At 36.9% G+C, this 288,358-nt stretch overlaps 9 protein-coding genes across 29 annotated transcripts; 3 read left to right on the forward strand and 6 right to left on the reverse strand.

Annotated features, from left to right (window-relative positions):
• Positions 1-809: 809 nt before the first annotated feature.
• Positions 810-10,016, reverse strand: LOC106067715 (tRNA-splicing endonuclease subunit Sen15-like). 3 transcript variants are annotated; one of them, XM_013226947.2, is made up of 5 exons: positions 9,552-10,016; positions 6,719-6,813; positions 6,492-6,576; positions 5,306-5,492; positions 810-1,010 (listed from the first exon to the last, which is right to left on the reverse strand). In XM_013226947.2, exons 2-5 carry the CDS (start codon positions 6,758-6,760, stop codon positions 815-817), a joined length of 510 nt encoding a protein of 169 aa, XP_013082401.2. In that variant the 5' UTR covers positions 6,761-6,813; positions 9,552-10,016; the 3' UTR covers positions 810-814. The 3 variants fall into 3 exon arrangements, with proteins under 3 accessions (XP_013082401.2, XP_013082403.2, XP_013082400.2); XM_013226949.2 differs by having other exon boundaries at positions 9,479-10,016; XM_013226946.2 differs by lacking the exon at positions 9,552-10,016 and adding an exon at positions 7,504-7,649.
• Positions 10,017-10,105: 89 nt separating this feature from the next.
• LOC129928276 (uncharacterized) lies at positions 10,106-13,277 on the forward strand. The gene is made up of 2 exons (XM_056041950.1): positions 10,106-10,295; positions 10,531-13,277. The coding sequence occupies exon 2, from the start codon at positions 10,648-10,650 to the stop codon at positions 12,295-12,297; it is 1,650 nt and encodes a 549-aa protein (XP_055897925.1). The 5' UTR covers positions 10,106-10,295; positions 10,531-10,647; the 3' UTR covers positions 12,298-13,277.
• Positions 13,278-13,501: 224 nt separating this feature from the next.
• LOC106067714 (influenza virus NS1A-binding protein homolog A-like) lies at positions 13,502-139,398 on the reverse strand. 7 transcript variants are annotated; one of them, XM_056041937.1, is made up of 12 exons: positions 139,252-139,398; positions 24,420-24,914; positions 23,073-23,197; positions 21,685-21,813; positions 21,172-21,290; positions 20,229-20,345; positions 17,847-17,985; positions 17,451-17,708; positions 17,075-17,320; positions 16,584-16,709; positions 16,182-16,355; positions 13,502-15,904 (listed from the first exon to the last, which is right to left on the reverse strand). In XM_056041937.1, the coding sequence occupies exons 2-12, from the start codon at positions 24,893-24,895 to the stop codon at positions 15,477-15,479; spliced, it is 2,337 nt and encodes a 778-aa protein (XP_055897912.1). In that variant the 5' UTR covers positions 24,896-24,914; positions 139,252-139,398; the 3' UTR covers positions 13,502-15,476. The 7 variants fall into 7 exon arrangements, with proteins under 7 accessions (XP_055897912.1, XP_055897915.1, XP_013082397.2 ...); XM_056041940.1 differs by having other exon boundaries at positions 24,420-24,911; positions 139,252-139,375; XM_013226943.2 differs by lacking the exon at positions 139,252-139,398 and adding an exon at positions 26,885-27,045.
• Positions 139,399-140,788: 1,390 nt separating this feature from the next.
• LOC106060496 (putative protein-lysine deacylase ABHD14B) lies at positions 140,789-154,039 on the reverse strand. 4 transcript variants are annotated; one of them, XM_013218400.2, is made up of 6 exons: positions 153,991-154,039; positions 148,027-148,232; positions 147,660-147,792; positions 146,820-146,985; positions 145,525-145,754; positions 140,789-144,710 (listed from the first exon to the last, which is right to left on the reverse strand). In XM_013218400.2, exons 2-6 carry the CDS (start codon positions 148,116-148,118, stop codon positions 144,528-144,530), a joined length of 804 nt encoding a protein of 267 aa, XP_013073854.1. In that variant the 5' UTR covers positions 148,119-148,232; positions 153,991-154,039; the 3' UTR covers positions 140,789-144,527. The 4 variants fall into 4 exon arrangements, with proteins under 4 accessions (XP_013073854.1, XP_013073852.1, XP_055897096.1 ...); XM_013218398.2 differs by having other exon boundaries at positions 153,936-154,039; XM_056041121.1 differs by lacking the exons at positions 148,027-148,232; positions 153,991-154,039 and adding an exon at positions 153,936-153,990.
• A 2,047-nt stretch (positions 154,040-156,086) lies between these two features.
• On the reverse strand, positions 156,087-165,054 carry LOC106060497 (surfeit locus protein 4-like). Its single transcript, XM_013218403.2, has 5 exons — positions 164,930-165,054; positions 162,671-162,934; positions 162,231-162,274; positions 161,924-162,110; positions 156,087-160,076 (listed from the first exon to the last, which is right to left on the reverse strand). Exons 1-5 carry the CDS (start codon positions 164,978-164,980, stop codon positions 159,810-159,812), a joined length of 813 nt encoding a protein of 270 aa, XP_013073857.1. The 5' UTR covers positions 164,981-165,054; the 3' UTR covers positions 156,087-159,809.
• Positions 165,055-169,088: 4,034 nt separating this feature from the next.
• Positions 169,089-172,698, forward strand: LOC106060498 (40S ribosomal protein S21). 2 transcript variants are annotated; one of them, XM_013218404.2, is made up of 6 exons: positions 169,089-169,146; positions 169,246-169,316; positions 170,057-170,120; positions 170,726-170,797; positions 172,227-172,282; positions 172,649-172,698. In XM_013218404.2, exons 2-6 carry the CDS (start codon positions 169,267-169,269, stop codon positions 172,656-172,658), a joined length of 252 nt encoding a protein of 83 aa, XP_013073858.1. In that variant the 5' UTR covers positions 169,089-169,146; positions 169,246-169,266; the 3' UTR covers positions 172,659-172,698. The 2 variants fall into 2 exon arrangements, with proteins under 2 accessions (XP_013073858.1, XP_013073859.1); XM_013218405.2 differs by having other exon boundaries at positions 169,110-169,150.
• A 2,730-nt stretch (positions 172,699-175,428) lies between these two features.
• Positions 175,429-199,525, reverse strand: LOC106060499 (large proline-rich protein BAG6-like). Of its 6 annotated transcripts, XM_056040260.1 has the most exons (26): positions 199,507-199,525; positions 196,187-196,319; positions 195,921-195,962; positions 195,693-195,768; positions 195,334-195,455; positions 193,616-193,753; positions 192,145-192,311; positions 191,591-191,747; positions 190,897-191,082; positions 190,363-190,548; positions 188,621-188,756; positions 187,773-188,111; positions 187,234-187,380; positions 186,631-186,841; positions 185,940-186,222; positions 185,285-185,348; positions 183,787-184,031; positions 183,294-183,375; positions 182,299-182,522; positions 181,181-181,280; positions 180,461-180,594; positions 180,219-180,358; positions 179,133-179,280; positions 178,190-178,390; positions 177,981-178,088; positions 175,429-176,539 (listed from the first exon to the last, which is right to left on the reverse strand). In XM_056040260.1, exons 2-26 carry the CDS (start codon positions 196,274-196,276, stop codon positions 176,270-176,272), a joined length of 3,996 nt encoding a protein of 1,331 aa, XP_055896235.1. In that variant the 5' UTR covers positions 196,277-196,319; positions 199,507-199,525; the 3' UTR covers positions 175,429-176,269. The 6 variants fall into 6 exon arrangements, with proteins under 6 accessions (XP_055896235.1, XP_013073860.2, XP_055896238.1 ...); XM_013218406.2 differs by lacking the exon at positions 199,507-199,525 and having other exon boundaries at positions 192,145-192,308; XM_056040263.1 differs by lacking the exon at positions 199,507-199,525 and having other exon boundaries at positions 191,591-191,720.
• LOC106060501 (putative methyltransferase C9orf114) lies at positions 199,402-217,786 on the forward strand. Its single transcript, XM_013218409.2, has 11 exons — positions 199,402-199,556; positions 200,338-200,446; positions 208,083-208,110; positions 208,256-208,476; positions 208,959-209,026; positions 209,332-209,477; positions 211,238-211,374; positions 212,860-212,929; positions 215,659-215,860; positions 216,401-216,548; positions 217,708-217,786. Exons 2-11 carry the CDS (start codon positions 200,345-200,347, stop codon positions 217,780-217,782), a joined length of 1,197 nt encoding a protein of 398 aa, XP_013073863.2. The 5' UTR covers positions 199,402-199,556; positions 200,338-200,344; the 3' UTR covers positions 217,783-217,786.
• A 391-nt stretch (positions 217,787-218,177) lies between these two features.
• LOC106060500 (retrograde protein of 51 kDa) lies at positions 218,178-244,403 on the reverse strand. 4 transcript variants are annotated; one of them, XM_013218407.2, is made up of 13 exons: positions 244,245-244,403; positions 243,466-244,025; positions 230,842-231,028; positions 229,921-230,016; positions 229,616-229,774; positions 229,068-229,193; positions 228,499-228,719; positions 227,738-227,823; positions 225,310-225,339; positions 220,930-221,057; positions 220,611-220,715; positions 220,180-220,293; positions 218,178-219,895 (listed from the first exon to the last, which is right to left on the reverse strand). In XM_013218407.2, the coding sequence occupies exons 2-13, from the start codon at positions 243,954-243,956 to the stop codon at positions 219,860-219,862; spliced, it is 1,779 nt and encodes a 592-aa protein (XP_013073861.1). In that variant the 5' UTR covers positions 243,957-244,025; positions 244,245-244,403; the 3' UTR covers positions 218,178-219,859.
• Positions 244,404-288,358: the final 43,955 nt, after the last annotated feature.

The following is a 288,358-nucleotide window of genomic DNA, read 5'->3' on the forward strand; positions in this document are numbered from 1 at the left end:
AAAAATCTAATATAAATAGTACATGTTCACAAATTCATAAATCAGATCTTCGTAGACAACACCACTTCCCGGATAAACCCCAGTACCTTCCAGGGTCGACATTGTCGAATAGTGTTTTCAAGTTAGTGGCTCTAAAATATTTCTCCCTGACATCCTGGTATCTGGGGCAATCAATGAGAATATGTTCCACGGTGAGGCGAGAGTCACAGTACTCACAAAGTGGGGGCTCCTCTCTCTTCAGCACAAAAGAGTGCGTAATGTAGGTGTGGCCAATCCCAAGTCTGGACATGGTCGTGCTACCACACCTTGTCAGACCCTTAGATGTGGGCCGCCACTTGACATCCGCCACAACACAATCTGCCTGAGTTTATTGTGAGTCTCAGCCTCCCATCGGTTCTGCCACTCTTGATAGGTGGCAGAGGCAATACTTTGTCTCAGGTCCGAGCAGGGAATTTGGGTTCCTGACACCGCATGATTTAGGGCTCTCTTTGCTTCTCTGTCTGTGGCTTTGTTTCCCTCAATGCCCACATGGGAGGGGACCCAGATGAAGGTGACATCCCTATGGTCGGCTGTTATTTGATCCAACAGCTTCAGGCTCTTATGTGTTTTTATTTTTAAAAAAGTAATCTTTTTTCTATTGTTTTAATGTTCTATACATGAACATATTTTAAAGGAAATGAAACATTTCCTTCCAAACATATTTTAAAGGAAATGAAACATTTCCTTCCAAATTCAGAATACAAACAAAAACAAATTCCTCTTTCTCTTTTTAATATTCATTTTACTTATTTACAAAAAAAAAAAAAAAAAAAAATCATGTTGATTGCTTTGAGAGCCTTTCCTCTGCATGTCGAACACAATCTGCAATAAATTGTCTTTTTCTACTTAGTTTTTGGCTCTTTAAAGTTTTCAGTTTGTTTGCTGTTTCTGGTGAGTCTGGGGGAGACAGACCTTTGGTTATTTTATAGTAGACGGTAGTCGTGTCAAAGTCATTCACTGCCAGAATCAAACTGAGAAGGGAAATTCAAAAAGAGATAGTTATTGGTCTAATGTAGTTATCTTATTCATGAGTAAAGGTATCAAATAAAATTTGTGAAGATATATGTTACAATAATTTAGATTGCTTTTGTTTAACAGTGACAGGTTGATATCTACAAGCCTATTTTGCATTTTGTTTCTTTATGTAACAGTGACAGGTTTATATCTGCAAGCCTACTTTACATTTTGTTTCATTATGTAACAGTGACAGGTTGATATCTATAAGCCTATTTTGGATTTTGTTTCTTTATGTAACAGTGACAGGTTGATATCTATAAGCCTACTTTACATTTTGTTTCTTTATGTAACAGTGACAAGTTGATATCTATAAGCCTATTTTACATTTTGTTTCATTATGTAACAGTGACAGGTTGATATCTACAAGCCTATTTACATTTTGTTTCATTATGTAACAGTGACAAGTTGATATCTATATACCTACTTGACATTTTGTTTCATTATGTAACAGTGACAGGTTGATATCTATACACCTACTTGACATTTTGTTTCATTATGTAACAGTGACAAGTTGATATCTATACACCTACTTGACATTTTGTTTCATTATGTAACAGTGACAGGTTGATATCTATACACCTACTTGACATTTTGTTTCATTATGTAACAGTGACAGGTTGATATCTATACACCTACTTGACATTTTGTTTCATTATGTAACAGTGACAAGTTGATATCTATATGCCTACTTGACATTTTGTTTCAATATGTAACAGTGACAAGTTGATATCTATACACCTTCTTTACATTTTGTTTCATTATGTAACAGTGACAGGTTGATATCTATAAGCTACTTTACATTTTGTTTCATTATGTAACAGTGACAGGTTGATATCTATAAGCCTATTTTACATTTTGTTTCATTATGTAACAGTGACAGGTTGATATCTATACACCTACTTGACATTTTGTTTCATTATGTAACAGTGACAGGTTGATATCTATACACCTACTTGACATTTTGTTTCATTATGTAACAGTGACAAGTTGATATCTATATGCCTACTTGACATTTTGTTTCAATATGTAACAGTGACAAGTTGATATCTATACACCTTCTTTACATTTTGTTTCATTATGTAACAGTGACAGGTTGATATCTATAAGCTACTTTACATTTTGTTTCATTATGTAACAGTGACAGGTTGATATCTATAAGCCTATTTTACATTTTGTTTCATTATGTAACAGTGACAGGTTGATATCTATAAGCCTATTTTACATTTTGTTTCATTATGTAACAGTGACATTTCAATTGATAAGCATTTATTGGGTAATGAGTAAAGGTATCAAATAAAATTTGTGAAGATATATGTTACAATAATTTAGATTGCTTTTGTTTAACAGTGACAGGTTGATATCTACAAGCCTATTTTGCATTTTGTTTCTTTATGTAACAGTGACAGGTTTATATCTGCAAGCCTACTTTACATTTTGTTTCATTATGTAACAGTGACAGGTTGATATCTATAAGCCTATTTTGCATTTTGTTTCTTTATGTAACAGTGACAGGTTGATATCTATAAGCCTACTTTACATTTTGTTTCTTTATGTAACAGTGACAAGTTGATATCTATAAGCCTATTTTGCAATTTGTTTCATTGTGTAACAGTGACAGGTTGATATCTACAAGCCTATTTACATTTTGTTTCATTATGTAACAGTGACAGGTTGATATCTATAAGCCTATTTTACATTTTGTTTCATTATGTAACAGTGACAGGTTGATATCTACAAGCCTATTTACATTTTGTTTCATTATGTAACAGTGACAAGTTGATATCTATATGCCTACTTGACATTTTGTTTCATTATGTAACAGTGACAGGTTGATATCTATACACCTACTTGACATTTTGTTTCATTATGTAACAGTGACAAGTTGATATCTATACACCTACTTGACATTTTGTTTCATTATGTAACAGTGACAGGTTGATATCTATACACCTACTTGACATTTTGTTTCATTATGTAACAGTGACAGGTTGATATCTATACACCTACTTGACATTTTGTTTCATTATGTAACAGTGACAGGTTGATATCTATAAGCCTATTTTACATTTTGTTTCATTATGTAACAGTGACAGGTTGATATCTATAAGCCTATTTTACATTTTGTTTCATTATGTAACAGTGACATTTCAATTGATAAGCATTTATTGGGTAATGAGTAAAGGTATCAAATAAAATTTGTGAAGATATATGTTACAATAATTTAGATTGCTTTTGTTTAACAGTGACAGGTTGATATCTACAAGCCTATTTTGCATTTTGTTTCTTTATGTAACAGTGACAGGTTTATATCTGCAAGCCTACTTTACATTTTGTTTCATTATGTAACAGTGACAGGTTGATATCTATAAGCCTATTTTGCATTTTGTTTCTTTATGTAACAGTGACAGGTTGATATCTATAAGCCTACTTTACATTTTGTTTCTTTATGTAACAGTGACAAGTTGATATCTATAAGCCTATTTTGCAATTTGTTTCATTGTGTAACAGTGACAGGTTGATATCTACAAGCCTATTTACATTTTGTTTCATTATGTAACAGTGACAGGTTGATATCTATAAGCCTATTTTACATTTTGTTTCATTATGTAACAGTGACAGGTTGATATCTACAAGCCTATTTACATTTTGTTTCATTATGTAACAGTGACAAGTTGATATCTATATGCCTACTTGACATTTTGTTTCATTATGTAACAGTGACAGGTTGATATCTATACACCTACTTGACATTTTGTTTCATTATGTAACAGTGACAAGTTGATATCTATACACCTACTTGACATTTTGTTTCATTATGTAACAGTGACAGGTTGATATCTATACACCTACTTGACATTTTGTTTCATTATGTAACAGTGACAGGTTGATATCTATACACCTACTTGACATTTTGTTTCATTATGTAACAGTGACAAGTTGATATCTATATGCCTACTTGACATTTTGTTTCAATATGTAACAGTGACAAGTTGATATCTATACACCTTCTTTACATTTTGTTTCATTATGTAACAGTGACAGGTTGATATCTATAAGCTACTTTACATTTTGTTTCATTATGTAACAGTGACAGGTTGATATCTATACACCTACTTGACATTTTGTTTCATTATGTAACAGTGACAGGTTGATATCTATACACCTACTTGACATTTTGTTTCATTATGTAACAGTGACAAGTTGATATCTATATGCCTACTTGACATTTTGTTTCAATATGTAACAGTGACAAGTTGATATCTATACACCTTCTTTACATTTTGTTTCATTATGTAACAGTGACAGGTTGATATCTATAAGCTACTTTACATTTTGTTTCATTATGTAACAGTGACAGGTTGATATCTATAAGCCTATTTTACATTTTGTTTCATTATGTAACAGTGACAGGTTGATATCTATAAGCCTATTTTACATTTTGTTTCATTATGTAACAGTGACATTTCAATTGATAAGCATTTATCTGAAAGTGTGTAAGTTTCATTACTGGAGTGTAGATTCAAATCAGACATCTACATTTCTCTGTTTACAAGTACATGCAAAGTATTGACTTTGTTGACAAATGAAACAAACAAAATGTTGTACTTCAATGTACATTTTTTTTAGTCTAAAACAAACTATGAAACTTTTTGTTTTTAAATAGCCATTAACCATTAATGGTTTTTGTAGGTCAGTGTAAAACCACTCTTCCATAGTTTTCAGATGCCAGGACAATGACTTGTATGTATACAGAGAGAGTTGATTGCATTAATGTTCTTAAAATACATTTACTAGTGCTACTTATTAAAAAGTAAGTAAGTATGCCATCAAGACCTTGCAATCTATATGACAGATGATGTAAACCGATGAAACATGGTTACTATTATTGTTAATATTTACAGAATCAAAGACAGGTTCCTTTATTTTTCTGGATTGAAAAGGAGGGTGGGGAGTAGAGTGGAAAAACAAAAGTGCTGCCCTAATGACCCTCTTTTTTAACTCTGCTATGGTTTAAGATTGACAACAGTGGTGTCAACTACAAGAATATGTTAAAAAATACCAATAAGTAAATAATTTAATATAACAAATTTCTTGCATTAATTGTGAAATTCATCAAGAAAAAAAGAAAAATTGCTAAACAGCCGAACTATGGTTAGAACTGTATAAACAAATTTATTTCAAATATCTTTCTTAAAGTGTCTCTAAAGTGTTGCATTTGCACAAGTGAAAAAAATTGTTTATTATTTACCTTCCTACAGGCTCATCATCAATAAGTATATTTGAAAAATACTGGTGCATTTCATTGATTGAAATTTGTTCCTCTACCCCTATAGGCACTATAGCTTGTTTAGGTTCTGACTTACTGGGCTGACCAACTATATAAGATTTCTCAAAGAGTTCACTGAAGGCCAGTTCTGTGTACCACCAGGCTTTCACTGAAACAGAAAGAACTAAACTATAAAGAACATATACTAACTGATGATGTGTCAGGCTTATACATTGGATTGACAAGGTCTTACTTTACTGAATGATAAAACTATACAAAGTCTATAAGCCTTAATTTGATATGTGAAAACATGCTGACATCTGCACTTAGATTTAGTGATTGTTTCAAAGTTTTCTAGATGGTGTAGTGATTCAATAGGCTGGCGCATAGCTTAATCGGGAATTACTGTAGTGACACTATGACAACTGTTATTAGCTAGAAGATCAAATCAACAGAGAAGAGAGAGATGCTTATTATTTGATAGAGTAAGGAGATGCTCTTGCGACAAAGTACTTAGATGACTGGATTGGACTGGTTCCCTTCAATGAAATGTTCTGTTGTCCATAATTATACCAAGGTAAATTTATAGTAATATCAATCTAGATCAAGATACAATGACGCTTCAAAACCAGATCGACACATTACAATAGAATGCAGCTTTTCAAAAAGTAGGAAATTTAAGTGAAATGTTTGAGTCCCTACCAAAGTATATTTTAAAAAATTGATGAAGTTGAATGATAGAATTAAAAAATTGAACCAATAGAATAGGATTTGAAGGTAGATGACATTTTGAAGCCCCACGGTAGGTACATTTAATCTTAACTCAGGTTATAAGAATCAATATTTTAGACCAGTCTAATCATGCCTGTAGCTTAAAATGGTTAAGCCTGGTGTAAATTTGAAAGTCATTGATCCAAACTAAATTATATAAAAGCATACACACATACAAAGCTTATATTTTAGACTATCATGTTCCATAGCAAGCTTTTTGTAAAACATTTCTCAGCCTGTATTTAATATTAAATTATAGAAAAACTTATAAAAGCTCTGAGTTTGAGTTTTTTGGCACATCTGCACAATTTAGGCCATGTCGTGCCCGTAATCCTTCAAGGATTACTCTCCTTTACAAGAGTCACATAATTATGCATATTAATAATGCCAGATTAACCTTCTGTAAGGTCTTGATAAATAGAAAAAGTTCTTTGCCCTTCATCCTCATCACATCCAGGGTTGCGCAGTAAAAAGTCTTCAAGCTGAGGACAAAAAAATATTTAAGCAAGAAATTTATAACTAACAAAATATACACTTCATAGAACAAGTATTTTAAAGATAATTAGCATTGTTAAATGATATGAAAAATTATAATTATTTAATTTCAGTAAAATAAAACCTTACAATTGGATGACGAGGTTTTTTAAAAAGCAAAGATTTGTCCATTGTGGGAAGAAATACTAATCCTCTCGGTGAATGATCAAAATGATGATGTGTGCCTGAAATTGAGAAATGTAGCTAATGATTAATCTGTATCATGTTTGCTATCTTAAGAAAGAGAAAGATATATGCAGATCTGTTTATGGTGTAATGCATAAGAGCACAAAGAAAGGGTCATTTAAAGAAAAACTGGAGAACATAAAAGAATATCCTAACATCCTGCTGATCAAGAAAAGATGACAGCTTTGGGTACGTGAACTGTCTGTGCACCCTACAACGAAAGTCAAGGAAGAAATGAGATGATAGAAAAAGAATACATTTACACTTTTTACAAATGTATGTATTGAGGAAAACTTTTAGTGTATTTTTCATTTAATTTTTATTTCATTGACTAAAAAAAATGTTTAAATCTAGTGCTTTGAATTAGTCTTATCTGTTACATCTTATAAGCATATTAGTTGTTAAATATTAATTGTTTTATCAAATTCATTTGTAAGTGGTTTTTGGCCATGCCCCTATTTGACATTTGGCCTTAGCTTGTTGGCAAATTCTAAAAACAATAGAATCTCTGTTGTTTTTAAGGAAATATGTTCTCAGTTAAAGGGAGATAACAGGAAATCATAAATCAGAAAAATTGAAAACAGACAATCACTTTAGCATTATATTTGCAGCATTATATTTGCATAAGTTTATTTAACTATATGCTTCTATTTTTTAATTAAAAATAAAATTAAGAACCCCTTTTAAACCTTGCCATCTACAGGGCATATGATGTAAAGGTAATTTGCTTCTATGGCAAATCTTGATCTAGAAAGATTATTTAGTCTAGAGCAGTGTTTCCCAAACTGTGTTCTGCATAACCCTAGTGTTCCACCAGCTCTGATTAAGTGTTCCATGAACTGTTGGAGTTATTAATGAGCAGGTCTACACGTCAATTAATGATAAAGTAAATGCAGAAAATAAAATATTTTATTATATTAAAGTTCTTCTCGGTAAGGGAATTTTTTTTTCTAACAATTTCACTTTGAACTTTGAGCTGATCTAGATTGTGACTCTAATTTGAAACAAAGATCAAGCATTAAATGATTTCTGGTTGATTTTGTTTGAAGAGTACCATAATATTTCAAAACAAATACAGAATAAAACTAATGTAAAAAAACTACAAAAAAAAATATTAATGAAATCACATAACTCCAAAATTTGACAGTATACAATCAAACTTTACTCCCATGAAACAACTATGTTCACTGCCCTTGTAATATCTCGGTAGGGTTCTAGGGAAAACACACTGGTCTTTTAAAAAAACTATAACCCTGTTCACGAGCCCCCATGTGACCTTGTATTATGGTTAGGTCATAAGACCAGTGACTTGTGCTCTACTGGCAAGTTACTCCAGTGGTATTTTGTGGTCCCAAATTATATTACATTACCTAGGCTATTAATTATAAGTTATAACCTCTAGATATATAACTTACTGAGACGTACAAGTAAGAACAATGAGATTTCAGTTACAACTAATAAAGAGTTTATTTAGGAACAAAAGAAAATACTTAACAAACATTTTTTAACTGCATAAAAATCATCTTCTTTTAAAATAATATATAGAACTAGATTTAACTAGATCTAGCTACATTTGTAAAAAAAAATGGTATTAGTTTACGAGACTAGAAACGCTAAATCAGGTTTCTCTTATATTTTAAGAATATGCAGAAAAAAATGCAGATTACAAATATTATATGTAATTTGATTTCCTTGGAGATAAATAGAATTTAAAATATAAATTTTTAAGTTTTATTTCTTATTACCATATATTGTTTATGGAAATACGCCATTTTGGTTTTAAGGCTTAATACTAGACTATCTCCCTTGAATTACTTGCCAACATTTTTCTGTTCCTGTTTTGTCTTTCTTTCATGAACTATTAGATCTAATATTAAAATTCATTTAAAATGATAGCATAAGAACAAAAACTCTCTTTAAAAAGTTATTGAAAAAATGAAGAAACAACTTCATCAATTTATTATTAACATTTTTTTTAGACCTTCATTTCAGTAAATACACTTAAAAATGCATAAGTTGACAGCATAAGAACAGAAATCTCTTTTAAAAAAGTTATTGAAAAAAGAAGAAACATTAAAAACAACATGGTGGTCAGTAAAGGTATCTCTATCTGGGCATCTAAACTATTACCAAAAAAATTTATTTGTAGTTGGCAGTTTTTGAAATGATCACACCTCCACCCCCCCCCCCCCCCCCCCACCTTCCGGGCCAAAAATCTAGCTAAGTTGTTGATCAACAAAAGAATGTCGTGAGACCAGCCCGGAACCCTAATTCTAATCTACACTGTAGTCTACAGGATTACCTAACCTAAATTTAAAATTCTATAAATTATTATTATTATTCATATTAAATATTTTAAATTTAAATAGATCTATATTTTATATTATTTTATTATTTATATATGATATAAATATATTTCATATGAATATTGATATCTAAAAAAATCTAGAACTACATAAAAATATTGATAATATTGTTTTAGTAATTTAGTTTTAATAATTAATTAATTTTCTTATTTTAATAAAAACAAATAACTTGAAAGTTTTGAAAATTGATTATCTGAACTTGTCTGAAGTTGAACTTTAGATTGTTCTTGGGTATAGATCTAAATTCTATATTTAATCACTAATCTAGATCTAGCTACATAAACTGATAAAGTATTACTTAGTTTACTGTCTTTAGTAGTCTTTACATAGGTCTACTTAAATACTAAGATTAGATCTAGTAAATCCGTCACCTGCAAATCTGTTGTTGACAAAGTTACAAATAAATCAGATTGATCTCCCTTGCCTATAATGCAAACGATTTTTTTTTGTCTATTCATATAAAGACTGTAAACACTGTAGTATAGTCAGTCTACTCTAACCCTAACCCTGCTCTGTGGCTGTCCTAGAGATCTCCTGCAATGGCTGCCAATGGTAATCGACTTTTCTAGTCTTTAGCCATTTGCCCAATTAATGAGTATGCCAGCTCATTTGCTAATGTTGCATTCTTGAGATGTTCCGTCATACTTCACTCCTAATCATTGCATTTGGTTTTGGGGATATTGTTCAACTGTTAACACAATGCCTGTTTACAAACTTCATCTAGGCTACATACAAATAATAAGAAACTACAAATCATAAGTTAATAACTTATTTTTGTACAAAAAAAAATAAGAGAGGCGTTATTTTTTATTTCACACGCAGGCGATTGTAACTATCGAGGCGGCCTTTTCCCAAATATAGATCTATTTATATATTTTAATCTTAGATATTGAAATTCCCATTCTGACAATGTTTTCTATTTATAGATACACTATGTAAGTGGATATTTATAGAATACGACATAATACATTATTATGATAGATCTCGATATGAAAAACTAAAATTACAAGTTTGTGGTGCAAGACTTAATATTTAACCAGAAAGTGTTCAGCACTGCGGTAGGCCTGCTGAAGTGAAGTTTTTTTTAGCAGGCATTTAATTTTTAAGCCTAAGTGGTTCGTAATTTTATAGCCTTGATCTCGTCATCTAGATCTAGTAGCTACTGTCTCTAAACTCTAAGGACACACTCTTTAAAGTCTCTAGGTTCTATAGACAGTCTTATCTAGATATCTAGACCCATTCTGATTCTGTATTCGTGACTGGATCAGTGCTTGATACAGAAACATTAGACTTTGCATATTAGCTGGATATTTATTTCTTATAATATCTAATTAGACAACATATCCACAGATCTGCAATTGTCGGATTGATTAGTCAGCACTATCTATATTATATAGACCTAGTGTTACACCGAGTATTGATCTACGAAGAAGTCTGGACACATCCCGAACACAGTCTGAATGTGTTATGGCTGTAGCTCTAGCCACAACTTGTTCGAGTTTTAACTTTGTCGAAAATCTTCAAGACTGGCCCGATTTAAGACAAGCTTGTTCTCAGCACGGAAATAAATCTAAATCTAACGCTCTGTCAGTAGACAATACATTGTCATCGTCCATTCACCGTCACAAACTCTCCAAAGTATTGCATGAATTTGAGTATTTGAGTTCCAAAATCTCTATTCCAGAGTCAGGTAATAAAGTAGAAATAATACAACAATATGTCGTTGCTGCTGCAGAAGAAACACTGCTGTCTTCAACTTCGTCTGGTGTAGAGATTAACAACAATAGCCAAAGCAAAGACTCTCACACAAAGCTCAATGATTTAGATCTAAATCAAACCTGCTTAGATAGCCACGGAGATGATTCTCCTAATGAGTTACAAACTGCAACAGAGCTTTCCTCAGAGAGATGCAAAACTAATAAATCAAAGTTGAAATCTAGAAAGAGAATCACCAAGATTCGAGTTAAGTCAACGAAACGCTGGAGAAGTTTGGACCTCAATGAATTTGGATTTCACATTTCTCGGATACCTAAGGTCTTTAGTTCTAATGAGAAGATGGACAACACGCTGGGTGGCGTAACGGGACTGTCCACTTGTTGTTTGGATAATTCTGAAAGTATTGAGAATTCTCAAAACAGTAACGATATGGAGAATTCCCCACCTAGTTTTCAACAGGACAATGTAACCAAAGAAAATATGGACGATGTTTTCTTTTTCAGGTGTCTAGGAGTTGACGTCATGACTGAACCAGACGACATCGACTCCTCCAAAACCTCAAACCAAAGTCCCAACATGCTGCATCATTCCAGAACAAAGGCCCAAACTATGTGCAATAGTGAAGGCAATCAACAGCTGGAAGACTCGTACTACCCGCCGGTTAACTTTACGTCATACAAGGGAAAGTGTAACAAATTCAGGCTGTATGATCTAGAATGTTCTTCATCTTCCAAAGTTTATATTAGGCCTGATAAACATCGTCGCATTGAAAAAGCCCACAAAGCGGTGAAATCAAAGAACAGTAAGTCGTTATTCAACAACCAAGGTCGTAAAACTTTGTACATGCATCACCGCCTGGTCAAATTGTACAATCTGGATCTAGACTTTCGACATGCGGCCAAGTCTCAACGTGTGCCAGCCATGCCGAAACGGGTCATCGATGTCCGCGTGGCTTCTCAGGTCAACAGAGCTCTGGCCAGCGGAATCATATCCCACACTGACCATGCAGCACCTGTCCAGAACTTAAAGCACGCTTTGCACGAGACCAACGCGCCCAATCACATGGACATGGACCTAGCAACCTTCTTGATTACACTGCAGCACCGTGACCTGACCCCAGAGGACTACGACATGTTGTTACGTCTAGATGACTCGGTCAAGCCAAAGACAATCCCTAAAACCATATTGAGTCAACTCAGGACGGAGATGATAGGGCCCAGTGGTCTGGAGCCTGACGATGAGACACTTGTCTTGTGTTCTGTTTGCATGGAACCATACATTGCGGGCCAAGAAAGGAAATTTCTACCGTGTTCACATTACTTTCATTCAGTTTGTATTGATGCCTGGCTGAACAATTCCAGTATGAACTGTCCTTTAGATGGATTACCAGTTGAATCGTGATGATATATTTATTTATGTTTGTTAGTTATATATCCCTCTTTTTTTTTTGTAACTTATTGTAATCAAGTTTCTACATTCAAAGTCCACGAACTTTTCATTTTTCTTTCATAATTATTCTAAACATTTTGTTACTGTAGAGATATTTTAATTGATAAATCTTTTCTCGTGTCCTGGCTGTAATTACATGCTTTGGCACACCAACACCACAAGTTAAGCTACTAGCTAACACCATGAACAGTTCTTATAATCGAGTTGTTCACATTTGTGCTCAACCAGGAAACAACATGTCTTATTCAGATATAACCCTTCATCTTTTCCATGTGTGTAGATATTGTACAACTTATCGTTGACCATTGGTAGATGTACTGGTACTCAAGCATTTTGAACAAAAATCTCCACACCCCAAATAAAGAAATGTTTGCTATCAGTTTTGCTTTATTAATACTAGGAATATTAATTACATACAAATAATATCACAAGCTCCCTTTCAGACCTTATGAGACTGACGAGCTCATGTTTCTGTATGGGGCAGATGATGTTGAGCTCATGTTTCTGTATGGGGCAGATGATGTTAAGCTCATGTTTCTATGTGTTATACGATACTAAACGTTTCAGTATGGTAAGGCAAATGATATTAAGCTCATTCTGTTTCTATAGCTGATGGTTAGTGAGAATGTAGCCTGCACAACTAGCTTTATTTTCCCCACCTAATGAAAGATAGCCATTAATGTGGTGGACAAAAATCCAAACATTTGGAATTAGAAATCATGACTCAGTCTATGGAACAGTAGCTATTGCGTCAGAACATACTCGCGCAATGAAGCAATAGTGAATGTGCCTTAAAATAAATGGGCCATTGTGTTCTCAAGTGGAATTTTTTTATTTTTCTCAGTTGAATTTTTTAATCTAAATATGCTGCTTAATTTTTGTTGATCATTTGTCAATGACCAGTTGTTAATAAAATGTTTTATTTTAAATCATGGTCATCTTACCGAATTGATTTTGTTCTGATTTAAGATTTCCTATTGACAGAAAAACAAAAACTCAACAGTTCAAAATAGTGACTTTTTTTTGTGTATGAATCAGGTCATAGCAAACAAAGACAAATGTTAAATGTTGAAAACAAACACTCCTGGTAGTGCTATGGAAAATACTCAACTAACTACATCAACAGGTGCTTTGAAGAACAAATAAAACAAAGTGAGAAAAAAAATCAAACAAAATTATTATTTTTTTTTAAAGTTAAAGAAATATGTTCTATGACAGTATTAAAAAGTAAACAACTGATCAATGAGTTCCAGATGATGACACAAACACTGGACAATCTTTTAATTCTTACTACCATTTTATTCCCATTGCAGGATGGGATATCAAATATGAAGACAAAAGTTGTACAAGTCTAATATTTAGAACATTGGTCAATACATGTATATAGAGTTACTTAATATATACTAAGTAACCACAAGAATAATGCAATCTTAATTGGACAACTGAAAATGAAACTTGAACACAAAATATAAGCACTCATGTAAAGAAAACAAAAGTATAAAAGCAAAATGTAATATGATTGATTTCTGAACACAAACAGAGCAATACTTTCAAGTCTGAACAAAACATTGACACTTTTCACTTAGTGTTCAAAGATTGGAACAAAATGTCATCAAATATCAAAAAGCTTAACATTTTATTACAATTAAAGATAGTTTTATGTATTTTTTAAAAATCTATCTTTATTCTTAACTAGTTATGGTGAAATAATCTGAATACCAGTACTATAAATAACTTTATTTTTCCATTTAAATTTAAACTATTTTAATTTCAGAATATTATTCCATATCGAAACAACTTTTAATGTTTCAATTTGAGAGTTTAAAATTCTTAATCCTTTTCATTACATATGGTTGAAAACATACATTACATTTTCTTCATTTAAACAAAACTATTAAAAGTTTGCCTATGCAGTGCTACAAAATAGTCCTTTTTGAAGGAGTCACTAGTCATTGTACAGTTATATTGTTTAGCCACTCGTCTATCCTGCGGTCTGCTAGAACTTCACAGCTTCTGTTTGACCATCAGAAATAGTCTCGAGAGATAGACATGGGTCAAATACACTTTGGTTCAAACTGCACAAATCTTGAGCATTAGATCAAAAGTGTTTCAATTAACAGTCATTGTGTTGAGCCCAACAAGCAATGAATGCAGTGACTGGTCATAAGTAAACACATAGCAATAGAGAATGAAGATTAAGGGTGAATATTATAAGTAATGAATTGTCCAGATGTTTCATGCCAAATTGTAATGAGTTTACGATAGAACAAATACAAATGTTTATTAACTTTTGTAGTACCAATAGCTTAAACTACAAAGACAGCATAAACAAATTGACTAAAAAAAAATATGGAAGGATACTATTTTAATGAACAGAAATCTATGAAAAAAAAATGTAAAGTAATTTTAGAAAGACTTGTCCAAATTAAACTTGAATGTGTGCATTTTAACTCAAAGCACAAACAGATGGTTCTTTTGTACCAGATGCTATAGCAAATAGCATGTAGATTGTATTCAGTAGTGCCATGCAAAATTAAATGAATACATTCAATACAGAATGCCTTTTTAAATTTCAATGCCCAAACAAAAAATGTCTATTCTCAAGTGAGAAAAGGAGATTCATAAATCTGAAAAGACCAAAAGAAAATACACATTGCTGTAAGTAGATTGAATTGTCCTCATTTGTGCTTGATCTCACTCAACATGTTATTTGAATCGACAACTTTTGATTTGTTTATGCCACTCTAAAATAGGAGACATACAAATATGTTGGTCATTTGAAGCTAAAAAAAAAAATCCTACTTTGTTGACTTTACACCCCTAAAATAATGCCAAACTTGTACCAAAAAATTAGTAAGATTAACTAATTGCCCGAAAAAATGTCACCTAGAAGACTGTCTTAATTGTACTAATTGCCCAGTAAAATTTCACCTTAAAGACTGTCTTATATGTACAAGAGACAGGTCATGTTAATACAAGTCATTAAAACAAACAAGATTAAAAAAGGGTTTAAAATCATCAGAAGAACATGGTCATGACTTGAGCTGAAATGTTTTTTTTGTATGAAATTCATCCTCAAGAACATCAAATAAACACATTGTAAACAAAACAAAACAAAAAAAATGCAAACGTTATGACGATCCTAGCTGCTCATTCACTGGAACTGTTTCACTGCTGCCATTGATGTGATACACTTGCTGCTTTTCCTCCACAGGGAGAACATCTGAAGTCTCCCTCTTTTCTTTTTGTGCATCTACCACTGCCCCCCCATTCATTATTGTCTCTTGAGTTTTGCTCTGTGTTGGAGCGTCAAACAGCTTAGGAACATGTCCAAACCACTCCAGATCATCCTGGTCCAGCCATTCTAGGCTGCTCAAAAACTTTTTGCCACTGAAGCCTCCCACTGCAAACAGCCTGCTGTCCACAGAAACTACGCTCAAGTTGGCCCTGGGAGAGATCAAGGATGGGCCCACACTCCAAGTGTTTGTGATGAAGTCGTAGAACTCTGAGGACACTAAAGATTGTGTTCCATCACTGCCACCAACTACAATCATCATGCCTGGGGATTTAGGACAATATTGTATAATTTCGTCAGAAAAAAAGTAGATTGTTAAATAACAATGGATTAACTTAAATACAGATAAAAGTGGATCTCATATAAGGAAACAAAGCCAACAGTAATGTCGAGCTGACAATGTCACCAATTAACAAAGAACACATTAAAATGAACAAAAAACATCAATCAACAAAGTACATTCACCAATCCCAAATGTTTACTACAAGTTCTACTGACTTGCATTTATCAGAACCTTAGATTGTTAAAAAAAATAACTCACCATTCACTAAGCCTGCACCAGCTCCTCTGCGAGCAGAGTTTAGACTTGCCCGAGGTGTCCAAGTGTTAGTTTGAGGGTCATAACATTCCACTGAGCTCAAGGTGTTCCACAGGTCTGTGCCTCCAATGACATACAGCAAGCCTTCAGCTGCACACACACAAGCTTGGGATCTGGCTGGAAGACAAAAAGTTTCATTTTCAATCCCAAAGTTCATCATTTAAACTTAACTATGACTTCCAAACCTAAATATCGGCATCTTGAATTGAACAAAATGAAAATTTGTTAACTTAAGATTAGATTGTGCCATAGAAAAAAAAAAACAACTGGGGGGCAGGAGGTGGGAAGCATCAGTACATAGCAGCTCCTGATTTATTAATTCTTTACATTAAACATAAAACTCACCAGTCTTAAGAGAAGCAATACGAAACCAAGTATTTGTGACTGGGTCGTAGCACTCGCAAGTTGTAATACTTCTTTGCCCCTCACAGCCACCAATGCAGTACAGTTTGTCATTAAGAGTAACAACACCTAAAAAACAAAAAGTAACTTTTATTACAGGGAAATTTTAAATACCGGGTAGTGATTTTAATTAAGAATTTGTATAACTCAAAAAATATGTTTCATAATTAAAGCTGTCTATGGGAAAGATGTTTTTAAGATCTGGGCTAAGAAAGATATTAAGTAATTACAATATATTAAGTTAAAGTTGCTTTCTATCTAATCTTAAGCCTACAATAAGCTACAACTTCGGATTCAAAAGTCGTTTTATAAAAATGAAAAAAATAAAAAAAAAAAAAAAAAGTAAATGAAAACTAGAATTTATATCTTGAAACTCTTGTATAGAAGAAGTTTCCGCCTGTTCCTGACCATTAGAAATTATTGGGAGAACTCACTGTGATTGGATCTCTCTTTCAGCATGCTACAAACTGGTTTCCACTTCTGTGTCGCTGGGTCATACTTTTCTACACAAGAGAGTTCCTTCCAGCCATCAGATCCTCCACACACATAGATAACACCATTTAAAACTGCAGCTCCAAATCTACCCCTTGCTCTATTCATGTCTGCCATCTTGGTCCACTGGTTATCTCTGATTGTAAATGTCTCAGCACTGCGAAGACACTCTCCCCTATCATAGCCACCTAAAATATTGACATCAAATTGTGAGTAATGTAAAAGTAGGAATCTGAATCATAGTGAAATCAAAATCAATAAATTTTGTTTTTTTTTCATCAAAAAATAATTTTTCTTTGAATGTATAAAATCACTTACCACACACAACTAGCTTCCCATCTAACTCCACAGCACCAAGAGCACATCTTGCAGAAGACATTGGTTGAAGGGGCGTGATTGATGTTTTCTTCAAGACTGGACTTAAACGATGTCTGTTGCTAGACTGAGCTGGGGGTGAGTCTGGAACTATGCTACCTTCTTTAGACTGATCACCATTGGTAGGTGGTACAGGCCGAACATGGGCAGTGATAGCCATTAAGCGACCGTCCAAAACAGCAATAGCCAGATAAGCATTTTCTGCAATACAAACAGAAAACTTGTAACATTTCAAAGTGATTAAATTTATTTGTTGATATTGTGGTTTTCTTAATGTTGTTACTAATACTAATATCTAACAATCATACTCTCTATGACCAATTAAAAAAAAATATATACCACTAGTTTTGCAGATGGCCACAATAGACCACTCCCTTTCAGCTACTGAAACTGCTTCTTCAGGATTTATATTGAACTTGTGAAAAAGTTGTCCATTACCATTGGTTGAAGGACTAGTTGCTTTGATTTTAAATTTGTCCTGTTATGAAATAGAGGCATGTGTTTGAGCATCCAGTGAACATTTTTTTGTATCGCAACTTAATTAAAAATGTGCATGTAGAACAAGTAATTAGCCTATCTTTTCACAAATGAATATTTTATTTACTCTTAATATATTATATACTAGCTGGATATGACCCGCAGCCCTTAGTTTGTGTATCACTGATCCAAGGCCTTGTTCCCTTTCATATATAAAATGCTGTGAAAATGGGTTTACCTGAGTTGTAAAAAAAAGTTTTGTTTTTCAATAGAGATAAATTTAGGCACTTTTTTTTTATTTTAAAGGCCTTGTTTTGGGAGAGACATTTAACATACACTACGGTCTTGATCTTAGGAACATTTATGCCAAATTTTATCAAAATTGGTCAAACGGTTTTGATTTCTATTCATACATTCTATACATACTCCTTACATTGTGCTTTATATATTAGATATAAATTTGTTAATGCCTAATAAAAAATATTTTTAAAATGTGCTTTATGAATGTTTAGATATAAATATATATGAACATCATATACAGTTTAATCTGGTAAACTGAGTTACTAGTTCATTGAACTAGCCACTTATTCATACAGAATCCATTAATACAAAATTGATTTCTCTTATATAAGCTTAATCTTATTCTGTTTACTGACTGTCAATCATGATTGAAGTGAGCACAATATAGCTATCATTCCACTTCCCCTTTGCTTCAAGAATCTAATCTTTAGCGTTATCTTATAGAGCCAAAGCTTTAAATGGAAAATAATTGTATCCTGACGCCATAACCAACAAGGATCCAGACATTGACTCTAATGAATGGTTCATCATCATTATCAAATGAGATGTGTGAATAAGCAACCCAATTAGTATGATAGCTAGAGCATGTCTTGTAATGCTGGACAATGTGTAATAGATAAGGCAGCTAGTAAGGCCTTAACTCATTAGCTACTAAGCCCATACCTAAGCAGCATCTCTCTAAATACTAAGCAAAGGGAGGTAACTCCAAAACATCAATAGACTGACTTTACAAAATATATTTTAAATAACATAAAACAACATCTATCAATAACAAAAAATACTTCTAAAAAAAAGAGAAATGGATGACCTTTAAAATGATGTATAACTTGAATAGGTTTTACAAGATTAAAACAATAAAAACAACAGGCAAAGACGAAAATTTGTTTGAGTGCCTGATTTTTTGAAGACTGGTGGACCCCCCCCCCCCATCAGATCTGTAATTTTTTGTAATATTTAAATTTTACCTAAAGACCAGTAATGTTTTTAAGTAGGAATTTAGTAGGCCTATACAATAAACATTATGCTTATATATAAAATCTGTATATGTCTTGAGTATTTACTGACTTTCACTGGGTGCGCGTGAGGCCCTTAGTTGCCTGAGCATGGCATCATGCTGATGTGGTTTTGCATGTGTCTCAGATTTCATGACTTCTAGCATAACAAAGTAAAAGTAATCAAACCATTGTCCAAACCAACGTTGTGAACACCCCCAACTAGATGTATTTCATCTAAAGTTTTCATGTGGTAAATAAAAACTGTTCAAAATATCAGTCAAAGATGTTGAAGATTCATTGACGCAAGATCCAGAATAGTCTAGATCTAGGCTAGATGATCGATCTAATGTTTCCTTCACTCTCTTTCTGAATCGGACTAGATCTAAGTCTAAATGTAGCGCTAAATTCTAATGATCAATGTGTTGATCAATATCAAGTTCATTATTAGCTGTATTTAGTGTATTATTTGCGATAACGAGTCTAAAAATTGAAAGGTCATTGAGAAAATGGCATGTGCAGCTAAGAAAAATCGAAAAAAAAAAATCAACAAACTTCGAAGGCCCATAGAAACTGAAGCGAAAGACGTAAAAACATCCGTTTTTTTTTTAACGAAACGATCTATATTTCTACTTTTTAAAAAACCCAGCCAGCTCAAAATAACACCACGCGTCGCGCAGGAAAACGAGAGCTACGCAAGTCACGCTGTATGTGTGCTGTGGCGGGCGCATTAGTACTGAGGGGGGAAGGGCGCATTTGGGCGCATTAGTAGCTAATGAGTTAATTATCATGTCCTGATGTGGTAAGGTTTAACTGGAATTGAATGAAAAATATTTTTTCTGTTTCTGCTAAATTTATTAAATGTACATGCTTTTATGTAGTCACATTCACATTACTGTAATTGAATTAAACTATTTATTGTTCGACTGCATTCATTGTCTTTAAGACCTACCCTCCTTCTAGCTTTCTTGTAGTCTTGAACCAAATCATCTTCACTACTTAGAACCGTATCCTCTACTTCTGCACAATCCTTCAGGGTATTATCAGACTGCAGGTACAGCACATTTACCTGGGAAAGAAGTCAGATCTAACGTGAGTTGACATACAAGAAAAACAAAAAAAAATACTTTTGTTAAAATAATATAAAAAGCTTGTACAAAGTATAACTGTATCAGTCATGTAATTAAATTTGTAATAGATCTCGATCAACAACAAAATAAATCTGTGCGATTAATAATATTTTTACCAATTGTTTTTTGTTTAGCGCTATTTCATGCTTTTAACTTTCTCACTACGCTATGATCCTATCACTTATCTGGACCAGTTGGGACTATTGGGTGGGGGTGGGGTGGGAGAGAGAGAGAGAGAAAGGAGATGAACTCATTGCTCACACCTCCTCAGCTAGTGAGGTACTAGTGACTAAAGAAGATTGTATAGTTATATAGTGTTTGTTTCAATTTAGAGCGACAACCTACACAGGGGACTAATTCAGCTTATACACCACTCCAGTCAAGTACAATTTCTTTCGTTTGAGATACCAAACAAAACAAAACAATTAATTAGCAATAGTTAATTAACTTATAATTAATTTTGTTAAAAATTGATTCTTGTGTTGTCAGGTAAAAGAAATAATTGAGCTAAATTTCAGTTTGATCCAAGATTGGGTGTTGGAGAAATAAGATGTACAAACTTTTTACATACAGAGTGAGTTGATATTTATAAGCTTTGTAAAAATGAGAAAATAATAGTTGTGTTAAAATTTGGTTGATGTGTTGGTATGCCAGTGAAAAGCCTATTGATGTGAGATAGAGGTTCTGTTATTTTTAGTCCAGTTTTTGTTCTATAGAAGGTAGTTAATACAACATATAAATCAAGAGCCTAAGTTAATTAGTCACCTTTTCAACCAAGCGATCCAACTTGGGCTTGAGATCATTCAAATTTTCTTTAGCCCAGTCCAGAACCAAAGAAAAAAATCTTTGCTCCATTACCTCATTGGTGATACTTTCATCCAGACCTGAAAGCATGTCAAAATCTTTATCATTACAATAGAATGAATGGAAACATTTTTAAACAAGTCACATTTTTTGGTAATCAAGATACAAGTGATACAAATCAGCATGAAAAAAATGTCTGCTTATTAGAGGGGATTGTAAAAAGACAGCCATTTTTTAATTCACATCACGATTTTATCAGAATGTGGGGCAGAGGATTTTCTCTAAATAAGATGTTTGCTAGTATGAGGTTACAGTGACCAATTTTCTCTCCCCCCCCCCCCCCCTTTTCCCAAATATCTTAAATTTTTTTATTTTTTTTTAAATCCTAATTATGAAAACAGTTGCATTACAAACTATTTGTTTTCCAAATAAATCTGAACATGTATATAAAAAGAAAAATGGAAATCTACTGACCAACTACTTCCACCTGAAGGTCTGTGAGTCCAAAGAATGATTTACTCAACATGATGTCTTTTAGATTGGACCTAATGTATTCATCCACAGCCTGTTTAAAGGCCACATCCTTGGTGAAGCGGCGGATACCTTTCAAAGTACAAACAAGTTAAAATCAGAATGACAGGCACATAAGGTGGAATTCTAGAACAATTCTAAATCAAGCTGCTGGAGCTGAAAGATAGGAGGCTTGTGGGCTATCTGATGAGAAAAAGCATCTCTATATTGCTCTCTAGTCAATATTTATAGGTAATCAGGCTAATAGGAAACCTAAGAGCTGAAAAGAAAATAGAATTATTTCTCTCTGAAGTCACTCCAGTACTGAGCCTACAATTGCCTAAGAATACAAAAAGTTTAACCACTGAGAATTCCTGAAAATTTATTAGAAAACAAAAACGTTTCTTTAGCCTTTATTTAAAAAAAAAAAAAAAAAGATTAAGCACAGAAACCCTAAAAATAGTTTTTTTTTAAATAGGTCAATTACCAGACTGCTAGCTAGTTGCAAGTCGGGATTCTGCCAGGCAGGGTGGGTGGGAAGTGTGCAGAAAAGGTTTGTTTGTTTAAGCGTATAATGTTTGACCTCACCTTAGGGAATCTAGTAGACCCTGTACATCACCATAGCGTAATTCTGGGCTCGCTTCATTTCTGTTACATTCTTTCCCATCGTTTCCTTTACTCTCCATTGATTGCACTTACGCTCATCTGCGTTTTGAGGAGGATATTCAGAGGGTGGGGATGATTAGTTGTTCACTTGGCTGATCAGCAAGTTCTTAATTATTGACAAGGGACACAATTTCTTTGCTTTTCATTGCCACCCTAAGTGACTTTTTTTTTTTACATTTATAGAACTCAAAATGATGAGTACTCTCAAATTATTTACTTTGAAATCAACAAATAAGCAGAAATAGTACTTGATTGAAAAGTCTACTAGACTCATAAGTTGATGACAAAGCTGCAAAGATTCCATTGTCTCTTGGCCTTCTGATCTTCCTATCTTATCTGACATTTAATAAAAAGATTAAATTGTTAAAATACTATTTCTGATTATTTGTTTTTCTTGTAAATATGGTTTTTAGAAAATATATACAATATTTCTTTCTATAATTTAAACAAAATTTTGTATTATTGTTTGGCAAAAGTCTATAAAATAGATCTAATGGGCAGTGTAGTAGGGTGGCAAAAAGAAAAGGTGTCATAATACATAATGACATTTAATGAATGGACAGAACATGTACAGACAAAAGACAACCAGAGAGAATTCTCCAGTACACAAACAGCTATGGTGATGTGCATCTCTAAGCCCCAGATGATAATTCTTAGGAGTGTAAAAAATAAGTAGGCCCTGATACCTAAACAGTTGGCGGTGGTCAGATGGTTGGCCAGGAAACCAGCGCAGATTTTGGTGGCAGTCTCCATTTTAAGATTCAATGAGGTGGCATAGACGGCAGGTACATTTTCTAGCGGAACATGAAGCCTGGGGAAAAAAGGAGATATCACATAGAGAATACTTTGTTGTCATCAGAGTTGTCTGAACTTATAGTAACATTTCAAGCTAACTAATTCATTGAATTTATGAAAGCTATTTGTTTAATTACATAACCAAGTGTCAACTAAACCTTATTCAGGTTATTGTACTAATGAATAAAAAGTCTTCAAATTGTATTTTAAAATTATATATAATATAATAATATTTATTTTAAAAAAAAAATTTAAATCAAGATATATTAATATTTAGTTGTTATTCATAATTTAAAGAAACAAAATTAAGTAGATTAAAGAGAGACTATAAAAAGGAAAATCACAATCATGTTATAAAAAATCTATGTTTTCAGAATAAACACAAGCTTTAAAAAATCAATCAATCAAACTATAGCAAAGAGTTTACTAATAGGTGGACACTTATTTTTCAAATGAAAAATATATCTTTCAGGTTTCCACCATCTTGTTGAAAATGTGACATTTATAATATAATTTATACTCTGATATAGTTATCTCATTATGATTAACTTCTCTTCACCTTTACATCTCATGCAGGGAAACTAAATGAAAATAGGAGATTCAAGTTGTTTTCACAGATTTTCAAAGGTTGAAATTAATTGCATTTTTCCCCAGAAGTGAACTTTTACATAGAATAAATATAAATTTAATTGTAAATTTAGAGAACTAAATTTTGCCAACTATAAAAAATATTTTTCCGGTTGTTGATTATCCATTTGTTGATTTTCATCTCAACATATAAAAATCTGTCATCAATAACAAAATAACCACAAAATATTTTTACAATTAAATAAGTACATCTATTAGGTAAATAGAAAAACAAATCTAAATCGACCACCTGCGGACAATGGTTATGCTTGCCCTGGATGTGGCAAAATATGCAGCTGGGGCTGCGCAGCCAGGGAAACAACCTTCACTCCTCACTAATCTTCAGACTCGAAGACAAGCCTTATTATTATTATTAGGTAAATGTGGTCAACATTGATAATTAAGTTAAATTATATGTGCAGTCTATAATATACATCTCCCAAGCCCAGGATCGAGACCACCAAATGACAATGCAGAGTGCATATATTAAACTACAAGACAGCTATCCAAATAAATAATTTGTTATCATCCTCCCACTACCTGATTACTCAAATCAGACTGACCAACTTTATCTAGTAACCAGATCTACCATGATTGAACATTCTCCTTACCTGCCAGTATACATATAATCCAGCAAGTATTGGAATCCATTATAGTGAACATGCTTTAGTTTATATGTTGGCAATGGCTCTGTGGTCTCCTCCAGGCCAGAGAAAAAGTCAAACAGAAATGGGCTGCAAGCTGCTAATACTGCACGATGGGCCTGAATCTCATGGTCTTCCACAACAAGAATAATATCACAGAATTGACCCTGCTTGCGTAGCTTGTTTATGCCTTCCAGGACGAATGAAGAGTGACCCTCTTCCAGGAAGTCCAGATAAATAATGTCACCATTGTTCAGCTCTAAAGTCTCTGACGTTTCATTCTGGTAAGATTTACTCCTGGGAAAAGACTTGCCAGCTGCACCGTTGGACTCATCACCGTTTCCAGCTTTAGTCAGGCTGGGTGTGGGCAAAGTGGGATTGTACATTTTGTCAGACTCTGGTGGGGGAGTCAATAGCCCTTTGTTATCTTCCAAAAGTTTCATATATTACAGTAAATACCTGCTGAGAACAACAAAAAAAAAAACACTCTCATCCAAACTAATAATGTTATAGCTGTTCAAAAATATAACTAAGTGAGAAGCTAGTTTGTTTATTTACAATCTAATGTCAGTAATGTGAAGATAATACAATGAAGTCTGAAGTGAATAAAGCAGCAACATAACAATTTGGAGAACATTTTCTTTTTTTTTTTTTCAGAACAAGTCATTTAATAAGATTTACTTTCATTGAGTAATTATGAAAGAGGTCTATAGCTCTAGAATCTAGAATGAAAATAGATCTAGTTTATAATTTAATCATAAATATTATGTAGGCCTCTAAGTCTTGATAAATAACATATTAAAGGCCCTAGAAACAACATTGGATAGTGACATGTGACTTGTCAAAGATTAGGCCTCATTAAAGATCTAGACTAGTAAAATAATTTTTGAAACATTTTAATAAACTAATTTTAAATGTAATTATTTAATTTAGATTAAGTTCTAATAATGGATGTAGATTAAATTGTGGGACTTTGTAAGCCAGCTTTTTATCTTCTTAATCTAGTTGTATATACTATATAGATGAAAATTTAAAAAAATAGTCTTAACTCACACAGTAGACCTCTGCTAAACTCTGCTTTGTGCAAGCAAGAAATGGTAGAACTGAATTACTGAACAAATATCCTAAAATGCTGTCCAAATTGGTACAAAACAATATTCCAATCTCCAAGTAGTCAGTCAGTAGTAAAGTCAAATACACAGAGAGAACTACACTGAATGTAGATCTAGGCTTTATAGTCCCTGCCCCTATTGTTACACAAGTGTTCAAGGCCAAGACACAGGCACAAGTCTGTCACCCAATACTGTCTGATACATTTTGTGCTGGGTGGGGTGGGGGTGGGGGTGAAAGGGAGATTATTAGGTCTTGACCACAATGTTCCAGGTCACTGATTTTTACCTTAATCTCCCCTTCCTGTAAGCACATTTTCCATTCATCCGATGAACAATACAGTGAATAGTGCTACTTGGATAAGGCACACTAGCGTTGGCTTCCATAATGCACTACTTTCTTTTAGTTAGGCACACAGCAAACTAGTAGTAGCCCTTTAGTAGCCTACTTCAGGTCTAGAGCCTCAGTATAGACAGTAAAAAAAAAACACCAAAAAAAAAACAAACAAATAGATCTATATAGATCTAGAAATCTAGATTTATATCTGTATCCAAATAAATAAAAAAAGTGTGTTTTTCTTTGACTAAGTGGCTCTAGATAGATCTAATCAGAATCCAGAAATCTATGTAACTATGTAGAGTATTTAAATAGTTTTTTTTTTTTCAAGACCATGTGTGTGACTGGTAGATTCTATATTCTAGATACTCTACAATCTAGATTCTACTTGACAGTTACATAGGTAATGAACAGGAAGGAAATAAAAATTAAAAAAAAAAAAACCTGCTTGTTTCGATTGTTCTGTCAGTACAATTATCCAGGACGTAGATTTAGATAGGCTTATACATACACTTCTGACAGTTAGTTACTTAAAAAGTCTTTAGGCCTACCATCTCGCTGAGAACAGCCTTCGCTTGTTGAACTTTGGTGACCTCAAAAAACCAGATCTAGATCTATAACTAACCTAAATTATTTAGACTAACTCTAGACGGCGCATATCAGCATATGTGTTTATCTAGACATTCTAGCTCTAATCTAGACTTCTATATTCTAGATTTTGAGTCTAAAATACAAGATTAGACAGGTTATTGTCAAGCTCAACTAAATCTAGATCTAACTATTAGTCTGACACCAATCATGATCGATGTCATCAAGACATCAACTGAATCCCCCCCCTTTTTTTTTTTCCCTTCTTCTTGGCGGGAAAGTGCTCACGTCGTTCCCCGGGGAAAAAATGACACCGTCTAGCGCCGTGAGTCACAATGTGAACAAAGAACGAGCAAGTAGATTCTAGAATCTAATTCAACAGACACACTACTACTTACTAGATAGCATAGCATGTTTCTATCACGTCACAATGTCATCAACACTGCTGCTATATGTGCTACTAGCACTAGGAATATATAATCAGCGCTAGGCCCACGTGTAGTCAACACACAGGACGGCTTGGCACAAACTTGGCCACACTGAAACACACGATAACGGGATTCGCGCGCGCAACCAGCGCAGTTTGAGCTGGCGAGAAATTTTGCACCAACACAGTAGCGGTCTCCAGATTGTAATTTATGGATACCAGGGAGAACTTGGCTAAATACCTTATCTAAATCTAATAAACAGATTTGGGAAATGGTGTTGGGGGTACATATGGTAAATAAATATCAGCAGGTTAAACCATTTCCTTTTTTATATCTAAAATGTAATCTTATTAATATATAGAAATAGCACAAGACGTTCGGTAGAAGTGAAACTGGGCCTAGGAGGGAAATGTTTGGGAACAACTCATTTCTAGCGAACAGTACCGATTACCGTCCTTGGCAATGAAAGAAAAAAAAAAAACAACAAAACATTGGTCCACTTCTGTGTTTCGGTTGATAGTAGTGTTGATGGATGTAGGTCCGGCCCATAATTAGCACAATGTCGCCTGATCAACAGCAGGCGTGAAAGATGAACTAAAGAAAACAACGGCTTTCAAGTTCATAGAGCGATAACCCGAACACGTAGCGTTATATACACCTAGATCCCTGTCTCGCTAGGATGAGGCAATAGCTTGAATAGTCCCACGGTAGATAGGAGCACCCAAGACGAGGATCATTTGTTTCAATTGAGTGCAATCACGCTTGATAGTTGGACAAATAAAACGTGGGTGTGTGTGTGTTGATGGAGCTAAATGTGGTTAAAAAAATGTATCCTACTAAAAGCTCTTTTAAAAAGTTGGATGTTATAGTTATGGTGTGTGTATGCTTTACTGGTTTAAAAGTGAATGTATTCTGGTGTCATTTTAAGGATTGACAGCACGTGTGTATAATTTAAAAAAAAAAAAGGGTGGGGGCTGATAATAGGGAGAGGAAACCACATGCAAATATTGAAAGACGAGAACAGTAGATCTAATGTGAGTTGAGAGATTTTTTAAATCCTTTAATATCTTGTGATTTTAATGTACATTAAGTGTATTTCTACACTGAGGTTGAAATTCTGTAAATATTTGATAATACAAAGGTGTTTTTTTAAAGAAGATTTCTAGCACTACTTTAGTTGGTGTGAAAAATTAAATACATACGCTAACAAGGTTTGCTTGGATTAGCTCTCCTTAGCAACGTATCTCTTAACACGGCGTCCGGATGACGGAGATGGAAGAGAGCCCCAACAACCCTGTCACAATCCACACACCGTTTTACGGGAGTCTGTTTTATGGCGGACACCCACACGGCTGACGTGATAAACAAAAATTAGAGGTTTCCCTGGTGTATTCGGCTTTCGGCCTCGCCTTTAGCCCAAGTGGCTTGGGATACACAAAATTTCGGAAACAGGGCGGATCCCTCACATACTGAACATTGTTCAAACAAGCTGGTGAAAGGGAGATCCCATGGGCATAGAGTTACAAGTTAGACTCAATTGTTATGACTATTACAAATTTGGTTGGATTAGCTCTCAGGAGCTACACCACTCAAAATCGTGGAATAGAAGGCGTCTGTACAGCGTTCAACGTTTCTTTCAACATTCATGTGACGTCATGTTATTGGCAGCACACACAATCAAGGCCTCATGTTATCTATATCCCAGTGTTTACAGGACTTTCAGCTGATATATCTCTAACTCGATGTAAACAAAAGATTTATCTAATGAGACTTAATCAGTTCAAATGGAGTACACACCACGGGCGGAATGTGTGGCCGTGTATATCAATGCAATGGAACATTCTGGTAAAGCACAGAAGGAGAGTTACGAAAAACTGCAAGATAACTCTATTCAAGAAGTACTGATAGATCTATACATGTCGCAGATTGTCAATAGCTTAGAGTTTCATCTCGCTGTCCACTCGTACAAGGGCCGTTACTGATATAAAGCCTAATCGTTTAAAAACATACTGCCCACCACATCTATTGATCTGAAGCTAGCAGTAGTCAATTCCCTCTTTTGGTCAGTGTGTGATAGATCAGACATTTACAAAGTGTCGATCTGGATGTTTAATAATCGATAAAAAGCATTGATTTCTCATTCGATGAAGAATAGTTTGTACGGTTCCTCTGTACATGATGTGTGTGTGTGTACATTTCGTATTGATCTGTACAGAAGTGATCTGGTGAGTAACGAGAAGGAGAACAAGCACAAAATATGGTTTAAAAAATCAAAGCTTATGTAAGTGAAAAAACAGCACATTTACACATCTCTCTCAATATTTTAATATATTAATCAAACAAAGCATTAGGGTTTATTAAAAGAAATTTCTATAAATCAAATAAGAACATAAAACTAAAATGTTATTTAACCTTGGTTAGGCCAATAATAGAATATGCATCCTCTGTTTGGGACCCCTCAACTCAAGATAACATTAAGAAACTGGAACAGACACAAAATAGAGCAGTGAGATTCATAACAAACGAATATTCACATTTGACTCGAGTAACACCTTTCTAAAATCACTAAATTTAGAAAGCCTTCAGGATAGAAGACTCAAAAGTAAAGTAGCAATCATACATAAAACACTGAACCATAATCTTCAAATACAATAAAAAAAATTAATAAAATACTCTGAAAGACACAAAGATAAAGGTACATTCTTCGTCCCATATGCTAGGACAAATTTGTACAAATACTCCTTCTTCCCTAGTGCTATTAGAGCATGGAATGAGTTGCCTGAGCTAGCCAGGAAAACCAGTGACTTGGCAGAATTTAAGTCATTGGTTAATATGCATGACTAGATGCATGACGCGTAGGACGTAATCATCTCCTTTTTTGAAGTAACGTCTGTATTATATAAGATAAGATATTTTAAGATTAAGATGTATCTCCCTTTTTCTATACCAAACAAAATTAATTAATAACCACTAATTGTAACTTTTTTAAAAAAAATTGATTCATGCTTTGTTAAGGACAACAAATAATTGTGCAAAGTTTCAACTTGATCCGAGACTGGGGAGAACTAACGTGTACCAAATGTGTACAAGACAGACAGATGGAGTCAGTTGATAGAAATACAAACACTACGAGGATGAATCAAGGCTCATTTCGTTTCTGAAACTGAAGTAGTTCTTTGGAATAATACAAACGCCGGCATCACCCAATTGTTTTAGAACCAAAACCTTGAGATGGCAATGCAATGAGAAGGGACTACGATGAATTTTGTTTCTCTTTAACGAAACTCCACCCTGGCAGGACAAATAATAGTAAAATAATAATCAAGTTGCAAAGTTACTACACCAACACTTGGCTGTGACACATAATTTGATGGTAAGGATGCTCCCCCTTATCACAAATACTTGCCACAAGTTCCATGGAGAAAAAAATATCTCGAGACTTTTATTTTGCATTAAGTTAATTTTTTTTAAAATTTATTTTTGATAGTAAATTATCATTAGCATTCTTTCGTTGAAAGTATACTATAGAAAGTCAATAAATACAACTAGGTAATTTGTTATGTCTCCAAAAGACAACAGTTTGAGACTCACTGCTGAAAGACGTTTACCGAACATAAACAAAAAAACTCTTCTGTCGTAACTGCTTATAAACAAAATGACAATCGAGTGACATTTACGGACAGAATGTCACAAAGAAATGGCAAGTTCTTCTTATGTAGGTAATCATTATCAGGGATTTAGGCCCCGCCTGGAGGGCTATGTGTGCGAGGTCATGTCAAAGTCATCTGAAGGAGACCACCAGAAAACAGAAGTAAACCAATATTGACGTGTAACCTAAGGTCACGGCACATTATCTACCGCATGCTTTGTACACCTTAAGTTGGACTGTCTACACACCACACAGCCATGACATAGAAAGCTGTACATTGATATATAAACTCTTCTGAAGACGTCATCACTTTATGCCCCGCAGGAGGTTTGGGTTAGAGAGTAATCATTATTTCATTTCATTGAGTTGGAACTTTCTAGAACATACTGTAATTGAATCATTAGGAAAAAGTATTCATAAACGTAAGACTTCTGTAGGTCTTCGTAGCAGTTGTTTCAAATTTAAATTGAATTTACCTGATCCTGAATTCAAAAGGTGACACTAGGGAATGAAAAGCATACGAAGACTTGATTCAGTTTTCATGAAATAATAAATTAGTAAATTATTACATCATTTTCATAAAATAAAAAATTAGTAAATATCTACAGTATTATTTTTCTTTAAACAGCCACTGCTGATTCAACATTTGTATTAAACAAATTGTGTACTCCAGAGCTCTTGTCAAATAAACTGCTAACTAAAGAGTTTTCTAAAGGGAGAATATCACACTGAGTCTTTTCACTTGAAACTATGGACCTTGTGTAGGTCAGATTTACTGTCCAGGGCAGTAAGACGAGAGGTTGTACAGCCTCTAAACCTAATCTGCGTGGATAGGCTACGTCAGAGATCAGGCTCAGGTAAAAGTGTGTTCAAGTGAAATCTTGTTTTGGATTGACAGCTAAATGGTCTTGCCTCAAGCACTGCCAATGTGGTGTGTGTGTTTGACCTTGACTTCTGTGACGACAGAGTTGACAAATTTTAAATTGCTTTGACCTTCCCACCCCCCCCCCCGGCAAATTGTAGCTATAGACAGACACACACACTAAGTTGTAAACCAAAAGTGTGCATTAAATCTATAGCCCATATATCGAAATGTGATATATATTTATTAGTATTGATTTCAGCCCTTTGAGAGGTCCCCCCCCCTAAAACGTATTATCTCTGTCTAGGCACCTGCCTGAAGATAGTGTTACAAATGACCAGTGACAGGAAGAGGTTAACGTGTGACCCCGACGAGATAACACAGCAGCTGGTGTTCCCTGGAATGTACATGTATAAACAGAGACAGGATGTGACGTGTCCTTACATGTTATTCCAAAAGGTACTAGCAATGTCCTGTGACAGATAGAGGTCACAACTTGTGACCCCGGCAAGATGACACTGCAGCCAATGTTTTCTGGAATCTACATGTATAAACAAAGACAGGATGTGACGTTTCCTCACGTGTTATTCCAGAGGATACTAGCCGTGTTTGTGCAACTTTGGACAAGCGATTAGGGACTCTATATAAGCCAGAGAGTTAATGTGAAAGTCAGTCGTATGGAGTCGTGAGTGAGCCGTTACAGTCGATACAGACTATGTAAGACGTGTGCGGCTCTGTGGAAGAGAAATGTGTACGACTCGATGCAAGTTAACTAGGGTAGAGTTAACTGGAGTGGACTACTGTCGTTAAAGTCTATACAGCGAACTATAGTGGACTTGAGCCGTTACAGTCGATACAGTCGATGTAAGACGTGTGCGGCTCTGATTCGGTAGACTTGAGTACGACTTGGTTCAGTTTTGGAGACCTGGAGCGACACTGGGAAGTGTGTCGTTGGTCTGTTCTGTGGAATACGGCTCGATGCAAGTTGAGAAGAGAGGAATTGCAACGAAGTGAAGAGATGCAGTGCAACGAAGTATAGCTAACTGTAAACTGACAGATATTGTACAGTCTTCTACGCTACATGTTACAGTAATGTTAGAGTTAATAGTCATTAAAGTTATATGAAGCTGAAAGTTGAGTCGTCAAGTTCTTTGCAGTGTTTTTATTTGTGTGTCTACTTGTACATTTAGCCAGAAGATTCAGAAATACGTAACAATTGGTGTCAGAAGTGGGATCTTTCTGGCTAGAATGTATTCCACCAAACTTCTTAATGAACTTGACATGAAAGAACTTAGACAAGAGCTTCGAGAAAGAGGTCTACAGCTTAACGGAAATAAGGAAACGCTAACAGCACGTCTCAGACAAGCCCTGTTGGAGGAAGATGAGAATCCAGACACTTGCCAATTTGAAATCAAACCTAATACGATGGAGCTCCTGAGAACTTTGCAATACAAAATGAACTCGGTGAAAGAGAGCATTAAGAAGATTGAACCAGAAATCAACACCAGATTTTCTTCATTTAACCAGTTGATCATAGCCATGAATGAGAATGAACAAATAGCTACCACGACCAACAAGACAGAAGAACAAATAAAAGATCAAACGAGAATCATGATTAATGAGCTGCTGAACACCCAACAGTATCAGATTGAGTCGACCGATGAAAGAGCTACACCATTGATGAACAGTGAACAATTGTCCAACCAAGAATGTGGCGATACAGACAATTACGATAGGGATGCTGGTGATGGTTGTGCTGTCTTTGACTGTGATAGCAAACCAAATGAATGTGGCCCACAAGAAATGAAAAGAGACTATAGCTGTTATTGTTTCAACGAGAAGCTGAATGAGACAGTTGAAGAAACAAGAGAAGAGACCTATAGTTCGACCGAAGATTTTGCTAGAGATATACCCGATATGAGTACCTCAACCAGCCAGACAGAACAAGACAACGTTGGGTCTGCGTCCAAGCCTGTTGCTGTGGGCCTTAAAGACTTCTGTCTTCTATCTGCCATTGTCTACGAGAGGAACTCGAAGCTGGATTATTGCACCCATGCGTTTGACAAGAACTGTACGTACGTAGCTATGCAAGAAGACTGTGAATGCCAAGAAATACACCAGCAAGGTCTGGACTTAACAGAAGATTGTCCAGCTGTCAAGATCAGCGCGAGAAGCCCTGGTAAAAGTCAAGGAAACACAATAGAATCAGATGCTGAAGTTGATGGACCTTTGCACGTTGAATGTTATCAACCTGCCCCACAGTCGAGTCCTCCAGACTCGGATGAAGGTGATGACGTGTTTGACAACTTGCCTTCAAGTGGACTTGCAGCTCATTCGCAAAGCACTCATCGAAGAATAATGCTGAAGCAACTTGTTAGATCAACAGTCTTGATGACTACAGCTATGAAATACAATGCCTTCTTATGTGCTAAGTCGCTGCCATCAGCATTGATCGACAGGAAAGCAAGACAACGACAACGACATCAACGCAACCAAAGAAATATCAAATATAGGAGGCGGAGAAAGCGACATATGCAGAGTGCAACGTGGATGGCTCCAACAAGATCAAGATACAAGCCCACCACTTCTCCCACTGATAGACCCCCACCTTTCACTAACGAAACTCCATAGCCCATGTTGTTAGAAAGATTCTGTCCGGAACCATCAGACCAAAGAAGAAAGCCTTACGAATCAGTTGAAAGTGTGAAGCCACTAAAGAATAATCTAAGAACATTCCTCATTAGAATAGGTTTGATGAAGTATAACAGAGGTTTTAGAAGAACGCTAATTAAGTCAGAAGCAAGAAGGACAGAAAAGAAGTAGTTTAAGATGCCAGAACTGTATTGAGTAACCATCTGTGACAGAACTGTACAAGAAGATCAACCCAACATCGTACAAACCCAAGTCAGTTGCTGTTGTTTAAAAGAAGAGCATGTGAATATTGCTGTACTGTGATGAACCTAGTTATCTCTGAAGAAGCTCTGTAAAAAGATGCTTGAAAATGTAAAACTCAGCCAGTGAAGCACGAACTCGTTAGAATGCTGATGAATTTTCTTGACAAGAGTGCCCAATGTCGTCATCTGAAGGTCGATGTTTCCATACCAAGATTGATGAAAACATTTGTGAGGAGCTGCTGAAAAATGAGGATTTGGCTCCCATTCTTCTATGGAAAGAAGATGGACAACGGCCAGATTGAAAGAACATCTCTGAGAAGGGGGCAACCACCAAAGCTTCCTACTTGATCGTCGATCGATTTCTTCAGTATCGTGGTGAAATGGAAACTGTTCGGGACGAACAGATCTAAGAAGGGGGCAGTGTTACAAATGACCAGTGACAGGAAGAGGTTAACGTGTGACCCCGACGAGATAACACAGCAGCTGGTGTTCCCTGGAATGTACATGTATAAACAGAGACAGGATGTGACGTGTCCTTACATGTTATTCCAAAAGGTACTAGCAATGTCCTGTGACAGATAGAGGTCACAACTTGTGACCCCGGCAAGATGACACTGCAGCCAATGTTTTCTGGAATCTACATGTATAAACAAAGACAGGATGTGACGTTTCCTCACGTGTTATTCCAGAGGATACTAGCCGTGTTTGTGCAACTTTGGACAAGCGATTAGGGACTCTATATAAGCCAGAGAGTTAATGTGAAAGTCAGTCGTATGGAGTCGTGAGTGAGCCGTTACAGTCGATACAGACTATGTAAGACGTGTGCGGCTCTGTGGAAGAGAAATGTGTACGACTCGATGCAAGTTAACTAGGGTAGAGTTAACTGGAGTGGACTACTGTCGTTAAAGTCTATACAGCGAACTATAGTGGACTTGAGCCGTTACAGTCGATACAGTCGATGTAAGACGTGTGCGGCTCTGATTCGGTAGACTTGAGTACGACTTGGTTCAGTTTTGGAGACCTGGAGCGACACTGGGAAGTGTGTCGTTGGTCTGTTCTGTGGAATACGGCTCGATGCAAGTTGAGAAGAGAGGAATTGCAACGAAGTGAAGAGATGCAGTGCAACGAAGTATAGCTAACTGTAAACTGACAGATATTGTACAGTCTTCTACGCTACATGTTACAGTAATGTTAGAGTTAATAGTCATTAAAGTTATATGAAGCTGAAAGTTGAGTCGTCAAGTTCTTTGCAGTGTTTTTATTTGTGTGTCTACTAGTACATTTAGCCAGAAGATTCAGAAATACGTAACAATATGTTGGACAGAAGTCGACACTATGTCATTGTCCCTCAACAAAGAACAACAACAAATCCTTGAAAGACTTAAAGCAAGAGAACCATCTGAGCCAAAGAATTAATATTTAAAAAAATAATAATAACAAGGTTACAAAGACAGTTTGTGTGTAAACAAAAACTCAAAATCGGCACCCGAAGTGGTCCACCCAGGCAGGTAAAAAGGAAGGTTTCAATATTTTCAGAAAGAACATCAGAATGAAATTCTATCACATATAAATCACATAGAAGAATGGAGAAAGAAGGTTGACAGATCTTGTGTGGTACCCAGCAGACCAAAGGATAGGTGAAAGTGAATGTGAAGTTAGATGTAAACCAGGCCTAACTGATAACTTATAATGAATATCTAATTGATCTAATTGTTTCGTATAGGGTCAATCTCTTATTCAAAGCCTCAAGGAAAAAACATTTCCGTAAAAAAAATGTCCTCTAGTTATGTGTACTATTGCAGTATTGGCCCACTACAGTTCACGCGATAATATGAAAAACTACTTATTAATTGTTGTTTTAAATGATGTCCAACTTATATGCATGCTAAATAGATTTTTTCTCTTCAAAAACAAAGAAACCTTTTTTTGGTGTGTAAATGTAGTAATTAGGCAATACAAATGTAATAAAAAATATTTTTTGACAAAAAATCTATAACCATTTGCAAAAATATGCTAAAAATATGGTAAATGCAGGTCTCCCCTTCTAAAGAGCCTCCCGTGTTTGTTACTATTCATAGTGAATAGTAGTAAAAGTGGTGTATTTTTATGAAAAAACTGCTTGCATAAGTGATTTAAAAAATTAGATTTTTCGCTTTCAGAAAAGAAAAAAGTAGCCGTTGCACCAGAACTTTGAATGGACTAAAATATTATGGTGTCGGATTTTCACTATCTTTTCTAGTTTACGAGATCTAAACAGGACGGACAGACATTTCACACAAAACTAATAGCGTCTTTTTCCCTTTCGGGGGCCGCTAATAATAAAACATCTAGAAACAAATTTATATGATATATGATACAGACGTTACTTCAAAAGAGAAGATGATTACGTCAAACGCGTCATTCATATTAACCATTGACCTAAATTCTGCCAAGTCACTGGTTTTCCTGGCTAGCTCAGGCAACCCATTCCATGCTCTGATAGCGCTAGGGAAGAATTTGTACACATTTGTCCTAGCATATGGAACGAGGAGTGTGCCTTTATCTTTGTGTCTTTCTGAGTATTTTATTAAATTTTGTTTTTGTATTTGAAGATTATGGTTCAGTGTTTTATATATAATTGCTACTTTACTTTTAAGTCTTCTAACCTGTAGGCTTTCTAAATTTAGTGATTTTACTAAAGGTGTTACTCTAGTCAAATGTGAATATTCGTTTGTTATGAATCTCGCTGCTCTATTTTGTGTCTGTTCCAGTTTCTTCAGGTTTTCTTGAGTTGAGGGGTCACAAACAGAGGATACATATTCTATTATTGGCCTAACCAAGGTTAAACAACATTTTAGTTTTATGATTTGATTTATAGAAATTTCTTTTAATAAACCCGAATGCTTTGTTTGATTTTTTGATAGTTTCATCCATACGGGGATTCCATGACAGTTTTTCATTTATTATAAAATCTAAAACTAAAAAATAAAAATCATAACTTTAACGTATACACGCAATTGCTATTCAAAACGGTCAATTTTGAACACAGTGCTCCACACTTTGACTTTATACTATTTATACGTAACAATTGATTTTTCATTTTTGTTCTAATCCACTTCTATATGTGTAGCTTTTTTCAAATGTATTATTTCATATTTAGTTTAGTCTTAGCAGAATTAAGAAATTCCGAAGTCTGAAAGCAAAACATTTTAAATTTGATTTGAAATGTGAAAACTAATTTGACTTTTTTTTTTTTTGCAATTAAAAATACCAGAAACCGCAATCAAATGGGTACATGCATTTAGAAAAAAAAATGCGGCTGAGGCATATGAAATGGGGACATATGACGTACGTATATGAAATGGGGACATATGACGTACGTATATGAAATGGGGACATATGACGTACGTATATGAAATGGGGGAAATATGACGTACGTATATGAAATGGGGACATATGACGTACGTATATGAAATGGGGACATATGACGTACGTATATGAAATGGGGACATATGACGTACGTATATGAAATGGGGGAAATATGACGTACGTATATGAAATGGGGACATATGACGTACGTATATGAAATGGAAACATGACGATGATCAAAGTGTCTCTATAAGAGCTTGAAAAATAAAAACAGTTTCAAGATTTAATGATAATACTGAAGTGCAACCGTGACAGATTGATTTCTTTCTAGGTGTGGGTTCGAATCCTAATGATAAAAAAATTACACACTATTTTCGAAACCAACTGAGAGCAAATTTAAATAAAAAAGTGTACAAAAAAAAAAAGGGGGGGGGGACACTTAAAAAATACAAATAGTTATTTGTCTGGAAGAGAAACATATCACGAGGGCACTGATCTCTGAAGTGTGCCAAGGACAAGGAATCCAAGTTCCTCAATAGAGTGTTTTCAATGCTAAGACTAAATCATAAATGTCACTGGTGCCATTCGACAAGTGGGATGATTCTATTTTAGTACTGTAGTCTGTACTAAGTCTGTACACTCTAGGTGGGAGTGGGGGGTTCGCCTGATGTTAGATTTTTCAAACGTGCATCAAACAACTTGATTGGGATTGAGCTTTTTTTGTTCTCATTAGGGGGAACTATTCTTGAGATCTGAACTTATTCAGAACCTGCCATCCTCATTGCGAAAATGAGCCCTGCAAAGTCCGACCCTTTCTAAAGTATGATGTGATGACAAAAGTGGTCACCATCGAACACAGGCAGACGAACTATATAACGTGTGATTCAATCTACACTTTATTTACTTTGGTTCAATCTTCTGTGTGTAAACTTAGGTCATATTTCTTAAGAGATCATTGACCTAACACACCAGGTAGTGATGGAACACATATAATAAGGTCACAGTGAACTTTGCTTTTTTTTAATACGATAAATCCAGATATCTTATACAATTTTCCTGTCCACCTAGCAATGTTAAGAAATTTACCTTTTTTTAAAACATCATTATTATTATTATTTTGGTTATAATATTGATACTATTTTTTTAATTACCATCATTACTGTTCACTTAGCATGCTCCGTCAAAATTCAAATACATTTTCGCAGATTTGTATATAGAAAGGGGTGAGCGGCTGAGGAAGGAGGAGACTAGACGGAGCCCCGTGTGATGCATGGTGAGAGCAGTGAGTCAGTTTTGAGATATTTTCTAAATCATTCGACATCTTAAACTTGTGTTTTCATATACTTTTACATACACCTGAGATAAAAAGCTGTAAATATTACTAAAACAAAAGTCATTATTTGGTTGTTTTTCTGCTTGATTGAAGTTTCTGTGTCAATTGAAGTAATACGCATACAGTTAGACTAGATGTCTGGAGCTATAACCCAACACTTACAAGGGTAAGTTAGACTAGATGTCTGGAGCTATAACCCAACACTTACAAGGGTAATTTAGACTAGATGTCTGGAGCTATAACCCAACACTTACAAGGGTAATTTAGACTAGATGTCTGGAGCTATAGCCCAACACTTACAAGGGTAATTTAGACTAGATGTCTGGAGCTATAGCCCAACACTTGCAAGGGTAATTTAGACTAGATGCCTGGAGCTATAACCCAACACTTACAAGGGTAATTTAGACTAGATGTCTGGAGCTATAGCCCAACACTTACAAGGGTAAGTTAGACTATATGCCTGGAGCTATAACCCAACACTTACAAGGGTAAGTTAGACTATATGCCTGGAGCTATAACCCAACACTTACAAGGGTAAGTTAGACTATATGCCTGGAGCTATAACCCAACACTTACAAGGGTAAGTTAGACTAGATGTCTGGAGCTATAGCCCAACACTTACAAGGGTAAGTTAGACTATATGCCTGGAGCTATAACCCAACACTTACAAGGGTAAGTTAGACTAGATGTCTGGAGCTATTACACTCTATTATCAAGATTTTTATAATTTTTTTTTCAGTAAAGATTTATGCTGTATGCAGAATATTATTAGTTTGTTTTTTTTTAATTATGAAAATTATCTTGTAGTGATTCGAAATCAAGACATTTTTAACTCCAGTATAATGTACATATTCACTCATGATACACCTTACAGTTCGTATTGGAGTCTTTGATATAGCATCTATAATACGTACGGTATATAATCATATCTACATATGCATAGACTCTGATCCTTTTTCACTAACTTGAAATATGTTATTAAGCGTGTCAACTGTTCTTTGCATTCACCCCACTGTCTCTGCTCCTCATTGGACTACGAGTCGATACCCAGCCACGTTATTCCTTAGCGAAGTCCCTGCTTCAACTATGAGCATATGTGAATCGGGACTTGTCTCTTAGAAATGCAGACTTGTCCCGACTGCAGGTGACGTCAACCAGACGTGATACGGTGCACTGGTTATCAATAGTGAAGTAAAGTGGAGGCATGACGTGGATGGGTGGGGCAGAACTCAAAGCGCGGCAAACAACAACAGTTTTCCAGTCGACTTTGTTTCTGTCTGTGTGACGGAAGCATGGATTCACAACTATACTCAGTCGAAAAAATCAATAAACAAGCACCTTTTATATACAAATATTTTACAATGACCTGTACATGTCCGTATTTCTGATAGTCGACTTACCATTATTAGGTCTATTTTATGTGGGACTGTGGAATGGAAACATTCTCCATACACTGAAGGTATTAAAACCAAATGCGTGAACAACACTAGCCCAGGATTGTTTCTGAAGGCGCGGAGCGTAAATACACGCCAATTAAAATCTACCACATCTAGTGCAAATGTAGACACAGCGATAGGCTCGTGCCTTGAGTGCAATCTTTTTTTTTTTGTTTTGGTTAAAGCTCGGATCAGACTCCAGATGACCACACAACATGACATTGTTGTCCTCGTCGACCACATTGGTTTACGCGTGGGTGTGTGTGTGTGTAGGGGTATTTTCCCCTCAAATAAGGGTACAAAGTTGGGTATAACTACTTGCTTGTATACAAACCTATTGATGGCCTTAGATAATTGGAGGCCCTAGACGAAGAGAATTTGGTGGCCCCAAATGAAGTAGAAAAATTAAGGATAAATAGCGAGAAAATAAAAGTAGGCAATTTATTTGAAACCTTGTGTACTCCAGCCATAACACTGGCCACAAGTTTCGATATTTCTTCTCTCTGTGTCAGGTGCCTATCAATCGAAGCTGCCCAGTTTGCCTATGCCTAAAGCCGGCCCTGACCGCATATAGTCATCTTAAGTTAGCTATACTATGTCCCCCCCCCCCCTTTTTTTTTTTGTTTTGTTTTCCGGTCATATAAATAGAATGTAGAGCTCTACGCTGACCCATATGTTTCATAATCGATAAGATTTTTTCATTCGATAACGAATAGATTCTTGTGTCTGAATACTGTACATGATGTTTATATGTCTGTGTGTATGTACATTTCATAATGATCTGTACACAGATCTACGGGGATAAAGTTCTGGAGTAACAAGTGTGAAGCACATATTAGAAATTTACAACACTCTAAAGTTGAGTCAATGTTGATTTCTTAAAGCGTGCGGACTGTAGTTCCGTTCTAAAAAGTCAACCGAAGAACGGAACGAGACAATTATTACCCAGATTTTTTTTTTTAATTCACTGTTGGCTGCAACGCAATTCTAGCATCTCTATCACTTTTGAACATACTTTGTGACCCAACCATTATTCTGGCAATGAAAATATCTTTGTCTAAATTGCATTGTGTGTGTGTGTGTGTGTTTGCCAATCTGATAAAACTAAAAATCCAATCACAATTCTTTCAAGGTGTGACAACTTACAACCTTGGTCAATTGAATTTAGAGCGCTGCCGGAGAGATCAAACCTGCGCTTCACCTTGACACGTCTGCTCGACATCTCTAGCCAGAAAGTTATCCCCAACTCGGTGAAGTGATGTCAACATAGAGGCACTGCAAAGAAGGTCAAGCCATAAGGAGGATGAAACCCAAAGCACGATCTTCTCTGTCATCACGTGAGAACGTCAAGCAAAACTAAGAACTGGTTCCTTTCACGTGAAGTTGAATCTTCTTCACTTGCATGAGTGAACACAGAACGTTCTGACATGTACAGTGTGCAGTCAATCGAGCAAGTCACATTACATGCTCAGCGAAAGGTGCAATAATGACACGGCTGTTAGGCAAGTAGACAGAGATAGCTCTAGAGAACGACTGTTAGACAAAAAGACAGAGATAGCTCTAGAGAACTGCTGTTAGACAAAAAGACAAAGATAGCTCTAGAGAACTGCTGTTAGACAAAAAGACAGAGATAGCTCTAGAGAACGGCTGTTAGACAAAAAGACAGAGATAGCTCTAGAGAACGGCTGTTAGACAAAAAGACAGAGATAGCTCTAGAGAACGGCTGTTAGACAAGTAGACAAAGATAGCTCTAGAGAACGGCTGTTAGACAAGTAGACAAAGATAGCTCTAGAGAACGGCTGTTAGACAAGTAGACAGAGATAGCTCTAGAGAACGGCTGTTAGACAAGGTAGAGAAAGATCTAGAGAACGACTGTTAGACAAAAAGACAGAGATAGCTCTAGAGAACGGCTGTTAGACAAAAAGACAGAGATAGCTCTAGAGAACGGCTGTTAGACAAGTAGACAAAGATAGCTCTAGAGAACGGCTGTTAGACAAGTAGACAAAGATAGCTCTAGAGAACGGCTGTTAGACAAGTAGACAGAGATAGCTCTAGAGAACGGCTGTTAGACAAGTAGACAGAGATAGCTCTAGAGAACGGCTGTTAGACAAGTAGACAGAGATAGCTCTAGAGAACGGCTGTTAGACAAGTAGACAGAGATAGCTCTAGAGAACGGCTGTTAGACAAGTAGACAGAGATAGCTCTAGAGAACGGCTGTTAGACAAGTAGACAGAGATAGCTCTAGAGAACGGCTGTTAGGCAAGTAGACAGAGATAGCTCTAGAGAACGGCTGTTAGACAAGTAGACAGAGATAGCTCTAGAGAACGGCTGTTAGACAAGTAGACAGAGATAGCTCTAGAGAACGGCTGTTAGGCAAGTAGACAGAGATAGCTCTAGAGAACGGCTGTTAGGCAAGTAGACAGAGATAGCTCTAGAGAACGGCTGTTAGACAAGGTAGAGAAAGATCTAGAGAACGGCTGTTAGACAAGTAGACAAAGATAGCTCTAGAGAACGGCTGTTAGACAAGTAGACAGAGATAGCTCTAGAGAACGGCTGTTAGGCAAGTAGACAGAGATAGCTCTAGAGAACGGCTGTTAGACAAGTAGACAGAGATAGCTCTAGAGAACGGCTGTTAGACAAGTAGACAGAGATAGCTCTAGAGAACGGCTGTTAGGCAAGTAGACAGAGATAGCTCTAGAGAACGGCTGTTAGACAAGTAGACAGAGATAGCTCTAGAGAACGGCTGTTAGACAAGTAGACAGAGATAGCTCTAGAGAACAGCTGTTAGGCAAGTAGACAGAGATAGCTCTAGAGAACGGCTGTTAGACAAGTAGACAGAGATAGTTCTAGAGAACGGCTGTTAGACAAGTAGACAAAGATAGCTCTAGAGAACAGCTGTTAGGCAAGTAGACAGAGATAGCTCTAGAGAACGGCTGTTAGACAAGTAGACAGAGAGAGCTCTAGAGAACAGCTGTTAGACAAGTAGACAGAGATAGCTATAGAGAACGGCTGTTAGACAAGTAGACAGAGATAGCTCTAGAGAACGGCTGTTAGACAAGTAGACAGAGATAGCTCTAGAGAACGGCTGTTAGACAAGAAGACAGAGATAGCTCTAGAGAACGGCTGTTAGGCAAGTTGACAGAGATAGCTCTAGAGAACGGCTGTTAGACAAGTAGACAGAGATAGCTCTAGAGAACGGCTGTTAGACAAGTAGACAGAGATAGCTCTAGAGAACGTCTGTTAGACAAGTAGACAAAGATAGCTCTAGAGAACGGCTGTTAGACAAGTAGACAGAGATAGCTCTAGAGAACGGCTGTTAGACAAGTAGACAGAGATAGCTCTAGAGAACGGCTGTTAGACAAGAAGACAGAGATAGCTCTAGAGAACGGCTGTTAGGCAAGTTGACAGAGATAGCTCTAGAGAACGGCTGTTAGACAAGTAGACAGAGATAGCTCTAGAGAACGGCTGTTAGACAAGTAGACAGAGATAGCTCTAGAGAACGGCTGTTAGACAAGTAGACAAAGATAGCTCTAGAGAACGGCTGTTAGACAAGTTGACAGAGATAGCTCTAGAGAACGGCTGTTAGACAAGTAGACAGAGATAGCTCTAGAGAACAGCTGTTAGGCAAGTAGACAGAGATAGCTCTAGAGAACGGCTGTTAGGCAAGTAGACAGAGATAGCTCTAGAGAACGGCTGTTAGACAAGTAGACAGAGATAGCTCTAGAGAACGGCTGTTAGACAAGGTAGAGAAAGATCTAGAGAACGGCTGTTAGACAAGTAGACAGAGATAGCTCTAGAGAACGGCTGTTAGGCAAGTAGACAGAGATAGCTCTAGAGAACGGCTGTTAGGCAAGTAGACAGAGATAGCTCTAGAGAACGGCTGTTAGGCAAGTAGACAGAGATAGCTCTAGAGAACGGCTGTTAGACAAGTAGACAGAGATAGCTCTAGAGAACGGCTGTTAGGCAAGTAGACAGAGATAGCTCTAGAGAACGGCTGTTAGGCAAGTAGACAGAGATAGCTCTAGAGAACGGCTGTTAGACAAGGTAGAGAAAGATCTAGAGAACGGCTGTTAGACAAGGTAGAGAAAGATCTAGAGAACGGCTGTTAGGCAAGGTAGAGAAAGATCTAGAGAACGGCTGTTAGACAAGGTAGAGAAAGATCTAGAGAACGGCTGTTAGACAAGGTAGAGAAAGATCTAGAGAACGGCTGTTAGACAAGGTAGAGAAAGATCTAGAGAACGGCTGTTAGGCAAGGTAGAGAAAGATCTAGAGAACGGCTGTTAGGCAAGTAGACAAAGATATCTCTAGAGAACGGCTGTTAGACAAGGTAGAGAAAGATCTAGAGAACGGCTGTTAGGCAAGTAGACAGAGATAGCTCTAGAAAACGGCTGTTAGGCAAGTAGACAGAGATAGCTCTAGAGAACGGCTGTTAGACAAGTAGACAAAGATAGCTCTAGAGAACGGCTGTTAGGCAAGTAGACAGAGATAGCTCTAGAGAACGGCTGTTAGGCAAGTAGACAGAGATAGCTCTAGAGAACGGCTGTTAGACAAGTAGACAGAGATAGCTCTAGAGAACGGCTGTTAGGCAAGTAGACAGAGATAGCTCTAGAGAACGGCTGTTAGACAAGTAGACAGAGATAGCTCTAGAGAACGGCTGTTAGGCAAGTAGACAGAGATAGCTCTAGAGAACGGCTGTTAGACAAGTAGACAGAGATAGCTCTAGAGAACGGCTGTTAGGCAAGTAGACAGAGATAGCTCTAGAGAACGGCTGTTAGGCAAGTAGACAGAGATAGCTCTAGAGAACATCTGTTAGACAAGTAGACAGAGATAGCTCTAGAGAACGGCTGTTAGACAAGTAGACAGAGATAGCTCTAGAGAACGGCTGTTAGGCAAGTAGACAGAGATAGCTCTAGAGAACGGCTGTTAGACAAGGTAGAGAAAGATCTAGAGAACGGCTGTTAGGCAAGTAGACAGAGATAGCTCTAGAGAACGGCTGTTAGACAAGGTAGAGAAAGATCTAGAGAACGGCTGTTAGACAAGGTAGAGAAAGATCTAGAGAACGGCTGTTAGGCAAGTAGACAGAGATAGCTCTAGAGAACGGCTGTTAGACAAGGTAGAGAAAGATCTAGAGAACGGCTGTTAGACAAGGTAGAGAAAGATCTAGAGAACGGCTGTTAGACAAGTAGACAAAGATAGCTCTAGAGAACGGCTGTTAGACAAGTAGACAGAGATAGCTCTAGAGAACGGCTGTTAGACAAGTAGACAGAGATAGCTCTAGAGAACGGCTGTTAGACAAGAAGACAGAGATAGCTCTAGAGAACGGCTGTTAGGCAAGTTGACAGAGATAGCTCTAGAGAACGGCTGTTAGACAAGTAGACAGAGATAGCTCTAGAGAACGGCTGTTAGACAAGTAGACAGAGATAGCTCTAGAGAACGGCTGTTAGACAAGTAGACAAAGATAGCTCTAGAGAACGGCTGTTAGACAAGTTGACAGAGATAGCTCTAGAGAACGGCTGTTAGACAAGTAGACAGAGATAGCTCTAGAGAACGGCTGTTAGGCAAGTAGACAGAGATAGCTCTAGAGAACGGCTGTTAGGCAAGTAGACAGAGATAGCTCTAGAGAACGGCTGTTAGACAAGTAGACAGAGATAGCTCTAGAGAACGGCTGTTAGACAAGGTAGAGAAAGATCTAGAGAACGGCTGTTAGACAAGTAGACAGAGATAGCTCTAGAGAACGGCTGTTAGGCAAGTAGACAGAGATAGCTCTAGAGAACGGCTGTTAGGCAAGTAGACAGAGATAGCTCTAGAGAACGGCTGTTAGGCAAGTAGACAGAGATAGCTCTAGAGAACGGCTGTTAAACAAGTAGACAGAGATAGCTCTAGAGAACGGCTGTTAGGCAAGTAGACAGAGATAGCTCTAGAGAACGGCTGTTAGGCAAGTAGACAGAGATAGCTCTAGAGAACGGCTGTTAGACAAGGTAGAGAAAGATCTAGAGAACGGCTGTTAGACAAGGTAGAGAAAGATCTAGAGAACGGCTGTTAGGCAAGGTAGAGAAAGATCTAGAGAACGGCTGTTAGATAAGGTAGAGAAAGATCTAGAGAACGGCTGTTAGACAAGGTAGAGAAAGATCTAGAGAACGGCTGTTAGACAAGGTAGAGAAAGATCTAGAGAACGGCTGTTAGGCAAGGTAGAGAAAGATCTAGAGAACGGCTGTTAGGCAAGTAGACAAAGATATCTCTAGAGAACGGCTGTTAGGCAAGGTAGAGAAAGATCTAGAGAACGGCTGTTAGGCAAGGTAGAGAAAGATCTAGAGAACGGCTGTTAGGCAAGGTAGAGAAAGATCTAGAGAACGGCTGTTAGACAAGGTAGAGAAAGATCTAGAGAACGGCTGTTAGACAAGGTAGAGAAAGATCTAGAGAACGGCTGTTAGGCAAGGTAGAGAAAGATCTAGAGAACGGCTGTTAGGCAAGTAGACAGAGATAGCTCTAGAGAACGGCTGTTAGGCAAGTAGACAGAGATAGCTCTAGAGAACGGCTGTTAGACAAGTAGACAAAGATAGCTCTAGAGAACGGCTGTTAGGCAAGTAGACAGAGATAGCTCTAGAGAACGGCTGTTAGGCAAGTAGACAGAGATAGCTCTAGAGAACGGCTGTTAGACAAGTAGACAGAGATAGCTCTAGAGAACGGCTGTTAGGTAAGTAGACAGAGATAGCTCTAGAGAACGGCTGTTAGACAAGTAGACAGAGATAGCTCTAGAGAACGGCTGTTAGGCAAGTAGACAGAGATAGCTCTAGAGAACGGCTGTTAGGCAAGTAGACAGAGATAGCTCTAGAGAACGGCTGTTAGGCAAGTAGACAGAGATAGCTCTAGAGAACGGCTGTTAGGCAAGTAGACAGAGATAGCTCTAGAGAACGGCTGTTAGACAAGTAGACAGAGATAGCTCTAGAGAACGGCTGTTAGGCAAGTAGACAGAGATACCTCTAGAGAACGGCTGTTAGACAAGGTAGAGAAAGATCTAGAGAACGGCTGTTAGACAAGGTAGAGAAAGATCTAGAGAACGGCTGTTAGACAAGTAGACAGAGATAGCTCTAGAGAACGGCTGTTAGACAAGGTAGAGAAAGATCTAGAGAACGGCTGTTAGACAAGTAGACAGAGATAGCTCTAGAGAACGGCTGTTAGGCAAGTAGACAGAGATAGCTCTAGAGAACGGCTGTTAGACAAGGTAGAGAAAGATCTAGAGAACGGCTGTTAGACAAGGTAGAGAAAGATCTAGAGAACGGCTGTTAGACAAGGTAGAGAAAGATCTAGAGAACGGCTGTTAGACAAGGTAGAGAAAGATCTAGAGAACGGCTGTTAGACAAGGTAGAGAAAGATCTAGAGAACGGCTGTTAGGCAAGTAGACAGAGATAGCTCTAGAGAACGGCTGTTAAGCAAGTAGACAGAGATAGCTCTAGAGAACGGCTGTTAGACAAGTAGACAGAGATAGCTCTAGAGAACGGCTGTTAGGCAAGTAGACAGAGATAGCTCTAGAGAACGGCTGTTAGACAAGGTAGAGAAAGATCTAGAGAACGGCTGTTAGACAAGGTAGAGAAAGATCTAGAGAACGGCTGTTAGGCAAGTAGACAGAGATAGCTCTAGAGAACGGCTGTTAGGCAAGTAGACAGAGATAGCTCTAGAGAACGGCTGTTAGACAAGGTAGAGAAAGATCTAGAGAACGGCTGTTAGGCAAGTAGACAGAGATAGCTCTAGAGAACGGCTGTTAGACAAGTAGACAGAGATAGCTCTAGAGAACGGCTGTTAGACAAGTAGACAGAGATAGCTCTAGAGAACGGCTGTTAGACAAGTAGACAGAGATAGCTCTAGAGAACGGCTGTTAGGCAAGTAGACAGAGATAGCTCTAGAGAACGGCTGTTAGACAAGTAGACAGAGATAGCTCTAGAGAACGGCTGTTAGACAAGTAGACAGAGATAGCTCTAGAGAACGGCTGTTAGGCAAGTAGACAGAGATAGCTCTAGAGAACGGCTGTTAGGCAAGTAGACAGAGATAGCTCTAGAGAACGGCTGTTAGACAAGGTAGAGAAAGATCTAGAGAACGGCTGTTAGACAAGTAGACAAAGATAGCTCTAGAGAACGGCTGTTAGACAAGTAGACAGAGATAGCTCTAGAGAACGGCTGTTAGGCAAGTAGACAGAGATAGCTCTAGAGAACGGCTGTTAGACAAGTAGACAGAGATAGCTCTAGAGAACGGCTGTTAGACAAGTAGACAGAGATAGCTCTAGAGAACGGCTGTTAAACAAGTAGACAGAGATAGCTCTAGAGAACGGCTGTTAGGCAAGTAGACAGAGATAGCTCTAGAGAACGGCTGTTAGGCAAGTAGACAGAGATAGCTCTAGAGAACGGCTGTTAGACAAGGTAGAGAAAGATCTAGAGAACGGCTGTTAGACAAGGTAGAGAAAGATCTAGAGAACGGCTGTTAGGCAAGGTAGAGAAAGATCTAGAGAACGGCTGTTAGATAAGGTAGAGAAAGATCTAGAGAACGGCTGTTAGACAAGGTAGAGAAAGATCTAGAGAACGGCTGTTAGACAAGGTAGAGAAAGATCTAGAGAACGGCTGTTAGGCAAGGTAGAGAAAGATCTAGAGAACGGCTGTTAGGCAAGTAGACAAAGATATCTCTAGAGAACGGCTGTTAGGCAAGGTAGAGAAAGATCTAGAGAACGGCTGTTAGGCAAGGTAGAGAAAGATCTAGAGAACGGCTGTTAGGCAAGGTAGAGAAAGATCTAGAGAACGGCTGTTAGACAAGGTAGAGAAAGATCTAGAGAACGGCTGTTAGACAAGGTAGAGAAAGATCTAGAGAACGGCTGTTAGGCAAGGTAGAGAAAGATCTAGAGAACGGCTGTTAGGCAAGTAGACAGAGATAGCTCTAGAGAACGGCTGTTAGGCAAGTAGACAGAGATAGCTCTAGAGAACGGCTGTTAGACAAGTAGACAAAGATAGCTCTAGAGAACGGCTGTTAGGCAAGTAGACAGAGATAGCTCTAGAGAACGGCTGTTAGGCAAGTAGACAGAGATAGCTCTAGAGAACGGCTGTTAGACAAGTAGACAGAGATAGCTCTAGAGAACGGCTGTTAGGTAAGTAGACAGAGATAGCTCTAGAGAACGGCTGTTAGACAAGTAGACAGAGATAGCTCTAGAGAACGGCTGTTAGGCAAGTAGACAGAGATAGCTCTAGAGAACGGCTGTTAGGCAAGTAGACAGAGATAGCTCTAGAGAACGGCTGTTAGGCAAGTAGACAGAGATAGCTCTAGAGAACGGCTGTTAGGCAAGTAGACAGAGATAGCTCTAGAGAACGGCTGTTAGGCAAGTAGACAAAGATCTAGAGAACGGCTGTTAGACAAGGTAGAGAAAGATCTAGAGAACGGCAGTTAGACAAGTAGACAAAGATCTAGAGAACGGCTGTTAGACAAGGTAGAGAAAGATCTAGAGAACGGCTGTTAGGCAAGTAGACAGAGATAGCTCTAGAGAACGGCTGTTAGGCAAGTAGACAGAGATAGCTCTAGAGAACGGCTGTTAGACAAGTAGACAGAGATAGCTCTAGAGAACGGCTGTTAGGCAAGTAGACAGAGATACCTCTAGAGAACGGCTGTTAGACAAGGTAGAGAAAGATCTAGAGAACGGCTGTTAGACAAGGTAGAGAAAGATCTAGAGAACGGCTGTTAGACAAGTAGACAGAGATAGCTCTAGAGAACGACTGTTAGACAAGGTAGAGAAAGATCTAGAGAACGGCTGTTAGACAAGTAGACAGAGATAGCTCTAGAGAACGGCTGTTAGGCAAGTAGACAGAGATAGCTCTAGAGAACGGCTGTTAGGCAAGTAGACAGAGATAGCTCTAGAGAACGGCTGTTAGACAAGGTAGAGAAAGATCTAGAGAACGGCTGTTAGACAAGGTAGAGAAAGATCTAGAGAACGGCTGTTAGACAAGGTAGAGAAAGATCTAGAGAACGGCTGTTAGACAAGGTAGAGAAAGCTCTAGAGAACGGCTGTTAGACAAGGTAGAGAAAGATCTAGAGAACGGCTGTTAGGCAAGTAGACAGAGATAGCTCTAGAGAACGGCTGTTAGGCAAGTAGACAGAGATAGCTCTAGAGAACGGCTGTTAGACAAGTAGACAGAGATAGCTCTAGAGAACGGCTGTTAGGCAAGTAGACAGAGATAGCTCTAGAGAACGGCTGTTAGACAAGGTAGAGAAAGATCTAGAGAACGGCTGTTAGACAAGGTAGAGAAAGATCTAGAGAACGGCTGTTAGGCAAGTAGACAGAGATAGCTCTAGAGAACGGCTGTTAGGCAAGTAGACAGAGATAGTTCTAGAGAACGGCTGTTAGACAAGGTAGAGAAAGATCTAGAGAACGGCTGTTAGGCAAGTAGACAGAGATAGCTCTAGAGAACGGCTGTTAGACAAGTAGACAGAGATAGCTCTAGAGAACGGCTGTTAGACAAGTAGACAGAGATAGCTCTAGAGAACGGCTGTTAGACAAGTAGACAGAGATAGCTCTAGAGAACGGCTGTTAGGCAAGTAGACAGAGATAGCTCTAGAGAACGGCTGTTAGACAAGTAGACAGAGATAGCTCTAGAGAACGGCTGTTAGACAAGTAGACAGAGATAGCTCTAGAGAACGGCTGTTAGGCAAGTAGACAGAGATAGCTCTAGAGAACGGCTGTTAGGCAAGTAGACAGAGATAGCTCTAGAGAACGGCTGTTAGACAAGGTAGAGAAAGATCTAGAGAACGGCTGTTAGACAAGTAGACAAAGATAGCTCTAGAGAACGGCTGTTAGACAAGTAGACAGAGATAGCTCTAGAGAACGGCTGTTAGGCAAGTAGACAGAGATAGCTCTAGAGAACGGCTGTTAGACAAGTAGACAGAGATAGCTCTAGAGAACGGCTGTTAGACAAGTAGACAGAGATAGCTCTAGAGAACGGCTGTTAGGCAAGTAGACAGAGATAGCTCTAGAGAACGGCTGTTAGACAAGTAGACAGAGATAGCTCTAGAGAACGGCTGTTAGACAAGTAGACAGAGATAGCTCTAGAGAACAGCTGTTAGGCAAGTAGACAGAGATAGCTCTAGAGAACGGCTGTTAGACAAGTAGACAGAGATAGTTCTAGAGAACGGCTGTTAGACAAGTAGACAAAGATAGCTCTAGAGAACAGCTGTTAGGCAAGTAGACAGAGATAGCTCTAGAGAACGGCTGTTAGACAAGTAGACAGAGAGAGCTCTAGAGAACAGCTGTTAGACAAGTAGACAGAGATAGCTCTAGAGAACGGCTGTTAGACAAGTAGACAGAGATAGCTCTAGAGAACGGCTGTTAGACAAGAAGACAGAGATAGCTCTAGAGAACGGCTGTTAGGCAAGTTGACAGAGATAGCTCTAGAGAACGGCTGTTAGACAAGTAGACAGAGATAGCTCTAGAGAACGGCTGTTAGACAAGTAGACAGAGATAGCTCTAGAGAACGTCTGTTAGACAAGTAGACAAAGATAGCTCTAGAGAACGGCTGTTAGACAAGTAGACAGAGATAGCTCTAGAGAACGGCTGTTAGACAAGGTAGAGAAAGATCTAGAGAACGGCTGTTAGGCAAGTAGACAGAGATAGCTCTAGAGAACGGCTGTTAGGCAAGTAGACAGAGATAGTTCTAGAGAACGGCTGTTAGACAAGGTAGAGAAAGATCTAGAGAACGGCTGTTAGGCAAGTAGACAGAGATAGCTCTAGAGAACGGCTGTTAGACAAGTAGACAGAGATAGCTCTAGAGAACGGCTGTTAGACAAGTAGACAGAGATAGCTCTAGAGAACGGCTGTTAGACAAGTAGACAGAGATAGCTCTAGAGAACGGCTGTTAGGCAAGTAGACAGAGATAGCTCTAGAGAACGGCTGTTAGACAAGTAGACAGAGATAGCTCTAGAGAACGGCTGTTAGACAAGTAGACAGAGATAGCTCTAGAGAACGGCTGTTAGGCAAGTAGACAGAGATAGCTCTAGAGAACGGCTGTTAGGCAAGTAGACAGAGATAGCTCTAGAGAACGGCTGTTAGACAAGGTAGAGAAAGATCTAGAGAACGGCTGTTAGACAAGTAGACAAAGATAGCTCTAGAGAACGGCTGTTAGACAAGTAGACAGAGATAGCTCTAGAGAACGGCTGTTAGGCAAGTAGACAGAGATAGCTCTAGAGAACGGCTGTTAGACAAGTAGACAGAGATAGCTCTAGAGAACGGCTGTTAGACAAGTAGACAGAGATAGCTCTAGAGAACGGCTGTTAGGCAAGTAGACAGAGATAGCTCTAGAGAACGGCTGTTAGACAAGTAGACAGAGATAGCTCTAGAGAACGGCTGTTAGACAAGTAGACAGAGATAGCTCTAGAGAACAGCTGTTAGGCAAGTAGACAGAGATAGCTCTAGAGAACGGCTGTTAGACAAGTAGACAGAGATAGTTCTAGAGAACGGCTGTTAGACAAGTAGACAAAGATAGCTCTAGAGAACAGCTGTTAGGCAAGTAGACAGAGATAGCTCTAGAGAACGGCTGTTAGACAAGTAGACAGAGAGAGCTCTAGAGAACAGCTGTTAGACAAGTAGACAGAGATAGCTCTAGAGAACGGCTGTTAGACAAGTAGACAGAGATAGCTCTAGAGAACGGCTGTTAGACAAGAAGACAGAGATAGCTCTAGAGAACGGCTGTTAGGCAAGTTGACAGAGATAGCTCTAGAGAACGGCTGTTAGACAAGTAGACAGAGATAGCTCTAGAGAACGGCTGTTAGACAAGTAGACAGAGATAGCTCTAGAGAACGTCTGTTAGACAAGTAGACAAAGATAGCTCTAGAGAACGGCTGTTAGACAAGTAGACAGAGATAGCTCTAGAGAACGGCTGTTAGACAAGTAGACAGAGATAGCTCTAGAGAACGGCTGTTAGACAAGAAGACAGAGATAGCTCTAGAGAACGGCTGTTAGGCAAGTTGACAGAGATAGCTCTAGAGAACGGCTGTTAGACAAGTAGACAGAGATAGCTCTAGAGAACGGCTGTTAGACAAGTAGACAGAGATAGCTCTAGAGAACGGCTGTTAGACAAGTAGACAAAGATAGCTCTAGAGAACGGCTGTTAGACAAGTTGACAGAGATAGCTCTAGAGAACGGCTGTTAGACAAGTAGACAGAGATAGCTCTAGAGAACAGCTGTTAGGCAAGTAGACAGAGATAGCTCTAGAGAACGGCTGTTAGGCAAGTAGACAGAGATAGCTCTAGAGAACGGCTGTTAGACAAGTAGACAGAGATAGCTCTAGAGAACGGCTGTTAGACAAGGTAGAGAAAGATCTAGAGAACGGCTGTTAGACAAGTAGACAGAGATAGCTCTAGAGAACGGCTGTTAGGCAAGTAGACAGAGATAGCTCTAGAGAACGGCTGTTAGGCAAGTAGACAGAGATAGCTCTAGAGAACGGCTGTTAGGCAAGTAGACAGAGATAGCTCTAGAGAACGGCTGTTAGACAAGTAGACAGAGATAGCTCTAGAGAACGGCTGTTAGGCAAGTAGACAGAGATAGCTCTAGAGAACGGCTGTTAGACAAGGTAGAGAAAGATCTAGAGAACGGCTGTTAGACAAGGTAGAGAAAGATCTAGAGAACGGCTGTTAGGCAAGGTAGAGAAAGATCTAGAGAACGGCTGTTAGACAAGGTAGAGAAAGATCTAGAGAACGGCTGTTAGACAAGGTAGAGAAAGATCTAGAGAACGGCTGTTAGACAAGGTAGAGAAAGATCTAGAGAACGGCTGTTAGGCAAGGTAGAGAAAGATCTAGAGAACGGCTGTTAGGCAAGTAGACAAAGATATCTCTAGAGAACGGCTGTTAGACAAGGTAGAGAAAGATCTAGAGAACGGCTGTTAGGCAAGTAGACAGAGATAGCTCTAGAAAACGGCTGTTAGACAAGTAGACACAGATAGCTCTAGAGAACGGCTGTTAGACAAGTAGACAGAGATAGCTCTAGAGAACGGCTGTTAGGCAAGTAGACAGAGATAGCTCTAGAGAACGGCTGTTAGACAAGTAGACAGAGATAGCTCTAGAGAACGGCTGTTAGGCAAGTAGACAGAGATAGCTCTAGAGAACGGCTGTTAGACAAGTAGACAGAGATAGCTCTAGAGAACGGCTGTTAGACAAGGTAGAGAAAGATCTAGAGAACGGCTGTTAGACAAGGTAGAGAAAGATCTAGAGAACGGCTGTTAGACAAGTAGACAGAGATAGCTCTAGAGAACGGCTGTTAGGCAAGTAGACAGAGATAGCTCTAGAGAACGGCTGTTAGACAAGTAGACAGAGATAGCTCTAGAGAACGGCTGTTAGACAAGTAGACAGAGATAGCTCTAGAGAACGGCTGTTAGGCAAGTAGACAGAGATAGCTCTAGAGAACGGCTGTTAGACAAGTAGACAGAGATAGCTCTAGAGAACGGCTGTTAGGCAAGTAGACAGAGATAGCTCTAGAGAACGGCTGTTAGGCAAGTAGACAGAGATAGCTCTAGAGAACGGCTGTTAGACAAGTAGACAGAGATAGCTCTAGAGAACGGCTGTTAGACAAGTAGACAGAGATAGCTCTAGAGAACGGCTGTTAGGCAAGTAGACAGAGATAGCTCTAGAGAACGGCTGTTAGACAAGGTAGAGAAAGATCTAGAGAACGGCTGTTAGGCAAGTAGACAGAGATAGCTCTAGAGAACGGCTGTTAGACAAGGTAGAGAAAGATCTAGAGAACGGCTGTTAGACAAGGTAGAGAAAGATCTAGAGAACGGCTGTTAGGCAAGTAGACAGAGATAGCTCTAGAGAACGGCTGTTAGACAAGGTAGAGAAAGATCTAGAGAACGGCTGTTAGACAAGGTAGAGAAAGATCTAGAGAACGGCTGTTAGACAAGTAGACAAAGATAGCTCTAGAGAACGGCTGTTAGACAAGTAGACAGAGATAGCTCTAGAGAACGGCTGTTAGACAAGTAGACAGAGATAGCTCTAGAGAACGGCTGTTAGACAAGAAGACAGAGATAGCTCTAGAGAACGGCTGTTAGGCAAGTTGACAGAGATAGCTCTAGAGAACGGCTGTTAGACAAGTAGACAGAGATAGCTCTAGAGAACGGCTGTTAGACAAGTAGACAGAGATAGCTCTAGAGAACGGCTGTTAGACAAGTAGACAAAGATAGCTCTAGAGAACGGCTGTTAGACAAGTTGACAGAGATAGCTCTAGAGAACGGCTGTTAGACAAGTAGACAGAGATAGCTCTAGAGAACGGCTGTTAGGCAAGTAGACAGAGATAGCTCTAGAGAACGGCTGTTAGGCAAGTAGACAGAGATAGCTCTAGAGAACGGCTGTTAGACAAGTAGACAGAGATAGCTCTAGAGAACGGCTGTTAGACAAGGTAGAGAAAGATCTAGAGAACGGCTGTTAGACAAGTAGACAGAGATAGCTCTAGAGAACGGCTGTTAGGCAAGTAGACAGAGATAGCTCTAGAGAACGGCTGTTAGGCAAGTAGACAGAGATAGCTCTAGAGAACGGCTGTTAGGCAAGTAGACAGAGATAGCTCTAGAGAACGGCTGTTAAACAAGTAGACAGAGATAGCTCTAGAGAACGGCTGTTAGGCAAGTAGACAGAGATAGCTCTAGAGAACGGCTGTTAGGCAAGTAGACAGAGATAGCTCTAGAGAACGGCTGTTAGACAAGGTAGAGAAAGATCTAGAGAACGGCTGTTAGACAAGGTAGAGAAAGATCTAGAGAACGGCTGTTAGGCAAGGTAGAGAAAGATCTAGAGAACGGCTGTTAGATAAGGTAGAGAAAGATCTAGAGAACGGCTGTTAGACAAGGTAGAGAAAGATCTAGAGAACGGCTGTTAGACAAGGTAGAGAAAGATCTAGAGAACGGCTGTTAGGCAAGGTAGAGAAAGATCTAGAGAACGGCTGTTAGGCAAGTAGACAAAGATATCTCTAGAGAACGGCTGTTAGGCAAGGTAGAGAAAGATCTAGAGAACGGCTGTTAGGCAAGGTAGAGAAAGATCTAGAGAACGGCTGTTAGGCAAGGTAGAGAAAGATCTAGAGAACGGCTGTTAGACAAGGTAGAGAAAGATCTAGAGAACGGCTGTTAGACAAGGTAGAGAAAGATCTAGAGAACGGCTGTTAGGCAAGGTAGAGAAAGATCTAGAGAACGGCTGTTAGGCAAGTAGACAGAGATAGCTCTAGAGAACGGCTGTTAGGCAAGTAGACAGAGATAGCTCTAGAGAACGGCTGTTAGACAAGTAGACAAAGATAGCTCTAGAGAACGGCTGTTAGGCAAGTAGACAGAGATAGCTCTAGAGAACGGCTGTTAGGCAAGTAGACAGAGATAGCTCTAGAGAACGGCTGTTAGACAAGTAGACAGAGATAGCTCTAGAGAACGGCTGTTAGGTAAGTAGACAGAGATAGCTCTAGAGAACGGCTGTTAGACAAGTAGACAGAGATAGCTCTAGAGAACGGCTGTTAGGCAAGTAGACAGAGATAGCTCTAGAGAACGGCTGTTAGGCAAGTAGACAGAGATAGCTCTAGAGAACGGCTGTTAGGCAAGTAGACAGAGATAGCTCTAGAGAACGGCTGTTAGGCAAGTAGACAGAGATAGCTCTAGAGAACGGCTGTTAGGCAAGTAGACAAAGATCTAGAGAACGGCTGTTAGACAAGGTAGAGAAAGATCTAGAGAACGGCAGTTAGACAAGTAGACAAAGATCTAGAGAACGGCTGTTAGACAAGGTAGAGAAAGATCTAGAGAACGGCTGTTAGGCAAGTAGACAGAGATAGCTCTAGAGAACGGCTGTTAGGCAAGTAGACAGAGATAGCTCTAGAGAACGGCTGTTAGGCAAGTAGACAAAGATCTAGAGAACGGCTGTTAGACAAGGTAGAGAAAGATCTAGAGAACGGCAGTTAGACAAGTAGACAAAGATCTAGAGAACGGCTGTTAGACAAGGTAGAGAAAGATCTAGAGAACGGCTGTTAGGCAAGTAGACAGAGAAAGCTCTAGAGAACGGCTGTTAGGCAAGTAGACAGAGATAGCTCTAGAGAACGGCTGTTAGACAAGTAGACAGAGATAGCTCTAGAGAACGGCTGTTAGGCAAGTAGACAGAGATACCTCTAGAGAACGGCTGTTAGACAAGGTAGAGAAAGATCTAGAGAACGGCTGTTAGACAAGGTAGAGAAAGATCTAGAGAACGGCTGTTAGACAAGTAGACAGAGATAGCTCTAGAGAACGGCTGTTAGACAAGGTAGAGAAAGATCTAGAGAACGGCTGTTAGACAAGTAGACAGAGATAGCTCTAGAGAACGGCTGTTAGGCAAGTAGACAGAGATAGCTCTAGAGAACGGCTGTTAGGCAAGTAGACAGAGATAGCTCTAGAGAACGGCTGTTAGACAAGTAGACAGAGATAGCTCTAGAGAACGGCTGTTAGGCAAGTAGACAGAGATACCTCTAGAGAACGGCTGTTAGACAAGGTAGAGAAAGATCTAGAGAACGGCTGTTAGACAAGGTAGAGAAAGATCTAGAGAACGGCTGTTAGACAAGTAGACAGAGATAGCTCTAGAGAACGGCTGTTAGACAAGGTAGAGAAAGATCTAGAGAACGGCTGTTAGACAAGTAGACAGAGATAGCTCTAGAGAACGGCTGTTAGGCAAGTAGACAGAGATAGCTCTAGAGAACGGCTGTTAGGCAAGTAGACAGAGATAGCTCTAGAGAACGGCTGTTAGACAAGTAGACAGAGATAGCTCTAGAGAACGGCTGTTAGACAAGTAGACAAAGATAGCTCTAGAGAACGGCTGTTAGACAAGTTGACAGAGATAGCTCTAGAGAACGGCTGTTAGACAAGGTAGAGAAAGCTCTAGAGAACGGCTGTTAGACAAGGTAGAGAAAGATCTAGAGAACGGCTGTTAGGCAAGTAGACAGAGATAGCTCTAGAGAACGGCTGTTAGGCAAGTAGACAGAGATAGCTCTAGAGAACGGCTGTTAGACAAGTAGACAGAGATAGCTCTAGAGAACGGCTGTTAGGCAAGTAGACAGAGATAGCTCTAGAGAACGGCTGTTAGACAAGGTAGAGAAAGATCTAGAGAACGGCTGTTAGACAAGGTAGAGAAAGATCTAGAGAACGGCTGTTAGGCAAGTAGACAGAGATAGCTCTAGAGAACGGCTGTTAGGCAAGTAGACAGAGATAGCTCTAGAGAACGGCTGTTAGACAAGGTAGAGAAAGATCTAGAGAACGGCTGTTAGGCAAGTAGACAGAGATAGCTCTAGAGAACGGCTGTTAGACAAGTAGACAGAGATAGCTCTAGAGAACGGCTGTTAGACAAGTAGACAGAGATAGCTCTAGAGAACGGCTGTTAGACAAGTAGACAGAGATAGCTCTAGAGAACGGCTGTTAGGCAAGTAGACAGAGATAGCTCTAGAGAACGGCTGTTAGACAAGTAGACAGAGATAGCTCTAGAGAACGGCTGTTAGACAAGTAGACAGAGATAGCTCTAGAGAACGGCTGTTAGGCAAGTAGACAGAGATAGCTCTAGAGAACGGCTGTTAGGCAAGTAGACAGAGATAGCTCTAGAGAACGGCTGTTAGACAAGGTAGAGAAAGATCTAGAGAACGGCTGTTAGACAAGTAGACAAAGATAGCTCTAGAGAACGGCTGTTAGACAAGTAGACAGAGATAGCTCTAGAGAACGGCTGTTAGGCAAGTAGACAGAGATAGCTCTAGAGAACGGCTGTTAGACAAGTAGACAGAGATAGCTCTAGAGAACGGCTGTTAGACAAGTAGACAGAGATAGCTCTAGAGAACGGCTGTTAGGCAAGTAGACAGAGATAGCTCTAGAGAACGGCTGTTAGACAAGTAGACAGAGATAGCTCTAGAGAACGGCTGTTAGACAAGTAGACAGAGATAGCTCTAGAGAACAGCTGTTAGGCAAGTAGACAGAGATAGCTCTAGAGAACGGCTGTTAGACAAGTAGACAGAGATAGTTCTAGAGAACGGCTGTTAGACAAGTAGACAAAGATAGCTCTAGAGAACAGCTGTTAGGCAAGTAGACAGAGATAGCTCTAGAGAACGGCTGTTAGACAAGTAGACAGAGAGAGCTCTAGAGAACAGCTGTTAGACAAGTAGACAGAGATAGCTCTAGAGAACGGCTGTTAGACAAGTAGACAGAGATAGCTCTAGAGAACGGCTGTTAGACAAGTAGACAGAGATAGCTCTAGAGAACGGCTGTTAGACAAGAAGACAGAGATAGCTCTAGAGAACGGCTGTTAGACAAGTTGACAGAGATAGCTCTAGAGAACGGCTGTTAGACAAGTAGACAGAGATAGCTCTAGAGAACGGCTGTTAGACAAGTAGACAGAGATAGCTCTAGAGAACGTCTGTTAGACAAGTAGACAAAGATAGCTCTAGAGAACGGCTGTTAGACAAGTAGACAGAGATAGCTCTAGAGAACGGCTGTTAGACAAGTAGACAGAGATAGCTCTAGAGAACGGCTGTTAGACAAGAAGACAGAGATAGCTCTAGAGAACGGCTGTTAGGCAAGTTGACAGAGATAGCTCTAGAGAACGGCTGTTAGACAAGTAGACAGAGATAGCTCTAGAGAACGGCTGTTAGACAAGTAGACAGAGATAGCTCTAGAGAACGGCTGTTAGACAAGTAGACAAAGATAGCTCTAGAGAACGGCTGTTAGACAAGTTGACAGAGATAGCTCTAGAGAACGGCTGTTAGACAAGTAGACAGAGATAGCTCTAGAGAACAGCTGTTAGGCAAGTAGACAGAGATAGCTCTAGAGAACGGCTGTTAGGCAAGTAGACAGAGATAGCTCTAGAGAACGGCTGTTAGACAAGTAGACAGAGATAGCTCTAGAGAACGGCTGTTAGACAAGGTAGAGAAAGATCTAGAGAACGGCTGTTAGACAAGTAGACAGAGATAGCTCTAGAGAACGGCTGTTAGGCAAGTAGACAGAGATAGCTCTAGAGAACGGCTGTTAGGCAAGTAGACAGAGATAGCTCTAGAGAACGGCTGTTAGACAAGTAGACAGAGATAGCTCTAGAGAACGGCTGTTAGGCAAGTAGACAGAGATAGCTCTAGAGAACGGCTGTTAGACAAGGTAGAGAAAGATCTAGAGAACGGCTGTTAGACAAGGTAGAGAAAGATCTAGAGAACGGCTGTTAGGCAAGTAGACAGAGATAGCTCTAGAGAACGGTTGTTAGGCAAGTAGACAGAGATAGCTCTAGAGAACGGCTGTTAGACAAGGTAGAGAAAGATCTAGAGAACGGCTGTTAGACAAGGTAGAGAAAGATCTAGAGAACGGCTGTTAGGCAAGTAGACAGAGATAGCTCTAGAGAACGGCTGTTAGGTAAGTAGACAGAGATAGCTCTAGAGAACGGCTGTTAGACAAGGTAGAGAAAGATCTAGAGAACGGCTGTTAGACAAGGTAGAGAAAGATCTAGAGAACGGCTGTTAGACAAGGTAGAGAAAGATCTAGAGAACGGCTGTTAGACAAGGTAGAGAAAGATCTAGAGAACGGCTGTTAGACAAGGTAGAGAAAGATCTAGAGAACGGCTGTTAGGCAAGTAGACAGAGATAGCTCTAGAGAACGGCTGTTAGGCAAGTAGACAGAGATAGCTCTAGAGAACGGCTGTTAGGCAAGTAGACAGAGATAGCTCTAGAGAACGGCTGTTAGACAAGTAGACAGAGATAGCTCTAGAGAACGGCTGTTAGACAAGTAGACAGAGATAGCTCTAGAGAACGTCTGTTAGACAAGTAGACAAAGATAGCTCTAGAGAACGGCTGTTAGACAAGTAGACAGAGATAGCTCTAGAGAACGGCTGTTAGACAAGAAGACAGAGATAGCTCTAGAGAACGGCTGTTAGGCAAGTTGACAGAGATAGCTCTAGAGAACGGCTGTTAGACAAGTAGACAGAGATAGCTCTAGAGAACGGCTGTTAGACAAGTAGACAGAGATAGCTCTAGAGAACGGCTGTTAGACAAGTAGACAAAGATAGCTCTAGAGAACGGCTGTTAGACAAGTTGACAGAGATAGCTCTAGAAAACGGCTGTTAGACAAGTAGACAGAGATAGCTCTAGAGAACAGCTGTTAGGCAAGTAGACAGAGATAGCTCTAGAGAACGGCTGTTAGGCAAGTAGACAGAGATAGCTCTAGAGAACGGCTGTTAGACAAGTAGACAAAGATCTAGAGAACGGCTGTTAGACAAGTAGACAGAGATAGCTCTAGAGAACGGCTGTTAGGCAAGTAGACAGAGATAGCTCTAGAGAACGGCTGTTAGACAAGGTAGAGAAAGATCTAGAGAACGGCTGTTATACAAGTAGACAAAGATAGCTCTAGAGAACGGCTGTTAGACAAGTAGACAGAGATAGCTCTAGAGAACGGCTGTTAGGCAAGTAGACAGAGATAGCTCTAGAGAACGGCTGTTAGACAAGTAGACAGAGATAGCTCTAGAGAACGGCTGTTAGACAAGTAGACAGAGATAGCTCTAGAGAACGGCTGTTAGGCAAGTAGACAGAGATAGCTCTAGAGAACGGCTGTTAGACAAGTAGACAGAGATAGCTCTAGAGAACGGCTGTTAGACAAGTAGACAGAGATAGCTCTAGAGAACAGCTGTTAGGCAAGTAGACAGAGATAGCTCTAGAGAACGGCTGTTAGACAAGTAGACAGAGATAGTTCTAGAGAACGGCTGTTAGACAAGTAGACAAAGATAGCTCTAGAGAACAGCTGTTAGGCAAGTAGACAGAGATAGCTCTAGAGAACGGCTGTTAGACAAGTAGACAGAGAGAGCTCTAGAGAACAGCTGTTAGACAAGTAGACAGAGATAGCTCTAGAGAACGGCTGTTAGACAAGTAGACAGAGATAGCTCTAGAGAACGGCTGTTAGACAAGTAGACAGAGATAGCTCTAGAGAACGGCTGTTAGACAAGAAGACAGAGATAGCTCTAGAGAACGGCTGTTAGGCAAGTTGACAGAGATAGCTCTAGAGAACGGCTGTTAGACAAGTAGACAGAGATAGCTCTAGAGAACGGCTGTTAGACAAGTAGACAGAGATAGCTCTAGAGAACGTCTGTTAGACAAGTAGACAAAGATAGCTCTAGAGAACGGCTGTTAGACAAGTAGACAGAGATAGCTCTAGAGAACGGCTGTTAGACAAGTAGACAGAGATAGCTCTAGAGAACGGCTGTTAGACAAGAAGACAGAGATAGCTCTAGAGAACGGCTGTTAGACAAGTAGACAGAGATAGCTCTAGAGAACGGCTGTTAGACAAGTAGACAGAGATAGCTCTAGAGAACGGCTGTTAGACAAGTAGACAAAGATAGCTCTAGAGAACGGCTGTTAGACAAGTTGACAGAGATAGCTCTAGAGAACGGCTGTTAGACAAGTAGACAGAGATAGCTCTAGAGAACAGCTGTTAGGCAAGTAGACAGAGATAGCTCTAGAGAACGGCTGTTAGGCAAGTAGACAGAGATAGCTCTAGAGAACGGCTGTTAGACAAGTAGACAGAGATAGCTCTAGAGAACGGCTGTTAGACAAGGTAGAGAAAGATCTAGAGAACGGCTGTTAGACAAGTAGACAGAGATAGCTCTAGAGAACGGCTGTTAGGCAAGTAGACAGAGATAGCTCTAGAGAACGGCTGTTAGGCAAGTAGACAGAGATAGCTCTAGAGAACGGCTGTTAGACAAGTAGACAGAGATAGCTCTAGAGAACGGCTGTTAGGCAAGTAGACAGAGATAGCTCTAGAGAACGGCTGTTAGACAAGGTAGAGAAAGATCTAGAGAACGGCTGTTAGACAAGGTAGAGAAAGATCTAGAGAACGGCTGTTAGGCAAGTAGACAGAGATAGCTCTAGAGAACGGTTGTTAGGCAAGTAGACAGAGATAGCTCTAGAGAACGGCTGTTAGACAAGGTAGAGAAAGATCTAGAGAACGGCTGTTAGACAAGGTAGAGAAAGATCTAGAGAACGGCTGTTAGGCAAGTAGACAGAGATAGCTCTAGAGAACGGCTGTTAGGTAAGTAGACAGAGATAGCTCTAGAGAACGGCTGTTAGACAAGGTAGAGAAAGATCTAGAGAACGGCTGTTAGACAAGGTAGAGAAAGATCTAGAGAACGGCTGTTAGACAAGGTAGAGAAAGATCTAGAGAACGGCTGTTAGACAAGGTAGAGAAAGATCTAGAGAACGGCTGTTAGACAAGGTAGAGAAAGATCTAGAGAACGGCTGTTAGGCAAGTAGACAGAGATAGCTCTAGAGAACGGCTGTTAGGCAAGTAGACAGAGATAGCTCTAGAGAACGGCTGTTAGGCAAGTAGACAGAGATAGCTCTAGAGAACGGCTGTTAGACAAGTAGACAGAGATAGCTCTAGAGAACGGCTGTTAGACAAGTAGACAGAGATAGCTCTAGAGAACGTCTGTTAGACAAGTAGACAAAGATAGCTCTAGAGAACGGCTGTTAGACAAGTAGACAGAGATAGCTCTAGAGAACGGCTGTTAGACAAGTAGACAGAGATAGCTCTAGAGAACGGCTGTTAGACAAGAAGACAGAGATAGCTCTAGAGAACGGCTGTTAGGCAAGTTGACAGAGATAGCTCTAGAGAACGGCTGTTAGACAAGTAGACAGAGATAGCTCTAGAGAACGGCTGTTAGACAAGTAGACAGAGATAGCTCTAGAGAACGGCTGTTAGACAAGTAGACAAAGATAGCTCTAGAGAACGGCTGTTAGACAAGTTGACAGAGATAGCTCTAGAAAACGGCTGTTAGACAAGTAGACAGAGATAGCTCTAGAGAACAGCTGTTAGGCAAGTAGACAGAGATAGCTCTAGAGAACGGCTGTTAGGCAAGTAGACAGAGATAGCTCTAGAGAACGGCTGTTAGACAAGTAGACAAAGATCTAGAGAACGGCTGTTAGACAAGTAGACAGAGATAGCTCTAGAGAACGGCTGTTAGGCAAGTAGACAGAGATAGCTCTAGAGAACGGCTGTTAGACAAGTAGACAGAGATAGCTCTAGAGAACGGCTGTTAGGCAAGTAGACAGAGATACCTCTAGAGAACGGCTGTTAGACAAGGTAGAGAAAGATCTAGAGAACGGCTGTTAGACAAGGTAGAGAAAGATCTAGAGAACGGCTGTTAGGCAAGTAGACAGAGATAGCTCTAGAGAACGGCTGTTAGGTAAGTAGACAGAGATAGCTCTAGAGAACGGCTGTTAGACAAGGTAGAGAAAGATCTAGAGAACGGCTGTTAGACAAGGTAGAGAAAGATCTAGAGAACGGCTGTTAGACAAGGTAGAGAAAGATCTAGAGAACGGCTGTTAGACAAGGTAGAGAAAGATCTAGAGAACGGCTGTTAGACAAGGTAGAGAAAGATCTAGAGAACGGCTGTTAGGCAAGTAGACAGAGATAGCTCTAGAGAACGGCTGTTAGGCAAGTAGACAGAGATAGCTCTAGAGAACGGCTGTTAGGCAAGTAGACAGAGATAGCTCTAGAGAACGGCTGTTAGACAAGTAGACAGAGATAGCTCTAGAGAACGGCTGTTAGACAAGTAGACAGAGATAGCTCTAGAGAACGTCTGTTAGACAAGTAGACAAAGATAGCTCTAGAGAACGGCTGTTAGACAAGTAGACAGAGATAGCTCTAGAGAACGGCTGTTAGACAAGTAGACAGAGATAGCTCTAGAGAACGGCTGTTAGACAAGAAGACAGAGATAGCTCTAGAGAACGGCTGTTAGGCAAGTTGACAGAGATAGCTCTAGAGAACGGCTGTTAGACAAGTAGACAGAGATAGCTCTAGAGAACGGCTGTTAGACAAGTAGACAGAGATAGCTCTAGAGAACGGCTGTTAGACAAGTAGACAAAGATAGCTCTAGAGAACGGCTGTTAGACAAGTTGACAGAGATAGCTCTAGAAAACGGCTGTTAGACAAGTAGACAGAGATAGCTCTAGAGAACAGCTGTTAGGCAAGTAGACAGAGATAGCTCTAGAGAACGGCTGTTAGGCAAGTAGACAGAGATAGCTCTAGAGAACGGCTGTTAGACAAGTAGACAAAGATCTAGAGAACGGCTGTTAGACAAGTAGACAGAGATAGCTCTAGAGAACGGCTGTTAGGCAAGTAGACAGAGATAGCTCTAGAGAACGGCTGTTAGACAAGTAGACAGAGATAGCTCTAGAGAACGGCTGTTAGGCAAGTAGACAGAGATACCTCTAGAGAACGGCTGTTAGACAAGGTAGAGAAAGATCTAGAGAACGGCTGTTAGACAAGGTAGAGAAAGATCTAGAGAACGGCTGTTAGACAAGTAGACAGAGATAGCTCTAGAGAACGGCTGTTAGACAAGGTAGAGAAAGATCTAGAGAACGGCTGTTAGACAAGTAGACAGAGATAGCTCTAGAGAACGGCTGTTAGGCAAGTAGACAGAGATAGCTCTAGAGAACGGCTGTTAGGCAAGTAGACAGAGATAGCTCTAGAGAACGGCTGTTAGACAAGGTAGAGAAAGATCTAGAGAACGGCTGTTAGACAAGGTAGAGAAAGATCTAGAGAACGGCTGTTAGACAAGGTAGAGAAAGATCTAGAGAACGGCTGTTAGACAAGGTAGAGAAAGCTCTAGAGAACGGCTGTTAGACAAGGTAGAGAAAGATCTAGAGAACGGCTGTTAGGCAAGTAGACAGAGATAGCTCTAGAGAACGGCTGTTAGGCAAGTAGACAGAGATAGCTCTAGAGAACGGCTGTTAGACAAGTAGACAGAGATAGCTCTAGAGAACGGCTGTTAGGCAAGTAGACAGAGATAGCTCTAGAGAACGGCTGTTAGACAAGGTAGAGAAAGATCTAGAGAACGGCTGTTAGACAAGGTAGAGAAAGATCTAGAGAACGGCTGTTAGGCAAGTAGACAGAGATAGCTCTAGAGAACGGCTGTTAGGCAAGTAGACAGAGATAGCTCTAGAGAACGGCTGTTAGACAAGGTAGAGAAAGATCTAGAGAACGGCTGTTAGACAAGTAGACAAAGATAGCTCTAGAGAACGGCTGTTAGACAAGTAGACAGAGATAGCTCTAGAGAACGGCTGTTAGGCAAGTAGACAGAGATAGCTCTAGAGAACGGCTGTTAAACAAGTAGACAGAGATAGCTCTAGAGAACGGCTGTTAGACAAGTAGACAGAGATAGCTCTAGAGAACGGCTGTTAGGCAAGTAGACAGAGATAGCTCTAGAGAACGGCTGTTAGACAAGTAGACAGAGATAGCTCTAGAGAACGGCTGTTAGACAAGTAGACAGAGATAGCTCTAGAGAACAGCTGTTAGGCAAGTAGACAGAGATAGCTCTAGAGAACGGCTGTTAGACAAGTAGACAGAGATAGTTCTAGAGAACGGCTGTTAGACAAGTAGACAAAGATAGCTCTAGAGAACAGCTGTTAGGCAAGTAGACAGAGATAGCTCTAGAGAACGGCTGTTAGACAAGTAGACAGAGAGAGCTCTAGAGAACAGCTGTTAGACAAGTAGACAGAGATAGCTCTAGAGAACGGCTGTTAGACAAGTAGACAGAGATAGCTCTAGAGAACGGCTGTTAGACAAGTAGACAGAGATAGCTCTAGAGAACGGCTGTTAGACAAGAAGACAGAGATAGCTCTAGAGAACGGCTGTTAGGCAAGTTGACAGAGATAGCTCTAGAGAACGGCTGTTAGACAAGTAGACAGAGATAGCTCTAGAGAACGGCTGTTAGACAAGTAGACAGAGATAGCTCTAGAGAACGTCTGTTAGACAAGTAGACAAAGATAGCTCTAGAGAACGGCTGTTAGACAAGTAGACAGAGATAGCTCTAGAGAACGGCTGTTAGACAAGTAGACAGAGATAGCTCTAGAGAACGGCTGTTAGACAAGAAGACAGAGATAGCTCTAGAGAACGGCTGTTAGGCAAGTTGACAGAGATAGCTCTAGAGAACGGCTGTTAGACAAGTAGACAGAGATAGCTCTAGAGAACGGCTGTTAGACAAGTAGACAGAGATAGCTCTAGAGAACGGCTGTTAGACAAGTAGACAAAGATAGCTCTAGAGAACGGCTGTTAGACAAGTTGACAGAGATAGCTCTAGAGAACGGCTGTTAGACAAGTAGACAGAGATAGCTCTAGAGAACAGCTGTTAGGCAAGTAGACAGAGATAGCTCTAGAGAACGGCTGTTAGGCAAGTAGACAGAGATAGCTCTAGAGAACGGCTGTTAGGCAAGTAGACAGAGATAGCTCTAGAGAACGGCTGTTAGACAAGTAGACAGAGATAGCTCTAGAGAACGGCTGTTAGACAAGGTAGAGAAAGATCTAGAGAACGGCTGTTAGACAAGTAGACAGAGATAGCTCTAGAGAACGGCTGTTAGACAAGGTAGAGAAAGATCTAGAGAACGGCTGTTAGACAAGTAGACAGAGATAGCTCTAGAGAACGGCTGTTAGGCAAGTAGACAGAGATAGCTCTAGAGAACGGCTGTTAGGCAAGTAGACAGAGATAGCTCTAGAGAACGGCTGTTAGACAAGTAGACAGAGATAGCTCTAGAGAACGGCTGTTAGGCAAGTAGACAGAGATAGCTCTAGAGAACGGCTGTTAGACAAGGTAGAGAAAGATCTAGAGAACGGCTGTTAGACAAGGTAGAGAAAGATCTAGAGAACGGCTGTTAGGCAAGTAGACAGAGATAGCTCTAGAGAACGGTTGTTAGGCAAGTAGACAGAGATAGCTCTAGAGAACGGCTGTTAGACAAGGTAGAGAAAGATCTAGAGAACGGCTGTTAGACAAGGTAGAGAAAGATCTAGAGAACGGCTGTTAGGCAAGTAGACAGAGATAGCTCTAGAGAACGGCTGTTAGGTAAGTAGACAGAGATAGCTCTAGAGAACGGCTGTTAGACAAGGTAGAGAAAGATCTAGAGAACGGCTGTTAGACAAGGTAGAGAAAGATCTAGAGAACGGCTGTTAGACAAGGTAGAGAAAGATCTAGAGAACGGCTGTTAGACAAGGTAGAGAAAGATCTAGAGAACGGCTGTTAGACAAGGTAGAGAAAGATCTAGAGAACGGCTGTTAGGCAAATAGACAGAGATAGCTCTAGAGAACAGCTGTTAGGCAAGTAGACAGAGATAGCTCTAGAGAACGGCTGTTAGGCAAGTAGACAGAGATAGCTCTAGAGAACGGCTGTTAGACAAGTAGACAAAGATCTAGAGAACGGCTGTTAGACAAGTAGACAGAGATAGCTCTAGAGAACGGCTGTTAGGCAAGTAGACAGAGATAGCTCTAGAGAACGGCTGTTAGACAAGGTAGAGAAAGATCTAGAGAACGGCTGTTATACAAGTAGACAAAGATAGCTCTAGAGAACGGCTGTTAGACAAGTAGACAGAGATAGCTCTAGAGAACGGCTGTTAGGCAAGTAGACAGAGATAGCTCTAGAGAACGGCTGTTAGACAAGTAGACAGAGATAGCTCTAGAGAACGGCTGTTAGACAAGTAGACAGAGATAGCTCTAGAGAACGGCTGTTAGGCAAGTAGACAGAGATAGCTCTAGAGAACGGCTGTTAGACAAGTAGACAGAGATAGCTCTAGAGAACGGCTGTTAGACAAGTAGACAGAGATAGCTCTAGAGAACAGCTGTTAGGCAAGTAGACAGAGATAGCTCTAGAGAACGGCTGTTAGACAAGTAGACAGAGATAGTTCTAGAGAACGGCTGTTAGACAAGTAGACAAAGATAGCTCTAGAGAACAGCTGTTAGGCAAGTAGACAGAGATAGCTCTAGAGAACGGCTGTTAGACAAGTAGACAGAGAGAGCTCTAGAGAACAGCTGTTAGACAAGTAGACAGAGATAGCTCTAGAGAACGGCTGTTAGACAAGTAGACAGAGATAGCTCTAGAGAACGGCTGTTAGACAAGTAGACAGAGATAGCTCTAGAGAACGGCTGTTAGACAAGAAGACAGAGATAGCTCTAGAGAACGGCTGTTAGGCAAGTTGACAGAGATAGCTCTAGAGAACGGCTGTTAGACAAGTAGACAGAGATAGCTCTAGAGAACGGCTGTTAGACAAGTAGACAGAGATAGCTCTAGAGAACGTCTGTTAGACAAGTAGACAAAGATAGCTCTAGAGAACGGCTGTTAGACAAGTAGACAGAGATAGCTCTAGAGAACGGCTGTTAGACAAGTAGACAGAGATAGCTCTAGAGAACGGCTGTTAGACAAGAAGACAGAGATAGCTCTAGAGAACGGCTGTTAGACAAGTAGACAGAGATAGCTCTAGAGAACGGCTGTTAGACAAGTAGACAGAGATAGCTCTAGAGAACGGCTGTTAGACAAGTAGACAGAGATAGCTCTAGAGAACGGCTGTTAGACAAGTAGACAAAGATAGCTCTAGAGAACGGCTGTTAGACAAGTTGACAGAGATAGCTCTAGAGAACGGCTGTTAGACAAGTAGACAGAGATAGCTCTAGAGAACAGCTGTTAGGCAAGTAGACAGAGATAGCTCTAGAGAACGGCTGTTAGGCAAGTAGACAGAGATAGCTCTAGAGAACGGCTGTTAGACAAGTAGACAGAGATAGCTCTAGAGAACGGCTGTTAGACAAGGTAGAGAAAGATCTAGAGAACGGCTGTTAGACAAGTAGACAGAGATAGCTCTAGAGAACGGCTGTTAGGCAAGTAGACAGAGATAGCTCTAGAGAACGGCTGTTAGGCAAGTAGACAGAGATAGCTCTAGAGAACGGCTGTTAGACAAGTAGACAGAGATAGCTCTAGAGAACGGCTGTTAGGCAAGTAGACAGAGATAGCTCTAGAGAACGGCTGTTAGACAAGGTAGAGAAAGATCTAGAGAACGGCTGTTAGACAAGGTAGAGAAAGATCTAGAGAACGGCTGTTAGGCAAGTAGACAGAGATAGCTCTAGAGAACGGTTGTTAGGCAAGTAGACAGAGATAGCTCTAGAGAACGGCTGTTAGACAAGGTAGAGAAAGATCTAGAGAACGGCTGTTAGACAAGGTAGAGAAAGATCTAGAGAACGGCTGTTAGGCAAGTAGACAGAGATAGCTCTAGAGAACGGCTGTTAGGTAAGTAGACAGAGATAGCTCTAGAGAACGGCTGTTAGACAAGGTAGAGAAAGATCTAGAGAACGGCTGTTAGACAAGGTAGAGAAAGATCTAGAGAACGGCTGTTAGACAAGGTAGAGAAAGATCTAGAGAACGGCTGTTAGACAAGGTAGAGAAAGATCTAGAGAACGGCTGTTAGACAAGGTAGAGAAAGATCTAGAGAACGGCTGTTAGGCAAGTAGACAGAGATAGCTCTAGAGAACGGCTGTTAGGCAAGTAGACAGAGATAGCTCTAGAGAACGGCTGTTAGGCAAGTAGACAGAGATAGCTCTAGAGAACGGCTGTTAGACAAGTAGACAGAGATAGCTCTAGAGAACGGCTGTTAGACAAGTAGACAGAGATAGCTCTAGAGAACGTCTGTTAGACAAGTAGACAAAGATAGCTCTAGAGAACGGCTGTTAGACAAGTAGACAGAGATAGCTCTAGAGAACGGCTGTTAGACAAGTAGACAGAGATAGCTCTAGAGAACGGCTGTTAGACAAGAAGACAGAGATAGCTCTAGAGAACGGCTGTTAGGCAAGTTGACAGAGATAGCTCTAGAGAACGGCTGTTAGACAAGTAGACAGAGATAGCTCTAGAGAACGGCTGTTAGACAAGTAGACAGAGATAGCTCTAGAGAACGGCTGTTAGACAAGTAGACAAAGATAGCTCTAGAGAACGGCTGTTAGACAAGTTGACAGAGATAGCTCTAGAAAACGGCTGTTAGACAAGTAGACAGAGATAGCTCTAGAGAACAGCTGTTAGGCAAGTAGACAGAGATAGCTCTAGAGAACGGCTGTTAGGCAAGTAGACAGAGATAGCTCTAGAGAACGGCTGTTAGACAAGTAGACAAAGATCTAGAGAACGGCTGTTAGACAAGTAGACAGAGATAGCTCTAGAGAACGGCTGTTAGGCAAGTAGACAGAGATAGCTCTAGAGAACGGCTGTTAGACAAGTAGACAGAGATAGCTCTAGAGAACGGCTGTTAGGCAAGTAGACAGAGATACCTCTAGAGAACGGCTGTTAGACAAGGTAGAGAAAGATCTAGAGAACGGCTGTTAGACAAGGTAGAGAAAGATCTAGAGAACGGCTGTTAGACAAGTAGACAGAGATAGCTCTAGAGAACGGCTGTTAGACAAGGTAGAGAAAGATCTAGAGAACGGCTGTTAGACAAGTAGACAGAGATAGCTCTAGAGAACGGCTGTTAGGCAAGTAGACAGAGATAGCTCTAGAGAACGGCTGTTAGGCAAGTAGACAGAGATAGCTCTAGAGAACGGCTGTTAGACAAGGTAGAGAAAGATCTAGAGAACGGCTGTTAGACAAGGTAGAGAAAGATCTAGAGAACGGCTGTTAGACAAGGTAGAGAAAGATCTAGAGAACGGCTGTTAGACAAGGTAGAGAAAGCTCTAGAGAACGGCTGTTAGACAAGGTAGAGAAAGATCTAGAGAACGGCTGTTAGGCAAGTAGACAGAGATAGCTCTAGAGAACGGCTGTTAGGCAAGTAGACAGAGATAGCTCTAGAGAACGGCTGTTAGACAAGTAGACAGAGATAGCTCTAGAGAACGGCTGTTAGGCAAGTAGACAGAGATAGCTCTAGAGAACGGCTGTTAGACAAGGTAGAGAAAGATCTAGAGAACGGCTGTTAGACAAGGTAGAGAAAGATCTAGAGAACGGCTGTTAGGCAAGTAGACAGAGATAGCTCTAGAGAACGGCTGTTAGGCAAGTAGACAGAGATAGCTCTAGAGAACGGCTGTTAGACAAGGTAGAGAAAGATCTAGAGAACGGCTGTTAGGCAAGTAGACAGAGATAGCTCTAGAGAACGGCTGTTAGACAAGTAGACAGAGATAGCTCTAGAGAACGGCTGTTAGACAAGTAGACAGAGATAGCTCTAGAGAACGGCTGTTAGACAAGTAGACAGAGATAGCTCTAGAGAACGGCTGTTAGACAAGTAGACAGAGATAGCTCTAGAGAACGGCTGTTAGGCAAGTAGACAGAGATAGCTCTAGAGAACGGCTGTTAGGCAAGTAGACAGAGATAGCTCTAGAGAACGGCTGTTAGACAAGGTAGAGAAAGATCTAGAGAACGGCTGTTAGACAAGTAGACAAAGATAGCTCTAGAGAACGGCTGTTAGACAAGTAGACAGAGATAGCTCTAGAGAACGGCTGTTAGGCAAGTAGACAGAGATAGCTCTAGAGAACGGCTGTTAGACAAGTAGACAGAGATAGCTCTAGAGAACGGCTGTTAGACAAGTAGACAGAGATAGCTCTAGAGAACGGCTGTTAGGCAAGTAGACAGAGATAGCTCTAGAGAACGGCTGTTAGACAAGTAGACAGAGATAGCTCTAGAGAACGGCTGTTAGACAAGTAGACAGAGATAGCTCTAGAGAACAGCTGTTAGGCAAGTAGACAGAGATAGCTCTAGAGAACGGCTGTTAGACAAGTAGACAGAGATAGTTCTAGAGAACGGCTGTTAGACAAGTAGACAAAGATAGCTCTAGAGAACAGCTGTTAGGCAAGTAGACAGAGATAGCTCTAGAGAACGGCTGTTAGACAAGTAGACAGAGAGAGCTCTAGAGAACAGCTGTTAGACAAGTAGACAGAGATAGCTCTAGAGAACGGCTGTTAGACAAGTAGACAGAGATAGCTCTAGAGAACGGCTGTTAGACAAGTAGACAGAGATAGCTCTAGAGAACGGCTGTTAGACAAGAAGACAGAGATAGCTCTAGAGAACGGCTGTTAGGCAAGTTGACAGAGATAGCTCTAGAGAACGGCTGTTAGACAAGTAGACAGAGATAGCTCTAGAGAACGGCTGTTAGACAAGTAGACAGAGATAGCTCTAGAGAACGTCTGTTAGACAAGTAGACAAAGATAGCTCTAGAGAACGGCTGTTAGACAAGTAGACAGAGATAGCTCTAGAGAACGGCTGTTAGACAAGTAGACAGAGATAGCTCTAGAGAACGGCTGTTAGACAAGAAGACAGAGATAGCTCTAGAGAACGGCTGTTAGGCAAGTTGACAGAGATAGCTCTAGAGAACGGCTGTTAGACAAGTAGACAGAGATAGCTCTAGAGAACGGCTGTTAGACAAGTAGACAGAGATAGCTCTAGAGAACGGCTGTTAGACAAGTAGACAAAGATAGCTCTAGAGAACGGCTGTTAGACAAGTTGACAGAGATAGCTCTAGAGAACGGCTGTTAGACAAGTAGACAGAGATAGCTCTAGAGAACAGCTGTTAGGCAAGTAGACAGAGATAGCTCTAGAGAACGGCTGTTAGGCAAGTAGACAGAGATAGCTCTAGAGAACGGCTGTTAGGCAAGTAGACAGAGATAGCTCTAGAGAACGGCTGTTAGACAAGTAGACAGAGATAGCTCTAGAGAACGGCTGTTAGACAAGGTAGAGAAAGATCTAGAGAACGGCTGTTAGACAAGTAGACAGAGATAGCTCTAGAGAACGGCTGTTAGACAAGGTAGAGAAAGATCTAGAGAACGGCTGTTAGACAAGTAGACAGAGATAGCTCTAGAGAACGGCTGTTAGGCAAGTAGACAGAGATAGCTCTAGAGAACGGCTGTTAGGCAAGTAGACAGAGATAGCTCTAGAGAACGGCTGTTAGACAAGTAGACAGAGATAGCTCTAGAGAACGGCTGTTAGGCAAGTAGACAGAGATAGCTCTAGAGAACGGCTGTTAGACAAGGTAGAGAAAGATCTAGAGAACGGCTGTTAGACAAGGTAGAGAAAGATCTAGAGAACGGCTGTTAGGCAAGTAGACAGAGATAGCTCTAGAGAACGGTTGTTAGGCAAGTAGACAGAGATAGCTCTAGAGAACGGCTGTTAGACAAGGTAGAGAAAGATCTAGAGAACGGCTGTTAGACAAGGTAGAGAAAGATCTAGAGAACGGCTGTTAGGCAAGTAGACAGAGATAGCTCTAGAGAACGGCTGTTAGGTAAGTAGACAGAGATAGCTCTAGAGAACGGCTGTTAGACAAGGTAGAGAAAGATCTAGAGAACGGCTGTTAGACAAGGTAGAGAAAGATCTAGAGAACGGCTGTTAGACAAGGTAGAGAAAGATCTAGAGAACGGCTGTTAGACAAGGTAGAGAAAGATCTAGAGAACGGCTGTTAGACAAGGTAGAGAAAGATCTAGAGAACGGCTGTTAGGCAAGTAGACAGAGATAGCTCTAGAGAACGGCTGTTAGGCAAGTAGACAGAGATAGCTCTAGAGAACGGCTGTTAGGTAAGTAGACAGAGATAGCTCTAGAGAACGGCTGTTAGACAAGGTAGAGAAAGATCTAGAGAACGGCTGTTAGACAAGGTAGAGAAAGATCTAGAGAACGGCTGTTAGACAAGGTAGAGAAAGATCTAGAGAACGGCTGTTAGACAAGGTAGAGAAAGATCTAGAGAACGGCTGTTAGACAAGGTAGAGAAAGATCTAGAGAACGGCTGTTAGGCAAGTAGACAGAGATAGCTCTAGAGAACGGCTGTTAGGCAAGTAGACAGAGATAGCTCTAGAGAACGGCTGTTAGGCAAGTAGACAGAGATAGCTCTAGAGAACGGCTGTTAGACAAGTAGACAGAGATAGCTCTAGAGAACGGCTGTTAGACAAGTAGACAGAGATAGCTCTAGAGAACGTCTGTTAGACAAGTAGACAAAGATAGCTCTAGAGAACGGCTGTTAGACAAGTAGACAGAGATAGCTCTAGAGAACGGCTGTTAGACAAGTAGACAGAGATAGCTCTAGAGAACGGCTGTTAGACAAGAAGACAGAGATAGCTCTAGAGAACGGCTGTTAGGCAAGTTGACAGAGATAGCTCTAGAGAACGGCTGTTAGACAAGTAGACAGAGATAGCTCTAGAGAACGGCTGTTAGACAAGTAGACAGAGATAGCTCTAGAGAACGGCTGTTAGACAAGTAGACAAAGATAGCTCTAGAGAACGGCTGTTAGACAAGTTGACAGAGATAGCTCTAGAAAACGGCTGTTAGACAAGTAGACAGAGATAGCTCTAGAGAACAGCTGTTAGGCAAGTAGACAGAGATAGCTCTAGAGAACGGCTGTTAGGCAAGTAGACAGAGATAGCTCTAGAGAACGGCTGTTAGACAAGTAGACAAAGATCTAGAGAACGGCTGTTAGACAAGTAGACAGAGATAGCTCTAGAGAACGGCTGTTAGGCAAGTAGACAGAGATAGCTCTAGAGAACGGCTGTTAGACAAGTAGACAGAGATAGCTCTAGAGAACGGCTGTTAGGCAAGTAGACAGAGATACCTCTAGAGAACGGCTGTTAGACAAGGTAGAGAAAGATCTAGAGAACGGCTGTTAGACAAGGTAGAGAAAGATCTAGAGAACGGCTGTTAGACAAGTAGACAGAGATAGCTCTAGAGAACGGCTGTTAGACAAGGTAGAGAAAGATCTAGAGAACGGCTGTTAGACAAGTAGACAGAGATAGCTCTAGAGAACGGCTGTTAGGCAAGTAGACAGAGATAGCTCTAGAGAACGGCTGTTAGGCAAGTAGACAGAGATAGCTCTAGAGAACGGCTGTTAGACAAGGTAGAGAAAGATCTAGAGAACGGCTGTTAGACAAGGTAGAGAAAGATCTAGAGAACGGCTGTTAGACAAGGTAGAGAAAGATCTAGAGAACGGCTGTTAGGCAAGTAGACAGAGATAGCTCTAGAGAACGGCTGTTAGGCAAGTAGACAGAGATAGCTCTAGAGAACGGCTGTTAGACAAGTAGACAGAGATAGCTCTAGAGAACGGCTGTTAGGCAAGTAGACAGAGATAGCTCTAGAGAACGGCTGTTAGACAAGGTAGAGAAAGATCTAGAGAACGGCTGTTAGACAAGGTAGAGAAAGATCTAGAGAACGGCTGTTAGACAAGGTAGAGAAAGATCTAGAGAACGGCTGTTAGGCAAGTAGACAGAGATAGCTCTAGAGAACGGCTGTTAGGCAAGTAGACAGAGATAGCTCTAGAGAACGGCTGTTAGACAAGTAGACAGAGATAGCTCTAGAGAACGGCTGTTAGGCAAGTAGACAGAGATAGCTCTAGAGAACGGCTGTTAGACAAGGTAGAGAAAGATCTAGAGAACGGCTGTTAGACAAGGTAGAGAAAGATCTAGAGAACGGCTGTTAGGCAAGTAGACAGAGATAGCTCTAGAGAACGGCTGTTAGGCAAGTAGACAGAGATAGCTCTAGAGAACGGCTGTTAGACAAGGTAGAGAAAGATCTAGAGAACGGCTGTTAGGCAAGTAGACAGAGATAGCTCTAGAGAACGGCTGTTAGACAAGTAGACAGAGATAGCTCTAGAGAACGGCTGTTAGACAAGTAGACAGAGATAGCTCTAGAGAACGGCTGTTAGACAAGTAGACAGAGATAGCTCTAGAGAACGGCTGTTAGACAAGTAGACAGAGATAGCTCTAGAGAACGGCTGTTAGGCAAGTAGACAGAGATAGCTCTAGAGAACGGCTGTTAGGCAAGTAGACAGAGATAGCTCTAGAGAACGGCTGTTAGACAAGGTAGAGAAAGATCTAGAGAACGGCTGTTAGACAAGTAGACAAAGATAGCTCTAGAGAACGGCTGTTAGACAAGTAGACAGAGATAGCTCTAGAGAACGGCTGTTAGGCAAGTAGACAGAGATAGCTCTAGAGAACGGCTGTTAGACAAGTAGACAGAGATAGCTCTAGAGAACGGCTGTTAGACAAGTAGACAGAGATAGCTCTAGAGAACGGCTGTTAGGCAAGTAGACAGAGATAGCTCTAGAGAACGGCTGTTAGACAAGTAGACAGAGATAGCTCTAGAGAACGGCTGTTAGACAAGTAGACAGAGATAGCTCTAGAGAACAGCTGTTAGGCAAGTAGACAGAGATAGCTCTAGAGAACGGCTGTTAGACAAGTAGACAGAGATAGTTCTAGAGAACGGCTGTTAGACAAGTAGACAAAGATAGCTCTAGAGAACAGCTGTTAGGCAAGTAGACAGAGATAGCTCTAGAGAACGGCTGTTAGACAAGTAGACAGAGAGAGCTCTAGAGAACAGCTGTTAGACAAGTAGACAGAGATAGCTCTAGAGAACGGCTGTTAGACAAGTAGACAGAGATAGCTCTAGAGAACGGCTGTTAGACAAGTAGACAGAGATAGCTCTAGAGAACGGCTGTTAGACAAGAAGACAGAGATAGCTCTAGAGAACGGCTGTTAGGCAAGTTGACAGAGATAGCTCTAGAGAACGGCTGTTAGACAAGTAGACAGAGATAGCTCTAGAGAACGGCTGTTAGACAAGTAGACAGAGATAGCTCTAGAGAACGTCTGTTAGACAAGTAGACAAAGATAGCTCTAGAGAACGGCTGTTAGACAAGTAGACAGAGATAGCTCTAGAGAACGGCTGTTAGACAAGTAGACAGAGATAGCTCTAGAGAACGGCTGTTAGACAAGAAGACAGAGATAGCTCTAGAGAACGGCTGTTAGGCAAGTTGACAGAGATAGCTCTAGAGAACGGCTGTTAGACAAGTAGACAGAGATAGCTCTAGAGAACGGCTGTTAGACAAGTAGACAGAGATAGCTCTAGAGAACGGCTGTTAGACAAGTAGACAAAGATAGCTCTAGAGAACGGCTGTTAGACAAGTTGACAGAGATAGCTCTAGAGAACGGCTGTTAGACAAGTAGACAGAGATAGCTCTAGAGAACAGCTGTTAGGCAAGTAGACAGAGATAGCTCTAGAGAACGGCTGTTAGGCAAGTAGACAGAGATAGCTCTAGAGAACGGCTGTTAGGCAAGTAGACAGAGATAGCTCTAGAGAACGGCTGTTAGACAAGTAGACAGAGATAGCTCTAGAGAACGGCTGTTAGACAAGGTAGAGAAAGATCTAGAGAACGGCTGTTAGACAAGTAGACAGAGATAGCTCTAGAGAACGGCTGTTAGACAAGGTAGAGAAAGATCTAGAGAACGGCTGTTAGACAAGTAGACAGAGATAGCTCTAGAGAACGGCTGTTAGGCAAGTAGACAGAGATAGCTCTAGAGAACGGCTGTTAGGCAAGTAGACAGAGATAGCTCTAGAGAACGGCTGTTAGACAAGTAGACAGAGATAGCTCTAGAGAACGGCTGTTAGGCAAGTAGACAGAGATAGCTCTAGAGAACGGCTGTTAGACAAGGTAGAGAAAGATCTAGAGAACGGCTGTTAGACAAGGTAGAGAAAGATCTAGAGAACGGCTGTTAGGCAAGTAGACAGAGATAGCTCTAGAGAACGGTTGTTAGGCAAGTAGACAGAGATAGCTCTAGAGAACGGCTGTTAGACAAGGTAGAGAAAGATCTAGAGAACGGCTGTTAGACAAGGTAGAGAAAGATCTAGAGAACGGCTGTTAGGCAAGTAGACAGAGATAGCTCTAGAGAACGGCTGTTAGGTAAGTAGACAGAGATAGCTCTAGAGAACGGCTGTTAGACAAGGTAGAGAAAGATCTAGAGAACGGCTGTTAGACAAGGTAGAGAAAGATCTAGAGAACGGCTGTTAGACAAGGTAGAGAAAGATCTAGAGAACGGCTGTTAGACAAGGTAGAGAAAGATCTAGAGAACGGCTGTTAGACAAGGTAGAGAAAGATCTAGAGAACGGCTGTTAGGCAAGTAGACAGAGATAGCTCTAGAGAACGGCTGTTAGGCAAGTAGACAGAGATAGCTCTAGAGAACGGCTGTTAGGCAAGTAGACAGAGATAGCTCTAGAGAACGGCTGTTAGACAAGTAGACAGAGATAGCTCTAGAGAACGGCTGTTAGACAAGTAGACAGAGATAGCTCTAGAGAACGTCTGTTAGACAAGTAGACAAAGATAGCTCTAGAGAACGGCTGTTAGACAAGTAGACAGAGATAGCTCTAGAGAACGGCTGTTAGACAAGTAGACAGAGATAGCTCTAGAGAACGGCTGTTAGACAAGAAGACAGAGATAGCTCTAGAGAACGGCTGTTAGGCAAGTTGACAGAGATAGCTCTAGAGAACGGCTGTTAGACAAGTAGACAGAGATAGCTCTAGAGAACGGCTGTTAGACAAGTAGACAGAGATAGCTCTAGAGAACGGCTGTTAGACAAGTAGACAAAGATAGCTCTAGAGAACGGCTGTTAGACAAGTTGACAGAGATAGCTCTAGAAAACGGCTGTTAGACAAGTAGACAGAGATAGCTCTAGAGAACGGCTGTTAGACAAGTAGACAGAGATAGCTCTAGAGAACGGCTGTTAGGCAAGTAGACAGAGATACCTCTAGAGAACGGCTGTTAGACAAGGTAGAGAAAGATCTAGAGAACGGCTGTTAGACAAGGTAGAGAAAGATCTAGAGAACGGCTGTTAGACAAGTAGACAGAGATAGCTCTAGAGAACGGCTGTTAGACAAGGTAGAGAAAGATCTAGAGAACGGCTGTTAGACAAGTAGACAGAGATAGCTCTAGAGAACGGCTGTTAGGCAAGTAGACAGAGATAGCTCTAGAGAACGGCTGTTAGGCAAGTAGACAGAGATAGCTCTAGAGAACGGCTGTTAGACAAGGTAGAGAAAGATCTAGAGAACGGCTGTTAGACAAGGTAGAGAAAGATCTAGAGAACGGCTGTTAGACAAGGTAGAGAAAGATCTAGAGAACGGCTGTTAGACAAGGTAGAGAAAGCTCTAGAGAACGGCTGTTAGACAAGGTAGAGAAAGATCTAGAGAACGGCTGTTAGGCAAGTAGACAGAGATAGCTCTAGAGAACGGCTGTTAGGCAAGTAGACAGAGATAGCTCTAGAGAACGGCTGTTAGACAAGTAGACAGAGATAGCTCTAGAGAACGGCTGTTAGGCAAGTAGACAGAGATAGCTCTAGAGAACGGCTGTTAGACAAGGTAGAGAAAGATCTAGAGAACGGCTGTTAGACAAGGTAGAGAAAGATCTAGAGAACGGCTGTTAGGCAAGTAGACAGAGATAGCTCTAGAGAACGGCTGTTAGGCAAGTAGACAGAGATAGCTCTAGAGAACGGCTGTTAGACAAGGTAGAGAAAGATCTAGAGAACGGCTGTTAGGCAAGTAGACAGAGATAGCTCTAGAGAACGGCTGTTAGACAAGTAGACAGAGATAGCTCTAGAGAACGGCTGTTAGACAAGTAGACAGAGATAGCTCTAGAGAACGGCTGTTAGACAAGTAGACAGAGATAGCTCTAGAGAACGGCTGTTAGGCAAGTAGACAGAGATAGCTCTAGAGAACGGCTGTTAGACAAGTAGACAGAGATAGCTCTAGAGAACGGCTGTTAGACAAGTAGACAGAGATAGCTCTAGAGAACGGCTGTTAGGCAAGTAGACAGAGATAGCTCTAGAGAACGGCTGTTAGGCAAGTAGACAGAGATAGCTCTAGAGAACGGCTGTTAGACAAGGTAGAGAAAGATCTAGAGAACGGCTGTTAGACAAGTAGACAAAGATAGCTCTAGAGAACGGCTGTTAGACAAGTAGACAGAGATAGCTCTAGAGAACGGCTGTTAGGCAAGTAGACAGAGATAGCTCTAGAGAACGGCTGTTAGACAAGTAGACAGAGATAGCTCTAGAGAACGGCTGTTAGACAAGTAGACAAAGATAGCTCTAGAGAACGGCTGTTAGGCAAGTAGACAGAGATAGCTCTAGAGAACGGCTGTTAGACAAGTAGACAGAGATAGCTCTAGAGAACGGCTGTTAGACAAGTAGACAGAGATAGCTCTAGAGAACAGCTGTTAGGCAAGTAGACAGAGATAGCTCTAGAGAACGGCTGTTAGACAAGTAGACAGAGATAGTTCTAGAGAACGGCTGTTAGACAAGTAGACAAAGATAGCTCTAGAGAACAGCTGTTAGGCAAGTAGACAGAGATAGCTCTAGAGAACGGCTGTTAGACAAGTAGACAGAGAGAGCTCTAGAGAACAGCTGTTAGACAAGTAGACAGAGATAGCTCTAGAGAACGGCTGTTAGACAAGTAGACAGAGATAGCTCTAGAGAACGGCTGTTAGACAAGTAGACAGAGATAGCTCTAGAGAACGGCTGTTAGACAAGAAGACAGAGATAGCTCTAGAGAACGGCTGTTAGGCAAGTTGACAGAGATAGCTCTAGAGAACGGCTGTTAGACAAGTAGACAGAGATAGCTCTAGAGAACGGCTGTTAGACAAGTAGACAGAGATAGCTCTAGAGAACGTCTGTTAGACAAGTAGACAAAGATAGCTCTAGAGAACGGCTGTTAGACAAGTAGACAGAGATAGCTCTAGAGAACGGCTGTTAGACAAGTAGACAGAGATAGCTCTAGAGAACGGCTGTTAGACAAGAAGACAGAGATAGCTCTAGAGAACGGCTGTTAGGCAAGTTGACAGAGATAGCTCTAGAGAACGGCTGTTAGACAAGTAGACAGAGATAGCTCTAGAGAACGGCTGTTAGACAAGAAGACAGAGATAGCTCTAGAGAACGGCTGTTAGGCAAGTTGACAGAGATAGCTCTAGAGAACGGCTGTTAGACAAGTAGACAGAGATAGCTCTAGAGAACGGCTGTTAGACAAGTAGACAGAGATAGCTCTAGAGAACGGCTGTTAGACAAGTAGACAAAGATAGCTCTAGAGAACGGCTGTTAGACAAGTTGACAGAGATAGCTCTAGAAAACGGCTGTTAGACAAGTAGACAGAGATAGCTCTAGAGAACAGCTGTTAGGCAAGTAGACAGAGATAGCTCTAGAGAACGGCTGTTAGGCAAGTAGACAGAGATAGCTCTAGAGAACGGCTGTTAGACAAGTAGACAAAGATCTAGAGAACGGCTGTTAGACAAGGTAGAGAAAGATCTAGAGAACGGCTGTTAGGCAAGTAGACAGAGATAGCTCTAGAGAACGGCTGTTAGGCAAGTAGACAGAGATAGCTCTAGAGAACGGCTGTTAGACAAGTAGACAGAGATAGCTCTAGAGAACGGCTGTTAGGCAAGTAGACAGAGATACCTCTAGAGAACGGCTGTTAGACAAGGTAGAGAAAGATCTAGAGAACGGCTGTTAGACAAGGTAGAGAAAGATCTAGAGAACGGCTGTTAGACAAGTAGACAGAGATAGCTCTAGAGAACGGCTGTTAGACAAGGTAGAGAAAGATCTAGAGAACGGCTGTTAGACAAGTAGACAGAGATAGCTCTAGAGAACGGCTGTTAGGCAAGTAGACAGAGATAGCTCTAGAGAACGGCTGTTAGGCAAGTAGACAGAGATAGCTCTAGAGAACGGCTGTTAGACAAGGTAGAGAAAGATCTAGAGAACGGCTGTTAGACAAGGTAGAGAAAGATCTAGAGAACGGCTGTTAGACAAGGTAGAGAAAGATCTAGAGAACGGCTGTTAGACAAGGTAGAGAAAGCTCTAGAGAACGGCTGTTAGACAAGGTAGAGAAAGATCTAGAGAACGGCTGTTAGGCAAGTAGACAGAGATATCTCTAGAGAACGGCTGTTAGGCAAGTAGACAGAGATAGCTCTAGAGAACGGCTGTTAGACAAGTAGACAGAGATAGCTCTAGAGAACGGCTGTTAGGCAAGTAGACAGAGATAGCTCTAGAGAACGGCTGTTAGACAAGGTAGAGAAAGATCTAGAGAACGGCTGTTAGACAAGGTAGAGAAAGATCTAGAGAACGGCTGTTAGGCAAGTAGACAGAGATAGCTCTAGAGAACGGCTGTTAGGCAAGTAGACAGAGATAGCTCTAGAGAACGGCTGTTAGACAAGGTAGAGAAAGATCTAGAGAACGGCTGTTAGGCAAGTAGACAGAGATAGCTCTAGAGAACGGCTGTTAGACAAGTAGACAGAGATAGCTCTAGAGAACGGCTGTTAGACAAGTAGACAGAGATAGCTCTAGAGAACGGCTGTTAGACAAGTAGACAGAGATAGCTCTAGAGAACGGCTGTTAGGCAAGTAGACAGAGATAGCTCTAGAGAACGGCTGTTAGACAAGTAGACAGAGATAGCTCTAGAGAACGGCTGTTAGACAAGTAGACAGAGATAGCTCTAGAGAACGGCTGTTAGACAAGTAGACAGAGATAGCTCTAGAGAACGGCTGTTAGGCAAGTAGACAGAGATAGCTCTAGAGAACGGCTGTTAGACAAGGTAGAGAAAGATCTAGAGAACGGCTGTTAGACAAGTAGACAAAGATAGCTCTAGAGAACGGCTGTTAGACAAGTAGACAGAGATAGCTCTAGAGAACGGCTGTTAGGCAAGTAGACAGAGATAGCTCTAGAGAACGGCTGTTAGACAAGTAGACAGAGATAGCTCTAGAGAACGGCTGTTAGACAAGTAGACAGAGATAGCTCTAGAGAACGGCTGTTAGGCAAGTAGACAGAGATAGCTCTAGAGAACGGCTGTTAGACAAGTAGACAGAGATAGCTCTAGAGAACGGCTGTTAGACAAGTAGACAGAGATAGCTCTAGAGAACAGCTGTTAGGCAAGTAGACAGAGATAGCTCTAGAGAACGGCTGTTAGACAAGTAGACAGAGATAGTTCTAGAGAACGGCTGTTAGACAAGTAGACAAAGATAGCTCTAGAGAACAGCTGTTAGGCAAGTAGACAGAGATAGCTCTAGAGAACGGCTGTTAGACAAGTAGACAGAGAGAGCTCTAGAGAACAGCTGTTAGACAAGTAGACAGAGATAGCTCTAGAGAACGGCTGTTAGACAAGTAGACAGAGATAGCTCTAGAGAACGGCTGTTAGACAAGTAGACAGAGATAGCTCTAGAGAACGGCTGTTAGACAAGAAGACAGAGATAGCTCTAGAGAACGGCTGTTAGGCAAGTTGACAGAGATAGCTCTAGAGAACGGCTGTTAGACAAGTAGACAGAGATAGCTCTAGAGAACGGCTGTTAGACAAGTAGACAGAGATAGCTCTAGAGAACGTCTGTTAGACAAGTAGACAAAGATAGCTCTAGAGAACGGCTGTTAGACAAGTAGACAGAGATAGCTCTAGAGAACGGCTGTTAGACAAGTAGACAGAGATAGCTCTAGAGAACGGCTGTTAGACAAGAAGACAGAGATAGCTCTAGAGAACGGCTGTTAGGCAAGTTGACAGAGATAGCTCTAGAGAACGGCTGTTAGACAAGTAGACAGAGATAGCTCTAGAGAACGGCTGTTAGACAAGTAGACAGAGATAGCTCTAGAGAACGGCTGTTAGACAAGTAGACAAAGATAGCTCTAGAGAACGGCTGTTAGACAAGTTGACAGAGATAGCTCTAGAGAACGGCTGTTAGACAAGTAGACAGAGATAGCTCTAGAGAACAGCTGTTAGGCAAGTAGACAGAGATAGCTCTAGAGAACGGCTGTTAGGCAAGTAGACAGAGATAGCTCTAGAGAACGGCTGTTAGACAAGTAGACAGAGATAGCTCTAGAGAACGGCTGTTAGACAAGGTAGAGAAAGATCTAGAGAACGGCTGTTAGACAAGTAGACAGAGATAGCTCTAGAGAACGGCTGTTAGGCAAGTAGACAGAGATAGCTCTAGAGAACGGCTGTTAGGCAAGTAGACAGAGATAGCTCTAGAGAACGGCTGTTAGGCAAGTAGACAGAGATAGCTCTAGAGAACGGCTGTTAGACAAGTAGACAGAGATAGCTCTAGAGAACGGCTGTTAGGCAAGTAGACAGATAGCTCTAGAGAACGGCTGTTAGGCAAGTAGACAGAGATAGCTCTAGAGAACGGCTGTTAGACAAGGTAGAGAAAGATCTAGAGAACGGCTGTTAGACAAGGTAGAGAAAGATCTAGAGAACGGCTGTTAGGCAAGGTAGAGAAAGATCTAGAGAACGGCTGTTAGACAAGGTAGAGAAAGATCTAGAGAACGGCTGTTAGACAAGGTAGAGAAAGATCTAGAGAACGGCTGTTAGACAAGGTAGAGAAAGATCTAGAGAACGGCTGTTAGGCAAGGTAGAGAAAGATCTAGAGAACGGCTGTTAGGCAAGTAGACAAAGATATCTCTAGAGAACGGCTGTTAGACAAGGTAGAGAAAGATCTAGAGAACGGCTGTTAGGCAAGTAGACAGAGATAGCTCTAGAAAACGGCTGTTAGGCAAGTAGACAGAGATAGCTCTAGAGAACGGCTGTTAGACAAGTAGACAAAGATAGCTCTAGAGAACGGCTGTTAGGCAAGTAGACAGAGATAGCTCTAGAGAACGGCTGTTAGGCAAGTAGACAGAGATAGCTCTAGAGAACGGCTGTTAGACAAGTAGACAGAGATAGCTCTAGAGAACGGCTGTTAGGCAAGTAGACAGAGATAGCTCTAGAGAACGGCTGTTAGACAAGTAGACAGAGATAGCTCTAGAGAACGGCTGTTAGGCAAGTAGACAGAGATAGCTCTAGAGAACGGCTGTTAGACAAGTAGACAGAGATAGCTCTAGAGAACGGCTGTTAGGCAAGTAGACAGAGATAGCTCTAGAGAACGGCTGTTAGGCAAGTAGACAGAGATAGCTCTAGAGAACGGCTGTTAGACAAGTAGACAGAGATAGCTCTAGAGAACGGCTGTTAGACAAGTAGACAGAGATAGCTCTAGAGAACGGCTGTTAGGCAAGTAGACAGAGATAGCTCTAGAGAACGGCTGTTAGACAAGGTAGAGAAAGATCTAGAGAACGGCTGTTAGGCAAGTAGACAGAGATAGCTCTAGAGAACGGCTGTTAGACAAGGTAGAGAAAGATCTAGAGAACGGCTGTTAGACAAGGTAGAGAAAGATCTAGAGAACGGCTGTTAGGCAAGTAGACAGAGATAGCTCTAGAGAACGGCTGTTAGACAAGGTAGAGAAAGATCTAGAGAACGGCTGTTAGACAAGGTAGAGAAAGATCTAGAGAACGGCTGTTAGACAAGTAGACAAAGATAGCTCTAGAGAACGGCTGTTAGACAAGTAGACAGAGATAGCTCTAGAGAACGGCTGTTAGACAAGTAGACAGAGATAGCTCTAGAGAACGGCTGTTAGACAAGAAGACAGAGATAGCTCTAGAGAACGGCTGTTAGGCAAGTTGACAGAGATAGCTCTAGAGAACGGCTGTTAGACAAGTAGACAGAGATAGCTCTAGAGAACGGCTGTTAGACAAGTAGACAGAGATAGCTCTAGAGAACGGCTGTTAGGCAAGTAGACAAAGATAGCTCTAGAGAACGGCTGTTAGACAAGTTGACAGAGATAGCTCTAGAGAACGGCTGTTAGATAAGGTAGAGAAAGATCTAGAGAACGGCTGTTAGACAAGGTAGAGAAAGATCTAGAGAACGGCTGTTAGACAAGGTAGAGAAAGATCTAGAGAACGGCTGTTAGGCAAGGTAGAGAAAGATCTAGAGAACGGCTGTTAGGCAAGTAGACAAAGATATCTCTAGAGAACGGCTGTTAGGCAAGGTAGAGAAAGATCTAGAGAACGGCTGTTAGGCAAGGTAGAGAAAGATCTAGAGAACGGCTGTTAGGCAAGGTAGAGAAAGATCTAGAGAACGGCTGTTAGACAAGGTAGAGAAAGATCTAGAGAACGGCTGTTAGACAAGGTAGAGAAAGATCTAGAGAACGGCTGTTAGGCAAGGTAGAGAAAGATCTAGAGAACGGCTGTTAGACAAGGTAGAGAAAGATCTAGAGAACGGCTGTTAGGCAAGGTAGAGAAAGATCTAGAGAACGGCTGTTAGGCAAGTAGACAGAGATAGCTCTAGAGAACGGCTGTTAGGCAAGTAGACAGAGATAGCTCTAGAGAACGGCTGTTAGACAAGTAGACAAAGATAGCTCTAGAGAACGGCTGTTAGGCAAGTAGACAGAGATAGCTCTAGAGAACGGCTGTTAGGCAAGTAGACAGAGATAGCTCTAGAGAACGGCTGTTAGACAAGTAGACAGAGATAGCTCTAGAGAACGGCTGTTAGGTAAGTAGACAGAGATAGCTCTAGAGAACGGCTGTTAGACAAGTAGACAGAGATAGCTCTAGAGAACGGCTGTTAGGCAAGTAGACAGAGATAGCTCTAGAGAACGGCTGTTAGGCAAGTAGACAGAGATAGCTCTAGAGAACGGCTGTTAGGCAAGTAGACAGAGATAGCTCTAGAGAACGGCTGTTAGGCAAGTAGACAGAGATAGCTCTAGAGAACGGCTGTTAGGCAAGTAGACAAAGATCTAGAGAACGGCTGTTAGACAAGGTAGAGAAAGATCTAGAGAACGGCTGTTAGACAAGTAGACAAAGATCTAGAGAACGGCTGTTAGACAAGGTAGAGAAAGATCTAGAGAACGGCTGTTAGGCAAGTAGACAGAGATAGCTCTAGAGAACGGCTGTTAGGCAAGTAGACAGAGATAGCTCTAGAGAACGGCTGTTAGACAAGTAGACAGAGATAGCTCTAGAGAACGGCTGTTAGGCAAGTAGACAGAGATACCTCTAGAGAACGGCTGTTAGACAAGGTAGAGAAAGATCTAGAGAACGGCTGTTAGACAAGGTAGAGAAAGATCTAGAGAACGGCTGTTAGACAAGTAGACAGAGATAGCTCTAGAGAACGGCTGTTAGACAAGGTAGAGAAAGATCTAGAGAACGGCTGTTAGACAAGTAGACAGAGATAGCTCTAGAGAACGGCTGTTAGGCAAGTAGACAGAGATAGCTCTAGAGAACGGCTGTTAGGCAAGTAGACAGAGATAGCTCTAGAGAACGGCTGTTAGACAAGGTAGAGAAAGATCTAGAGAACGGCTGTTAGACAAGGTAGAGAAAGATCTAGAGAACGGCTGTTAGACAAGGTAGAGAAAGATCTAGAGAACGGCTGTTAGACAAGGTAGAGAAAGCTCTAGAGAACGGCTGTTAGACAAGGTAGAGAAAGATCTAGAGAACGGCTGTTAGGCAAGTAGACAGAGATAGCTCTAGAGAACGGCTGTTAGGCAAGTAGACAGAGATAGCTCTAGAGAACGGCTGTTAGACAAGTAGACAGAGATAGCTCTAGAGAACGGCTGTTAGGCAAGTAGACAGAGATAGCTCTAGAGAACGGCTGTTAGACAAGGTAGAGAAAGATCTAGAGAACGGCTGTTAGACAAGGTAGAGAAAGATCTAGAGAACGGCTGTTAGGCAAGTAGACAGAGATAGCTCTAGAGAACGGCTGTTAGGCAAGTAGACAGAGATAGCTCTAGAGAACGGCTGTTAGACAAGGTAGAGAAAGATCTAGAGAACGGCTGTTAGACAAGGTAGAGAAAGATCTAGAGAACGGCTGTTAGGCAAGAAGACAGAGATAGCTCTAGAGAACGGCTGTTAGGTAAGTAGACAGAGATAGCTCTAGAGAACGGCTGTTAGACAAGGTAGAGAAAGATCTAGAGAACGGCTGTTAGACAAGGTAGAGAAAGATCTAGAGAACGGCTGTTAGACAAGGTAGAGAAAGATCTAGAGAACGGCTGTTAGGCAAGTAGACAGAGATAGCTCTAGAGAACGGCTGTTAGGCAAGTAGACAGAGATAGCTCTAGAGAACGGCTGTTAGGCAAGTAGACAGAGATAGCTCTAGAGAACGGCTGTTAGACAAGTAGACAGAGATAGCTCTAGAGAACGGCTGTTAGACAAGTAGACAGAGATAGCTCTAGAGAACGTCTGTTAGACAAGTAGACAAAGATAGCTCTAGAGAACGGCTGTTAGACAAGTAGACAGAGATAGCTCTAGAGAACGGCTGTTAGACAAGTAGACAGAGATAGCTCTAGAGAACGGCTGTTAGACAAGAAGACAGAGATAGCTCTAGAGAACGGCTGTTAGGCAAGTTGACAGAGATAGCTCTAGAGAACGGCTGTTAGACAAGTAGACAGAGATAGCTCTAGAGAACGGCTGTTAGACAAGTAGACAGAGATAGCTCTAGAGAACGGCTGTTAGACAAGTAGACAAAGATAGCTCTAGAGAACGGCTGTTAGACAAGTTGACAGAGATAGCTCTAGAGAACGGCTGTTAGACAAGTAGACAGAGATAGCTCTAGAGAACAGCTGTTAGGCAAGTAGACAGAGATAGCTCTAGAGAACGGCTGTTAGGCAAGTAGACAGAGATAGCTCTAGAGAACGGCTGTTAGACAAGTAGACAGAGATAGCTCTAGAGAACGGCTGTTAGACAAGGTAGAGAAAGATCTAGAGAACGGCTGTTAGACAAGTAGACAGAGATAGCTCTAGAGAACGGCTGTTAGGCAAGTAGACAGAGATAGCTCTAGAGAACGGCTGTTAGGCAAGTAGACAGAGATAGCTCTAGAGAACGGCTGTTAGACAAGTAGACAGAGATAGCTCTAGAGAACGGCTGTTAGACAAGTAGACAGAGATAGCTCTAGAGAACGGCTGTTAGGCAAGTAGACAGAGATAGCTCTAGAGAACGGCTGTTAGGCAAGTAGACAGAGATAGCTTTAGAGAACGGCTGTTAGACAAGGTAGAGAAAGATCTAGAGAACGGCTGTTAGACAAGGTAGAGAAAGATCTAGAGAACGGCTGTTAGGCAAGGTAGAGAAAGATCTAGAGAACGGCTGTTAGACAAGGTAGAGAAAGATCTAGAGAACGGCTGTTAGACAAGGTAGAGAAAGATCTAGAGAACGGCTGTTAGACAAGGTAGAGAAAGATCTAGAGAACGGCTGTTAGGCAAGGTAGAGAAAGATCTAGAGAACGGCTGTTAGGCAAGTAGACAAAGATATCTCTAGAGAACGGCTGTTAGACAAGGTAGAGAAAGATCTAGAGAACGGCTGTTAGGCAAGTAGACAGAGATAGCTCTAGAGATCGGCTGTTAGGCAAGTAGACAGAGATAGCTCTAGAGAACGGCTGTTAGACAAGTAGACAAAGATAGCTCTAGAGAACGGCTGTTAGGCAAGTAGACAGAGATAGCTCTAGAGAACGGCTGTTAGGCAAGTAGACAGAGATAGCTCTAGAGAACGGCTGTTAGACAAGTAGACAGAGATAGCTTTAGAGAACGGCTGTTAGGCAAGTAGACAGAGATAGCTCTAGAGAACGGCTGTTAGACAAGTAGACAGAGATAGCTCTAGAGAACGGCTGTTAGGCAAGTAGACAGAGATAGCTCTAGAGAACGGCTGTTAGACAAGTAGACAGAGATAGCTCTAGAGAACGGCTGTTAGGCAAGTAGACAGAGATAGCTCTAGAGAACGGCTGTTAGGCAAGTAGACAGAGATAGCTCTAGAGAACGGCTGTTAGACAAGTAGACAGAGATAACTCTAGAGAACGGCTGTTAGGCAAGTAGACAGAGATAGCTCTAGAGAACGGCTGTTAGACAAGGTAGAGAAAGATCTAGAGAACGGCTGTTAGGCAAGTAGACAGAGATAGCTCTAGAGAACGGCTGTTAGACAAGGTAGAGAAAGATCTAGAGAACGGCTGTTAGACAAGGTAGAGAAAGATCTAGAGAACGGCTGTTAGGCAAGTAGACAGAGATAGCTCTAGAGAACGGCTGTTAGACAAGGTAGAGAAAGATCTAGAGAACGGCTGTTAGACAAGGTAGAGAAAGATCTAGAGAACGGCTGTTAGACAAGTAGACAAAGATAGCTCTAGAGAACGGCTGTTAGACAAGTAGACAGAGATAGCTCTAGAGAACGGCTGTTAGACAAGAAGACAGAGATAGCTCTAGAGAACGGCTGTTAGGCAAGTTGACAGAGATAGCTCTAGAGAACGGCTGTTAGACAAGTAGACAGAGATAGCTCTAGAGAACGGCTGTTAGACAAGTAGACAGAGATAGCTCTAGAGAACGGCTGTTAGACAAGTAGACAAAGATAGCTCTAGAGAACGGCTGTTAGACAAGTTGACAGAGATAGCTCTAGAGAACGGCTGTTAGACAAGTAGACAGAGATAGCTCTAGAGAACGGCTGTTAGGCAAGTAGACAGAGATAGCTCTAGAGAACGGCTGTTAGGCAAGTAGACAGAGTTAGCTCTAGAGAACGGCTGTTAGGCAAGTAGACAGAGATAGCTCTAGAGAACGGCTGTTAGACAAGTAGACAGAGATAGCTCTAGAGAACGGCTGTTAGACAAGGTAGAGAAAGATCTAGAGAACGGCTGTTAGACAAGTAGACAGAGATAGCTCTAGAGAACGGCTGTTAGGCAAGTAGACAGAGATAGCTCTAGAGAACGGCTGTTAGGCAAGTAGACAGAGATAGCTCTAGAGAACGGCTGTTAGGCAAGTAGACAGAGATAGCTCTAGAGAACGGCTGTTAAACAAGTAGACAGAGATAGCTCTAGAGAACGGCTGTTAGGCAAGTAGACAGAGATAGCTCTAGAGAACGGCTGTTAGACAAGGTAGAGAAAGATCTAGAGAACGGCTGTTAGACAAGGTAGAGAAAGATCTAGAGAACGGCTGTTAGGCAAGGTAGAGAAAGATCTAGAGAACGGCTGTTAGATAAGGTAGAGAAAGATCTAGAGAACGGCTGTTAGACAAGGTAGAGAAAGATCTAGAGAACGGCTGTTAGACAAGGTAGAGAAAGATCTAGAGAACGGCTGTTAGGCAAGGTAGAGAAAGATCTAGAGAACGGCTGTTAGGCAAGTAGACAAAGATATCTCTAGAGAACGGCTGTTAGGCAAGGTAGAGAAAGATCTAGAGAACGGCTGTTAGGCAAGGTAGAGAAAGATCTAGAGAACGGCTGTTAGGCAAGGTAGAGAAAGATCTAGAGAACGGCTGTTAGACAAGGTAGAGAAAGATCTAGAGAACGGCTGTTAGACAAGGTAGAGAAAGATCTAGAGAACGGCTGTTAGGCAAGGTAGAGAAAGATCTAGAGAACGGCTGTTAGGCAAGTAGACAGAGATAGCTCTAGAGAACGGCTGTTAGACAAGGTAGAGAAAGATCTAGAGAACGGCTGTTAGACAAGTAGACAGAGATAGCTCTAGAGAACGGCTGTTAGGCAAGTAGACAGAGATAGCTCTAGAGAACGGCTGTTAGGCAAGTAGACAGAGATAGCTCTAGAGAACGGCTGTTAGACAAGTAGACAGAGATAGCTCTAGAGAACGGCTGTTAGGCAAGTAGACAGAGATAGCTCTAGAGAACGGCTGTTAGACAAGTAGACAGAGATAGCTCTAGAGAACGGCTGTTAGGCAAGTAGACAGAGATAGCTCTAGAGAACGGCTGTTAGGCAAGTAGACAGAGATAGCTCTAGAGAACGGCTGTTAGGCAAGTAGACAGAGATAGCTCTAGAGAACGGCTGTTAGGCAAGTAGACAGAGATAGCTCTAGAGAACGGCTGTTAGGCAAGTAGACAAAGATCTAGAGAACGGCTGTTAGACAAGGTAGAGAAAGATCTAGAGAACGGCAGTTAGACAAGTAGACAAAGATCTAGAGAACGGCTGTTAGACAAGGTAGAGAAAGATCTAGAGAACGGCTGTTAGGCAAGTAGACAGAGATAGCTCTAGAGAACGGCTGTTAGGCAAGTAGACAGAGATAGCTCTAGAGAACGGCTGTTAGACAAGTAGACAGAGATAGCTCTAGAGAACGGCTGTTAGGCAAGTAGACAGAGATAGCTCTAGAGAACGGCTGTTAGACAAGGTAGAGAAAGATCTAGAGAACGGCTGTTAGACAAGTAGACAGAGATAGCTCTAGAGAACGGCTGTTAGACAAGGTAGAGAAAGATCTAGAGAACGGCTGTTAGACAAGGTAGAGAAAGATCTAGAGAACGGCTGTTAGGCAAATAGACAGAGATAGCTCTAGAGAACGGCTGTTAGACAAGGTAGAGAAAGATCTAGAGAACGGCTGTTAGACAAGGTAGAGAAAGATCTAGAGAACGGCTGTTAGACAAGTAGACAGAGATAGCTCTAGAGAACGGCTGTTAGACAAGGTAGAGAAAGATCTAGAGAACGGCTGTTAGACAAGTAGACAGAGATAGCTCTAGAGAACGGCTGTTAGGCAAGTAGACAGAGATAGCTCTAGAGAACGGCTGTTAGGCAAGTAGACAGAGATAGCTCTAGAGAACGGCTGTTAGACAAGGTAGAGAAAGATCTAGAGAACGGCTGTTAGACAAGGTAGAGAAAGATCTAGAGAACGGCTGTTAGACAAGGTAGAGAAAGATCTAGAGAACGGCTGTTAGACAAGGTAGAGAAAGATCTAGAGAACGGCTGTTAGACAAGGTAGAGAAAGATCTAGAGAACGGCTGTTAGGCAAGTAGACAGAGATAGCTCTAGAGAACGGCTGTTAGACAAGGTAGAGAAAGATCTAGAGAACGGCTGTTAGACAAGGTAGAGAAAGATCTAGAGAACGGCTGTTAGGCAAGTAGACAGAGATAGCTCTAGAGAACGGCTGTTAGGCAAGTAGACAGAGATAGCTCTAGAGAACGGCTGTTAGACAAGGTAGAGAAAGATCTAGAGAACGGCTGTTAGACAAGGTAGAGAAAGATCTAGAGAACGGCTGTTAGACAAGGTAGAGAAAGATCTAGAGAACGGCTGTTAGACAAGGTAGAGAAAGATCTAGAGAACGGCTGTTAGACAAGTAGACAGAGATAGCTCTAGAGAACGGCTGTTAGGCAAGTAGACAGAGATAGCTCTAGAGAACGGCTGTTAGGCAAGTAGACAGAGATAGCTCTAGAGAACGGCTGTTAGACAAGTAGACAGAGATAGCTCTAGAGAACGGCTGTTAGGAAAGTAGACAGAGATAGCTCTAGAGATCGGCTGTTAGACAAGGTAGAGAAAGATCTAGAGAACGGCTGTTAGACAAGGTAGAGAAAGATCTAGAGAACGGCTGTTAGGCAAGTAGACAGAGATAGCTCTAGAGAACGGCTGTTAGGCAAGTAGACAGAGATAGCTCTAGAGAACGGCTGTTAGACAAGGTAGAGAAAGATCTAGAGAACGGCTGTTAGACAAGGTAGAGAAAGATCTAGAGAACGGCTGTTAGACAAGGTAGAGAAAGATCTAGAGAACGGCTGTTAGACAAGGTAGAGAAAGATCTAGAGAACGGCTGTTAGGCAAGTAGACAGAGATAGCTCTAGAGAACGGCTGTTAGGCAAGTAGACAGAGATAGCTCTAGAGAACGGCTGTTAGACAAGGTAGAGAAAGATCTAGAGAACGGCTGTTAGACAAGGTAGAGAAAGATCTAGAGAACGGCTGTTAGACAAGGTAGAGAAAGATCTAGAGAACGGCTGTTAGACAAGGTAGAGAAAGATCTAGAGAACGGCTGTTAGACAAGGTAGAAAAAGATCTAGAGAACGGCTGTTAGACAAGGTAGAGAAAGATCTAGAGAACGGCTGTTAGACAAGGTAGAGAAAGATCTAGAGAACGGCTGTTAGACAAGGTAGAGAAAGATCTAGAGAACGGCTGTTAGACAAGGTAGAGAAAGATTCTTATAATTATAAACACTACTACGTCATCAGTCAAACTTCCGGCAGGTGAAGACAGTGGGCAGGGTTCAATCAATATTGATGATATTCTGAAGCGGATACCAGAACGGCATTTCTTCTTGATGACGTTTCCAAACATTGCTTCACTCCATTACAACTCCTGCGCATCTTTATTTAAACAAAAAATATATATTCAACCTTTTCATAAAGTTTTGAACTAACACACATCGGTTCACTTATTCGAAAGTTGTCAGATATTACATTTCTTTCCTAAATGATCCTGACATTTTCAAAGATTTTCACGCACTCAACAGTGACTCAAATGTAGGAAAGTAACTCAATCATGAGCAGACGACATACCGATGCTGCCAACTGTGTACATCTAGAAGAGATATAGGGAAAAAAACTGCAAGATTTTAATACAAAACTGTCAACTGATATCCTTGAAACAACAGACTTTCGACAAGCATTTTTTCAATGGAAATTAAAAAAAAAATTCAATATTGAAAACAATACAGGGTGATGTAGGAATAAAAAAGAGGGGAAAAAGATTTTGCTACATATTTATATTTATTTCCTAACCGTAGTTGTCAAATACAATTTCAAATATGACATTCAACAGTCGCAAGTTTTCTAAGCCAGGTAATTGTTTGGACAAGAAGTACAGTGACTCCAAACAGAAGGTAGACTTACACACTGGAACTACACTACCAAATGTAATGGGGAACAAAATACACGGCGGTTAGTCTAAAGATCAAAACACAAAGATAGGGGCCTATAAACAAATATGGCGATCTTTTGATTGACCAAGTAATATGGTATTTGCCTAAACTGAACGAACCAAATTGTCTATTGAAAAATTCATACAATGCATCTTAGAAGAATCTTTTTACAATTTAATAAGTTTATCACAAAGTAACAAATAATGAAGGCTGTTATTTACTTTCCAAAGCAAACCTTCAATTCTGCTGCATGGAGGATTGATATACCACTTCTGTCTGTTCAACTCGTATTCTATTCAATGCATTGTTTACTAAACTTACTCTGATCAACTCACTCTGTCTGTCTGTCTGGTAAAAGTTTGTACACGTTACTTCTCTCATACCCATTCTCGGATCAAGTTGAAACTTTAAACAATTATTTATTTTACCTAATAAAACAAGAATCAATTAAAATGTAACCAATTAGTCAATTAATTGTTGGTAATTAATTATTATGCTTGATATTGAATAAGAAAAATAACTTCTACATTATTGACAGATATAGTTGTAATTGCGGAGTTCTTTCCCTCAGATAACTTTAAAAAAAAGTATTTAAAAAAATATTTTGCTTGATTTAAAACCCAAACCGATGATACGATGTTGAGAGTCACGTGACTACAGGACAACAGCAGGCAGCACTAGTGAAAACAACAAACACAAACAATCGAAGAAACTCTTCAATTATCTACAAATTAAACTGAGGCTAAAGTCTGACGAAACATTTATCTGTTATTGGCGTACCAAAGAATGCACACAGGAAATCACATGATCTTCTCGTGCGCAGTGTCTGCAGACAAGGTCCAGATACTGGGGAATGATTTTAATGGGACGTAAAAACAAAGATAATAGTTTGTTGTTTTCCTTTTAATCATAGTTCAATAGCCTCAGCAGTGAATGAGAATATTTCACAATACAAACTGATAGTGCAGTAAGGACCAGATAATGAGATTCCCAGTTTCCATGACATTAAGTGTTGGTTATAACTTGAGCTCAACTTTACAGCGAAAATGACAAAAACACTTCTTTAGAAAATAAACAAGTAAAAGATTTTTTAGAAGTGTCAAGTAGAGAAGGTCAATAGAACGACTGTTAGACAAGTAGATAGAGATATCTCTAGAGGACGCCTGTTAATAAAATAGAGATACCTCTAAAGGACGGCTGTTAGACAAGTAGATAGAGATATCTCTAGAGGACGCCTGTTAATAAAATAGAGATACCTCTAAAGGAAGGCTGTTAGACAAGTAGACAGAGATACCTCTAGAGAACGGCTGTTAGACAAGTAGAGATAGGTCAAGAGAACGGCTGTTAGACAAGTAGAGATAGGTCAAGAGAACGGCTGTTAGACAAGTAGAGATAGGTCAAGAGAACGGCTGATAGACAAGTAGAGATAGGTCAAGAGAACGGCTGATAGACAAGTAGAGATAGGTCAAGAGAACGGCTGTTAGACAAGTAGAGATAGGTCAAGAGAACGGCTGTTAGACAAGTAGAGATAGGTAAAGAGAACGGCTGATAGACAAGTAGAGATAGGTCAAGAGAACGGCTGATAGACAAGTAGAGATAGGTCAAGAGAACGGCTATTAGACAAGTAGAGATAGGTCAAGAGAACGGCTATTAGACAAGTAGAGATAGGTCAAGAGAACGGCTGTTAGACAAGAAGAGATAGGTTAAGAGAACGGCTGATAGACAAGTAGAGATAGGTCAAGAGAACGGCTGTTAGACAAGTAGAGATAGGTCAAGAGAACGGCTATTAGACAAGTAGAGATAGGTCAAGAGAACGACTGTTAGACAAGTAGAGATAGGTCAAGAGAACGGCTGTTAGACAAGTAGAGATAGGTCAAGAGAACGGCTGATAGACAAGTAGAGATAGGTCAAGAGAACGGCTGTTAGACAAGTAGAGATAGGTTAAGAGAACGGCTATTAGACAAGTAGAGATAGGTCAAGAGAACGGCTGATAGACAAGTAGAGATAGGTCAAGAGAACGGCTGTTAGACAAGTAGAGATAGGTCAAGAGAACGGCTATTAGACAAGTAGAGATAGGTCAAGAGAACGGCTGTTAGACAAGTAGAGATAGGTCAAGAGAACGGCTATTAGACAAGTAGAGATAGGTCAAGAGAACGGCTGTTAGACAAGTAGAGATAGGTTAAGAGAACGGCTGATAGACAAGTAGAGATAGGTCAAGAGAACGGCTGTTAGACAAGTAGAGATAGGTCAAAAGAACGGCTATTAGACAAGTAGAGATAGGTCAAGAGAACGACTGTTAGACAAGTAGAGATAGGTCAAGAGAACGGCTGTTAGACAAGTAGAGATAGGTCAAGAGAACGGCTGATAGACAAGTAGAGATAGGTCAAGAGAACGGCTGTTAGACAAGTAGAGATAGGTTAAGAGAACGGCTATTAGACAAGTAGAGATAGGTCAAGAGAACGGCTGATAGACAAGTAGAGATAGGTCAAGAGAACGGCTGTTAGACAGTCAATTGATTTAAGTAGATGTTTCAAACGTCAATGAAATATTGATGCAAGTAAATTTTTAACAATTACTACTTTACTACTAGATGCCGGTCAGTAGCTGAATTAAAAATAATATTTGATAATACAATACATTTAACTATTTTGTATTTAAATGTCCAGATATTTTTGTTGCATTAGTATAAAATACAAGGAATTGAAGAAAAGTTAAAAGGTCTAGATTCTAGTAACTGGTTGTAGATTCAGAGCTTATAGAATGCATTAGAAAAAGATTACCATGGGACAGAGTCAAACAGATACGAGAAGGATGTGATAACTTTTGATCTTTGATCTTGTGCATCCAGTCTCTGGACAATATAGATCTACAAGCTTTTGGATTTTAAAAATCTATGGTAGCGTTATGGAGTCACAAACAAGGCGAACAATGTAATGAAGATTTAGTGTTTACAATCATTTGACATACACAAAGTTCACAATTTCGTTGGCTCATGAGCCTTTAAAGGCCGGACAACGACTTGTTTGTTAATACTCAGAGCAGCCGTAGGTCTCTACACAGCGTCTCTCGTTCTTGGTTCATCTAGGTCTAGATTTATCCATTCAAGTCTAGGTCTAGATTTATCATTCAAGTCTAGGTCTAGATTTATCCATTCAAGTCTATGTTTATCAAAACTTAGGTATCTAAACGTCAAGATCTATCAATGTAAACCTGGGTTTGCCATTGCTCGATAGTATACTTTTGGTTTCCTCTAGTGCGTTTCATATTTTCGCATGTCCCGACACCATATGACCAATGTGCCAATATGTATCACATCAAGTAGGTCAAAGTGTGCAGTGGTCTGGATTTAAACATAACAAATCATTTGTTCCCAGATAAACAGAATGCTTCAGAAATCGATATAAAAACGTTAGAATAGTGAGCAATGATAGTTTGCAAAGAAACAACCAAAGCCATAGGATGTTGCTTTAACAAGAAAGATGTTCCCGTGAAACAGACAATCCTATTAGTTCAATGAGTCTGATCATCTAAGTGAAGCAAAATACTTCAATCTGCCTTGCAGTCCATACAACGGCAAAATAAAAAGAGGGTCACAGAGCTAAAACCAAAAAGAGAGGGGGCATAGAGCTAGACTCTTTGATTAGATATCTAGATCTAAATAGCTGCTGTAACTACGCCTGACATAGAGCTAGACTCTTTGATTAGATATCTAGATCTAAATAGCTGCTGTAACTACGCCTGACATAGAGCTAGACTCTTTGATTAGATATCTAGATCTAAATAGCTGCTGTAACTACGCCTGACATAGAGCTAGACTCTTTGATTAGATATCTAGATCTAAATAGCTGCTGTAACTACGCCTGACGTTTTTATTTGCGATGTTTGAGGAAACACACACACACACAGACGCACGGTGCCTATGATGTCATGGGACATTGATCCACAGACTGTAAACACATTGATCTGGTTATTGTTTCCATTGTTTCCTATCTGGGTGAGTTTCATGCACTCTTGTGGTACTACACGACTAGAACTCTCTAGAAGTCTCAGCGTTGATTCTATTTGACTTATACAGTCAGCCAATCCGTTAACCATATCATTAAGTTCTCTATTGTGCAGTTATTGACCAAACGAACAAATGTCTACAGCTCTATATTCCTGAAAGACTATCAACATAAAACTAACTACAGTGGCACATTGATATTGGAACGACTCTGATCTGACACAATTCAGTATTCGACCAAAATATTTTTGAGTCCAAAATATATATGAAGCCTATTACATTTTAGGCACTCAAACATCCGATGTAAGCTGGCCATCAGTGGCCATCACCTACCGAGTGTGTCAGATTGATTCAGCCTACCATCGATGGAAGACTCGAACGTTGTGCATTAAGCCTATCTTTCATTTTTATCACGTTAATATATCAATTTTAATCTTTAATCACGTGTCCAAAACGTCATGGAAAAAAGATATTCATAGTTAGCGAAGCAAATAATCGCAAATTTAGCGAAGCAAATAATCGCAAATTTAGCGAAGCAAATAATCGCAAACTATGAATACGTCGAGCCCAACTCAGCATTTGTAAAGTTTTAGAATATGTGTCTGTACACATCTGGTGCACAAGGAGGACTCACAACCGATATACTAGTTTAACTCTTTAGTGCCCCATAATACCCTCGACCTTCCACGTACCAGTTTAACTCTTTACTGCCCCATAATACCCTCGTCCTTCCATGTACCGGTGTACTAGTAACTGTTTACTGCTCCATAATACCCTCGTCCTTCCATGTACCGATGTACCAGTAACTGTTTACTGCCCCATAATACCCTCGTCCTTCCATGTACCGATGTACCAGTAACTGTTTACTGCTCCATAATACCCTCGTCCTTCCATGTACCGATGTACCAGTAACTGTTTACTGCCCCATAATACCCTCGTCCTTCCATGTACCGATGTACTAGTAACTGTTTACTGCCCCAAAATACCCTCGTCCTTCTTCCATGTCCGCTGAGCTCTACGGATCACATCTCCTAATAGCTCTGTTCACCAACCACTTGTCTGCAATGTGTGGGCTGACGTTCTCTACAGCTCTAACAACGTATCCGATGTTCACAGTAAGAAAATGTCTAGACCAAGCCCACGACGTATTTACCTAGGCCCATGGTGTAACGTTGTTACATAAATACGCTGAGAGGAGGGGGGAATGACCTCCTGAATCAACAAGCAGGTAGAAAGATGTCGAACTAAGACCTCCAAAGGAAGGAGTTTGATACTAGACCAAAGCCACATGGACAAAACGACGTGCACACGTTTACATTTGAGCTTGACAGTGGAGCCAAGGTAGAAGACAAAACATGTGCACACATTCTCAACTACGAACTTTCTCCTTATAAACAAACGGTGCCCTACATTAAGTGTACGTGTGAAGGGCATCATGGGAATGTCTTTCATGGAGCTACTGCAAGGGTGGCTCATTACATGTGACATTAAGGCCAATAGGCCGCAATTTATAAAGCACATTTTAAGTCCTATTCTACCAGGCTAATATATTTATTCAACGTTTCGAAACTCAGACTTTCCGCTTTTTTCCTCCTACCAATCAAATTATGTCATCGGTCCTGTCCTATTCGACTAAGCAAATCTATTGACATCAACTTAGAACAAAAGTTCCTAGTCCCAGATTTGAGAAAGTGGTGCAGGAATTTTTGAGGAGGCAACAACCCTTTTTCAATAACAAAGCACTTAATAATATTACTAAACCTAAACGCAAGTCTTATTGGTTGAGAAAGAAACAGAGTCCAATCATGTATATTTCCCTTGTTTTGTTTCAAATGCTCTGTTAAAAAAAAAATTATCTGCGGTCTTGCACTATGGAAAATCAGGCAAAAATATCCTCACAAAAACAATCATTGTACACCGCCCCATGTCATCATGTGCTTAAAAAGATCAGTGTTAAAGTAACCATCTCGATACCAAGCCACTGGTTGAAGTGACCACACAAAATGGCCGTTACGCTCCTTTCTCAACGTTCTGAGTTGCTTTCAACCAAAACAAAAAAAGTTGCTTCCTCTTCAGTTCTCAGACATGTGTATTACAATCTCTAGGATTTAAACAACAAATGCTAGCTATTCAAGACATTCACAGGATCTAACCAGCCAGAAATGCTGTGCATACAACAAGTTCATTGAAGAAAGTAATGAACTAATCTGAATGTCAGGGACAATGCCACATTCTACTTACGTTACGACCAAAAAGTCTGCACAATAAGCTTGTTAAATCAACCAATGACAGCGCCATCAAAGTCTTCTAAGTGAAAACACTGCAGACGACAGAGATCGATCCTAAGAACAATTCCCTGGCAAATGCCTTAGTTTGGGGAGTGGCTGTGCTGGGTGATAGGCGTTGGTCTGGTGATGAAGTGTGTGTGTGTGTGTTTGTATGTAGGCGGGGCTGGGGGGGGGGGGTGAAGAGAGGCAACTATTTGTCAATATCAGAGCTCCCAAGAACAAACTCAATACATTATACGTTAGTACTCCAGTCATAGCAACGTGCTCATTTGTGTGGGGTAAACGAAAGTCATCATTAGCTTTAACAAGTTTGCAATGAACAGAAAACAAACACATCACTTGAGCTCAATGGTTACCTATAGGAGTTGGAAGATGATACATTTTCAGTTCTGTCTTTTTTTTCTCTCCAAGCCACATGTTCTACATAAACATTTTGTTATCCCGTATGGGAGACGAACGTATGCCAAAAGCAGTCTTTTTTTTTTTTTTTTTTGGTGAGCTAAAAGGTGGTCGACGTAACAGAGGGGCCCCACGAAAACGCTCTAAAGACCCGCTTAGGCGCCAACTTGCCTTAAATGACATAGAAGAGAGCACCTGGTTGCATGCGGCTTCACTAAGAGACAGCTGGAGGTCATTTACAAAGGCCGCGGGATACACATTTCAGACCAAACGCTGCCGAGGATGGCGAAAAGAAAATCTTAATCGACCACCAGTAGACAATGGTTATGCTGGCCCTGTGTGTGGCGAATATGTAGGTCACAACTGGGGCTGCATGGACTCGAAGACATTATTATATTTGATGCGATTGAAGGTCACTTCGAAATAGCGCCACGTTACAATGTTACGACTTGGTCAATACAGCACTGCATTCTTTCGAGTCAGTCTAAATTCTTACCACTAGAGCAAGAGATATTGCGTCACTAAGACATGGTAGCAAAGAAACAGACTCCACACGCTAGCGAGATGTATTCATTCCTGTAAACTATATCACGCTGAAATGTCACGGCTAGAGGTAGAGCTAGAAAAAAACATCTCAATGGAATGCTTTTACTCTAAGGAAGAGGAAGAATACAAAGTCAGTGAGAAGGTTACTGAGATAACTGCAAGCTGTGCGTACAAGATGAAATAAGGTTTTACAGTGTGTCCAAACCTGGGCTGTGCGTACCCTATTCGTTATAACAGTGAAAGAGATTCCAGCTCTCAAGATGGATACCATTAGAGACACGATGAGTGATACGTTCATGACATGATGAAATCTGAACAGTTTGTTTAAAACTAACTGCCTACAGCTGTTTGTCTACCAGCAGTTTGGTGCTACAAGTCAATGACCGTCTACAACAATGCAATATGTATGTATGTATAAGATTGTGTGTTAAAATATACACTGGATGTCTGGATATGTGTTATGAAGTGTGTGTGTGTTTATATGATGATGGTGGGAGGAGATTGTTTGTGCGATTGTTTGTAAATGATGCAACATAGGTGGCAATGTCGTCACTTGGTCTTAGGAGAGACGTATCCAGAACGAGAGACTGAAAGGTTGTGTTATTGTAGTGAGTTAGATTTTGTTTTTCAAAAACATTAATACATTTATTTCATTTATCACAAGTTGATTTTGTCTATATTTATACTCTATTATAAATAAAGTGTTATTGAGTTTCTTCACAAAAGAAAGTTATTCAAGTTATTTGAAGTTTTATTAGTTAAGATATATTACGCCTGCAGCCGTTTAGTTGTCTACCAGAAGTTTGGTGCTACAAGTCAACGACCTGTAGGCCTAACAATACTAGGACAAGTCGTCAAGAGCTCGAGCTAGAACTGCTCAAGAAAGAAGAGAACAAAACTGACAGGACACTCGTCATGAAGTGCTCGATCTGCTCAAGAGAGAGAACAGATTGAGAAAGGTTCAGAGGACTTGAGTGAAGGTCAAAATGATGATGAAACTTCCCACCTACAACATTTCTTTTTTTTTTTGTTACTTCTCCAGGCTGCTTCCATTAACTAGTAGATCTAGACGTTTACCTGAGATTCTTGGCCTACCACAGAAATGTCAGAGCAGGCAGGAGACCTTTGAGATGAATTGTTTCTCAGATACACCACACTGTCTTACACTGACTGTTAGTGTGTGTGTGTGACTGTAAGGCAGTTAGTAGGCCTATATGCGAGTGTAGGACAGTGTGTATATGTGACTGTAAGGCAGTTAGTAGGCCTATCTGCGAGTGTAAGACAGTGTGTATATGTGACTGTAAGGCAGTTAGTAGGCCTATCTGCGAGTGTAAGACAGTGTGTATATGTGACTGTAAGGCAGTTAGTAGGCCTATATGCGAGTGTAAGACAGTGTGTATATGTGACTGTAAGGCAGTTAGTAGGCCTATATGCGAGTGTAAGACAGTGTGTATATGTGACTGTAAGGCAGTTAGTAGGCCTATATGCGAGTGTAAGACAGTGTGTATATGTGACTGTAAGACAGTGTGCATAAGTGACTGTAAGGCAGTGTGTATATGTGACTGTAAGATATTGTGTATATGTGACTGTAAGACAGTGTGCATATGTGAGTGTAAGGCAGTGTGTATATGTGATTGTAAGGCAGTGTGCATATGTGAGTGTAAGGCAGTGTGCATATGTGAGTGTAAGGCAGTGTGTATATGTGATTGTAAGGCAGTGTGTATATTTGATTGTAAGATATTGTATATATGTGATTGTAAGATATTGTGTATATGTGATTGTAAGATATTGTGTATATGTGATTGTAAGATATTGTGTATATGTGACTGTAAGACAGTGTGCATATGTGAGTGTAAGGCAGCGTGTATATGTGATTGTAAGGCAGTGTGTATATGTGACTTTAAGATATTGTGTATATGTGACTGTAAGACAGTGTGCATATGTGATTGTAAGGCAGTGTGCATATGTGAGTGTAAGGCAGTGTGCATATGTGAGTGTAAGGCAGTGTGTATATGTGATTGTAAGGCAGTGTGTATATGTGATTGTAAGACAGTATGTATATGTGATTGTAAGGCAGTGTGTATATGTGACTTTAAGATATTGTGTATATGTGACTGTAAGACAGTGTGCATATGTGATTGTAAGGCAGTGTGCATATGTGAGTGTAAGGCAGTGTGCATATGTGATTGTAAGGCAGTGTGTATATGTGATTGTAAGACAGTATGTATATGTGATTGTAAGGCAGTGTGTATATGTGATTGTAAGACAGTATGTATATGTGATTGTAAGGCAGTGTGTATATGTTATTGTTAAACAGTATGTATATATGATTGTAATGCAGTGTGTACATGTGATTGTTAGACTGTGTATATGTGATTGTAAGACAACACATTTCAGCCACGCTAAAGATAGTTTTAACTGTTTCTAAAAACCGTTGCTCAAAAGGAGGCAAAGCATTTCATCAAGTTGGCAGTTTTGTGATGTGGTGACAGAAAAAAAAAAAGATAGCCAACAGGTTTCAGTGACGCGCGTTGTCAGGTCTGTGTCCTACAAGTCTAGAGGGCGGGTTTCAAAGCCCAAGTCAAACAAAACATTCACGAGACTTGTGAGGGAAATAGACATGCTGGTAAGTTATTGTGTGAGAGCCAGGCTCAATCTACCACAAGTGCTAGGCTCAATCTACCACAAGTGTTAGGTTCAATGTGCCACAAGTGTAAGGCTCAATCTACCACAAGTGCCAGGCCTAATCTACCACAAGTGCTAGGTTCAATCTACCACAAGTGCTAGGCCCAATCTACCACAAGTGCTAGGTTCAATCTACCACAAGTGCTAGGCCCAATCTACCACAAGTGTGCCACAAGTGTTAGGTTCAATGTGCCACAAGTGTTAGGCTCAATCTACCACAAGTGCCAGGCCTAATCTACCACAAGTGCCAGGCCTAATCTGCCACAACTGCTAGGGCGTATCTACCACAAGTGCCAGGCCTAATCTGCCACAACTGCTAGGGCGTATCTACCACAAGTGCCAGGCCTAATCTGCCACAACTGCTAGGGCGTACCTACCACAAGTGCCAGGCCTAATGGACCACATTTGTTAGGCTGAATCTATCACATTTGTTAGGCTGAATCTATCACATTTGTTAGGCTGAATCTATAACATTTGTTAGGCTGAATCTATCACATTTGTTTGGCTGAATATATCACATTTGTTTGACTGAATCTATCCCATTTGTTAGGCTGAATCTATCAGGGTTCGAACCAATGAACATAGAGATGACAGCACACAGTGCATAACACACGACCAGGCCTACATAAATATATGTACATGTGTTTAAGATTTTGTTACAATACACGCTGATATGACAAATCTTAATAAAGTGCTAGAGCTTTAAGTGCTAAAGAAAGAGGAAAACAAAATCTAGCACATCTTCTAGGCTAAATCTGCATCTGCTAGGCTCAGTCTACCAAATCTTCTAGGCTGAATCTGCATCTGCTAGGCTCAGTCTACCACATCTTCTAGGCTGAATCTGCATCTGCTAGGCTCAGTCTACCACATCTTCCTGGCTGAATCTGCATCTGCTAGGCTCAGTCTACCACATCTTCTAGGCTGAATCTGCATCTGCTAGGCTCAGTCTACCACATCTTCAAGGCTGAATCTGCATCTGCTATGCTCAGACTACCACATCTTCAAGACTGAATCTGCATCTGCTAGGCTCAGACTACCACATCTTCAAGACTGAATCTGCATCTGCTAGGCTCAGTCTACCACATCTTCAAGACTGAATCTGCATCTGCTAGGCTCAGACTACCACATCTTCAAGACTGAATCTGCATCTGCTAGGCTCAGGCTACCACATCTTCTAGGCTGAATCTGCATCTGCTAGGCTCAGTCTACCACATCTTCTAGGCTGAATCTGCATCTGCTAGGCTCAGTCTACCACATCTTCAAGACTGAATCTGCATCTGCTAGGCTCAGTCTACCACATCTTCCTGGCTGAATCTGCATCTGCTAGGCTCAGTCTACCACATCTTCAAGACTGAATCTGCATCTGCTAGGCTCAGTCTACCACATCTTCCTGGCTGAATCTGCATCTGCTAGGCTCAGTCTACCACATCTTCTAGGCTGAATCTGCATCTGCTAGGCTCAGTCTACCACATCTTCAAGGCTGAATCTGCATCTGCTATGCTCAGACTACCACATCTTCAAGACTGAATCTGCATCTGCTAGGCTCAGACTACCACATCTTCAAGACTGAATCTGCATCTGCTAGGCTCAGTCTACCACATCTTCAAGACTGAATCTGCATCTGCTAGGCTCAGACTACCACATCTTCAAGACTGAATCTGCATCTGCTAGGCTCAGGCTACCACATCTTCTAGGCTGAATCTGCATCTGCTAGGCTCAGTCTACCACATCTTCTAGGCTGAATCTGCATCTGCTAGGCTCAGTCTACCACATCTTCAAGACTGAATCTGCATCTGCTAGGCTCAGTCTACCACATCTTCTAGGCTGAATCTGCATCTGCTAGGCTCAGACTACCACATCTTCTAGGCTGAATCTGCATCTGCTAGGCTCAGTCTACCACATCTTCTAGGCTGAATCTGCATCTGCTAGGCTCAGTCTACCACATCTTCAAGACTGAATCTGCATCTGCTTGGCTCAAGCAAACACAAATGCTAGGTTCATTCTACCATAAACGCTAAGCTTAATCTACCACAAGTCTTAGGCTTTAATCTACCTCAACTGATCGGCTCAACCTACCAGGATTTCTACAAAATCTATCTCAACTGTTCGACAATTTCTATCACAGCTGCAAGGCTCAATCAATCACAACTGCTGGGCACAATTTAACACAACTAGGCTCAATCTATCACAACTGCAAGACTCTATCACAACTGCTAGGCTCAATCTATCTCATCTAGGCTCAATCTACCACAAGTGCTATGTCTATCGACCAGGACATATCTTTGAGAAAGAACTTTAATGTAGAAATAATGTACTCAATGCTTGTCAATAATGATATTTTGATTTCAGTCTCAAGATTTTAATGTACAATATATCTTCTAAGCTAATGTAAGTTGACCTTATAACAGAAAAGCTTGATAGTATAAAAATCTCGAAAAAAACAACAACTCAAAACAAAACAAAAAAATAGTAAGACTACTTCAATGAATGTAGTTAAAGAAAACTGTTTTGTACATTGTAGATCTACTAAAACAATTACTTGATTCTCCTCTAAGTCCTAGACATAGAATACTTTAATCTTAACGTTACCTCATTTATCGCATTGGTTCTTGCTCTCAAACTTGCGGATATTAGGGAAGGGGAAAGGAAACTTACATATCAAGCTCGATGCTTCTAGAAGATGCCCTTTCCCGCCCCCAAGTTCTGCATGAATGTGTGCATCAGTCGTATGTCATTGGCGGAACCAACAGGCCAGCAGTGGCTCCCTCCTGACGTTACACCACAACGTGTCACTCATAGAGCCTACTGTCAGACAGACGTGGCCATTACGTAAGTAGCCACCTAACAGCCATGATGTGTTAAATGATGATTGTCTCACTATGTCATGTCATTTGGGAACCAGCTGAAACTGAATGCGGTGGCAAGTAGAGCAGATGAATGGTAGAAACACATTCTTTGGGAACAGAACAATAAGAAGGCATTAAATGTTCGCCATCAACACAATCATAATCAGATTCGTTGCGGGGATCTCAATTAACGTACACAGCGGTTCATGTCAAAACTACAGTGGATCTAAATCTTAACGTGTGCGCCCTGATAAAAGATCTTGTGCATTGTAAGTAAATATGTATGGAGCTGTTCTGTGGTAGAAAATATGAGACATTGAAACATCCGTAGTTTTTAGGTTTTAGTGAGACTATGCCAATCTCAACATACTAATAATGTGCAAAGAAATTATTTTGCTTTTAAAAAGTAGTTAACTAAATATAACTTTATTTCATTCTCATTTGTAATTAAAAGTAAAGTTCCCCTTTCAATCTTGTGGGTATAGGGCAGATGATGACACAAGGGTGTCATGTGGCCAGCACAACGACCTAACGCCTTTACATTTCCCCAACTAATGTTAGGTACCCATTAGCGCTGGTTGGACTCAGATCCCGAAATTAAAAATCCCAGTCTTCACCACAATTCGAACCCGGGACCGCCAGTTCGGAAGCCAAGCGCTTTACCACCCAGCCACTGCGCCTCCTCTCTTGTAATTAAGATTAGGCCTAATGACTCCACCCAAATACAGGAGGTTACCTATTCAAGGTAATCAATCTGAGGATTCCCATGCCCCATTCTGCAAAGTTGACCAATGGATGTAATTCTGTTCTATACTGCTGTAGCTGCATCTAATGAACGAGGTGGTCCAACGTCTACTTCAATATACAGCTGATACTTTGAATAGTTCTTTCAGGTTGGCCAGGTGAGTCACGTGACTGCCAATAGTGGTCCAGTTGAAATGTAGAATGCAAGGGTTTTGAACCAGTTGAGCAAATCAGCAAGAAATGTTGTATCTGGATCTAATACGATAGCCCAGTGCTTCCCAAATGTGTTCCTCGGAACCCTAGTGTTTCGCGAGGCCTGAATAGGTGTTCCACGGACTGCTGGAATAATTAACTAGTAGGCCACCACGTGAATTAGTGTCTCTATAAAATAAGCAAAGTGTTCCGCTAAATAGCGAAGTGTTCCGTTAGAGCAACAGTTTGGGAACCACTGCGATAACCCAATCCACGGAACAACCTTACAATGACAAAGTTGTGTGGAAGTAGAGAACAAGAAACCCAATCTGATAAGAGCAACGTTTCAAATCAGAAGGAAGTCGTTAGGCTGTCATCTACCTGTTGCACAATTTGTTCCACACCTGGTGAGGATAATACTAGAGTTTACTTCCAGACTACACCACGTGACAGCATTGTACGTGCGCTGTGTGAGATCTTGCGAGATTTAGATGGCTCACAATCTACTTGCTGGATCTAGATTAGTGGAAACAGAAGAGATTTTGGATGGCTTTTATATTAGAATCATGGGCGTAGCCAGGGGGGGGGTTCTTGGGGTTCAAACCCCCCCCGAAATGAAATCCCCCCCCAAGGGGGGGGGGGAGTCGGAATTTAGTGACTGATATTTTGCTTTGATTTTGTTTATTTTAGGTGAGATTTTAATACTAAACCATCACTTGCCCTAGCACAACCAAAGGGGTTTTGAGTTTAAAACCCCCTACCAGGGGGGTTCGAGTTTAAAAACCCCTACCAGGGGGGTTCGAGTTTAAAAACCCCTACCAGGGGGGTTCGAGTTTAAAACCCCTACCAGAGCGGTTCGAGTTAAAAAAAACCTACTAGGGGTTTTGAGTTTAAAACCCCTTACCAGGGGTTTTGAGTTTTAAACCCCCTACCTGGGGTTTTTGCAGTCAACTCCCCCTCTTCTATAAAACAAAAAAAAAATGCAAACGAAAATCCCCTAATTCCAAGAGGAAGATTTTGATTTTAAAACCCCGTCTAAAATTTACGATAAACCCCCTCTTTAATATAAAAAAAAAGCTAATTACGCACTCAAAATGTTATGAGCGTAGCTAAATGGGTTTTGAGTCAGTTTTGAGTTTAAACCCCACTTCAGTGGGGTTTCAAGGTAAAAAATACCTCTTTAATAATAAAAAAAAAAAGCAAATTATACACTAAAAATGTTATGAGTGTAGTCTATGGGGTTTTGAGTTTAAACTCCCCTCCAGTGGAGTTTGAAGCTAAAAAGTACCTCTTCAATACAAATAAAAGAAAATACTCACTCTAAAATCGAGGAGCGTAGTCAAAGGGGTTTTGAGTTTAAAACCCCGCCATCTTCAGTGTAAGAAAAAAAGCAAATTACGCACTCAAAATGCTATGAGCGTTGTCGAAAGGGGTTTTGAGTTTAAACCCCCATTCAGAGGGTTTTGGTGCTAAAAATACATCTTCAATATAAAAAAAAAAGCAAATTACAAACTAAAATTATTTGAGCGTAGCCAAGCCAATTGGGGGTTTTGAGTTTCTTCTACAGATGGCTTTTTTTTAAAGTTTAAAACCCCTCCAGATGGTTTTGAGTCTAAGATCCCCCTACAGAGCATTTTGAGGTGGAAAATCCCCAACAGAAGATTTTGACGATAAAACTTCTCTTTTCGATATAAAATCTAAAGCAAACTACAGTCACTTAATTCCAAGAGCGTATTCAAGAGAGGTTACACATTTTTACCAGTGGCAGGGCTCCATTAAAAAACTGCAGTGAATAGTCATCTGCCGAAATTGAAAAACACTAAATGTGGCTCAACAAAGATGGCTAAGACAGATTTTAGGAGTCAGTTATAGAGATCGGATCTAAATCAAGGAAATCCTATGCCGAACTAGGAGTCGACCCCTTAGTAAGATTGTGAGAGAACGACGCATGAGGTTTGCGGGACATGTTCTCCGACAAAATGAATTACGCATAAGAAGAGTTGCAATGATATCCTAGTACAACTTTGTGATAGTAAGTGTATGTGTTTTGCGTGGCTGGTAGTGCAGTGTGTGTGCCTGTGTATGAAATGACCAGTGGACCTTGAGTGTACATGCTTGAGTGAACAGCAGTGTGTCAGGGACTGTGTGTAAATATGCATTTTGTTGGCTTTCAATACCAAAAATAGTGCTTGGCGGCGGGGCTTCGCCCCGCGCTGGGGAGCTCCTAGCGCTCCCCCAGACCCCTTTGCTAGTAATGGCGGGGAGTCTACAATTTTATTGGAAACAGCTTGATGGCAAATGCGCCGAACGACGAGGGAGGGTCTAAGTCAGTAAGAATAGCACATTAGGTTTTTGAAATAGAACTTTTTAATAGAAGCAAAATGCACTGTAGATACCTCAGAATATGCATTTTGTTGGTTTTCAATATCAGAAATAGTGCTTGGCGGCGGGGCTTAGCCCCGCGCTGGGGGAGCTCCTAGCGCTCTCCCAGACCCATTTGCTAGTTATGTCGGGGAATCTACAACTTTTTCACTAACTCATGGAAGAACCTATTCTAGGGCACAATAAACGTCTTCCGAAAGAATGAAGGGTCAGAATGTAATAAAGATTATGTACACACACACACACACACATAAATACATAAACATTTTTTTCGCGGGGGGGTCACCCCCCCCCAAACCCCCCCCCGAAAAAAAATCCTGGCTACGCCCATGATTAGAATACTACACTCTCCATACGAAAGATAAAGACGCGCTACTTTTTCTGACCTATATTTCCTACCCGAACACAACGGATAAATATGGCTTTAGTTTATCAGAATTATAAAGTACAACATTAGGCATAGTGTTCAGATTTCAAGAAACCTTTTTAATAAAACTCAAATTTGATTTGTCTGACTATGTTTGTCGATTTTTTTTTTACATCTCTCTCTCTCTAACTTAGTAGAAGTAGAAACATTGTTGCCTTCTTATTTATCGTAGACCTAACTTTATCCAGGATACATTTTCTTCTTCTAACAAGAGTAATCAATAATTATAATTAATGAAGAATAAAATCATATCGTATAAACGTGAACGAATATATTAATAGATTAATTTTATCACAGTAATAATAGGAATATTTATTTTTAAAACAAGCCCTACGGCTAAGACGATCCAGTTAATTATATACACTCTAGCAGAAGTGGGTTGGGGTTGCGGTATTCATTCTTAGCACGTGTACTCACGCACAGTCACGTGTGTGCTCCACACGCGCATAGAATGCTCAAGTCAGCACAATGTAGAACAAAAAGCAATAGACACTGAGCTCACCCAATAGCATCGATTAGTAGCACAGCACACCACTATATCAAACCAACAGATGGCACAGACAGACAGAGATGAACCAAGAGACCTTTGATCCGATTCGAGCTTTTTTTAAAAAAAGATCAATGATCCGTTTTGTTTTCAGCACGACTATAAAATATTGGCATAAATAGGAGTGTTAATCATGGAGGACAAAATGTCGGGGAAAAAATGTTAGTTGACATATCAGTGTGCAGATATATTTAAGATTCAAACGTAATTGTCGTCATTTTTTGTCAACAGTTGTGTATAGTGTATAAGATTACTAAGTCCTACACTTTGATGGCTCCTAGCAAACTTTTATGGACAAGCTACATAAAACTAAGTCCTACACTTTGATGGCTCCTAGCAAACTCTTTTATGGACAAGCTACATAAAACTAAGTCCTAAACTTTGATGGCTCCTAGCAAACTCTTTTATGGACAAGCTACATAAAACTAAGTCCTAAACTTTGATGGCTCCTAGCAAACTTTTATGGACAAGCTACATAAAACTAAGTCCTACACTTTGATGGCTCCTAGCAAACTTTTATGGACAAGCTACATAAAACTAAGTCCTACACTTTGATGGCTCCTAGCAAACTTTTATGGACAAGCTACATAAAACTAAGTCCTACACTTTGATGGCTCCTAGCAAACTTTTATGGACAAGCTACATAAAACTAAGTCCTAAACTTTGATGGCTCCTAGCAAACTTTTATGGACAAGCTACATAAAACTAAGTCCTAAACTTTGATGGCTCCTAGCAAACTCTTTTATGGACAAGCTACATAAAACTAAGTCCTAAACTTTGATGGCTCCTAGCAAACTTTTATGGACAAGCTACATAAAACTAAGTCCTAAACTTTGATGGCTCCTAGCAAACTCTTTTATGGACAAGCTACATAAAACTAAGTCCTACACTTTGATGGCTCCTAGCAAACTCTTTTATGGACAAGCTACACAAAACTAAGTCCTACACTTTGATGGCTCCTAGCAAACTTTTATGGACAAGCTACATAAAACTAAGTCCTACACTTTGATGGCTCCTAGCAAACTCTTTTATGGACAAGCTACATAAAACTAAGTCCTACACTTTGATGGCTCCTAGCAAACTTTTATGTACAAGCTACATAAAACTAAGTCCTACACTTTGATGGCTCCTAGCAAACTTTTAAGTACAAGCTACATAAAACTAAGTCCTACACTTTGATGGCTCCTAGCAAACTTTTATGGACAAGCTACATAAAACTAAGTCCTACACTTTGATGGCTCCTAGCAAACTCTTTTATGGACAAGCTACATAAAACTAAGTCCTACACTTTGATGGCTCCTAGCAAACTTTTATGTACAAGCTACATAAAACTAAGTCCTACACTTTGATGGCTCCTAGCAAACTTTTAAGTACAAGCTACATAAAACTAAGTCCTACACTTTGATGGCTCCTAGCAAACTCTTTTATGGACAAGCTACATAAAACTAAGTCCTACACTTTGATGGCTCCTAGCAAACTTTTATGTACAAGCTACATAAAACTAAGTCCTACACTTTGATGGCTCCTAGCAAACTTTTAAGTACAAGCTACATAAAACTAAGTCCTACACTTTGATGGCTCCTAGCAAACTTTTATGGACAAGCTACATAAAACTAAGTCCTACACTTTGATGGCTCCTAGCAACCTTTTATGGACAAGCTACATAAAACTAAGTCCTACACTTTGATGGCTCCTAGAATCCAGCAACAAGCTACATAAAACTAAGCCCTACACTTTGATGGCTCCTAGAATCCAGCAAGAAGCTACATAAAACTAAGTCCTACACTTTGATGGCTCCTAGAATCCAGCAACAAGCTACATAAAACTAAGTCCTACATTTTGATGGCTCCTAGAATCCCGCAAGAAGCTACATAAAACTAAGTCCTACACTTTGATGGCTCCTAGAATCCCTCAAGAAGCTACATAAAACTAAGTCCTACACTTTGATGGCTCCTAGAATCCAGCAACAAGCTACATAAAACTAAGTCCTACATTTTGATGGCTCCTAGAATCCCGCAAGAAGCTACATAAAACTAAGTCCTACACTTTGATGGCTCCTAGAATCCCTCAAGAAGCTACATAAAACTAAGTCCTACACTTTGATGGCTCCTAGAATCCAGCAACAAGCTACATAAAACTAAGTCCTACATTTTGATGGCTCCTAGAATCCAGCAACAAGCTACATAAAACTAAGTCATACATTTTGATGGCTCCTAGAATCCAACAACAAGCTACATAAAACTAAGTCCTACATTTTGATGGCTCCTAGAATCCAGCAAAACAAGCTACATAAAACTAAGTCCTACACTTTGATGGCTCCTAGAATCCAGCAACAAGCTACATAAAACTAAGTCCTACACTTTGATGGCTCCTAGAATCCAGCAACAAGCTACATAAAACGTCCAGTAGCTGAAGTGACAGAGCTATAGACCTAATCTCTGAAGTGACAGAGCTATAGACCTAATCTCTGAAGTGACAGAGCTATAGACCTAATCTCTGAAGTGACAGAGCTATAGACCTAATTTCTGTTTCTGAATGAAGTGTCTTCGCTTGAAGAACGAGCTAATCTAAACAGTACTGACATCTACGTGAACTTGTGAAGATAGACCTACTAGAACCGGGGTCGCAACCTGCGGATCGCAAGCCACAAGCGGCTCTTAGGGGGTGAAACTGCGGCTCTTTAGTTCTATGCGCAAATATTATTTATTTAATCGAAACATTTTTTAAATAGTTCTGAATCGTTTGACAAGGATTAGGCACCGATTATATCTCTCAGCCACTTGTACTCGCTTTTCCTCACACCTCTTTCCCATTACACGCGTCGTCACTGTTGTCAGTCCTTCGGAAGCTCTCGGCTGTCATCGGATGTTTCTATGTAGGTTTTAATTTGCTTTCCACGCAAGACGAATTGGCATCTTCACCACAGTGTTTTGGCTGTGACGTATAGTTTGTTGTTTCAAGTAAATGAGTTAGAAGCGATTATCTTCTCAAACCTAGAAGCAATCTACAAGTAATGCTAATCCGGCAAGCTTTGTGGTACTACTAGAAATTGTGCAAAAAGGCAAATCATGTACATGTCAAAGACTGCTTCCTACATGCATCTGAGGAACATTTTTCTTCATTTCAAAAACATACAAGAAATCTTGAAAAAAAAAACAACAATTAAAGATTTGCCACTATCCGCTAAAACAGTACACGATAGAATAACTAAAATGTCTTCAAATGTAACATATTTGCAGGAGGAAGATATTAAACGTTCTTCTGTCTTATCACTTGCTATAGATGAGTCTTGTGACATAAAGACACGGCACAGGTTGTTATGTATACGTCTTCCTAAGGTGTAAAAGAAGAACTTCTAGAATTGCTCTCCTGACAAACTAGAGGTGAAGAGAGAGCCACACTCAGTGAAAACAAAAACGCCTTGAGGACAATAAGATCGTTTGGAGCTAGAAATATGCAAAGAAAAATAAGGGAGGCAACTACGATTGTTGGGAACAAACTAAACCACGAAATTCTTACGTTTCGTTGACTAATACTACAAGAAGTGATTTGTGCCCAAAACTTTTGCTCCGAAATAGTTGAGGTCATACATTTGGTAATCAAAATTGTTAACAGCATCTTGTCAAAAGCACTCTGCCATCGTCAGTTTAAATGTTAAACGAAATGGAGACTCAGTATTCCGAGCTCCTTCTTCCTAATAAAGTGAGATAGCTTTCCAAAAGTAAGGTGTTGAGACGTTTTGTTTTGTGCTTGGAATGAAATAAATACATTCCTAAATGAAAAGGGCACTAATCATCATAAATTAGAGAAAGACAAATAGTTGCAAAAATTTTACTCTATGGTTGGTATAACAAAGAAATTAAATGAGCTGAATCTAAAACGCAAGGAAAGGGAAACCCATCCTATGTTTTGGTAGAAGAATTTGTTTGTTTTGAAGAAAAATTATTTCTTTTTTCGCAGAAGATATTCAGAGCGGTAAGTTACTTCATTTTCAATGTTTAAAACAGTATCGCGATAAAATCAGTGGAACTCCAGACACCAATTACTTCAGCACAGTTATACCAAATAATTAAAGATGAATTTCTTGATAGATTTGAGCAATTCAAAACCAACAAAACCTTTCTAGCATTCCTAGTAAATCTTCTGAACACAAATAGTAACGAAATCAACATTGATCTATTTGTAATTGATACTGGATCTATAGAAATACAATTTTGATCGATTTAAAAAAAAAGCTTTGTGGGGTGGAAAATTTTTCAGAGCAAGCTGGAAGAGTTGGAGCTCCAGAAATGTATGTACGTAACGCAACAAAAGTGGACAGCTTTTAAAGAAATGTCTCGAGTTCATTCGGCGCATACACATATAAGATAAAGGATGAGTGCAGTGTTGCAGAAGACTACGCAAACCCAGATGTGACCTACACGTTTTTCCACATCTCCGTTGTCCGCCGAAATTATCATATGTAGCAGTTTAGGGTTAACTAGATATATTAAAGGAAAACTGAACATTATAACAGGAACTAATTAAACACACACACACATACCGTTTAATTAATTAGAAATAGAGGGATTAGGGAAATAAAAAAAAAAAGGGGGAGAGAACTAATGAACTATCCCGCAGGAGTTCGGGGAGGAATTGAATGAAAAGTGACAGGTGGACAAGACAGTGATATGACAAGGAAGCCAGGTCGTTGAAGTTTGTTGGGGATGCTGTCTGCTGTCATGACGAGATCACGCGCTATTTTCCTCAAAAGTATGTGTACCGTAGTTACAATTTGGAAGACTGAAGCCTAACAATGGCGTGTGTGGGGGGGGGGGGGGGGGGGGATGAACGTGTGTTTGTATAGACTTGGTCTTTCAACTCTCAGTTTTTGATTGCTGGTGTTTATAGATGGAGAAAATGTGGATACCTAGCTCTTGGTGTTTGTGTTGTGGTTTAGCATGGAACTAGATTCTATTGTAGCAACTAGCTTTAGAAAAAGACAGCTGGGGGAAACAGCGCCAAGACAGCGGCTGGGGGAAACAGCGCCAAGACAGCGGCACGTAATATTTGAGACCCATTGGTAAGCTACCAATATTTGAGACCCATTGGTAAGCTACCAATATTTGAGACCCATTGGTAAGCTACCTACGAAGACAAGCGCAGACGAAGAACAGAGAATTGAAATCGACCCCCGGAGGAGAAAGGCGCCAGTGTAGGTCACAGCTGGGTCTGAATACACGTACCTCCTGAAATACTGCGCTCTGCTGACAATGCCTTGCCTATATAATATCAAGTGAATCAAACTTGCTTCAATACGGCGATTAAAGTGGATACCGTAATAAGCATTTGTGTAAACACTAAAATAACATTGAGTACATGTTGACATCTTTTGTTTAACTTGGTCTTTCAACGAAACAACTACCCACATACACTAGACACACACACACACACACATTCCATTCAAATCTGTTCACAAAGTCCCGGTAGCTACAGTTTGCTAATGTCGGAGATTTCGAAACATATCAAGTAAGAAATACAAGTAACATTAACTTAAGAGCCAAGACTTTCTCAATGCACTAATACTACTGAAATGTAGATAGTCCTATGAACAAAGTAGACTGTAGGTTCTGTAAGAACTGAGTTATCTCCCATAAATACAAGAAAAGCAAATCAATGCATTCATTTCAATTAGTATCTATAGACTGACAACAGAAACAGGGGGGGGGGGGGGGGAGTTTAAATGTAAATGTAGGAGGGTGGAGGGTTAAAGTGGGAAAATGTACCAAAAAAAAAACTTTCCCAGAACACGAGTGGGGACATCATTTCTATTTTGACCTAAACACACACTTGTTGTTTTGTATAATTTTGTTTTTCGGCAACAATGTTGCCACGTTGACAAACTAGCTTATCTAAACAAAACTCAATCAAAATAGAACATTGTTCAACTTTGTAAGCCGGAATATTGACTAAATAGATCATCTGCATCAAAGTTCTACTGCTGTCAATAGACAAAGTATTGAAATAAGAGAGAAGGTCGAAGTAAAAGTTCTGTAACAGGGTGGAAAGTAAAGAGAATAATGAATAGGAAATAAAAATGAATTCTTCACTAACAGACCAGCAAGTGGTGAAAATAGACTTGGTACCAATAGGCGAACCCTCTAAAGCACTGTTTCCCAAGCTTTTTCTTTAACGGAACAATTAGCTTATTTTTTTTTTAATTTACTGGTGGCCTACTGGTTAATTATTCCAGCAGTTCGTGGAACACCTATTACGGCCTCGCGGATCACTAGGTTCCTGCGGAACACAGTTTGGGAAACACTGCTCTAATAGAATCCTTATGAGAGCAACAAAGAATGACAAAATATAACAGATGTAAAATCATTCATGCATTCTTGCCAATCTTGGATGCTAGCTGCAGAACTAAAGAAGAGGATCCTAGAAATGAAATTGCTATGGGAGGTCTCACCTACAAAGACCGCATCACAAATGAGAAGATTCGGAACAGGATCACAACGGCAACAGGGGCCCACGATGACCTGCTGACCACTATCAAAAAAATGCAAACTAAAACTGTATGGCTATATCACAAAGTTCAGGGCACGCAAAGACCTTTCTTCAGGGAACAGTACCAGGAAAAGGAAGAAGAGACAGAGACAGCGATGGGAAGACAACTTCAAAAGTGGACGGGCCTAAAGCTGAAAGATATAATCAAGGAAAAAGAGAGAGTAAGGGAGAAAGGCGGTCAACAAATCAACTGTGGTGCCCGAACGGTTCTTAAGACCAACGGATCTGCGAAGGTGACAACCATAGTATATGTCTAGGACTATGGTACAAGTGTAGATAAAGAAACAGGAATGTCTTAACGAGGAATAAAGGATAGAAATGTATTCGTTTCCAAACAATTGGCACGATATTCAAACCCTCAAGTCAACTGAGCCAACTCTATTGTAAAACAACTGAGCCTAAGTCAATAGCAAAGGATAAAGTCTATTCTCACCAAGACTCGGATAGGCAATTTTAAAAAAGTACAATGAAAACAAAAGACCTAAAAGCTACTGATATAGACCATTGTAATAATAAAAACTGCATTACTATTGACGTAATGTCAGAGGCGTAGGGGTTCAATGAACCCGGGCCCACGACCATTAAGGGCCCATTGCCGGTGGCGTAGCAACCAAGGCGCAAAGGGCTGATTTAATGTTAGGAACTGCTTTCATCAGGTCTATTGAGACGGTGGCTGGTCCTAATCACACTGTTTGTGGGGACGTTTGTTCCTCATTTGAAACCATCGAAAGGATTTCATATGTCTGAGATCTAGAAGTATGCAGTATTGCTTGAACATTTACCCCAAGTAATATAAAATCAACACTGTCATCAAATACAATGCAAGGCCAATGCTATAATGGTGTGGACAGTGCCATAGCAATCAGACATTGCTTTAACAAAAGCACATACGCAACAGATTCAGACATTTGATGTTCTAAAGATTCTATACTCCCCAAAGGAAAAAGAGCTCCTGGAAGCTGCAGCACTTAGGGGAAACTTAGAAACATTCGATACTCTTGTTCTGCGTACTGTCGAGCACAAAATTGTAAGCGCAACCAACGTTGTGACCAAATGAGGCCACAGAAACAGGTGATCTTTATATTATCTGCTCTATAGATTGCAAGGTCTGAATGCGGTAATTTATTTTACTTTTTATGACACAAAGCAAGTTGTTCTTTTAATTTAGCGAGAGACAGCCAAAAGTTTAAAATAATAAAAATAGATGCACTTATTTTGGACTTTGCAAATCAGAAGTTCAGAAAAAAGAACTTTTTGTAAATGAATGTGTGACCTATTTACTGTTAACTGATTTACATAGAACGAGATAATAATTTTTTTAATCAAATGTTTAATTGTTTGACACATAGAAAGAAATTGTGTATAATGGGGAAACAAGAACTTGCAACAACAAAAAAAAATGTGTGTCTTTGTAGGCGTTTCATCTTGTTAAACGTTGTACACACATTGAGCTAGAAGACACTATTAGTTCAATAGCTAAATCGAAAGTCATAACTTGATTACATAAAAAATACACCGAAACATACAGACTACTCGATATTTTACACTTTAAGTTTGCCTCATCGGAAAGAGGGGGCCCACCAAGATATTCTTGAACCCGGGACCAAGGGTACCTTGCTACGCCACTGAGTAATGTAATACGTAATTAACCCGACTCTGAATAGACAGTATGTCTGTTCACTGTTATGTAACTAATCTAATTAATGGCTTGACGTGATAGGTTTAAACTTGGTCTAAACTAAACATAGACCATTAGCTGAACAAAAAATAGACGCAAAAAAAAAAATAGATTCATATCGAGCAAGGCTGAATGGAACATTGGGCATGGTAAAAGGTATGTGTAAACAGCTTCTGGCTTGATAGAGCTGATGGCGGAAAGTACAAAAATAGATTAGTTTGACAGGGGAGAAAACACAGTGGGAGTAACGTCCCAACTCAATGAAACACGAAACATCTCATTGGAAAGGCTTCAAGCTCACACAAAATATTTGTTGAAGTAAAATTTTGTAAGAAAAGATAGATTGCTTTTTCTTTCTTAACAAAAAAATACAGCTACAACCTATTAACCCCCCCCCCCCCCAACTTATTTAGGTAACCGGACTAACCCGCCAGATGACCTTGATCATAGTATTCATGGATCATTTACAACGGCGAACGTGCAAACTGGCACATCAGCGAGAGTAGGTAATGTGGCCTGGAAAAAAAAAGGAGGGGAAAAATGAATGTTTTGGGTAACAGCTCCCGGCATCCCCGGTCCGCTCTTGTAGATCTTCATAAACAACTTGAAAAATAGCAAATCGCACTAGAGTTCGAATGAATAAGTTGAGCAGCCACCATAGAGACACAATGATTTTCTTTTTTTTTTTAAGAATAATTACAATGTAATGTTAACGAGAACGAGTTACTGTGATGGGGTGTAGGGCGAATGTAGTAAATTTAGGCACTGGATATTATGGTCATGGCCGTAGGGGGGGGGGGGAGAGAATTTGTTCGCCCCCTCCGAATAATATATATATATATATATACGCCGAACGACGCGGGGGGATCAGCACACTAGGTTTTTGAATAAAACTTTTTAATAGTAGGATAATGCACTGTAGATACCTCAGAATATGCATTTTGTTGCCTTTCAATACCGGAAATAGTGCTTGGTGGCGGGGCGGAGCCCAGTGCTTGGTGGCGGGGCGGAGCCCAGCGCTGGGGGACCTCTCAGATCTTCCCAAGACTCCCTTGCTGGCAAAGTCTACATTTTTTTCCACTAATTCCAAGAAGAACCTATTCTAGGGTACAATAAATGTCATCCAATAGAATGAAGGTTCAAAATTTAATAAAGATTAATTATGTACACACACGCACACACACATATTTTCCGCCTTGTCAAAAAGTGCCTAGTTATCCGGTGCCTAAATTTCCGGTGCCTAAATATCCTGTGTCTATTTTTCCAGACACCATGTAGGGTGGATGTTTTGGCTGTACTGGTTTCTCGTGAAATCACGAGGTGGTCTGTCGTAATTCAATTTAATAAATACTGGCGAAAAGTTTAAGAGTGAGACCAGCAAGTGACTTGAGACAGAAAAGATGTGTATTTTTTAAGTGAGTTGTTAAAATTATCCTTTCATTTGTGTCTCTCCATAGTTTCAAGTGGAATCTGTGTACATTTGTAAAGAAACGTTTTATTCTGTTTTGCTTGAAAAGAAGTTTGCTGATGTTTAGTTCAAGTTGTACATTAAGACTTAATACGCCTTACACCTGCTGCAGTACGACGGGGGATGGCAGCGGGAATACCCTGGACCATCGAGACGACCGATCGACCTTCCAACGGACATACTGCACAACCAGGCAGCCATTTCTACATGTCCGGCATCATTAATATTTATGATATGCGCATTATGGTAGTACTTCTGCTAGATAACAAAACAACATTTAAGTTTTGCCTTCTTTGTCAGAAAAAAAACATGCATAATTCATTGCGTCAACGCCAAGCAGAATGTCATTGCGCACTTTATGCTTAAATGTAGCCCCCCCCTGACTGGTGAACCGACCGACCGACCGATTCCGATGACGTCAGCGAATAGTTAAAAAGTTAGGCTAAGCTCTACCTATCAGTAAGTAGTTGTATTAAAGCACGTACGGAGCCAACAAGAGTAGTTTCCCCATGCCAGATGACAAGAAGCCTATCAGCACCGCATCAGAGAGTCACTCGGGAAATCGATAGGAGCAGAAACTGAGTGCCAGGTAATGAGTGGAAACAAATGCTGCCAAATCTGGGCCAAATCTGGCAAGCGTGTGAATGTGCATCTAGGTATTAATGATATCTACGCGTTAATGGGAATGGGCTTAAATACTTTAAACTGGGAAATGGTGGGGATAGTGTATGTAACTTAGTTACACAGTGGTATGAAATCAACTGAAAAAATCTTATACACACAGAGGCGTAGTGAGTGGGCCGAGAAGCCCCGGGCGCACATTTTGCTCACCAGGCCTCTGTATACACATCAATTGTGTGAGCACAAGGAGATTTAGAATCAGAAAGTTGATCTTGAATAGCCTTACACGGTCTAGGAAGTTTACAATCAGAAAGTTGATCTTGAATAGCCTTACACGGTCTAGGAAGTTTACAATCAGAAAGTTGATCTTGAATAGCCTTACACACATTAGGAAGTTTACAATCAGAAAGTTGATCTTGAATAGCCTTACACACACTAGGAAGTTTACAATCAGAAAGTTGATCTTGAATAGCCTTACACACATTAGGAAGTTTACAATCAGAAAGTTGATCTTGAATAGCCTTACATGCTCAAAATGAAGGAGTCTACGAAGACTTCCAAGGGGTCTACGAATGTGAAAAAATAAATTGGAGGTCTATGAGATGTCCACGGGGGTCTACCATAACCACTGGAGGATCATTTGAGACAATGCCACCCTGACAAAATAGAAAACAAAAATTGAAAAACATTCGAACGTTCAAAGATAAAGTTCAAAACAGACCCACAAAATCTCTCTTCGACATAATACAACAGATGATAAACCTACACACAGAAAAAAACAACAAACATACATATTAATTGTTATTTAATTGGTTTAAATTTGAATGTTATCAATGAAAAAGATCTATGCAACTTTATATGTAGCTTTAAATTACTTTTTTCACTCTTCAACTAACTACATTTAGAAATTAGTTTTTAAAAAAAAATGTTGATGAATTTGCAAACATTTGCAAGTTAAGCAGAGAGTCTACCGAAAACCAGAAAACATGGCATAAGGGGTCTACGAGACAAAAATGTTTGGGAACCACTGGTATAAGCTTTAGGTTTTATTTTTAAATATTTTTTTGTTTTGTTTTACATTTGTAACTCATATCCTATGCATTTCTGTAGCTTTTTTCACTTAGAGATCCGAGGGCATATTTTGACTATATAAAGGAATTCCTGGGTCAAAAAAGTTTGAGAACCTCTGTCCTAGAAGACACGTATTGACACACAAATATGTGCCCGACGGTAACAACAACGTCCGAGCTGCTGAGTGCTAGCCTTGACCTATTTACAATCTGACCAGGTCAGCTGGTTTGGGACGACTTGGCTGCTGTTGTTTTTTTTCCCCAGAAAAAATGTGCCCGCTACCAAGGGTCCACATCATGAAGTGAACCTAGACACACACAATGACAGCAGATGTTTACACCAGCATCCTCCCACCCCGTACACAACCTGTTAGTGCTCTCTTCAATATCTTATCACGTTGGAAACATTTGTTAGGTTCACTACGGTACGTACTGAGAAAATGTGCAGCTAACAACTTTGTTATTGGGAAACAAAATTCAAAGCTATATATAGGCCTAGAAACGTTTTTTTTTTTTTAAAGGTGGGCTATTGTGAAGAAAAGTAAGAAAAAGAGTGGTTTTAACTGCAGTGATTAATTTTAGAATACAACTGAAACTGGTTTCTATTCAACTAGCTCCAGCTCTACATACTTCAGTATTATTTTCACCGATGAAAATCTGCCTATTGTCAATGAGTTAAAAAATAAAAATAAAAAAACCCGCCAAATGTAGATAAAAAGTTCCATGTACCAGATGTACACTAAATCAATATATATGTCAGTGTTGCTTATTCCCATTCACTGTATGAGGTCTTCTTAAGTGAGGTCGTGTCTGGGTCGAAGCCAAGAAAAACAATAACAAGAGGGGAGATAACCCTCAGTCTGAGCTACCAGATTATCCATGTTAACCCACAGTCAATGGAATCAAGCCGATGACAGCATGATGGGCAGTACATGTCCTTGGTCTAAACTTGCACTTACACAACATAATGAGACTCGCAACTATGTTGCAAGGAAAGCTATACATCTTGGACATCTATACATCTTGGACTTCTATACATCTTGGACATCTATACATCTTGTATACATCTTGGACATCTATACATCTTGGACATCTATACATCTTGGACTTCTTTACATCTTGGACTTCTTTACATCTTGGACTTCTTTACATCTTGGACTTCTATACATCTTGGACTTCTTTACATCTTGGACTTCTAAACATCTTGGACTTCTAAACATCTTGGACTTCTTTACATCTTGGACTTCTTTACATCTTGGACTTCTATACATCTTGGACTTCTTTAAATCTTGGACATCTATACATCTTGGACATCTTTACATCTTGGACTTCTTTACATCTTGGACTTCTATACATCTTGGACTTCTATACATCTTGGACTTCTTTACATCTTGGACATCTATACATCTTGGACTTCTTTACATCTTGGACTTCTATACATCTTGGACTTCTTTACATCTTGGACATCTATACATCTTGGACTTCTATACATCTTGGACATCTATACATCTTGGACATCTATACATCTTGGACTTCTTTACATCTTGGACTTCTTTACATCTTGGACATCTATACATCTTGGACTTCTTTACATCTTGGACATCTATACATCTTGGACATCTATACATCTTGGACTTCTATACATCTTGGACTTCTTTACATCTTGGACTTCTTTACATCTTGGACTTCTTTACATCTTGGACTTCTTTACATCTTGGACATCTATACATCTTGGACTTCTTTACATCTTGGACTTCTATACATCTTGGACTTCTTTACATCTTGGACTTCTTTACATCTTGGACTTCTTTACATCTTGGACTTCTTTACATCTTGGACATCTATACATCTTGGACTTCTTTACATCTTGGACTTCTATACATCTTGGACTTCTATACATCTTGGACTTCTTTACATCTTGGACTTCTTTACATCTTGGACATCTATACATCTTGGACTTCTTTACATCTTGGACTTCTTTACATCTTGGACATCTATACATCTTGGACTTCTTTACATCTTGGACTTCTATACATCTTGGACTTCTATACATCTTGGACTTCTTTACATCTTGGACATCTATACATCTTGGACTTCTATACATCTTGGACTTCTTTACATCTTGGACTTCTTTACGTGGACTTCTTTACATCTTGGACATCTATACATCTTGGACTTCTATACATCTTGGACTTCTTTACATCTTGGACTTCTTTACATCTTGGACTTCTATACATCTTGGACATCTATACATCTTGGACTTCTTTACATCTTGGACTTCTATACATCTTGGACTTCTTTACATCTTGGACTTCTTTACATCTTGGACATCTATACATCTTGGACTTCTATACATCTTGGACTTCTTTACATCTTGGACTTCTTTACATCTTGGACTTCTTTACATCTTGGACTTCTTTACATCTTGGACATCTATACATCTTGGACTTCTTTACATCTTGGACTTCTTTACATCTTGGACATCTATACATCTTGGACTTCTTTACATCTTGGACTTCTTTACATCTTGGACTTCTTTACATCTTGGACTTCTATACATCTTGGACTTCTTTACATCTTGGACTTCTTTACATCTTGGACTTTATTTTTTAAATCACAGAGTTTAAACTATTACTGTAATATCTCTCGCAAGTGGGGCAATTAATTAAATGAAGACAAAAGTCTAGCAAGGTCCACGAAGTTAACGCAGAGGATTGTGTCTCTATTGAATCCATTCAATTCATATAGATTCCATATACCGGTATATACGTTTGAAATACAAACAAATGAACATGTCAACAAATAGACATACGTGTATCAAATATAAACGAACATTGCTGTTTTAAACAACTCACTCAGTGAAATTATAAAATTAATTAACTGTACGAATACTCCCCCACCCAAGTTACCCTTATCTTATCTTCTTCTTATCTTGTAAAATAAAGACGTTACTTTAAAAAAAAAGGAGACGTCATACGCGTGTTCCCAGGTCAATCAATGCAGGACAATGATTTAAAATCTGCCAAGTCGTTGGATTTCCTGGCTGATTCGGGCAACCCATTCCAAGCTCTCATAGCACTACTGCACTAGGGAAGGAGGAGTACATTCTCTTACATGTGATAGCAGCAATCTAGACAAAGAAATGCCTGGACGTCCTACTTGGTGGATAACTTACACTTTGACATCCTCAGGGGAAAAAAAAATTAAAGAACTAATCACAAGGTATGTTTCATTGCTAATGTAATCATTGCATCACACCTGGGACAACTTGTGTCGATAAGAAACGGACAGAGCTGAGGTGACGCGGTGTACGGTGTGTCTACCTGAGATTATGGTCAATTATCTTACAAGATGGAACATTTATAACATCAAAATATACATTGATAAGACACATATCTAAGCAAATTAAATTAGCTTTCCGTCCTTTGAAAATGTCCTTGACAGCAAAGACAAAGAAACAATCAGATCACAGATGAGACTCTATAATATGGGATTCCAGATCACAGATGAGACTCTATAGTCTATAGTATGGGATTACAGATCACAGATGAGACTCTATAGTATGGGATTCCAACACAAGAGCACACAAAGGACAGGTATTGGTAGTGTTAGTTTTAGTATGCTATTATTTCTGTGTCGATGTTACTAGAAATATTAACATTATCAATTCATTCGGTTCGCTGTGATTACAAGTTTACAAAATGACTGAATAAGCGGAAAACAAAAATGTGAGCTATTAGTTATTCCTTTTGCAGTATTATAAGTATTTTATTTTGACTAATTAGATCAAGACATTTTCCATAAGTAATTTTGAAAAATAAAGTAGATTTAGTGATTGCAACCTTTTCCGTCTTGGTTTGTTTTTCCCAACAGTAAATCTTGAATAAAAATAAATACGTTTTTAAAATCAGTCTACAATGATAATAATAATCGGCAATGTCTTTGATGCCGAAGATTAAGGATGTGTGCAGTGTTTTACATGACTATGCAAAACCCAGTTGTGCCTTATAGATCCATCCAGTGGAAGTCTAAATGGCATCAATCGATCAAAGTGATCAACAGCTTTATCACTAAGCCTACTCCAGATTGTTTTCATCGGGGCCTCTCCCAGACCAGTAGAGAGTGTAACCCCTCTCTGTCTGACACAGAGGTAGCTGCTTTTTTACTCCGGGGTGATTCCACAACACGTAGGATTTGTGATTTACTGTGATTGAGTCCAGACTGCACTAGTAAAAATTATATTTTAATCGGGGTACCGTACGTCACAATTGGTGGGAGTTTGAGTTCAGAAAAATACAAGTAGAAAATAATTCTCAGAAGACTATAGGGCAGGCATGTCAAACACGGCGTTCGGGGGCCGCATGCGGCAATCGACCACTTTGCATGCGGCCCGCTTGGCCACCTCAAAAATTATAAAAATAATGTTAGACTATTACGCTGGAAAATAAGAGAAACAAGCTACTTGAACTGAAACAAGTATTTGTTAAACTGAACAACGAGAATGAGTCTGCAGTGAAAGCAAGCTACATTTTGTCAAACTTAATTGCAAGCCATAGCAAATCATTTAGTGAATGTGATTTTATGAAGGAGTGTGTCGTTAAAGCTGAGATTTTTTGCACTGCGTGAAGAAAATGTATTGTTTCTGAACATGAAAGATGAACCTGTTGAACATTTCCAAACCGAGGAATGGATTCAGGATATTGCATTTACAGTTGATCTCACTGGTCACCTGCAAGACTTGAATTTGAAACTTCAAAGTAAAGACAAAATTGTTACAACTGCGTATGATCATGTCAAGTGCTTTTAAGCAAAATTACGACTGTGGATAAATCAAATATGAATAGAAAATCTTGTTCACTTCTCAACGTGTCAGGAACTAAAAAGATTAAATACGGCTACAACATTTGGTAAATATGTCCTACACCTGGAATCGTTAGTAGATGCTTTTCAATGACCGTTTTCGTGACTTTGTTTCATACCAGCAAGAATTCTCATTGTGTGTGTCTCCATTTTCATTTGCTTCTGAAAATGCTGCCATAATGTGCAACTAGAGCTGAGAGAAAATCTTTGTTGAAAGCGAAGTAGATAGAAGTGGCTGTGCCAAAATTTAGTTATTTACCTGTAAGGAACGTTGAATTGCCGAAATTTGCAGCCAGAATCCTAGCAAGCACTGATCTGTGTGATCTCTGTGAGCAGTTCTTTTCCATAATGAAAGCTACAAAAAACATCTCACTGTTCGAGATTATCTGATCAAAATTTGTCATCAGTGATGAAAGTGCCAGTGGCAAACAAGCTTCAACCTGACGTTAATAAACTTGTATCCGAGAAAGAATGTCTAGCATCATGACAAAGAAAATAATGCGTAATCGTAGTAATTTATAATTACCAAATAGTACTACAAATTTAGCTAAGGAGCAGGTATGCCATTAAATAATATTTTCTATTGTATTGTTTCTAATGTACATAAAACTAGTAGGCTGTTTTGCAACTGATTTTTGGCTGCGGCCCCTCAGGTCATTGTAAGTTTTTTATGTGGCCCATACACCTTAATGAGTTTGACATGCCTGCTATAGGGTCATTATTTAAAACTTTTGATTTCAAATAAAGTAACTAAATGTAATCATTTTTTTTATATTTAGTTAATATTAATGAACTTTTTATACTCATTAACACATCTGTATCATTTATATGTCTATTATTAGCCTATTAGTTTATTCCCATCCTAAAATAATTTGTGTTAGCTCGCCTACCACTAGAAGAGCACGATGTGTTTGTTCTGACATATTAGAACATCTCTAGTATGACCTGTTCCCCAAAATAACACTAGAAAGAACGATGAGGTCAAGATCTGTGGATGCATTTGGAGACTTTCAAAAGTAACTCAACTTTGTACTCGCCAGGTAAATGGTTCAGTTTGTGTATGATGTAATCACGACCTTGAAGAGCCCCCCTCTTCGAAACTCTCACGGCCTCAGAATGTAAACACAGCTGAAATCTAACACAGAGAGAATGTTGCAGGATAAAGTCGTGCATTTATTTGGTCTCAAAGATAACTTGAGAATAGCTTTGCCTTGATCTCATTGGTCTAATTGTGGCACCGAATAATGGGGACTCCCAATCACCTCAAGATAACCTTCAGGTATTTCCATGGCCAGGAGAAACTAGGTTTGGTTTAAATAACTTCATTATCACATTGCTAAGCAATTAGAAGCGGACTTTTTTGGCACTGGTTTCAAGAGAACATTCAAAGTCTTTATACCCACTACCATGTCTTCTGGATAATACATTTATGGCCAGTACTGGTGTGAGATAATACAGTTAATACGTTTGTATAAATAGGAACTAAATGTTGGTGTAAAAAACTGGGGGGGGGGGGGGGAGAGAAGTAGAATGAAGAGGTAAATGTTATTGTAAAGAGGAGACACACAGGCATTAGTGAAAGGGAGACTAACAGGCATTAGTGAAAGGGAGACACACAGGCATTAGTGAAAGGGAGACACACAGGCATTAATGAAAGGGAGACACACAGGCATTAGTGAAAGGGAGACACACAGACATTAGTGAAAGGGAGACACATAGGCATTAGTGAAAGGGAGACACACAGGCATTAGTGAAAGGGAGACATACAGGCATTAGTGAAAGGGAGACATACAGGCATTAGTGAAAGGGAGACATTCAGGCATTAGTGAAAGGGAGACATACAGACATTAGTGAAAGAGAGACATACAGACATTAGTGAAAGGGAGACCTACAGACATTAGTGAAAGGGAGACATACAGACATTAGTGAAAGGGAGACCTACAGACATTAGTGAAAGGGAGACATTCAGACATTAGTGAAAGGGAGACATTCAGACATTAGTGAAAGGGAGACCTACAGACATTAGTGAAAGGGAGACCTACAGACATTAGTGAAAGGGAGACATTCAGACATTAGTGAAAGGGAGACATACAGACATAAGTGAAAGGAGACATTCAGACATTAGTGAAAGGGAGACATACAGACATTAGTGAAAGGGAGACATACAGACATTAGTGAAAGGGAGACATTCAGACATTAGTGAAAGGGAGACATACAGACATAAGTGAAAGGAGACATTCAGATATTAGTGAAAGGGAGACATACAGATTACAATGAAGAGGAGAAATAAATGTTATAATAAAGAGGTCAATTAAAGGTTATAGTAAACAGATCAGAAAAAAACATTTTAATCATATTCTCTTCTCCCAAACACAGACACTCACACAAAAAAAAATATGCGGTTTTAAATTAATATTATTTTTAGATTATTCAATTCTGGTTTATATTTTTAAAAAAATGAAATGAATGCAGTGTTTACTTTGTAACCGTCCCGGTGAACACAGTTGGACGAACGCTAACCGTCAACCTAATTGTTATTCACCTGGCAGCAATAACACTTGAATTCAATCTAAAATTGTTCAACAAAAATCTATACAAGTTATAAAGTAATTTGATTGAAAAAAAAAATCAAACTATATACAAATCTACACAGAAGAAACAATGTCACTGCAGTTGGGCACCGACCATGTTAAATAATGTGCTAAGCAGACTGGAAACGAAATGTATTTAATTCAACAAATTACCGAACAAAGGCCAACAGTTATTGGGTCGCAAAAGTTTGGCCTGCTGACTACGTCATTTTTATAACAGTCATTGGGTCAATCTAGTGGCGCGTGTAGGCTTTCACGAGTAAGAGGTGGAAGGCAATATACATTTACAACTATCCAAACCTAAACACCAGATCTACAAACCAATGACAACACTGAGAATGAGTTCACCAACAACGGATTGACATTATAAATTATGATTATATTTTGTATACTTTTTAATACTAAGAGTTTGTAGAAGACAATGCGGAATGTTCGTTCCACTTTTGTCGATCTACTCTTGCCAACTGATTATGTCCATCAGCTACTGTCATGAGATACATGCACTTCATGAATGGAGCATAAATAATCACACGATTGTGTATGAGTGAAACAGAACTGAATCAACTAAAATAAACTCATTGGGCCAAAATGTTCATGTTTCTGTCAATACAAAAAAAAATAAGTGAAGGGTGCAGCTGCATGTGATAATAGCAATGGTTTTCAAAAAGGGGTCCGTGGCAAGTTTTGACTATATAAGAGGGTCCCCAGGTCAGAAAAGTTTTAGAACCACTGGACTATTGCGCCGTGAAATGATCTTCAGCTACTGAGTAACACAAAAGTTTTGGAGAATGTGGAAGGAGATGTTGAAATGTGACTTTCATTTCTTTAAAATTAATGTGACAGACAGGTTCAGAGACACCTTTCATTTCTTTAAGATCAATGTGACAGACAGGCTCAGAGACACCTTTCATTTCTTTAAGATCAATGTGACAGACATGTTCAGAGACACCTTTCATTTCTTTAAGATCAATGTGACAGACAGGTTCAGAGACACCTTTCATTTCTTTAAGATCAATGTGACAGACAGGCTCAGAGACACCTTTCATTTCTTTAAGATCAGTGTGACAGACAGGTTCAGAGACACCTTTCATTTCTTTAAGATCAGTGTGACAGACAGGTTCAGAGACACCTTTCATTTCTTTAAGATCAGTGTGACAGACAGGTTCAGAGACACCTTTCATTTCTTTAAGATCAATGTGACAGACAGGTTCAGAGACACCTTTCATTTCTTTAAAATTAATGTGACAGACAGGTTCAGAGACACCTTTCATTTCTTTAAAATCAGTGTGACAGACAGGTTCAGAGACACCTTTCATTTCTTTAAGATTAATGTGACAGACAGGTTCAGAGACACCTTTCATTTCTTTAAGATCAATGTGACAGACAGGTTCAGAGACACCTTTCATTTCTTTAAGATCAGTGTGACAGACAGGTTCAGAGACACCTTTCATTTCTTTAAGATTAATGTGACAGACAGGTTCAGAGACACCTTTCATTTCTTTAAGATCAGTGTGACAGACAGGTTCAGAGACACCTTTCATTTCTTTAAGATCAGTGTGACAGACAGGTTCAGAGACACCTTTCATTTCTTTAAGATCAGTGTGACAGACAGGTTCAGAGACACCTTTCATTTCTTTAAGATCAATGTGACAGACAGGTTCAGAGACACCTTTCATTTCTTTAAGATCAATGTGACAGACAGGTTCAGAGACACCTTTCATTTCTTTAAAATCAGTGTGACAGACAGGTTCAGAGACACCTTTCATTTCTTTAAGATTAATGTGACAGACAGGTTCAGAGACACCTTTCATTTCTTTAAAATCAATGTGACAGACAGGCTCAGAGACACCTTTCATTTCTTTAAGATCAATGTGACAGACAGGTTCAGAGACACCTTTCATTTCTTTAAGATCAATGTGACAGACAGGCTCAGAGACACCTTTCATTTCTTTAAGATCAATGTGACAGACAGGCTCAGAGACACCTTTCATTTCTTTAAGATCAGTGTGACAGACAGGTTCAGAGACACCTTTCATTTCTTTAAGAGACAAAGAGCACAATTACAAAAGCAGTTTTTCCCTATGGTGCTTTCAATTTAAAAATACAATAAAGAATAAATCTATATAGATCTACCTAATACATAATTTTAAAACTACTTTCAATTATATCTAAGTTTAGATCAAAGACCGGCTACTTGGCGAAACTAAAGCGAAACTAAAGCTATTCCTTCTAGGGATAGGGAAAAAAGGAGGAGGGGGGGGGGTCTCTTATATGTGAGTTACAGTGTCAATGATTACCGAATCTAGAGAGTGGAAGTATGGGAAGTAGTAAAATAACCGATCTAATGAACGCTTTGGGAGTATAACCGATCTAATGAACGCTTTGGAAGTATAACCGATCTAATGAACGCTTAGGAAGTATAACCGATCTAATGAACGCTTTGGAAGTATAACCGATCTAATGAACGCTTTGGGAGTATAACCGATCTAATGAACGCTTTGGAAGTATAACCGATCTAATGAACGCTTTGAAGTATAACCGATCTAATGAACGCTTTGGGAGTATAACCGATCTAATGAACGCTTTGGAAGTATAACCGATCTAATGAACGCTTTGGGAGTATAACCGATCTAATGAACGCTTTGGAAGTATAACCGATCTAATGAACGCTTTGGAAGTATAACCGATCTAATGAACGCTTTGGGAGTATAACCGATCTAATGAACGCTTTGGAAGTATAACCGATCTAATGAACGCTTTGGAAGTATAACCGATCTAATGAACGCTTTGGGAGTATAACCGATCTAATGAACGCTTTGGAAGTATAACCGATCTAATGAACGCTTTGGAAGTATAACCGATCTAATGAACGCTTTGGAAGTATAACCGATCTAATGAACGCTTTGGGAGTATAACCGATCTAATGAACGCTTTGGAAGTATAACCGGTCTAATGAACGCTTTGGGAGTATAACCGATCTAATGAACGCTTTGGAAGTATAACCGATCTAATGAACGCTTTGGAAGTATAACCGATCTAATGAACGCTTTGGGAGTATAACCGATCTAATGAACGCTTTGGAAGTATAACCGATCTAATGAACGCTTTGGAAGTATAACCGATCTAATGAACGCTTTGGAAGTATAACCGATCTAATGAACGCTTTGGAAGTATAACCGATCTAATGAACGCTTTGGAAGTATAACCGATCTAATGAACGCTTTGGAAATATAACCGATCTAATGAACGCTTCGGAAGTCATGACAAGAACGTATTTAGTTGGCCCACAGCCTGATACTTAGCACATTTCAGATATTGGGAGGTCTTTTAGTTTGTTTTCCCTCAAAGGCTCATCAAAAGGCTATTCCGATACAAGTGATGAGCTCAAGATGTGATCTAGACTTTACAAATAGAACCAGTTTGTACTATGTTAGTTTCATGGAGTAACGATGTATGATCAACTGTAAACAAAACATCGTGCGCACAGGTCAACAAACAAATCTTTCAGTACTAACATATGTGCAACACTCCTGTTTGAACCCACACATACACATTTAAACACACATGAAAGTCAAACTAAAAACATGTGCACTAAGCTCAAGCTGATATTGGCATGCAAGAACATACATATGTCGTAAATCCAATACCTCAAAGACTAAGAATACGGTAACTAACGTTTGGAATTGAAGTGTATGTGCAAGTTAAAATGTAACCATTAAGAAAAGGGGGAGCGGATGATTTTGGTTGTGTAGGCTGAAGAGTTTCTGATGAAACCATGAGGTGGTATGTCGTAATTCAAGAGAATGGGCTGGTGGAAAAGTTGAAGAGAAGATGATCAAGAGATTTGTGAAAGAAACGACATGCATTTGTACTGAGTTTTGATTATCATTTCACTAGTTTCTACATTCATCTACTTTCAAGATCAAGCTGTATATATTGTTATAAAAAGGTACATTAAGTTTTATTTAATCAAGAAGTTTTTTTCAAGTTTATTTGAAGTTCTATATTAAAAATACAATACGCCTACATCAGCTTATACTAACAGTTACAAGCTACAAACCAATGACAGAGTAACAACAAGGAGGTATAGAGTCGAGTTCATTTCTTATAAGTTACATTTCTAAAGTAGCATTTAGCATCACCACACTGACAGTTTGTTTGTAATATATATCTCAGCTCTAGATGTTCTGATGACAGCCCAAAAAGTATGCCACATATTTTAATTGAAACTCAAAAGTAAAAACCTTTCAGGGTTGTTTTTTTAGGAAAACACAAAATAATATTTGATTATTACAGTTATTGGGCATGAAGATAACTAATCAGAACAAAAATAACTTTAAAAAAAAAAAATTATAACTATTATTCTTGGCCTGTTTATTTTCTAAGACCGCCCTTAACTAAAAAAGGGCTAAAATATTGCTCTCAGCTCAATGGCTCCATATCTTTTTTTTTTCACATTCTGCTCCCCCCCCCCCCCCACACACACACTTTTTTTTAAAAGTGGCAATCAATCCAAACTAAAATTAATGCTTCTCAATAGGGGTTACACAAAACCAAAACATAATACAACTGTTGAAAAACAAGAAAAAAATTTGGGGGGGGCTAAAAAATATTCTAATAAAATAAAGCTTCAAATATAATTTGTTAACTATAACATGACTATCATGACAGTTACATAGATCCACTTTAAATTCTGAGAAGATAAGTGAGGTTCTTTTAAAGTCTTAAATTTATTTCTGAATTAACTGAATTTATATTTTTTTAGCATAGCAATGTTTTCCTTGATAAAAAGAGCAGGATAGACTTCAGGGCATCTAGACCTAGGCATGAGAGTAAGTAGACGTGAAGGTACAGGTAGACCTATAGATCAAATCTATGCGATGTGTGCCTCTAATTTCCACAGTTTGAGACTTACTGTAATTCTGAAAGTGAACTACTACTACAGCAGATGTACTTTAATACTTGTACGTTCACAAAGATTTTCAGGGAAAAGAAAACTCAATATTACACTTAGTTTAAGACCTATGTTGTGCAGTATGCGTGCTGGACTGTCGTTTGTTGTTGATGGTCCAGGGTTCATACCCTGCCTGATGCCATCCCCCATCGTCCTGCAGGAAGTTTGGACTAGGAAGTAGATTATCTTTAACTCTGAAGGAACATCCAAAACATGTAAAACATTTTAAAAACATCTAGATGTACCTAGACTCTAGTTAGTCACTCTGAAACTGAAAGTCCTGATAAAGGTGGAATCTAGAATTAAAATCACCAACAGGGAGGGTTGGAATTTTGTGACTGTTTTTTTGCTTTAATTTTGTTTATTGAAGGTAAAATTTTAATGTTAAACCATCACTTGCAAAAGGTTTTGAGTTTAAAATCCCCCTCCAGGGAGTTTTGAGGTTAAAACCCCCTTCTTCTATATAACAAAAAATAAAGCAAATGACAGTCACCAAATTCCATGACCGTAACGAAGGAGGGTTTTGAGTTTACCCCCCCCCCCCCCCCCCCCCCCGGAGTTTTTGGATGTTAGTCTAAAGTCTAAAGCAAATGACAGTTACCAGATTCTATGACCATAGCCAAGAAAGGTTTTGAGTTTACCCCTCCCCTCCCCCCCCCCCCCCCCGAAAGGCTTTAAGTCCCTCTCCAGAGGTTTTTGAGTTTGAAACTTCCCTACATCAGGTTTTGAGGTTAAAAAAAAACTCTCTTCAAAATAAAAATAAAGCAAACTACAGTCATCAAATTCTTTGAGCGTTACCCTCCCCCTCCAATAAAAAAAAACCAAAGCAAAACTATAGTTCCCAATTTCTACCAGTCGCAAAAAGTTTACTGTTACACAGATTTTGGAAGATTCAGTGTTTTTTGCTCTTTGTCTTTTTCAAATATCAATTATTTACATTTTAATATGGATTTAGGTGTCTGAAATGGTGAATGATGAAAAAATAGGAAAAAGACAAAAAGTTTAAAAAAGCTAAATAATTTAAAATAGAGTATTGTATGCGTTTGTAAACGTGCATGGTTTGTAAACATCCATCATATTTTTTAAAATCACAGCGCTTTTATTGTAAAAGGAAATGGAAAACTACTACATTGGTAATTCGCATGCGTCATTTCTGTTTACTTCCTGCATGTCTGCTATTCGTTGATATCCAGATGATCGAGGTTACACAAGGTCAAAGACCACAGGTTTGTGAACTTTTTTTTCTTCTCCTACGTAGAGAAAATGAAACCAGGTCAGGGGTGATTGCTATTTTTTAGCATCCTGACGTATTAGCTATAGCAGACTTATGTTTTAGGGTTTAAAAATGGTTGGAAAACACGCACTAAACAACCCAGATTATTCACTGAACAGAATTAGAAATAAAAGGGGGGTGATTACAATTATTGACAAATGTCATAGAGAAGCAAATGGTAACAGTAGTAAAATATAAGAGTAGAGCTAATTATGACTAAGTTAGATCTAATTGCTTTATTAATTTGATTTGTTTATAATACTTTTTTTTCCCTGTGACAGTCTAGATACCCGTATCCAATACTTGATCATCTATTAATGTCTACATGGCTTCAGAAAAGAAAAGAAAATATATTCACCACAAGCCTGAAATTGTTAAAGCTGCCATAGAGGCAATTGATAAAAATGAAATGTCTCTAAGAAAAGGCAACTAACAAAGTTGTGAAGGACAAGGACAAAGTAGAAAAACAAATGCACAAGCAAGTAATATAAAGGAAGAAACTAGAAGCTAAGAAAATGAACAAACCGAGTACTTCAAAAGACATAGATGAAGACAGTGATGAAAATCCATTATTAAGAAGGGAGAGATGGAAAAAGAGCTGGCTGCTGGTGTGTTGATGGCGCTGACCAAGTAATAAATCAAACCACAAAAGATACTTGCTCAGGTTGTGGCAAAAAAAGGTGGAAATATTTAGATCCTGTGTGAAATATGTGATCGGTGGCTTCATCTGGAATGCACTCACATGCCAAAAAATTTGACAAGTGAAGAACTTGAAGATTTTTCTTTTGTGTGTCAATTATGTTGACCAGATCAATGATCTTGACATTGGGCCTAAGGTTTCCATGCCTTTATGTAAATATGCAAATTTTAGTTGTATAAAATGAGTTAACATCTCTGCTGTATGTCTGTATTAGTGTGTGTAGTATGTGTATAAAAATTTATATATGTAAATATCTAAATGTAAATATGTTTAAAACAAACATTTCCTTTGCAGCTAAATAAATACTGAAAGGCTAAATATGTATATAAATATGTAGACGTTTTTTGTAAAATTGTAAAGTTCAATTGTAAATATTGGCTGTATATTTGTATATATAAATGTAAATATGTTTTTAAAAAAACATTGTGTTGTTATTGTTTTATTTCTTTGAAATCAAATTAATAAAAATACCAAAATATTTAAAACAGAATCTTATTATTAAACATCTCCTGCATCAACCAAAAAAAAAAAAAGAGAAAAAAAAAAGAACATGTATTTTTATAAGGGGGAGGGGGCATTGATATCACCTAAAATACTACAAGTCTAGGCACTCTAGGCCTAGGCAACCATATTTATACTCCAGACTAAATAAAAAGAAAGAATAGATGCTGGAGTAAATGTTAAAAATGACTTTAGATAGGAATCTTAAAATTAATTTTAAAAACATTTTAATTAACGTGTTTACAAATTCTTCTCAGTGTATACATTTGTTGCACCTCGGGAAAAAGGGTTTTCAAATGTTGGCGACCCTACATTTAGTTTAGGCCTACATGAATTTCAATATGAAAAATGCAATGCATAGACTTGCAACAGACTTATTAATATAGATTAAAAGTTGAAGATTTTGTGGGTACTTTCTTTTTTTTTCATTACTGAACTATAAATAAAAAAACAAAAGATCGCGCCAAAGTGTTTACAAACGCATAAATACTCTAAATTTGACTAAAACTGAAACTAAAAGTAAAAGCAAAGAGACTAAAGAATTAAAAGATCTAGATCTACCTTAAGAACGTTGCAATAGCCCTGCATCTTTGTATTTTCTTGAGATGTTGGTAATGTTAAATCTGGAAAGCCATTACACTAAATGATAAATCTAAATATGAAATGTCAATATTTTAGATCTACTCAACTGTAGTCTAGATAATTAAGCAATGTAAATAGCCATAATAAAGGGAACACTATCCATGCAAACTTTACACTATTTCCGCCTCAGAATAATTCCCTCCCCTTTTATTTAAAAAAAATAATTTGGGTCGTATCAACACTAGTTAGATTCTAGGTCTACTAGACTAGATATATATAGATCAATTATATTCTATATCTCATAAACAAATAGATCTAGATTGAGACTTAATTTTTTAGGTTTTCCCAGTTAAATTAATGTTTACTGGTGTATCCATTAGATTTTGGACTTCAGTTTGTTGTGTAATTATTTGTATGCCACGTAACATCATACGAGTGTATGGGTGATAATTGGGTCTTAATATTGTCCATTAAACAATGTGACATTATCTATTAATTAAGTATGTCACACGCCAAAACGTCCTGCTTCGTTGGTCGCTTATCATTGTTCAATGTAAGTTGTTGGTCATGATTCACGGTCGTTAATAATTGTTAGAAGTGGCCATGCATTGTTTTAAATATTCAGCATTGGATTATTATTGCTATGCTTATATCGTAAGGGATTATTGATCACCTGTATATTTACTGTGTAGTATTTCAACTCGTTTAGTTATCTTTGTGATTTATATTTTGAATTACTTGTTTTATGGAACTGAATTTAAAGGCATTAAACTTAACAAATTAAATTCTGTGCTGCTTCAGTGTATCCTAGCAGTGATTTGTTATAGATTTAAAGGCATCTCCGAATTGACATATGTCAAATGATTGTGGAGACAATACAAAGCTCTCTCTCCTAGACGGCGTGACATATACTTTCAGAAATATTCAATTTCCTTCCCTTAATACATGTCTAAGATTAAATATTGCAGTTCTCTTTATTGAGACTGAATAAAAAATTGTATAATTTGTATTCAATATTTTATGTACTTTAAAGCTTTAAATCTTTCACCATCATATCCTATTTGTTTTTAGAAGACTTTACAAATATGATTAGGAAGATGATTGATATGGCTTTCATCTCAACATTTTCATCATAATTTTAGAATGCTCAATACACTCTTCATTTTTTATTCATACATATTCGTATTCTTTCTGTGAGAGCTTTCACTGCTTTGTCTTTAGACATTCGATACAAAAATACTGACTCAGTGAAATCCTGCATGCAGTTATTCTTTAAAAATCATAAGTTTTAAGTTCACAGAAGCTAAACATTTTTTTCCTGCTTTTCTACTATCATATTAGTTTGAGAATAGGCCAAGTCAATTCTTGTGTTCTTCCGGGCTTGATAAAACTTACAAGTGAGTTTTGTATAGAACAAACAAACATTGCTGCAGGTAGATTGAGATGAATAACAAATTATATGCATTATATTTAAATTCAATCAGTAAACATGTACAACAAAATTAAAAATCTAAAATACTTTCAAAACTTTATTTAAAAAAAACAAATGAAATGAAAGCATTGAAAGTAAGAAAAAATTAGCATAATTAATTAAAGTGAATTAAATGCGCACATTTTGTCCCAACATGAGAAACTTTAAGCTACCTCAAAATGTCATGATCATTAAAGCCAATGAAATAATAGGGTATAAATATGAAGTATTTAAACAATGATGACATGGATTCATCTTACAGTGGAGAAAAATGCTAACTACAATGTGTAATGTACTGTAAGACAGTAGCCAAAGTTTACACAAAAGACACAAATTTTTTCCTTGGTAAAGACAAGTAAATTTTTATGCTGAATTGAAAATAAAATGATTGAAAGGACTGGATACTCATAAATAAACCATTTACAAGAACTATTGCAAGTGGTGAAAAGGATTGTTCAATAGCATTGAAAGAAAAATCAATCATATACCTGCCATAATAATCTGAATGCAACTAGTTAAATCATGAATCAGTGACAGGATGAATTTGAACAAATGATTTTGACCAAAAATCAATTTCTATTACTTATAAAATACACTAAACATAATACTATACATGTCAGTCATCAATAAATGGATTGGTGAAAGGATGAATCTTTCTTTTATAAGATCTCTAAAATTAAATGTTTTTAAATGTCTTCTCTTAACTATTTAGACCATATAAACAAGTCTATTCACTAGTGAAACATTGACATGTTTTTGAGTAAGATTTGCTTAAGTGATTATACTGGTTTTACATTTTGGATAAGAAGTCAATGTGACAATAAGAGTTTGCCTTCAAAATGAGAGTCTTTAGTTAAATCTTTGTGCGGTTGGGATTTTTATTCTGGATGTGAATAAAGTCAATCCTGTGCTGACATCTTCTGAGTAGAAGTAAAGTGTGGTGGATCATTAGGATGATTGCTTCATACTCATGTTAATAATTGGCATCAGATCAATCTACCTGTTATAGAACAAACTATATCAGCTGTAGAAATATATTTCATTATTTTAGTAGGTATGTAATACCCAAATTAAGATCAAGAAAATTTGACAATAACAGTGTAAAAGGAGATAGGTCACATAGAAGCAGACATCATTCAGTGGTAAAGTGAAATAGTATAAAGTAAAAAAATTTAGTGAGAAAGTAACAAAAATGAGACTTTAAAAAGAGTGCTCATGTTAGTATTTTTCTGGAAAAATAAAAATTGATCGTCCAGACCAGCATTCCAAATATGGTGTGTGGCAATTTTCAGTTTACATTCAAACCATCTGACTGCTCATTTCAATAAAAGTCATACCATGTGACACACACACACAGACACACTAAAAACACAAGACTGCTTAGACTGTAAAAATGTGTGAAAAAAAACAAACTATCATGATTGGTGACAAGAGAAATCCACAGCAGTATTAATATGTACAAATATCACATTGTCAGGTAACAAGAGAGTAACATGACTGGGAACAAGGACAATGACTGCAAAGAAGTCATCTAAAAGTATACCATAACAAACAAGAGAAACAAGCAAACATGAAAAAATCCTTTAAAAAAAAAAAGCTTATCTAAAGGAGAACTCCACACTTACTATATCTCCTCAATATGTAGAAGTTATTTCCTTAATTAATTTGATATCAAACAAAATAGTTAATACCAATAATTAATTAATAGTTAGATATTTTTTTTTATTAATTCATGTTTTGTTAGGTACAATAAATAATTGTTTACAGTTTCAACTTGATCCAAGAAGGGATGTGGGAGAAATGACATTTACAATTATCTATTATCTAAGAGGACCAAACCCTACATATTTAGTCATATATGTGAATACTAAAGGATTAATTTCCTTTGTTGGTATCAAACAAAATAATTAATTACCAATAATTAATTGACTGACTAACTTTTTTTTATTGATTCATGTCTTGTCTATGCTAATGAATAATTGTGCAGTTTCAACTTATTCCGAAAATGGATGTGGCAGAAAAAATATGTAAAAGCTTTTGACCAGACAGACAGACAGAGTGGGTGGATACAAGCTTTGTAAAAAGTGGACAACCAAGGTGCAGGAAAAAAATGTCTAAACTTGTATTTAGCAAATCTTTCAAGGTATTTTATTTAAAAAGTGTCAACGAAAAGAAATCCAATCATTTTGTGATTTGGTGATCTTTTAACTACATAATAAATTTCATCCTTTAGTGAAACAAAAAAATCATCTCTATCTATCAGCCTTACATATCTTTTTTTTTTATTAAAACCTATCCTATTTATAACTAACAAATGATGAATACTGTAGGGAAAGCATGCTTTCAGGAGAAGATAAAAGAATAACACAGTATAATGGAGAAGAAAACATCCAGGCCGGTTGTCACTGATGCATTTGTTCATGCTATGGACACAATTTTAGTGTTATAGTTAAAATACAAAATCTTGCTTTTGGTAAAACAGATTGAAACAGTTATTATTGTAAACAAAATAATACACTCTGTTCATTTCATTCACTTTTTTTTCCAACAATGTCCTATTATCAATCCAATTAACTAACATGAATAAAGAAATACAAAATGAAACTCAATGTTATCCCATCATTTAGTAGTAAATAAGACGCTCAACAACAAAATACCACAATGTAAAGAGTAAATCTTTTGCTACATGTTAAAGCACAATATAATGTAAGCTTATAAACCACGATCCTTAAGATCCCCTGGCCAGACTAGATCACAAAATGAAAAACTGTGGCACAGAACTAAGCAGCAGCCTATTGAAGAAGATCCTTCAGAGATGCTGGCATCGGAAAAGCCACAGCCTTCACAAAACTTTCCCAGGAACCCCCAAAGAAAGAAGAAGATAAGATGGCCTAGAAAAACATAGCACTGAGATTTGGAAGCAGATGGGAAGACAGTTGTAATGACTTGCCCAGAACCGAGATGCCTAGTTGAAGCTTGTTGATAACCTATGCAGGCAGGATGATTACAATGCATTGATTTTGTCTGGCCTGATAAATAATGAGGAAAAAAAGTAACACAGCAAATGGTTACAAACCCTGTATTTATAACCCAATATTACAGATACATGTATCAGTAGATTTAATCACTAGAAAAATAATTTCTATATGAGAAAACAAATAAATGGCAAGAACAATAACTGATTTTACTATTAAATAAATTCCATTATACAATAATGCCCTCAAACAAGATATAAATCATCTTAATAATCATAGCAAAACAAATTCACTCTAAAACTAGATTTTTCATTGTTCCTTTTTGTTTGCTTAGAAATGTTAAGGTATATAATATTCATAGTTATGATATTTTTTTATTTCTGTAAGTATTAATTGATGTTAACAATTAAGATAAACAAATGAATTTGACTTTTACAAAAATTAAATTATGGCAGAAACAGTGAAAAAACTAAATTATGTAGTATGACATAGTCTATGTTACACTGTTTTACTCAAGATTCTGAAGAGTTTCATGTCGCACTTGCATACATCAGTATACCTTAAAAGTGGATCACCTGTAGCTCTCCTGTCTTCTATTATCAGTTCTGAGTAAATAATATTGTTTACAAAAAGTCAAGATGTTCAACACACAACTCACCACAAAATAGAAATTTGTCTAATCATATTTGTTCAATACATTTGTATATCAGTTTTAAAACACCATCTAACATTAGGGCAAAATATCATACATTTGGAACAGCACATTGTGCATCAAACATCAAGTGATAAAACAAACTTTGCTCTGCCAGTTAAGAAGATACTTCTAATAAAAAGTTGTACAATATTTTATGAAATTCCTCTGGCTTATTCAAGTAGCAGGCATGTCCAGCGTCTTTGATTTCAGCTGTTGTATGCTTGGGAAGTTTCTCCAGATTTGGTAGGAATGTTGAAATTGCTTTATCATTGCTGCCATAAACAATTAAAGTTGGAATCTAAAAAGTGGGGGAAAAAAAAAGAGTTGAAAATTCTGCTTGAATTAGAAAAAGCTGGCATTGAAAAAAAAAAAGTAAACCTGCAGACTTGAAGCTCATGAAAAGTCATCAAAGAAAATGGAAATGAGAATAAGTAAGCATCAATGTCATGGAGATGCAAGATGTTGCTCTCCTAATGATTAAATATGCAGTGGAAAACTATGCTTATATTTTTCAAAAAATAAATAAATATGCATCACTTAACCTAGATTACATTAATTTCAGTTTTACTTTAAGATTATTATAACTGATAAAAATTAAACTTATTTAAACTATTAGACTAGTAAGAAACAAACACAAAAGAACTGTATGTGTTAGCTGTGATGAGGGTCAGTGAAATGATGTAAATGCCAGCAAAGCAATAAAATGTTTTTGTAAAATGTTTTACATGTTTCGGATGTTCCTTCAGAATTGAAGATAGTTTACTTCCTAGTCCAAACCTCCCGCAGGACGACGGGGGATGGGAGCGGGCAGGGTTTGAACCCTCAACCGTCGATAAATCCGAACGACAGTCCAGCGCACAAACCGCAGGACCAGGCAGCCATCCAATAGCTTATCAATATATATATATATATATTATATAGAAATAGTAGGTATATATTCTGCTCCAGCAGAACTACAAAAAATGTTATCTGGTGCACCCCTAATATATATTAGATATATATAATTTAGTGAAAATCACTCACAATATTCCAAAAATATTTATACATTGGTATTTTTAATATCAATCTATCAATAATAGAACAAATTTTAAAATATTTTTTTAAAGACAAACCTGGCTAGCTGAATATTTGCTTTCATAGGTTTCTGTCTCAACAGGTGCCACTGCTACAAACCCCTTGACAGTTTCCGAGACCTTGGTTGGCTCATTAAATAAATATGGCAGTGCATACCTTCCACTCATTGAAGGAGCTATGATTACAATGTTTGTCATTTGAAGTTTGCTAATGAAGGCTTCAAGGAATTTGTCAGGTTCTACCTCAACACTGGAGCTTCTGCCTTTCCCTGCACATCATAATAATACACATAGATGATATAAATACTATGGTAATCATCATATATTTAATTTACATATCTTTTCAAAGAGATAGGCTGACTGCACAGGAATTACTACTAATAGTATTTAGCAGCTAAAGGATCAATTGACATCCATAAATGGTTTTAGAGAATTAGTAAATGGTTGTCTGGTCGAGCGGTTTGCACGCCGGACTGTCATTTAGATTTATCGATGGTCCTGGGTTCAAACCCTGCCCGCTCCCATCCCCCATCGTCCTGCGGGAGGTTTGGACTAGGAAGTAAAGTATCTTCAACTATGAAGGAACATCCGAAACATGTAAAACATTTTAAAACATTAAACAAACAATGTATCCAGCTCACCAATTTCTGTGGCCAATAGTTAACCAGGTCAGAAAAATGGCCTACTGCTATGTCCAATATACAGAGTGGACCGAATGTAGGTTTACTGTTACTACCTTTCATGTGGTTGAAATTAATTGCTTAGAGATTTGAATAATGTTGCATTGTTGAAAGAGGATATTTTGAGCATCTGAGAGATTAAATTGTTTATGTTTATGATTAAGAGGTATAACGAATTTCCAGCTGTTCTTGTGTCAATTTTCAAATAAATTAAAAATAGTCTATGTGTTTACCATAAACCTACTTTTGGGCCACCTTGTATTGTACACAAATATTGATTTTTTTAACAATAGTTTATTCTGACCACTTTGTTCAGTAGCAATATATTTTAAAAATAATAATCTAAGTTGCATAAATAGATACAAAGGAAACAGGAAGTTGATTTTTAGAAGCTTGATTAGGTTTTTGTTATAAAAAAATGAACCCTGCTAAAGATACAGAGAATTTGATTTTAAAAGCTGGATTAGGTTAATGTTATCTTACAAAAGAATGATGCACTTCGCTCAAAAAGAAACATTTAACCAGGAGTATTAAATGGATAGTATGAAGTATTTAACAAAGAAAAGTACTAAGCAATAGTTTTCAAAAAAGGACACCTTAAAACACTTTTGTATAAGTCAAAGATTATAAATACATATAAGATAAACTCAGAACCTGGTAGATCTATGGCTATGGCTCTATATCCCCAATTGGCGACATGATCTGTTGTTTTAAGATCTGTCCAGTTCTTGGAGCTGAATGCATTGCCATGGAGGAAGAGAACATCCAGCTTGAACTGATTTGATTTCTTAATGACTTGTTGAACATACACTTTGACAGTCTATGCATAACAAAAAAAAAAGCATATTGAAACTTATTTACAAATTAAATGTATAATTACATTACAAATTATATTTAAATACAAATATATGATAAAACAATCAAAGATATGTTGATTTTTATTCCTTGTACTTTTTCTCTGAATGTAGATCTAGATGTCATGCATGCTCTTTTAAATGCTATGTATTTTTCCATTTGGTAATTAATAGTTTAGTCATTTCTTTTCTTGCTTTAGGAAGATTACTGCAGTATTGTATAAAGAAGCCTGGATACAGCTTTATGAAATTATCGATAGCTTAATAGTTTTAAACTACCCTTTCTTTTATAGTTACATTCTTATGTTAAAGCAAAATAATCAAATCCAAATTGGTTCTTCTTTCATTTAACAGAATATAAACTATAAATATGATTGTCATTCAGAACTTTTATAATAAATATCACGATTATAGCAAAAAAGGTTTATCGTTTTTATTATTATACTATTTTTCATAAATTACTGCCAGAATCTAGACCAATGTTAAATTGCGTTTATGTTTTAAGTCTATATTTTGAAATAAAAGGCTATCAGTAGATTGTACAAAAATATGAAGAGCATCTCAAAATTGTTGCTATTTAGGTTACTTTTACTTCAAATAAAAAACTGATAACCTTTGTTTCCCCACTCTCTGAACTTACTTTATCTCCAACTGTAACTTCCATATTTTCATCAACTTTTGTTTGTAGTTCAGTTTCATCAAGTGACGGCACAGGCTTCAATACTGTCGCTTCTTTTGTTACTTTATCTCCCATTGGTGATGCCAAAAAATTTCTTTCAGATAAAATCAATAAAGAAAATTATTAAATACATTTGTTATTGTAATGTCTATTTGTATCAATTTACTTATCTATTTACAATCTGTAGAAATCAAGGTTAGGAATTTTAATCCTATGTTTGTATGACCATCCTGATGATCTTCCTGGCAATTCAGAGTTCAAACAAGAAAATAAGGAACAAGGAAATAATAATCTTCATTTCTTAAGGAATGCACAAACTAAGTCTCACCTGTAAACCAAAAATAGTACAAGACCTGCAACCAGGAGTCCAAACACAACTGGCTTGTTAACATTAAGCCCTGAGGGTCGAATCCCACCCATTTAATAGATAACTTATCTTTGAACAAATTTGTTCTTACAGATAGCAAATATGTACTTTGGCCTTAGTTTGTTTTCTTGAAAGTCTTGTTGTAACAGAGAACTTTATTCTGCAACCTATCAAAGTCATACAAAAAAAAACAACATATGATCAAACAGATCAATAATTATGATAGAATAGAACTTCTTTAGTAAAAAAAAAATGACACAGTCAAGATGAATGTTTGGGACCCTTTAACTCAAGAAAACATTAGGAAACTGGAAAAATAGAGCTGTGAGATTTATAACAAATGAATATTTACATTTGATTTATTACACAATTAGTAAAATCACTAAATTTAGAAACACTTCAGGACAGAAGACTAAAAAGTAAAATAGCACTAATACAGAAAACAAATTCAAAAACAAAACCTAATAAAATACTCAGAAAGACACAAAGAAAAAGGCATATTTCCTATTCCTTATTCTAGGACAAACTTCTACAAGTGCTTCTTTTCCCTAGTGCTATTAGAGCATGGAACAAATTGCCTGAATTAGCCTAGGAAAACCAGCGACTTGGCAGATTTTAAGTCACTGGTTAACATGCATGAATAGAATTACATATATGGATACTTGTTTGACATAATTATCTTCTCTTTTGACATAACAGCTGTAATTAGAAGATAAGAGGATAATTTCCATGTCAGCATAAATAAAAATAATGCAAATTAAGCATCACTTAAAAGTTTTAAAAATAATACAAGAATATTACAGAAGCATTAAAATTATTTTATAAATAAGCTGAATTAATTGAACAAATGAAAACATACAATATGCAACTGGTTATACCAGTGGCGTAGCTAGCCATGTGCGGGTGGTGCGGGCCGCATGGGGCATCAAGTGATGAGGGGCATCAAACTGAGCAAAAATTTTGCAGAAAAAACTGCACACATTGTACATACATAAACAAACATTAACTACTGTATTTGATTTTTTAAAAATTATTTATTTTACCACTCTATTAATATTATGGGCGCTGCTCAAGATTGGTGCTTATAGTACTAGCTTAGATGAAGAAATTGTCTTCTCTGGTTAAAATGGTTTACGGCAGTTTTCTTCTTCTTCTTCATTCTCATTGTTATGTTGGAGCGTTCAGATGACTAGACCAATATATGAGATGAACTGTGCAGTGGTTTCCAAATCAGGGAGCTCTCCATATAGTTTTCTTTCTAGTGGGGTGTTTTGGGACCAATGTCTTATACAGGCCTCTTGGTAAAGAGAGCAGTTTTGGAGGACGTGGTCGGCATTCTCTGGTGATACTCCACATGGGCAGATTTCACTGGTTCCAATTTTGAGCTTCCGGTACATGTGATGTCGCATTCTGTTGTGTCCGGTCCTGAGTTGAAAGATAAGACGTTGATCTTGTCTGGATAGCTTATAGTATCTTTCTTGTGATTTGGATGAGAGCTCGTCCATTTCTCATTTATTTTATTTACAATTAATTTCTTCAATTCTTCTGGATAGAGTGCAGAGTTTATTATGAGTTAGTTCTACCACTCTTGGCGAGTGTGTCAGCCTTCTCATTTCCCTCTATTTGTATATGAGCTGGTATCCATTGAATAACATTTTTTTTTGCTGTTATTGTTGAGCTTTGTAAGTGCTGTTCTGAGGTTTTTAATATAAGAGGAATCCAAGTTTTGCAAGATTTGGAGGGTTGTTTTCGCATCGGTTAGAAAGACAATCTGACTGTGTGGGGAACTTGGATGATTTGCTAGCATGGTAGCAGCTAGTGCTAGTGCTTCCCTTTCTGCTCTGTAGCTGTCAGAGAACTCTCCAGTTGCAATGGATTTTTCTAGTTTTCCTCCATCTGGCCATTCAATGAGTATTCCAGCTCCTCCATTTGTGGTGGCTTTATGGGATGAGCCATCCGTGTAAACTCTGATCCACTGACTGCTAGGATAATTGGTTTGTAGAAAACAGTTCACTATTTCCTTGAGCTCTGTTGGTCTGTAGTCAGATTTTCTTTTTATGTTTTCAATATGGTGCCTTATAGTAGGAAAAGGGCTTTCGTCCCAGGGTGGAGATTCATTATAGTTTATCGAGGATTCCAGAGTTATTTTTTCAAGTTGATGTTTCTTTTTTAGGTTTAGAGATTCCTGTATGAAATTGGTCCTTTTGAGACGGTTTTTTGTGCAAGTTTTGTGGATTTTAGTTCTGAGTGGGTGCCTCTCCAAGGTTTCCAATTTAGTGAATTGGGAAAGGATTTTATTTCTCTTCTTTCATCCTGAGAGATCAGGGCAGCGGTTTCCTCCATAGCTCTTAAGGGTGTTGTTTTGATTGCTCCTGTCAGTTTATTGAAGTGGTATATAGGTCTGTGAGCTTTGAGAATAGATGCCAGTTGGCTTTTTTGTAGTTCCATCAGGGGATGGTGGCGTTTTCTGATATTTTGAAGGAGGTATCGATACTGATCAATATGGGTCTGTGGTCACTGGTGGCTAGCTGGTCTGCAACTTCTCTAGTGCACTTTTTGGATATGCTGTCAGTTGCAAAGGCTAGATCTGGAGTGGTTGATGTTAGCCAGGCTCTTGAGAAAAAGGTTGGCTTATCCTCAGGTTTATTAAGCAAGATAAGTCTGTTCTCTGCTTGCCATTCTTCAATTTCTTCTCCCCTGGCATTTAGGTCTGGGTATCCCCAGCTCTGAGAGTGACTATTCATATTTCCTAAGATTAGACATTCTTCTTAGTCAGGTATTTGTATGTGGTTAATCTCTATTTCCTTGTCTGGTGGGAAGTAGAAGTTAAATAGATTAATATTTCCATCTGGGAGAATTAGCTTAGTTCCCATTATTTCTGATTCTGAGGAGTTGGGCAGAGTTATGTCTGTAGTAGGGATGTCATTTTTAATGAGGGTGAGGATTCCTCCTTTGGGTCTGATTTCTCTATCTTGTCTGATACAGGTGTAGCCACTAATGGAGAAACATAGATTACTGTTCAAATGAGTTTCTTGGATGCAAGCTACATCAATTTCTTTCTCATGCAGAAATATTTTTAGAGCTTCTTTTTTCTTTTGGATGCCCTCTGCGTTCCATTGTAAGATTTTTAGACTTTTGGTCTTGGAGTGTTGGCCAGTAGTATACATTTTTTTTTTTTACTTTGTTGTCCCTGCTCCTAGCTCCACAGGCAGAGATAGAAGAACCACCAGCTCGCTTGTGTGGGCTCCTTCGAGGAGGAGAGCCCAGCACCCAACCTGAACGGCGGGATTCCACAGGCAGGACGCCACATCTATTAGAATCGTTACTGAACTCCAACATAGATGAGGTTGCGTGTCAATGTGTTATGCACCAGGAGGCCCATTGACTCCGACTTCAGCCTGCTTTTCTTTCTGGGTGTGCTCCTATAGCCTTTGATAATCCAAGATCATCTGCAAGGCAGCAGGTGTTTATTTTCAGAGTTTTCTCTCCTAGATGAACTGCTATCCCTAGCTTACGAGTTTCATCTACCTGAGTTTAGAGTTAGAGCGCCCTATACTCACTTTTTGCAATCATTTCCATGGATTTCTGAGATTTTTTTAGTAAATATTCTAACCACTGGAATACTTCACCTCATCCTCCATGACTGCAAACTAGTTGGCTGTTTATTTTCTATTCACAGCTAACCCTTATATCTAAGGGTCTTTCCCCTATCCGCCACCTGTGGACGCGTTAGGTAGAAGGTGGTAGCTGCCCCAAAGTTTACGGCAGTGATCAAAGGGTCCTCAAGGTAAAAATCTGATAATGAAAAGAATCTTGGTTATCATTCCTTTCTCTCAAAGCAGAATCTGGCCCTCAATGGGCATCATGAATGAGTTGAAGAAGAATTGTAAAGACAAAATCTCTTAAGTAGGCGGATTGTTAGTTGCCATGCAGTCTTAGTTTTTTTCCCTATTTTGGATTCTTGGCTCCTGTATTTACTGAAATAAACGACGGGTAAGTCTAACTTCAAAAACAATGATCGTCAATTCGAGACTGCACACGTTAATAGAAAACATTAAAAACATTGATAACTACTAGTTGTAAGGGCAACGCTGAAGCCATTATTACCTTCAGCAAAAGTATCTGAGGATTAGTGCAAAATATCAAAGACCTATTAGCCACAATAAAAAGAAGCCAAGCGAAAAAGGTGAAGATTCTGTATAAACACACAAGAAAGAGCTACGGATTGAGATTTATTCTTCCTTGGACATGATAGTTCAAGAAATAATCACCCAATATGATCATGATGTGGTAGATGAATATAAATTTTGTCACTATCCCAACTATTGAATCCTCAGATTGAAATCAATCTCGATGGCGCTCATAGCAACATTGACAAAAATAACAAATTTCGTCTGGAGTGAAAGAGGCGTCAACTGTTTGTCCCAATTTCTTCAGAAGCCTTTGAACTTTTCAAACAAGGACCTGTTTGAAATCTTGAATTCTAAAAAAAAATAAATAAAAAGATATCAGCTAGAATGCCACTAGATGATTCAGTTCACTTTGGAAAAATGTTAGGTATGTGTGAAAACTATTTGTTGAACTTTGGCTTTGTTAAAAAAACAGAAGAACAATATCACTTCTGAGTAGTCAATCTAGTCTAGATTATATCTGCTGGTTACTTTGGTCTGGTGAAAAATAAAGTGAAAGTGTCCAGACATTGACTCAACCCAATGAGTCTTGACCTTTCGTTCACTGCAACTGATTTTAATGTGGTTAGATCTAGCTAGGCTTATCATCTCAGCTAGATCTATGAATAGATTTTCTAGAAATATAAAAATAAAAGTAGATTAGTAGATCTAGATTGTATCTTATCTTAAATATTATACAGACGTTACTTCAAAAAAGATGATTATGTCCTACATGTCATGCATGTTAACCAATGACTTAAATTCTGCCAAGTCACTGGTTTTCCTGGCTGGCTCAGGCAACCAGTTTCATACTCTTATAGCACTAGGGAAGAAGGAGCATTTGTACAAATTTGTCTTAGCATATGGAACAAGGAATGTGCCTTTATCTTTGTGTCTTTCTGAGTATTTTAATAGATTTTGTTTTTGTATTTGAAGATTATGGTTCAGTGTTTTATGTATAATTGCTACTTTACTTTTGAGTCTTGTATCCTGAAGGCTTTCTAAATTTAGTGATTTTACTAAAGGTGTTACTCTAGTCAAATGTGAATATTCATTTGTTAAGAATCTCACTGCTCTATTTTGTGTCTGTTCCAGTTTCTTTGTTTTCTTGAGTTGAGGGGTCCCAAACAGAGGATGCAAATTCTTTATTGGCCTAACCAAGGTTAACCAACATTTTAGTTTTATTTCTTATTTGATTTATAAAAATTTCTTTTCATAAACCCTAACGCTTTGTTTGATTTTTTTTATAGTTTCATCAAAGACAGTTTTTTTTATGTATTATCATATGCCTGACTCTTTATCAGTTTATGTTGAGTCTGTTCTATTTATGTGTATGCATCTCAAGTATCTGTTGTGTTGTCTTTTTTACTTCATATGTCATATGAGAAATGAGTCCTTGTGACTTGTGTTAACTAATAAGTCTAATACGCAAATTTCCATAAACCAGGATCAAACAATAATAAACTAAAGCACTTAGACTAGTAAGTTAGAGTTAGAGTCTTAGAATAGATCTATTCTTAGTTCTAGTTTACTTAAGTTTAGTAGTTAGAATAGAATCTTGAATCTACTAGAGTAGACTAGTAACTAAGTAAGTAAGTAAGATATGTACTAATGTAGAATAGATCTTGAACTACATTATTCTAGATCTAGATAATGTCTAAAGAGTAAAGACTAAAAAGTTAGATTGCTACTGTCTATTACATCTACTAATCATCTAGATCGACAAGGCCACGTCTAAACGTTTTGTAAACATTACTCAAAAAATACATTCCAGAGTTTACTCCCCTTTTGTTTACAAAAAAAAAAATGGCGGAAGTGATGTTGTTCATATTTGTAAATAGATATCTCTTACAGTTAATTCCCTTGTGCCATTGATCTTTTTAGGGCCTGACGGCGTGTTATTAGCGGCCCCCGAAAGGGGAAAAGACACTTAGGTTTTGAGTGGTCTGTCTGTCCGTCCCATTTAGATCTCGCAAAAAAGAAAAGATAGTGAAAATCCGACATCATAATATTTTAGACCATTCAAAGTTCTGATGCAACGCTCCTTTTTCTTTTCTAAACGCGAAAAATCTCATTTTTTAAATCACTGATGCAAGCAGTTTTTTCATAAAAATACAACTTTTATAACTATTCACTATTAATAGTAACAAACACGGGAGGTTATTTAGTAGGGGAAATTACTATTTACCATATTTTTAACACATTTGTGCAAATAGTTTTAGATTTTTGTCATTTTTTTTTTTTTTTTTTACAATTGTATTGGTAATTTAAATAAGTTCTGTCATACCATAGACTATATATAGTCTATGGTCATACTTACTACTACCTTTACATATAAAAAAAAAATGCTTACTTTTTTTTTTAAGAGAAAAAAAATCTATTTAGTAGGTATATAAGTTGGACATAATATGCGGTGCGAAATCGAAAGTAGTTTTCATATCATCTGCAGCTCTGTACAATGATTTAAGGATTTTATATATATTTTTTGTTACGGAAATTTTTTAACTTGAGGATTTGAATAAAAGATTGACCCTTTACAAAACAATTAGATCAATTAGATATTCATTTTAAGACATCAGTTAGGCCAAGCTCACATCTAACTTCACATTCACCTATCCTTTGGTCTGCTGGACCACCACACAAGATCTGTCAACCTTCTTTCTCCAGTCTTCTCTGTCAATTGTCTGTGATAGAATTTCATTTTGAAAATATTGAAACCTGCCTTTTTACCTGCCTGGGTGGACCACTTCGGGGGCCGATTTTGAGTTTGTGTTTCCACACAAACTGTTTTTGTAACCTTGCTTTTTAATAATTTTTTTTAAGACTTAAAAAAAAAATTAAAAATCTAGATGTATTTAGATCTAGATCTCATAGTTTCAGAAATGAAAAAAAAAAAAATTAAAAAATTCGTGGTCATCCTAGAAATGGAAAAAAAAGCTATAAAGAAAATAGGTCTAGTACAGGGGTGGGCAAATTACGACCCACCAAAGTGTTTTATGCTGCCAGCGAACACCTACAGATATCAGGTGTGCCCACAAATTATTCATATAAAATGCAAATATATTAAAATAAATAATTGTAAATATTTATATAAATTATTGATACTTCTGATTCTTATCACTTATGATAAAGAGGTTAAAGAAACAAAAAAAAAATTATCCTTAATTGACAATATTTTGAAACATTCAGTCAAGCCAGTATTTATTGAATGCTAGGTATTTGCCACAGGAAATTCAGAGAAGTACTTGATGATTTGGAAACAAAACATTTTGAAATTCAGTACCACAGTAATATCCGCTGGCCTAGCATGGGCAAGGTATTGAGAAGAATATGGAATCTCAATGAAGAAATTGTTAAGTTCCTTGAAGGACTGTGACTTTGTTACTAATATTTCTAATGCAGAGTGGATGACATACTTCATGTTTTTCATTGGAAAATTAAATGTATGTGCATGTTAAATCTTTTCAAAGTTATCCCATTTCTCCAGGAAAGAAAGTGAAAAAGATTTTGTAATTTTCCTTTGCTGAAAGGTGAAACTATTTCTAGCGAAATAGTTAAAAGTACAAGATTTATTTGGATTCCTTGATTTTTTAAATTTAAAAGTTTTCAATATACAGAGCTCACCATTTAGTGTAGAAGCTGATTCGGCTCCAAAGACATAACTCCAAGCAAATTATGACATGAAAGAGAAGCTCCTGTCAGTCCTTCCGCGGGAGTTTAATTGAAACCAGAAGCTGTATTTCCATACGAAAAAAAACTTTGCTGCTAATTTATTACACTACTTGGGCCCACAAACATCTTTGAACAAGCATTTTTCTTTTGCTTGAAAATAAACAAGTGTAACAAAAGGTCGATGATGCTGACTGACTATAATTGGACAGTAATCACAAAGATAACATCTTCATATGCAGTAAGCTAGTTCCATGGTTCCGAACAATATGCAAAAATGTAAACAGTTTTAAATATTTCACATAAAGTGCAACTGTTCATTAGTGATGAAATGGGACAATAAGGGAATTAAAAGAAATATTCATAAAATTAGATTAAAAAATTGCTAGCTTTTGTTGTAATTCCTTAATTCGGAGTGTAAAAAATGAAAAGTAAATGTATTATTCAATAAAAATGTGAAATAACAGACATTACACACAGTCAGCTAGGTTATTTCTGTAACTTGCAAGTACATATTTTATATGCATACATGCAGCTCCCCATTTTATTACATGCTGCCCTCGATAGAAAAAGGTTGCCCACCCCTGGTCTAGTATTTATACTATTTTATACTGGCTTGAAACTAGAATTATCCTTTTCACCCTGTGAAGTCAAAGAACCGCTATGAAGAACAAAAGCATTCTAGGATTGCGTACTGAAACATTAGTCTACAAAACAATCTTTCATGTCAACCATGTAGATCTTCAAAGACATAATTTATGCCAAAGCCCATTGAATAAAAAAAAAAGACAAAAATAAAGGAAGGAGTTGCACAATTTAAATAACCTTTATTAGCAGCATGTAACCTGCCTATGATACCGATACCATTTCACCAGGACAAAACAGCCATCAATGGAACACTGCAGGCCATACTGCTAACATCACCTCACTGTTAACCCTGGTAAAGATATCATTGAGTGAACAAATAAGATTGCCTAACAGGATAACAAATATAGTTCACTTTTATGGGCTTCTTGGAATCAGCTTGTCTAGCACAATATTTCTTGAATGATTAGTATTGATTAGTAAAAATTACTGTCATCTCCATGCTACCAGTCCAAGGCAATAGAATCCAAGATTGGCCATGCTGGTAAAAATAAATTATATTACTGTATTTAACTTGTTCAAATTATATTCATTTTTTTTAAAATACCGGTACTATAAATCTCATTATCATCTCAGCTGCTAAAAAACAAAATCAGAGTTTCATTTTCTTTCTTTTAATTGTGTGATCATTGTCACAAAGAACAGATCCAACCAATATTTTAACAACATGTAAGATAAAATGAATATCTATTATAAACCTATCTTATGTTATTAAAACATTTGTTTCATTGGTCTGTTCATCTAACCATGCAAATACACACTAGGAGGGAGGGAGACAAAGTAATGACTCATGAGATTTTAATTTTTTTGTGACATACATAATTGATTGGTTACCCATTTAGCGATGTGTACTTATTGACATATGAATGATCAAGTTGAAAGAGATATATTCCATGTGCTAACGCACACAGGAGTCAAATGTCACGTTGTCTTTGACTTGTTACATAAACAAGAAATCTTTTTCCTCTTATAATAACAAACTATAAACTTGACTTTTCAGAAATAATCTATATTTATAATGACAATTCAATAAACATGACATTAATTTAGATAGATGTATATATAATTAAATGTATATATACTCAAAGATGACTTCATTAATTTCACCTGACCTACATATATTAACAAATCACTAGAATGTTTTTAAAAAAACAAACACATTTTAGTGGACACCCATTCTGAATGCAATAATTAAGACCTAGACTCCACATTAAAAATTCAGGCCTATATACATATATCTTCATATATCTTGGTAGACACAGGGATATCTTAATGTTCCTTATTTTTATTTTTTAAAATCCATCAGGATTTTCAAACCTCTTGATTCAGTAGCCAAGCACTATCCATTCATCCAACACATTCCAAATTCAGTGGATGAGAAGAAGAAAAAAAAATTACAAGACAAAGTTAACAGTCAACTAAAAGATTAAAATAGATTTTAAAATGTTGGTACCATCTTTAGTGCAGAGAGAGAAACAAATGTTTGTAGGCATGCAACTTCAATGAACAAAAACAGAAAGGGGAGATAAATATGAAAGAGGAAAACAGAATCTAGTTTGTAACAACAAATTAATATCGGTACCACAAGTTGATAAAAAAAAAAAAAAACAGCAGCTTAAAAACACAGGAAAGCTTCTGTAGCAAACATCTTTCATACATAAAGGAATATATTGCAACAAAAGAAATGATTCATTAATATTAATTCTAACTCTTAACTTAGCAAAGCATTACAATGGCTATTTATGTTGCAAAACAAACAAATTCATTTGTTACAACAAAAAAAAATGTAATCTGAGTGAATCAATGAACTAGACCAATTATCTTGAAACATTTTATCTCTGGACTTTGTTGTAACACTAGTCAAATGCCATCATTTGAAAGAAATATTAAAGCTTAAAAAAAACAAAACACATTAAATTAGCAGCAGATTGTATATGATAAAACTACAATTATTTACATTTGCACTGAGTGTAGAAAACATCAGCAATCGCTAGTAGACTCAACCATAGTCATTAATGTATATTTTATAAATACATGCTTAGTACAATGTCTAATCATCAGGGAGAGAATAGAATATCTAATAGTTTAAGTTCATTTTAACATAAGGTAAACAGTGTCATGGCATGGGCTCATTAAGCAGTTCAGTCTTGACAATTGCATACTTTAAAACTCATTTTTTCATTAGTTTCTTTTTATTGCGTGACCTTAAAACATAATGTCTGAGATTAATGTACAATGAAGTTGACTGCTTAATAAACCTGGATATTCTTTACAACCATATTTCTTTGTAGAATCAAAGTAAATAATGGGACAGCTAATTTATCAAAAGGCAAAATATTTGAAAAGTTTTTTAAAACTATATATGAAAGTTTCAATGACAGAAAAAAAAAAAACCTAATGCTTTCAAGAAAGAAAATCCACTGACACAAAAAAAAAAAAAAAAAAACATGACACATCGAGTAATACCAGATTTTAACTTGACAATATACAGTTTTAAAGAAAAAAATGTATTTATTAAGAAGACTTTAACAGAAATGTATATTGGCAAAAAAAAAAAAGTCCAATATTTGTTGGTTTCTGATAACTGTTCAGACCTCTGAAACTGATTTATGTACAAAGTAAATATAAGCACCAACAATCCCTTCACCATTATATTTAGGAAAGACTAAACTGAAAATATAATTGTATTTTTGTTTTGTACAATGAAACTATTTATTTGAATTTCTATTTAACAAAGTTCCAAAAACAACCATTATTTTATCAACTGGAGAAAAGATGGTGAAAGAATATACTTATAAAAACCTTGATTATAGGTGCTTATTACTAAACCCTGGCATGTAAATTCAAACTTTTTAAAATACTGCTTACAAATTAAAGGAAATATATTTTCACAGTCCAGCATCAATGATGATTGTATGTACTAATGACATTAATCTTTTAAAGCACCAAGAACAAAAATAAATTAAAAACTTGTTAAGATGACTACATCACTCACACAGCTGGTAGTAAAACTTCAACACTCTATCTAGAGTTGAAACATTAAGTCATTTTAGAACCAACCCAATGCAGTTACTGAGCAGATAGACAAATTTAAATGACAAGTACAGAAACACTATTGTACATTTCATGCTTTTTTGTTGTTGATAATAATTTGAACTGGTTTCATTTTGATGTAAGGTCCAGTTATAAATATATATGAATCAATTCCTGTTATGAATGGGTGAATGTATAAAATTAATGATCCTAATATGAATCCTATCCCTACCACTTCTTTTTATGTTCATCCATACTAACGCCCCCTGGGCCAAAAGCTACCACAAGAAGTAGCCCACCAATGACTGACATAGTCTGGAAGAAGTCATACTTTAGGAAGTCCCTCATGGGTCTGTAGTCAGGAATGTTCCACCAGGCATTGAAGTAAAAATTAAGTCCTGTCAACCACAGCACCAAAACCAGTGCAGAGAGTTTTGTCTTGAATCCAATAGCAATACAGATAATGAGGGTTGTACCTATCAAATTTTGGATGATCTGAAAAGCAGGATAATTAAATATTAATTATGTATTTCAGGCAGAAATTAAACCAATTTACATACCATAATTAGAAAGACTAGGTAGACTGAATTAGTTTTAAGTATTTGTTGAGTAATTGTTTATTATAATGTCATTGTAAAAACATATCTTTCCAGGTATGTTGTATGTTGATTACTATTTGCTTTATTATTTTAAAAAATATTGAGGTTTTTTTTTTTACTAGCACAAAACTAGTACTCCTAAGTATCAATTTTTTAGGAAACTAAAAAAAAAAAAGCCAGTCAATGTTTCCTGAGCAAAACTCTCACATCCCCTGCCATGCCACACCAATCAAACACTTCTAAATACTCTGTCAATAGCTTTCCTTGCCTAATCAACACTGAAGAATATGTAGGAACATCATGAAAGAAAAGAAAAAACAAGCTTGTCCCAATTCACCAAAATAGAATCCTTAGACAGGCACCCACTCAAATCCAAAATACATAAGACTGGCACCCAAAAGCAGCTAAAAAGAACTCATTTTATTCAGGAATCAAAGAATCTTTAAAAGAAATACTTATTAGGAAATATAACTATTAAAAATTAAGTCAACTAAGCAGTACAAAGCTTTTCCTTCCTGGGACCAGAGTTTCCTCCCTCCTATACGAGACAGCATCGAAAATGTAACAAAAAAATCTGATCACAACCAAACAGAGCTCAAGGAATTAGTGAACTCTTTCCTAAAAACCCATCACCCCAACAACCAATGGGTCACAGTAAACACAGATGGGTCCTCTCAAAAATCCAACACAAACAGCATACTAATTGAATGGCCCAACGGAGAAAGACTAAAGAAAGACCGGAAGTCTATTGCAACTGCCAATCTCTCAGACAACCATATAGAGCAGAAAAGCAAGCACTTGAACTAACAGCTACCATACTAATAAACTACCCATGTATGCCAAACAGCCAAATTGTCTTACTGACTGACTAACACATGAATTAGGGGCAAAACTGGCCTCACTCTCATGACAGGTGTGCTTCTTCATGAACAATGGTCATGCCCTGAGCTCCACTAACAGCTTTGGACAAACACTTGGATCCTTTAACAAACTCCTCTTCTTCCATAACACCAATGTTATCATTTTGTATTTATGAGAGGACTAACAACAATTCTAAATCACCATCAGGCTAGAGATATATAAACTTTCATAGGAAGACCATCTTGAAACTCTGGCAAAGATAATTGCCCAGCTGCTACTTTGCCTATTGTTGTTTACCAGTTGTTGAATCGTAGCACCAAAGTGCTAGTAAACAACTAAACTGTTGTAGGCGTAATATATCTTAACTAATAAAACTTCAAGTAACTTGAATAACTTCCTTTTGTGAACAAAATTAAATATAACTTTATTTACAATATAGACAAAATCACTTGTGATAAATACACCATGTAGTAGTAATAATATCTTTTTAAAAAATCTAACTCGCTACAGTAACACAACTGTTCAGTCTCATGTTCTGGAGTCTTTCCTAACTAAGACCAAGTGACTACAATGCCACCTATGTTGCATCAATCACTACCAATTGCTCACCTCTTTCCACGTCACCATATAAAAACTGAATGTGGAACAGTGCGAATGCATGTTGAAAGAGGAAGATAGTGAGAAAAGGATCCAAAAATGGAGTAATGTAATTGACATATTATTGTTTCTTGATCAAGATTAAAGTCTTCATAATCTACTATAGATGAGTCTGTTGGTGTATGATTAAGAATCTCATCTGCTCATAACAAACACTCACAAACACTCCATATTAGCCGTACATATTCATTTAAAGAACTAAAGTCACTAATCTAATGTATATACCTGCATCACAGATATCTCAAATCGTAAAAGAGTTAGAAACATGAGCACCAATAAAATTCTCCCACTCAGCTGCATGTACTGCTTGGGATTGTTTTCTCCTAAAGAGGGAAGCCCTGCAAATAAAGATTTTCCTTCTGCTTTGTTCTCAGCTAGCAGCAGCAAGACACCACCAGCCAGAGCCAGATTTCTACACAAATAAAGCCAAATAAAGAACTGAATTAAGATTTTCATATAAATAAATTAACAAGAATTATTATCCAAAATCTTTAATGCACTTTATTATATACATAATTTGAAAATAACATACCTTAATAAAAACTTTAGATCCCAAATTATGCTGTATGCTACAGTCTGAAGAAAATATTAAAACAGGGCATGCAATTTTTCTAAGTAATTTTGTATAATAAAAAATGTTTCCTATTTTCAAGTTAAGTTACGGTATATAAAATGTAAAAGAGTAAAAAGTGTAATGCTAATTCATTGTAAATATTTATTAAATAATAAATATGTTAATTTTATTACTTCTATGTGCATAGAGCATTTGAAATTTATGTCACCCATTTCTGAGATTAATACAAAATATTTGTAATACAGCATGTAAAAGAACCATGGCTGAGGCCAGGTACACATTAAAAGTTAAGTCTGGCACTACAATTCAAAATTTCAACAATGATTGCAACAAATTATAAGTGGAATGATTTTTTAAATAAATTGTTTGTCATAATAATATTAATGTAACATACTAACTTGTAGAGCAATAATTCCAAAAAGAATTCCACAAGCAATGGGCACCTTCTGTCTGCTCAACACCATTACACAGCCAACAATCTGACCCAGCATATTAAATACCACAAACATTGTAGCTAGAAAGGCCCCACAAGACCAAGAGACATTCATATAGTCTCTTTGCTCATTCCACTGGGTCCACATTCTTATACCATCTTCCAGAAAAGTACTGATGAGGCAGAACCTCGCCAAATGAGGAAGGACATGCTTAGAATATCTCAGCACCTGTGTATAAAATATAGGGATTGATGCTAGAATTCACAGGCCAAAAGTATGTGTAAGGGAGAGCTTTATTACACAGGGTGTTCCACTGAAGAATACAAAATTAAAAAGGTTCGCCCCCCCCCCCCCCCCCCCCCAAAAAAAAAAAAAAAAAAAAACAACCATAGCCTATCATCTATTTCAAGAGCAAAGCTTTAGTATTATGGACCAAGTATCATTAAACCAAGATGCTTTAATTTTCTTGCAAAGACAATCCATTCCAATATAGTGTCTTAATGTTCTGTATAATAATTAGTTGAATCAAATGTGGAACTTGAATATATTAATGGGCGAGAAGACTGCTAGACACAGTGACTATGAGATTGCAGATGAAAAGTATAATTGCAATTTTCCCAAATAAAGGACTAGAATAAGACTCATAATGTAAGTTAAAATAGATATATGAAATCTCTATTCCTATGCACTGCACACTATCAAGTCATATAATTTCATACAATTTAAACATTTAAGTCTAAACTAAACAGTTTAATTATGTACTATATGTTGACCTGAGTCTCTGAAATTTTTTCTAAAAAAAAAATAAAATTTAAAAATTATTTTTTTTTTTAAATATAAAAAAAAATATATAAAATTAGATCTGTTGTCAAGTTTCGACATGCCAGGTTAAAATAAATCTCATGTCAAAGAAGGATGGGGTAGGTATGACAAACTGTAAACCTCAACAGACCATTTTTTCCCCGCTGATAATGATATTGAAAGTCTGTAAACAATATGAGACAATATGGATTTAAAAAATGTTTTAATCATCTAATTCTTTCATTTCAGGTATTTTCAGGCCAAGCAAGAAGTTAACTAGCATACATGTATAAAAGAAAAGATCAACTGCCATACACATGTCACAGTGATAGTTCAAAATTTAGGCAAAGTCAATGGGATAAATAGATTGAGCAATAGCAAATAATTTTTGGGAGAAAAGGAAGTTTTATGCAAAAAAAAAACAACAACTTTATAAATTTATAAAAAAAAAAAAATATTTAAAAAAAAAATAATGTTCAACTTTAATAAGCATGTATTTATAAATTACTAGTTTGTGTTGTTGTCTTTTAGATACTGGTACTAAAAATGTACTGATTATGGTGGTTGTTTTTTTTTTTGCCTTGAGCATTCAAGAAAACATTGCATAAAAATACATGAACACTCAAAAAATATTTTTTTTTTCAATATTGTAACATTTTCTAAAAAGGTAAACCTTATCAAAAACCTCTTTAAATCTGAATAGGTTTAATGGAAAGCAAGGGAAATGATACAATTTTAATTTGTATTACTTCTATGTGTATCTAGAGCATTTGAAATTTATGTCACCCATTTCTGAGATTAATACAAAGATATTTTTAATACAGTTTATACAGCATGTAATACAGACTATGTCCTCCTTTCAATCCTAAAGCCAGTAAAGTCAAATATGTAGGTCTTACTTGAGTTGAATAGGAATACAAAACTAAATACTCATCCCATACTACCATAGTATTTATGTAATAAGTAGATCTAGGCTTCTTATTGTTTATTTCTCAAGTAGGCTACTCACAACTCAGTAACTTCATTTATTTATCATTAACTTGGTTGTCTTGGTCTTGGCTTGAGTAACTCACCTAGAGTTAGAGGCTACTGGGGCTACTCACTTACTCAAAAAAATCAAAACTTCTTCTAATACATCTAGATCTAATAGTTCTAAGCCCGGCTAGTCATAGATTACTTAGAGTTTAGACTAGTTTAGAGTAGAGAAGAACTACTGACTCAGTGAATACTCAGACTCAGATACTCATTTTCTCATACTCATACTGCCAGCCTGTCTTGTCTTAACTGTCTATATTACTCTATATCTATAGATCTAGTATAGAATAGAATAGATCTAATTAATTTATAAATATTAAAAGTCAATGCCGAAAGCTACCATACTGCTTATTTTAAAGGTACTCTCACAGATATAACTTGACTTACCTGATCTGCTGCGTCTTCAGCTTTATCTATTAACTCGTTTTGCTTGGGCATCTTGCGGTAAAGCAAGTTACAAGCAACTAGATCAACTAGAAAAACTCAGTCCACGTAGTATCAGAAAGTAGGACAAGGCGACTGCTTCCTTCCGGAAGTTTACAAGAGTTATGCAGCTTACTTCCGAAAAAAAATTTACCATTTTTAGTGGCTTTAGTTCTAATTAAAAAAAGCTGCATTTCTTTTGTGCAGTCAGTCTGTCGTTAGTATTTAAACAACAAAATAGAATATAGAAAATACTTTTTCATCACCGTCTTTTAGTGCTCAATACAGAGATCTAGGTGCAACGGCTAATTTTTGGCTAGAAAGACGTACCATTTTCGTTAACAACCCGAAGCACTTGCAGATGGGGGGGGGGGGGGGGGATTGAGTGTATTTGTGTGGGGCAATTGCACAGTTTGTGTAAATAACTAGTTAGTAATTTAAATTATATATTCTTTTTTTTTATTTATATGATTGTATTCCCCTGCTGAATATATTAAACAAAATGAATGTATCTACGTATGAAAGGGCCAACCCAGCTTTAGGACAGTCTTCTTCTGTTAGTAAAGAATCTTAATGATTGTATAAGCTTTGTCCTCAGACAGCGCAAATTAAAGGTTTCTATTATCTTCTGCCCCGTCTCGACAAGCCTGGGAAACCAAAAATTCTCGACCTGTATGAGTGACATGTATGCACTAAGCAAGACAGCAGGGTTTCTGTACAGGGCTTTTGCAAGAGAGGATTTGAGCCTCTCAAGCCCTCACTCAAATGGAGTTTGATGATGATGATGATAATTATCTTTGTCGTCACTTTTGTCACATAGTAAGTTAATGTACTCGTTACACATGCATTGTATAATATTAGCACATTGACGGACAAAAGTAAACTTTTGTGAATACCGGTATTAGCACATTTGTGGACCAAATCTAAGTCAAATACAAGCACATTGCTGGACTAAAGTCAGTTGTTGTGGAATACTACCACATTGATGGACCAAAGTCAACTGTTGTGGAATATATACTACTGCGTTTGTGAACCAAAATCAACTGATCGTTTTTTGACATGACCTAACTTTTCTCGATTCGTTTGTCACTTTAATTTGCCAGTTCATCTTTTTTTTAAACTCTAAACGATGGCAAGTGTTTAGTCTATATGGCCTATGTATGTAAATTGAAGGACCACTTTATATGCGTGGTCTTGACCTCCAAGTCTTAGCTTGTTAAATAAATTAATTTAATAACATAATAAACAGCACTAATGTGTATGATGATGAAACAATAGGAAAATCGGTTTAAAAAAATAATTAATCCAGTGATACATGTTATTTGTTGATCCATCACTACTACAACTAGCATGTTGCTTATTGGCTCATCACTAAAACAATAGCATGTTAGCCACTTTGTTAACCCCTTTCAACAATAGGCCTATTGCTTATTTTGCTAGCAAACATTGTTCTTTCGGCACGTGTCCAGGTACGCATTTAAATTCCTTATCGTGCCTGCCTAATTTCAAGTCTACAAACAAATTGTTTCATGAGAAACCTTCTATGTTTTGTACGAAACCACGGTTTAGTATAGCTCCATGGTTTAAGCGCTGCACATAGGCCGCGGCGCTACGTGCGTGCATTTCATGCATCTCCAATGTCTCTCATATTTCAGTATTACCCTCTGACTAGATATAATCATCTACATCTTTATGTTGATACACCCTGCCCCATTCTTTTCTTGACATGTTTTCTTTTTACAATATGAAAGTGTGCGCTGTACAGGGCCGCCGCTACCTATTGTGCAATGTGTGCGTTGCACGCCGGCGGCCGAATGTAAGGGGCGGCCAAATCATTGTTCCAAGATTCCTATTTTTTTAATTTTTAGTTTTATAATTTTAAAAAATACTTAAATATTTTGTTTAAATTCTAATGATTCCATTATCCTTTGAAAATTTGAGTGTGGTGGGGTGGGGTGGGGAAGACTACATTCGTACAATAAGAATTTATTTCGGAAACTTTATTTGAAATGACTGTTAATTGAGAGTAGAATATTTTTGGCCGATTATAGAGTAGGCCCCTATAGATGTAGATCTAGATCTACATTAATTTCATCTTATTTTATCTAATACAGACGTTTCTTCAAAAAAGAAGATGGTAATTACGTCCTACGCGTCATGCATTTTGACATGCAAACGGAATCTGTTTTATAAATATTTTATAAATATTTAATATTAGAACTAGGCCCTATTTAATATTTAATTATATATTTATATATAACGGTATTTATATTTCTTTTTTTTTTTTTGTGTGTATTGGATTATTATTACTATTATTCTGTTTTGCATTATTGATCATCAGTATTTTTCATGTAGCATTAAAAAAAGGTGTGTTATAAAGTGTGTTTGTTTCCTAGGTGGTGTCGAGTGGGGCAACCGCCCAGACCCCTGTGATAGAGATAATCTTTTGTCACTGTCAGCCCATCGTATCGCCCAGGGCCCCGCGCACTGCTAGCCTATAGGCCTATTAAAGCTTGAAGAGGATATCTCATTTTTGACATTATTTTTCATAATTTAGTCGATCGATAATTTTAGATGTTAAAACTTGAAAAAGGCCTAGGCTACATTAATTATTTATTTTACAATTATTATGGGGTCCTACTTGCCCAGTATTTCTAAATCTCTTACATATGACACTCCCCATCCAGCTACACTGAATGGGAATAAAATTAGGCCTACTCATATCCCTTTCAGTTAGGAGGCCTGTGGAAGCAAGTAACTAGGCCTAGGCCTAACTCCCACATCGGAATACGGAGCATCAATATATATTTCCTGCATTTTGAACTGCAGAAATGTCTTTTTCTGGCATTTATTGCGGTGCAGTTAAGTTAAGAAAGGGGCTGGAAGGGCCGATACTACTTTAATGGATAGGCCTTGTGTGCGAGTCTACGTTTGTAATGCAACGAATTGAGGAGCCATAAAACCCCAGTGCAAAGCCCTCAGCCCTCTGGATGACAAAGTGGTCATCATCGAACCACGATGGACGAACTATATTAATGCAACGAATTGTAACTGCCCTGTTTTGGTCACACACACAAAATCATCATAAAGATGATACGGCATTTGGGAGAAAAAAAATGAAGTGAAAATGATATAGTCTCATTGGCGTAGACATATTAAAATGTCTTCTGCAAGAAAATATTTGGAGTCCATCTTGTTGTAGACGCCTCACGTTTTTAAAAAGTTTTCTCAATGGAGTGTTTGTATGTGTTTCTATGGTGAGGGTGGGAAGAGGTTAGCAATTGGTTGTGAATGATGCAACATAGGTAACATTGTCGTCATTTGGTCTTGGTTAATAGAGAGACGACTCCAGAACGTGAGACTGGAAGGTTATAATGTTATTAAATTGTAGTGAGTTAGATTTTGTTAAGAAATATTATCAACTTGATTTGTCTGTATTGTAAATAAAATTATATTTAGTATTGTTCACAAGGAAGTTATTCAAGTTATATGAAGTTTTATTAGTTACGATATATTACGCCTACAACGTTTTAGTTGTCTTCCAGCAGTTTGGTGCTACTTGTCAACGACCGGTAATAACATATTGGTGTCAGCAGTGGGATAACGCTCATCCAATCAAATTACTCATGTGACGTAAACAACAGACTGAACAGTGCCATATTCTAGTGGGTACGGCAGGGTTAGGGGTTTTGATTTTTGTGGAAGCCCCTGGGCCGGTCCAGTAGCCTACAACGTAATAGATACAATAATTCGCTGACCAAAGGAATGTTTGGGGGAGCGTTTAGTGATGAACTTTTCTATTATTATTACAAGAAAAAAAAGGTGGGGGTCCATAGCAAAATAAACAATATATACCAGGGAACAAATCAACGGGTGTAGCAGGTTGGAGTGGAGAAAGGCGGTCGGCGAATCTTGCATGGTGCCCCAACGGTCCAACAGACAAGGGATAAGTAAAGGTAAAAAAGCAGGTTGGTAATGCTAGTTGATCTACATGTTGATGTATATTTAAAGTTAATACTAGATCTAAATCTATTTATATTCTAAATAAATATTGATCTAAATTATTTAATAATTTGCGAACTCGTGGTTGGTAGATGTATTTGTTTCGTTTTCGACATGAAATTAAACTTTTACGTTGACATAGATTTAGATATTCTTTCTTTTCGACCTCCTCTTCGTTTGTAGGTAGTCCAAAGCATGTTCTCATCTTGGTATCTTAATACGATTTAAATTCTACATTATTCTAACTTACAAAAATATTTATTTTTGTTTCTTTGTAGGCATTAACAAGAATCGCAATCATGCAAAACGACGCTGGAGAATTCGTTGATCTTCTGATCCCTCGTAAATGGTATGTTACGCTTCCAATAGTGCGGTCACCTGTTTCCGATAATTTGATTCTTCTGAAACTTTATTCCGATACTTCTGATAGAAGATTGATTTTCTTAATTAAATAAATGGAATAGTTAGATTCAATGGAGCTTATTATGGCTTTGTTAAAAGGAAGTTATGTTCTACTTTTGTTATTACTTATTAGATCTAGATCTAATTTAACTTAAACAAGATTTTTAATTTTTTAAAGTTATTTTGAGGGCCTGGCTTGGCACCTTCTCAGCCTTCTGCCTCAGCAGGCCTTAATTACCCTCAATTTTTATAATGCCCTAAACCTTTACTAAGACTAACCTTTCTTACCTAAGCTAAGCCTAAGGCTAGCTTAGGTAAGAAAGGTTAGTCTTAGTAAAGGTTTAGGGCATTATAAAAATTGAGTCCAGGCTTTGACAGTGAGATTTTTAAGCAATGTGATGCATTAACTTTAAAAAAAAATACGTGAGGCATTTCAACAGACTTTAGCCACCAAAACATGTCACTTTTAAAACTGTTTTTACCCTACACATGGTTTTCTAAGTTTCATTTCATGTTGAAAAAGATGCATGCATTTAAGCTATTTCAGATTTTTCTTATTAAAATATTTGTGTCCAACACTTCTCTATTGTAAAATTTAAGCAGTTTATTAAACAATCTACAATTGAAAAATTTCGTAGTGATTTTATTATATCAAATTTTATGCTTTTTAAATTATTTTGTTTTTAGCTCTGCAAGTAATCGTATCATTGGTGCAAAAGATCATGCTTCAATCCAGATTAACATTGCTGAGGTAAAGTGGTATGAATTTAGAAGTTTACCTGTTAATTTACACTCTGAGCATCATCTTGATAGCTTGTTGTAAAATAATACTGAAAAGTACTTAACAATTAAAAGTAAAAAAAAAAAATTTCTAAAGAAAGAAAATGTCTCACTAGCTGGAGGTTAGATTTATTCATTCAGCCCTTTTTTTGCTGCTGAGCTGTATTCTCTTTTTGCATAGAAAGAATAGTATTACATTATTTGTGTAAATATGAGTATGGTAAATTTATGCATAACATTAATAGTTTTTAAAAAAATTTAACATAAGTATCAAAACTTTTTTTTGTCTTGTTTTAAATCAATCTTTGCTTGGATAGGAAATGTAAATATATTACAAATAAATGGTTTAAAACTTTAAATGCTGTCAGTTAATTCCTTGGTAACAAAATGTATCCCCATTTAAAGAAACTTTTAATAAAATCTTTTCTGGAAAAAAGTAAAGCCAAAAAGATTTTTTAAACACATACATTTACAGTGATTTTGAACTATCTTGTCACAAAGATTCATTGGACCTGTCACTTACGTAACCAGTGATCTTGTATCCTATCTTAAAATAATCTTTTTTAAAATTGATAGGTTGATGAAACAACTGGAAGAATGACTGGTGGCTACAAGACATATGCAATCTGTGGTGCCATTAGGCGCATGGTAAGTCTTAGTTAATCTTAATTTTCTTTGCAAGGTGCTGAATCTTTATTATTAACCATTTACTATTTTGACAAGGTTCATACTAACCTTGAATTTTCATACTGAACCTTCCTAAATGTTTGCAAATAACTGCAGGTTTTTGTTTTTTTAAAATAAATTTGTCACTACAGTTATATTGGTTTCTTTTGTCATTGTAAAAAAAAAAGGCTTGCTTAACATATTATGCAAGATTAGCTCCATGTTATTTTCAAGATGAGGATCTTAATTTCCTGAAGTTGTTGAACTCACAAATTGAAGTAGCAAGTAACAGGAATTGACACTTCAAATAGGGCAATGTCTGAATAATATGATATCCTACAAAGTTACCTCCCGTGTTGGTGAAGTTTTCAACATGGACATGAGGCTATTTCGTCATATTTGAAATTTTGTATTTTCTTTTTGAACTAGCAAGTGATAGCCCACTCTGTCATGAAAGCAGAGAAATTGTGGTTAGCTAGCTAATTTAATCCAGTGATTACAGCACAATGCACTAGTTAGGTCACAAAAGAAACAGGGGGTGGGGTAGACCCTAGTTAACATTCAGTGGACACAAAGTGGAAACATTGGGTTATCTTGTCTGATGTGTCTCCATGGCCCTGATAGGGTAAAGGGGGAATCAGTTGACCAGTCTTAGTCCTTCTCTAGGCACACTCTCCAGGTTAAACCACTGGACACCTTTAGATGAGATAAAATACCACATGTGTTATGAGTGAAAAGACATACATTGAACAGAAACTGATTTGATTTGAACTAATAGGAACTGATAATAGATTTAGCACAAGTCTAAAAACATTTTTACCTGGAATGTTCACATCACTTTATTGAATTGTCAGTTGTAATGAAAATTGAAACATATCCTGAAGTGAAAAGTTGGATACAACCAACTAAATCAGAAATTCCTGGGGTAACCAAGTTAGGTCAATATACTTTATTTTGTGTATTTTTGTTTTCCCTTTATTTCTGCTGGTATCTACTGGTAAACGATAAAGCAATGAAAGCACAGAAATTAATCCTACTTTAAACAAAGTAACATATCTCTTTAAAATTGTTACAACTATATTCTGAGGTCTGAAAGAAAGAATGGAAATGAATTTAAATTTAAGCACTCACAAACTAGCAGGTGTATGGTATGTTTGTACAGTGCTTGGCTTCTGGACTGAGGGTCAAACTTTTTAATTTCGAACTAATGCTGAACTTGTGAGCTTCATGATTTATAGGACATCCCTGAGTATATTCAAGTCAGTTATAGTTGTGGGAACATAGCACTCTCTAATCTGTTAAAATAAATCGAGTATGCTGCAATTTAGTCAAAACATTTTGCTTAACAATTTTTAAAAAATATTTTATTCATTAATTTATTTTTTTTCTCTCTTTTTTTTTTTTTTTGTAGGGAGAGTCAGATGATTCATTAATACGCCTTGCCAAACGAGATGGTATAATAACAAAGTAAGTAGAGTTGACTTTTTAAAACTTTTTAACATGCTGCAAAATAAAAACGTACAATGTCTCTAGTGTTCAACAAAGATTGAGTAATATTATTTGTTTGGAGAAAAGTACAAATAGAGCAGGGAGTATTTCAATAGATGACCTAAAGGGTTAGAGTTAGTGAAATAAAGCATTTTCTTAATACCTGACAAGTGAGCTAGCTGGTGAAGCAATAAATTATTTGGTCAAGTATGCCCAACAATAAGAATTGCTTTTTACATTGTGTAGCTCATGTTTGAATTAAAATTATCCTTTTTAGTCAGTGTAAAAGATAGAAGGAACAAAATTACATGTGAAAATTTATTCATGACTTTTTTTCTTCCACAGAAATTTCTAAAGATGAGTGAAAAAGGCTTAATAAAATGTTTTAAAAGTTACTTGTTTTATATTTTTGTTTTGTAGTTCTGTGCATAATGTAAACCTTGAAACCATTAAACAAAATTCAATACATTAATTTCAATATAAAGTAAACATTACTGAAAGATATTTATGTATTTAGATATTAAAATTACAAGCTGGTAATTATTGCAGCTAAAAAAAGTATAGCTGCTTTTTTAGAGTGAAGATTACAACATTAATCCTAGAGCAATAATGGAAAGGGGGGTGAACATTATGCCTTACATAGAAAATAGTATTCTTAGAAAAAAATAGATGCCTTAGTACAACCACATATAAAGTATAAATTTAAATACAGGTATCAATATAAAAAAAGTTTGTTGGTATGGCCACATTTTTAAATGTCTAGCAAATGAATAAAGTCATCTGGTCAATGTATAGAAAAACCTGAAGCTTTAAATTGAAAATATATTCAATGTTCATCATTCATACAATTAAAGAATATTTTTTTCAATGAAATAAAGATAATAAACTATATATCTTCCATTAAAAGTATTTAAATGCTTCTAATTTGAAAAGTATCAACTAGGGCAAATGAATCTATATAGGGTTCGTAGTGCTCCTAAAATTCTACAAATTGCCAGAATTCTAAAATTTTTACCCAATGTTTTTTAAAATATTCTGATTATTTCTTGCTAAAAAATGTGGAAAACAAAAACATTCTGATCGCATGAGGCTGGCTGTGTTAATGAGCTGACCATTGATGCATCTATATTGCCTTTCACCCATTAGTGAAGCGTGACCTCGTGATTGAAGATGGCCTTGGCTCAAGCCATTATTTCACCTGGCATTTCTCTAAAGCCAGAAGTAGAAATGGTTGTTTCTTGTTTATTATTAAAAACACTTAAAAATATTTCATTAACCCAGCTAAGCTATTTTTTAAAGAGCTTTTGTAATTCTTAAGATTAGAAGGCTTCTGTGGAAAGATTTAGTTAAATACTGGTAGCAGAAATATAATTTATAAATCTATTAATGGGCTAATAGCAGAACTGATTGTCCTTAGATATGGATTGAATTGAATCATAAATACCGTAAGAGGTTATTAATTGCTAGTCAATGCACTATTGCTCCCTGAAGCCTTCTTAAAGAGCAGGAATGCATGGCATTTACTGCTTTATTCAAGGTAAATCTATGGCCCCAAGATGCCTCTATGAGCGAACCTAGCAAGTGGAAGTCTATCAAGGCTGGGACTATATGGGGGGTAAGCCAGTATTTTTGTCTTCCCAAAAATTTTGGCCCATGCTATCTGACCTCAAAGAATTATTGAACTTTGCTCTTTGGTGAAAACTGAAGCAGCCATGGTTAACAGTACCACATTGGCAATGGAACTAACCTGTGCAAACAGAACAAGAATTAAAAAGTGTGTATAATATATGCTTCACAACTGTAGTACCAACATAAATAACAGGTGACTTCAATAGTACAAAATGTCTTGATTTTCAATTTGTCTGTAATATCAATGACAATATTATCAATGTTTAAGAATATATTTGAGAAAATATGGAAAATTTAAATTCTAAGACTGCTTTATTGATCCTATGGAAATTTGTTATGATTACAAGGACTCTTTTTCTCATATAAAGATAACACAACATAAAGAGTTCATTCAGTTCTATGGAATTTGATACCACATACCATAATACTTTGAGCTTTAATATTTTTACCTGTACTCAGTAATTTTACAAAGCTTATATCAACTCACTGTGTAGTACATATTTTTTTCAATGGGAGAACCATATCCATTCCCTGATGAAGTTGAAACTTAACACAATTATATATTGTATGGTACCGAAGAAAACGTGAATCAATTAAAAATTAACCAATTAATTATTGGTAACCCAGTACAGGTAATTAGTTTAATTTTGATATTGAAAACGAAATAAATTCTAATTGAGAGATATAGTTGTACTCTCCTGATATTGAAAAAGGCAAATTCTTATTGAGAGATATAATGTTCTTCTTAGATAAGCTTTGTTTTGTTGCTTTTTCCATTTTGCTTGTTTTCATATATATGAAACTGTGAACTTTGAGCTCTACTTTTAAATTAGAAATAAGATTTTTAAATAAAATTGTTTACAAAAGGGTTGCCACAACAATTTCCTATCAATGTGCAAACCAAACATGCCAGCTAAAAAATTTTTTAGAATAAGGTTGCATATAGAAGTATATTCAAACAAAAAAAAATAATTTAACTATGAAAATTAAAATATCCTATGGCTTATCACAAACACTAATTTTTTTCAGCATTCGGGCATTACAAAACCTCTCATTATTTCCACTGCTAATTAAACTACAGAACTCTACAGTTTTAATGTATAGTATATTATAACTGTTAAATTTATAAATGCTTTTCTTTTTTATACAAGTTCAGATGTTCCTTCAGAAATACAGACTATGAGATCCTAGTTGATAACCAGGCAGCCACACTATTGTCCTCAGAACTTAGATTAATCATTCTACATTTTATGCATATATATATACACCGGTATATAATTATATTTTCACACAATTACTAAAAATAACTACATTGTAATTTTAACCCTCATTTCACCTTTATTCATAATAAATATCAGACCATAGAAACTAATAAATCTAATTCTAACAAATATATAACCATTTAGTTTACAAAACATCTAAACATTTCTTAATTACTAGTCATCACAGTGTGATTCAAAGTAATCCACACAAAAATAAAACAGCAAAACAAGTGATAGAATTAAAAATCACTCAATTTATTAGCATACGTAAACACAGAAATGTAACATTGAAACTTCATCAATAGATTTGTAATCTTGTGTTTCTCAAGTCTTCAAATTGTACATAGTGTCCTGTGAGCCTGAATTCTAAAATTGAAGACAAAATACAAAAGAATTCCAGACATTTGTTTATGACAAAGTATCATTGCTAGAAAGTGCATGATAAAAATATTTACAAGCCAAAAAAAAAGTTTCTAGGAGCTGTTCAAATGAATAAAATAAATATAAACCACATATGTTACCCCTCCCCCCAAGTTTTGCAGATGAAAAAGCCAATTATTTTGAATGTTTTATATATACTGGAATTGTGTTTCCCTGAACAACAACAAATAATAAAGTAAACCTAAATGTTTAGTAACTTGTTACAATTGTTTTTTGAATGTCACAAGTAGGAAAACAATGTCAGGAAAACTTTGAAACTTTCATTCCAAGTGGACCTCCTCCCATCTGTGATGGCTAGTGGAAAGATGTTAAAAGAAATTTTAAAAAATCTCTCACCAAAAATGAAAGGAGAAGATTAAAAAGAAGAATGTGTAGCCAACACAACCCGCACATATTTTTCTACAGCTTAAGAAATACAAAATGTCAATTTAGCTCTGGTTGATTCATAAAGCAACAGATGTTTATTAAATGAGTTTCCAACAAACTTGATAGAAGAGCCATAAGAAAGCACAATGAAAATGCCTCATTTCCCCAAACAACTGTTTCCATTGTAGGTATTGAAATGAATGTTAAAATATTGAAAGCATTAGCTAACACATAATCTCAAATATACATATTAATGCCTTCATTCAATTTAATGCCTCTTGGACTTGTGAAAATATTCTTGAGTGTTGGGAAATCTATCACTATTGAAGTCAGTGTCGGATGAAAGACGTCTTTCTAAGACTGAAGCCACTTCTCTTTCAAGGTCAGCCTGCAGTTCATGGTTCACGGTAGCTTCATGAAGAAGATTTTCTTCACTGCTGATTGGTTCCACACCAGCAGCTCTTGCAGCCCGAGCTATGGCAGCAGGAAAATATTGGGGCATGTTTCCCATTTCTCCTGCGTGTTCTAAGGTCATCATCTGGAGTGACAAAAGATTTTTAAAATAAAATCACAGGAAATGTTTGAAAGGATCCAAAAAGTATATTTTTATAACTGAGAAGTTCAGGGTAGGATTATGGTGGCTGAGTGGTAAAGCACTTGGGTTCTGAATTGAAAAGTCCTGGTGAAGACTGACATTTTAAATTTCAGGACCTTTAGAGCTTATGGGCACCTGGCGTTAGTAGGGGAAAATTAAAGGCAGTTGATCCTAGTACTGGCACCATGACACCCTTGTTGACCATGGGTCAAAGAAACATGTCCTTTATATCATAGAGATCGTAAGGTCTGAAAGGGGAACTTAAAGTTGTTGTTTTTTAAAACTTTTAGTACCATAATGAATGATTAGATTTATTGTTAGTTCATAATATTTCTATTTACAACTGGAAGTACATGCGAGTGGTCTATTAACTACCTACATTTGTAAGTTACTGAGAGTTGACATTAACTTCTATAATTGCAGTTGAGAGTTCAATACAATGCTAATAAACTCAACTCCATTTCACAAGGTAAACAAGGCTATCTATAGGCCTAATTTTAGGCAAAAACATTCTGAAGATTTTTCTTGGACTGTTGTAAGAGCCTAGGAGATATATTTCCAATCTAGATTAGTGATTAACTATACAAAGCAAGAACTAGTTCTTTAGTGTCTGTTTCACAGCCATTTTTGTCACATCAACGCTGCCATTATCAATGCTTTAAATCTCATTTATTTCTTTTCTGCCAAAAGGTTTTTTAATTGCTTAAAACATAATCTTGAATAGTTCCACTTTGTTATAAATATGAATGTTATTTCCCTTTCATATTTTGACCAAGTACAATGTGTTTAAACCAGGGTGCTTACATTTTCTCTATTATTTTAGCTTGCTTTTTCTAATGGTATCATCGTTGACATTGAATAATAAACTCATGATTTCTATTTTATGTTTCTAAAGGTGCTATTTATAAAGTTTTGTGCTTATGGATAAAAAAAAATAAAACAATTATTTGGATCATAAAATATTTCCTACATCTAGTCTCTAAATCTAGACTACGTGACTTGTCCAAATTGAGTTTTTATATTTAATTTCATAATCTAAAATTTAAGTTCTATAAAAATGTATTTGTATTTTATAAAAAGGTCATGCATTTCCCTTTAATTTTATACCAAATATAACATTTCCAATGACACACAAATAATGTTACTGAAGTTTAATCATAACAAGGTAGTGCACTAAAAATGGGGCAAGTGAATAATTCCATCATAACATGGACAATAATTTTAGAGAGAAAGTTAAATCTTGGGAGAATGGACCTTATAGAAAGCTCACCTGAATCATGAAAAAAAAACGACAACAAATAATCATTTCTGTATTTCATGGATTTAAAACAATTGTTCAATGAAAATTGGAATGACTAAATATCTGACTGGAAAGACAACTCACACGTCTACGTTTGGCTGGCAGTCCTTGGAGGTATGCATCACTCAATGGTGGCTGTGGTCTCTGCTCCTGTTGCCTGACTATGTCTTGACTAATCACTGGAATCCATTGCTGGTATACAAGAAACAGATGAATACAAACATATTATTTAATGTCTTGCAAATTTTAAAGATCTTCATTTCTAATAGTCTTATCTTTTCTTAGCCACTGACCTGTGGTATTACTGACTGCCAATCATCTGTAGTACCTCTACCATTAACAATCCTGGCACCACCGACAGCTCCTGCTGTACTTTGATTGCTACTTGTAATGGTTGTGGGGCGACTCCTGGGTGTTGCTGGCCCACTAACAGATTCCTGTGCATCTAAAAAGAGTTCATTGGCATCATCATCAGCTGCAGCTGTCCTTGGGATCTGAACACACAAAAAATGAATGAGGAAAAATAAAAATAAATCAAGAAATGGGTCTAAGTGCTAATACTCATGTCCCTTTCAAGATGTGGAAAATTATGTGCTGCTTTTTGAAAAACTCATAGCACTTAATACAAATATCACAAAACAAAAGCTCTAAAAAAAAACTCTAAAGGATTGTGTGATTCAGTGTTATAGAATGACAGGTGTATGGGTGTCGTACTTCAACAATAACAAAACCATGTTACATTCAAAACTTGATTACACTGAATGACAAACAACTACACAAATAGTAGAGATCACAACATGAAATATGGTCAGTACACAGTCTAACAAATGTAAAACACTAGGGACGACAATCAAATAAAATTCAAGAATGAGAGGGATGTTGTGTGAGACAGATTGAAAGATAGGTGTGTCTTAGTGAGATAGAATGATAGGTGAGTGTGTTAGATAGAATGATAGGTGTGTGTGTCAGTCAGATAGAATGAATTCAGGATTAACTGACTCCTATCAGAGCTAAAACTTAACTGACATTATCTTTCAATTCAAACAATATCTTTTTAATCTGCTGGCTACAGTCATAATTCAAAGTTTACCCATTAAAAAAACATTAAAATTGTAGCATTAATATAGCAAAAAACTTTTTGTTAAAAAATAAATAGACATTAATTGACATTTATCAATAGTTTCTTCAGGTCAATAAAATTAAGTTGTATAGAATAGATTTGGTAACTCAACTCACTTTAGCTTTGGGTGGCTGAGGGGATGGAGAGGAGCCTACCTCCATCGAGGTCAGGACAGACTGGGCATCATCCCTGGGAGTGGATGCTGACTTATTACAACTTAATGTTTCTTTGGCTGTTGTTGATGTGCTGGAAGATTCTACACTTCTGAAATAAACATTTTCATGACATCATGATTATTTTACTACACAAAGACTTGCACATCATAATTATACTAAATTGTTGGCCTCCTTCAGTCATAGAACGAATATGGTTCATCTTGCACAATTCCTCATGTGGCTGTGGAGCCCTATTTTGGAGAGACACTCCCGTCCACAAATTATCGTCTATGAGGATGGAGGGTGGTGCTGTAGCAGGTGGTCCCATTACATTTGTTTTCTTCATGCGAATAGTTAAGCCATATTCTTTACAGGCCTGAGAGAAGCGGGACATTAGTGACTGAAGCTCCTCTTGTGTGTGTGCCACTACCGCTATGTCATCCGTGAATAACATATCTCTTACGAGGGTGGTTCTGATTTTAGTTTTGGCCCACAGTCTGCCAATATTTAGGAGTTTGCCATCAAATCTGGAATGGAGATAGATGCCTTCGGTGGATTTGTCAAACGCGTTGTGGATTATACTAAATACTTCCAAGAAAAGAAGTGTCTATTACACTCATTCTATGACCAGTTAGATACTTCACCAAAATCATAAACTAAATCACTATGGTACCATATTTTACTGCAAACTATCCAATTCTATGAGGATTATTTTGTTTCAAGCAGTAAAGCTGCTTATAAAACTATGAGTAATTAAAAAAAAATAATTTAAAAAATATATCAATGGGGAAAAAGGTCAATTGATTTAATATTGGACTTAAGTCCCTGTGCTCTTGTATACATTTTTTTTTAACTGTAATGAGTGTTGATGAAAGAAAGATTGATGCTTAGAGCTTTACAATACAAAACTGTACAGAAAGCACTCATATGCATTGGATACTTTTGATTTGCATTTCTTCCAATTAAGGTATTAGTTTTTCAAATAAACTTTGTGGAAACTGGGTATATTGATGAACAAGACCTTGAGTTGCTTTGTTAATGACCAACCTTGGAGCTAACAGAATGACGTAAGGTAAAATATCACTCTCTGGCACTGGGTGGTTGAGGTAGAAAGCCCCCAGTATATCTCTCAGTGATGTCGTCATCCACCATGTTATCTGTGGGTTCATGTCTTGTGTCATATGAGGCTTGAAAAAAAAAAAAGAGCAAACATTTGGTACATTTCTGGATAGAATTATGTCACAAATTGTTCAACAGATTTACTTTGAGAAACATTGAGCATAACTGACCATATAGCGTTGCACCATGTTGGAAAATCCTACTTGACCATCTTGAATACAGTATACACACAGAGCTATAGTTTCTGCCATCATTTTCATCCAGAGTTCATAAAGACGCTGACCAAATCTGTCATCGGGAATATCTGGTAAATTAGATAGAAATAAATTAATATTAATGTCTAAATATTAGCAAAGAATACTCTTGCAGATTGGTGCTCTTAACACAGAACTTTGGCAACAAATTTTTATATAAACATGAAAACATTTATTCTTTATGAAGATTGACTACAATAACATAGTTATGCAGACTTGATATGTGTTTGATGGCATGACAACTGTAGCTGGCCAAGTGTCTGCCCTCATAAGTTATACTGATATACAGTTATATATATTTTATATAAAGTTATACAGAGACATTAATGTTTGTTCCTTCTGAGAATCAAGTTTCACTAAAACAATTCTTGACCAGGAAACTAGAACAAGACATTTCTGTTGGATACTGCTTAAAGGCAAAAATTTGGACTTGTGTTTAATTGCCTTCTGATAGTATCCAGTTTCATAGACCTATGTTTCAACAAGTAAAATCATTTTTTAATAATGTTTTTAAGTTTCATTTTAAAATGAAATGAACCATTTAAAACTTGTTCAAACAAAGAGGCTCATTTCAACTATTGAAGCAAACCTTTTAAAAACAACTTTAATATGGAGTGGGTGACAGATAAGACCTACCATTAGAATTGACGGCTGAGAACAGGTTGACTAGATGTGACTTAAGACAGTTGCGTATGGATGCTGCCATGTCCACTCCACTTCTTACTTGCACTAAACCCTAGAAAAAAAGATGAGTACTTACAAATGAAATCAGATGTTGGAATGAAATGTTGAACTATAGAGCAAAGAAAATAAACAACGAGGAAAAGGTAAAGAGAGTTGCAGCTTTGAACTTTGCCCCTTCAATGAGCCACACAGCATGAGTAGACCATGACTCTCAAGGACAGACCCACACAACATAACTAGGCTGGAATATTGAACAAACAAATGCATTGTGGCCACAGAGGTAGACTATTTCAAGTACATTTCAGTAGAACACAGATACATTCTTTACAACCTAGCCTTAGAACAAATCTTATAAACATTTTCCTATGTGAACTCTTATGTGATTATGTTAACCCTTATGTGATTATGTTAACCCTTATGTGATTATGTTAACCCTTATGTGATTATGTTAACCCTTATGTGATTATGTTAACCCTTATGTGATTATGTTAACCCTTATGTGATTATGTTAACTCTTATGTGATTATGTTAACTCTTATGTGATTATGTTAACCCTTATGTGATTACAAAACAACATTTTGATCTATTCTAGAACAAATCTGAATTACAGTTATTTCTACTAGTCTCCACACATACAAAATTATCCTATATTTCAAGTCATAGTTTGAGGGGTGTGGCTGAGTGCCATTAATCACTTGGCTGCCTAACAAGGAGCTTGATTTTAAATCTTAATGCAGACCAGGAATTAAAACAACAACAGATTTGATTCTAGCAGAGGAAGGTTTGCTAAGCAACTGAAATAGCACTGAAACCATCTCTCATAACCCCCCCCTTCCCCAAACAAGTCCATAAAAGAGATTGGATCAGCACACACGAAGGATGTTAGAGCACGAGAGACATAGTGTACAAAGCAAGTGAACAACAAAAATATATGAAAACTTTTGTATTGCAAAATTAAAAAAAAAGTTTGAGCAAGATTGCAAATTGAAGTAAAATCAAAGTTTTAAAATGCCTTATGAATCAAAACTTTTAAATGAAATGTATTTCCTACAAAAGATAGTCTTCAATACCTGCATATAACGTATCTCAGTGTTCATGTCATCTAGTGTAATCTCCACAACTCTCTCCACAGAACCATGCTGAGTGATCTTGCTCCTGACAAAATCTCTCAAAGGAACCCGAAGCCTGGCCAACACCTGTGAGTCCCCAGTAACAAGTTGAAAGAGATCAGTAAGTCTCATGTGTGGAGCAATGGCTTCTATTAGGCCCAGGATGACATTGTTTTCATCTGTTGCTAGACATCAACATGAGTCAAATAATCACTTAGTATAGCACTCTTCAAACTTAAATAGATAAGGAACTTCAGCTATCATTGTTACACACACCTCTTGTTTTTAATAATACTTTCTACAATGCCAGATCAATGTTAAATATTCTCTTTGTAAACCCATGCTATTATTCCTGATAATTCTTTTTACAGTGTTCAATGATATATGCAAGTTTACTCTACAATTGGTCTCATTTAGACAGAATGACTTGGCAAGTGAGAATTTCCAGTATAAAAGCATGAACCATAAATGTTTTATAGGCCTATATATATTTATAAAAAGACAATGCTTGTATGTTGAACAAATGTAGAGCACATTTTCTGAATCCTAAATCTAACACTATGAAGTCATGTACAGCCATGAGCCACATTATGCAGAGATTTAATTACTGCTTCTTTTTAAATACAAAAAGGCAAATTTTGGCATATTGGAATAGTGGTGTTCTTAGATTTAAAAAAACTAAAGGTTACAAATTCTATTTTGGATGAATAGTGAATTAACAAAATCCTTAGCAAACATTTCAATTTTTTTTTACAATCAATATAGATAGCTTGCTAAAATGATTTAATAAAAATCATCTCATAGTCCAGTTTATATCTATGTCTAAATAGTCTTGTTGTCCAGTCCATATATCTAAGTCTGTGATTGTGACACTTAAAAAATGAAAACAAATAAAATCATGAACCACTAAAGATTCGATTCCAGCCATATAGCTGTAAAGGAAAAACCCAACTTACCCTGACCATTGGCTTGCCTAAGAGATGTAAAGAGATGAGCCAAAGTCCCTGGAGGAGCTGTAGTGGCAGTATCACTTGTTGCCTAGACACACAGGAAACATTAGACATTAGTCAGTCATTAGGTACTTTGACATGTGACAGGACATTTGTAGATTTCAAACCATTGTAAATAATACTTGCTAGAAATTTAGTAAGTTTTAATTCCTCTATCTTCTTATGGGTGTCAACCCAAGTTAAAAAAAAATTGCTGATTAATGGATGCTTTAAAAGGTTACTTTTAATTTTGATTCTAGAGCTAGCAACATTAAATTCTGTCACCTTGTGGTTATCAACCCATGTCAACAATACCTTCATGTGTGTATCACAAGAATATGTCAAAGAACTCACACTAGATAAAACTAAGTAGGTCACTATTACTGGCAGAAATGTCCTATTATTTTCATTAGATCATAGAACTATCTAGAAGTAACTAACAACAACAACAAAATATTACCCTTGGATTCATAAAATTGCCCAGCATGGCACCAAAATCAAATGGTCCTGCTCCCCTTTGTCCCCCACTCATGTTTGAGCCTATCATACTGGACAGAAGCTCCATTGGATGGAACAAGGGATTAGTGTTGGCTGTACTGCCAGATTGACTTGTGCTTGTTGTTGAACCAGAGCTTGCTGACGTTGGTGTGGACTGGGGTGGTGCAGGGGCTCTATTACTATTGCTGAGAGCTTGTTGAGCTGAGACTATCATCAAAAAAAAAACAAAAAAAAGACATGCTTATTAATCAATCATTGTAGATTAAAAAAAATGTTGATTAAAGGTAAGTGATAAAACAACACTATGAGTTACTTTGTATGTTTATATGTACAACCAGTGGTGTCACTGGTGCGGTCAGCTTATGGTGTCAACCACCTGTCCAAAAATATTTCCTGTTGGTTTGTTCTTTTGTTGAACCAGAATAGCCCACATTGAGCTAATCCCCTACATTTATTGGGGGTTAGACAACTAGAAAATGTTGATCCATTTGATTTTAAAACTTTGTTGACAAGTTATCAATGTTATCAACATGTATTCAAATGTAGCACTAACAAGAGTAAAACATAAAAAAATCCTCTTTAAAAAAAAAAAAAAGCTTATACGAAATGTAGTTATATCTATTAGTTTGGATCAGTCATGTAATTAAATTTGTAATAGATTAGACCAACAGCAATAAATCTGCGAATAATAATATTTTGACCAATTGTTTTGTTTAACTCTATATCTTTTAGTTTTCTGAATACACTATGATCCTATCACTTATCTGGACCAGTTTGGAAATTGGGAAAAAAAAGGAGGGGGGGGGGGAAGAAAGAAAAGGATATCTGGGTGGATTTTACCATAATTGATTTTTAAAAGCATTAAGACACAAAAAAAAGCTGGTGGTGGAACCACCTGAATACAAACTAGTGGCCTCCTTGAACCAATGTGCTAACCACTCTGCTAGTGAGGTACTAGAAAGATTGTAAAGTTACATAATTGCTTGTTTCAATTTAGAGTAGCGACCCATAATGGGGACTAATTCAGCTTATACCACCACTTCAGTTAAGTATGATTTCTTTCCCTTGTTCAAGGTACCAAACAAAATATTAAATTATCAATAGTTAATTAACTAATTGGTTAATTGTTTTTATTGATTCTTGGGTTGTCAGAAAAATTCAGACATCAGCTCAGTGTGTGCTGTGTCAGATGTGCCTTGCTGCCATGATGTCTCTAATAAATATATAGATATGCTGAAGAATTATATTTATAAACTCCTACTGAGTTTTTTCTCCATTGCTGCTATTCAACCTTTTTTTAAAACCTTATTGATGTTTGTTCAACACTGGATCCTATTAGGACAGTGATGCCACAGTGTACAATTCTTGAAAGTTTGTGTGTAGGTACAACACTGAGTTACTTTATATGTAAAATACTTCAACGTTTTTGTTTAGGTACAAGATAGAACACTAAGAGTTACCTTGTTCAACATGTTCTATAATTTCTCCCATCATGCCTGACACCATGGTACTTAAGTTGGGAACCTGTTGGGAAATGAAGGACATATTTAAAAGGCTGAATGAAGATATTCAACTACTTTTTTCTCTAATATTTGCTCAGAAAATACATTAAAATCTATTAACAATAGCAATGATAAAAGTGATTATTAAATGTACAGAACTTCAGCTCTAAAACATTTCGGTTTCTATAGCAATAATATTATAATATTATATTGTCCATTAATTAAAATGACGAGAACTAAAAGGAAATCTAAAATTACAGAAATATTTCCCATCTTGTTGCATGACAAATTAAATTGTATGTAAAAAGTCTAGTATAAAAATAACCATGGCCACAAAAAAAAATATTATGTGCATGTCAGAACACAGTATAACTAAATCTAGCAGCCTTCAAAATTCCTGCAAGTGTATGACAAGAAAGAATGAAAGTTAAAGAGATAGGTGATTCATTATTGGACACAAAAATGGGTCGTCAGAACAGGGTTGGGAAAGAATGATCAGAAATCAGATCCACAAAGTTAAAAGCTTTAAAATAAAAACATACAAAAATACAGTAATGAGCAGCTAAATTGATATATTTTCAAAATAAAAAACAACTTAATAATAATATCCCACCTGTTGAGGTTGTGGCTGTCCTCTAGACTGCATCTGTATTTGTATGTTTCTGAAAGCATTTCTTGCCAGTTCAGAAGTGTAGAAGTTAGAAGCACAGGGAAGATATGGGTCTACATAGCCACGGGCAGAAAATGGGTTTTGTCCTGGGGTTCGCATATGTGAGGCCTGATGTCTAGGTGTTGATGCTTGTGAGCCAGAGTCCCTAGTCCCAGTAGGTCTCTGAAGATTCTGACGTAGACTGGCACTAAGGCGACTGTGAGAGGGGCTGCTTGGGTCTGTTCTGCTATTATCACATAGCACAATAAAAACTAATTAGGATTTTTTTAAAGCCAAAATATTTATTAGTAAAATGTTTCTCATATGCACTCTATATAAATATAATTCTAGCTACAAGACAATTTTAAATTACCATTCACAAAAGTCAGACATCCCAGTTCTAGTACAAATGCAGTTGAAAAGTTTACTCTACTAGACAATGAATTTTACACCTAGCATGTATGAATTAGTTTCTAAAGGAAGGTATATTTTCCTCATTGCTGACTGGTTCTATCTGATCCATATAGCAAACATAACTGTCAGCAACCATCTCTTGTACATTTCTTCAAGACGGCTAATAATCTATTCAATAAATCAAATGAGACAGCTAACTGTAGTCTATTCATATCAATGAAGACATTTTAAAACAGTCTACCGTGAAAAGCTGCCATCCCTGTTAGTGTTGAAAGCAAAGCTAAGGCCAGAGTTGGAGTTGATGCTGGAGTTGGCAGAGTTACCAGTGTTAACATTTTGTTGTGAGGTGTTGGTGGATGCATCAGTGCGGGGGGCTGACTGGGCATCAGTGTAAGTCCCAGAAGTCTGAAGTGATGCATCAGCAGTGGGCTGGTTTCTAGGTAGTGTTAGACCTGTTTACATGCCAGAAAAATGATTTTAAAAAATGCAAAAATTAAAAAACAAATAGATCCACTCACTAGTTACTACTTCCATTATGTTCATGTAGCTCCTCAGCAAAGAGATTTAACTAAAAAAATGTTTTTTTTTTCTTACAACCCCCCCCCCCCCCCCCCCCATACAAACCTAACATTTTAAAAAAGCAACAGCAAGTTCAGAATTACGAAACAAATAGCCCTGATAAACTGCCAACTCTTACATTGGAATGATAAAAGAGTTATGTACTCAAAATGAGACTACTTCTAGATATTGAAAAAACATCCACTTCATCTACTATGCCATAAGAAACAATAATAGATTGGATTCTGTGCCTAACAATGGACCACACACAATGTAATGTAGATACCTTCTCCAACATGAATGTCTCCATCTAGGGGAATATCACTAGCCTGATGTTGCCTGTGAGAACGGTTTAATACTCTAGTACTTAGACCTGCAGGTGTTGAGGTCACCTGGTGGACATTGACTTGGACAGGCTGGCCTGGACGCACACCTTGGAGTAGAAACACATTTTAGTATTCCAACTTTTTTCTTTTTAGATTAATATAAACAAAAATTTATTAGGATTCAAAGAAATACTGTTAAATTAATAGCTAAAAATTTTTTTTTTATTATTTGTTAATTTTGACATTGTTCAAATGATTATTAGTAAGAGAAACAATTAGGATATTATTTTTACAAAGAAACCTGATGTATCACTAAATGCAAAATGCACAGATGAAGGTTTTAATGCTCCTATGCAAATCTTGAAGTATGAAAGGAGATTATAATAAAAAATGTTAAAAATCTTTTTATAAGTAAAATTTTTAATGAGCACTAACATTTAAAATATCATTAAAATAAAAGCACTCACTACATTACACTAAATACTGATTGGTAATTTACCATGAGAGTTGAGAATTGATCCTAAAATATTTTGCAACATTCCTGTAGGCAGACCTGGCAAGTTGGGCATCTGGGCAATGCCGATACCAGGAGGAACACCAGCAATATTCACACTGGTTGTTGGGCTGAAGGTGAAGGTTGACGTGGATGAGGAAGAGGTTGTGGTTGTGAAGCTGGCAGCATCTGTGGTGCGTGGGGTAGATGGGGGTGGTGGAGGCGGCACAGCAGAGGAGGGTGTCGAAGCAGTTGATGATGGGTTTGGGTTGGGTGTGGCTGTGACTACAACTGGGTCAATGGTAGCTGCAGACACAACAGTGATGTTAGATGGCCCACTGTCACCTGGTAAGTACAGAGAAAAATTTAGAAATATAATTTACCCATAATGAAATAACTAGTTTTATATACTTGCACTTGCACTTGTGTTCTAGAAATCAACTAAGCCTAACCCTATTAGATCAGTAGCAATAAAATGCTATTCTAATATATACAGGCTGAAAATGAATACTTTTGTGAATCAATCTTGTCAGTTCTAATCATTCAGCAGTCACTTCTTTCTAATTCTGAAGTCTCATTACACAACTGATCAGAAAAAAGAAGAAAGTGGCCTACATAGTCAGTGTGGGTATTGGGACAGCCTTCCCTCCCAATATTGCTCTTCATGATTAGTTGTGCAATGTTTCTGTCAAGTGGGCATGAAACAATCTTGATGATGGATTAGGAAGGAAAGTAAATGCGGTAAGAAAAAAAAAGAACATTATCTTCAAACTATATATAAAAACCCATCACCACAAAACAAAACAAAAGTGAAAAAATACTAGAGATCATATTCAATTGAAAATGACACTCACTATTAGAATCCTGTCCGTCCACTACTTCCTGGGTAACAACTGCTCTGATATCATGCACCGTCACTCCTGTAGGGAATACTTCCACCATCATGGCTGAATCCCCTGTGCTGGTCAATGGTACAGTCACAGGAGGAATCTGACAGACAAGCATGAAATACATTTGAAAGTGCTAACTTTTTTTCAAATCTAATATTAAATAATGAAAAACAACAAGAACAAACATTTGTTTCAACAAATCAACAAAACAAATGATTAAGTTCAAACATGATTACTATCAAACAGTCACTCTAGGTGTTCTATATACAAATAAAATTGACTTGTTCACATTAATAAAACTCTCCATCACTATTCAAACAATTTATTTTAACAGAACACTTTAAAATTTATTTTTTTTTGTTCTTGAAGTCTAGTATGTATGGTTGTGAAAGTTTGACACTGAAAGCTGAGGCTGAAAGGAGAATTCAAGCCTTCGAGAGTAAATACTATAGAAAAATGCTGGGTTTCATATACCAGGAACAGACTTACAGTGGATCCCTGGACACATTGGCGTCATGGGAAATGAAAGGGCAGATACTATCAAAGGCAGGATCATCTATGGAACAACCAGATAGACCTGTTAACTACCTCACCCTAAGGTCAATGTTAATCAACAACCACAAAGAGGAGTGGCTCAACCAATGGGCAACAGGAAACACAGACAGAAATGACCATGCCTAACAAACTGGACAGTATTAACTTCCTCCCCTGCAAAGAGCAATCTACAATCTTCCAACTAAGGACATGACACACACCTCTGTTAAATTACCATCTCAATAAAATAAATTACAACTGCCCCTTTGTAGACACTGCGCCCACCCTTATGAAACCATAAACCATATCCTTTTTGAATGCCCCTTCCTAATCCACCTTAGGAAGACCCTACTACCATTACAGCCCAACACCCTGTACGGCAGTGCTGAACAACTGAAGAAAACTGCACACTATTTTTCCTTACCACAGTCTGCAAAAGAGCTAACAGATCAGCAGCAAAAAGCTGGCTAGAAGAAGAAGAATACCAGGAAGAGAAGACAAAGGAGTTTGTACTTTTACAAGTCAACTCTCTGGCTGGCAAAAAGAAAGAACTCAATTCTGTGAAGAGATGAAAGCTGAGCTGGTTTGGTCATATTGCAAGACATGACTCACTGTCACAAGTCATCCTTCAAATAAGAGTGGAGGGAGCATAGAGCAAGGGTCAACCACAGATAAGCTGAAAAACATGAAAGAATGGACCAGCCTCTCTCTCTCTCTCTCTCTCGATGTACAGCTAAGAACAACTGCTGAGTGGAAAATTGGCATGATTTGGTTATGTGAACAGACCCCCCCTAGGATGGAAGTCAAGAGACAGATGAGAGACCACTATGGATAGTTTCTTTAGTGTAAAGAGAGCACTATGGATAGTTTCTTTAGAGTAAAGAGAGCACTATAGATAGTTTCTTTAGTGTAAAGAGAGCACTATGGATAGTTTCTTTAGTGTAAAGAGAGCACTATAGATAGTTTCTTTAGTGCAAAGAGAGCACTATGGATAGTTTCTTTAGTGTAAAGAGAGCACTATGGATAGTTTCTATAGTGTAAAGAGAGCACTATGGATAGTTTCTTAAGTGTAAAAGAGAACACTATGGATAGTTTCTTTAGTGTAAAGAGAGCACTATGGATAGTTTCTTTGTGTGTAAAGAGAGCACTATGGACTGACAAGAAGTACTCACTGTAAAATTGCTCAGATCTGGGACAGTGTTTCTGCCACCTGAGAAACTGATAACAGGGGTTGTTCCACCAGAGACTGTGGCATGTGTAGCTGGGTTGGTAGTAGTTGAACTAGTGGTGGTTGTGCTTGCTGTCTCCTGAGACCGCTGTCTGTTACCATTGCCATTTTGCCTGGCTCTCACATTCATCTGGTTCACAAAATACATTAAAAGGTTTATAGAAATTTGTCTTGATTAACAATCAAAGTTAGCTTTAACAACAGATTCTGACCAGCATTTTTATCTAGACCTTAAATGATCACTGAATTCTTGATAGTATCTCCCACAAATAATTAAAAACTGATGACATTGCTGGTCAATTAATAAAACTGTCTATTGAGATAGAAACTTACCTTGTGACCAAGACACATCTTATTTTAAAAAAATAAAATACTATGTTTAAAAGAGTCTTTTTCCCTTTTCATTTGTATAAATGTTGAACATGTTACACCCTTTCTTGATAAAAGAAAAACATTTAGATAACAAAGATTCCCTTACATGTATAGGTATAGCCATGCTAGTTGTCCCTGGAAGGTGAAATGGTGCAGGAGGAGTAGCCACTCCTTGCCTGGGTACACTGGTGGACATATCTACAGTGACATCACTTAGACTATGAAACACATGACTCATGGCATGTAAGGCCTCAGACATTCGATTCACAACTTCATGAGCATTTTGGGCATCCTAGAAAAGCAAATATACAAATATTAATAGAAGTATTTACACAATCTCTCAAATAAAAAGATATATTAATAGAAGTATATACACAATGTCTCAAATTAAAATATATTAATAGAAGTATTTACACTATCTCTACATGTATGCAGAAAAATAACCAGTATTCAATGTTTTAGATAAAAAATCAGTAACCCCAGAATTAAAGGCTTAAATGTAACGTTGGGCACTCAGATTAATATACATAACAATATTTGTCAAAGTTTAATTAAAAGGGTTTCCAAGGAGATAAAAAGAATATTGAGGATACGACAAGTAGGCAAGAGGTTAGGGATTGGTTGCCAAATTTGATGGACTTACATATAAACATAACATACTAAATATTTCAAGTAGCTGAAAGTATATACATATTTAAACAATTAATTATTTCGAGGCTAAAAATGGCCTTAGCTCAAATGATGTCTTTGTTTAATAAAAATTTAAAATGCCAGCCACAAAACAAAATATTCTTATTTACTGTAGATGTCTCTGTGAAGTTTTCTTCACTCCTAAGAAGATCTCTGTAACGTCTGATGTAAGGAACAATCCTTTCATTTATGATCAATAACCTGTCCAGGAAATCTGCCAGTTCTGTAGCTAAGAATACCCTGTGGAAAATAAGAGTGCGTCTGCTTCTAAGAATTGTGAATATCTTCAGTAAGGCTGCTCCTTCAAACATAAAGAATATCTATTGTTCTTGAGGCTTACAAAATGTAAGGAAATAAGACAAATTGTTTCTCACACAGAATTTCAATGTTTATACTATTACATTATTTTGTTATGCCTTAAAGAACAATAAACAAAATAATCATTAAAACAATAAAAGTTTTTCAAAGGTGCATATGCCATCATACAATAACAACCTTTTGAATGAAAACAGACTAAATAGCTATAAGAATAAAGGTGCAATACTAGAGAGCAGGTATTAAACATAAAAAAGGTGAATACAATGACAAATATATTCATAGATATATCTAGAGTTTTAGATGTAGTTTTAACTTGCTTGCTAGGTAAGTATTGAAAGTAACAAACCCTTCTCCATTAGATGTATCTGTACTTCTCTGTTGTGGTGTGGTACTTCCTTCAGGCTCCTGTCTCTCTGTCTCAGCAGTTGGTGTGGTATCCATGGATTCAGCCTGGTTGTTGGTGCCAGCAGAGGCAGCTGATTGCTCTTCAGCTGTAGCATTGTTTGAGGACTGCTGTAACAAAAAAAAAAACAACTTCCTAAACGATCCAGAGAATTCCAAACCAAGAAGTATGTTAATAGAGTAAGATTGCATTGCAACAATGGCTAGCCCCCAACTAGAAAAAGAGTGGAGTGTAACTTGGTCAAAGATTGAATATTTGCTGTTTCAATAGAACAGAATAAACTTTGTACAAACTGAAAAGACTGGAAGTTAGAATGAAGCTATGAGTTGAACTGAGTGACTAGTGGAAAGAGAAGTGAGAACACGAGTGCTTGCACTATTTTAATGTAGCTATAAGCTTAAAGCTTGTTTGATGTAAGAATCAAGTTGTCATACATTATGGAGTTATTTGTATCTGTACTAAGTTATCACTACTGAACTTGTGTGCTCATATAGAAGTTTACCTTCTTTCCTAAGTTACCAAAACTGGATTTCTGTCTAACCTGGTTCTATCTATCACTAGGATATTTCAAATGACACTTTATGTCCTTAGTGTCAAGAAATTTTATTTTGTATGACTAATTTTTCAGCCCTTACCCGAATATATATATATATTGATTCCTCAAATGTTGATTTGGTTCACTAAATTTTAATCAAATGATACATTTTCAACACAATTACAACTCCTTCTTTAAAATATTTTGATGTCAAGCTATTGTTCACTTTCTTCGTGGCCAATTAAGTTTTGGGCTTTTTTTTTTTAATTTATAAACAAAAATAGGAAATTTTATTTTATTCTATTCCCATTATCAAAAGTTTGTGTATATTTATCACTGACATCCAAATGTAAGTGTTTTGTTTTTGAATTCAAAAAGAGTTTCGTTTCACCAGAAAGAAATATGGCAGAAACAGCATCCAAATCTTGTGATCTTCTGCCCTTGATGAATATGTCAATGTATCTAGATTACAGCTCTTAGGGCCTCAACATAGCGCCCAGGAGAAAATCTCTGTTGTGTGTAAGCAGATAGGCTAATGATGGGAGCAAAATTATGTTTCAGGGCAGGAATTAAAAATCTGTTAGCCCGGTCCCAACAAGCTGCCTTGTGCATGGCAGTCACATAATGTAAATATAGAGAAACGTCCATGTGGGCTGCCTCTCGTCACTCGTATTGCAAATTCATAAGCAGCACTACAAATAGGGTGTGCCTCAACCCTGTAATGGTAGTTCATTGTGGAACATGGAACCATCAGAAAGAACTAGGGGTAAAGAGCTACTGCTCCAGGCCTATCTGCTGATAGAAATCCTTCTTAGCAGTCAAAGAGATGCTTGGATTCCCTAATAAAACTTTTCCTAAAGGGATTGACTTAATAGTTACCTCCAGAAGTGTGAGAAGGTCATTTATCAGGCCAAGGTTAAAGTCTGCTTGTCTTATTCTAGCTCTGGCCTCTCTGTTATTAGGTGTCAATTGGTTCATACGCCCAAGGTGAATCTGTACATCAAAAAGGTTGCTATCCTGGAATGTGTAATGTGATACAACAAAAATCTATAATTAGTGTTATTATATGCAAGCATTAATTGAAGTAATGTAAAACAATTCCAAGAATTATTTAAAAAAAAAATTAAGTCACACACAGAATATTGATAGTTTAACCCAATAGCTCCTATTTCCAGTTAAGTTAAGAAAAAACCTTCCCAGGCCCTAAGCAAAGAGGGATAACCCTGATTTAAAAAAAACAACTAAAAAATATTTATTTTGAAAAAAATGATTAAATTTAAGATCTAATACATATAAACAAACAAACAACTTTAAAAAATAGAATGCTATGTCTAGTTTAAAAAAATATATACTTTTAAAACCATTAGAATAAAAAAAAAAGTTTCAAAAATACATATTTTCCCACCTGGGAGCTTTCACACTGGGGCTATGGGCCTGTTCGTTAAAAAAATTATTTAAGCAATAAAAATCTTCCAGATTTTATTAAAAATAGAATCAGTAATCTCCAAATGATTTGTAATCACGCTTGCAACAAGACTAGAAGAAATCTTCTTTATAAAAAATTTAAAGCAAGTATATTGAAAAGGGGATTTTAGAAACATTCTACAACAGTTTAGGACTAAAACGGGAAAATGTTTCCAACTGCAGAAGGAGCTAATGGGTTAAATGTTAGACAATTTTATTGTAAGCTGACATTTGAAGAAACATTGGTCCTGAAAACTTATCATTAGAAATAATATCTCAGAAAACCCTTAAAAGAGAAGAAGTGGGCTTAGAAAGAGTTAGAGATGAAAAATAGAGAATTTAAAGAAATTAGTTAACCAGTATGGTTATGGCATGCAATGAAATGGAACAAGACAAAGATGTCTGACCCATTCTTGAACGCAGCTTATCATTTAATGCCAGTAAAGTAAAGTTCCCCTTTCAGACCTTGTTGTCTATAGGGCAGATGATGTAAGGTTCATCTGTTTCTGTGCCCTACGGTTAACGAGGGTGTCATGTGGCCAGCACAACAACCAACTGCCTTAATGTTCCCCAACTAATGTCAGTTACCCATTAGAGCTGGGTGGATTCAGAGGCGCCCAAAGATCCCGAAATTAAAAATCTCTGTCTTCAACAGGATTTGAACCCAAGACCCGCGGTTAAGAAGCCAAGTGCTTTACCGCTCAGTCAACGCACCTCACATTTAATGGCAGGCTTTGAAGTAAATAAGTTAATGGTAAAAAAAAAAGCTTTTAACTCAGAGTACATTTCCTGTCTTAAGTACATGGATGGTTGAGTGGTATGAGTGAGTACATGTGATGGCTGAGTGGTATGAGTGAGTACATGGCTGCTAAGTGGTATGAATGAGTACATGGCTGCTAAGTGATATGAGTACTTGGCTGCTAAGTGGGAGCTGCAAAAATTAGTTCATAGTAGAGGTTGAGATTTTTTTTTTGACATTTAGTAAGTTCCTTACTGCTCTAAAGGATCCCCGACTTCTTTTGGGAGACAAAAGTAAGGATGATATTGAGATGGCCACTAAACATTCTAATTAACTGGAAAAATCTTAATTAAGCCTTTAAGAAAATCTTTGACTAAATATAAAATGCATTTACTATTGGGATGTGTGTTCTTCCTGGGGGATTGGCATCTGTTGATGAGGCTGTTGTGTGAGTTGCTCCAGTTAGTGTTGATGGAGGAGGTCTTTGAACCAAATGGATAACTTTACCATGAATATCTATAATAATATAAACATTAGGTCAAATAACTAATCTATCATCTTTAAAACATAGTAAACAAAATATACCTGTAAACTGATAGATTTAAAACAAATTTAATCGAAATGTCTTAATTTTGTTTCTTACAGAGACATAGCTAAGCTTGAAAAATTATTAGTCACATTTATTTGCATTTGAATTTGATAAAAAAAGATTATATTAACAAATTAACAGTAAATAACTGAATTGTTTGTTACCATAGTCCTTTAAAATCTTCTCATCTTGCATTACTTTGCCCTGGAAAATGAGCCTCTGTGCATCAGCAGTGATTCCCTGTGAATATCAGATAAGCTGAACTATCACAATAAATTAGCTGTAAAGAATAAATGATCTACACACCAAACTTAAAGATATGATCTGACAAGTAGCGATAACCTAATTTAAATATAATTAAATACACAAAGCAACATCAGCTGAACACTTACAATTGATCCACTGATTTTGTCCTTGAATTGACGAACATTAATCTACAAATAAAATGTATTGAGAAATTAATGATTAAAAAAAAAACAACAAAAAAATAATATAATTATATATGCACAAATTAGAAACTGCAATAAATAAATGAAGAGCCTATAGAACATCAGTGTGACAATTTGAAACCAAATTTTGAAGTCTAAAAATGTTAATCTATTCTAGAAATAAAACATTTTTTTCAAAGTAGAAAGTCCAATGGAATAGGATTATTTACATTTTCTGGAACAGTGAAAGTACGATTTAGTCCATCTAACGTTTTAACTGTGATGTCTATCATGGCTGATGAAGATGATTCTGCAGCCATTTTCTCTAAAAATCTTTTTTACAATTTGCTGCCTTGGACAGACCTGTAAACATATATTTTAATGCAACAATATTAAAGATTATAGAACTCTTAGCTAGGATGAATAAATACAGTAATTTTAGGGTTTGAGTCAATGTTTTTTGTTATAAAAATGCATTTTATCAATTGAGAAGTATAAATTTAAAATATAGTTAAAATTTACTGCAAACTACATGAAGTGCAAACATTTGGTTGACGAAGCTAGCTAGCCTTCATTAAATAGTTTGTTTTTTTTTACAGCTGAAGAAACTCTGCTGACTAGTCAAGAATTATAGACTCCATAAATACAATTTTTAAAACAAGAAAAACATTTTTTTTTAAAGTTTAAAAAAAAACAACAACAAAGCTTATAGTGTAATTGTATCAATTAGTTTGAATCAGTCATGTAATTATATTAGTAATGGACCTAGACATAATAAATCTCTGCGTTAGAAATATTTTTACCAATAGTTTTTGTTTAGCTTTTAGCTTTCTCACTACGCTATGATCCTATCACTCGTCTGGACTAGTTGGGAAAGAGGGAGGGAAAAGGTGGTATCTTGGTGAAGGTTTACATGATGGTAAAAAAAAATAATTGTGCACAATTTCAGCTTAATCTGAGATTGGGTTTGGGAGAAAAAAATGTGTACAACTTTTTACCAGACAGAGAATGAGAGAGTGAATTGATATAACTTTGTTAAAATATATTTTAAAAATTTGTTCAAGGAAAGTTCTGATGGAACAGTTTGACAAAGTTTTAGCTTTTAATCTATACAGCCTAGCTATATAAAGTTAGACCCAGAAAAAAAAAAAAGGAAGTTAAAGTATCAAGATACTCAGCCATTGGGCGATATAAAAATGTGTTCCAACATGCAATTAAATTTAAAATTCAAGTCAGCTTGTGGTAAGTGAATTCAGTCCACATCACAGGTCACATTGTTTTTCAACTTAATATCTCTGCTCCTAGATCTATCCATTCATCCATCCCAGTGGCGCTACAGCCCATGGAGGGCTCTGGCCTGCTTCAACACATCCTTCCATTCAGATCTCTCCTGGGCTTTTCGTCTCCATGCCCTAACCCCAAGCTGTTGCAGATCTGCTTCCACATCATCAATCCTGCTGCTAGATCTACTTGTTGTATAAAGATAAATTTGGTGTCAGAATTTATTTTGTTTATACCAATTTAGGTTACATTTACTTAATCCTGTGTACTCCCAAAATCTAGCAGCAACCACACCTCTCCACTTTGTTTATCGGCTCCTATGCCATTCCAGTATCCTTAGCTTCTCTGATAACCGACATCCTCCTGGTGTGTTTAGGCCTGCCCACATTTCTTTTTCCACGTGGGTTCCAATCCATTATCTGCCTTACAACATTGGTAGCTGGTTTTCACAAGGTATGTCATACTTTCAGCTCATTTAATTTTATGTCTTTGGGTTTCAGATTGGTTCTCTCCCACAAGATGACAGTAGCTATATCTTTTCGGTCTACTTAATTCCCTTAGGAAAAATCAGGAGCTGGTGACCCTTAGCCTTAGGCAGTTGCTGCACACTGTGCTATAGCCTGCGGCGCTACTGATCCCAAACTGTATTGGATATTCCATTCCTTTGGTCACATCAGCTGCAGGGAGAGAGAGGAAATGCTTTATGGGGGACAACATTCCGACCATAGAAAATTCCAGGCTTTCATCTCGATTACTGAAAGCCCAAACCGTCCAAACCCAAAAACTGAAGAGGACACTCCAGCTTTGACAAAAAAAAAATCATTACGATTCTCTCTCCTACTCAGGCCTTCTGTAAACACTGCTAAATACAACACAACACATCAAGAACTTGACAACAAGGCTCCAAATAATCTGGTACTTTAATAATGGTCAAATCAAACAGCCAATACAACACAATTGGTAACACAATCAACTGCTACAACGTTAGACTATATCACTGTACTAAACTCATAACTCTACTGTCTCTTCCTGGACTCGTACGTTTCACTGAAGGACTGCACCAGGACTGACTTCATGGCTGACTAACAGTCCCGGTCTCAACGCTCTCCGGTCTTGAACTGCCGCTTTCCTACACACTGTGTCTCTGGTCTGCGAAGGCTTATGATCAGATGACCATAACACGGGCGCTATTCACGTGCAAAGTTCATGCCAGTATTGTCCCTTGCCTTTCAATATATCACGCTAAACTGTATTACTGGCCTGTGTCACATATGTCAGCTGATCACACACAGTTAACCCTTTTGCATCGAGAATAGGGTTATAACAATATATACTAATATATAGATCTAGTCAAAGTCAGTCTAGTAACTAGTAGTAGTAGTAATAGTCTAGTAGTATTTAGTAAGTAGATCTACAGTACACTCTAGTCTCTACTAAGTCCTAGGTCTACACCCACTAGTGACTATATAGACTAGACTCTAATAATAATGATGATACTCTAATCTCTATGTCTATAATTATAATCATATAAATATAATCATTATTTTATAATGACATATATATATTAATCTATTATTATAAATTTAGTTATATTATAGACCTCTATATACTCATACATAGTCTGTGTCTAGAATCTATTTCATACTATACTATTCATATTCATGATTATGATATTGTAACTAATAATTATAATTTATAAACTATTTTGATGAAGTATTTCAAGTCTTTGTAGATATCTAGATGTAGATCTAGTGACAATCTAGTCTAGTAAAAGTAGTAGTTAGTATTTTTGTTATAGATTAGATCTATTTCATCTAGATTCTAGTTCTAGATCAGTATTAGTAATAATAATAAATAGAATCTAGATCTTAGCAGATCTAGTTATTAGATCTAGATTAGTTAATAAGTTATTGATTATAAAATTGATTTTACAAAGAAAACTCAAAATATGGTGGAGTCTAAAAAGATCTAGAATCTAGTCTTTAGACAAAGATTCTAGATATTTCCAAGATTCTAAGTAACAGATGACCTTAAATCGATACTAACTTAAGACAAGATACTATACTGAGAATAGTGAGAGCTTTATTATAGACTAGTATACTAAGTATAGTCTGGACTTAGTCTTATAGTCAAGAAAATCTCTACTTCCTGTTCTAGTTGACTTGAAAATTATAAAATTAGGATGACTGTTCACACTCAAAAACACAACACACACAAACGGCCTATCATATTATACAATATAAGATTTAGATCTATTGTGTATTATTACCTGTGACTTTTTAATTTGACCTGAAGAGACACAATAATATATAGATCTAGGTCTTTAGATTTATGGCAAAAAAATTAACTGTTGTTTATTAATCAAATGATGTTACTTTCATTTAACCATAAGACCATAGACTAGATTTTTTTTTAGATATGATTGATGATATTGATAGACGGCATAAAGTAGATCTATTTATATTATTTATAAACTCAATCCTCAACTGTGATTTTCACGTGATAAACATTAATTCCCAGTTTTAATTGTGCAACTAAAAATATTTTTTTAAGCTAATAGATCTAGATCTATAGATCATTTAACGTTGTTATCTATGAATACTATTCATAATAAACTCTTTTTCCAGAAGCTTGATTAAAGTTTAAAAAAAATTAACCATAGCACTTAAACATTTTCAATATCCTCTGAATTGAATTTTAAGCTAGGCTCGTGGAATTTGGTGATTGTAATTTGCTTTAGTTTTTTTTTTTTTTTTTTATTGAAGAGAGGACCGGGGTTTTAACCTCACATTCTCCTTAGCGACTGTGGGCAAGACCAAGTGATGGTTCAACATTAAAATCTCTCCGAAAAGAAAAAAAGCAAACCAAGTCACCTGCGGGGGAATTTCGGGGGCTGGGGTTGAACTCTGACATCGTGTTATGAATATGTGTGCAAAATTTAGTAGGCTATTTTGACGAAAAAAATGTGATCTACTAGTCTATATTTTAGCACACTTTTAGTCTTGGACAAGTTGGCATATGTTTTTTTACTGCTAGAACGTAGACTACAATCATTTGATCAATGTTTGTAGATAGCACACTATTTTGTTTACAATTTTAGAATAAGAATGGCAACAGATTACAAACAAAATAAAGATGTAAAACTTAACATTAATAACAAAGTTGGCGATGAAATATCTTATAAAAGAACACCTTTACAATTGTCTGAAGTAAGCATTTTATTTGATAAGTCTTCTTTATTAAATTCGTTATTATTTCAAGTTTGTAATTTCAACTAGATCTAATCTAATTGATGATCTAATAATTAAAATTAATCTAATTCAAATAATTGAGTAGTAATAGACTTAAAGACCAACTGAAGAGGTTTTGGGGTCAGACGCGGAAACCGGTGTAATACTTTTTTTTAGTTTCATAATGCTTAAAAAAACATACATACGAAATATTAGACATATATTCTTTGTAATTATTTAGATACAAGCAATTTAATGTGCGTTTTAGGGACTATTAAATTTCACAATCTCGAAGCCATTCGAGATCAGTATTTCCCAGACAACCAAGGTCGATGACGTAGTTTAAGGGAAATTAGGTCAAATTTTTCAGTTTATGGCTTAGCGTATTTCCCTATTCCTTTTTACAGGAATGCCAGTTTCTGAAAACAAAAGCGACTAAAACACACCAATTTATAAAAAGTGGATGTTAGAGTTGGGGAAATTAGGTCAAATGACGCAATTTATGGCTTTGCATGTTAGATCTACTGTTTGTCGGCTTATTCTTGGTCTAGTCAAACGAACAGCGTTTCAGCCCACGCAGTACCGCGCGCCTCAATTCGTTTTAGTCAAGTTACGCAATTTATGGCTTATGTTACTGCTTCAGGCGTATTCTAGTTCTACATCTACTGCTTTTGATCAAGAGCTAGATCTTCTTTTCTCAGATCATTAATGATGTATGAAGTAGACCTAAATTTAATTAGATGAAGTCTAGATCTAGGAATAGTAGTAGGCCTATTGGATATTTAGAGATTAGACCTATCTATATAGATCTATGTAGACTGATCCGATCGAGGTGCTGGGCCTAGATCTAGAAAAACAAAGTTTAAAATTATATACTCTATCTATACACTGAATAGTGATTATTAACCTATAGCCGTCCCTAAATAGGCCAGATATGGGGAAAAAACAACATTAATTACAATGTTGAGCTCATTCAATGTAGTTATTGTAGTACACGATTATATTTAGTTTGAATCTTTAGAGTCACAACCTCGTACAACACTAGCAAATAGCTTTAACCTTAACCTAGACTTAAAGGTAGTCTGATTTAGATCTACTAGATCTAAATTTCTAAAAACAGGCAAAAATTAGACCTAGATCTACCAATTCTATATTATTATTAATATACGAAATATGGATTTTGTTACACTCTTACTTAAATAGTTCTATAAATCTATATGTAAAAATTGAATTTTCATTTATCTCACAAATAGAATCATTAGATAGTTAAGTTAGCAAGTTAATCTGTAACTGTAACAAAGTTTTAAATTGTGTTTAGACTATAAATAGAAGAGATTATCCTACTGGAAAAGGAGTTGTTGTTTTTTTCTTTTCTCTGGGAACTGGAAAATAAATTGTGGCATCAATATAATATTCAGTAATGCATATAGGCTACTGTTGATGTAGTTATGCAACTCATTTTATTAAATTTTAGTAACCCAATTATTGCCAGTTAATCACTGAATATATATATTTTAGTTATTAAAAAATGCAGAGCTATTCATAATTTAAAGTGTTAAATAAATAAGGCTGGCAGTCGAGTCGAAAGATTAATGAGGAATGCAGTATTTTCCATGGCTACGCAGCCCTAGCTGGTGGTCAATTTAAATGTTCTTTACGACGTCTACGTCTTCCCTCGGCAGTGGATTTTCTTTTGGCCTCTAATGAGTAATATCTATTCCACCTTGCAATTTCTAATAAGTAGCATCATTCGAAGAATGAGATCCAACTCTTATTTTTTTTTAATGTAACCCCTGTACAGATCAAGTCATCATTGCAATGGACATTCAAAACTGCAATAACATAGAAATGATCAAAATTTCAATACGTTTCGAAACGCAGAAAGTTGTGTGCTTTGCGCTCCGAACTGTCTTCTCTGTGGTCTCAGGTTCAAACATTGACCACTGCCATTAACTAACATCCTGCTGGAGTTTTGGGCTATGACATAATAATATTAAATCCTGATTCGAAGCTTTGTCTAAACCTAGCAAGTGAAAAGGAACATACTAAAATAATGTTGTGTGTATAATGAAGAACTCTATTAAAATGTGATTTTGTATTTATATTTATTGGTATTTATTATATAAAATAAAATTGTAGAATGTTTCTGTGATTTGTTTCAAAATAGAAACAGGGAATATTAACTCTTCTTGTATTTCCAAAATGATGAAAGATCCATCTAGTAAACTTGTCTGTATGCCACGTCATATGTTTTCTGTAAAATAGATTTTTAAAAATTTTTTTATTTATTAACATTTATACTTAATTATGTATACATATATATAGAACTAATGGTTATATATATATATATCTTATATGTTATTGTTATACTGATTATCTGATCTAACATAAAAATCTAACTCTTATTGTTCTTAATAATAATAAATTACTTAGGTTGCAAAGTTCGTAAAGTAAAGTTAATTTGATCGTAATCTTGTACTTAGTAAAGATTGAATAAAATTCAAAGTCGAATTTTTTTAAAATACAAAAGCTTAATTTCCACTTATTTTCCTTATTCCCACCCAGACTAGGCCCTGCGCAATCAGTTTCACATAAGGCCCCGCAATCGTTAGGACCGACCCTGTTTAAGTTTAAGACTTAAAGACATGTCACATATTTAATATTACCAATATAAATGATGACTTATTATTTTTTAGGTCTAAGGTCTAGCCTTATTAATAAGTATAGTAAGGGCTAGTAGAGGGCTATATTAGAATTAGATCTTTTTTATAAATATATTCTATAGATTTAGCTTAGGCTTTAGGTTTACTAGATTACTCTAGATCTACTTAAATCTACTAGTTTATAAACTATTACTCTAGTGTCTCTAGTATAAGTATTAAACTCTATTAGTATTACTACAAGTCAAAGTCAAGTATTATTATTATATAAACTAGATCTAGTGAGTGACTAGTAAAAGTGTTAGAAGGCCTAGCTAGAATTAGTAGAATTAGATCTAGAATCTAGAAATAGATAGATCTATCCATTTAGTTTTGTTATAATAAAAATTATAAAAGACTTATACTTTTAGTATACTAGTATAGTTTATTATTATAATTTATAGTAGATCTAGAATCTACTACTATCTAGATCTAGTCATAAGTGACTGTCTACCCCCTAGTAGTCTAAGTCAAGTCTAAGAGTCTAAGTCTAAGACTAAGTTAGTAGTCTAGTCCTCTCTATTAATCTATCTATAATAATTATATTAATTAAATAGTCTGCTCTATAATATATTTAGAAAAAGTAGAAGACTATCTTCAGGGCATTTTGGTGCATTCCATGATAAGTATCATTTAAAAATTTTTGACAGCTAGATTTAGATAAGTATATCATGTCTATTTTTATTTACATTTTCTCAGTCCATTACAAGACGTCACTTCCGGTTTCGGCCATTGAAGCTGATTTTCAAATCTCGTTATTTTTTCCACTTTCAAATTACTTTTTCTAATATAAATAGGCTTTTCTAAAATCTCACAATTTTAGGAACTAACTTTGATGCTATCTACTGTCTGAATCAATCGCTATCTCAATTTCGAAAAAAACCTCTTCAGTTGGTCTTTAATTAATAGTAATATAATAATTATAAATATTCTAATTTAAATTAGTAATTAAATCTAATTTAATTATTATTTTTTATGTCTAATACTAATAATTATAATATTAATTAATTAATTGTTTGTATGCTGAAGCCACTGAAGGCAGGCTGAGGGACAGAGGCGGAGAGTCCTAGTGACTCACCAGATATCAGTGAGGCATTTCAGTTCAGCTGTAATTAATGTAAAAAAAAAATTGGTAAAGTTCCCCTTTTAGACCTTGTGATCTATGGGGCAGATGATGTAAAGGTCGTTTGTTTCTGTTGTCCATGGTGGCATGGTTAACAATAAGTTATTGAGACAATAAAGCGGCTGATAAGAATGTCAAGGACAAGGGTGTCATGTCCATGTGCGTTGAGGCATGTGGCCAGCACAATGTAGGGACTGGAAGGTGAAATAAAAAATTTATCTTTGAAAAAACAATTTTTCGTTAATATATCATTAAAATACTTTAAAAGAACTTTTCAATGGTATGACTCTATTGGATCTGTATGTTTAACAATTAGAAAGTTATGATTTTTTTTTTGTGGCATTTTGACCTAAAACTGGTTGACATGGAACAAGTAAAATGAGAGCATCTCGCTGGCTTAGCCCGAAAAGACACACCCCCAGATCAAAAGTTATAAAGTTGGAATTGAGTTTCATAGATGATAGATCTACTTATTAAATAATAAATTTAATAGTAAATGTAGTATTAAGTGAAGCTAGGTGCTCTAGATCTAGTATAGTATAAGTAGTAAATTTCTAGCTCACAAATCTGATTTCATTTATATTTATGAACTTCACTAGTTTAGAATGAAAATATATATATCGAGTCTAGAGTTACAAGAAATGTCAGAGGGGTGTGGACAAAATGGCGGCGTTGTTATGGCAGAGAATAACAAAATATTGAAAAGGTGGGATCAAAATAGTCTGAAGCAATTTTTTTTCAAATGTGCTTTAAAATTCATGTGCATGTGTTTAATACACAAAAACTATTTGAATATATCCAGAATATTAGGACTTACATGGCCTGAAGTGGTTTTACGTCTATGATGAAATTTCTTTATCAAAAACTGTAAAATCCCATAGCCAACAATGTTAACCGTATTTTCAAGTTTTGATATGATGCACATGTGATATCTCGATAAAACTTGGTAGAATTATAGCCAGGCATGATATCTAGCGTGAAAAAAAAAAATTAATGTTTGGGCATTTTCCTGGACTCTGTATTGCTAAAAACAAAAAGGGGGTATTTTTGATAATAAATTTAAAAATGAAAAATAACTTTTAAAACTAATCGTAATCGAGCATTAATTAGGCCATTGTCTAAAGTAATTGATAACACAACTTTAAAACTTCTCACATTTCATCCAAAAGTGTAATAAATTTCCAAGTACGGCCTATGTAAATAAAAAACATCAAAAACGCAATCTCCAAAATATCTGTCGTTTTTTACCTTCGCACTTCCCGTTTTTTTCACCTAGCTACACAATGCCCGGCCATTGTGCTGCCATTACTTTTCAACAACCCCATCTAATGTCAGGTACCCATTAGAGCTGGGTGGACTCAGATGCACCCAAAGATCTGAAATTAAAAATCTCAGTCTCCACCAGGATTCAAACCTGGGACCCCTGGTTTGCAAGCCAAGCGCGTTACTTTTCAGCCACCATGCCTCCTAGTAATTAATGTAACCATTCATTAATTATTTAAATTTTGATTAAATCATCACAAATTATGCAATTCAACTGTATCTAGATGTAGTTAGTATTCTAATATATAGAATTACTCTTACACTAGACTCTATACCTATACTCTATAGATAGTCTATTGAGTATACATAATTAAATAATAATGTAGATCTAGTAGTACATACTATAGACTAGATCTGTATATTATATTATATATAGTTATATAGATATAGAAATAGATCATAGATATGAAGATATAGATCTAGATCTGTCTAGTCTCTAGTAGTTTAGGTTATTAGAGATTAATCTAGATCTCTATAAAATTTAAAGTAGTGTAAGTATATATATATATACACATATACACCTAAGACCCTTCTGTAGCATCTCAATTCCATTGCTAGGATCCTCCTCTCTAGCCCTGATTGGTACCAGGTCAAGATGGAGAACTTTCCCTGCTACTAAGACAGGGGTCCTTGATTTGTTGCCGCATTTTGTGCTCTATAGACTATCACTTTTCTCTGATTTAACACATGGCATCATTTTTATTGTTGGTCATCTGTATACCTGGCTGATTGATTTTCCATTACTACTAGATCTATATAGATCTAAATTTATTAGTTTACCTCTCTTGACATGAAAAAAAAAAAAAAGAAATAGTCTTACTGTTACGTGCGTATCTTAGTGTGAATATGGAATTGTGCAAATACGTGTTAAAAGAGGGGGAACCAAAAATGGAGGAAGATAAACAGAATATTGTTACGTTCTCTCCTAATCAGGCCTTCTGTAAACACTGCTAAACACACAACACATCTAACACAAGAACTTGACAACAAGTAACAATGTGGCGGTTTAATGACAAATACATCAACAGCCAATAAAACACTATTGGCAACACCAACTTCAGCTTTAACACAATAGAACTGCCTACTAAACACTACAAGTCTCTCTCTGTCTACTTCTAGACTCATACAGCTACATTTTCAAGGACTCACTTTGTATCACACCGTCCTTACTGCCCTTTCTGTCCTGGACTTAACTGTCCTTTTTAACACAATGTCTGTCATCACATGACCATAGTACGAGTCATATTTGTGTGTACTAGCAGTACTGTCCCTTGTCCATCGACAGCAGTTGATCTGAGTGATTTGCCTGAGTTCACGTGTGTCAGCTGAACCTACAGTTAACCCTACCGCACCACCAATAGGGATATAACAATATTATTTACAGTTTTAACTAATAAATTGAGATTAAATTATTTATATAAATATGATTTTGACGTTTTGGTGTTGATGTCTTTCTAAAGAGAGTCTCATCGTGTAACAAGACGTAACACTTACACACCATTACATCAGTCCCCCTCCAATGAGCATGTTACAGATGGCTAACCATTATTGATCAATGATGTCAGTTACATGTGCACTGGGGAAGTGAGGAGATGACTAATAATTATTGATCAACCAGGTGCCAAAAAGAAAGAAAAAAACAGCCAAAGCTTGACATCATTTAGCCTATGCAGTTCAAGTTGTGCGACAAGTACTAAAAGAAAAAGGCTGATTGATCAGACTTGATCCATTCCATTCTGATTCAATCAGATCCAATCCAGCTATCCCAATCCACACCACACATTTCCATCCACCTAGGCCATAAACAGAGATCTATCCATCCAACCCACACACACATCCTTCCATCCATGTCACAATGTCATGTCTAACCAAACTAATCCTAGCCAGCTAGTCTAACCTAATCTAGTCCAGTTTCCTGTCCATGATAGATGAGTATTATACGGGTTTTGATTGGCTGATGCATTATTTGGCTAAAAAATCCCATTAACCTAAAACCTACTTTTTTTCAGAGAAAGGAAAAAAACATTTTCTTACCAGGTCACTTTGACCCAATAAAACTTATCTTGCAAAAAAAAAAATAAAATAAACCTGTCAAAAGTTTAGAAAAATAGAGCATATCCAATGTGAAGTTGTGCCAGAGCTATCAAAATTAACAAGCTTGGAGACAAAGATGATGGGGTATTTAGTTCAGTGCACGGAAATAAGGGGGTGTGCGAAAATGTCATTTTACTCTAGATCTATAATATTATTCTATATGTATATAGTTGTAAATTTATGTATTGCAAAAAATTTTGCATTTTGTGGATGATCCATGTTTTTTTTTAAAGAATAACATTAACATTTATAAATCTACATTTTTTAAATTGTGAAAATGACTAGCCATGGTCTCTCAATTTAATAAAGCTACACCTTTATTGTAGGCATAAATATAACTAAAATTATTCAATTAAAAATTATTTTTTTTTTACAGTTGAAAGGAAAGTATAGTAACAAAGAGAGTAAGTATTTTCCAATATAATGTAGATTTATAGTAATAGAGTTAACCAAATAGGCTATATGTGGTCCATAATGCGTTTAAATATTTCCATACTATACAATATGTGCTATATAGATGTTTAAAAATATTGTTTTTCATTTCTACAGGAAAAGCCTTCAAAAGAAAATGGAGAGAAGAAAAGCTTATTGCAGAAATGGAGCGACAGAAGCAGATAAGAAAAGAACAAGAACAGAAATCAAAAACAGAAGAGGAGGCAAAGAGAAAGAGAGAGAGATGTGGTCGATTGTATACAGTATCCATAGCTGTCCCTGGATCTATATTAGATAATGCTCAGTCTATAGAACTAAGGGCATATCTTGCTGGCCAGGTAACAGTGTTCAAACATTCAGTTTCTCAAATAAGAAATCGTCTGTAATTTTGACATTAAAAAGGGAAAAAAACAAATAAGTTCCACTGAAACTATGTTTCTTACAAATCAAAAGTAGTAATGAGATGCATTTTATTACAGCTTTTCAGCTTTTTGTTTCTATTCAAATGACTTTTGATTAATTGTCCAGCATTCTATTATAGAAATAATGCAACTAGATTGTCAATACATTTTTTTTCCATAGGTACACATAGGACTTTATTATCTTCTTTTTTGAAGTAACGTCTGTAATAAATAAGATATTAATAAGATATTCATATGACCATATCTCATTTCATGACAATATCAACATTTCAAAATGACACAGTGTCATGAAAAGGTGCAAAACATGAATAAAAAAACTAACTAGTTTAAGTGTATTTTAAAACTTTATATTAGATTGATGTCTTGTAATACCAATGTTAAAATTCTCATTGTTGTAGATTGCTCGAGCTGCAGCTGTGTTCAATGTTGATGAAATTGTTGTCTTTGATGAAATGAGTCATACTGGGTATGTTTGTTTAGTGTTTTCACTTCAGAGTTTTCATTACATTTTTTATCAAATTGTTATCCTCCATGTGCCTAATCTCAACTCTTTGTTCTTCTTGATCAAATGTTGTAGTTGATCCTAGTGTTAACTATTTCCATTTGAAGCAGTGAGCACAAAAAAAATTAAGTAAATAAATAAAACTAATGAAACTAATTTCTTGACCTGTTTTTGTTTTAAGGATTTATTATATGTACAAGTATAAAGATCTTTGGAATTATTTCCATTATAAGTGTTTCCTGACAGTCACTTATTTTGACTTTACACAGGCAAGACACTACAACTACAAATTTCAGTGGCTTGAAAAAACCTGGTCATGGGAACACACAATTGTTTCATATTTTACAATACCTGGAGTGTCCCCAGTATCTACGCAAACAGTTTTTCCCTTTTCACCCAGATCTCTCACATGCAGGTATGATTTTATTTTTGGTGTTTCGTCAATATCATTTCAATATTTCAGTTGATATATGATAAGGTTTTAGAATTAGTGTGTAATTATTTAGGAGGATTTAAAAATTAATCAAACCATGCTTTACATCAAACTATCTTGTTTTTTTTTTAACATTGTTTTACGTGCATCTGTACTTCTAGCCAGCCAATGGGATAGTCTTTTGGTCACCACTGTTGACTCTTTTACAAATTCGTGACATTTGTCTCTGTCCTTTGAGCTGCTGTTCTCGGTGTCAGGACTTTTGATTATTTAATTAATAATTATTACATTGTTTAGGTATTAAACATGTAATATTAATTGCAATGTGTGTGTTTCTTAAAAAATTAATTATAATTTCTTTTACTTAATAAATATATCAGTCCCAAGGTTCAGCCTAACAGACACACCATACACATCCAGTTGTACATAAATTAATAAACAATGTGTATGATGATTGATAATTGAACTATAAATTTAATTCAATGATTTTATACAATGAAATTACATATGACTAATGGGAATGAAAAATGAATACAAATGATTTGAAATCAATAACTCATAAGTACAGTTCAATTAAATAGTATTTCAAACAAAATAACCACCTTATAGTATGATGTCCAATAATATTGTTCTCAACAATATTGCATTTCAAGACAAAGATTCTGTGATAGGTTCAGTTCACTTCATATAAAAATGTTAATGGAAACACAAGTATCTTCTAGTCAAGACAAATTTTCACCAACGATGAAGATAAAAAGTTCAGGATAGCACCAAAACTCACAACATCACAATGTAACACCAAGACTGAACACTGAAACCTGAAATCTGGAATTTGAAACCCTATAGAACATAGATTCTTCTAATCAAATTAAAAAATACAAATACGGCCGAATCCATATTAAATAACTCTACCCTAAACAGGGGTCAAATAGTCCTTCAAGAATATAACCAAGGCAAACGCCAAGGCTGTCCAGTAATGTAAAGCACATGGAAATTTCAGAAACTCAAAAGATACAACTTACCTCTGTAGTGCAAGATGGCGTGAATGCTCCAAACGTACAAAAAGAAAAATATGATGTCATATGAAAAATTACGACGAAGTGACAAGGGAAGAAAAAAAATACAGCACAAAATAAAACAGCACAAATGACGTCATCGCCTATTGAAGAAATTGGCTCTATTAGATTGTGAACATTTTTACTACAAAACTAACTAGCTGCGACACTCGGTTAGTCTTAAAGGGATAAGTCTGTCTTGTTATGTCATTCACTGATTTTTTATTTTGTTAAAATTTTTGCTTTCTTGAGTAATAGCATTTGAAACTCTTTCAGTTATATCCAGTTAGTTTACTAACACTATTTAAAATAATAATTAATGTTTTTATTTTGTGTTTTTTTTTTACATTGATGTTCTTTTAAACATCATTTAAAACTCAAAAACCAAACATTCACAAGCACTTTAATTAAAACAGATAAAATATATATGCTTTATTATTCTTCTACTTAATATTCATAATACTGGAGACTGGCTTGTTAAGGATTGACAGTCAAAAGGTAACAATGATTAAGATTTGATCATAGAGAATGAGGAATAGTCAAGATTTATTTATAATCTAGTTAAATTTCAGGTTTCTCCTTGAATCTTAAGTTCTGTCATTGTATGCATCTTGTAGATTTCCTGAACTCAATAGATATCTCCCAACCACTGAGAGACTAATATTTTGTGTGTTTTAAATCTTTCAGGCTTGTTAAACCCTCTAGATATTCCACACCACTTGCGAGAGACTGACGTCAGTGAGTATAGAGAAGGAGTTACTTTAAACAAACCTGTCAGTACAAAGAAAGAAGCAGGATCATATGCCAATGTTGGTTTGAAAAAGGTTTGTTTTGTTAGTACTTGTGTATTTCAAACAAATTATTCACACAACATTAAAATAGTGCCTTTGAACAAATAGAAATAATTGTTTTATGAAAATGCCTAATTCAGCATTTCATTGTTTTCAATAATTTTCTATTGAAAAAAAAAAATTAACAAATTTATTTTTTTTTAAATTAAGATTTTAAAATGTTTACTTGCTATAAACCATTCAACAATGTTAGACAGAAGAAATTGGATCCTCTATTAATCATAGGAGACTTTGGACTAGGTTGAAGAAAGAACTTGTCTGTAATATATCTGCAACCATAACCCATTCTGAACAGAAATTTTAGCAAAACATTTTTAAAAATCCTAATAGCATTGGAAATGATGCTAATTTAATTAAATGATATATTTTAGCTGAAAATTGAAATAGTTTAAATTTAGCAATTTTAAACTTGTGTCAACAATAGGAACCTAATACTAATACACTTGTGAACTTACAAGATTTGCCTGAAGTGTTGACCTCCATGTAATATATGTGTACAAATGTCTGCTTATAGGAATTTTTTTTTTCTATGTATAATATAAGATAATTTTATTGGTCTAGTCAAATGTACTTGTCTATAAATGCATTTCCCCAAATTTTCTGGGGTAGATAACAGATTTAAATTTAGCATAATGATTTTTTTTTGTTGAACTAGAATTGTAACATCTTGTAGATGTGTGTGTGTAAAACAAAAAGGGAGGTCTCTCATTATAAAATTCCTAACACATTACAAAATAGAGTGTTAAATTAATCACTTTCACAAGTCAGTTTGGTAACAACAGAAGTTATCTACTAGCATATAACTATTTGGAAACTTCTAAATTCTTACTCGATTTCTCAATGAGCTTGCATCACACTGGAGAGGAACAAATACTTGGCTAGATCCAGTCGTTATGAAATAATAGACACATATTTAGATTTTGCAAGAAAATTGATCACATTTTCTTGAAGACAAATATAGGTCATTGTGGTAGGGTTAAATATTGTCATGTAAATTTTCATATAAAATTTCTATGGCTGGATAGATTGTACTACTTGGTGGATAGTACACATTAAAATGGCTAACATTTATTTTATGTTCTGTGAATGAAAATATATATTTATTGTGCATAGATAATTAAGACCTGTATTCAATCTGATTAAATTACAGATTAAATGCTCACATATATTCAGTGTGGACATTAAGCCTTTTAAGTTGAACCCTCTGTAGTTTACACATATAGGATGCAAAATCTGAGTAAAGCTAATTATATACAGTCTGACTTTGAAACTCAACTGTGTTAAAACAAAATCAGTATTACATGTACAAAGCAAAAAAATATTAATAGAAACTCATTAAATCATTTAATTTTTAACAATTTTAGCTCAAAAGAAATCGCTGTTGTCTTTACTCTATCTGAAATCTATTGAAATGCAATGTTAATTCATTTATCTAATGATAGCTCTTAATTCTTCTAGGAGGTTATTCTCAACATGACAGTGCCCAATGGTCAGCGAGTGACAGTCAAATTGAATGAACAAACAACAGGTGATTAGTGATTGAGATCACTGTTAATTGACTTTATCAAGTGGGAACCTTTTGTCTGACATTACTTACCATTATTCTAAAAAAAAAAAAATTTCAAGCTGTTCAATTTTCTCCTAAGTTGCTGCAAAATAGGAACAAAAATTATTATGAAAAAAGTTACTATTAGCTGTTGCTGCAATATGACATATTGATCAGTTCTGTGCTTTCAATTTCAATTTTTTAAAGGTGTCTGAACCCAATGGCTAGTAGCCGCTACTATTTAATTAAAATGTTTTGTCCTAACTCCTAAGCAAAGAGAAGTAACTTTGTAAATTATTATAATACAAAAAAAAAAAAAGACATTTAAAAATAATAATAAGTCTAGTTTAAAAAAATATTTACTTTTGATTCCAGTTAGAGTAAAAAAAAAAAAGGAAGCTTTTTAAACACAATATTCCTGGATTCACCTTTTATTATTGCTGACCTCCTTCAGTTGAATGACTATGGTTCATCTTGTAGAAAACCTAGACATTAGCTATGTTTGGAATGATGTCTCCCATACAGCAGTTCTCCCCTTTCAGCATCTGTGTGTAAAGAAACTGCAAATGCCAGATACAATTTGGAATCACTAGTATTCCAGGTTCTGCTAGGATGTATCACTGTGTGCTGAAAGCTGCCTAAGGAACACCAGCTCTTGAATTTTCCTCCAGGTTGACTCCCAAAGCTTTTCTCAGGGGAGAAGAAAACCTCTGAATCCTTATAGTAAACACTGTGGTATAAACACATTCCTTTAAAACAATTTTAGCAAAGAAAAAAGAAAGAGCTAATTGCAACAGAATTTCTTTGAAAAAGTTTTTCTTTAGAACTAGACGTGTACATGACAAAAAATTCCTGTTGCTATTTTTTTTTTTTATTATGACTTACCTTGTAACCTTTTCTTTGTAATTTGTGGGGTTTTTTTATGTGTCAGTGATCTACTTATTAAGGAGCATGGTGCTTGAGTCACAAATCAATGGTCTGAAGTTGAGTATATCCAGATGACCTTATTACCTGAAATTTGTAGGGTTATTTCAAAGTAATTTGTCCTTGTGTTGACCACCTGACACTCTCATTAAGTCTTGGCTGGAGAAATTGACAAACTTGATATCCTTAGGTTCATAGATCACAGGTTTCCAAGACCAATTGTCTAGATTAAAAACTAAATCAAGACATGCTGAGTTTCTTTTCTTTTAAAATTCCATCAAATTCCAGTGCAATGCCTCTAATTAATCAATAAAAAAATGTTTTTGTATAGCTCAATTTTCATGCTTAAAGCACGCTCAGAGCACTCCTTCTCAAAATATTGCACTTGATGTCACTAAGATTTATGTAAGACTGTCAGAAATAAGTTGTATTCAGTTGATTATTAGTATTAGTATTTTTAAATTTTGGGCTTGGATATTTTTGTAAGGATACATTTATGAATGGGGGAGGGTTCTGTTGACTTGTTTTGGGAGAAAGTCTGCTTCGTTATCCTTGGTCGTTTTATGAATATGGAGATTTCGACTATGCATTATGTTGAGTGGATATGGTTGGTGGGATATATTCTAACCTGTTTATTATGTCTTCAGTGTAGGATTACTCTGTATTCTCCAATGTATCATATTAAAATCTCTGGAGATGTTGGAAATGATTTGTAAAAGGACTATATCTCTGCATTCATTATTTATTTTAGGTCTGTGTTGTTTTATTCAGTAGATCATATTTTTTAAAATGATAATCTAAGTGTACAAGTGTTACAATTGTTAACCATTATATTATGTGACAAAAATATGTAATGTTTTTGTTTTAATGAAGACTGCAGATCATGAACTAGAAATAGAAAGGAGATCAATGAAAGGTCCATAATGTGATGACCCTATTGATTCAACCATAATGGATTGAAGGATGGAAATGTTCTCTTCCACCACTGATGGATGTCTAGCGTAGATCTAGTTGTTGTTTATATTGTCTTTAACTTTCACTACATTTAATTGACACTTTTATCAATCACCTCCGCTATCCCTTAGTTTGTTGGATGTTGGGGCACCAGGCAAGATGTCGACCATTTTTCTCCATTCCTCTCTGCCTTTTGTCTTGGATAGAACCTCTTTCAATGGCAGGCCCGTCCATTCCTTTGTGTTGTCTTCCCATCACTTTCTGTCTGCCTCTTCTTCTTTTTCCTGGTACTGTTCCCTAAAGGAAGGTCTTAGCGAGCCCCAAAGACCTTGTAATATGGCCATTGAGTTTTAGTTTTATTAATATAAATAAACAATCTAGACAAAGACTTGTAAAGAGGAAGATCTTAGTCCCATTAATCCAATAGCTCCTACCGCAGTACAGAATGTCTTTTACATTTCAGTCTTATCATTTTGTAAAGAATTATAGAAACAAACAGGCTCATAGCCTCAAGCCCCCACCTAGTACTTTTGAAGCTTTTTATATTCTTAAGGTATTAAAAAACTATATTTTTTGTAACGACATCATTCTTTTTTTTTTAAAGTTGTTTATTTATTTATTAGTATTAGATTTTAAATGTTTTTTCAAAATGTTTATTTTTAAAGAATTTTCTTATTCAGAGTTACCCTCTTTGTTTAGGGTATGGGAAGATTTTTTCAAACTGGAAATAGGAGCTATTGGGTTTAAAGGGATAAAACACAAACTTTTAACTAGGCCTAATATAACCAAAGTTTTTTGTTTTGTGTTTATTTTTGTGCTTGTTGTGGTTGTAGATAAAAAGAATCTTACTGGTATAGTTGTGTCACCAAATGAACCAAGGGAAGCTGCTGGTATCTACTGGGGCTATACTGTGAGGCTAGCATCCTGTCTGAGTCAAGTGTTCACAGCATCCACTTATGAGGGTGGTTATGATCTTATCATCGGCACTTCAGAGAGAGGAACATTAGTTGAAGATATAGAGCTCAAAGAATTCAAGTTAGTAACTATGTCTTAGATTTTAATTTATTTCATCCAAAAAATTTCTTGAACGGCTGCCTGGTTGTTAGGTATGTGCTCTGGACTGTCTGTGGTCTTGGTTGTCACGGTTTTAAATACAGTCAGCTACCATCCCTTGTGTGAGGTAACATAAACAAAAATATACAGATATTAACATTTTATAGAATGCAGAGTGGAAGGGTACATAATTTCTTTCATATCAATTAGCTTTGCATTTGTAATACTTAATGCCTTGTCTTCTCTAAAGAAATGTGTAACATAGTTTAGTGGACCATAATATTTTGGCACACTATATGAATTATTTAATAGTACAAAGGGACCTCACTCTTATTAAATTAATTAATTAGTTATGCTTGCCCTAGATGTGGCAAAATATGTAGGTCACAGTTGGGGCTGCGCAGCCACTGGAAATACTGCATTCCTCACTAATCTTCGGACTCTAAGACAAGCCTTATTATTTCAGACATGCCATAGTTGTGTTTGTATTCCAGACATGTTATTGTTGTATTTGTATTTCAGACATGCCATAGTTGTGTTTGGGGGTCTGAAAGGTCTTGAAGCAAGTCTGGAGTCAGATACCACCGTTAAGTCTCACAATCCAAGAGATATATTCCAACATTATCTCAATGTTTGTCCCAACCAAGGAAGCAGGACTATACGTACAGAGGTGAAGTGCTTGTTACTTCTTTCTATTCAATGTAACAGTTTAGGCTTTATCTCTTTATATTAAATTTTTTTTACCCTTTGTCTATACCTACTAAAAAAAATTTGATCCAGGTTTGAATCTTGTCTGTGATGGTTTCTAGGCAACAAGTTTTAATGAATAATGTAAGCATTGGTGGACAAATGCAACATACAATTAAATTTGGCACAACTCCACCCCTCTCCCATCTCCAGCTGTTGTGTCTTCATACTAGAATGCCAGCTATGAAGACTGTAACTTCAACTTCAGTGCTAACTCTCTGTAGAGACACATTGGGCAAAGTTCTTGTAGCCCTGCTCTTCAAAAGTTAAGCTGCCAAATGAATAACTAGTTGTGTATATGGTACAAATATTCACCCTAAGCAGGGGTAAACAAAACTGTTCTATGAGAGGGCTCTAAATACAGGAGCAAAACAAACATCCACCATCTCGGGAAAGAGACCTGGCAAGAATGATAACTAATGACATTTAACCCCTCCACAATTGGGGTACACAAAAATGCACATACATAATCGATGCTCAATTGTGCACAATTTCCAATTAATCACATCATACTTTTCTGACTATTCTATTCATGACATCTCAGTTTATGTTCTGATAGATATTTTTTGTGAAATTGTTTTGTAAAGCACATCTTTCATTCTATAGAATGCTCAGTGCATCAGGTCTGATCTTTTGTGAGTAGGGGGAGGTTTTCTGTAAAGTTCTATAGGGCTCGTCAAACACAGCTCAGCTTGAGCTCCCTTGTTAGGTAAACAAGCAGTTTATATCAACCCAGAATAGTTCCAGTAGAAATTTCTGACTGTAGTGTCATGTATAGGTGGTTAATCATTGTGCTGGCCACATGACACCCTGCTCATTAACCGTTGGCCAAAGAAATAGATGACCATGACATCATCTGCCTTATAGATTGCAAGGTCTGAAAGAAGAGGTTTACTTTTTTTTTCTTTGAATGTTATGCAAGATATTTTGTGTGTGTGCGTGTGCAATGTAAATAATAATCTAATAGATAGTTCCCAACTTGTAATCTGTCCAGACATGATTATCTAAACAAGTTTAAGTCAGATTGTGTAGTGTAAAAGTATTTTACATGTGTGTAAATTAATTGATCTTTTTGTTTTCAGGAAGCCATTTTAATAGCAATGACAGCACTTTCACCAAAACTTACTCAAGTGAATAAACAAAATTTAGTTTCCTAAAACATCGCTTTGTTTTGTTTCTTTCATTAATTTTGTAATGATTTAAAGAATTAATATTTTTGTTTTGCATCTGCCTTCTCAATTCTTATTTTGGTAAAACTATATAAGATATTTCATTGCTATTTTTAGTGAACTGAACTAAATTACATAATTCTGTGGAGTGTTGAAGAGTTGCACATTATTCACTAATAGAATCTAAGCCTTCAAAACGTTTAACTGGCAGTGACACCTATAAAAAAATAATTTACATTATGAATCAAACTTAGTTTTCTGTTCTTTTTTAGAAGGAAAAGATGCAAAACTTGAAAGATATAGTATTATTTAGGTAAGGGAGCACAGTTTATGTGCACCAAATCTTAAAATATTTTGTTAAATGAAAAAAAAAAACTCATGTAAATGTATAGTATTTGTTTAATATACTTTTAAAAGCAATAAAAGTAAAACCTAATTGTACAAAAAAAAGCATCTTGAGGATTAAGTCTCCATTTGACTTTCAAGACACTAGGATACACAGAAACAAAAAATTAGAGGGCAAAAAATTATTTGTAGATAAACAAAACCCATTTTACGTGTGCTTTGAAACCCAGTAAAAACTGAGTTGGCTGGTAGATTTGGAATGTTTGTTATCAAACAAGTTTTTAGCTCAAATTGTTGAATAACTTGTTTGGAATGTGTTAATAATTAGTTTTTCAAAGTTGAGATTTAATTTATAAAACGTATGACAGCTGATGAACGAAGACAACACTACTTATAAAATAGGTTATGTTTATCCAGTGATCAGTAGTTTCAAATGGCATATAAATCAAAATTGTTAATCGCTAAGCTAATAGAGCCTTATCAAATATTCAAAACAACAAACAAAAAAAAATATTTTCAATAAAAGATGTTATTTATTTTCTCTTGAAAAGGCAGCAATGACTGGAATCAGATCAGTCACAACCGTAGAGCTCTCACAACAGAGAAAACAAAATCACAACTTGAGATTGAGAGAGTTAATACAAATCCAATATAAATTCTTATATCACATAATTTTCTCACTAAATAGTTACTCTTTAAACAAATTGTTCATTATATAAATGTTCACATTCACACTTTGATAAGCAAGCAGTCAAAATTTATCTTCATGCTTGCATTTATATATGAAAAAAGTTTTTCTACAGACACAAACACTACTCCTAATAAGTTCGTACAAAACACTAAGACTATAATAAATTATTTGTTTCACTTATTAGCTTAAGGGACTTTAATTTGTGGTGGATAGCAAACTCATTCTCTCTTGTTAATATTATTATTTCAAATGAATCACTTTAAAGGAAAAAACAGTTTTATATATGCTTAAAAACAATGCCCTAGCTACAAAATTTCAGACAAATACATTCCCAACTTAGATCTTTTAAAAAAAAACTTATAAAAACAAAACATTCAATAGCAGGACAAGAATGAAAAGAATCAACAGAGAACACAGAGCAAGGGGCAGCAATCTAAGCTATAATAGGAAAGGTTGCTATATTTTTTTCTTTTATATAATAGAATTTAATATACTTATCAATGCATTGCTATTATGCGTTAAAATTAAGCAGCAGTTAGTCAATATCATTTTGAAACTACTGTAAATAAGTTGATTTCATTTTAAATAAAACCCCTCTAATTTTAAAAGAAAAATCCAAACTGGCAGTTATATGTTGTAATCGGAAATGTGTGCAATAGAATTAAAAAAGTAGTGGACTTCAGAATACAAGTACAAAATAAATGAATTTTAAATAAAAATCTTGTGTTGATCTTAAGGTCGTTAAATAAGAAAAAAACATAGTGCTTTAAATGATGGAATACAAAATACATAAGTAGTATACAATGATGCCATGACCTGCAGTGTACTGATGTTACTCTAGTTGTACTTGTTCAGTTTTTAAATACTTAGTTTATACATAATAATTCCCTCTTTAACTATCATGCCCCCTGAATCTCCATGCCCACGAAATATAAATGCTGCCAGTGAACCTAATTGCCGAAACGGAAATGGAGAAGCAAAGAGTGGTGTCCCTTTCCATGTCAGGCGTTGTAAAAATGATGATGACATTTAACCGCTGAACTTGGCAACAAGAGTGGCCTTTTCCTGCAAGTAGAGGAAGAAATATTACTTTAAGCATATGCATACAATTAGTGTGTTACTTAACACATTCAATAGTAGTAATTTAACATTTAACTGACTTAAATACCAATATATTGTTGTTTTTTCTTTTAGATACCGGTATTTGTAGAAACTATTACTATTATAGATATATTCATTTCTATGCATGTAATTTCTTAAATGCACTAAAGGTGTGATTGCAAATTAAAGCCTATCTTTGGTTCAATACTAATGATAGAAAGAACAAGTAACTATTTTACCAAACTTACATTGCTACTTTCATCCAGAAGTTTCCAGGTGCATGTTCCAACACCAAATGAGAACTGGTCAGCAACTTGCTCATTGTCAGCTGTGGCCTTGTCCTTGGCTCCCTTGGCCCAGATCTGTTAATAGATTTGTAAATTTCATTTTAAAGCTGATAAATTTAAAAATTATTTACTGCTGTAGTCATGTTAAAATTTAATCTTTAAATATTGAAGCTTTTCATAGATCAATGATTTAGAAAATTTCTAAAAATAGTGAGTTGAATGCTAACATTTTTTTTTACTCACTCTTTCTCTCCGTAATTATTTACCACATTCTGATGGAATCAACGCTGGTATCGTCAGTTAGGAGAGAAAGAGTTAAACCTATGAAAAATCTTACAAGTAAACTAATAGCTTTGGAGAGCTTAAAAAAGGAAACTACCGCTGGTACTTACTGTGTATGTGCGGCCTGGTCCGAGTTCAAGATCCTTGAGTTTAATCTCAAATGATACCTTGTTGTTCACTAATTTTTGCAATACCCAATCTTTCAAGCTCTGATTCTGTTTCAGATCAATAAATCACAAGGTTACATTTTAAATGATACTGGTACATACATTGATATTATTTTGTTCATTAAAATAGCATACCAAAATTAAAACAAATATTTTTTCACTTCCATAAAACTAGTATCAAGCCAAAAAAAATAAATTGTTTTTCTCTATAATTGTAACAAAGTATTTTTCTATGAATTAATTGTATGAACAGTTGGTTTACCTTGGCACGAGCACCTGATGTTGTGTTCTCAATAACAACATTACCACCACTGTGATCAATGCTTGCAAAGCCAATGGTGCCTTTAGAGGACCTTTGAACTGTCAAGCTGCCAGTTGATTCTTTTAAAGCTGGAGATGCAAAAAAAAAAAAAAATGATGAGATTAATGAAGCATAAATATGAATAATGAAAGTATTAAAACAGATAGCAACATATGGTCTATGTTTCACAGTAGTAAGATAGTTATGAAACATGTCAGAAAGTGGTATTATACACTTCATTGACTGACTTAAGTAAGCTTAAATGATGTATTTTTTTTCCTTAAAAAAATAATGTTTCAATAATATACTAATAGCACATTATTTAATCCTATGTTGGCAGTCTTTAGAAAGAATAAAAATAAAAACTTTTAATAAGCTTTCCAAATGATTTAATAACCTTCAACTCTTAAATATAATAATAAAAAAATATAAAAGTTATATGTTTATATAGTTAGAATATACAGCTATGAGAACACTCTTTAGTAGGTTATCTCACTAACACTGTGAAACATAGGCATAGGTGAGCATGATTGCATTAGGCTAAACATAAATAGCATACTAAAGCGGACATTTTATTTCCTGCTTAAACTGATGAAAACAAAAGCACATTTTGAAGATTTCAACTGAGTTCAGTTAAGCTAGAGCTTTAAAAATAATAGAAGAAAGAAATAGCCTGCATGTAAATGTATTCAAATAAACAAGGCTAAAAAATATCAATAATACAAGTCTTAAATAAATGTTTTTCTTTTTTCTACCAAATTATATGGGCGTGGTGCGGCTCTGGGAAAATAAGGAAATAAACGAAAACACAGCAGATATAGAAACAAGTGATGTAAAGAATGGCAGACACCAACAGGTTGCGACACCACAGTGAAATTAAAAGGTATTTGATGAGGAATTATTTAAAAACAAAAACAGTCGAGGGGGTTGCTGAAACTGTAAGCTATACCAGTAAGCCTTTGCATAAGCTGTGTTGATAATACTATCTAATAACACATCCACTTTATTTTTTAAAATCAGAATTCGCTTTTCTTTCCTAAATCTTGAACGAAATAAAAGTGAGTGTGGTATAGATAATACTATTTCACAAGCTTAGATGTAAGGCTTATGATTGTAGACCTAGTCACCAAATACCAAACTGTTCATAAATAAGTGGAAAAAAAAAAACAACAACACGTACATTTTAAATGGTTAAAAATTATAAAAAGAAAAAAAAATTACCATAAAGTATGCAAAAAAGCTTACTTTTTTTTTTTTTAAAAAGTAGATGTAATGAATGTTTATGAAATAATAATAGACAAGAATGTCGCAACCTGGCACACTGAACAAGGAAATCAAATTTAATTTCAACTCATCTTCGTTTTTTTTTTTCTCCAGCATTTCCCGCTTATTGAGAGAATAGCGTCCAAATCACCAAGGGCAACCAAGTAGTGAAGAAGTCAGAAAGTATAGCTAAGCTAAATAGAATAATTTACAATGCGTCTTGACTATAAAGAACTGAAGGTCATTGAGTTCTCAGTAGGCTAAATCGTAGTTAACAATTAGTCACACTTTCAAAACTGTTTTAGTATCAGCATAAATAATAAGTATAAACTAAACTGTATATAAATATATACCGTAAGCTTTATAATATTTACCCACGGATAATAAATATTATTATTAATATTATATTATTATATTATTTTATATCTATAATTTAAGAATTGATTACTTAGCTATCATGCTTGAAATTTATCTGGCAATGATATTGATTTTTTTCCGGCGTTTCCCAAAATTTAAAACATGCTATGAGAGTTCCCAAGAGCTTTGATGCTATTTTTATCTTAAGCTAAAATTGTGGACTTTGCTGTTGGGATGGCTTACCCTTAAATCAATAATATTGTCTGGCTTCGTTTTTTTTTTTTTTTTTTTTGGCGGACGTTAAAAATTAGCAGTGTATAGCTTCCCCTTAATCATTCATAAGTCAAACAACTGGTTTACCTTTATAAAAGCCTTTTTTTTTTTAAAAAAAAAAATTCAGTCTATTAAAGAGAGACACAATTAAATTGCTGAATCGGCATGCACGTAACAGTATACTTCCCCGGATGAATAGCTAACCAGTGTTGTCAGTTGAATAGCTAGATCTAGTCGGTTTTATTCTTAGATCACGACTGAAGCATGAACCGGCACTCTAAGATTACAATCGCCCCCGCAAAAGTGGGAATGGATGGGTGGTTGCATTTGCCTTTTGACAATTTGAAAGCTAGTGCTATCTATTGTTAGATGTAGATATATGTTGTATTTTTTAAAGATCTTTATGTTGTAGAGTAAGGAAACTATTTTTATCGTGTAGTTTAATTTATGTGACTATCTATTCGCATATCCCTATTCAACCTATTGAATATCTAGATTTAATATCTTAGTCAAAAAGACATTTTTATATGCGAATATTTTTAGCGTTAGTTTCGAATTTATTTTTTGATGAATGGTGTGCTTCGAAGCTCAAATACATTTAGTTTCGAATAAAAACGTCACAACCATCCACTCCTTCAATGTTTTTTTTCTTTCCATTTCAGAGTGTCATCCGTATAAAACGTTTCAACTGTCACTTTCTCCCTCCCCACCCCTTTTTTTTTACCTTTGTTTACGAGCGTAAACACCGCATCATTTTAACCTTTAAAAGTGTTACTTGTTGACCCAGCGACAGAAAAAAAGAAAAAAAAAACATACCGGTACTTTTCTATCTCCCCCCTCCCCCGCTTTTTTGGGTTGAAATTTGCATCACTTTGTTAGCTGGGTTTGCTTTTACCACTATGCATACAATGGCGCTAGATATTTATATTGCTCGTTTGTATATTGTATTATAGTCCGATGTATCACCAAATACATCTGTGTAGGTCTGTGTAGACCGTGAGAGTATTGGACAAAATGTATGCTAGCTGCAGGCCACAACGTCGAACCCCCCCCCCTCCCCTGACGAATTTTGTAAAATAATGCGTACAGAGGTTAGATGTTTACCTAATCCTATCCATTAAAAACTATTGTGTCCTAGTGTGTAGTCAGTTTAGTACTAATGCAAGACTTTTTTCCTATGTAGGCTTCGCCATCTGCTTAGATAGAAATTCGATAGTTTCTTCCCCCCCCCCCTCCTTTTTTTTTTCTTTTCGAAAGGATCTTCCTATTTTAAACAATGTGTGAACGTTCATTGTATGTCAGTGTGTTCCTACCATTAGCGTATGTGTGTTATGTGTTCCTACCATTAGCGTATGTTTATGTGTGTTCCTACCATTAGCGTATGTGTATTGTGTGTTCCTACCATTAGCGTATGTTTATGTGTGTTCCTACCATTAGTTATGTGTATTGTGCGTAAGATTATTGTGTGTATGTGTATTGTGTATATGCAAAATGTCACGGTGGGAAACGAAATATTAGACCAAGAGTCTTAAGTTTTTTTTTCTCTTGAGTCATCCTACGGCACGCCTTTTTCAGAATGAAAAAAAAATATATGGGACTTGAAATAGAGTCAGGTTCATATTGTTTGTCCCATAAAGTTATAGCAGTAATAGGGAGAAAAAAAAGATAAATAGAGAACAATGCGTTCTAAACATTGAGCTGCTCTGCTATACAACTGAGCACAATTTAATGAAGTCTGTTTTATTTAAAGATCTAGTATCCTAATTTTTACTGTTTTGATTCCCCCACATTAAAATCATTTCATCATGCCAAGCAAGAGCGGTAGTTCTTAGCAAAGGGATGTAACCAAAACGTGACCTTGAAATGTCCCTATGTGCACCTATCTCCCACGTAAAGCCTTAATTAACGGCACCTGTATTTTTTGACTAGCAGAAAAACAAATGTTAAAAAAAAAACTGTTTATATTATTTAAGTAATTACAAAGATTGACAACAGAATGCAAAATTATAAGGTAGAGAAACAGGGTTAGATGTTTGAATACAAAGCTAATCTGATTATGTTGGAATACTTTGAAGTAAATCTAATCACTAGCAGTTTAAATGTATATATGGTATTTATAAAAAAACAACATTATTTATTCAACACATTGTCTCTTTTCAATGAGTCATTTCTTGCCACTGAAATTAACTTCATAAAATGGAAACTTACAATAATTGAAATTAACTTTACAAAGTGCTTGTTGTTCTAAAAAAAATAGTGTTTTATTTAGTTTGATTTCTAGTGGATAAAGGGAATCTAATAAAAGAAATGTAATATTCAGTGGACTGATAAAATAACCAAAGGGTATTGAAAGAAAAAAGAAAGAAAGGAGTTGTAAAAAAAAAGAAATATATATGTTAAGTTTATATTTTTTTAAAATATAGTGCCATTGTATGAAACCATTCATACTTAGCCCATAATCGTCATCTAGCCGAGACTCTGTAAGAGAACAATGGATTTGTGTTTTCATTTGTTGCTTATTTTGAATGAATAATAATAAAATTCAGCCATTTATAAATTTCGCCATTTTTTTAAGCAAATTTTTCTAATAAGCCTACATTTGAGAGATTAAAAGAAATTTTTATTTTGTTTTGTCTGTAAATAACATAATGTTTTTTTGGTAAGAGACCCTTAATATTGATTAGTTTCCTTAGACATGAACACATAAAATGAAATGGTCAACATGAAATCTGATGTATATTTTTTTATTACTCGACTCTGCAACATAGCAAAACTGCTTTTTTTAAAAAGAAAATAATTGTAAATAAAGATGCTGAATTCGATGAAATTAAAATATGGTTATACTTTTTTAAATAACATTATACAAATATAGAATACAAAATACAGTTCCGCAGAACTGATGCAAACTATATAATTCAGAAGACAACTATTTGAATTATAGTTTTTTCTGAATAACATACAGTTAAGTATGTTTTCTCGTGTACCCTTTTCCTTACAAAAAAAAATTGATTGTTAGCAGACGTACATTGGCTGTTCAAAAACAAAGATCTTTCTAATTAAAAAAGAAACAAATTTGCTCCTTTTCATATAGCGCACACAAAAAGCTAGTCGTGTTGTACTTAAATTTATATTTATTACATTATTTATAGATTAAAATACTTGTAACAATAATGCAGTGAAGATGATTACATTAAAAGCTGTTGATTATATTTTTTTTAAAAAGTGGTTTAAAAACAAACATATTTTTTGAACAGAAAATGTCTCCAGAAGTCATAGTTTTAAAACTCCTAAGTTTTAATCAAATGATTAGCAATTACAAGCAAGCAACCAAACATTTTGAAAAAAAAAAAAAAAGATTAAGAATAGAGTACCTTAAAAACAAACTATAATTAAAAACTCTATTAATAATAAAAAAAATGTATGGAAAAAAAACTCTAGAAATATTAAACAAAATAAAATAATTTGTGCTTTAGATACTTTTAAATGTATCACAGTTTAAAATGTTATATTCATTATCTGAATACAAATTAAAAGAATTTTTTTTTTCTGTAAAAAAATATCACAAATTAAAATAATAGGGGGAGGGGAGATTTAAAGGTAAAAATTTGCGAGAAGGCAACAATGTTATAAAAAAAGACTAACATCATTGTAAAAAAATAACATGATATCAACATATTAGATTTAGTTTCAAAACATGATCATATTATAATTACTTACCGATGTGAGAATTCCACCAAATTCCAAAAACCCCAAAGTGTTAGTAGTTTGATGGAAGTGTGTTGGTTAGTCCAAATAGTAGTCCAAACTAAACTAATCTAAAGTTCATATGTTTAAAAGATCTAAAATCTATTGTTACAATATTATTGTAAAACAACAAAAAAAAACCAGTAACCAGTATTAAAGAACAGTTACTCTAATAAAAGTTCAATTCTGTTCCCATGATTCTTGTCATGCATTTGCCCCAAAAAAATATTTCATGATAGTGATGCATGTCACAATTCATGCTTCACATGCTTGTGGAGAGACTAACGAAAGAATTATGGTGTCACAACCTTTCAATAAAAATTGCTCTCATTATTTGTTAGGGCACAAAAGAAAAAAGAAAAAAAAAAAAATCAGCTAATTAATAGATTGAGAATAGATAAGAAAATGAAGCCGTAAGCATTTTTTTCTATGGAAACATTTTCTGCCCAAGTATTGAGTTCTTAACATTAGTGCATTTAAAGTACTAATTGTTGCAGACACCTGACCATCATTATGCATGAGTCAAGCTCGAATGCAATAGTATTTTAAAAGCAAAAAAAACATCTAAGCCACGCAAAGGATACTAATGAAAACAGTTATTAATGAACAAAGTGTAAATAGGACAAAACCAAGAGCCGAGCACACCAGCACCCATGATGATAGAAAATAGCTAGTACAAAAACACTGATCAGTTCTCAGTAACAACTATTTCTGTGCGTGTATGAAAGTACTGGATTACTGGTAATTATTTATTCTAAAAATGGCATAATGATATTATATGAGCCAGTTCATGTATATGTAGCCTATGCAAGCTGGTAATGAGGAATGATATTTATATTTCTATCTATTGATGTTACGATTATTCTATTGATGACCAAAAAAAAATATTTTTTTTGTTGTTTTTTTTACCATCTAGTGATTTATCACAACACTGTGCAATATTTCTAGCAGTGAAAATTTATAAAGGATGGAAAATCAACTGAATTAGAAGTAAATGAAAAAAAATCACCAATAGATTCATGACTATATTCTAAATCTAAATGATATATGATAGGTGGTATAAAATTTGAACAATAGAACTATGGAATGCCAGAGGCTCTTGGCATGATTGGAGTGTCAAACTAATTCGTACTAGATGATTGGATAACTTCCTTCAAGTTGGAGGCTCCTTTTCCAGCTGTTCCAATGGCTTGTTCCACAAGAGATCTTAGACCAACCCTGAAACAATCCGAGGATAGTCCAGTCAGTTGGAGGGCCACAAGTGTTAGTTATGTCAGCACAGCTAAAATCAATTACTTACCATATTCCCTTTTTTTAAAAAATAATGAATGATACAATCAAAGCAAACAGTGCAATTAGGACTAGTGTGTCACTTGCATATATAACTTGTCTTTCTTTCATAAAGTATTGAATAGTTTCAAAATTGGTGACAAAACCTACAACTTAATATTGACCTTTGTTTTTTTGCAGAAAAAGTGATTTATAAATTATCAAACATGCAGTGTTGCTAATTGGAACTCGGGGAATATGTATAAAATTCCAAAAATTTTTAAGATCATTATTTCTAAAACTTTAAAAGTTTGCAAAGGTTGTCTTGAAAATTCTAGCCAACCATACTAAATCCCATATTGTTATTCTTATAAATAAAGCTAAACTATTAAAAATACTACCAGAAATTTAGATTCTATTCCCATTGTATTTTTTTTTCAAAGATATATATATATATATATATATATATATATATATATATATATATATATATATATATATATATATACCTTTCAACAATGCTTTTTTATATATTATAGATTTAAACAAAAGTTCCTAATTATTTTGTTATCAATATAATTTCAATAAAAAACAGCTCAACAAAGACTGCATAATGTCACTTACCTGGATTCTTCACCCTCCAGCAGCTTCTTGTAGCATGCAATCTCCAATTCCAATGACATCTTGGCATCCATGAGGTGTTGTAATTGGGCCAGGACACTGGTGAGTTCGGATTCCAAGTCTCCAACATCGTGGTTGTACTTGATTCTCTGTTCCTCCAGTTCACGCTCTAATTCTGACAACTGTCTAGCAAGCTCATCACGTTCAGCTTGTAATGATGCAATCTGCAAGGCAAATCAATAAACTGACAATCCATGGTGCAACAGCTAAAGTTTTACTCTCACTGATAAACTAAATAAGAAGCTCACTTAAAAAACATTACAACTTTAGTCTAAAACAAAAAATTAATCTGGTTTAATAACATTATTCTATCTTCCTTAAAAATGTCTTTTTTAAATCACATTCTTTTTTTTTGTGAAAATTTTAATAATTTTTAAAAATATTCTTTTTCTATAACATATTTTTATTGTATTTTTTTTACGGGTGAGCTTCTTAGGTAGGTATTAGTATAATTTTTAAATATGTCAAATCAATTACTGATAAAGTTTAATATGAAGAATAAAGATATTTACTCTGGTAGCCAGTTCAGCATAGGCAGTGTTCTTGTCTTGGAGCTGGCCTCTCAATTTCTTGACCTCTTCCTGAGCATGTTGCAACTGCATGCCATCCTTCACATTACCAGAACGTAGTTGGTTGATCTGCAAAGAGACACAATCATTGGGCCATGATATACAAAATAATTTTGATAATTTTGCATTACTCACATCACTTTTTTCCATTAAACTATGAAGATATTATTAAGAATTCATATACTCCAGTTATAGATAATAAATAATTTAAAGGATTGGAAAAAGCAAATAGACTTGATTTAAATATAGCCTTAAATCTACAATCTTTGATTTAGGCTTAGAATAGATTTGATTAAGATGTTGGAAAAATATCTTTAATCTAGAGCAAGAGTAGAAGTTGGAAGTAATAACATAGAAAATATCTAAGCTACTGAATATTTCTAGTTGTTTAGCTTGGTCTAATTTGGCTTATAAAAGAAGGCTTATTAAATAATAATAATCAATACTAAAAATACTGCCAAAATCAAAACCCATGTCACAAGAATACTTACTTGAGCAGCATATTTAGCTTCACAGTCCTGTTGAATGAGGTCAATCTTTTCATCGTATGCCAAATTGATTTCACGTACACATTTAGCCAGTTCAGATTTCCAGAAGTCAGCATAGTCCATGCCCTTGATCTGGATAGGCTCTGGTTTAAGCAGTTCAAGCTGTAACAAAAATAAAAATGACATCATTAGACTATGTACAGCCAAGCTCTCATGTCACAAAGTTAATATTTGTTATAGGGACTACATCGTTCATAAACACTTAAAAAATACAGACATCAGAAGTTAAAAATGATTTGTAGGCCTACCTGGTCTAGGAGATCCTTGTAGAATTCAGCCTCCTCAGTCTTGGTCTGTGCAAGGCAGTCAGCCTCAATGTGGGCAGCTGTCTCAGCATCAAGGTCCTGAAAGGCAATGTACATTTGTTTTACTATTATTGGCTAATATATAATTCTAAAAAAAGATGAAAGAGTAATATCCATTAATTAGTAGTTAGTCAAATATGCTTTCCTTAATTTTATTTGTGTATTAAAATTGATGTAAATATTAAATTTTGCGGTTTGCGCGCTGGACTGTCGTTCGGATTTATCGACGGTCGAGGGTTCAAACCCTGCCCGCTCCCATCCCCTGTCGTCCTGCAGGAGGTTTGAACTAGGAAGTAATCTATCTTCAACTCTGAAGGAACATCCAAAACATGTAAAACATTTTACAAAACTCTTTATTAAATTGCAATTTTATTGCATACTAAACAGTGGCGTAGCCATGGGAGGACAACATAAAAGAATGGACGGGCCTACCATTGATAGAGGTTTTAAACAAGGCAAAAGACAGGGAGGAATGGAGAAAGGCGGTCGAAAATCTAGCTTGGTGCCCCAATGGTCCAACAGACTAAGGGATAGGTAAAGGTAGCTAGGGTAGGTGGAGGAGAGGGGAGAATTTGAAAATTTCCCTAGGCCCCCACTTGAGGGGGACCCCCAAATGAGTGTATTTTACTTTAAATATTAAATACGCAAAATGCAGGGGCCCCCAAAGAGGTCAAGCTCCCCACCCCCAGGACTCCAAATGATGCAAATTCCTAGCTATGCCCCTGATACTATAATATAAAATATTGCCAGAATGCCAGATAAAAAAAATATATAAGTCTTGGCCTACTTAAAAGTATTAAAATTTTCTGCAAACCATTTTATTAAAACTTTGAAAAAATATAGACTTATTCTAGAGCTACTTACTGAACGGAGACGTCTGTTCTGCTCCTGGACTTTCTCAAGTAGCTCTCTAAGTTTTGCATTTTCATCCTCAAGGGAGCCAACTCTGAGTCTAAGGCTCTGGAGTTCTCCTTCAAATTCTCCAAGTTGGTTTGTAAGGGTGTCAATCTTCTTTCTGTAATCTTTGCCCTGACCTTCGTAGGTTACAATGCTGGAAAAATAATAGTACACAAAAAATAAACACATTGAACTAAAGCATATAAATAAAAAGTCTAGGGAAGTCTAGGCATTTTTTTTAAAGGAACAAAAAGAGGCATTTAAAATTTTACAATTGTTATCTCCCTTTTTCTGCATTTTGAGTTGACAAAATTGTGCTCACCTGCAGTGCTCATGAAAATGTGTTTAAAATTTAAACAAAGCATATTTTGAATTAACGTATGTCTTTTTAAATATGGTATCTTTACTTAAAGCTACAAATTAATTTAAGTTATAAGCATTATTCCCTCGCATTTGAAACAGTTGTAAATTGAAGACACATTTACTTTAATGTAGATCTTAATCTAATAAAAAAATGGACACAATCTGCTCGGCCTTTTGTTTTACGCAGTGATCTCCCTTTAAAGGTCGATCCTACGCTGCAAGCACAATGCCATCTAGAGAATTGTAATTTCCATTTTCCACATATTCATGGGACGGCTGCCAGAAACAGTTATATTATCATTTTTATTATACAAAGTATTTCTAGAATTACAGTTACATCTGCACTGGTATTGATCAGAACTCTCTAGATCTCGAGTATTAGGCAGTAGCCTGGGAAGCTGCCAGTTTGTTTTTAATTGCTAAATGATAATATACATATAATCATATATGAACAATTTAAAAAACTTGTTTTTAGTATTCTATAATTGTGTGTGTTTTATTTTTGTTTTTTTCATCAAACGTCATCCGCAAATCAAGTGGTACATTAATCAAAATATCATTATTAAAAATACCTTTAGCTTTGGCCCCCCTCTCCCCGCCCCCCTTTTTTTTTTAAAAAAAAAAGGGGAGGGGGTACTTTTATAAACGCAGTCACACGGTTTAATCTGTGACATAAAATGACATTCTTCGGCTGACCTACTTGCAGTCACATATAGAAGTAGGTCTAGGAAAAGGCTGACTTTACCTTTTCTTTTTTTTTCACATCTTAGCTTCAAGGCAAAAATAGTTTTCATCATCGATTATATCGCATATGTAGAAACAACCTGGCCAAACCTTTTCATTAAAAAAACAACAACAAAATGTTTCAGTTCGTGTGTGTCTTTGTGCGACTATTTCTTGTTTAGTGACGAGAATAAAATTAAAAAAAAAAAAAAATTCAAAATGAATGGAATTAATCTGTAAATTATTTATAAGATTATTAATACACGATAACGACCTATCCTTAATATAACTATAAGTTTCCATGGCTGACTTTATTAATGAAATGAAAATCGGGGGGAAAAAAGAATGTAAATCTGAGAGGTCAAACACATAAATCCTCTCCCACAATACTCTTCGCTAAAGTTCAATTCTTGATGTCGAAAGAGGACATCCGGTAAGTTAGTGATATTAAACACAAGCTACTGAGCACACCTTATTAGTACAGAACAGTACTCCAGTGCCCAAACTACGACCCGAGGGACATATCCGGCCCTATGCTCGGTGCCATCCAGTCCTTCACAACTTCTGCCTGCATTGCATGAAACCCCCGTGTCTCAGTTCCGTGGAACGCAAACGAATTTATTTTTGTTTGCTGTGACCCGTGTCGGAAGTTGATTTGGCTCCTAGCCCGGACAAGATTGGGGACCACTGCTCTAGACAGACGTGGTGCAGAAATATATGAATATGTCTCGAAGCTAAGGTGTCAATCATGATCTGCCATCTTTGATGTACGGACTGAAAGAGCAGGCGAGGTCTAGATTAACAAACATCCAGGTTAAGCTTAAGGGCAGGGGAAAAAAAAAGTACAAAGTCACTCCCCGGATCACAATTGGGTTCGTATGATCTCAACCATCTTTCTCTGTGTGTGTAGGCCTATGTGTGTGCGCGCGTGTGTAAAGGGGCCTACATTATGACGTAACAATCATACGAGAAATGTTCGTTATACAAGGATGAGTAATCCGAAGGTTCACAAGTGTTCGCTATTCCAATTGTGCTTTTAAGCAATGGACACTTCTATAAACTTGAACGATGTCAATCTTCTAGAAAAGCAAATTGAGCCTAACATATAGACTGCAGTGGTTACACGTAAGCACGAAATAGTCCTACTGGATGTCCTCCACTTGTATCACACGATCCTTCACCTCTACACTTGAGATTTGAGAATTCCTCGCGATTTCACCTCTTTCTAGAAGGTCACCCTGACAGGCCGATCTCAGAGAGACACCGCAGGCCGAGATCTGACGTCCAGACATAATCAATAAAATTATTTCCCTTGGGGGGGGGGGGGGTCCCTCCCCCTCCTCCTCCCACTAAATGCTGGCTTGGTGAAGATGGAGCAGTCAGCCATTTTCTTCACACTCATCTAGTCGACTGGAATTATGAACTTAGTTTAATTACCTAGACCTAGTAAATAAAGCAACTAACTTCAATACTGTTATATTATATAATGTATTGCTTAGGAAATAAATGACAGACACGAATCATGATTGATTTTTAACGTGTTTTTTTGTGTGTCTATGTTTAAGTTATACATATCCAGACATGGATGCTTATTTGATATCTATATTATATTATGTATTGATTTTACACGTATATATCAAGTGTATTCAGTTACATTTAGATTGGGAATGGATTCAGTTACATTTAGGCCTATTCCCACACGTAGTGTGTGTGTGTGTGTATGTGTGCGCGTGTCTGATTACATGGCTAGGAATGTATCGATCAGCAACAGAACCCCACCATCAATCTTACTAGGACCACGGCAAATTAATTCCCTCATCAAACTATTGCCCTTTTCTACCTAAAAAAAAATAATAATAATTTATTCCCGTGACACGGAAGTACATCTAGACGTAACCTATTATAAGGCGCTTGACCTGAGCGTGTAATGTGCCCTTGATGGCAGGTAATGACTATGAAATGACATTCTATTGCAAGGAACAGACTTTTAGCAACCTTGGTCTAATAGAAAGAAGATCAAATGTACTGTAACATGTACTGTTGAAATAGGCTTTGGTAGGCTACATCTTGAACTAAATGAAAGAGAATAATGATGCATTCGCATATTGATTTCGGTGTGATTTTAATTACAAGTAAATGGGGATAGAACATAGTCTAATCTTTTTATAGGCGAGAATGGCAAATGGTATAATGAAGACTATTAAAATAATAACATAGACGGCATGTTTGTACATGCTGGCGTTCTAGATCTCTATCTGTTTCAAGTTTCCCTGCTGGATTCTAAGACATTTCTCCCTCAGTTTCGCCTGAGTTGAATCAATACTTGCACGTGAGCGCCAGTCGCAAATGGTTCATGCTAACGCAACAGATCGAGGGAGACCAAATTAACCGTGAGATCATGAAATGACTCCACAGTTATCGACGCACACATCTAGGGCCATCATGGATTACCAGGTGCCGGCACGCGTGTCGCTCAACTTTCATTTGGTGTCAGCTCGCATGACTGTTTCAGTGAGTGGCACACCTGGTACCAGTAGGCCTACATACATCTCCGTCCTCCCCCCCCCCCCCCCAGTTTTCCCAACAAAGGCCTTAGCGCTCACACGCCCTGAATAAAACGTTTAATAACATTGTCCTCAGCAGGAGGTTATTCAGTAGAGCTGAATTTAATGTTTTTATAGTCTCCCTTTGTTGTGTTGCGCTAACCTCTATAGTCCACTCAAGCTTGCCGTGTCTCCAATAACGACAATATGGTTTCGTTTTGTTTATAGGCTCTGCGTTTCATGTTTTGTAGTTAATTAGGCTGTGCCTTCCCTTAAACATGTCCCTTAGACTGTCGGGGCACCACACACGATCTGACAACAATAGTCACTCCTCGCTGTCTTTTGCCAGGATTAGTTTTCCGCAGACAGGCCCGTCCATTCCTTACTGTTAATTCGACTGTACAGTGATCTTCAATTCCAAGAAATGCTTTCAGTCCTATTTTATCCTCCATCTTTAAAAGTTGAATTCTTATATATCAATAATCAAAGCTCACGTATAAGGTAACCCCCCCCCCCCCCCCAACCCAGTCTCGAATGAAGTAATTGTTTACAATGGTTATTATCTTGACAGTACATTTTACGAGAGATCGGAAGCGCACATAGTTCTTTCATTTACATATTATATTTATACATGTCACAACGTCTAAGATATAACATAAAACCAGGGGTGTAGCTAGGAATTTCCCATCATTTGGGGGCCCTGGGGGGTAGACCTCTTTGGGGGACCCTTCATTTTGTGTAATATTTAAGATTTAATGTAAAAAACACTCACTTGGCCCACTTGAGGGGCCCAGGGGGATTCTCAAATTCTCGCCCTCCTTACCCCACCCTAGCTACGCAACTGCATAAAACAATGCTGCTGTTTGTCACATAACGACGGAAATGTTTTAATCTGTTTCTATTTTTTTGTGAGTGCCATTGTTGTGATTTGTGAAATACACGCTCTATTGATGTGTTGGAATGGACTGAGGAAGTCAACATCAAACTGTCGCAAGATGTCGCAAGTTTTTCTATCTCTATATTAATACTTTCAGATGATCTATTCACGCATCTTTTCGAACTGAACAAACTTTGACCCAAATACATTTACATTCAAATATTATAATACATTTCATACAAGCAGTAGTCAATCTGGATATGTTTTTATGTGTTTTTTTTTCGTTCACAAGTAGTTTGAAAAAAAAAGAAGCTTTATAACTGATCAAAGGCATTGAAAATCGTTTTATAAGGAGATACATAAAGACTAAGTGGTTCAATATTGACTCGAGACTATTATTAAAAGTTTGATCTAGGCCTCACTCATTTCAAAAACGTCTTCACTTCAAATTGTATTTGCTTAAGAAATTTGTATTTGAGCGCAGAGGGTTGACAAGTCGAGAAAAGCGAGTTAGGCGTGGGCCTTGTTTATACGTCTGTCAGCCTGCTCCTTTTTTAAAAATATATATTCATCAATGGACGTTTAAATCTTCGTTGCGATATATACCGATACTTGATTATTTACGGCTATTGTAAGAACAGTTTTAAGGTCAGTGAATTATGAGACGTGTTTCTTTCAATTCCCTTGTCTTACTGTCGCTTTCTGTGTACACAAGGTTCAATAGTATAGTGCACTCAAGAGGCAATTTTCGCAATGACATTATTAGGTCAAGTTTTGTTTGAGTTGGCTCCCCTGTTAAGCGTTTTCCCAAGAAACTTTACGACCCAAGTCTGTGGACCGGTTAATTTACAGTGAGTTGTAAAAACCATTCCTAAAGGATATTACAATGAACAAGATGTCACCAACGTTTTTATTACCAAATTATGGGAATGGAAATATTCTATGCTGGCTGGACGATGTATGGCATGAATTTCAGTCGCTTTATTTCCCAGTTATCTTCATTATGGCGTTTAGTTGTACAAGAATCTCTGTTTGACTCGTTTTGACATGTTTCGCAAGTTCCTTCAGAATTGAAGATTATTACACCCTACCAAAAAGTCCATGAAGGATGCTGGGGGAAGACAGCGGGCAGGATTTGAACCCGGGGCCATTAAGACAACAGTCCAGAATGTTAAACATACGACTTGGCAGCCATCCTGAGTCCCCCCCCCCCCATCCATTGTTTGTTCTGTAGTGTGTGTGTGTGTGTGTGCGTGAACTCCTGTAGAAATGTTGTTGGATTACGTTGCACAGACTGGTCACGTATAAAAGAAACTCAATGTTCTAATAAGATTTGCATTTTAATGAGTTGCTTTATAACGCAGCTCGAAAGCACTCTATGTGTTGTATAAGCATGTTTGGCTAAACTGTAAAGACACGCGCACACACTGACGAACACACACATGAGCGACAACACAGCCTCTTGTATTGATCCAAAAGGGGGAAACAACTTTGTGCAGACACACAGGAAATATTGACTAAATTTGGTCTAAAAATGCGGCCTCAGTTTTCTCCAGACGCTCTCAAGCCAGTACCGTGGATCGATGAACAGCTAGCGTGTTAAAACAGAAGACTAAGTCGGCTTGTGTGACATCGTATTACCATGAAATAAAAGGGATAAACACTGACAGTCTAGGAATTTAAAATGGCTTCAGCTCAACTTGTCATTCTTTTCTTCTTATATTTTTTTCGACCATGAAAAATGAAAAAGGCCTACAATCTTATGATGTTGAAATAGGCCTACAATGTTATGATGCTAAAATAGGCCTACAATGTTATGATGTTCGAATAGGCCTATAATGTAATGATGTTCAAATAGGCCTACAATGTTATGATGTTAATAACTTAATTTTAAAATTATTAGAAGGAACTTGCTAAAGCTGCATTTTTTTTTCAAAGTAGTTAATCCTTTTCACCAAACGTGAAGAGTATCACTGACACATATAAAGTGGTTGCACTCTACATTTCAAGCTGAATATAAAACAATACAAAAAGCCAACTATGAAGATCGAACAGGAAGAAATATATGTCTTTAAGAACAATGGAGACGGAGCTCAGTTCACAGACTTGTTTTGTTTGTTTGATAGTCTCAAACATTCCTCAAAAAAAAAAGAAGATTGTTGTGCCCTACTCCAGACCGACAGATGGAAGCGAGCAGGGTTGGAACTCGCTATAAGCATGATGACAGGCCGAAGCGCAAATCACTCAACAGAGAAGCTATTATGCAATCAATAATCTAGAGAAATAGGCCGTATAACATTTAAAAAACACACTTTTTGACAGGTCAGCAGAATTATCAGTCATAGAAATACTGGAAGACAAAACAAAGAGACAAATGTCTTATATGCAACCGAAAAAAAAAATTTACTATAAGAAATTGATTAGATCGAATTTAAAGCTCCCAGTTTTAAATAAAATTGTTGTTTTTATGAGCTGAGTGCAATGGTGCTATAAAAAAAAATCTCCTTCAAGTTAACTCTACAAGCTGAAGTAAAAGAAAGAAATGCTGTGTACAATTGTGTACTAGACTTAATGGCCTATTCATTAAACAGCATTCATAGGACTAAGTCGCCCAAGGCAGGTTCAGTCCTGCTCAAAGCATATCTGCGTGAAGGTCACTCATGGTCTATGTGTGTCTGTATGTTTACAATTATTTCCTCTTTTCGAGATACATTCTTCCAAAAAATCAAATCGATTTTAAGTTAATTTAAACATGTGCTGTAAAGTTCCCAGAAAAATAATACACCTAATTGCACCAATTCATATAGATGAAAATTGAGAAAGATAGGCAAATAAGAAAGAGAATGTTGGCGAGATATTATTAGCTATTTGGTAGGCTCTAGATTTCTAGATCTAGAATACCTCATGTCATAAACATGGCAGTCTTGTATTGTCTAAAGTTTTTCCTAAACTTTGCAATGAAAAAGTTCAAAGCGGAAGTACTTAAGCATTTATTTGGCCAGATTTGTTTTCCTTTTTTTCCCTTTAATCTTCCTCGCTCTCTTTTAACTAGGTCATGGAGACCACTGCCCGATTAAACAACGTGTTAAAAAAAATACTGGACCGAAAATGTCACGAAACATTAGCCACAAATTGTGTTCTACTCTTGTTTCATTACTCGAAACAAAATTATTATGAAATTGAAATAAAAATGTAATATATGCACTATGAAATTGACCAACACATTAAAATACTGACATTTTAAAATTGGAGATAAAAGGGGTGTAGGTATATAAGCATATCTGGATAGATAAATCTATAAATAGAAATGGGGAAAATTATGGGTGTTAAGATTGCAAGTGCTAATGGGTCTCTTGCCCTTTGTACCACGTGAAAGTAGACTAAATAACCGGAAGTGTAGCGCTTTTATTTACTCCTGTCATTTACAACCCCATCCACCCCCCTGCCACGAGCCAAAGTCAGACAGACGAGTTTCTTTCTAATATATGTCCCCCCCCCCCTTCCCGTTCCCCGCTCCATGTACGGAACACAAAAGTAATTTTCCAGACTACGTTTTAGACACGTACCAGTGCTAATTTTAAAGCATTTTATGTCACTGACATTGTAGGCCCTACTATTATGACATGCACAAGTAACAAACTTTGTGCATAGAGATTTTAAAAAATAATAATTTAAATTGCCCACCACAAATTTATTACAAAGGTCCCGCATTTTTTTTGTCTGTACATGTTAAAAACCACTAGCACTGTAACAAAATAATTCCAACTTTTAAACACTACGCTCAATTTGGAACTAGTTATAAGATCAATCGAGGTATAGGATACTAGAAATCCATTTCTAATCAGTCAACAACTTTGTATTCAATTTTAAACTTAATTTTTTTTTTAAATGAAAGATTCTTCTTCAAAGATAATTACGTCTTACGCGTATCCGTGTGTTAACCTAACCGTTCAGGTTGATCAGAGACTTGAATTCTAAGACAGCTTTCCTGGCTGATTCAGACAGCCAGTTGCATGCCGTAACGGCTATTGAAATAAAAAAAAAAGTTCTTGTATAAACTAGTTCTAGCATGAATTAACACCCCGGCAATTAATGTCTGCTTTTTTGTGTGAATAAATGAATCAAGAAACGAAAGCCTGCAATAAATCTTTACAAAAATGGATGCACAGGCGAATTAAAATCAACAGGTTGGTCGTGCCTTTCAAAGTGATACAAGACCCAAATCAACCAGTTTGATCCCCCCCCCCCTTTTTTTTCTTTTTACAAAACGACCCCCCTCCCCTCCTTTCTTTTTTCACTTTCCCCCCATATTTGTTACCTTTTCGGTTTTGTTTTTTGACAGTTAGCTGAAGGGCCCTTTCAAGTCGTCATTGTTGACCTAATTAAATGTGTTTAGAACACACGTGTACAGTTAGCGTCTAAGCTAACTCCAGCCAAATTAAGGCCAAAATAAAAACACTTACAATGTAAAAAAAAAATATGCCAACTCAACAAGCCGAGACGTATCTAGCCTACAGTACGTCAGGGGACGAGATGGAAAGGAGGATCATGGGAAGGGTTATATAAAAACAACTACTTCAACCGTGTTCTGTTTATTCACGAAAGAATATAAAGGAGACCGGCAAGGGGAAAAAAAAAAGTGGAGGAACAGGTTGGTTGGGCAGTCATGCGCAGCGCATTAGCCTAGTCATACCTATTTATCATACCCTTGACCTTTGAGAGTAGACGCTGGTAGATAGGAATACAAACACATATAATATAAGCATATATGAACATGTGACGTAGGCGTTACCGGGCAAGCTCCATAAATGGTAATTCACGCCCCGATACGCTGAGATTGACACTCCTTCTTATTTACCCCCCCCTCTCCCCAATCCAGTTCCTTAAATTTATTGAAGTATGCACCCAATGATAATCCGATTTTGAAACCGAGCGAAAATGAGTGCTCAAAAAAAAAAAAAAACCCAAAAAAAAAAAAAAAAAAGCTACATCTTAAGATAATGCATAACGATGGGACTTTTAAAATAAAATAAAATAAAAAACAAGAAAAAAAAACAACAAAACTCTGCTTGGAAAATAAACAAACATCCGGAATTATCTATAGTTTAAGTGCAAATAAATCTGTCGGATAACAAGAGCGTTTCCCGTTGCTTCATTAAATGTAATTAATTAATACATGTAGCACGAAAGCTTAACTATGAAGATGCAAGCTTTAGTTCATGGAGGGAAGAGAACCCGGCATTCACCCCCTCCCCCAAGAATTTATAGCCTTAATAAGCGATTCTCAACCTTTTAAGCTCGGCGACCTCTTTTTACAACCCCCCCCCCCACACACACACTCTGCCGCGACCCCCCCCCCCCCCCGCACACAGCAATAGAAGAATAGACAAAAACAATTCATTTTTTCTATGGTCTTTGGCGACCCCTGGCAAATCGTCAATCGATCCCCAAGGGGGTCGCGATCCACAGGTTGAGAACCCCTGGCCTAAAATCTAGAAAGAATACAATACACTCTATTGCATCAAATCTTATAACAGCCTTTAAGACAGTGTGAGGTGGGGTGGATGTGGTGGTATGTATATTTATCTTCACACCAGCTATAGGCGTGTACACACAATGTAAAATAACTTTAGTAACAGCCCCTTTCACCCAAATAGTCCTTAACAAGGTGACTCTGCCATTGGAGAGCTCAAGCCTACATGGAGCAGTATTCGGAGTATTACAATTCTGTGGGTATCCAAATAACATGAAAGCTAAACTATTTTACATATTTAATTCGCATAGAAACAATCATGTCCTATTTTTCATGTATAATAATATGTCCTTCCAAATTATCATTTCGTTTTTTTTTTTCAATTTCATGTTTCCATTTTACTGGCACAAAGTGAAGCTCATATTACGTTATGTGTTAAAGCTCGATAAAGAAAGAAAATTATCTCCCCTTTTTCGTTCACGAGACACCCTTGTTTTCACATTCCAAACATAGTCTACTCTATGACAATAGAATGTGTATGTGTACCTCTCTAGTACAGAACTATTCTTGCACAATAGATACTACAAACAGAGATGCATCGAATGTAAAGGTTTGCTCGAATAATAATAGAAGAAACGTGCTTTTTAAAATTTTAAGTATGCAAAAAGAAAACTATATTTTAGAGATCCCAAGCTTCTGTAGAGTTTTGTCCCTTTAAGTAATGTTAAAGAAGGAGAGTTACTTTCCTTTGGAAAGCGAAGATGTCGGAGGTTGTGGTTGCATATAGAGCTACGTTTATGCATTGTAAATTCTGTTTGCTAAAGCGATACATATGATACATAATATTTGTTCAGATATGTCACATTTTGATTTTTTTAAATATAGTAGCCTGGTCGCCTCCAATGTTTAATGTGGTTTCGGTTGTAATCACAAAAAGGTATCCTCTTGAATCCGCTTGTAATGATGTAATGCATTGTATAAGAAAAGAAAGTTTACTCCGCATATGTGTTTTTGTTTACTAAAGAATTGGAATTGTGTGTTTGCTTACTTTTTTTTTTACTTTGTTTAGGCAAAAAAGCAACAAGAATTTGGGGGAAGTTTTCTTCTTCTTTTTTTTTAAATAGCATTGTGTGACGCTAACACACTGACACCTCCCTGAGACTTCGCTAGACATAATGTCTTGAGTCTGTGACATGACATCAGAGACACACAGTATGACACAGCCAGCTACGTGACATATTAGACTTTATTAAAATTACCCTAGCTTGGCCAGGGAACGCCAGGTGAGGTCAAAGACGGTGTAATATTGCTGGGAGATTGGAGAACGGGGAACAGGTTTAGCGTAAGCGAGGTGGGGCCAACAGAGGTGATGGCAGGTTCTGGAGTATGTATGTAGATCTATACATGGTGGGAACTAAACAAAAGTGTCACCGAAAAGTTCCGTTCCCCTTTCTTTTCTTTCTAAAAATGGCTTATACATGCATTTTGATTTTCTTATAGACATACTGCAGACTAAATAACGACAACCCGTAGCTTGTGTTGGGGGCTCTACACTTCAGACGTCTAACTTATTGTTTGGAGTGCTAACAATTTAGAAGTGCTACATTTGAGAGGTCTACCTTATTGTTTGGAGTGCTAACAATGTAGAGGTGTTACACTTCAGAGGTCTACCTTATTGTTTGGAGTGCTAACAATGTAAAAGTGCAACACTTCAGAGGTCTAAATTATTGTTTGGAGTGCTAACAATGTAGAGGTGCTACACTTCAGACGTCTAACTTATTGTTTGGAGTGCTTACAATATAGAGAGATAGAGAGAGGTGCTACACTTCAGTATCTATTTACATGTTGTATCAGGTTTCCATAAAGAAGTCCAAGATTGCTAATGTTTAAAACATAATTATCTCCATACTATGCACTTTGCACCTTATTGTTCAAAGTCGTGAAACTTCAATGTGCAGCACACACTTAGCAGTCTGTGTAAATCAACATGAGAAGTCCTTACACGTGCACAATTTAAATCCACTTTGATCAACATATACAATTATATAAACACAGCTGGTCTAACTTGGGAGATCCAACCAATGACAGCTGGTTGAACTTGGGAGATCCAACCAATGACAGCCAATCTAACTTGGGAGATCCAACCAATGACAGACGGTCTCTTCATTGATTAAAAATCATTACTATCTATTATGTTTAAAGTCTTTATATGACCTGCACGTTTGAGCCTGCAAGGGAATGGTTTCCTTTCAAATACTATTTAAGGCTAAAAGCAATAACATTTTTGACAAATTATCCATACGAGTTACTAACCATCTAAGAGTGATGTGCACGATTTTTGGCAGTAAAATGGTTGAATGACATATATTGGCCTAGACCTAGACTATGTGTAGATATGATAAATAATGTACATTTTAAGGTACACATTTCCCATGAGCACTGGGGTATTGCACACATTAATACTAACAAGATCCTCATAATCCAAACTCAATTTAAGCTTTAAGAAATTACTAAAAGCATTAATGCAAAACCTAACAGGCATACTTAATTGAAGAGCTAATCAATTATTTGGAAAACAATTAGAGTGCAAGGAAAGATAATCACCAACTTACAGAGCACGAAGGGAAGCAATCTCGTCAAGGAGCCCTGCAAGTTTGGCTTCAGCCACACCCTTTGTGGAGCTCAGCTCATCGATGACTTTTCTGGCCTGACGGAGCTCGTTCTCATAAGCATCCCTGATGGGCTGGAGGTCTTCCACCTTCCTGTTTCTCAGAGCCTCGTTTTCAGCTTCCAGCTTCTTCACCTGGGCGTCCAGGAAGTGAACCTTCTCGATGTAGCTGGCCAGACGCTCGTTCAGGTTTTGCATCTCACGTTTTTCCTTCTCACGGTTTCCCTTGAAGTCTGTGATTCCGGAGCTGGACAGCTGCTGGTAGACTCCTGGGGAGATGGAGCTACGGACGCCATAGCTGCTCCTGCTGCTGGAGAAAACGCTGGAGGCATTGCTCCTCCTGGGGTCGGTACGGGTGATGACGAAGTTCCTGGACTGGATGCCGCTCTGGCGACCCTGTTCCTCATCAAGAACTTGCTTGGACTTAGAAGACATGTTTGTTTTCTAGTGTAGTCTACTGTGATAGATTTCCCAATATACTACCGTGAGTTAGGATAAGGTTTTCTTGAAGAGAGGAAAAAAAAACACAAACACAAAATTAGGATTAAATAAATATGAAATACGAAAATAAAAAAATATTGATATCAAATACTAAAGCACTATATCGATGTCTTCACTTTTAATTATTTATGCAAACACAGAATCTATTCAATAAAATGAACTATCAAACACAAACATGTAAGCCTGATATTGTCAAAACCGAAGAAGTCAAAGAAACAGTACCTGCTAGCAAGCCGGCCGGCGAAGGTAAGAGCGAGAGAAAAACTAGAATTGGAGACGACTCCGTCAGAACGTGCCGTGCAGAGTGCGAGCGAGGAGGTCCCGGATGGACTATTTACCAGTGTCGTGGCGTGGAGCTGTCGTAGAGGGCATGGGACCAAACCTGTCCTACAAGTTTTTTTTTTATATAACGCAAAGCGAATATTGAGGAATTTTTCTTTTTTAAAACCTCTATAGGCTACTATTTTTTAAAACCTATCGATGCATAGACCGTAAGTCTTAGAGCTATTCAATCAACGTTTTTAAGGGAGAGGAGGCGGTGTTTTTTTTGTGAAGAGGTAGGGTACGAAGAGGTCTAGAAGGTGGGTGTTGAAGAAGGATTTGAATGGAAATGGCAAAGCAGACATTTAAAAAAAAGTTTTAATGATCCTGCAGATTTATTTTTGCAAGTTATGAAAAGCACTCGAGCATTAATCGTAGGCTGAAAGATTATTCTAGATTTGTTCAAATATGGAACAAAACAGAGACAATCTGGAAATGTTATGTACCTGTATATAATATATATGCCAGGGTTAGGGTCGTGAACGATTTCAAAGATAAGAGTCTAAGAGTTTAAGTGGCAGAGATTCCCATCTCTACTATTTGTTTGTTCTTTTGACTTGTCTTTCAAGTCCTGACCACCACGACCTATATATTTTAAAAACTACTAAAATAACAACGAGTATGTTGGTAAGAGATTAACAGTAGGATTAGCCTACTAATGAAGTCGTGTTCTGGTTGGTCACGTGACTACACTGCTGTAGATTGGTTGGTTGTGTACAGTTTAAATGTATGTACGTGAAAACACAAAAACCACAGGGAGCTGGCTAGGAGGTACTGATACCAGAAGTCGAGAGATCGAATCCCAGACTTATTTTCATGATATCATGTTTCCGTGGCATCTTACGTCTCGAGAGACGATCTTTTCCATTTGCAACTTCTTGTGTGACTAAAGAGGCCAATCCTTGATACACAGCTGCGATTACAGGTTGGGCTTATGTAATCACCAGGCGTCGTTGCACTTTCACCCTTCTTTCTACTACTGTTGTGTATGGCATCTGCAAACCTGGACCCTTCCTTTATGTTCGCTCTCCATGTGGATCCACCCAGTGTCACTTTTCCTCAGCTGTTAGTGTCGATTTAGAAGATCTTCATGCCGCCTTTGCATACATTCGTATACCGTAAATGTGGGCGACCAGTGTCTCTACTGCCTTCTGTTAGATCCCCATACAGAATATTTTGTGGAAGTTGACCTTATGGCATTCTATGAACGTGACCAAGGCCAGCCAAGGCGTCTGCTGCTGATAACACAGCGGATGTCCTGGCACCCTGCTCTTCGTAGCACTTCCTCGTTGGTTATTTTATCTTGCCAGCTTATTTGAAAGATACGCCTTAGGCATCGGCGCGGTGTTTGGGGAGCTGAGTGCTCGACTTCCGAACCTGGGGTCCTGGGTTCGAATCACAGTGAGGACTGTAATTTTGAATTTCGGAATTTTTAGAAGTCCATCAAACTCTAATGGGTACCTGACTTGAGCTAGGGAAAGTATTGGCTGTTGGTCGTTGTGCTGACCACATGACACTCTCGTTAACTGTTGGCCATAGAAACAGATGACCTTAACATCATCTGCACTATAAATCGCGAGGTCTGCAAGGTGAACTTGACTGATACCATGTATTATTCATTATTGTCATGTACTTTATTTTATAATCATGGGATATAAAAAGGTAAAGCTTATAACAAGACGAACCCTGAAAACAGTTTTGAGACTTTTCTTACAAACATAATCTTTGATAAATGTTAATAATTAGTACGCGGGAGGATCGAAATCTGAATACTAATTAAAAACGTATTCACTGACACCAGTAGGTGTAAATTAACGCAACATGTGTAATTTAATAGTTATTTTGATTTGGAATGAAAGAAATATTTGAGGAAAAGAAAAAGAAATAAACAACTCTACATAAATGAAACAAAATACGATACGTGTTGATTTTTTCTCATCATGTAATTCATTTTATAATTCTGCAATTAAATTTTAAAAAAGGAAGAAATATTGGTTTTGAAATATAGAACTTTGACTTCAATGGAATCTTTTTATTGTTTGTTATACTTTCTTTTAATTTTTTTAAAACGTTTAGAGCTTTATAACACAATTTAATTTATAAAAATCCTTTCCCATGTTTTAATTATTTTTCATATATATATATATATATATATATATATATATAGGCAAATTGTTTCTCTAATCTACAAGAGCCGTTCTCATATTGAATTACATTAAATAAAAACCAATTTAAATCAGTGGCGTAGCTACGGTGGTGGGGAGGAGGGGAAGAATTAGAAAATCCTCCCGGGCCCCCGCTTGAGGGGGGCCCCAAAAGAGTGTTTTTTTACATTAAAAATAAAGTATTACGCAAAATGCAGGGGCCCCCAAAGAGGTGATGAAAAATTCCTAGCTACTCTCTGATTTCAATCCCAGTTCTTATTATAAGAATACCAATAGTGCAGTCAATTTAATACAACATATAAAACTGTGAATAACAATATAAAAGTCTTTTAGTGAATTTGATCAAAGAGAAAATTAGTCTTGCAGTGCAAAAAAAAAGGGGGGGGGGGTGCATAAACAATATCCTAGACCTTTTTAAAAAAACAAAACATTATCAAGACGTAATTTAGTTTGTACACCAAATACACCAAAAAGCGAGCTATTTATACTTTTCCGCCATATATGAAAATTTCCTGTTCAGAATTCAGCTACTCTGTGTAAGCGCAGCATTCACGTGAAACCTAAAATTGTGCACAATTACGTAATTAACTCCTTTCCGCTTTCCTCTATTTCTTAGGGGATTAGAGGTCAGAGCTTGGAGCTAAAGGACAAACACCAATGCCTTGGTGTAAGTGTGTTGTGCAGACTGATGAAGTGGGCCATTGAGATTGACCTCTGAACTGAAACATTTTACTTATGATGGATGAATCCAGAAAGCTGTTGTATCGTAGATCATTCATGAATTAATGTTCATCAATTATCTGGATTTTTTTCAATGAATCACTGGATTAGTTAACTTAAGACTCTGGCGAGAGAGAAGGTGTCATAAGTCAAATTGTATAGTGTGACGTTCAGCTGTGTTAGAAATACTATGTAGTTTTAAATAGTCATTGAGTGCATCTAAACTAAAGCATGACAAAAAAAAAAAAGAGTGATTGATAGTTCAATCCCTGAATTAAGGAACATGTGGGTATAATAGAATGTAGCTTTAGAAGTGTAAATATGTAGTTGTTAAGTAGTCATCAATTAGTCGCTCTAGAGCAGTGGTCTTCAACTTTATTCGGCCCACCGCCCCTTTTTTCTATTTCTTCCTTTAAAAAATCCGCTAGCGCCCCCTCTCTAAGAAAAACACTTATAAAGAAGCGTGAGAAGGCAAATTTGAACAAAATGTCATTTATTTATACATTTGTATGCTTTCATAAGAGACGACCACATGCTAAAGGCGATCCTTTTTGGCCAGGTTAGAGGAGGACGGCGTTATAGAGGTGCCCCACGTAAGCGCTATAAAGATCCACTCAGGCGCCATTTCACCCTCACTGGCATAGAGAAAAGTACCTGGCAGCATTCTCTGGCAGTAGATGGCCTCTGAGAGAGACAGTTGAAGAGCACTAACAAAAGCTGCGGGACAAACATTTGAGACTCAAAGAAAAGCCATTATTGAAGACAGGCGCAAAAACGGAAAGAAAATTTACATAGACCTTCAGCGGACAACGGCTTTGTCTGCATAAAATTAGGGAAAATATGCAGGTCGCAACTGGGTTTACATAGTTATGTGAAACAATGCACTCAGCCTTAATGGGAATCGAAGACATTACCATTATTATCATTAAACACAAAAATTAATCTCATTGTCATGATTTTCTTTCAAATCCTAAGAATAGTCCTTTTTAAATTATAGAATATTAGGGCCTACTGTTTATAGGTTTAATTGTAAATTTTGTTTTATTTTTTAAATAAACATTATTATTGCTGAATTCACTGCTAAATGGAATTAAGCTATTGGGAACCGTGTGCCTCTTGCAGTGTGAAAATATTTGAAAATTTCAAGCGTTAAATTAGTTAAAGCAAGGCAAAAGTCACCTCTAGTGGCTACATCCAGTCTCATTAAGTTTGTTACGCACTAAATTCAGTTTAACCATGTATGTTGGTGGAAAAGCTAAAAAAAAAATTGCATTTTCGACCACAGTTTTGGAATTTTACAAGAACATCTAAGTGCAACCACATCTCTGTTGTGTCTCCTATCAGTCCTATGTTACCATCCTTTTTACTGAAGACATAATTTTCTGAATCTATTTTTTTTTTTGGACAATAGCGCACTGAGCAGGCTATAAGCAGGAAATTTGGGTAAAACAAATTAGATAAAAAAAATGCATACACTGACTTGAACAATTCTAATAGTGCTATCGGATCAAACTGAAAAAAGGTAAAGTTCACTGATAAACCATAAGATTTTTTTAAACATTTTTTTTTGGGAAAATAAAACGTATATGGTATGAGATGTATCTGGTTAAATTGTTGTGATTAATTACACGATTGATAAAAAATAATGGATGAAATTTCACTCAATATAAGTTAGGTTTTTTTAAAAAAGTATTTTCCTTTATTTACCTATTTATTCAGCCAGACAACCTGCTACACTACATTCAAGAAGAACATTAAGACTTACCTGTTGAAAACTTTTTTTTATCTTAGTTTGTCATTTAGCTCTCGTGTTTATGTTTGTAATGTTATCACAGCGCCTTGAGCCAATATTTTTGTTTGTTAACCCTTAAAACGCGTGTGGTAGTTTTAGCCTCTCAACATCAGAATTGTAATTCCATTTTCAATGCACTCATTGTAAAACAGCTCAGCACTTTAAGGGTTAACAGCACTCTATAAATTTAATTATTATTACTATTATTCGCTTCTATCGATCAGAGAACCCAGGGCAGCTATTTCCTTCATTTCTCCAAAGTGTGTTGTTTGTATTGCTGTGGTACCATATTCTAGTAAAAATGTTAAGTACCCCCTTTCAGACCTTGCAATCTACGGCAGATGCTGGGCAGATGATATAAAGGACATCTGTTTCTATGGCCTACGGTTAACGAGGGTGTCTAGTAGCCAGCACAACGACCAACCGCCTTAACTTTTCCTAAATTAAAGTCACGAGTTGACTTGATATTTAAAATCTCAATCTTCAATGAGGTTCAAACCCGGACCTCCCAGTTCGGAAGCCAAGCGCTTTAGCCACTGAGCCTCCTACCATATTCTCAAGTAGGTTTGAAACTATAGAACAATCCACGTTACCGTTAACTCTATCCAATTTTGTAGATATTAAAAACGTTTGGGGGTCTGTTGTGCTCAAGTAGACCATTTACTCGGGGCCCTTTTTAAGGTCTAACTGTAAGATATTTTTTTTTAAAGGTTTCGGATGTTCCTTTAGATATGAAGATGACATGAACTATATAATAAGCCCCCTGTAAGGGAAATTTAGGGAACTTATCTTATCTTATCTTATGTAATACAGACGTTACTTCAAAAAAGAAGATGATTACGTCCTACGCGTCATGCATTCAGTCATGCATATTAACCAATGACTTAAATTCTGCCAAGTCACTGGTTTTCCTGGCTAGCTCAGGCAACCCATTCCATGCTCTAATAGCAACATGCATGTCCTTACTAGTGTTTAATTGATTGCTGAGAAGTTGTTTTTACTTTGCTATCAAATACTATGAAATAAAATGCGTCAACATTTGTTTGGAAATCATTTAGAATATAGTTCATCGTATCTCATCACATCAGCCTTGAATCATTGTTTCCAAGTCACAATATATATTTTCAATACATTTTTTTTTGTTTCATTTAGAAATAACAAGCCAGAAGTGTTTGTCTTACGACCATCTACATTGTGCACTGTTTAGGTGTTAGTATTATTATTTACATATTTGATCCTCCGCGTACCCAGTTTCCTGTTTTATTTTCTGTCAGATATGAAACATAACACATATTCTTACACGATTTTGACCATACGCCATCTGGTGACTGGATACAATCGATAGAGCCATTAGTGTTGGGAAGTGTTAGGTCACATGACACGGTGTGTTTAAACATTGGGCTTAGACTGCATACTAACTAGATATAGATCTACAGTCTGTAATCTTAGATCATAATATAATAGCATAATTTTTTTTCGTATTCACAGTGCCGCAACAGATTTTTAATTATCCATTCTTTTTCTCCTATAGTTATTCCCCTTTTTTTTTTTCAACTGCTGGAGCTGCAAAAAAAGTCAACACCATTCTTCTTTGAGTTCTATGGTGCAACAGATACACATGTGCACATACACACACATACCCACACGTTGCCACACAGAACACATACACACACTCTCACAAAGACTTTGTGAACACAGTGATCGATCACTTTTAGCATGTAGTTAGTATATTCATGAGCTGACTAACTAGATATAATCAATAGAAAAAAAAAAAAAAAAAAAAAACAGCATAACAATAAAATACTCAGAAAGACATAAATAGAAAGGTTAATTTCTTATTCCATATGCTAGGACACATCTTATAAGTGCTATTTCTTCGCTAGAGCCAATACAGCATGAAATGGGTTGCCTAAATGAGCCAGAAAAACTTAATGACTTATCAGATTTTAAGTTTCTCAATAATTTAGATTAACACATTGATATGCATGGAAGGTAATTCTTTACATCTATAGCGCATGTTTTTTTTTAATTAATATATCTGTTTGAGGAACGTAAATGCCGTTTGGTCATTGTGCTGGCCACATAATTCAGGTGACCATATGACTCAGATGACCACATGACTCAGGTGACCACATGACTCAGGTGACCATATGATTCAGGTGACCACATGACTCAGGTGACCATAGGACTCAGGTGACCATAGGACTCTGCTTTCCACATAAACAGAAGATTTATTTGTCATCAACTTTTGATCTCTAAATCTAAAAAGGAAACATTTTTTTTAACCGACCCATGTTATTTATCATTTTAACTTAGTACACAACGTAGGATCAGTCTTCACCGAGATTCAAGCCCTAAACCCCTCGGTTCGAAAGCCAAACGCTCTCGTACACATAGTAGAGCTATGGAAAATATTTCATTTTTTCACCGTTTAAAATATTTTTTGTTTTAACTTAACCAAAGTACGTTGATATATTTGTGTGTGTCTGCAAATAACGACAGTTAAAACACATAAATACCCACATGAAATACATTTTTCTCTTCATGGTCGTCCTCTTATTGGTCTTCTTCTTGATGGTCTTCTTCTTGGTGGTCTTCTTCTTGATGGTCTTCTTCTTATTGGTCTTTTTCTTGATGGTCTTTTTCTTGATGGTCTTCTTCTTGGTGGTCTTCTTCTTGATGGTCTTCTTCTTGGTGGTCTTCTTCTTGATGGTCTTCTTCTTATTGGTCTTCTTCTTATTGGTCTTCTTCTTGATGGTCTTCTTCTTGGTGGTCTTTTTCTTGATGGTCTTCTTCTTGGTGGTCTTCTTCTTGATGGTCTTCTTCTTGGTGGTCTTCTTCTTGGTGGTCTTCTTCTTGATGGTCTTCTTCTTGGTGGTCTTTTTCTTGATGGTCTTCTTCTTGGTGGTCTTCTTCTTGATGGTCTTCTTCTTGGTGGTCTTCTTCTTGATGGTCTTCTTCTTGGTGGTCTTCTTCTTGGTGGTCTTCTTCTTGATGGTCTTCTTCTTGGTGGTCTTTTTCTTGATGGTCTTCTTCTTGGTGGTCTTCTTCTTGATTGTCTTCTTCTTATTGGTCTTTTTCTTGATGGTCTTTTTCTCTTAGAGCCAAGGAGAATTTATAGACTTAAAGTCGTTTCTCACCGTAACACTGTTACTTTATTTTGTAACTACCAATTTCTATAATAATACAACTATAGTAATATTCACATAACATTGTCTGGCAGATTTATGGTTTAGAAGATAATTAAAATTTAAAGAAAAAATTAAACTCCGAACCGTAACTTTAAACGAAAACATAGACGTAGATCATGTGTGTAAGTGTGTGTGTTTGTGTGTGTGTGTGAGCGTGAAGTCAAATGTCCCTCGAGTTGACACTCTGGTGTAAGTATTTGATGGGCAATAAATGACACTCTTAGGTCTTTGATTTTTTTTTTTTGGACAGACACCTGACATTCACGTAAACCTTTGTTGTGGGCCCTAGAAACAATGGACAGAAACTCTTTGTTTTCTTTCTTTAAAAAAAAATGAGGATTAGCAGACAATCTGACAGGACCTGATTGGACGCGCGACCTTGACATTATGTCACAACTTTAGAGTGTAGTGTAGACAAAAATATGCAAATTTATGACACACACACACACAAAAAGGCCTCAAAACTTAAAAAAAAAAAACACAGCGAGAATACATATATAAGACTATTTTTAGAAATATGACATAGACACACACAATCTCTAAGATTGTCTATAAATACATTACATCCATAGTGGAGTATCATCAAAGGTCCTCTCTGTATAGCTCATCTACAGAATACGGAAGTATTGATAATTTATGTATTTTTTTAAAAAAGTTTTTAAGAACAGCAGAATCAAAATTCTAATCAGTTTCACTTGTACCTCAAAACATTGTGTATTTTCTAGTTGACATTATTCATTTAGTTCAAACTTTCTCTTAATCTTTCTGTTCTAACGTTTTTTTTATTTAGGTTGAATTACATCGCCCTCACATTTCTCCGATCGCTTTCTGTTCTTTTTACAAAGCTTATATCAACTCACTTTGTCTGTCTGTCTGGTAAAAAGTTTGTACACATTATTTCTCCCACACCCAATCTCGGATTAAGCTGAAATTTTGGACAATTATTTCTTTTACCTTACAACACAAAAATCAATAAACAAAAATAACCAATTAGTTAATTTAATTAACTATTAGTAATTAATTATTTTGTTTGGTATCTCTAGCAAGGGAAAGAAATTGTAATTGACTGAAGTGGTGATGTAAGCTGAATTAGTCCTGTTTATATGTCAACACTGTAAAGTAAATTTATTTTCCCAACTGGTCCAGAGAAGTGATAGGATCATAGCGTATTGAGAAAGCTAAAGAATGAAATAACGCTAAACAAAAAACAATTGGTCAAAATAATTCTAATTGCACAGATTTATTGTTGTCGGTCTAGATCTATTACAAATTCAATTACATGACTGATCCAAACTAAGTGATACAATTACAATTCGCATAAGCTTTTTTTTTTTTTTTTTGTAAAAGTATTTTTTAAAAGTTTGTTTTTTTTTTAATTTCTCGCTGTCATGGTGAGGTAGAATTTCACAGACTTCAAGACACACTCAAGGGACTTCATCAACATTCTCAAGTTCTCCAACACAGAGTAAACCTTTTTTATTTCTCTCATTGTTCTCATGATCAATATTGGAAGGTTTAGATAACCAGTGCTATACAGGGCCGGCCTTGCAACCTCGCACTTTCATAGGCCCCGCGCTAATTCTAGGTGTAAATTATTATATTAAATTATTATAACTTATATAAATAACATGGTATCCACGGCCTTCTGATTTCCAGAGCCTCCTGGAAATCTTCTGAAATTAAAAAATATACAAAAAAGTCCTGAAAATCTCATGAAAACATAAAAATCTCCTGAAAAATAAAATAGATTAAATTGTCATTTTGGGGTGCCAATCGTACAGATTTATTTTATATAAATTTATTGCAAAGACAGATGTATTTTTTAAAATACAAAATCTTAATTTTGACATTATGCTTATCCCTACGGTCCCGCAATAGTTAGGGCCAGCCCTGGTGCTATATCTTAAATAAACTAGCCAGTGGTTTCCACATCAGTCGGTTCTACTTGCAGCTAATTTTTAAAGGGGTGTTGTAAGAACATGTTCTCGACCAGGACTCTTTGATCAAGTCAGCAGCTTGAATGAATTGATCAACATTTTGTGAGTTCACTTTACAGGGGCATGCTGTCTCATGTTCCAGAATATTGGCTGTTTCTGTGTCGTGTCATTGTCTGTTTCTGTGTCGTGTCATTGGCTGTTTCTGTGTCGTGACATTGGCTGTTTCTGTGTCGTGTCATTGGCTGTTTCTGTGTCGTGTCATTGCCTGTTTCTGTGTCGTGTCATTGACTGTTTCTGTGTCGTGTCATTGGCTGTTTCTGTGTCGTGTCATTGGCTGTTTCTGTGTCGTGTCATTGGCTGTTTCTGTGTCGTGTTATTGGCTGTTTCTGTGTCGTGACATTGGCTGTTTCTGTGTCGTGTCATTGCCTGTTTCTGTGTCGTGTCATTGGCTGTTTCTGTGTCGTGTCATTGGCTATTTCTGTGTCGTGTCATTGGCTGTTTCTGTGTCATGCCATTGGCTGTTTCTGTGTCGTGACATTGGCTGTTTCTGTGTCGTGTCATTGCCTGTTTCTGTGTCGTGTCATTGGCTGTTTCTGTGTCGTGACATTGGCTGTTTCTGTGTCGTGTCATTGCCTGTTTCTGTGTCGTGACATTGGCTGTTTCTGTGTCGTGTCATTGGCTGTTTCTGTGTCGTGACATTGGCTGTTTCTGTGTCGTGTCATTACCTGTTTCTGTGTCGTGTCATTGGCTGTTTCTGTGTCGTGACATTGGCGGCTTCTGTGTCGTGTCATTACCTGTTTCTGTGTCGTGTCATTGGCTGTTTCTGTGTCGTGTCATTGGCTATTTCTGTGTCGTGTCATTGGCTGTTTCTGTGTCGTGCCATTGGCTGTTTCTGTGTCGTGACATTGGCTGTTTCTGTGTCGTGTCATTACCTGTTTCTGTGTCGTGACATTGGCTGTTTCTGTGTCGTGACATTGGCTGTTTCTGTGTCGTGCCATTGGCTGTTTCTGTGTCGTGCCATTGGTTGTTTCTGTGTCGTGTCATTGGCTGTTTCTGTGTCGTGACATTGGCTGTTTCTATGTCGTGTCATTGCCTGTTTCTGTGTCGTGTCATTGCCTGTTTCTGTGTCGTGTCATTGGCTGTTTCTGTGTCGTGTCATTGGCTGTTTCTGTGTCGTGTCATTGCCTGTTTCTGTGTCGTGTCATTGACTGTTTCTGTGTCGTGTCATTGGCTGTTTCTGTGTCGTGTCATTGGCTGTTTATGTGTCGTGTCATTGGCTGTTTATGTGTCATGTCTGGAGGTAAAACTTGTATGTTTAGTTTAGAATACGTTTTAAATGTCTTGACATGTGGCTGAAAGTATGATCATCTTGGCAATAGGGTTGTTTAGTTTTTTTTCACTTCTTCTGGAGAGAGTTGTATGTCTGATTACGAGACCAGTTGTTATAGTAGGCCTCAGACCTGTGACGTGGCAACGATCAATTGGTCTAAACAGCCCCACAGGCTGCAATGTCGCAGGTCATTTTGATGTTTATTATAAATATTGGTCTAAGTAGACTGCGCAAATGAAGAAATGGTGATTTGAAATATATCATTACAGTTTTTTGTATTGCACATATTGATACACACTACAAACATATACACACAAACAGATATACACACTAACATAGGAACACGCACCTTGTTTGCGTTGGTACCTAAAACATCTATCAAGTAGACCATCTCTCTATAAGTGCTATCGATTCGAGGCAGCGGTTTGCTGAGGTGTGCAAATCGAACTCAAAGCCAATCAATGAAAAACATAGATATAAAAAAATTGCAGATCAACGGAATGTTTAGAATCGATGGAGCCATTCAATAGATTTTAGATAAGTCAATGCGCCACATTGTATTGAATACTGTAAAAAGGTCTTCCGCCTACGGTTAGACCTAGAGTAATCTTTACTCTCTAAGCTATAAATCATGTATATATTTGTGTCTATATGTGTGTGAGGTGCTACGATATGTGTCTTTGTGTGGGTGTTACCTGTGTGCGTGTGTTTACGTGTGTGTGTGTGTTACGACTCAGCAATATAGAGACACAGTGTATATCTTTACCTCCATGGAATACAATGATATCAGTAAACCCCAAAGTACAGGCGATTTTTTCTTAACTTAGATCAACAGACCGACGTCTTATCTGAAGCAATTCAGGGAGGAACACAAGTTGCAACACCCACACATAGGCCCTGGCAGAAATGTTTGGAGTGTACAATGTAGCAGATTATAGTTTGACTAAACATTTAGTTGGCAGTTTTAGGCGCCTGTGTCTTTTGCAGATAGGTTTAAACGGAGGTAACACTCAAATAAGCAAGACAATGGACACAGGTGAAAGGTCAACAATATATAGGTACTGGACGCTGATGAACGATGTCGAACAAAAGGCTTAATACGTAATGAAGGGAACTGTCGAATGTCGAATTACTTAAATATCTACTTCTGAAACTTTAATATACATTGTTTTTATATCAACCGTGGGGGATAATGACAAATGACCTGTTTTTTTTTTAAATAATGTTTTGTTTGGTGTAATGCACAAATTGTAAGACAAATTTCCTTACGGATAATAAAGATTATTATTATTATTATTATTATCATTATTAAACACATTTGTGGCCCTAAAAATTCCTTAGAAGATTCTCATTGCCTGTCAGAGGGCGGTACTGTTGCAGACCTGTCCCATCACCAGAACATTTCTCAATGAACACGTTAACTCTTTCTCTCCTAACAGACGATACCAACGTTGATTCCATCAGAATGTGGTAAATAATTACGGAGAGAAAGAGTTAAGTTTCCCCCTAAAGATTTTCGACCCCCAGCAGTGCCAGAGATTGAATATTAGATTTTAAAAAATATTTTTAGATAATGTAAAACAAAAACACTTAAAAAAATAAGAAGCTTATATTAAGTCTAATTGTATCAATTAGTTTAGATTAGTCATGTAATTATATGCACCATTAGACCTAGACATAATAAATCTGTGCGATTAGAAATATTTTTACTAATTATTTTTGCTTAGCTTTCAGCTTTCTTAATGTGCTATGATCCTATCACTTGTCACTTGTGAAAGGGGGAGGGAAGAAGGGGGATGGCCCAATTTTTTTTTTTCATTAATTTTTGTGTTGTCAGGTAAAAGAAATAATTCTGAACATTTTCAGCTGAATCCAAGATGTGGGAGAAATAACGTGCACAAACTTTTTACAAGACAGACAGACAGAGTGAGTTGATAGAAGCTTTGTAATAATAATAAATTAGGCTTTATGGCTACGTAGATCCAATTTCAACCATTTTATTTTGTCTCATTACACCATTGTTTATTTTGTTTCATTAAAACTCACGTTATCCATCTGCTGCCAGAATTTTAGTTTTTCATTTCACAATACAGTTTACCACAAATCCTTGTATTAATTTGATTTCCGGTTGCTAAACAGAAGAAAGAGTCCAGTAACATGCCTTTAAAAGGTTACGGTTCAGTAGGAAACACTGGTGTCAGTATCAGAAAGAACGAAGCTATTGTTTTATTTACTTGATTTCCAGTTAACAGAACAAACAATGACTTTAAAAGGAAACAATAGTGTCAGAATCATAAAGAAGGGTTCCCTTAATATTCTCAGTTCGTCATCAAGTTGTATGACCTGTACGCAGATTATGATCAGAAGAAACATTTCAAGTCAGTTCTGACACAGGCGTTGTGAAAAAAAGGGGGGAGGGGGAACGGGAGTGCATCATGCCCTGGGCTCCACACTGAGATGGCGCAACACGCAGAGTGTGCCACATTTTTACAAATCATTTTGTATGAAGAAGTATTTTCACTATAAAAAAAAATAGCTGTCACTGTTAGAGTCCCAAATATCGAGATATAGGTCAATAAGTAATCAGCTGTAGTAATAAGATCTCAATGCGTCCCTCCGTAGCATAAGATTAGTAGCATTAATAAATATTTATTTTAATCTCTCAACTGTATGAAGAAAAAAAAGAGTAACACCAGATTAATTACATGCATGTATTCAGAACTGAAGTACATTACTGTAACTAATGTCCGAAAATAAATTGACTAGATCAGTAGAAGACTTGTGTTCATGTATCACTGGAAAGTTGAGTTGACTAGATCAATAGAAGACTTGTGTTCCTGTATCACTGGAAAGTTGAGTTGACTAGATCAGTAGAAGACTTGTGTTCCTGTATCACTGGAAAGTTGAGTTGACTAGATCAATAGAAGACTTGTGTTCCTGTATCACTGGAAAGTTGAGTTGACTAGATCAGTAGAAGACTTGTGTTCCTGTATCACTGGAAAGTTGAGTTGACTAGATCAGTAGAAGACTTGTGTTCCTGTATCACTGGAAAGTTGAGTTGACTAGATCACTAGAAGACTTGCTTTATCACTGGAAAGTTGAGTTGACTAGATGAGTAGAAGACTTGCTTTATCACTGGAAAGTTGAGTTGACTAGATGAGTAGAAGACTTGCTTTATCACTGGAAAGTTGTTGACTAGATCACTAGAAGACTTGTGTTCATGTATCACTGGAAAGTTGAGTTGACTAGATCAGTAGAAGACTTGTGTTCATGTATCACTGGAAAGTTGAGTTGACTAGATCAGTAGAAGACTTTGTTTAAACTTCAAAAGAGGAACCTGAAATTAGCTCGAATCTCTGTTGGATCATTAAAATACTTTAAAGAGCTCATCATTTCTTCCTAATAATTAATGACACGAAGTTTGCAACCCATTATTTCTTTATCAAAGGTAGAAATCGACAACGCGAGCATCGATCTTGAACTTATCAAGCATTCCGTTCCTCTAACTTGTTCCTGTGTGTAGGTGGAGGTTCAATAGCCCGGGACACGAACCAAACAATCAAAGTTAGATCTAAGTGCAAAGTAACAATTTATGAGCCACTTCCTCCCTCGTATTATTCAAAACAATGTCTCGACTACAGCACATACCTATATAGTTTTACCATCTCTCACCGCCAGCTAGAGACACACCCATTCAAAGCAAGCTACACTACAATCTCAGGAAAGGATTTTAAGAAGGGGAGAGGAAGGTTCAAAAAGGACCCAAGGAAAGGGGGGGGGGCATGTCAACCGTCCTGTAAGATGGTGTGATCAGACTGGGTTAGAGGCTACCTGAGTTGACCTGATTGTGAAATGCTGAATCGGCCTACGCTGATATTTCTCCTCCCCCTCCCCTTATGTTCCTCCAAATAAGTTCCTCCAATCTCTGTCCCTCCCCTTAATTTCCTTTTTTTTTACGTTTTTCTATTCATGGTAATACCGGTTCTTTTCTTTCTTTTGATGGAGTGGCTGGTAGACACAATGGATCTCACAGTGGTGAGAGATCAAGGCAATGCAATTACACAGCAAGTAATGAATTAGAATCACTTTTCGGTTAGAATTGCAGGGTTCAAATCCTGACCTCCTGGCTGGATCGGATGTTTACTCTCGCTTTGAGACACATTTTCATGGCCCCAATCCCCCCTTCGGGGTCTTTATGAGCTCCATTTTGTTCTTTCTTACTGATATTTCAGATTGAAAAGACATTTATTGTAGGGATCTACTAGATCTATAAACAAGACTCAGTACGTCTGGCATTAGCTACTCTATAATGACTGACTCAAATAATGTTTATACTTTGGACAAATGTTTACCTACAATAGCCTCCTTCCCATCTTTTGTTGTATTCAATTGAAATATTGGCAATAGGAAATTATTCTAAAATAATTCAGCCAAGAATTATGTGAACAGTTTAGTCTTTGAGAGTTTCTAAGCTTTTTTCTCCCTCTCTCTCTAATGGAATAGTTTTGATTGGGGCATAACATCGCTTAACTCACAGACCTATATATATAGATATATATTATATCTAGACTGGACCTGTAGATCTTTTAACACTACAAAAAATGTCGTGGACAACTTTTTAAAAAGCTGAAACAAGGCGTTGTTTTGTATAACATATGTAACAACATATAATTTAATGTTTAGATCTTGATCTAGTAGATGAACATTGAAAATAAAAGCACTCTCGTCTCATATTTAATATTTTGCAATTTTTAGATACATAAAAACAAAATCAAAACCAATCAATAGACGTGAATTATTTCTATCTAGGATTTTGTAACATTGTCTTAATAGAAACCAATAGGAAATGGCTTTATTTCTTGAAATTGGGTGAATATATAGTTCTGTGCTTCATACATATCAATCTATATATATAGGTCTGTGAGTTGATCAATCGCGGATAAGAATTTGTTTCCTTTTTCCAGTCTAGATATAATATATATAGGTCTGTGGCTTACCATTATTCTTTCTCTGAAAAAGGGGGGGGGGTGAGGGGTAATGGGACGGGTTAAATTTTTTTTTAAAAATCTAACGTTCATTAATTATTATGATCAAAATAATCGCTCTAAAAGATGTATAAAGGAGGTATAGTCAATTTAAAAAAAAAGTATTTTAAATGTTGTTCTTGTTTATAATTTTCTTGTTTTATATCAAGTTATCTGATGAACGAGTTTATACATGAAAAAAAAAGATTTTATTGTAATGTAACGATCGTTTGTGAGTTGACAACAAGGTTCAATAAGTTAACTTAGACTTTGATGCTTCCGCTTCGTTCAACGCACTTGGCGACAGGCTGTCTCTATAGAAATCAGTCTCCAGCAATGTCTGCAGCCTCTTCCCAGCTGGTGTTCCCTGCTCCGAGGTCCCAGATGAAGTTACGCCGCTGGGTTGTAGGAGGACGTCCCCGTTAGCGTTTATCAAGTATCCGCCTTCATGTTAACTTAGGTTCAGAAAGACTGCTGCAAAAGTATTGGACAATCAACTAATACTAGACACACAGAAACCGGAAACTGCATCAATATGGTTTGTTTTACACGTGACTTTTCTTTTAATATTATCTTTATCAACGCCACCCTTTGATCAGGAAACATGAAAAGGACCAAGATGCCTGTGTGTAGTCGCTGAATGAACTCTTTATGTTGTGTCTCTTCTATTTATGTGTATGTTTCTGTTGTGTTGTCTGTATATGAGAAAAGAGTCCTTGTAATCACAACAAATTTCCATAAGGATCAATAAAGCAGTCTTAGTCTTAGTCTTAGTCTTAATCGCTACGTTAGTGGAAATCTCTGTAGAGTACGCTCTCCCCCTTTCTCCCCCTATTCCCTTTAAGACCTTCATTATCTTGTTATGCAGCAATTTAAAACGCAATCAACAGTCTACGTTTATGTATGTACAGATGCAAATATTCACAGGGATTCTTCAATTACAGCATCATTAAAAATATCCCCACCCCTCCCCGAGGAGTTTGCTTTATGCAAAGTAAAGGAGACTTCTCCAGCCACAGTCTTAGAACCCCCCCAAGTTGCAAAAGGTGCAGTCTAAGTATATTCAACAAACATGGCAATATTTCATGCAAGAAAAAAAACAAACTTGCCGGTTGGGTCTCAGGTGGGTGTAGTGTGGGAGAATAGGCTTGAATGCAGTTAAGGCTCAAATTATAGATCTAGTAGGATTGAGTCCACTTCCTCCCATCTGCATTGGTATTTAGTGTATACGTTCTACAGGCCAAGTTGTTTAATGCAGAAACTTATACAGAGTAGCACATTGATTCAAACACACAGTAGATACTCACACACGCATATATCACACACACAAACACATGCGTAGTAGTACACATAAAAACATACACACACCGATATACATTTCCTCATAAACACACAAGCTCCCACATGCAGATACACACACATGAACGAGATTTGAACCATTAGATTTGCAAGCCAATCGCTTTGCCACTCAACCACCACACCCCCTCCCCCACACATGTATGTATAAGATAAGATAAGATAAGACAAACCAAACCTATTTATAGATACCTTGCTGTGATATTACTAATGATAAAAAACAACTAAAACCTCTATTACGAGTATTTTTGAAGGCTTTGAAAAGCTTTAAGGCTCATAAAATATATCCTTTCAGCTCATCTTTGATTCTAATACATATTGTAATTGAATAATGCATAAACATTCACATGGACAAAATCAAGGGTGATATTTTGGGCGTGTCGGCCATTTTGTTGATGATCTAATTATTTTCCCGGACTAAATTCTTGCAATCTTACTCATAATAGGAACTTCCCCTTGATGACCTCAACGTATTTATGAACTATCTCATAACAAAGTCCCGCTACTCTGCGAATACTCAATAGTGAAGGTAACATGTTGCTAAAGAGACCTTGACAAACGAAAAAAAAAAGATTAATTACAAGGATTGTTTCATTAATAAAATCAAGAAAACTTTTTTATTTAAACATTGGCCATTGTATCATGTAAGCGCTCCCACTGAGAGTCGTCGTTTGATATGATAGCTGCAAGCTGTAACAGTCTCCCGAGGACAGGAAATACCGTAAATACTAATGACGGCAAGACTACTTCCGGCCCAGACAGTCCTGATTGGTCAACAAAGCTGAGGTCAACGCAGAATACATACAACAACAAACAACTTGACTCAGTTGCAGCTTACAAACAATAACGGTAACGGTTCTTCCATTGGGGGGGGGGGGAAGGTGAGTGAACTTTGACCTATCCTGAATCCTATAAAGTTACAACTGTTCAATAATCTCGAGTCAAACACAGTAATTTATTTTAATGGTAGACCTCAATAATTAAGTAAGTCTAGTTGTCGTCACAGACTTCACTTTAACGTTGGCAATTTAAATACCCCAAAATCAAATCCAAGTGTTCTAGCTAGTTCCCCAAGTGTTCTAGTTAGTTCCCCAAGTGTTCTAGCTAGTTCCCCAAGTGTTCTAGCTAGTTCCCATGTAGCATTTCTCTTGGTGGCTCCTATCAATTATTCAAATGATAACAAACTCCACAAACTGCAAACTCGTCTTACAAACCACTTGACTCCACAAACTACAAACTAGTCTGACAAATACACCTTGACTCCACAAACTACAAACTAGTCTGACAAATACACCTTGACTCCACAAACTAAAAACTAGTCTGACAAATACACCTTGACTCCACAAACTAAAAACTTGACTATAAACACAATCAATCCACAAACTGCAAACTCGTGTTACAAACACCTTGACTGCATTAACTACAAACTTGCTTACAACAAAACAGTTATCTAGCTAATCAGGTTCTACCAATTACAGAAATAATTGGGGCCTAATTTTTTTATATATTAAAACAACCATTTCTAGTTCATACACATAATTAAACAGCTTCATCAGAGCGTATAGAAGGTTGTTACGGCAATCAGCTACTTAAGCACACCTCGAGATAAGATTATACCTTCATAACTCTCCTAGAACAGAAAGTAGATCTAGCAGTATACATTCCTTGCCCACGCATTTCACTCTCTAAACTCTAAACCAACACGTTCTATAAATTTAACAACCCCACAAAACAAGAATGCACTGTATTACTGCTTTGGTAAAGTGTCAGTCAAAAGACGGGTCACATGCTTTATCAACGCCCCCTTGTGCAAATACGTGTACAATCCCTTGTTACATTCTTCGTAGCCAGCTATAGACTCGAGCAATATGCGCACTTATAAATGTAACGCCATTGAGGAACAAGTGTAACCGCTGCATGTCTTTTTTCTCCTGCATAGATTCTTTTGATCAAATGTATTTACCTAGGTCAGTGGTGGCCTTAGTATTACACGGGGGTGGGGGGGGGGGGCCTGGATGAGTGTCATGTCAAGGCCCCACATATTTGTATGACGGGCTCATGGTCACAAAACAATATCTCTAGAACTCCCTCTTCCCCCTCTGGAGCGTAGTGTGTGAGAGATTGGCTCAATCGTTATTCCCAAAGGTCACCTCTGCAAAAGCTATTTATTTTTTACTCCAATGTATAGGGATATAGACTATAAACGTAAGATGGTGCAATGTGGATGTGTACTCTCAGAGTTGGTAGCAGATATTAACATGACTACATCAGAACATGTTGGTATAAACACACGACTTAATCGACTATATTTGACTAAAGCAGGCGTGATGTAGCACCACTAACCAACTGTCCAAGGTTCGAAGCCTCACCTGCCATGTAAACATTTTTACCTGAAAGAAAAGTTTATTTATAATATTGTTATAAACCTGGTGGTGGCACAGATGGGGGTAGTGGTGTGTGTGTAGTCAGCCGACGCAAATCGCCCCAGGCCAGCGCTAGACGAGAGGTCAACCGTGACGAGTTACGACGATCGGCCGAGACGAGTGTCAACATGATGGTTCGGGAAAGATCGACTTCGTGAACAGAGCTCAGGAGTGTCACGAGGGATGTAGTCATCTGACCACCCAGAATGGCCGAGCGACGTTCTGTCCGGTTCTAGAAAGCCAGCAGGGACCCTATATAAAGAGCGAAGGTATCAGAGACCAACTTCCCGATCTACAGTTCGTTACAACGGCTCAGTACAAGTCCGAGACGAGACAGAGAGACCAGTGCAAGAGTTGATACGGCGGAGAGATATTTGTACAGTCTTGTGTTACGTGCTGCCAATTGTACAGTATTGGCTGTTATTTGTTGACATTAAACTATTACGTTATTTTCAAGCCCAGAGTTGTCAAGTTCTTTAAGTTGGTGGTGTCGTTTGGTGCAATTTGCAGAGAGCCTGGATAGTGAGATTCATAAAAATATATTGATATCTGGCATCAGTACAGATTTTATATTTGTAATTGTTTTTTAAAGTGATAAATCATCATGATTTGACTAGTTCCAGCATGAGCAATTTAGCATAGGCTAGGGCACGGGTGGGCAACCTTTTTGTATCGAGGGCCGCATTAAAAAAAACTGGGAATGGTGGGCCGCATATATATATATAGACTTTTTACATATATATATATCCTAGAAAGATACGCTAGCTAATTGTGTAGAATGTCTTTTAGCTCATATTTACACTGTATTATATTTACGTTTCTTTCCTTTTTTTCCGAAACACTCCACGTTGAAAAATTACAACCAGAGTTAGCAATGTTTGAAACCAATTTTACGTTTTTTTTAACTGTTGTTGTCTTTTTCTATCACATTATCCCCACAAATATACTGTTGTACTTAATGTGTAGTATTTTACTTCTTAGACTCAAGCATAATATTCCGGAACTGTGGAACTAGCTTACTAGTTGTTACCCTTGTGACTACTGTCAAATTAGTCAGTCAACATTGACCAATGATTATACTTGTTTAGCTTCTACAAAAAATAACAAACTTGCTCACTAAATGAAACATCATATGTTTCAGAAGTTAAATGTCGGGTCCTGCCCTTGTGAAGCATCACCAGAGAATGATGACCATGTCCTTGAAAGCTGCATACTATTTCAAGAGACCAGAACAAGACTCTGGCCCCAAGGCCCTGCAAAGACTATTTGGCGAACTGCCTGATCTGGAAGCTACTGCGCGGTTCATCTCAGATTTGGGATTACTGATCTGAACCCTCCAACATGTATCATGAGAACGAAGAAGAAGAAGAAAAACAGATGTATGTGTACGCTAATAAAAGCAGCAAAGTTTTCTTTCAAGTGTTGAAATACAGCTTCTGGCACCTATAAGACTTCTATGGAAATACTGTCTAGAGGTTCTCTTAGCTTGGAGTTATGTCCTCTGAAGCTGAATCAGCTTCTGCGCTAAATGGTGAGCTGATGGCATTGAAGACTGGTTCTTGACGTCTTAAAATTTGCTTTTATAAATTGCACAATTAAGGAATCTTAATAAGTGTTGTACTTGTAATCATTTCACTCGAAATAGTTTCACCTTTCAGCAAAGGAAAATGACAAAAACTATTTTTTTTTGGATTGCTTGTAGAAACGGGAACGCTTTGTTTGAAAGTATTTAAGACGCATTTGAATTTCATTTGCAAAGAACCAATTTCAATATGGATTATAGAAAACATGAAATCTTTCTTTCACTCTTCATTAGAAATATTGGTAACTGGGTCACAGTCAATGTCCTTCAAGTAAAATAACTATTTCTTCATTGAGATTTTATATTCTTCTCATTTGCCTTGCTCATGCTAGGCTGGCGGATGCATTGAATTATTTTGTTCATAAATCAGAATTACCGATGTCTAATAACCCTGGCTAGAGAGTGTCTGGTATTGTCAATGTTATTTTGAAATTTTATGCAGCTTTGTACAAACTTTCCTGTTTAGAGTTTATGGTTGGGATATTTTTCTCAGTGAAAGATCGAGCTCCATCAGTTGTTAAACTATCCATCTTGTTCCAAGCCTATACAACACTCAGAGATTGTGTCTTCAATTGAGTATTGATGTATAGCTAATAAGCACAACCTTCGTTTACTTGAAACTTTTTATAATAAGACAGTTTCAATAATTTATATAAATATTTTTAATATTTGCATTTTTAGATGTATATATTGTGGGCATACCTGATTTCTGCAGGGTGTCGGCGGGCCGCACAAAACACTCCGGCGGGCCGCATGTGGCCCGCGGTTCGTAATTTGCCCACCCCTGGGCTAGGGTAAGGGAGTTAACTGCGGCCTCGATTTTAAATATTCAGAAAAACAAAATTACTGAACTGTGTCTATTAAATACATTTATACAAAATGCTGTCAACTAAAGTTCTTTATTCTGCACCATATACATTTATGAAAAGGAAACTCAATCTTCTCGAGTCTAGACCTTCTTCTATTATGAAAGACAAAAAAGTATGTGTGTAGGCTTTGTGCGAACATTGTCTGGTATTCAAAACACACTATCAGATCTAAAAGCTTTTATAACACTGACACAATAGTAATACACACAATCCTGAAGCAACGTCACATCCTTGTCGTAGGTGTAAGAATTGATTCTCTCAACATGCCCAGCTAGTCCCAAGCGTAGAATGTCTCCACCACAAACCTTTGTATCTCTCTTCATTCAGTGAGGAATTTTATGGTTAAAATATTTATAATTAGCGTTAAAGCCTCAGTAATAATGTGTGAAGAGAGACAACTACATCTCTCTCTCTTTCCTTTCTCTGTTACACAATTACAGTCACACACACATACACTGTGCTTACGTCAAATATGCTTGAATGTTTCCACCGTTTTTAAATGCAACGATTTTTTTTTCTATTTTGAAAATCAAAGGCGCAACAAGAGTGGTATGTCCAAAAAAAAAAATCTATTCTGTTGTATAGCAATGTAGCAGCTTAATTAAAATAATAAAAAAGGGGAGTTTATGTGACACACAAACTCGTGGGGAGTCTTGAGGGTAAGGTAAATATGTGTAGCATTACCTTACAGGGCATTGATTAGATATTAACATGAACTGACTTTAAAATTTTCTTTAAAGAACAGGTTATACGTTTGTGCATATCATAGGCATACATCGTTTTTAAAAACAAAAATTAACGAAATGACATTCATTCACCGCAAGTTTTTTTTACAAACAAATTAAATCACGTTTCCTAGACAAATGAAGTAACGCATTACATTTACTCATTACTTGAATCAAAACTGTAGATAATCTCGTTTACAAAAAACAGAGAGTTTGTGTATGTACAGTCTGCATCAGAGGCGGACTGGGTGTTAAGATCGGCCTGGGCATTGTATATCCTATGATGGACATCAAACTCTAGGTCTCCATGGCCTCAAAGTCATTCTGCTAAGTTTAATAATGTACCGATAACGGGTCGCATGCATACAATGAACTCTGCATCTTTATAAGTAATATAGTGTAATATAAGTAATATAGTGTAATATAAGTAATATAGTGCTTATTTTGCTTTTTAATTACTAAGTGTGTTGGCCCTAAAATGATGAAGCCTACTAGTAGCACTGTCTATAGATTTAGTGACTAGTCTATTACATCATTTCGGAAAATTATGTTAGATTTAATTAGTATTACACTGTATAGAGTCTGTAAAAGATTAAAAAAAAAACAACACGACGCCCAGAGGGCCCCTTTTACGAGAGAATATTATACAACCTTTAACAAATTTAATTTAATAAGTTCTATAGTGGCACCCTTTAGGTGGCCCTACATCCCCATTTGGGTATCGGTCCACCGGGCATTTGATTTTGATTTTAAAAATTAGATTTTTTCGCTTTCAGAAAAAAAAAGTAGCCGTTGCATCAGAACTTTGAATGGTCTAAAATATTGTGATTGTCGGATTTTCAATATCTTTTCTAGTTTACAAGATCTAAATGGGACAGACGGACAGACGGACAGACATTTCGCACAAAACTAATAGCGTCTTTTCCCCTTTCGGGGGCCGCTAAAAATGGTTTTAGACTTTTAGTGAAAAATTTTTTTTACGTTGATAGAACTACATTACGGAAGTTCTATCTTAATAACTACTACATTTACCCAAAAATAATGTGTACTTTTATTTAAGAGAAAAAATCTATTTAGTATGCATATAAGCTGGACATAATTTAAAACAACAATTAATAAGTGGTTTTCATATTATTGCGTGAACTGCAGTGCCACACTGCAACCATAGTACACTTAACTAAAGGAATTTTTTTTTTAATATTTTTTTTTACGGAAATGTTTTTTTCTTTTTTTTTTTTAGGATTTGAATAAGAGATTGACCCTTTAGAAAATAATTAGGATCAATTAGATATACATTATAAGGCATCAGTTAGGCCAGGTTCGCATATAACTTTTTCACATTCACTTTCACCTAACCTTTGGTCTGCTGGACCTCTGGGGCACCACATAAGATCTGTCAACATTCTTTCTCCATTCTACACTGTCATTTGTCTTTGATAGAATTTAATTCTGATGTTCTTTCAGAAAATATTGATACCTGTCTTTTTACCTGCCTGGGTGGACCACTTCGGGGGTTGATTTTGAGTTTATGTTTCGACAGAAACTGTCTCTCACATCTGCAATATTTTAAGTTTCAATATCACTGCCTGGTATGGCAATCTGAGCATTAAAAATAGGAATAAACTTTATAGAATCCTAAATGCTGCTGGCAAAATCATTGGCAAAAAACAAACCCCATTTGGGCAGTTGTTTGAGACAAACATCTATAAAAAAGCTAACAAGATCCTCGAAATAAAGAATCACCCTTTGTGTCAGGATTTTGGGATTTTACCATCACAAAAGAGATACAAGACACCGATAGCAAAGACAAACAGACACAAACACTCTTTTGTTCCACTGGCAATCAAATCATTAAATAAGAACTATCTGGTATAAACTTTGTCACATGTAAATTATGAGTGAGTCTGGTGTGAATGTACACTTTGGTTTCTTATAGTTATAATGTTTTTTGTTTGGTGTAATGCACAAATTGTAAGACAAATTTCCTTACGGATAATAAAGATTATTATTATTATAACTTTGTTTTATTACTAAATCTAAATTCTTTAATTTGTCAAAACCATCAAATCGACAGCTTCAGAGATTAATGTTCAAATCCTCACTGCGATATTTCTAAACAGAAAAACAAACTTCTTAGTTCTCGTACGAAAAAAAAACCCCAGCAAAAAAAAAACTAAAATCTGTCGGTAAGTAGACTGGATTTTTATTTCATGGCCTATGTATATTTAACATTTTGTGAAACCGTGAACAGAATTACTAATGTCTCAGAAAGTTATTGTCGCCTTGGACATATGTCACGTCAAACGAATATGTTCTAACACAAGAACAAGAACCAGGGCCAAGTAGATGACTCAGTTCATCAAGGTAGAAACAAGATCTGAATAGAAGTCTCATTAGATATTCTGATCCTTTTTTTGCAGTGACATTATTAAGATGTTAAGAATAGTTTCAGAAAATTTTACGTTTTGATTGATTCAACATTTTTACTATTGGGTCTAAGATAACTGCAATTCAAGCATGAAGTCTACAAGACTATTGGTCCAAGTTTATTTGGGGATTTATGTTGGCTAGTGAAGTCTACAAGACTATTAGTCCAAGTCTATTAGGGGATTTATGTTGGCTAGTGAAGTCTACAAGACTATTAGTCCAAGTCTATTAGGGGATTTATGTTGGCTAGTGAAGTCTACAAGACTATTAGTCCAAGTCTATTAGGGGATTTATGTTGGCTAGTGAAGTCTACAAGACTATTTGTCCAAGTCTATTAGGGGATTTAAGTTGACTAGTGAAGTCTACAAGACTTAAGGTCCAAGTCTATTTAGTTATTTAAGTTGGCTAATGAAGTCTACAAGACTATTAGTCCAAGCAGTGCTGGTCCTAGCAATTGCGGGGCCCTATGCGAAACGGATTGTGCGGGGCCTATTCTGGGTAGGGATAAGGATAATAAGATTTTGTATTAAAAAATAAATTCGTCTTTGTATTTTATAAATTCTTAACTAAGTACAAAATCACGATTTTTCATGCTCTGCTAGCCTTGTGGTACAGCTTTGCCACTGGTCAAATCCGTCATTTAAAAGGGAACTTTTTTGTTTTTCCAGTAGACGACAGTAGAAACAATAGATCTTGTCTGTTGACACAGAATATATCAGCCAAGGACGCAAAACACTTTCACCATTACTCAGGTTTGGACTTGCACTTAAAGTGAAATGTCTAACATCCTTATTTTTCGGAAAATTCTCAAATGTAATCTCAGGTGGACCTTTTTGTAATAAATAGTCAATACAAGATCTTTCCATTTTTTCTAGACACATGGCAGGATAATCCAGATTTCTCAATGAATCGACCACATTTAGCTCATTATCTATAACTACATGTTGATCAGTTATTACATTATTGCCTTCATTTCTTACAACATGTTGATCAGTTGTTAGTGTTACACATTTTCTTCTCTTACGACATTCACCACTGCAGTTTTTGCATTCTTCATAGAATCTGTTTCAGCTGTCTCACTAGAAGTGATTATGTTCTCATTTTTGGATTTTGATCGTTTTAAAAACGTATTCTAGTTCTATTGGAACTTTCGTTTCGGTTAAAATTTGCACTATATTTATACTTTTATTTAAATATGAAAGCTGACAATGCTTATTTTTTTATTCGCGTAAGATTTGTTTTTTTCCATATAACAATTTTGTCAAATTTTCAGGAGATTTTAAAAATAATTTCCACTACATTTTCGTATATTTTGCATCATTATGCAATTACATATATACTTAGCGCGGGGCCTATGAAAGCGCTGAGTCCAAGTCTATTTTGGTGATTTAAATTGGCTAATTAAAAAAAACGGTATTTTTATTTGCATTGGTTCTAGCTTAGCTCCCAAGGTTGCATTGGTTCTAGCTTAGCTCCCATGGTTGCATTGGTTCTAGCTTAGCTCCCACGGTTGCATTGGTTCTAGCTTAGCTCCCACGGTTGCATTGGTTCTAGCTTAGCTCCCACGGTTGCATTGGTTCTAGCTTAGCTCCCATGGTTGCATTGGTTCTAGCTTAGCTCCCATGGTTGCATTGGTTCTAGCTTAGCTCCCATGGTTGCATTGGTTCTAGCTTAGCTCCCATGGTTGCATTGGTTCTAGCTTAGCTCCCACGGTTGCATTGGTTCTAGCTTAGCTCCCAAGGTTGCATTGGTTCTAGCTTAGCTCCCACGGTTGCATCGGTTCTCCTTTTAAAGTTTTTTGATTCATGTAATACACTGCACTTCACGATTAAAAGTCCTTTTGGCGTTGTTATGAAGTGTGTGTGTGTGTGTGCTTCTATGGTGACGGTGGGAAGAGGTTAGCGATTGGTTGTGAATGATGCAACATAGGTGGCATTGTCGTCATTTGGTCTTAGTTAGGGGGAACGACTCTAGAATGTGAGACTGAAAAGTTGTGTTATTGTAGTGAGTTAGATTTTGTTAAAAATAATATCACTAAATTCTGCTACATTAATTTTATCTCATATTTATTTGATTCTGTCTTTATTATAATAAAAGTTATATTTAGTATTGTTCACAAAGAAGTTATTTCAAGTGTATTTGTTTAGATATAATACAGTGGTGTAGTTGTCTACCAGAGGTTTGGTGCTACAAGTCAACTACCGGTAACAACAGATGTTTCCACCTTTAACTGTGTATTTTCACTTGTCCACTTGGCGACCACTGCAGAGAATTTTCTTTGACTAACAACGTTACTTCCTGGCAGAGGCTAGGTACTTTATTGGCGCCCCCACCCATTTTCCATGAACATCACATAGAAGTAGAGTCTGCGTGTGGCGCCCCCTCATTACGCCTCTGGTTCCTGGTAGACACAAAATGAACTCTACAAACTTTTGTAGAATGAGAATGAAGATAAATTTTAAAAAAGGCTACTTGTTTGTACGATTACTCTTACTAGCTTGCAAACTCTTCATGGTTGAACACTGGAGGACCGAGATTTCGAAAACAGCTCTAATGACGTTCCTAGAAATTTGACAGTTTCTGTAAATCTTTGGTAAAAAACAAACAAACAAAAGAACTAGCTGATTGGCCATGCAGTGATAACTCTGGTTTGGCCGTTATAATTGTTCAAAATATTATCTTAAAATTAAATTTGGCTTACGTCTATTTTATTTTGAACACGATTCAGCGGGAATTTCCGCACTCACTCCAATGTTTCTTTGCATTCTGTAATGAGTGACTTTAAATAGGAGTACAATAAGCAAACGGTCTTAAGTAGAAATTAGTTGGCTACTATCATAGTATACAAGGATAGGCGTATATAAGCTATCGATTTACTTAACTTGAGAAAGTGTATTGCCACGTCATTTTTATAAAGCTTATATCAACTAAATCTGTCTGTCTGTCTGGTAAAAGTTTGAACACTTAATTTCTCCCACATCCTTTCGCAGATCAAGTTGAAACTTTTCACAATTATTTATTTTACCTAACAAAACATGAATCTAGTAAAAAAATATCCATTTATTCAATTAATTATTGCAAAATATTTATTTTGCTTAATATCGAAAAAGGGAAATAAATTCTACATTTTAATATATATATATATATATATATATATATATATATATATATCATATAAAATGCATATATATATATATATATATATATATATATATATATATATATATATATATATACCATCATATAAAATGCATATATATATATATATATTTATTTATAAATGTGGAGTTCTTCCCATATAAATTTTTTAAAAAAGTATTTTTATATTTTGCTTGTTTCGTTATGGAGAAGACAATCCTACTATGAGTTTACGACTAGGTCTCTGATGTCTAGTTCAGTGACATTGTCTCCTTGGACACCTCCAGTTACAGTGTGAAAAGAAATGTCTATTAATATCTCAAGCTGGTTCAACTTGTTTGCTTAGAGTCATTTATTTCCCAAGACACGTCTCTGATGAAAAAAGCTAGAAAATTCATACGACGAAAGGCAATGTCCAGACACCCACATACGTCATTTAATTTAAACCGAGATCTAACAAGTAGGTCCTATGTTTGATCTGCACCCATGGGAAAAGAAGTAATATATTTATGCAAATACTCAGCTGTGATCAAATATACATGTCTGTTATGAAATGTTATTTTTATCTGAGGTCTGCGGCACCTTTTCAAATTAAATCGACTCTTCCAACAGAATCAGTATTGCCAGATTTAGCTTTTTTTTTTTTAAAGAAAAAAAAAAGCTAAATCGAAAATGAGTTACCGAAGGATAAAATGTTCTGGAAGACTTATCTAGTTGCTGAATAGTCCAATGTTTACTGATTCACAAGTTTGTTTAAAAGTAGAAAATAGATTTGGACGGACATTTGACGGGAAATATTTGAAAGATATTGATATTCGCTTGATTCATTGCGCTGCCAGGTTCTAAGCTTAAGCAACAAAGATTCGTCTCTTGAGTGAAAAGATTTGGCTTGCTAAATATATTTTATTTATAGATTTCATTCATTTAGTAAGGAACGCTTTGTCGAAATTTCTAAATCAATGAGAGCCACTTGAGTTCAACAAGTGAAAACATTCTCCGATTGAAAGAATCTACATATACAAAGCAGTCGTAGTGTCGTGGTACTTTGTGGTCCTAGACTAGTGCAGTGGCACTTTGTGGTACTCTTGCAGTCCTAGACTAGTGCAGTGGCACTTTGTGGTACTCTTGCAGTCCTAGACTAGTGCAGTGGCACTTTGTGGTACTCTTGCAGTCTTTGTGATACCTAAGGGAAGAGGGAAAACAACACCCTAGTTGTTTCAAGCTCAACATTAGGTTGTCATTCTCAGCGCTTCTCAAAGTGTGGCTAGAGGTTACCTTTGTCTGTAGCCGTTAGCGATGTAAATGGACAACGGCTGACCAGTTGTTAACGAGTCTTGAATGGTAGATACATTTCTTGTGTTTTATCCACGACTGTCCAGCAAGCTTAGGAGCACTGTTCGCGACCAGGATTTAATTAGGTCAACATCAACCTGCTCTCAGCTACAGGTGTTAGGGTGAGCGCTAAGGACTGTCGTCTTGATAATCCCGGGTTCCAATCTGCTCGCCGTTATCACAGGCCTTCCTGCGGGAGATTTGGGTTAGGATGTATGATCTTCAACTATGAAAGTACATCTTAAATACGTAAAATAATTTAGAATGTGCTGCGGTATATTTTGCTTCTCTTCGGTGATCTCTTGAGTTTAGTCAAATAGAACTTTGTTTAGGTTTCACTTATCATGCATACAATTCATAGACTGGTGGAATGACATTCATAATGTCTCCATGTATTTCACATGTATTCACGATTCTTGTCTTTTACTGCTGTTCAAATATTTTATCTCAGAACTAATTATTATTCCGGCGTGACGATAAGCGTTAACATTGAGTTTTATCTCCACATAGCGTTTTATTTTCTTGTCTCCTTTCTACTAGGGCATCTTGACATGCATAGAAAATGTTTGTATTAAAACATAGCAGTGGGTTTTTTAAAATGGAAAAAAACCAAACTCAACACTTATGTAACCTAGAAAAAGCCCCATTGCTTATCAATTGGGAATAAAAATATGCTTTAAACTTCTACAAATAATGTGAAATGCATGTTATCAGGCAACATTTTGAAGTGGTATCTTTAGCGTACATTTTTATGCAGAGTTACTCCTCTTTTGATGTCGTTCGTAAACAAAGACCAAGGTGTCCACCACAATGACCTGCCGTTTTCTTCATGCCTAGTGCCCAAAAGTGTTTAGTGAAAAATCTTATTCAGGCATTAAGACTATTTTTCAGAGGGATTCAAACATTTTTTTTTGGAGGAGAGGGGAATTAAGCTCAGTAATTATATTCCACTCCATCTATATTCACTTGGGGGTCTATTAAACCTTTTAATTCTAGTTAATTCTCATCGCAATTTAACAACGAAAGTCTGTATAACACAAAGTTGTCCCTCATTACTTATATGGCATTGGCGTGAGTTTATTTGTATTTCGATTGAACCCCAGCGACCCGCTGCTTTTTATTGACAAAGTGCCGGACAAGAAATGACGTGATCGGCTTCCCAACCGAAGATGTTGAGTTCGAATATGCTTGACTAAATGCATGACGCGTAGGACGTGATCATTTTCTTTTTTTGAAGTAACGTCTGTATCATATAAAATATGAAGATAAGAATATCAATAAAAGTTATCCTCTCACTATTACAATGCGTCATGCAAACTCGTCTCCTTTGGTTAGAGAACAGAATAGTTCATTCTTTCATGTTACAGAGAAGATCTGTGAACAATGCAAAACCTGATATCCATGCAGAAATCAAAGCTTTTAATTTTTATCATTGTGAATGAAATTTTTATTTTTATATTTTTAATTATCATTTCAAAATTTTTTATTTTTAACTATCATTACAAAACATATGACGGACCGGATGAAACTTCTCGACGAGCCAGACTTGGCCCGCGTGCCGTAGTTTGCCCATCATTTGCTGAGAGTTTAAATAGACCTAGTCTGTAATAACAATTACAAATCTGGAAGAAGGTTCCCTTTGTATTATGACTTTCTGAGCTCTTATCTTTTGTCAAAGACTTCATATCTCGAATTTCTAAGTCGATTTTTATGACATAATATATAGGCTAGTGACGTATAAAAAATGAATGGCCGATGATCATGCGCACACGTGTCACGCTGATGTGGTCTGCGTCACGTCCTAGTTTTCCTACGTCACGTGATACCGGCTCGTATTAATAGATCACAGGACACAATGTGAATTGTACGGAATACATTTCATTTGAAGATTGAGTAAACACAATATATTCTTTCAATATAATCACACAATAGGAATACATTGAATCAATACATTCTAGTGGGGAATATTGAAATAGATTGCCCCTGAAAGTATGAGAATCAGACTGAAAATCTTTATTTAGTGCCCCTGGAAATTTGTGAGCAATTTTTAGCTTTGCTGGCATAAATTACTAGGTTCTTGGAATGTTGTTATTAACAGTAAACCACGCTCCTTTCTTTACTTGATATGATAAAGAAAAAAAAAATAGACAAAATGGCCTTCAGCAAAAATTTTAAAAAAATCTCATGAGCTAAATCGAAACTTTAAAATGACGATGTATCCGTCGAGCTGTGTCCATGCCCGAGTGATATGTGCTCACGAGTAAAGGATGAATTTCCCACCTTCACCTGTCCCTTAGTCTGTTGACCGTCTTTCTTCAATTAACAAGCGATATTAAATTACAATATTAATTCATCTCGTTAGTCAGAAGACTAACACATTCTCTGACCTCTACTTGTAACAATGTAAGCTCCCCTTTCAGACCTTGCGATCTATAGGGTAGATGATGTAATAAGGCTATATGTTTTTGTGGCCCACAGTTAACGAGGGTGTCATGACCAACCAATTTTACTTTTTCCCAACTAATGTCAGGAACCCATTAGAGCTGGGTGAGCTCAGAGACGCCCAAGGGGATCCCGAAATTAAAAAATCCCAGCCTTCACCAGGATTCGAACCCGGGACCAGGATCGGAAGCCAGGCGCTTTACCGCTCAGCCACCGAGACTTAAAACTTTCAACAATGCGATCGAATAGATTGAATAGTACTAGATTTTGTTGCATTGAAAATAAATAATTCCTAATTCTGAACAACACAACTTTTCAATTACAGTTTATCTCCCCCTTTTCAATGCTAACATGGTAGAAAGTTTGTTTCAATATTTGACAGCTTAGATTGGAGTATGCAATCTCAGAACTGTTCTGTTTATACATTCTGAATAGATCACAGAAACTGTCATCATTTCCCCATCCCCCCACATTTAAAAAAGAAAATGGGAAAGTATTTTATGAAGTAGATTTAAAATTCGGAATGAAAGTATGAAAGTAACTTATCGCAAGAGAACAAAACATTGTTGTAACATCCTCCATTGTATGTCTGATATCAATGTAACGTAATTATTTTCAGAGATTGTGAACTAAATAGCTAAATTAAAGGGGGTTTGGATGGTAAGTAATAACCTTTTCGACTTCCCAACCGAAGAGTCTTGGGTTCGAATCTCGGTGAAGACTGGGATTTTGAATCTCGGTGAAGACTGGCATTTTGAATCTCGGTGAAGACTGGCATTTTGAATCTCGGTGAAGACTGGCATTTTGAATCTCGGTGAAGACTGGGATTTTGAATCTCGGTGAAGACTGGCATTTTGAATCTCGGTGAAGACTGGGATTTTGAATCTCGGTGAAGACTGGGATTTTGAATCTCGGTGAAGACTGGGATTTTGAATCTCGGTGAAGACTGGCATTTTGAATCTCGGTGAAGACTGGCATTTTGAATCTCGATATTTCTAGGAATCCCTGAGTCCACTCAACTCAAACGGGTACGTGGCATTAGTTGGGTAAAGTAAAGGCTGTGGGTTGTTGTGCTGGCCACAGGACAGTCTCGTTAACTGTAGCCCATAGAAACAGATGACCTTAAAATTATCTGCCCTATAGATCGCATTGTCTGGAAGAGGTATTAAACTTTTTTTTTTCATAGTTTCACTAAAACAATGTCAAGGCCGCTACTTAGAAAGATCATTATTACCAACTAAGTAGTTCCGATTACTTTGTGCTGCAAGCTGCAAACAAAGGAGAAATTAGATCTGGATGTTCCAATCACATACCTATATATATTTTATCTAGACTGGACATGGACATCTTTGAACACCGTGAAAAATGTTTTTAAAAAAGCTGAAACAAGGCGTTATTTTGACTATAAGAAGTAAAGTTTTTTTTTCAACCCAAGGCCAAGGACAAGGACAAGACCAAGACAAGACAAGACAAGACAAGACAAGACCTAAACATACCTTCATTGAGATATTTATAAGAACGGAAGTAACTGCTAACAAACTCTCGACTTTCTAATTCAATTCTTGACAAAATACACAGATACACACAAACACACACACACACAAAAACAAACACACACACATGCATTCCTTACATACGAAATGTGTGTTTTTTTCACTGCTCGTTCAACTGGTGGAGCAGCCCGAGGCCAAATACTTGCTATAACCCAATTTTGTTCTGATACAAGATACATCACATTGATGTTTTGATACCAAGATACATCACATTGATGTTTTTAATACAAGATACATCACAATGATGTCCTGATACAAGTACAGAGACAGCGCTGTACGCTGAAAGCTGTTGTATACATAATGTTGTATAAAATCTCTTCAGGGTTGCTCTTCAATGTTTGGCGAATAGTCTCTAGATACCAGTTTTGTAAGGCTCATTAACATTCTGCTGTAGAAGGCAATGAATACTTTGACTTGCCTCTGGGGGCCTGTCCTAGTTTTCTTAAATGTGAGGTGGGTATCACTTGGAAACAAACAAAATATTCATTAAGTGTATTGACCAATAAAACATTCATTAAGTGTATTGACCAATAAAACATTCATTAAGTGTATTGACCAATAAAACATTCATTAAGTGTATTGACCAATAAAACATTCATTAAGTGTATTGACCAATAAAACATTCATTAGCACTTGCCTACATAAAAAGTAGTACTTAACCTTCATCTGAATGTTAGATTTGAAGGCGAGCAGCAAGTCATACAAATCTTTGTAGAAAATGAGTCTATTACTCTTCAATGCACTTTTAAGGCACTTCGCATTGTTCCACTTTCATTTGGCACTCTAAATTTATTGCTATATATGTGTAAGTTCAGCACCTAGCCAGCTAGTCTAGTCTATATCTCTGTATCTCTATATCTCTGTATCTCTATATCTCTGTATCTCTCTGTTGGTCTTTCTGTGTAATTCAATTTCAATATCACTACAACACAATGTTGTTGTTTTTTGCTAAGGACACTATGCTTATGTTTCATAACATAGTACGAAAATATTTTCTAAACAACAATTTTTAAACACAGGTCAAACAGGCCAATGTGGTATGAGTAGTATAGAAACAATGATAATGCTATTATATATATATTCTGGTGCGTGCTTAATGAATATAAGATTTATCAAACAGTTGTCATAGATACAGTTGGAAAAAATGTACATTTTGGTTTCTTATAGTTATAATGTTTTTTGTTTGGTGTAATGCACAAATTGTAAGACAAATTTACTTACGGATAATAAAGATTATTATTATTATTATTATTATTATTAGATGTGTGCCAGGCTTTGATAGGTCTACGCTTTAAAAATGGTTTTAATGTATGCACATACAATATAAAAAGGAAAACAATAGGCTTTGAAAAGACTAGAAGAAGCAGATGAGCCTATTTTAGGCCTATGATGGTGATAGTAAAATTTGATTTTCAACAGCACTTAGAAAACTCTAGACGTAGTAAAACAAAAACTGCCATCAAGTCAGACTACTCCTTTTACTTTGCTGTCACTGTTTAGCTCCCCTTTTTCCAACTGTATTTGTTTGCCATGTTAAACATTTCTTTTCAAATCTACATCCAAAATGTAAAATTCAATCGCAATTTGGAATCGTTAAAAGAACAAACAGAAAATCTGAATGTCAATGTTTGTCTTAGGCTTTGATAACTCTTTTGAAATCTGCCTCCCCTTCCCCCAAGTAAATCTGTGGGAGACACTCCATGGACCACCTGATGTAACTTGTGCAATAACTCTTCCATCGCTGGCTTCTCACTGGGCCAGAACTAACAATATAGATCTCACATCATCTGTGAAGACAGTCGTCGTGACATTGACGAAGTTGACCTACATTAGCGACATGCAGATCAATGTAGCGGAAAAAAAAGAGTCAGCATTAGTTTTGAAAAATTGTTTCTTAAATTGAAAATTCAAAACAATTTGAATCGTTTAAAGAAGAAAAAAAAGAATAAATCTGAATTTTAATTGTGTGCAACTCTGATTGTGTGGTCGTGTTAACTTCTTTGAAGAATGTTTGTATCTATTCACTCCACTCTTACAAATGGTCGACTGGCCAAGCGTAGCTTAGGCCATTAATGTGACTGTCCTAGATTTGCAGATTTCAATTGATACACGTCAGTGGGGTCTGGCATGAGTCCTGCCTAAACCAGTGCTTTGGTAAGTCTACCATGAGTCCTGCCTAAAACAGTGCACTGGTAGGTTTGGTATGAGCCCTACCTAAAAAAGTGCAATGGTAGGTCTGGTATGAGCCCTGCCTAAAGCTATGCACTGGTAGGTTTGGTATGAGCCCTGCCTAAAAAAGTGCACTGGTAGGTTTGGTATGATCCCTACCTAAAAAAGTGCACTGGTAGGTCTGGTATGAGCCCTATCTTAAAAAGTGCACTGGTAGGTCTGGTATGAGCCCTGCCTAAACCATTGCACTGGTAAGTCTGGTATGAGCCCTACCTAAACCATTGCATTGGTAAGTCTGGTATGAGCCCTACCTAAACCATTGCATTGGTAAGTCTGGTATGAGCCCTACCTAAAACAGTGCACTGGTAAGTCTGGTATGAGCCCTACCTAAACCATTGCATTGGTAAGTCTGGTATGAGCCCTACCTAAAACAGTGCACTGGTAGGTCTGGTATGAGCCCTACCTAAACCATTGCATTGGTAAGTCTGGTATGAGCCCTACCTAAACCATTGCATTGGTAAGTCTGGTATGAGCCCTACCTAAAACAGTGCACTGGTAGGTCTGGTATGAGCCCTACCTAAACCATTGCATTGGTAAGTCTGGTATGAGCCCTACCTAAACCATTGCATTGGTAAGTCTGGTATGAGCCCTACCTAAAACAGTGCACTGGTAGGTCTGGTATGAGCCCTGCCTAAACCATTGCACTGGTGGGTCTGGTATGAGCCCTACCTAAACCATTGCACTGGTGGGTCTGGTATGAGCCCTACCTAAACCATTGCATTGGTAAGTCTGGTATGAGCCCTACCTAAACCAGTGCATTGGTAAGTCTGGTATGAGCCCTACCTAAAACAGTGCATTGGTAAGTCTGGTATGAGCCCTACCTAAACCAGTGCATTGGTAAGTCTGGTATGAGCCCTACCTAAAACAGTGCACTGGTAGGTCTGGTATGAGCCCTACCTAAAACAGTGCACTGGTAAGTCTGGTATGAGCCCTACCTAAACCATTGTATTGGTAAGTCTGGTATGAGCCCTACCTAAACCATTGCATTGGTAAGTCTGGTATGAGCCCTACCTAAACCATTGCATTGGTAAGTCTGGTATGAGCCCTACCTAAAACAGTGCACTGGTAAGTCTGGTATGAGCCCTACCTAAAACAGTGCACTGGTAAGTCTGGTATGAGCCCTACCTAAAACAGTGCACTGGTAAGTCTGGTATGAGCCCTACCTAAAACAGTGCACTGGTAAGTCTGGTATGAGCCCTACCTAAACCATTGTATTGGTAAGTCTGGTATGAGCCCTACCTAAACCATTGCATTGGTAAGTCTGGTATGAGCCCTACCTAAAACAGTGCACTGGTAAGTCTGGTATGAGCCCTACCTAAAACAGTGCACTGGTAAGTCTGGTATGAGCCCTACCTAAAACAGTGCACTGGTAAGTCTGGTATGAGCCCTACCTAAAACAGTGCACTGGTAAGTCTGGTATGAGCCCTACCTAAAACAGTGCACTGGTAAGTCTGGTATGAGCCCTACCTAAACCATTGTATTGGTAAGTCTGGTATGAGCCCTACCTAAACCATTGCATTGGTAAGTCTGGTATGAGCCCTACCTAAAACAGTGCACTGGTAAGTCTGGTATGAGCCCTACCTAAAACAGTGCACTGGTAAGTCTGGTATGAGCCCTACCTAAAACAGTGCACTGGTAAGTCTGGTATGAGCCCTACCTAAAACAGTGCACTGGTAAGTCTGGTATGAGCCCTACCTAAAACAGTGCACTGGTAAGTCTGGTATGAGCCCTACCTAAAACAGTGCACTGGTAAGTCTGGTATGAGCCCTACCTAAACCATTGCACTGGTAGGTCTGGTATGAGCCCTACCTAAACCATTGCACTGGTAAGTCTGGTATGAGCCCTACCTAAACCATTGCACTGGTAGGTCTGGTATGAGCCCTACCTAAACCATTGCACTGGTAGGTCTGGTATGAGCCCTACCTAAACCATTGGATTGGTAACAAAAGTAGTGAATAAAGAAAAGTACGACTTTAAATTGATTTAGACATTTCATATACTAGAGTTACCTTTCGTGACAAATCCAAACTAAGTACAATCTTGAAAGGCCAGATAAAATTTTAATTGACCAAATACATTCTTGCTGGAACAAATAGATTTATGACATCATCAAATTTTACCCTAATATTAGAAGGACACAAAAAGGAACAGCTCAGGAGCAAATCAAGCAAGAATTAATGAAGACAAGAAACAAATGTGTTTATTTCATCGATCCAAGTAAACGCAACAAGTGTGGCTAGGATTTGTAGTAATAATTGTCAGGGGGGAGGTATGGCGAGAGTGACTATGTTACTTTGATAGTTTGGTATGATAGTGATATCCCCTTGTTTAAGTACTCCCAGGTTATGAATGTGAATAGTCTTGCACGTGATATGAACTGAATGATTCAGTCTTCTTTGAATGTGCGAGAGAGTGTGTTAGTAGTTAGTTAGTGAGGCCTTGTTACCGGTCCAGGAAGGTTGGACGGTTTCTTCCTGGACTGGTGTTTTGTGTAAAATGTTTTTGTAAAATGTTTTTCAGGTTTCAGGACGACGGGTATGGGAGCGGGTAAATCTGAACGACAGTCCAGCGCGCAAACTGCACGACCAGGCAGCCATTTGTGTATTTTATATTTTATATTTATTGAAGTTGATGTTATTATTTGTGCTCTATCGGATATTATTAAAGTATTATTTGTGTTATCCATATATATTTGGAGTTGGAGTTTGTTTAGTGATAATCGTTCGTATTTGAGTTGTCCTTAATGAGCCAAGCAAATATTAATTAATTGTAACTGAGAAATGGAGTCACCCCTAACGAGCCAAGCCAAAGCAAAGCAACAAAAAGAACCCGGACAATAATAAAAGGCATAAAAAATAAACACTACAATAAGACCAACTTCACACATTGACACTGTCAATAGAAACAAGAATGTACAATACATCAAACTCTAATAGAGAATGCACAATACATCAAACTCTAACAGAGAATGCACAATACATCAAACTCAAATAGAGAATGCACAATACATCAAACTCTAATAGAGAATTCACAATACATCAAACTCAAATAGAGAATGCACAATACATCAAACTCTAATAGAGAATTCACAATACATCAAACTCTAACAGAGAATGCACAATACATCAAACTCAAATAGAGAATGCACAATACATCAAACTCTAATAGAGAATTCACAATACATCAAACTCTAACAGAGAATGCACAATACATCAAACTCAAATAGAGAATGCACAATACATCAAACTCTAATAGAGAATGCACAATACATCAAACTCTAATAGAGAATGCACAATACATCAAACTCTAATGGAGTTTTATTTCTGGAACATGAGGGAAAGTCTCAAAGCCTGTGGTTTTAACTTTGTAACACAGGGGATTACATTTTCGTTCAGATCTAGATGTAAGTGTGGAGAGATGCGTGAGAGACTTTTTTCTTGATTAGCATTTTGAAAGTTATTGAAGAAAGAAGCGTAAAATATGTCCATTAAACGTTTGATTTGATATAACATCGGACTATCACAGATCTAGAGAGTGCAAACATTTCACACCAACAGTTTGAACTGGACATGTAATGAATAGCTTAATACTACAGAAGTATTACATTTTTTTACAAAGCTTATATATCAACTCTGTATGTCTGGTACCCAGGTTAAAGATTTTGTATGCGTTATTTCTCCCACACCCAATTTCGGATGAAGTTGAAACTTTGCATAATTATCCCCTTCATCGCCCCTTCATTTTCCCAACTGGTCCAGACAAGTGATAGGATCATAGCGCATCGAGGAAGCTAAAGGTATGAAATCAGTGGCGTAGCATCCATGGCGCGAAGGGGTTCAATGAACCCGGGCCCACGACCATTAGGAGCCCACAGCCTGTGGTCATAACAACCTTGGCGCAAAGGGGCTCATTGCGCTTGGGCCAATGACTCTTGACCAGTTAGGGCCCTCATGAAATGAAGTGACCGGGGATGAAATGACCAAAAATGAAATAACCTGGAACCTAGCCCTAAGCGTGCGTAATTAAGGTGACAATCGTTTCAATATCGTCCCATCGTTTACCCCCCCCCCAGTCTGTTTATAAAACCATTGATAGTATTACAGGAATGGGTGGGGAGGGGATGGGGAGATTTTGGTTAAGACAATATGAATGTGTTGTACAAAGGAAACAGGATGAGGGGACGACAACAACAATTAAGTCTATAGTCTAAATCGATACAGCTTTAATTATTCAATTTTCTCAAAGCCTAAGACTATTGGATTTTAATACTGCATATGTTACGTCATGCTTTTTATAAAACTAGTCACCAAAGTCTGCACCACAAAAATGTTGAATAAGAAATAAGTAAAGGTTCAAACATTGCGATCTACTAGTCTAGCACGCATCACTCTCAAATAATGAGGGTGTCATGTGGCTAGCACAACGACCAACCACCCTTATTTTCCCCAACTAATGGCAGGTACCCATTTGTGCTGGGTGGAGTCAAAGATCACCTGGTTAAAAATCCCATTCCTTACCGGGATTTAAACCCAAGACCTCGGTTCGGAAGCCAATCTCTTTTCCGCTCAGCCACCTCGACTTTTGAATAAGAAATAGAATAGTAAATAAATACACGTTACAAAGATGCAATTTTATTCATTTATAAGGTAACCATAATAAGAAATATTCATTTCAAGACTATAATGACAATTTGTTCGTGATGAAACCTAAAGGAATCCACAATGTGTACACGAAGTGAACTGTTTTAGAAAATTATCAAAAGCACAGCTACCTAGGCTTATAATTTTATGGTTGGGGGGTCGCCACATAGTGGAGAATCGTAAAAGAGGGTCGGCGACCTAAAAAGGTTGAGAACCGCTGGTCTACAGCAAAGGACAATGGACAACCCAGTGATCGTCAGGTTTGGATAGTCTATGAACAATTTTAACGTGAATTGTTATGTAAACCGTAAACTTATATTAGTGTCTTATGTGTTGTTGGCAATGTCATCTCTTCACTGAATTTAAAAAAAAAAAAAGCTACGATGAAAATAAAAAAACCAGAGGAAACAGACTTAGGGAGTAGGTTTATAACGAGATCTAGAAGAAAGAGAGATGGCTACATTGATCATGGAATAGTGCCTTTCTCTGATCAATGCTTAGTATTTGCTTGAAACTTGGTTCAGGGCTCTTAAATAAAGTTAATACCTTTATATTAACACAAAAACCTCAGAAAATTGCTAAGATTATTGAAATTTGACAGTAAATCAAAGCCACACAGATTCAAAACAAGAATATAGGCTTGTTGGGCAATGCAGTGCTGGCAAAAATACCGGTACTTTAGACAACCATTAAGCACCATTTGTCTCTTTCATTAGCGGCTGCACTCAAGACGTATACAAGTTGATCAAATATATAAATATATTTTTTTTTCTATACTGTTTAATGATATCCGATGACGGAGCAACATCCAAAGATAGCAATTAGGAAGTCATTACTAGGTTTTCATATTGGTGAGAACCAGACGTCTGCAGAATTGGCCGAACAAATGCTCGAAGTAATTAAAAAATCTCCATCTATCCTTAAATAAACTGCGAGGCTAAAGCTATGATGGTGCTTCCAATATGACTGGGGACTAGAATAACCTGCGGGCATTGTTTCATCAAAACAAGCCGCTCACGCAATTAGAAATAAATGCATTGGTTTCTTACTTTGCTACATACAATGATACAAGGCCAGAATAATGTTAGTAAATAAATATTCCAACTATTTACTGTTAAATAATAGAGGTAGAATTAGATACTAGTTTGTATCAATGTTTCAAAGTTTGACACCTAGAAGTGTTTTAGGAATGTCAATGTGTAGAATGGGAACTAGAACTCATAAAACATTTCTTGATATATTTGAAACTCCCTTAACTCGTTTGATTCTGTTCAAAAAAATTAAAAAACATTGACTTTTAATTCGTGTTGGAGTTCTGCTTCGAAAGTAATAAAGTTATTAAAAAGTTACTCTAATTGCACTGGAATGTCTTTTGGTAAATGTGCCAATACATTCAGATTACTCAATTGTTTTGTCACACATTACAGTCGTTTTATTGAGGGAGGGGGGCCCACCAATATATTCTTGAACCCGGGCCCACGGGTACCTTTCTACACCACTGCATGAAATAGTGCTAAATCTATTAACATTTAATTACATGACTAATACAAACTAATTGATACAATAACACTAAATATAATTTAATTTTTTTTTCTGTGTAGTATATAAGCTGGCAATAGGAAATTCATCTTAAAATCATAGACTATATATAAAATGCACATCCCCTGTGTCAACATAGAAACCAACAACAAACAAACTGTGTGGATTGTCATGCCGAAGCTTTGTGTGTGTGTGTGTGTGTGTGTGTGTGTGCATATTGATGTTAAATTCGATCCTACAGTGCTTAAAAAAATTGCACCAAAATTATTAGATTTAAATTGTTTCAACTATGTATTATAACAACACTTTAGTATTCTGAACTTCAGAGACACCAAAAAGCTACTATTTATGGATTTGCCTCCATTTTATCAAAATGTGCAATAAAAAAAAAAGAATAAAGTGTTAGAAAATATTTCAATCATTTTCACTGCAGGGTTGAAACCTATATAAACAAAAACTGGGAGGATCGTCACTGCAGTGTATACAATTAGATCTACATCTTCCCAAAGTATAATTATAGAATACTGGGGTGTTCGTGAAATTGTTAGCTGTAAGCTTTCATTAAGGTCAAGATGACGAAGAGGGTGTCGAGGAGTTACAGTTTCTGAGTGAGGAAATGTTGAATTAAAAAAACAACCCGAATTCTTCCTGTGGCTGTGTCGCTTCTATCTGTGTCTCCTGGATGTTGGAACATATCATTTATAAGACGGATGTGGTCAATCAATGAACAAGAGATTGAGAGAAAAGAGAGATGAAAATAAGAGATGGGGAGAGTGAAGATAAGTGAGAAAAGAGAGGAGGAGGAAGAGGAGGAGATGAATGAATGGAAAGAGTTGGAGGAAGATTTAGAAAGAGAGTGAAGGGGATATAAAGAAGGCGAGACATTGTAAAGTGGAGAGAGAGAGGGAGAGAGAGAGAGAAAGGAGTAAAACAAGACAAAATGAGAGGAAAGATTTGAAAATATACATAATAGAGAGTGAGAGAGTGTGTGTGTGAGAGAGAATAAGAGAGAGAGAGGGGGGGGAGTAAAACAAGACAAAATGAGAGGAAAGATTTGAAAGTATACATAATAGAAGAGAGTGAGTGTGTGTGTGAGAGAGAGAATAAGAGAGAGAGAGAGATGATGATGTAGTAAAATAAAAGGATGAAGTGACAGAATAAGGAGCGAGACGATGATGAAGATAGATGAAGGTAAAGAGAGAGAAAGAAAAGAGAGAGAAAAAGAGAGAAAGAGAAGAGAGAGAAAAGAGAGAAAGAGAGAGAGAGAGAGAAAGAGAGAGAAAGAGAAAAAAGAAGAGAAAGAGAGAGAAAAAGAGAGAGAGAAAGAGAGAGAGAAAAAAAAAAGAGAGAAAGATGATGAATTTAAACAAACAAATCAACAAAGTTCCTCTTAAAAAATGCAAAATATTTCAGAACTTAAAAAAAAAATTCCTACAGACTTCCCCCCCCCCCCTCTCCTTCGGCTTAACGACGTCCCACAAAAACTAGCCCTTAGTTTGGTCAGACAAAACTGGACCTTTGTATTCAGACGAAATACAGTCAAACATATTCTCTGGCACTCCCCCCCCCCCCCAATTTAACCTAAAGGCATTGATTATTAT

This window comes from Biomphalaria glabrata, chromosome 9, assembly GCF_947242115.1.
Source record: "Biomphalaria glabrata chromosome 9, xgBioGlab47.1, whole genome shotgun sequence".
In the NCBI taxonomy this organism is placed as follows: Eukaryota; Metazoa; Mollusca; class Gastropoda; family Planorbidae; genus Biomphalaria; species Biomphalaria glabrata.

Bases quoted from the DNA above. Each gene is read 5' to 3' on its own strand.
- LOC106067715 (XM_013226946.2), bottom strand. The intron at 6,577-6,718 runs GTAAGGTTTTAT...TTTTGTCCTCAG, and splicing joins AAAAACCTCGTCATCCAATT to CTTGAAGACTTTTTACTGCG. The intron at 5,493-6,491 runs GTTAATCTGGCA...TTTCTGTTTCAG, and splicing joins TTATCAAGACCTTACAGAAG to TGAAAGCCTGGTGGTACACA.
- LOC129928276 (XM_056041950.1), top strand. From the start codon at position 10,648: ATGGCTGTAGCTCTAGCCACAACTTGTTCGAGTTTTAACTTTGTCGAA.
- LOC106067714 (XM_056041937.1), bottom strand. From the start codon at position 24,895: ATGAAACTTTTGGAAGATAACAAAGGGCTATTGACTCCCCCACCAGAG. The intron at 20,346-21,171 runs GTGACTAATTAA...CTTCTTTCCCAG, and splicing joins TGGATCGCTTGGTTGAAAAG to GTAAATGTGCTGTACCTGCA. The intron at 17,986-20,228 runs GTAGGTCTTAAA...ATTTCATAACAG, and splicing joins ACAAGAAAGCTAGAAGGAGG to GACAAATTTAAAATCAAAGC.
- LOC106060496 (XM_013218400.2), bottom strand. From the start codon at position 148,118: ATGGGTGGGATTCGACCCTCAGGGCTTAATGTTAACAAGCCAGTTGTG. The intron at 147,793-148,026 runs GTGAGACTTAGT...TTTATCTGAAAG, and splicing joins GTACTATTTTTGGTTTACAG to AAATTTTTTGGCATCACCAA. The intron at 145,755-146,819 runs GTTCTGAGTTTA...TATGATGTGCAG, and splicing joins CATAGCCATAGATCTACCAG to GGAAAGGCAGAAGCTCCAGT.
- LOC106060497 (XM_013218403.2), bottom strand. From the start codon at position 164,980: ATGCCCAAGCAAAACGAGTTAATAGATAAAGCTGAAGACGCAGCAGAT. The intron at 162,935-164,929 runs GTAAGTCAAGTT...TTTTATACACAG, and splicing joins CTGAAGACGCAGCAGATCAG to GTGCTGAGATATTCTAAGCA. The intron at 162,111-162,230 runs GTATGTTATTTT...TTATTTGTGTAG, and splicing joins GATCTAAAGTTTTTATTAAG to AAATCTGGCTCTGGCTGGTG.
- LOC106060498 (XM_013218404.2), top strand. From the start codon at position 169,267: ATGCAAAACGACGCTGGAGAATTCGTTGATCTTCTGATCCCTCGTAAA. The intron at 169,317-170,056 runs GTATGTTACGCT...TTTTGTTTTTAG, and splicing joins CTTCTGATCCCTCGTAAATG to CTCTGCAAGTAATCGTATCA. The intron at 170,121-170,725 runs GTAAAGTGGTAT...TAAAATTGATAG, and splicing joins TCCAGATTAACATTGCTGAG to GTTGATGAAACAACTGGAAG.
- LOC106060499 (XM_056040260.1), bottom strand. From the start codon at position 196,276: ATGGCTGCAGAATCATCTTCATCAGCCATGATAGACATCACAGTTAAA. The intron at 185,349-185,939 runs GTGGGATATTAT...ATTTCCCAACAG, and splicing joins GACAGCCACAACCTCAACAG to GTTCCCAACTTAAGTACCAT. The intron at 178,391-179,132 runs GTGAGTTGAGTT...TTGTGTGTTCAG, and splicing joins CTCAGCCACCCAAAGCTAAA to ATCCCAAGGACAGCTGCAGC.
- LOC106060501 (XM_013218409.2), top strand. From the start codon at position 200,345: ATGGCAACAGATTACAAACAAAATAAAGATGTAAAACTTAACATTAAT. The intron at 200,447-208,082 runs GTAAGCATTTTA...TTTTTTTTACAG, and splicing joins CACCTTTACAATTGTCTGAA to TTGAAAGGAAAGTATAGTAA. The intron at 215,861-216,400 runs GTTAGTAACTAT...TTTGTATTTCAG, and splicing joins ATAGAGCTCAAAGAATTCAA to ACATGCCATAGTTGTGTTTG.
- LOC106060500 (XM_013218407.2), bottom strand. From the start codon at position 243,956: ATGTCTTCTAAGTCCAAGCAAGTTCTTGATGAGGAACAGGGTCGCCAG. The intron at 229,775-229,920 runs GTAGGCCTACAA...TTTTTGTTACAG, and splicing joins ACAAGGATCTCCTAGACCAG to CTTGAACTGCTTAAACCAGA. The intron at 219,896-220,179 runs GTAAGTTTGGTA...CTCTACTTGCAG, and splicing joins TTCTGGATGAAAGTAGCAAT to GAAAAGGCCACTCTTGTTGC.